We start from the raw sequence: 288,358 nt of genomic DNA, 5'->3' as shown, positions 1-288,358 counted from the left end.
CAGTTTTGCTGGATATGTAATTCTTGGTTGGCAATTTTTTTCCTTTAAGGCTTTATATATGTCATCCCATTCTCTTCTTACCTGCATGATTTCTCCTGAGTAGTCAGAGCTTAGTCTTATTGACTCTCCTTTGTAGATGACTTATTGTTTATCCCTAGCCCCTCTTAAAACCTTCTCTTTATCTTTGGTTTTAGCAAGATTGATTATAGTATGTCTTGGTGACTTTCTTTTGGGATCTACCTTGTGTGGGTTTCAATAAGCTTCTAGGATAGATATCTTCTCATCTTTTACAATATCAGGGAAGCTCTGAAGAATCTTCAACAATTCTCTCTGTAGTCTCTAACCTCTCCCCCCGCCCCGTGCCCCCGATCATTCGTAGGTTATTCCTCTTGATAGAGTCCCACATAATTGTTAGGGTTTCTTCATTTGTTTAAATTCTTTTATCTGATTTTTCCTCAAATAAGTTGGTGTCAAGTGCTTTATCTTCAATCTCACTAATTCTGACTTCCATCTCCTCAATTCTGCTCCTATGACTTTCTACTGAGTTGTCTAATTCTGAGATTTTATTGTTAATCTTTTGGATTTCTGTTTGCTGTCTCTCTATGAATTCTTGCATCCTGTTAAATTTGAATAACCTTCTTAAGTTCCTCTAGTGCTTTGTCTGTGTGTTCCTTGGCTTGATCTGCATTGTGCCTGATCTCTTTCCTGATTTCTTGAAGAGTTCTGTATATTAGTCTTTTGAAACCTACCTCTGGTAATTCCAAGAAGTTCTCTTCCTCCAGACAGTTTGAGTTCTTGTTTTGGTTGCTTGCTGAATCCATCATGTTCTGCCTCTTTATGTGATTTGACATTGACTGTTGTCTCCAAGCCATCAGTAAGTTATATGTATTTATTTTATGTTTGCTTACTGTACCCCAGCTTCTTGTTTTGTTTCATTTTGTTTTGTTTTAATATGCCCAAATAGGCTGGTAGTGTAAGCTAGTTTGATTATTGGTGTCTTTGAAGCCTTCACGTCCTGCCTCTAGGTAGCCAGAGCTGTTACTAGGTATGTGAGCCCAGGAGTCCATTTACTTTTCTTCTATGGGTTCAGCTCAGGTGTCCAAGTCATCAGTCACCAAGTGTGTGGTGCAGGCTCTCACCTACAGTCCTAGATGGGCAGGGGTGGTTGGAGTAGGCACAGGTACCTGGCTACAGTAGGGGGTCATATGCTGATCACGATAGGGGACTGACTGCTGCCCCTGAGTGTCTGGCTGAAAGGCTTGTCCCTGTCCCCTAGATGCTCAGGTAGGTGGGCTTTGCCACCAGACTATGGGCACTCAAGACTGTTGACTGTATGGACCAGGAGTCACCATTTATTCTTGGACCTCTGTCATGGTTGGTTTTGTGGAGTGGGTGGAACCACCAGTCCTCAGGCCCCTAATGTGGGTAAGTGAGGACCCTGCTTAATGGGCTGGGCAGTGTGAAATGTCATGAATCTGCAACTCCCCCTTATAGCAGATAAAGATGAAAATAAGTTCCAGGTATATAACCTGGCATGCTGTGCTAAGGAGGGCCTATGCTGTTAAAATGGGCCCACACAGGTCTACACAGGGGTGAAAAGCATTCAAAGTCCATGGACCCTCTATGCCTGTGCCTAGGCAAAGAGGCTATGCCTGCCCTGAGTTCCTGGCTTAGGGGAACTGGCAGATTATTTTTTCCTGTTTGTTAATCTGTTCCCTTTCCAAAGACAGGAGAATAGTTCAGGGTGTGCGACAGGTCCTACTTCTGGCCCAGGGAGCACAGCAATCTCTGAAGCAAGACCCAGGACCAGAGCAGAGTGGGGAGGGAACAGATAAATGGGAGAGAGGTGGAAAATTACTGTTTCACTCCTCCTTTACTTCCGCCCCCTTTTCCATTTACAAATATATTTACATCAGTTAAAATTGCCTAGCAAAATAACACAGAAAAACCCACACTATAAAACTACTGTAGAAAGTAGGTTAAAAAATCAGAAATCCAGTATGGTCACAAGTTTATAATACATCTTGTATATGCATATGAACATATTAAAATGTTGTTGTCGTTGTTGTCAGGTGCCATCGAATTGGTTCCAACTCGTAGCGACCCTATGTTGTACCACAGAACGAAACAACACCTGGTCCTGCGCCATGCTCACAATCATTATTATGCTTGAGCCCATTTTTGCGCCACTGTATCAATCCATCTTGTTGAGGGTCTTCCTCTTTTCTGCTGACCCTATACTTTACCAAGCATGATGTCTTTCTCCAGGAATTGATCCCTCCTGACAACATGTCCAAAGTATGTAAGATGCAGTCTCGCCATCCTTACTTCTAAGGAGCATTCTGGTTGTACTTCTTCCAAGACAAATTTGTTCATTCTTTTTGCAGTCCACAGTATATTCAATATTCTTTACCAACACCACAATTCAAAGGCATCAATTCTTCTTCAGCCTTCCTTATTCATTGCCCAGCTTTCGCATGCGTATGATGTGATCAAAAATACCATAGCTTGGGTCAGGCACACCTTAGTCTTCAAGATGACATCTTTGCTTTTCAACACTTTAAAGAGGTCCTTTGCAGCAGATTTGCCCAATGCAATGCATCTTTTGATTTCTTGATTGCTGCTTCCATGAGTGTTGATTGTGGATCCAAGTAAAATGAAATCCTCGACAACGTCAGTCCTTTCTCCATTTATCATGATGTTGCTTATTGGATTTTTGTTTTCTTTACGTTGAGGTATAATCCACACTGAAGGCTGTGGTCTTTGATCTTTGTCAGTAACTGCTTCAAGTTCTCTTCACTTTGAGCAAGCAAGGCTGTGTCATCTGCATAATGCAGGTTGTTAATGAGTCTTCTTCCAATCCTGATGCCTTGTCCTTCTTCATATAGTCCAGCTGCTCAGATTATTTGCTCAGCATACAGATTGAATAGTTATGGTGAAAGGATACAACCCCAAAGCACACCTTTCCTGACTTTTAACCATGCAGTATCCCCTTGATCTTCCCGAATGACTACCTCTTGATCTATGTGCAGGTTCCTCATGAGCACAATTAAGTGTTCTAGAATTCCCATTCTTTGCAACGTTATCCATAATTTGTTATGGTCCACACAGTCGTATGCCTTTGCATAGTCAATAAAACACAGGTAAACATCCTTCTGGTATTCTCTGCTCTCAGCCAGAATCCATCAGACTTCAGCAATGATATCGCTGGTCCCACCTCCTCTTCTGAATCCAGCCTGAATTTCTGGGAGTTCCCTGTCAATATACTGCTGCAGTTGCTTTTGAATGATCTTCAGCAAAATTTTGCTTGCTTGTGGTATCAATGATGTTGTTCAATAATTTCCACATTCGGTTGATCACCTTTCTTGGGAATAAGCACAAAAATGTATCTCTTCCAGTCGGTTGTCCAGGTAGCTGTGTTCCAAATTTCTTGGCATAGATGAGTGAGCACATCCAGTGCTGCATCCATTTGTTGAAACATCTCCATTGATATTCCGTCAGTTCCTGGAGCCTTTTTTTCCACCAGTGTCTTCAGTGCAGCTTGGACTTCTTCCTTCAGTACCATCAGTCCCTGAACATATGCTACCTCTTGAAATGGTTGAACATCAATCAATTCTTTTTGATATAATGACTCTGTGTATTCCTTCCATCTTCTTTTGATGCTTCCTGCATCATTTAATTTTTAAATATTAACAGTTACTATATCTGAGACTATGAGTGACTTTCTTTTCTTTTAATATTGTTTTAGGCGAAAGTTTACAAATTAGTTTCTCATTAAACAACTAATACGCAAATTGTGTATTTTCTGACTCTCTCCCCTACTTGACTTTGGGTTCCTCATTTCCACTCATCCAGTTTTCCTATTTCTTCCTCCCTTGTCATCTTTGCTTTGGGCCAGTGTGCCCATTTAGTCTTGTGTATATGATTGAACTACACGTTTTGATTGTTTTATAGGCCTGTCTAATCTTTGGCTGAAGGGTGAACTTCAGGAGTTGCTCCAATACTGAGTTAAAAGGGTGTTCAGGTGCCATACTTTCTCTGGTTTCTCTCAGACCAGTAAGTTTGGTCTTTTTCGTGAGTTCAAACTTTGTTCTACATTTCTTTCCCACTCTGTTCGGGATCGTCTATTGTGATCTCTGTCAGAGCAGTCAGTGGTGGTAGGTGGGCTCCGTCTAGTTGTTCTGGACTCAGTCTGGTGAAGGCAGTAGTAGCTGTGGACTCTTAGTCCTTTAGGCTAATCTTCCCCTTGTGTCTTTGGTTTTCTTCATTCTTCTTTGCTCCAGACAGGGTGGGACCAGTAGGTATATCTTAGATGGCTACTCACAAGCTTTTAAGGCCCCAGACACTACTCACCAAGGCAGGATGTAGAATATTTTCTTTATAAACTATTTTATGCCAATTGAGCTAGACGTCTCCTGGGACCATGGTCCCCAGCCCTCAGCCCAGTAACTTGATCCCTCAGGGAGTTTAGATGTGTCGAGGCAGCTTCTTTGATTTTACCTTGGTCAAATTGTGCCAACTTCCCCAGTATTGTGTACTGTCTTACCTTTCAGCAAAGTTACCACTTATCTATTGTCTAGTTAGAGTTTTCCCCTCCCCACCCTTCCCCTCTTCCTTTGAATTTTTGCAAATTTCCCATATTTTCTGAAATGAGTATGTATTATTTATTTAATCAGGAAATTTTTGATTTATAAAAAATAATAAATTATTGCTTATAAGTACTATTAGACCTTTGAGGCAACATCCCTAAAGCTTTAAAAGTTACTACCATCTGCACAATTTAGGAATACTACTTTAAATCACTTGTGGGATTACATAGTCCCTTTGAAGAAAATACGGTAGGATTTAAATTGCCACTACAGAGTTAGTGGCAAGTTCTCTGGAAATTTTTAGGGCCCAAAGTTTGGAGTACACTTAAGTGGAGGATAAATTTACTATTGATACAAATACAAGACTGGCCATTCTGATAGGCATGGCATGATAGCTTTACCATTGGTCTGTTCCCCTTGACTCTACCCACAGTAAACTACAATGGTGAGATTCTTAACTGTGGACCTTATAGCACAGCTACAGCTCAAAAAGAGAGCTAAGATGTTAACTAGCTTGAGGAAGTGAAACCACAACAAATTTAGCATGTGGACACATAGAAGTTGGAAAAAGAAATGAAGTATAGAATTGCATATGCTTGTGTCTAAAACTATACCCTTTTTTTAGAAATTGAAGTTCCACCAGGACATGGTACCTATTGTGTGTGGAGAAGGTAAGAATCCTACACTGAAACTTGAATATTATTATTAATTAAACTATGGACCTTATTCTTTCACCAATTTTCCACTAATGTTTTTTTCTGTTTCACTATCCCATGTCCACATAATTACTATTTCTTCTTAGTTTCTTCCAGTTTTTAACAGTTCCTCAGTCTTTTTTCTCTTTTTTAATTTGAAAACTACTAAATAAAACAATGAAAAAAGAAATATGGATAAAAATAATCATTAAATGAAGACAATACCTTGGATATCTATGATCATTTTAAATTATGCGCTTCTCTTACCATAAAAAAAAAAAAAGGAAAAAATGTTAGCCTGGAGATCCAGGTTAAATTAATATGTATTGTACACTCACTCTGTGCCAAGAACTACTACACATTTTATATTACTCTTTATAACAAATGTATAAAACAAGTACTATTATGCCAATATTATAGATAACACAACATGATTGGAGAGGTATCTTGCTCAGTGCCAAAACTCTGACTCCAAGCCACCTGCTCTTTCCATTAAGACATAGTACTTTTCCATAAATAAACCTTATCAGTAGTGAAGAGAAACAGGCAAGAGATTTCAGGTAGGGTAGTATTACCTGGCGTAGCCTCACAGAGATAGAGTATGCAGGACTGGCTCAGTCAATCAATTCCAGCAGTGAGTCTATTGCTTAGACAGATGCTCCCACTATATAAGAACTTAAAGCTTTTGCTGTGTTTCCAGCAATGGAAAATTCACTTGGTTTCCACACAGAAAAGTTAATGAGAAAACCCAAGATAATCCTCAAGACCAGGAAGGAAAAGGAAAAGAGACCTTTGCTCTTACCCTTTGCCTTTGCTTACCCAGTATTGTTCATTAGCAGTACCTTCGGGGGCTCATTTATTCAGGCAAGAACTGGGGGATCTCCTGCAAGAGATGTCTCATATTGTGAAGAGCGAAGTCGATTGTAAGAAATAGGGGAAACTGAGTGACTCAGGAATTAGAATGTGATACTTAAGGTTAACAATTTTCTCCTGAGGAGATCTTCCAGGATGGCTACAGGATAACCTGATTTCAGAGGCTCCTTGGGTACAATACGAAATGCTGAGTTTATAGGCTTTTAAACAAAGTACCACTTTCTTCTGTTGGCCAATATAGGTAGAAGACAGGTTTGTGGACGCACATGATCCAGGAACCTCAGAAGTTTCTTCTCTTCCATAGATGGTCCCCAGTAGTGAAGAGCAATCTAAGGACAGGGCCTTTAGGGGATGGATAAAACTAATGGAGCCAAGAAATTGAAACTTTACTCTTTTTGAACAGAAAAAAAGAAGATGTAATGGAAGCCTCTACAATTTCCCCATAGTCCCTTCTATGCACCAGGTGGGTATCTCTTCTGTTTTTCTTTATACTGTGTGATATTGTTGGTGCTTGTTGTTGCATCCAATCTGTACTTCTAATCTTGACCAAGTTCTAAATAATATGCTCTAAAAATAATCCTTTTGCAATAACTGGAGCTGCGTCAGTAAGTCTCTGAGGGTGGATATATTTGTGAGATCAATTAGTTGAAATCAGAATATTACATGGCATACGCTTTATAATACAAAGCAAGAAAAACTCCTCTCTAATTTCTTACCCATTAGCTATTCTTTTTTATTCTTTAGTTTTAGAGAATGCTGTGGCCACCAACCACCTGGACAATTTTACCTCTTTGGTGATCTCCTAATAATTAGAAAGAATACTATGATACTAACTTTGGCATCAGGGCAGTTTTCTACTAAGGAAAATTTTTTAATTTTTGGTTTTTTTATTTTTAGAATTAGAGAATACAGGTATATTAAAGAAATTTGAAAAATATGAAAAATATCAAGAAAATTAAAAATGCTCTAAATCCCACCTTTCAAAGAAAAGTTATAGTTAATAATTTGGTGTGGTTTCTTCCAGCCACATAAATACAAAATTATGATCATTTATATTGCCATGAAACTTACTTTTTCATATATTATATCATGATGATTTTCCCCTTATCTTTAATACTTCTCCAAAATTGCAGTTTTCATTGGTATAACAAAAGAATGTATGTTTTTTCACGTGTTATAACATGCCCCTCCACCAACACCACACAGTATATTTTTAGCATCCTAGAAAGAAAAAATATTATAATTGTCCCAGGATATAAGTCCTAAGTTTAACACTCCTTTGTAAAAGTAAAAACTTAGGCCCCATCTCTTGTACTTCTTTACTTCCACCTCTTCCTTCTATTTCAGAACAGCTGTGCTCAAACAAATCAAAACTGCCGCAGTTTGCACCTTTCAGGAAACAAGTCCTTGTGCCAAGGTGACTAGAGACAGGCAAGGAAGAAGGGAGTCTTGTCCAAGTTACTAAAACCATCTCTTTTTTAAATCTCTGCATAACCATTGTTTAGGCGATAACTCACTAAGAGGAAGATAAAAAATACAGAAAGGTAATGAAGAAGCCAGGAGGACTGCCCTATGTGATCAGCGAAGGAATAGGCCAAGGAATCATGCCCTCATGCTCTCCAAACATGAAGGCAGGGCAAGTTTGTGATTTTGGATTCACGACAGGATAAGGGAGAAATTTCTCATTCTGCAGCCACAGTCCAGTGAATACAAACAATCATGGGGATACAATAAAGTATAAAACACAGTCCTTGCACCAAAAAGTCTACAGTCTTTTTTGGGCATCATATCAGACAAATATGAAACAAATGAAGGAGCACAGCTGTATACAGTAGGAACTCATAAAATAGAAAGATCAGTGTCTGGACTGGAAAAGGTAAGTAAAGCAGGAAGGTTAATTTCAACATACCCAAAGGCTGTGTACTATTTTTAGAGGTAAAGAATAGGATCTGTGAGTGGTGGTATGGTATTGTGTTAAGAGGGCTTACTCTGGAGCCAGATTACCAGATATTAAACCCTGAGTCTAGCTGTGTGACCTTGGGCAAGATACTTTAATTTCCCTTTGTTTGTTTGTTCTACTGTCAAATAAGGATAATAAGAGTACCTATCTCATTGGGTTGCAGTAAAAATTAAATGAATTAATACACTCAGTGTGCTTGTAACAGTGCCCGGCACAGAGTTAGTTCTCAATAAATATTAGCTATCATTAGTCCAGAGCCCTGGTGGCACGGTGGCTAAGAGCTCAACTGCTAACCAAAAGATCAGCAGTTCTAATCCAATAGCTGCTCCTTAGAAACCCTATGGGGCAGTTCTACTCTTTCCTATAGGGTAGCTGTGAGTCAGAATAGACTCTACGGCAATGGGTTTGGGCCAACCATACTAATAGTTATCAACATTCATTAAGAACTCTGTGTGAGGCACTGTTAATAAGCATATTTTGTATACTCATTATCAGAATGTTCATTTTCATAAAATAAAAATAATATGAAAGATCTGGGCATGCATTTCAAGGTATCACATATAAAGATTGAGAGAGAAAATTATCGTTAAGTACTGAGTAAAATGATATTGAGTTTCCTGAGAAAATTTAAATATACATCTAGGAATTTGGTGACAAAGAAAGAAGAGAGGACTTACAGAATTTACAGGAAAACAAGGATTATTAAGCTGGATTAGGAGCTTGGCTGTTATCCAAAAGGTCGGTAGTTCAAATCCACCAGCTGCTCCTTGGGAACCCTATGGGGCAATTCTACTTTCCTATAGGGTCACTATGAGTCGGAATTGACTTGATGGGAACGGGTTTTTTTTTTTTTAATACCGAGGGAAGAGGAATTTCAGGTTCTAAAAAACCTGTACATAGTGCAGATCCAGGCTCTTCGGCCCCTGGAAGCTCCTGGGATAAGTTTCAAAGGTTCCCAGGTCAACTCTCAACTGATCCTGGAAAGGACAGACACCCATCTGAGAAGAGAAAGTAATTCAAATTTTGCCCGTTATCTTCCCAAACCTTAGTAAAAAAAAAAAAAAAAAAAATTTTTTTTTTTCTTAGTACCATCCCCTTAAATACACGAAATGGATTTTTCTTTATGAGTCAGTCAAAAGGCCTACTAACTGTAATCATAAAAAATAATTATAGATACCATGTTTTAACCATCTATTGTGACAAATACCTTAGATATTTTATCTAAATTAATTCTCATAACAAATTGCCAAAGAGTTAATTCTTTCCCATATTTTACCACAATCCTGCTGAGGCTCAGAAAGTTAAGTAACTGAGCTAAATTATATGCTGCTGGAGTATTTTTAAAATAGAATGAGCTTCATTAGAAAACAGCTTTGATTTTTGAACATTAATTAATAATAATTATTTCTCTATATCCACATTTAAAATTATTTTGTTCCTAATTATTATTTTATTAGTGGCGTGGCACTTCTTTGGGGTATTGGTAGGCTTGCTCCTATGTGGTCCTAAGTACTACTGAATGACTCAATGTTTAAAGTTTCATCATCAATAAAGTCAGCATACAGTCATGCATTGTTCAATGTCCACAGTACATTCTGTGAAATAGGACATTATGTGATTTGGATGTTGTGTCATAATCTGGTCCTGCTTTTTCTTTAATATCTTGTACAAGCTTAGCGGTGATCGTCAAAGTACTGAGAGGGATTGGCTTTTGTGGTTGGTCCTCATTAGTAATTTCTCCATATCTGATAAAGGTCCCTCTCACGTGTTCGTTAGCCTTGTAGCTTTCAGTGGAGCTAATCCTTTAAAAGGTTAGAGAACTTCTTCTTTGTTTTTGAGGATCATTATGACTGTGAGTGCTACATACCTAAAATCGTGAGCAATAGCATTCACTGACTTTCCACCTCAGTGTTGTTTAATAACCTTTTGCTTCACTTCCAAATTGATACTTCTTTGCCTCTTGTGGCTGCTATCACTAGCACCGGTTTTGCTGCATTTGGGAGCCATGATGCGCTTCATGGTAATATTTTCTAAAGAAAATTAAATGGAGAAATAATGCTACAACACTCAAGAGACGCACAATACATGAGATTGGATGTTGCTGCCTATGAGTCAAAGTTTAAACTGTTACACGGTAAACTTTTCAGACAGAAAGTACAGTTACATACATCAGCCAGTAACATAGGCATTTATGAATGACTATTATCAAGACACAAGTATTTTAGGTTATATATGTACTGTACCATCATATGCCTGGCAGCACAATCCCTTTGTATATAAGCCCATGTTGCATGAGGGAAGCTGGTGCATTCGCTACATTCAGTTCTCCGATCAGGATTTCTGAACTCTATTATAACCTTATGGGACCACGGACATATATGTGGTCGGACACTGCCTGAACAGATGTTATGAGGTACACAATTGTATTATCCCTGTCCTCCCTGATTCTAAGTACTATTCTAAGAATCATACAAAATAATGAAAGTGAGCATGTGTTGCAAATCTACTTTATAAATTTGGACTTCCCTTAGTCATGTCCTCATCTGAACTCTGCAGGTGGCATGGAGAATTACTCTGCTGTGACTGAATTCTTCCTGGTGGGGCTTTCCCAATACCCAGAGCTCCAGCTTTCTCTGTTCGTGCTCTGCCTCATCATGTACCTGATAATCCTCCTGGGAAACAGCCTCCTCATTATCATCAGCATCCTAGATTCCCGCCTCCACACCCCCATGTACTTCTCCCTTGGGAACCTCTCATTTTTGGACATCTGTTACACATCCTCTTTTGTTCCTCCAATGCTTATCATATTTAGCTCTGAAAGAAAATCCATCTCCTTCACTGCATGTGCTCTTCAGATGGGTGCCTCCCTTGCCTTGGCATGCACTGAGTTTGTTCTCTTGGCTGTGATGGCCTATGACAGGTACACGGCCATCTGTAACCCACTGAGGTACCCCATCGTTATGAACAGGATACTCTGTGTGCACATGGCTGCGTGGTCCTGGATCGTAGGCTGTCTGAACTCCCTAGTGCAAACAGTTCTGACAATGATGTTACCTTTTTGTGGGAATAATGTCATTGACCATCTTGTGTGTGAGTTACTGGTTCTTCTTAAACACATCTGCTCAGATATCTCCATCATTGTGCTTATGTTAACAGTGGGAACTACTGTTTTTTTAGTGATTCCTCTACTGTTAATTTTCATCTCCTATGTTTTTATCCTCTCTACCATCCTGAGACTTAAATCCACTGAGGGGATAAAGAAAGCATTTTCCACCTGTTCAGCCCACCTGGCTGTGGTGATCTTATTCTATGGTTCAGCCCTTTTTATGTACACGAAACCAAAATCGAAGGACACAAAGACATCTGATGAGATAATTGGGCTGTCTTATGGAGTGGTGGCTCCAATGTTGAACCCTATCATCTATAGTCTGAGGAACAAGGAGGTAAAAGAGGCTGTGAAGACAGTCCTGAGCAGATACCTGTACTCACTGAAAATATGAAAGACATTAAGGCATGCAATAATTTCACTTGGGAAAAATATATGCCTTCTGTATTCACAGATGAAGTTGTGAAACTCAGAATCGTGAAAGATTTGTGGTAGTTAAACCAAATGTGAGACTCTCGTTTTTACAACAGACAATGGCCCCTCCCCAAAAGAAAAACCAAACCCATTGCCATCGAGTTGATTTCAACTCAGAGCAACCCTATCGGACAGGGTAGAACTGCTCCATACAGTTTCCAAGGTGGAATCGAACTGCTGACTTTTGGTTATCAACTGTACCTCTTAAACACTACACCACCAGGGTTTCCAATGCTCATGTAAGCCTTAGAAACAATATCCATCCATTATACTTTATATTATATGTAGCTCTGCCTCTTAATCTCTTAAATGTCATGATGGAAGTTGTTTATGGTGACTTAATTCAGTCTCTCTTTCCTCTCACCTTCTGCTACCTTTCTCTCATCTCTCTTCGCTATCTTCTTCTCATTTTCCCCAATGTCTCTGAAGCATATATCTATTGTTTTGGTCTGACAACATGCCCTCTTCTGGTAAAAGAATACATCTTTGCCTTTTATGTTATCACCTGTCTCCCACTCTCAAGATCATGTTTTGATAAGTGGGGCTGACTGCACTCTGTACATGAAATGGTAAGCACAGAATACAGATAATGCATTGCCAATGAGGAAAGAAAATCCTACCAGCAAGAGTTATTCACTCAGGGTAGCAAGTGACCTAAACGATGGTAAGCTGACTTAATTTTAGGTATGTTGCCTAATATCAGAAAAGAGTCATTCTTTTTTGCAAGGGTTTCTAAACCGGTAGAATGCGAGTCTGGAGCTTTTGCCGGCCATCTGCATCAATACATGTAAAGACCCAAACTGAAAATGAAATCACCAGAGAGGAAATTATAGCTGAAGAAAGGAGAGTGTGCCTGGTGATATTATTTTAACTTCTGGGCTAAGTTGGGTCTAAAGACATATTTATTCTTGAATTTTTCAGTTATGTGAGCCAATAAATTACCTTTAAAAAAAAAGTTTGTCTTGACTTCCATAACCTACAACCATATAAATCCTGACTAACTTATTCACTACCTTACTTCATCTCCTCTCTCCTCTCTCAGTTCCACTTCTATTTTTCCTTTGTTCTACTTTTTCTAATGATACGTGTATTGTCTCTCTCTTCATCTCTCATTTTGTGATTTTGTTTCAATCTCTTTTTGCTCTCATTCTCTCATTCTCTCTCTTTGTCTCAATGACACTCATAATTTTTAGGTAAAGATTTACAAGTGATCCCAAATTTTCAGCATTTAGAAGTCACCGCTTTGTAGGAGTCCCTGGGTGGTACAAATGGTAAAGCGACTGACTACTGAACAAACGTTTGGCAGTCTGAACCCACCCAGAGGTGCCTTGAAAGCAAGTCCTGATGATCTGCTTCCAAAAGGTCACAGCCATGAAAACCCTATGGATTGCAGTTCTACTTTGCCAAACATGAGTAGGAATCCATGGCAACCACTTGATGTAAACTGTAGAATTTAATTAATAATAATGTCAATATTGGTTCCTCAATTGTGACAGGAGTACCACAGGAATGCAAGATGCTAATAACAGGACGAACAGTGTGCAGGGGCTGGGGTTACGTGGGAGCGCTCTGTACTTCCCGCACAATTTTCCCGTAAACCTAAAACTTTTAAAAAATAAAATTAATAAATATGGAGAAAAAGAAAAAAGAAGTTATCCCTTTCTTTAATAGCCAAATTAAAATAATATGACCTTCAATCTGCTTGACTGCACACAGTTCAGCTGAGCAAAATACTGCTGAAGGCTTTTTTACGTTTTCCAAATTGTTATTCTTTTTCTCCAGATGGTTATACTGAGCTTCCCAATCATTTCTTTCTGATAATCTTAACATTATCTATGCATGGTATTTAAGCTATATACAGTCTATTTGCTCCCCTCCCAAAGAGTACAAACGAGCCCCCTAAAAAGAAGTGCATTCGAAACACTGTCATGTTTAACAGATTTTATTTAGCTTGAGAATAAGATAAAAGATTCAGTAAAGATTTAATATTAAATATTACTGTTCCTATTATATACTAGACATACTTCTTCACAGAGGTCTCTTAAACCCACTTCTTTCTTTAGCTTACTATGTTGCCAGACTTATTTCTCGCCTTCTTTTACAAGATCAGAGTAACCCCAATTAAAATATATGGGTACAAAACCAAAAGCAATCCTGAATATACCCCTTCTCAAAAGAGAGAGTAAGTGTACCAGCAAAATAAATGGCATCATCTGCTCTTAGAACTATAGGAAAGAAGCTCAGGCAGTAAAAAGAACTGAATAACCCTGTGTCCTCACCAACACATCAATGATTTAGAAATATTTGAGTCAAGTCTAAGAGCACCTTATTTTATATATATATGGAAACCCTGGTGGCGTAGTGGTTAAGTGCTACGGCTGCTAACCAAAGGGTCGGCAGTTCGAATCCACCAGGCACTCCTTGGAAACTCTATGGGGCAGTTCTTCTCTGTCCTATAGGGTCGCTATGAGTCGGAATCGACTCAATGGAACTGGTTTATATATATATATGTTGTTGTTGTTAGGTGCCCTCGAGTCAGTTCCGACTCATAGTGACCCTATGCACAACAGAACAAAACACTACCCAGTCCTGTGCCATCCTTACAACCATTGTTGTGCTTGAGCCCATTGTTGCCGCCACTGTGTCAATCCACCTTGTTCAGGGTCTTCCTCTTTTCCGCTGACCCTGTACTCTGCCAAGCATGACATCCTTCTCCAGGGACTGATCCCTCCTGACAACATGTCCAAAGTATGTAAGATGCAGTTTCGCCATGCCTGCCTCTAAAGAGCATTCTGGCTGCACTTCTTGCAAGACAGATTTGTTAGTTCTTTTGGCAGTCCATGGTATATTCAATATTTTTCACCAACACCACAATTCAAAGGCGTCAACTGTTCTTCAGTCTTCCTTATTCATTGTCCAGCTTTCACATGCATATGATATGATTGAAAATACCATGGCTTGGGTCAGGTGCACCTTAGCCTTCAGAGTGACATCTTTGCTCTTCAACACTTTGAAGAGGTCCTTTGCAGCAGATTTGCCCAATGCAATGCATCTTTTGATTTCTTCGCTGCTGCTTCCATGGCTGTTGATTGTGGATCCAAGAAAAATGAAATCCTTGACAACTTCAATCTTTTCTCCGTTTATAGTGATGTTGCTCGTTGTTCCAGTTGTGAGGATTTTTGTTTTCTTTATATTGAGATGTAATCCATACTGAAGGCTGTGGTCTTTGATCTTCATTAGTAAGTGCCTCAAGTCCTCTTCACTTTCAGCAAGCAAGGTTGGGTCATCTGCATAACGCAGGTTGTTAATGAGTCTTCCTCCAATCCTGATGCCCCGGTCTTCTTCATATAGTCCAGCTTCTCAGATTATTTGTTCAGCATACAGATTAAATAGGTATGGTGAAAGAATACAACCCTGACACACACCTTTCCTGCCTTTAAACCAATCAGTATCCTCTTGTTCTGTCCGAACAACTGCCTCTTGTTCTATGTAAAGGTTCCTCATGAGCACAAGTGTTCTGGAATTCCCGTTCTTCCAAGTGTTATCCATAGTTTGTTATGCTCCACACAGTCAAATGCCTTTGCATAGTCAATAAAACACAGGTAAAGATCCTTCTGGTATTCTCTGCTTTCAGCCAGGATCCATCTGACATCAGCAATGATATCCCTGGTTCCACGTCCTCTTCTGAAACCAGCCTGAATTTCTGGCAGTTCCCTGTCGATATACAGCTGCAGCCGCTTTTGAACGATCTTCAGCAAAATTTTGCTTACGTGTGATATTAATGATATTTGTTCTATAATTTCCACACTCAGTTGGATCACCTTTCTTGGGAATAGGCATAAATACGGATCTCTTCCAGTCAGTTGGCCAGGAAGTTATCTTCCATATTTCTTGGCACAGACGAGTGAGTACATCCAGTGCTGCATGTGTTTGTTGAAACATCTCAATTGATATTCCATCAATTCCTGGAGCCTTGTTTTTCACCAATGCCTTCAGAGCAGCTTAGACATATTCCTTCAGTACCATTGGTTCCTGATCATATGCCACCTCTTGAAATGGTTGAATATTGACTAATTCTTTTTGGTATAATGACTCTGTGTATTCCTTCCATCTTCTTTTGATGCTTCCTGTGTCGTTTAATATTTTCCCCCATGGAATCCTTCACTATTGTAACTCGAGGCTTGAATTTTTTCTTCAGTTCTTTCAGCCTGAGAAACGCTGGGCGTGTTCTTCCCTTCTGGTTTTCCATCTCCAGCTCTTTGCACTTGTCATTATAATACTTTACTTTGTCTTCTCGAGAGGCCCTTTGAAATCTTCCGTTCAGTTCTTTTACTTCATCAATTCTTCCTCTTGCTTTAGCTGCTTGACACACAAGAGCAAGTTTCAGAATCTCCTCTGACATCCATCTTGGTCTTTTCTTTCTTTCCTGTGTTTTCAGCGACCTCTTGCTTTCTTCATGGATGATGTCCTTGATGTCGTTCCACAACTCATCTGGTCTTCGGTCACTAGTGTTCAATGCGTCAAATCTATTCTTAAGATGGTCTCTAAATTCAGGCGGGATATACTCGAGGTCATATTTTGGCTGTCATGGACTTGCTCTGATTTTCTTCAGTTTCAGCTTGAACTTGCATATGAGCAATTGATGGTCTGTTCCACAGTCGGCCCCTGGCCTCGTTCTGACTAATGATATTGAGCTTTTCCATCGTCTCTTTCCACAGATGTAGTCAATTTGATTTCTGTGTGTTCCATCTGGAGAGGCCCATGTGTAGAGTCGCCGTTTATGTTGGTGAAAGAAGGTATTGCAATGAAGAAGTCGTTGGTCTTACAAAATTCTATCATTCGATCTCCGGCATTGTTTCTATCACCAAGGCCATATTTTCCAACTACTGATCCTTCTTCTTTGTTCCCAACTTTTGCATTCCAACTGCCAGTAATTATAAATGCATCTTGATTGCATGTTCGATCAATTTCAGACTGCAGCAGCTGATAAAAATCTTCTATTTCTTCATCTTTGGCCCTAGTGGTAGGTGTGTAAATTTGAATAATAGTCATATTAACTGGTCTTCCTTGTAGGCATATGGATATTATCCTATCACTGACAGTGTTGTACTTCAGGATAGATCTTGAAACGTTCTTTTTGACGATGAATGCAACACCATTCCACTTTGAGTTGTCATTCCCAGCATAGTAGACTATATGATTGTCTGATTCAAAACGGCCAATACCAGTCCATTTCAGCTCACTAATGCCTAGAATATGGATGTTTATGCGTTCCACTTCATTTTTGATGATTTCCAATTTTCCTAGATTCATGCTCTGTACATTCCAGGTTCCGATTATTAATGGATGTTTGCAGCTGTTTCTTCTCATTTTGAGTCACACCACATCAGCAAATGAAGTTCCCGAAAGCTTTACTCCATCCGCATCATTAAGCTCGACTCTACTTTGAGGAGGCAGCTCTTCCCCAGTCATCTTTTGAGTGTCTTCCAACCTGGGGGGCTCATCTTCCAGCACCATATCAGACAATATTCCGCCTCCTGTAGACTGCCAGGTCCTTCTTCCTAGTCTGTCTTAGTCTGGAAGCTCAGCTGAAACCTGTCCTCCATGGGTGACCCTGCTGGTATCTGAATACCAGTGGCATATCTTCCAGCATCACAGCAACACACAAGCCCCCACAGTATGACAAACTGACAGACACGTGGGGGATATATATATACACACACATATATATGTTACTCATTTTAATAGAAAAAAAAATCTTGCATCATATTTGCCTATGCAATGAAATGAAAGATTTAGTGGTAAAAGAAAAATACTCTTCAGACAAACCTCTAGAATCTACTCTCAAACAAAGCATACTGTTTCTTCATGGTCACCAAAAATAAGATCTTGAGTCCAATTTTTTAATAGGATTTCACATTCCATTACTGAACACCAGTATCAGATAGCAGGCATCCTGTCCTCCAAGAAAGAGAGTTTTTAACTTATAAAATAATGTGTAATGGTAAGTTATCACAACAAACAAACCTCACAAAACTGAAAGCTTCTAGTTCAGCAGTTGATGCTTGAATCTCCTCTTAATATCCATAATGAGCTATTATCCATCTTTTCTCGCACACCTGTAGTGACAGAGAGCTAACCACCTCCTGAGGGAATCCAGTTGTGACTATTAGAAGCATCTTCCTTATAACCCGCCAAAAAAAAAAACCATTGCCGTCGAGTCCATTCCAACTCATAGCGACCCTACAGAATAGAGCAAAACTGACTCATAGGGTTTCCAAGGAGCAGCTGGTGGATTCAAACTGCCAACCTTTTGGTTAGCAGCCAAGCTCTTAACTACTGTGCCACCAGGGCTTCATCTTCCTTATATGAAGCCAAAATCTGTCCTTTAATATTTTCTCCTTTTTTGTTTTCCTTTGGACAATATCACTGAAGTTTATTTTTAAAACTAAGAGAAAGCTACTAGCTCTTATAATTTACAGTTTTATGCATTCATTCAACAAACATTAGCATGCCTACATTCTTCTAATGGTAAACAATATGTTTCAGAAGAATTTCAAATTCAAATCTGTTTCATCCCTTACCTTTTGTTCTCTGTACTATCCTGATTCCACCTGTTAAAATTTTTCATTTGGGCAATTATAATAATGTTCCGTGTAATTTCACAGTCTGTACTTTTCCTGAGTTTATACATTCTACCTATTCCTTCCTGATTAATCTTGATTAATCATGATTTTCATCATCACTAACTAATCAAAAATATGCTTTGACTCCCCAACTGAAATGGAAGAACTTTGATCTGATATTAATGTCCCTTCACAATATGGCTACCACCCAAACTTCCAGTATTATTTTCTGGGGCAATCTCATCCATTCTCATTGCCTCAATGAATCACCAATAAACTGATGAATCCAATTCTGTAGCCTCATCCCAAATTTCCCTCCTGGGCATTTTACGGTGACATCTTGTTTAAATGTAAGAAATACAACACATTTTTTTCACTCATCGTGTAAAACTACGCTATATAATCTTCCTGCTAAGGTAGTTACTATTTAAGGATCCCTCATTTTAGTAACACAGTGGTTAAGTGATACACCTACTAACCAAAGGGTCAGCAGTTTCAACCCAACAGCCACTCCTGGAAAACCCTATGGGGCAGTTCTACTCTGTCTAGAGTCACAACAGGTCAGAATCGACTCAATGGTAATGGGTTTGGTTCTTGTTTTGGTTGGTGTCACAATAGTTAAGTGCTCAGCTACACCAGGGGAGAAAGCACTGGTGATCTGTTCTGTAAAGATTACATTTTAGAAAACCCTAGGGGACAGTTCTACTCTGTTACATGGGGTCACTGTGAGTCAAAAATCAACTGGAAGCACCTAACAAAAACGACAATCTTTCTGCTACTTTCCCTACAAGAAAAGAAGTATTCCTTTTTCAGGGGCTCCCCACTGTCCTTGGGATGATTTTCACAATTCTTAATATGACCTATAAAGTCATCCAAGATCTAGATCCTGTATAACTCTGAGGTCTCATCTTTCACCAACTCTCACCTCTCCCAACTATTCTGTGGTCTCACAAAACTGAACTTCTTTTAATTCCTGGAACACACTATCTCTTTCCCTCTCATGTATTTGTTTTTGCATGTGCTACTTCGCCTCAAAAATTTTCTACCTGCTTCTCCTTCAGCTGGTTAACTACTATTAGCCTTCTCCCAGCATCTTGTGAAGATGTCCTCCCTGAATCCCATGTCTGAATTAGGCAACCCTCCCATGAGCTCTGACAACACCCTATACCTCAAATTAATGTAGCACTTATCACACACTAATACAACTGCCTGCTTAACTATGTGTTCTTACGAAGCCATAGGACCCTTAGGAATGAGCACCATATCTCTCCTAATTATCGTTGTGACTTCAGCCTTGAGCCCAGTGCATACTGCATTATTAACTATGCAGCATGTAATTGTTGCATTGTTAACTTCTTCTCTTGTAATTCCTTACCTTAATTAATGGCACTTCCAACTATCTAGTCACTCTGCAGTAACTAGATGGAATCTGTGTAAGCTACCAAAATTTATAAAGTAGGCCTCCTAAATAGCTCTCATATCTATTAACTACTTCACAACTGTTCTCAATTACATTTCCTCATAATGTTTCCACTTGATTACTGCAGTAGCCTCTGAATTGGCTGTCCTACCTTCAGTTTCACCATCATCACTAACATCCCAACCCATCTTCCACATTTTGTTCAAGTTGCCTTTTCAAAACACAAATCTGGTCATATTATGCTCCTGCTGAATGAAAGCTGTATGATTTTGGACCAGCTACTTAAATTACACCTCGATTTTCTTTATCTCTTAAGTATTGAAACAATTAGGCAATTTCAAATAAAAAAGTATAATTAACTGGATTTCCTTATGGATATCCGGTTAGCTCAGCACATAAGTCAACTTGGTATTGATAAGGAAAACATGTAATATTGACCCCTACTTCACCCCATACACAGATCAATTGAAGATCCGAATGTGAAAAGTAAAACAATAAAGCTTTTAGAAGAAAACACAGAAGTAAAAATAACCATTAAGAATAAAAAGGGTGAACTACTCTACATTAAGATTAAAATCTTCTGTATATTAAATGACACCATTAAGAAAATGAAAAGAATGGGAAAAATATTAGAAATAAATGTTTTTGACAAACAACTTGATCAAGAATATATTTTTAAAAACTAAATACCAATAAGGAAAAAAAGATACACAACCTAATAAGAATGGGTAAAAAAAAAAAAATTAATACGTACTTCACAAAAGAGGACATATGAATATACAATAAATATGTAAGAAAATGCCCAACTTCATTAGTGGTGAGGGAAATGAAAGCTAAAACAATGAAATGATACCACACCCACCATAACAGCTAAAATGAAAAAGAAAGAAAATACCAAATATTTCCAAAGATATGGAGTAACTGAAGCTTTCACATACAGGTAATGGAATTGTAAATTAGTATAGACACTTTTTATAACTGAAGCACTTGCTAAAGCTGATTATTTGCATAACCTATGATCCATCGCATGTCTGTCACTTTATCATACTGTGGGTGCTTGCATGTTGCTGAGATAACGGAAGCTTTGACACCAGTATTGCAAATACCAGCAGGGTCACCTTTGGTGGACAGATTTCAGCTGAGCTTCCAGAATAAGACAGACTAGGAAGAAGGACCTGATAGTCTACTTCTGAAAAAACTGGCCCCAAAAATCTTATGAATAGCAGCTGAACATTGCATGATATAGTGCTGGAAGACGAGCCTCTCAGGTTGGAAGGCACTCAAAATGCAACTGGGGAAGAGTTGCCTCCTCAAAGTGGAGTCGACCCTAATGGTGTGGATGGAGTCAAGCTTGCAGGACCTTCACTTGCTGATATGGCACAACTCAAAATGAGAAGAAACACCTGTATATATCCATTAATAATTGGAACATGGAATGTACGAAGTATAAATCTAGGAAAATTGGAAGTCATCAAAAGTGAAATGCATAAAGATCAAAATCCTAAGCATTAGCAAGCTGAAATGGATTGGTATTGGCCATGTTGAATCAGACAATCATGTGGTTTACTATGCAGGGGATGACAAATTGAAGTGAAATGGCATCACTTTCATCATCAAAAAGAACATTTCAAGATCCACCCTGAAGCACAACGCCATCAGTGAAAGGGTAATATCCATGCTCCTATAAGGAAGTCCAGTTAATACAATTATTATTCAAACCACTAAGGCCAAAGATGAAGATATTGAAGATTTTTACCAACTTCTACAGTCTGAAATTGATCAAACACGCAATCAAGACATATTGATAATTACTGGTGGCTGGAATGCCAAAGTTGGAAACAAAGAAGAAAGATCAGTAGTTGGAAGATATGGCCTTGGTGATAGAAACGATGCCAGAGATTGCATGATAGAATTTTGCAAGACCAATGCCTTCTTCATTGCAAATACCTTTTTTCACCAACATAAACAGCAACTCTACATGTGGACCTCGCCAGATGGAAAACACAGGAATCAAATCAACTACATCTGTGGAAAGGGGAGATTGAAAACCTCAACATCATCATCAGAACAACGCCAGGGGCCAAACGTTGCTCATATGCAAGGTCAGGTCAAAGTTGAAGAAAATTAGAACAAGTCAATGAGAGCCAAAGTATGATCTTGACTATATCCCACCAGAATTTAAAGACCATCTCGAGAATAGATTTGATGCATGAACACCCAAGACCAGACGAGTTGTGGGATGACATCAAGGACATCATACGTGAAAAAAGTAAGAGGAATTAAAAAGATAGAAAAGAAACAAAAGATCAAAATGAGTGTCAGAAGAGGCTCTGAAACTTGCTCTTGAATGTAGAGTAGCTAAAGTGAAAGAAAAAAATGATAAAGTAAAAGAGCTAAACAGAAGATTTCAAAGGGTAGCTCAAGAAGACAAAGTAAAGTATTATGATGAAATGTGCAAAGGCCTGGAGATGGAAAGCCAAAAGGGAAGAACACACTTGGCATTTCTCAAGCTGAAAGAACTGAAGAAAAAATTCAAGGTTTCAGTTGCAATATTGAAGGATTCTAAGGGAAAAATATTAAATGGTGCAGGAGGCATCAAAAGAAGATGACAAGAATACACAGAGTCATTGTACCATAAAGAATTGGCCAATGTTCAACAATTTCAGGAGGGAGCATATGTTCAAGAACCAATGGTATTGAAGGAAGAGGTCCAAACTGCACTGAAGGCATTGGCAAAAACGAGGCTCCAGGAATTGATGGAATACCAATTGAGATGTTTCAACAAACGGATGCAGCACTGGAGATGCTCATTCATCTGTGTCAAGAAATTTGGAAGACAGCTACCTGGCAAATGGACTGGAAGAGATCCATATTTGTGCCCATTCCAAAGAAAAGTGACCCAACAGAATGCAGAAATTATCAAACAACACCTTTAATATCACACGTAAGTAAAATTTTGCTCAAGATCATTCAGAAGCGGCTGCAGAAGTACATCAACAGGGAATTGACAGAAATTCAAGTCAGACTCAGAAGAGGACATGGAACAAGGGATAACATTGCTGATGTCAGATGGATCCTGACTGAAAACAGAGACTACAAGGCTGTTTACCTGTTTTTTATTGACTATGCTAAGGCATTTGACTGAGTGGATCACAACAAATTATGGATAACACTGCAAAGAAAGGGAATGCCAGAACACATAATTGGGTTCATGTGGAACCTGTACATAGATGAAGAGGTAGCCATTCGAAGAGAACAAGGGGATAATGTGTTTAAAGTCAAGAAAGGTATGCATCAGGATTACATCCTTCCACCACACTTATTCAATCTCTATTCTGAGCAAATAATCCAAGAAGCTGGACTATATGAAGAAAAACACAGTATCAGGATGGACAAAGACTCATTAACAACCTGTGACATGCAGATGACACAACCTTGCTTGCTGAAAGTGAAGAGGACTTGAAGCACTTACTGATGAATATCAAAGACTACAGCCTTCAGTGTGGATTACATCTCAACATAAAGAAAACAAAAATCCTCACAACTGAACCAATAAGCAACATCATGATAAAAGGAGAAAAGATTGAAGTTGTCGAGGATTTTATTTTACTTGGATCCACAATCAACGCCCATGGGAGCAGCTGTCAAGAAATCAAACGACACATTGCATTGGGCAAATCTGCAGCAAAAAACCTCTTTAAAGTGTTAAAAAACAAAAAGGTCACTTTGAGGACTAAGGTGCACCTGACCCAATCCATGGTATTTTCAATCACGTCATATGCATCTGAAAGCTGGACAATGAATAAGGAAGCCCAAAGAAAAATTGATGCCTTTGAATTATGATGTTGGTGAAGAATATTGACTATACCATGGACTACCAGAAGAACAAACAAATGTCTTCAAAGAAGTATAACCAGAATCCTCTTTAGAAGCGAGTATGGCAAGACTTTGTCTCACATAATTTAGACACATTATCAGGAGGGACCAGTCCCTGGAGAAGGACATCATGCTTGATAAAGCAAAGGGTCAGTGAAAAAGAGGAAGACCCTCAATGAGATGGGCTGACATAGTGGCTGCAACAATGGGCTCAGGCATAAAGATTATGAGGATGGCACAGGACCGGGCAGTGTTTCATTCTGTTGTACATAGTGTCACTCTGAGTCAGAACCCACTTGACGGCACCTAACAACAATGACAACATGACTCAGGAATCCTATTCCTAAGTATATATCCAACAGAGTTGTATATATATCCCCACCAAAAATCATGTACAAAAATGATTTTCACTCTTCATAATATTAAAAAAAAACTGGAAAAATGTAAATGACCATCACAAGTAGAATAATGGAATATTTAATACAATGGAGAATAAAGATACTATTTCAAACAACATAATATTGGTTAAAGGCAGACATTGACAGGAATATACAATCCAAACAAATAAAATACAGCTTATCTATAGTATTTGTTGTTGTTGTTATGTGCCCTCGAGTCAGCTCCGACTCATAGCGACCCTATGAACAACAGAACGAAACACTGCCCAGTCCTGCACCATCCTTTCAATCGTTGTTCTGCTTGAGCTCATTGTTGCAGCCACTAATCTATAGTATTAGAATTCAGGATAATCTGTAAGGTGTGAGGGGTTTCTGTGGTCCTTGTTCAGTTTTGTTTTGTTTGTTTTTTAATCTGAGATGTGTTCAGTTAAACAAAATATTGTTCATATTATAGACCTTAGGGTAGCTATACATCAGAATCAACTCAACGGCAATGGGATGGGTGTGGGTGATATCCCTTAGGGTTTCGGCACTTTTAATAAAAAGTTGAATAAATGAATAAATAACCAACCCAGTATATCACCTGGGTAAAACTTCAATAAACGTTAGTTTCTTTCATTATGAGTAATAACACATTAATGCTTTGGGTACACCCTGATAAAGTTGTTATCCACATGGTTCATTTTTAACAAACACAGTACAGTGACCAAAAGAACTTTTGACATCCTCTACCTAACTTTCTTAAAAATGATGGGAGAAATTCAAATATTTGAATCATAGCTACACTTATAAAAATGCTTTTCTCTTATTCACTGCCATCATATCCTCCTCTTCTTTTGGAGTATCACTCCTTGTCATCTTTTGACTTTGCTCTGACCTTTCCTCTCATTTCAGCATTCCTTTATTTGGGCGTAAGGCACCAGGTGCTGAGAGGCCAAGGAACCAGGAAGCAGAAGTTGAAGAGACAAGGAACACAGGAAGCCGAGCTGCCTCAGTCTCAAAAGGTATGGCCTCAACCTCTGGAGTTTCAAAGGGTGGAGCCATGGCCTCTGATGTTTCTAAGGGTGGAGTGACCACTCAGATGGACTAGCAGAATGGTGCACCTAAAGCCGAAGGTGCAGAATTGCTGTCCAGTGGGCCTGGAAGGCAGAGCTGAAGCCCAGAGCTGAGGGGCCTCCACTCAGAATCTGGAGGCTATGGCCAATTCCTCGAGTCTGGAGCACAGGGCTGTTGTGTAAATTGTCTCAGAGAACGGAGGACTATTTTCAAAGCCTTGAGGGCTAATGTAATGTGCTCTGCTGACTTGCTTGTTGCCTATTATCCCTTCTTTCCCTCCAGCTCCTCCCTTTTGTAAGGGAAATGTCTAGCTGTGCCTGTTCCACCATTGTACTTTGGAAGCAGATAATTTTTATTTTAGATTTCACAGGTGAGGAAGAATTTTGGGATTTTGGACTTGGAGCTGATTTAAGACTTTTGCTATGGTATGATGGGGTGAGTATGTTTTACATTTGGCGAGGACATGAATTTTGGGGGGTCAAAGGGTGGAATGTCATAGATTGAATTGTATCCCCCAAAAATATATCTGTCAACTTGGCTAGGTCATGATTCTCAGTATTGTATGATTGTCTACCATTCTGTCACCTGATGTGATTTCCCTATGTGTTGTATATCCTATTACTATGATGTAATGAGATGGATCAGTGGCAGTTATATTAATGAGATTAAAAAATATATATATATATATATATATTTTTACAAGATTAGATCGTGTCTTAAGCCAATTTCCTCTGAAAAAGAGAGAAGCAAGCAGAGAGACGTGAGGACCTCATACCACCAAGAAAGCACTGCTGGGCATGGAACACATCCTTAGGACCTGAGTTTCCCACGCAGAGATGTTCCCAGACCAGGGGAGAATGGATGACAAAAACCTTCCTCCAGAGCCAAAAGAGAGAAAAAGACTTCCCCTGGAACAGGCATCCTGAATTCAGACTTCTAGCCTACTGGACTGTGAGAGAATAAATTTCTCTTTGTTAAAGCCATGTATTTGTGGTATTTATGCTATAGCAGCACTAGATGACTAAGACACTTTATCACCCTGATCATAATAGCTGCTATCTAGCAAAACAGAAGCTCATGTATCCAGGAGTTCCAGAAGAGAATGAATGTTGAAAGAAGGGAGAAAACAAACTTTACATTATAGGTTTCATGTTAATTAGCTAGGATATACATTGATTGATTCTTACATGGTTAATTCTTGTGAATATTACAAAGACCAATAAATCACAAAGCTTTCCCTTTTGATAGAGTAATGGTTGCCTGTTAACACTCCCAAGCTAAGAAAGTTTTTCCTATTATTACTAAACTCAAAGGTCACTGCCTCTGTTAAGCCTTTGCTGAATCCTCCAGGAAAAAAAAAAAATTATTTTTCTCTCTCCACTATTTTAACAATCTTTTTATATGTCTCCATTATAATTCTTATAATGTTTACTAGGAGTGTGAACTTTAAACTCTTGGAGGAATATTTCTCTTAGGTTCCTCAACAAATAGATGCTCATTATAAGTTTCTGTTCAATGAATGATGTGTGACTGTCCTTCCTACATTGAAACCAAACAAGTTTATTTGCTAATACTTGAATAAGCCTTGGCAATCATTGCCACCTCTGTATCTTTGCTCATGCCATTTATTCACTCCATCTAAAGTGCCTTCCTTCTAATCCTCCTATCAAAATTCAAGGCCCTCCTCTGCCTTGAAGCCCTTACTTATCACCTTAACAAGCTGAATTCCTACAGCAATCTATTTATAGCATCATAGCGTTTATACTATGGATATTTATATTCAATTTATGTGCTATTATAGATCCTGTTTTATAGAAAGGTCACCCTGACCATCAGAACCATGACTGTAATATATAATAGGTCGGACAGGTGCACCTAATCAATTTAAACATAGATAATAATCCCAACTGAGATGTTTCAATAAATGGATACAGCTCTGGAAATGCTCACTCATATATGCCAAGAAATTTAGAAGACAGCTACCTGAACAACCCACTGGAAGAGAACCATATTTATGCCTATCCTTGAGAAAGGTGATCCAACCAAATACCAAAATTATCTAACAATATCATTAATATCACATTAAAAAAAATGTTTGCTGAAGATCATTCAAAAGTGGCTGTAGCAGTATATCAACAGGGAACTCACAGAAATTCAAGCCACATTCAGAAGAGGACATGGAACCAGGAATGTCACTGCTGATGTCAGACAGATCTTGGCTAAAAGAAGAGAATACCAGAAAGATATTTACCTGTGTTTTATTGACTATGAAAAGGCATTCGACCGTGTGGATCACAACAAATTATGGGTAACATTCTGAAGACTTTCAGAACACTTAATTATGCTCATGAGGAACCTGTACATTGATCAAGAGGCAGTCATTCTAACAGAGCAAGGGGATACTGCATGGCTAAACGTCAGAAAAGGTGTACATCAAGGCTACATCCTTTCACTATACTTATTCAATCTGTATACTGAACAAATAACCCAAAAACCTGGACTATATGAAGAAGAATGCAGCATCAGGATTGGAGGAGGATTCATTAACAACCTGCATTATGCAAGAAGCACTTCAGTATGGATTACATCTCAACATAAAGAAAAGAAAAATCCTCACAACTGGACCAGTAAGCAACACCATGATAAATGGAGAAAAGACTGAAGTTGACAAGGATTTTATTTTACATGGATCCACAATCAACACCCATGGAAGCAGCAGTCAAGATATCAAACAACACATTGCACTAAGCAAATCTGCTGCAAAAGACCTCTTTAAACTGTTAAAAAAGCAACGATGTCACCTTGAAGACTAGGGAGCACCTGCCCAAGCCATGGTGTTTTCAACAGCCTCATATGCATGCAAAAGCTTGACGATGAATAAGGAAGACCGAAGAAGAACTGACATCTTTGAATTGTGGTGCTGGAGAAGAATATTGAATATACCATACATATCATGGACTGTCAAAAGAACAAACAAATCTATCTCAGAAGAAGTACAACCAGAATACTCTTTAGAAGCCAGGATGGCAAGACTACGTCTCACATACTTTGGACATGTTATCAGGAGGGATGAGTCCCTGGAGAAGGACATCATGCTTGGTAACGTAGAAGATCAGCGAAAAAGAGGAAGACCCTCAATGAGATGGATTGACACAGTGGCTGCAACAATGAACTCAAGCATAACAATGATTGTAAGGATGGCACAGGACTGGGCAGTGTTTCGTTCTGTTATGCATGGGGTCACTATAAGTCGGAACTGTCTTGACGGCACCTAACAACAGCAACAATAATCCCTAGACTAGTTCCTTGAGCTCACAATTTAACAACTTAATAAGAAAAAAATTAATCTATAGAGCAGTGATTCCCATATATGTATATCTAACACTGACCTCCCTAACATCCAGATTCATGTATCTAACTGCTCCCTTGACATTTCCATTAGATGATTAATAAATATTAAATATAACACGTCCAAAACAGATTTGTTGATGCCTCTACCTCCAAGCCACTTCAGTCTCATCTTCCCCATCTTAGGAAATGTACCACTATTCATACAAATCAAATTCACCAGGAAGTGCTGCCAATTCTACATTCAGATTTTATTCTGAATATTACCACTTCAATGGCTACCACTCCAGTCAAAGCCACCATCATCCCATCTACGCTACTGCAATGGTTTTCAAAATCATCTTCCCACTTTTACTCGGTTGTGCTACAATCCATTATCTCCATAGCCACCAGAGTATTATTTTTTTTAAATGTAGTTGATATCACGTCTACTAAAAACCCTCCAAATATTTTCCACCATATTTGGAATAAAATCCAAATTCCTTACTATGGTTTACAAGACCCCACATAATCTGACCCCAACCTACTTCTACAACTGGAAAAAGTCACATCTTGATTGAAGTTCAAGCTGAAAATCAGTTATCCATTTCACACTAGCATACTACTTTCTGTTTTACACCATTCGGCATGCCCTCTGACAGGAATAATACAGGTGTGAGCTGGAATCGAGTTGAAGGGAACAGTTTTTTTTTTTTAACACCTATTTACTAATGTAATAACTAATAAAACATGACACACAATATTCACAAAACTAAAGGTGAGTATCATTTGACCATGCTGTTCAGTGGAGAGATTTTCCCAGGGGATTCAAGACATTTTAAAATGTGACATCCTGGAAAGAATTCTTATCTTTTTATTGCAAATATTTCTGAAAAAATGTTATAAAGTTTAAACTATATAATAAACAGTCCAAATGTCTCATGATTAATAAAATACATCCATTGAATCTGGAAGGCATTGTGCTGACTGAAATTAGTCAGTCGCAAAAGGTCAAATATTGTATAAGACCACTATTATAAGAACTCAAGAAAAGGTTTAAACACAGAAGGAAATACTCTTTGATGGTTATGAGGGTGGGGAGGGAGGGAGAGGGGTATTCACTGACTAGATAGTAGATAAGAATTATCTCAGGTGCAGGGAAGTACAACAAACAAAACAGGGGAAGTCAGCACAACTGGACTAAACCAAAAGCTAAGAAGTTTCCTGAATACAACCAAACACTTTAAGGGACAGAGTAGCAGGGGCAGGGGTCTGGGGACAGTGGTTTTGGGGGACATCTAAGTCAATTGGCATAATAAAATCTATTAAGAAATTGTTTTGCATCCTATTTGGTAAGTGGCGAATGGGGTCTTAAAAGCTAGCGAACAGCCATCTAAGATAACATCAGTTGGTCCCAACCCACCTGGAGCAAAGGAGAAGGAAAAACACCAAAGACACAAGGAAAATATGAGCCCAACAGACAGAAAGGGTCACAAAAACCAGAGACTCCATCAACCTGAAACCAGAAGAACTAGATGGTGGCCAGCTACCACCAATGATCTCCCTGACAGGTAACACGACACAGAGTCCTTAATGGAGCAAGAGAAAAGTGGGGTGCAGAACTCAAATTCATCTAAAAAGACCAGACTTAATGGTCTGACTGAGACTGGAGGGTCCCCAGAAGAAGTGGCCCCCAGACTCTCTGTTAACGCAGAACGGAAACCATTCCTGAAGCCAGCTCTTCAGACAAAGATTAGACTGGACCATAAGACATAAAATGATACTCGTGAAGACAGTGCTTTTTACCTCAAGTATATACATGAGACTAAATGGGCAGCTCCTGTCCAGGGGCGACATAATGAAAAAAGGGACAGGAGCTGGTTGAATGGACACAGGAAATCCAGGATGGAAAAAGAGTGTGCTGTCACATTATAGGGGAGCAACTAGGGTCACATAACAATGTGTGTATAAATCTTTGTATAAGTAACTTGAACTGTAAACTTTCACTTAATACACAATAAAATAAATAAAATACACCCATGCATAAGTACAATTGGACTAGAAGTACTCAGATTTTGAAATATCAACAGGACTAGATGATTGGGTATCTCTCAAAGACATTAAAATGAAAATAGGTATATGTGTGGCAGAAGAGGCTATTTTATGTTTCCTTCTTTAGATGAAACAAGGCATATATCCAAGTATAAGAGCAAAAACATTTTAAAAATGATTTCAGAAGGAATTTGAGAGAAAAAAACACAACTAAATTGAGATTGGGAATAAATCTGTGGACTAAGAGATATGCCAATTAGATGAAGTAGAATAAATGGCATATAAAGTAGTAGATTTTTTTAAATTTCAAAAATCTACTATTTCCATATTAACTTCAAATTCTTTCAACTAGATTTCTTATGCAAAGCATATATAATTCTCCCAATTGTCTTTAATACCTAATTTAGAAAAATGTGCTCTTGTCAATTTTTAGAGCTAAGGAAAAGAGAAGCTTTGATAAGATCCTGATTCAACAGAGAAATAACTTTTGATGCTAATAATGTCTCCCACTCACTTGAACTCCAGAGACTTGAAAGAAAACTTTCTTTGGATCTTATCTGCTATTCCATCCAATAACCTTTTTAGTTGCAGCATTTTTATGTGACTTATTGTTTTGAAAGTTTGAACATCTAAATTTACCAAATAAACAAAATGACAAAGGATGGGGATTTTTCACATTACCAAGAGATTATTCTTTATTAATGCAGTATCCATAGCATTCCCTGATACATTTTTCTAATATTAAATAAGTTTTTTTAATTTATAGAAAACTTTTCAGAGTTTAGCTCTTGAAGGAGTGACACGAGATAGACTCTATGGAAGCGAGAATATAAATGATTAAAAAACAGTGTCATTAAAAATTTTCTTAAACTTCCTTTAGAAAAAAAAAGTTCTCCTATTTAAAAAGAAAAACGTTTTAATAGGCTGTTTACAACTCCAACAAGCGACTAATGAAAAATAAATTTTAATGGTCCCTTTGAAATTTAGTTTCCTATGCTGAACTATTTCAGGGTTTCAGTTGCTATTCCAGGGGGATGGGAAGAAAGGCAGAGGGTAAAAAGGAAAATTATCACAAGATTTGCCGGATTTAAGCTGTAAGTAATGAGGAGAAAGTTCTCAACAAATTTCTTTCACATGATGTTTCCCACAAAATTCTTTCATCAGTTTTTAGCTATGTCTGATGGGACTACTGATTCCCTGAGGAAATGTCAGATTGTATAAACTTCAGTAAAAGGAGTTTGGCTCTTCCTACAGCATTCTTTTCTACAATTTTTCACATTTCAATACCCATAAGGCCATGAAGAAGGATTCGTTAATACCATTTCTCTATATCCACACGCTAATTACCTCTAATCTTGTAACACCACTGTTTCTAAAACAACTAAGTTACGTATTCGCTCACATTTTCTAAGGTCTATTCTGATGTTCTATAGGGTCGCCATGAGTCGGAATCGACTGGACGGCACTGGGTTCTTTTTTTTTTTTTTATTCTGATGTGCAACTTTTATGAGAATTAAGGGATTGAAGTTTAACCCAAAGAAATTAGCTACCACCTGAATGAAAGAGGGAACTGTTTCTTTTTCTATGTTATTCATATTCATAAACAAATACGGGGGAAAGAGCAATGATTAAATATGAGACACTATATATTAGCGACAACTCAAATTTATAGTAGTTACTTTGTAAAATTGATTCAGTTGATTAGAGAATACAAGTGTTAAAATGCATGTATAATGTATCTGATTCACTTTTTAAAAAAGAAATTAAGACTTTGATGAACATAATGAACACTATTGGTATTAGTGAGAAAGGACTACTGAATATAAATTTTATACATAAGATCCAAAAAATTTACTTTTCAAAGTATTTTGAAAGGTAGAATAAATCCATGGCTCAGTGTTGGGTTGGGATGGGTGATGAAATTATTGAAGAATACTGTCAAGACTATACTTACAAGACAAACATAACATACATCATATTGATCATTATTCAAAATGAAATGTTGTTTTTATGACAAATAATTATTAGTTAAAACAAAGGCCAGCCTACCAAATGAGATTAAAATTCAGGACTATATGATTAAAACAAATTACAGCAGAGAATGAAGACAAATGGCAAAATAATTATATGAAAGACACAAGACGAGATTAAAAGGAAGTCCTTCTGCTCTATATTTTTTAGCATCACTCTAAGATAGGGAATTCGGCAACCTTGTCCAACCAGCTATGTTAAGTATAAAGATGAAATCATAGCTTCTGAGTGTAATGCTGTGAGAACATAGTGTGTGCAGAATTACACTCTTTCAATAGGTACAAGGAGCCCTGGTGGCACAGTGTTAAGCGCTCAGCTGCTAACGGAAAGGTGGGTGGTCTGAACTCACCAGCTGCTCTGTGGGAGAAACATGTGGCAGTCTGCTTCTGTAAAGATTCACGGCCTTGGAAACCCTATGGGGCAGTTCTGCTCTGTCCTATAGGGTCGCTATGAATCAAAATCAACTCGGCAGCAATGGGCTTGGTTCAGTTTTAGTTCAGTAGGTATATTATGTTGTTAGTATTTGCCCTGAATATCTCTTCTTAGTTTTAAATATATAAAATAGAGAATTTCCTATGATTTTTCTTTTACACTCTACAGGGCATAGTGATAAACCATAAACTATGGTTCTATGTACAGTTGTTACAGAAAACCTCTCCTGCTTTTTCTTTTGTGTGTACCATGCAGACAAGAGTTTATTTTATGATTTCACAGGAACACTTAAATTTCAAATTTTAATAAATATTGAATAAATATGCACTAATATTTATAATATTTTGGTTAAACTTCAGTCAATAAAAATAAGTCATGCTATGCTATACAAAGAGTGTTTTATACGAAGAGTGTTTATAAAGAAACCACACAGAAGGAAAATATTAGCCCAAGAGACAAGAGGGCCACATGCACCAGAGACTCCATCAGCCTGAACCAGAAAAACTAGATAGATGGTGCCCGGCTACCGCCAATGACCGCCCTGCCAGGTAACACAACAGAGAGTCCCTGAATGAGCAGGAGAAAAACGGGGTGCAGGACTCAAATTCACTTAAAAAGACCAGACTTAATTGTCTGACTGAGACTAGAGGAACCCCAGAAGACATGGCCCCCAAACTCTGTTAACCCAGAACTAAAACCATTCCCGAAGCCCACTCTTCAGATAAAGATTAGACTGGACTACAAAACAAAATAATACTCATGAAGAATGTGCATCTTAGTTCAAGTAGATACATGAGACTAAATGGGAAACTCCTGTCTGAGGCAGGATGAGAATGCAGAAAGGGATAGGAACTGTTTGAATGGACACAGGAAACCCGGGGTGGAAAGGGGGAGTGTGCTGTCACATTATAGGGATTGCAACTAGGGTCACATAACAATAAATTTTTGTATGAGAAATTAACTCAAGCTATAAACTTTCACCTGAAGCACAATAAAAAATAAAAAAAGAAAGCACAGTCTCATTTTAATTCTTTTACTACAAACAATTCATTATATTTTAACAATATTTAGTTTGTCAATGCATCAAAGAATAAATTGAAATATCATCAAGAAAAGAGAATTCAGATAATGGAAATAATATCTTCAAATTGTTGAAATAAAATAACTATAAACTAGCTAAATTTCCTTTCAAGACTGAAGACAAAATAAAGGCCTTTTCAGACAAAGACCGAGAGAGTCATCACTCACACAACCTCAGTGAAAGAACTATAAAAAAATAAAATTCAGGAAAAAGAAAATTCAACCTAGATGGAAGGACAAAAAAAAGAAAAAGAAAATAATAGTTGACAAAGAATTAATGAATACATGAATAAATCTAAAAAAATCATTGCCCTTATGAAAAAAATTAAGCAATAAATTTGGAGAATTAAAAAGGTGGTGGAAATAAAATTCTAAAACCAATACCATAGAAAATGATGAGAGAGGCTGGTCATCAGAGGTAACTGGTCTAAGACTCTTGTGTTGTTCAGAAGGACTGCAGCAGTGCTACTTAGATCTACACTTCTTTATGTTAAGCAGTGTCTTTTAAAAATAAAAGATATGTAAAAATAACATACTGAATTTTTAAACCAGCCAAGGAAAAGAAAGGAAATAAAGAAAACTTTATCCATCCAATGTGCCATGAAAGTTGAAAAACAAAAAGAAGTGAATAAAAAACATAGTAGATAGAAAAAAACAAATAAGAAAAATAAATCTATTTGAACATAAGAGTATTACAGTAGATGTAATTGGTTAAACATACCAGTTAGAAGACAAAGATTGGGTTTTATTTAACCCTCCTCTATGCTATTTACTAGAAAAAAATGCCTTAAACTTGACAAAAGGAGGTTGAAAGTAATGGAATTAAAAAGAAGACATACTACATGAACACCAACCAAAAGAAAGCTATTGCTTAGAGTAGATAAAAAAGAACTTGATGAAAAAATCATCATAGGAGAAAGAGCAGAAAGAAACAACAATCATCAACCTACTCATATAAGCCAAAAACCCAATACCGTCGAGTCAGGGTAGAATCGCCCCACTGTTTCCAAGGAGCACCTGGTGGATTCGAACTGCCGACCTTTTGGTTAGCAGCGGTAGCACTTAACCACTATGGCACCAGCGTTTCTGTCTAAAGCGGAAGTACTGGGCGTCAAACCCAGGACCTCGCGCATGCTAAGCGCGCGCTCTGCCGCTGGGCTATACCCCCGGTATTCCTGTAAAACAGTTTTAAAATACAAGACAGAAATCTGAAATAAATGTGGAATATTTTAATGCATACCTCTCTCAAATTGATAAGCAAAGAAATAACAAAACAGAAAGTCTGAATTCTTCAGTTAATAAGACTGGTTAAAAATAACATACAATAAAATATACAGTATATGGGTTACAATATGTAAAATATATAATACATATAAAATTTTATACCCAAAATTAGAGAATACATATTGACAAAATTGATCACTCTTTGGGCCACAAAGCAACTCTCAATGAATATCAAAAAATCAATATCATTCAACCACAATCTCTAGTCACAGTGTAATATAATTAAAAATCAGTACTGAAAAATATTTTATGTATGAACATTTTAAAACATGATTCTAAACCATTGATTTAAAAAAGTCATGATGGAAATTACAAAACATTTAAACTTAATAACAATAAAATTACCATCAGAACTAGTTCCTTTAGAAGGAAATGCAAATACTTAAATATATATATAAAACAAAACAATAAAGATTGAAAAAAAACCTATAAAAATTGCTTCAGAAAATAGAAAGTTTTTCTCAAATTAACATTTTAATTCTAGTATAAAGTGTAACAAAAACTACAAAGGAACAGTAGAAGAAAGGAAAAATTATAAGCCACTCTTCCACAAACATAGATACAAAAATCTTAAATAAAATACTTGTTATGTGCTGTCGAGTCAGTTTTGTAGAACTGTCCCATAGGGTTTCCAAGGTGCAGCTGGGGGATTCGAACTGCCAATGTTTTGGTTAGCAGCCAAGCTCTTAACCACTGTGCCACCAGCACTCTAAATAAAATTCTAGCAAATATAATTTTACAACGTGTAGAAATGAAAACCCTGGTGGCGTAGTGATTAAGTGCCACAGCTGCAAACCAAAGGGTTGGCAGTTCGAATCTACCAGGTGCTCCTTGGAAACTCCATGGAGCAGTTTTACTCTGTCCTGTAGGGTGGCTATGAGTTGGAATCAACTCAACGGCAATGGGTTTAATGTATAAAATAATAATACCTACTGTCCAAAAAAGATTTATCCCTAGGGTACAAGAAAATTTTAGCATTAGAAAATATGTTAATGTCATCTACAGCAATACCAATTAAAAGAGAAAAAATGCCTATTTTAGTAAATGCAGAAAAGCATTTGATGAAACTCAACATGCATTCATTATTTAAGAAAAAATCTTAGCAAACTAGAGCAGAAGAGAATTTCTTTAACCTGATAAAGGGTACCTATCAAAAACCCATAGCAAATACAGTTAATGATAGAATATTAAACATATTTTAAAGCTCAAAGCAAGATAAAAATGTCTAGTTTTGCACCTTCTATTAACATTTAACTAGAGTTCAATTTTAAAAAGAATAATAAATAGGATATATGAGGATTAGAAAGGAAGAAATAAAATTTATCATTATGCTCAGGCAATACAGTTGTCTACATAGAGAATGAAGAAAAGTTCTAAACTAATTATTTGAATTAAAAATGGTTGCTGAATTAAAGATAAACATTCAAATGTCAATAGCATTCATTTTATCAATCAAAACTGGTTAAAAAGTGTATTCTAAAAGGAATCCCATTCACAAAATCAACATAAATGTCAAGTGCCTCTGAATAAATCTAATAAAAAGAGCATAAGTAACTTATAATGAAAACAATAAATCTTTATTAAGGAACAGAAAAGAAAACCTAAGTAAACAAGGAATTATATTTGTACATAACCCATAACCCACTGTCGTCCAGTCAACTCCAACTCATAGCGACCCTATAGGACAGAGTAGAACTGTCCCATAGGGTTTCAAAGGAACTGAACACTTAACCACTGGACCGCCAGGGCCCCTATCTATACACAGTTGGGAAATTTAAAAAACAAATATACTAATTATCCCTAATGTTCTTTCTAAATTAAATGTGATTCCTATCAAAACTCTAAGAGTAAGCTTTTTTCCCGTTTGCAAATTTTCACATTGATCCTAAAATTCACATAGAAGAGTAAAAGACCAAAAATGGTCAAGAAAATATTACAGAATGAGAAGATCATAATCACTATACCAGATATCAAGGCTGGTTATAAAATTATAGAAATTTAGATAATGTGGTATGGGGAAAGGAAAAAAAAAAAAGAATAAATAGAAGTGTTAAGCCCAGGAACAGTCCAGGCATATATGAGACTTTGATATATATATAAATTTTTTTTTTTTAGAATTACAAATCAATACAGAATAGACTATCTGATAAATTGTGCTTGGTTACTAATTTTCCATACTGAAAAAAAGATAAAAATAGATTTCTACCTCATACTGTGCCCAACATAATTTTGAGATAGATTAAACTGCTAAATGTAAAAACAAAACTCTAAAACTTTTATAGGGAAATATGGAAGAATACCTTTGATAGCATATAGGTAAGGAAAAGCATTTGTTAAACAACCCAAAAAATAAATAAATAAGAGACTAGAATGACAAGTTTGTCCTCCTTAAAATTATAAATTCTATATGGCAAAGTCACCATTAAGAAAATTTAAATATTAGACATAGATGGGAGTATTTAACTGTAATACACAGATACAACAAAGAATAGTATTCAAAATATGATAAATTTTTTAAAATTAAGTCAAAAGAGAAATACAATCCAATGAATAAATGGCAGATAATTTAAGCATGTTGTATGATGAAAAGGAACCCCATTACAAAGAAAAATACATAAAGATGATCAATTCACAAGTATTCAGAGAAATGAAATTTTTTTTAGCCAGACATTGAATACTCATAAAATAGTCAAATACCACATGATGACATTGCAAGTATTGGTAAGTATGGGGAAAAACAAAAAAACCTAATTCACTGCTAGTGAGAGTAGAAATTCATATATCGAAGAGTAAATTAGCAAGATCAGGTGAAGTTTACCCCATAATTCCACTTACAGGTATGTGTCAAAAGAAATATGTACAAAGTTATTCACTGAAGCACTATTTATAACAGAAAAAAAAATCTGAAAACAACTTGAAAATTAATAGGAGTAAATTGGTTTTAGTAGAGTCATACCTTGGGCTCAGCGATTAAAATGAATGAGCTTGCTCTAAACTAGTTACTTTGTCACCCACAGCAAAACACTTAACCTCTTAAACTATTTTGTTTTGTAAATCTGCAAAATGGAAATATAACTTCACAGGTCAATTGAAGCTATGTAGAAGAGGATGAAGAAACAGCTGGATTATGTCACCACCTAGTGGCCTCAGCACATAATAAAAAAATAATTCCTTCAGCACTTGGCATCGACTCTATGAAACAGGTTTGTTTTTGTTTGTTGTTTTGTTTGTTTCAGCAATGTTTGCAAAGGCCTCCTTAAAGTGCCTACACAGGGACGCACCCACAACTGACAAACATACAGACTCTATATGCAGTCACTGCCTCCTCCTCCCACCAACACACACCCTGTTGTGACATAATTGAATCCACCTTTCCTGCTTCTGCAGATTTACATGAACCTGATTTTAAAATTTTTTTTTTTTTTTTAACCTGTGACTGGAAACCCTGGTGGTGTAGCAGCTACGGCTGCTAACCAAAAGGTCAGCAGTTTGAATCTACCAGGCACTCCTTGGAGACTCTGCAGGGCAGTTCTACTCTGTCCTACAGAGTTGCCGTGAGTCAGAATCCACTCCACAGCAATGGGTTTCGTTTGGTTTGGTTTTAACCTGTGACTAAGAAAGGTTAGGAAAAAGACCTTACAATCTACTTCTGAGTATCAGCCAGTGAAAGCCATGTGTATCACAAAGGTCCCATCTATAACTGATCGTGGGGATGGCACAGGACTGGGCAATGTTTCTTTCCCTTGTGGTCACCATGAGTTGGGGCTGACTCAACAGCAGCTAACAAGGGCAATAACAACCTATGATAACCACCACTCACCTGACATTTTCCCGTTCTATGTTGTTTTGCATGTTTTTATGATGCCACAAGCTTTTTTTATGATGCCACAGGCTGTATCACTGGTATTCCAAATACCAGCTGGGTCACCCATGATGGACAGGTTTCAATGGAGCTTTCAGACTAAGACAGTCTAAGAAGAAAGGCCTGGACAACTATTTCTGAAAATTAGCCAATGAAAACCCTATAGATGGCAACAGAATATTACCTGATATAGCATGGTAAGATAAGCACCCTAGATTGAAAGGCACTCAAAATATAAAGCAGCTACAACAATGGGCTCGAGCATACCAGAGATCCTGAAAATGGCAGCGGACCAGGTAATGTTTTCTTCTGCTGTACATGGGGTCGCCATGAGTTGGAGCCAACTCAATGGCAACTAACAACTAGCTAAAGCCAAGTATAAACATCTTCAAGCAGACTGCTTCCTATGTCCACTTCATATAATTTCTACCACCTGTCAAATGATACCTGTTATCATGTGAGGCTGAAAGAACGCTGAACGGTCCACATTGGCAATAATTAAAAAATTGGGCCATACTAAGAAAAAAGGAACCTCATATACTTCTAATGAGGATACAAATATGGAAAATTAGTAAAGACAAATATATGTCCCAAAATTACACCAAAAAAGAAATAAACTTTAAAAATAAACAAAAAATAAAAATTATCTGAAAGATGAATATATATATATATGTATATAGCCCATTACCCAGCAATTCCACTCTTAGAGCACTCTAGAGCAGTAGCTCTTAACCTGTGATACAGACCACCTCTCCCCCACCCCTCCCCACACCCCCAAAGAATGTCTATGGATAGAATTCAAGGGAACTGACGACTTGGATGGGGAAAAAAATGCATCTTTATTTTGACTAACCTCCAATTGAAATTTAGTATTTCCTTCGCCCAGACAGTTCTACGTATGAATTCTACCAAACTGTCAATGAACATATAGTACTCATGTTACTTAAGATATTGAGCAAAAAAGCAGAGAAACATGTCCAATTTATTTTTATAGCTTAACCAGATAAAGACAGTATGAAAATAAAGCTTTTTGGCTTATTTTACTTTTAACATAGATGTGGAAATATGAAATAGAATATTAATACTCTACGAAATAGAACTTTGTAGTAATGGCAACATTCAAAACGACCCTCTTGTAGGTGACAACTGATGATAACGAGCTTCTACATTTTCTCAACAAATGTAGTCGGTTTGATTCCTGTGTTTTCCATCTGGTGAGGTCCACATGTATAGTCACTTTTATATTGTTGGAAAAGGGGATGTATTTGCAATGAAGAAGTCATTGATCTCGCAAAATTCTATGATATGATCTTCATAGCCATATTTATTATGAAGGACATATTTTCCAACTACTGATCCTTCTTCCGACTTCCTACTTACACATTCCAATCACCAATAATTATCAATGCATCTTGATTGCACGTTTGATCAAAGTCAGACTGCAGAAGCTGATAAAAATCTTCATTTTCCTGATCCTTGGCATTAGTGGTTGGTTTGTAAATTTGAATAATAATCGTATTGACTAGTCTTCCTTGTAGGCTTATAGATATTTTCCTATCACCGACAGCACTGTACTTCAGGATAGATGTTGAAATGTTCTTTTTGAGAATGAATGTGATACCATTCTTCTTCAATTTGTCATTCCTGACATAGTAGACCATATGATTGTGTAATTCAAAATGGCCAATACCAGTCCATTTCAGCTCATTAATGCCTAGAATATCAACGCTTATGCATTTCATTTCATTTTTGATGACTTCCAATTTTCCTAGATTCATACTTCCTGTATTCCATGTTCCTATTCTTAATGTGTGTTTGCAACTTTCTTCTCATTTTGAGTCTTGCCACATCAGTACATGAAGCCCTGAAAGCTCTACTCCATCCATGTCATTAAGGGCGATTCTCCTTTGAGGAATCAGCTCTTCTCTAGTCATATTTTGAGTGCCTTCCAACCTGAGGGGCTCATCTTTTGACACTATGTCAGAAAGTATTCTGCTGCTTTTCATAAGGTTTTTGCTGGCCAATTTTTTCAAAAAAAAAGAAAGTAGGCTGCCAGATCCTTCTTCCTAGTCTTAGTCTGGAAGCTCTGCTGAAACCTGTCCACCATGGGTGACCTCGCTCATTTTTGATATACTCATGGCATAGCTTCCAGAATTACAGCAATACTCAAGCCTCCACAGTATGACAAACTGACAGACACATGGTAGATACTGAAGGTAGATATAATATCTCAGTTTTATAGAAGACAAAACTGAAGTTTAGGGATGAAAAATGACACTCCCAAATTTGCAAAGTTACTAAGTGATAAAAACAAGATTCAAATTTAGGTTTCTCTGACTTAAATTTATATCCTTTACCCTTCCACAAGTAAAACTTGGGGCCATCTGTAACCTCTCCCCTTCCTCATTGCCTCACCTTCACATTTAGTTTATGACCTCATTGACACTCACCTGGACTATTTCAATAGTCTCACAATTGGTCAGCTTGTCCATTGAGGGGCCTCTCCATGTGTTAGTCAGAATGCTTCAGTCAAAAGTTCAAACAACTCAGTCTATACTGACTCATGTAACCAAAACTTTCAAAGATTAAAAAAAGAATGGCTGCATTCAGTGGTTCGAATAATGTAATCAAGGTTAAGCCTTTTTCTCTCCCCATGTCTCACCTCCGCCTTCCTTTTTGTTGGCTTTCTAATTAGGCCTGTCACATATTTGTACCTAAAAATATGAATAGAATTGAAGTAATGGAAATAATGGAACACGTGTCATATAATTGAAGTGCAATTGATTGTTCCTTATTGTCAACTGTGTCTCATCACCTTGTTTGCTACAGATGAGCTAGTCTCCTCATTGGATGTTCTCCTAAGGCCTGTTTAACTCTGTCAGTGCTAAGAGAATATAAATGTGGAGGGAGTTAAAATACCAAGACCTAGAGGTAGAACAGCAGAGTCAGGGATCAGAAAGCTGACACAGGCTAAGCAGACTTAAGGAAGGCAATTGGGAAGCAACGGCAGGAGTGTGCCGAGTGTTACCTTGAAGCTGGGAAACCAGTTTTGGTTATCACACGCTTATACCTGCCTCATCACCAAGGAAAAATGTACATCACACTCATTTTCCATTCTACAAAAAGGGCATATGAGAACACCAGACAATAGGAATTGGTCTTTATTCACAAGGAATAGAGAGTGAAGAGAGTCGCTAATCCTTGACTTCCCACATTTCCAACAGGAAACAGTTTCACTTCCACTTGTTACATGTGTTTTTTTTTGTTTTTGTTTGGTTGTTTTTTTTTTTTTCTGTTTTCCATTTTTAAATAGTGTGACATCCTTAAATTGTCTAATAAAATAGCATGAGAAACTACACACAATATATTGTTAATTTTTAAAAAGCAGGTAATAAATCAAGAAATGCAGTGTGCTTTCAAGTGGGTGTATATAGTATATTCAGAGAAATATTAATAGTTATATCTACAATTACAAATGACAGTTATTCCCTCCTTTGAGTTTTTCTCAATTTCTGAAATTTTCTATAATGAGTAGGAATTACTTGTATAATCAAGGAAAAAATAATTCAAAAAAGAAAGGAAAAATACTGTTTAACAAATAAAATTAGGTATTTGAAACATTACCACTAAAGCTTCCAAAAATTACTACCTTCTGCATTATTTAAAAATTCAACTTTAATTCTGGGATTATAGAGCCTCTTAGAAGAAAACAAAGGAGGATTTAAATTGGCTGCCAGAGCCACTGGGAGGTCCTCTAGAAATTTTTAGGGCCCAGAGGTTAGAGTATACCTATCTGTCAAATTGATTTACTATTGATAAAAATTTATGACATGAATGTCTATTGGGGTTGAAAGCTTTATTTTGGGTCTGTCCCGCTTACCACGACTAACAGTTATCTGGGATTGTGGTATACTTTGAGTGTGGAACTGTGGGATAGTTGACAGTATGGCTATCGCTGAAAGAAAAGAAAACTGAGAACTCAAATGGTTGAGAAGAAGCAGCTGCAACAACTTCAGGATATGGACTCAAGAAGTCAGTGAAACACTGATGAAAAGGAACACAGAATGTTTTCCTTGTTTTGAAAACTCATGTCCCAGTATGCCATGTTATCTATTTTAAGTGGAGAAGCTGAAGATCCTATACTAATGACTGAATAGGAAGCACGAGGGCAAAGTTGGGAAGAGAAATTCTCAGGAAAGAAAAGGTAAATGGGAACTGGGAATTATGAATATTTTATTTGAAAAGTCTGAATAAAACAGTGAGACAGTATGGAATTACTGTGTGAAGGAAATGTCCTGGATCTTTATGAATATTGTTTAAAATAATTTACTCTTCTTATCATGGACAGTGAAAGAATGTCAGCCTAGGGGTTTACATTTTACATAAGACGCATCATGCTCAGAGAGGTTAAAAGTCTTGCCCTAGGTTTGCACAACTAATCTGCCACACAGCCAAGACTGAACTCTAGGTCCTATGACTCTAAGTGGTCTTCACTAAGACATAGCACTTCTCATAACTTTAGCAGCAGCCAAAGGGGACAAAGGAGTAAGAGGACTAGGGCACAGTAGGCTTTCAGAGACACACACAAAGCTACTGAACTCTAGAGATAGAACATGCAGGAGATGTGCTGGGCAAATCAAACCCAGCAGTGAGCCTATTGTCCAGGTTGAAGCCCCCAGCCACAGAGAAGTATTCTTGGTTTCCACACAGAAATGTGAGTGAGAAAATCCAGCATAATTCTCAAACCCGTGTAAGAAAAGAAGATTTTGCTCTAACTTGAGCACTACTGCTCATTATTAGCTCCTTTAGGACTTTCAGGGGCTCATTTATTTAGACAAGAACTAGAGATCAATCTTCCACCAGGGATGACTGATAATTGTGAAGAATAAAGTTGTTTTATAAACATTAGGGGCAACTAGCTGAAGCAGGAGATAAGATGTAATGCTTAGTGCAGTTGAATTCTTTCTGAGGTGAGCGGAGCATAGTCTGTTTCAAGATGTTCCCTGGGTTAAAATCAGTGAATCTAGGTGAGTACATGTGATTTGCAAACTACTACCCTCTCCTGTTGGTAAAAATGGGGAGAAGAGGAGGGAGTGTTTCATGGTACAATGACTTCAGGCAGAGTTTGTTTTCCTTCTGTAGGTGATGCCCAGTCAAGAGCATCAATCTTAGGACTAACTCTTTGGAGAGAGATGACCAAAAAACAGAAAGCCAGGAAACTGAAACTTCACTTCTTTTTTGGCAGACATAAAGGAGCAGGGTAACAATAATCACTGCTCTTTCCCCACCCGTACTCTCATCATAGGGTATTGCCATTGACTTTCTTTTTAAAGTGTGATACGGTTGGATGATTTATAGTGCATTCTATCTATACTGCCAAACACCAGCGGCTCCGTGGAAGAAAGATGTGGCGGTCTGCTTCCATAAAAATTTACAGCCCTGAAAACCCTAGGGGGTCGCTATCAGTCAGAATTGACTCAAAGGCAGTGGGTTTGGTTTTTTGGTATCTAAACCCTGGTGTCATAGTGGTTAAGAGCTATGACTGCTAACCAAATGGTCGACAGTTTGAATCCACCAGGTGCTCCTTGGAAACCCTATGAGCCAGTTCTACTCTGTCCAATAGGGTCGCTATGAGTTGGAATCAACTCAATGGCAATGGGTAATCGTACACTGCCAGTCTGGGCCACAATCTAAGTGGTGAGCTCTATAATCCTTTTGCAAGAATTGAGACTCAATGTGTTTGCTCCAGGTGGATATATTTGTGAGGCTGATTGCTCGAAATAAGAACATTAAATGGCATTACACAAAAAAATAACTCTCTTCCTGCTGAGTCGTTTCTGACTCATAGAGACCCTATGGACAGATTAGAACTCCCCCATAGTGTTTCCAAAGCTGTAAATCTTTATGGAAGCAGACTGCCACTTCTTTCTCCCACCAAGCAGCTGGTGGGTTCAAATTGCCAACCTTTTGATTAGCAGCCAAGCGCTTTAACCACTGCACCACCAGGGCTCCTTTTTTCAGCCACAGAGATACAAAATTATGATCATTAATATTGCTACAAAACTTCTTTTTTTTAATGAAAAATATCATGAGCATTTTCCTTTGTTCTTTACTCTTCTCCAAGATTACAATTTTCATTGGTTGTATAACATATGAGAATGTGTCTTCTCACATGGATAACATGACCTACTATCACAAATCAGAATTCCAGCATCCTAGAGGGAAAAAAATTGTTGCAACCGTTTAAATCATGACTGAACTCAAAACGTGATAATACATGCAACACCATTTTGTAATCCTATTTAGTAATTGGATCTTTCAGAGGAAAATATTAATAATAAAAATAATAACACTAACAGCGACCTTTGACTGACTTTTAGCTAAATACTTCCAGAGCTTCACCATTTTGAATTATGCTGCCCAGTGATTTGAGGGAGATAATCCTTATCACCATAATGATATATCCTTCCATACTTGGATTACTAAGAAGTTTTACCAAGAATGAATATTGTATCCTATCAAATACTTTTAGGTGTCTTATTAGATGGCCATGTGTTTTATCTTGTTTGCCTATTTGTTTAGTATATTATATTGATAGATTTTCAAATATTAATTTAAAATTTCAATAAAGTAGATCACTTTAATATTCAGTTTGGATATATTTTATATGTGATATTTATGTATATATTCATAAACGAGATTGATCCATTGTTTTAGTCTATCTTTCACAGTTTGGGATAACAAGGTTGTTTTAGCTTGTTAAGATGGTTTGCAAAGTTTCCCATAAGATTCTCATTATTTGTTTCTTGAAAGCACAGAAGCTATTTGTTTCTTGAAAGTATAAAGTAACTACTATAAGCATTCTGCATCCAGCATCCATTTTGAGAGTTGAGTCCTCACAGTGGGATACCTATCACCTACTACATCATATGCCATATTACACATTGAATAAATGAAGGATGTTACGAGAGAAGTAAGCATAGAATTCTGTGACAATGCATAGGAGAGGCATCCTACTCAGACCAGGAGGCGAGAAAGTAATCTTAGAAAAGGTAGTATCTAAATTGGGAGGGGCCCTTCCAGCTTAAGAAAACAGCAAGAATAAATGGATAATAAAAAATCATAGTGTTACGGGGAGACTAGAGAGAATACAGCATAGCCATTGCAGAGCACAGGGGGTGTCAATAATAGTGGGATCTAGTGAAGCCAGTGTGGTTAGAGAGGGGGCTGCGGGCTTTTCTTGATGCTATGTGGCACAGCAAGCATATCATCTGTCCTATAACTTCTCACTTGACACCATCAGGAAAGTAAACTGAAGAGGTTAAGATAGGCTTTCGTGACACGTTGACGCGGTGTTTTTAGTGAAGTTATTGATCACGCTCTCCCAACTTGCTCTAAAATCTGCAGGAATGTCCTCCCTCATCTGAGACTTTTTCTGAGCATAGAGAATGAACCATTCCTCCTTCATCTTTTTCTCATCTGTATCACAGCCCCCAAGAATCCTAAGTGCTAAGTTTAGTGTTCTTTCTGTAATTATAAAAATTGGCTCCTTTTCCTATCCTTTTCCTCCTCTTTCTTTTACTTCAGAACAGCTGAATTACTCAAATTAATTGAAATTATTCAAACTAATTGAAAATACTGCCTTAACTCATTCCTTTCTGGAAACATGTCCATTACATGCCAGTGTGAATACAGACAGGAAAGGAGATGCAGAAGGAAAAAAGTATTTTCCAATATACTAAGCTATTGGAACCATTATCTATTTTTAAAGCTCCCCCCAAATCACTGTCTAGGTGATACCCCCTAAGAAGTGAAAGGCTAAGAAAGGGAATGGAGGGGAAAAGAATCTTGTCCTTTCCCTTATAGGGAGCTAAGAGGGCTGCTTCTATGACCAGGCAAAAAGTAACTTCCACATCCTGTCTTCAAGCTCCTTGGATACAAAAAGGCCAAAGAAAATGTGTGGTTTTGGGGTGAGGATAAGATCATCAAGAAATATTCTCATTCTTCAGCCAGAGCCCAGTAAATACAAGTTACCACAGCAACAGCCTAACAAAGTATAAGATCCAGTCCTTTATATAATGGTCCTACAATCTTGCTTGGGCATCTTAAGAAAATAAACATGAAACAACTGGAACACAACTGTGTTTTTAATGATGTAGTACTAATGTTATAAGTAGGAGGAGCTTCTCAGTTTGAAAGATCAGTTGGGATGGCTTCCATCTGGAGAGCTTGCTCTCTCCCTCTTGCTCTCTCTCTTTCTATTTCCTTCCTCACCTTTGAAACTTAGCCATCACATTGTGAGGAAACTGTGTATAGAAGTTCCAGTCATATCCGTAGCTAAGGTCCCAGCTAACAGCAAGCATTCCACCATCAGACATATAAGTGAATCAGCACTCAGATGATTCCAACTTCCAAACTTCAAGCTGCACCAGCTGACACCAAGTACAGAGAAAACAAACTGTCTCCACCAAGCCCAGCAGAAAATGCACGGTTAATACAAAATATAATGTTTTAATTGTTTTAAGTGACTAAGTTTTTAGACACTTTCTTACATAGAAATATACAACCAGAACAACACTCTTCAGAGAAAAATAACAAAATCCAGAGTTTCTACAATGTAACATTCACAATGTTCAAAATATAATACAAAATTATTAGCCCCATTCAAGCAAAAAGGTGACCAATGAAGACGGACTCAGAGATAACCAAAATAATAGAATTAGCAGACAAGAATTTTCCAGTAGATATAACTATGCTCATGAAGGCTTTTTTTTAAAAAAAGATAATCATAATAACATGAAAGGGACTGGACAGTGGGTAGGAGAGAGATGCTGATGAAGAGTGAGCTAATTATAGCAGGTGGACACTTGAGATTGTGTTGGCATCTCCTGTCTGGAGGGGGGATGGGAGGATAGAGAGAGTTGGAAGGTGGCAAAATTGTCACGAAAGGAGAGACTGGAAGGGCTGACTCATTAGGGGGAGAGCAAGTGGGAGTACAGAGTAAGGTGTATATAAATTTATATGTGACAGTCTGACTTGATTTGTAAACGTTCACTTGAAGCTCAATAAAAGTTAATAAAATAAATAAATAAATAAAAGTAATCATAATAAACAAATAGAAAATCTCAACGGAGAAAGGTAAACTATTAAAAAGACTCAACTGAAAAGTATAAAAAAAATTATAGAACTGAAAAATATAATATTTAATTTTTAAAAATTACTGAAGTGCTTAACAACAGACTGAAGATGGCATAAGAATCAGTGAACTGAAAATAGATCAGTATAAATTAACCAATCTAAAAAAGAGAGGAATAAAAGAATTCACAATCTGTTTACTGTCAGAATGCAGAGTGATAGAATTGCTCATACAACAACTCCCCCCCTCCCCCCCACACACACACACTTTCTTTCTTGATAAAAAAAAACCTGTATTTTATATTTAACAGTCAGGCAGCAAGATGCTCAGGAATGTTAGGACCAGAGGAAGCTTGATTATTTCAGATTAATATGGTAATCTCATTTCCTTTTGCCACTGATGATACAGAGCTAGGCATATGACCTAGTTCTGGAAAATGAAAATGAATCTAAAATGGGGCTTCTAAGAAAGTTCCTCACCCTTAAGAAGGGAATTAAACAGGGACATGACCTATTTCCCTGCTTCTTGAAAACTGAATTTTCAGTGTGAATTGAATGAATTTGGAGTTCCCAGCACACTGACAATAGCTGAGAAAAAGGGGGGTGGGGGACAAGAAAAACCTGGTGTACTCAATGACTTTTATAACCTCGAGATGCCTAACCTATAGATTTCTTGTTATGTGACGTAATAAATACTTCACTGTATAAAACACTTAACTTGTGATTTCTGTAAGCTGCATCCAAAGGAATCCAGACTGATACCAAAGCCTATCACAAGGGTCTCCTTCTTACCAGAAATTCCCGATTCAAGGAGATAAGGTAAAAACTTCCACTGAGTTACAGGAAACATATGTCCTGTTTTGTCTTGAATACTCCTAGTGGGGTGTTTCCAAGCATAATTGTCAATAGCACCCTCTTTTATTCTCAAACGTGCCTAAGTTTGGAAGAAAAATTTTGTATCCCGATGTCTATTTCACTTTAACCCTTCTGATAGTTTTATTTTATATTGTCTTCTGCTTATATAATAAATATATGTATTCCCTACTAAATTGTAAACTTCTACAGGGCAAGGACTTTGCCTTTTTCATCTTTGTATATACCCACAACACTGAGTGAACTTATATGGCATCAAAATTTAGCAAAGGGCCTGGCACATGTTGTTGTTGTTAGGTGCCATTGGTTCCGACTCATACCGACACTATGTACAACAGAACAAAACACTACCTGGTCCTGCTCCATCTTTACAATCATTGTTATGCTTCAGCCCATTGTTGCAACCACTGTGTCAATCCATCTCATTAAGGATCTTCCTCTTTTCACCGACCCTCTACTTTACCAAACATGGTGTCCTTCTCCAGGGACTCATCCCTCCTGATAACATGTCCAAAGAATATGAGACGTAGTCTCAACATCCTTGCTTATAAGGATCATTTTGGGTTGTACTTCTTCCAAGACAGATTTGTTTGTTCTTTTGGCAGTCCATGGTACATTCAATATTCTTCACCAACACCACAATTCAAAGGCTTCAATTTTTCTTGTCTTTTTTATTCACTGTCCAGCTTTCACATGCATAGAAGGAGATTGAAGCTTGGGCCAGGTGCACCTTAGTCTTCAAGGTGACATCTTTGCTTTATAACACTTTAAAGAGATCTTTGTAGCAGATTTGCCCAATGCAATATATCTTTTCATTTCTTGACTGCTGCTTCCATGGGTGTTGATTGTGGATCCAAGTAAAATGAAATCCTTGACAACTTCAGTCTTTTCCCCCTTTATCATGATGTGGCTTATTGGTCCACTCATGAGAATTTTTGTTTTCTTTATGTTAAGATGTAATCCATACTGAAGGCTGTGGTCTTTGTTATTCATCAGCAGGTGCTTCAAGCCTTCTTCACCTGCAGCAAGCAAGGTTGTGTCATCTGCATGTCACAGGTTGTTAATGAGCCTTCCTCCAATCCTGATGCCTCATTCTTCTTCATACAGTCCAGCTTCTCAGATTATTTGCTCAGTATAAAAAAAAAAAAAAAAATTTTTTTTTTTTATACAGACTGAATAGGTATGGTGAAAGGATACAACCTTGACACACACCTTTCCTGACTTTAAACCACACAGTATACTCTTGTTCTGTTCAAACAACTGCCTCTTGATCTATGTACAGGTTCCTCATGAGCACGATTAAGTGTTCTGGAATTCCCATTCTTCACAACGTTATCCATAATTTGTTATGATCCACACAGTCAAACACTTTAACATAGTCAATAAAACACAGGAAAGCATCTTTCTGGTATTCTTTTTCACCCAGGATCATCTGACATCAGCAATGATATCCCTGGTTCCACGTCCTCTTCTGAATCTGACTTAAAGTTCTAGCAGTCGCCTGTTGATATATTGCTGCAGCCACTTTTGAATGATCTTCAACAAAATTTTACTTGCATGTGATATTGATATTGTTCAATAATTTCCACATTCGGTGGAATCACCTTTCTTGGGAATAGGCATAAATATAGATCTCTTCCAGTCAGTTGGCAAGGTAGCTGCCTTCTAAATTTCTTGGCATAGATGAGTACTTCCAGCGCTGCATCTGTTTGTTGAAACATCTCAGTTGTTATTCTGTCAATTTCTGGAGCCTTGTTTTTCAACAATGCCTTCAATGCAGCTTGGACTTCTTTCAGTACCATTGGTTCCTGATCATATGCTACCTCCTAAAATGGCTAAACATCAACCAATTCTTTTTAGTATAAAAAAAAAAAGAAATTTTTTTTTTCTTTTTAGTATAGTGACTGTGTATTCCTTCCATCTTCTTTTGATGCTTCCTGAGTCGTTTAATATTTTCCTCATAGAATGCAACTCAAGGCTTGAATTTTTTCTTCAGTACTTTCAGCTTGAGAAATGCCCGGAGTGCTCTTCCCTTTGGTTTTCTATCTCCAGGTCTTTGCACATGTCATTATAATCTTCACTTTGTCTTCTCAAGCTGCCCTTGGAAATCTTCTGTTCAGCTCTTTTACTTCATCATTTCTTCTTTCACTTTAGCTACTTGGCATTCAAGAGCAAGATCTAGAGTCTCTTCTGACATCCATTTTGGTCTTTTCTTTCTTTCCTGTCTTTTTAATGACCTCTTTTTGCGTTCTTCATGTATGATGTCCTTGATGTCATTCCACAATTGTTTGGTTTTCAGTCATTAGTGTTCAACACATCAAATCCGTTCTTGAGATGGTCTCTAAATTCAGGTGGGATATACTCAAGGTCATACTTTGCCTCTTGTCAACTTGTTTTGATTTTCTTTAGTTTCACCTTGAACTTGCATATGAGCAATTGATGGCCTTTTCCACAGTAGGCCCCTGGCCTTGTTCTGACTGAGGACATTGAGCTTTTCCATCATCTCTTCCCACAGATGTAGTCAATTTGATTCCTGTGTATTCCATCTGGTGAGATCCCCATGTATAGTCACTATTTATGTTGGTGAAAAAAGGTATTCACAGTGAAAAAGTCATTGGTCTTGCAAAAAAATAAAGAGAACTGAAAAAATGGAAATAATTAAATGATTATACATGCTATATAACTGAAGTGCAATTCATTGTTCCTCTTTGCAAATTAAGTGTCCCATCCCTTTGTTTCATACTGTATTTAATACAAGTGACTTAAAGTGTCCTCATTAAAGTGAACGTTCTCCTAACTAAGGCCTACACAATTCTGGAGGTGTTGGGATAATATAAATGTGGAGATAGTTAAAATATTAAGACCTGGAGGTGGCACAGCAGAGTCAAGGAGACAGAAAGGTGACTGAGAGGGGAGGAAGTTGGGAAGTTGAGAATTCCATAAGTTTCACACACACAACTTTGGTTATTGCACCTTTATGTTACTTCACCCCACGAAGAAACAATGTACCTTGCACTCATTTGCCATTGTATATAAAAGGTCACTATAAGTCAGAATTGACTTGATGGCAACAGGTCTATAAAGGTCATTATGAAAACCTCTGACAATGGGAATTGGCTCTTACTCATAGGAAATACAGAGTAAAGTGAATCTCTGATCTACATCCTCCAACATTGTCATTAACCTGAAAGAAAAAAAAAAAAAGACCAGAAGATAAGCTAGATAACTGAGATAGTCTAAAAATTAAACACTTATGTTCATCAAAAGACTTCACCAAAGGAGTAAAAAGAGAACATAAAGACTGGGAAAAAAAAATTTTGCTATGAGAAATCTGACAAAGGTCTAATGTCAAAATCTGTAGGAAAATCCAATACCTCTACAACAAAAAGACAAACAATCCAATTAAAAAATGGGCAAAGGATATGAACAGACACTACACCAAAAAAGACATTCAGGCAGCTAATAGTCGCTATCACTAGCCATTAGAGAAATGCAAATTGAAACTATGAGATACCATCTCACCCCAACATTACTGCCATGAATCAAAAAAGCAGAAAATAACAAATGTTGGCAAGACTGCAGGGAAACTGGAACTCCTATGTACTGTTGGTGGGAATGTAAAATGTTATAACTGTTTTGGAAAATGATATGCCACTTCCTTAAAAAGCTAGAAATAGAAATACCATATGACCCAGTAGTCCCACTCCTAGGAATATATCCTAGAGAAATAAGAGCTGTCACAGGAGTAGACATATGCACACCCACGTTCACTGCAACATTATTCACGATAGCAAAAAGATGGAAACAACCTAAGTGGCCATCAACAGATGAATGGATAAACAAACTATGATACACAAACACAATGGAATACTATGCAACAATAAAGAACAATGATAAATCTACAAAACATCTCACAACACGAATGAATCTGGAGGACATTATGCTGAGTTAAATAAGTCAATCACAAAAGGACAAATAGTGTATGAGACAACTATTATAAAAACTCATGAAAAGGTTTACACATAGAAAGAAACAATCTTTAACGGTTACTAGGGAAGGGGAGTGAGGAGGGAAAAACACTAATTAGACAATAGATAAGTGGTAACTTTGGTGAATGGTAAGACAGTGCACAACAGTGGGAAAGTCAGCACAGCTTGACAAAGGCAAGGCCATAGAAGATTCATATACATATCCAAACTCCCTGAGGGACTGAATTGCTGGGCTGAGGGCTGGAGACCATCGTCTCAGGGGTATCTAGCTCAATTGGCGTAACATAGTTTACAAAGAAAATGTTCTACATCCTACTTTGGTGAGTAGCGTCTAGGGTCTTAAAAGCTTGTGAGTAGCCATCTAAGATACTCCACTGGTCCCATAATGTCTTGAGCAAGGGAGAATGAAGAAAACCAAAGACACAAGGGAAAGATTAGTCCAAAGAATTAATGGATCACAACTACCACAGCCTCTACCAGACTGAGTTCAGCACAACTAGATGGTGCCCAGCTACCACCACCAACTGCTCTGACAGGGATTACAATCGAGGGTCCCGGACAGACCTGGAGAAAAATGTAGAACAGAATCACAAAAAAAGACCAGACTTACTAGTCTGACAGAGACTGGAGAAACCCCGAGAGTGTGGTCCCCTGACACCTTTTTAACTCAGCACTGAAGTCACTCCTGATGTTCACCTTTAGTCAAAGATTAGACAGGCCCATAAAACAAAATGAGAATAAATGGGCACACCAGCCTAGGGGCAAGGACAAGAAGGCAGGAGGGAACAGGAAAGCTGGTAATGGGGAACCCAAGGTTGAGAAGGAGAGAGTGTTGATATGTCTTGGGGTTGGCAACTGTCTTGGGCCTCTAGTGCTGCTATAACAGAAATATCACAAGTAGATGGCTTTAACAAAGAGAAATTTATTCTCTCACTGTTTAGTAGGCTACAAGTCCAAATTCCAGGCATCAGCTCCGGGGCAAGGCTTTCTCTCTCTGTCGGCTCTGGAGGAATGTTTTTGTCATTAGTCTTCCCTTGGTCTGGGAGCATCTCAGCATAGGAACCTCAGGTCCAAAGGACTCGCTCTCATCTGGGCTCTGCTTGCTTGGTGGTAGAAGGTTCCCAACTCTCTGCCTGCTTCCCTTTCCTTTTATCTCTTGAGAGATAAAAGGTGGTGCAGGCCAGGGAAACTGCCTGTACATTGGATCAGGGAGATGACCTGAGTGGTGGTGTTACAATCCCACCCTAATCCTCTTAACATAAAATTGTGGAGGACAACTACAGAATACTGGGAATCATGGGCTAACCAAGTTGATACACACATTTTTAGGGGGACATAATTCAATCCATGGCAGCAACCAATGTCACAGAACAATGTGTTTATTAATTGTTTAATAAGAAATTAATTTTCTCTGGAAACTTTCATCTAAGGTACAATCAACAAAAAAAAGAAAATTGGAAAGTTGCCAAGAATTCAATAGGAAACAGTTTCACTTCTACTTGTTGCATTATTTTTTCCTATTTTCCCATTTTAAAATATCGTGACATCATCAAATTGCCCAATAAATTAACACGTGAAAATATACACGATATACCATTAATTCGAAATAGTGGGTTATAAAACAAGAAAAGTATTGGGCTTTCAAACATTTATTATATGTAGTACAAACCTTGGTGGCATAGTGGCTAAGAGCTATGGCTGCTAACCAAAAGGTCAACAGTTCGAATCCACTAGGTGCTCCTTAGAAATTCCATGGGGCAGCTCTACTCTGTCCTATAGGGCTGCTATGATTTGGAATTGACTCAACAGCAACGGGTTTGTTTTTTGTTTGGTTTTAGTATATGTGTAGAAATATATCAAAATATCAGTAGTTATATCTGAAATTATGGATGATTCATTTCCCCCTTTGGGATCTTCTCAATTTTCCAAATTTTCTATAATGAGTATGTATTTTTTATATAATCAGACAAAAACCTAATTCAAATAAAAATTACTGTTATAAGTTATATACAATTAGCTCTTTGAGACATTATCCCTAATGTACCTAAAAGTTACTACCTTCAGCAAAATTTAAGGTTCAACTTTAAATCACTTCTGGGATTACAGAGTCTCTTAGAAGAAAACAAAAGAGGATTTAAATTGGCTGCCAGAGCCACTGCGGGTTCTCTGGAAAAGTTTAGGCTCAAAGGTTAGAGTATACTTAAATGGCAGATTGTTTATTATTGATACAAATTTATGAACTGAAATTGGGGGTAAAAGCTTTATTTTTCATCCATCTTCCTCACCACTACTAGCAGTCATCTGGAATCGTGGGATATTGACTGTGTGTTCTAGAGCACGGCTATAACTCAAAGAGAAGAAAGCTAAGAAATCAATTAATTTGAGGAGAAGCAGCTAGAGCAATTTCAGTATTGTGGGCAAAAGAAGTTAGTGAAATACTGGGGATGATGAGCAGAGATATTCATGCTGTGTCTAAAATGGCTTCCTTGATTTGAAAGTTGAAGTCCCAATCAACCACGTTACCTATCGTAAGTGAAGAAGTTGAGGATCCTACACTAATACACTGATGTTTAAATGAGGTAGACTAGAGCAAAGTTGGAAAGAGTTATTTTCAGAAAGGAGAGTGGATATGGAGACTAGGAATTCTGAACAACTTATCTGGAAAGGTTTAGATAAAATAGTGGGAAAAATTCATAGGATTAATGGGTGAAGGAAATAACTTGGATGCCTACAAACATCACTTTAAGTTAGTTGTTTCTCCTTACCACGGAAAATGAAAGAACTTAAGCCTAGGAGCTCAGGTTACACTAACTAAACTATATTGTACACTTCCTTCTGTGCCAAAAACTTTCAGGTATGTTATGTTAATTCTCACAACAGCCCCATAAAGTAGGTACTGCTACCCCATCTTATATGGGACACATTATGCTCAGAGATGTTAAGTGTTTTGCCCAGGGTTTGCCCTATTAATAATCCACAAAGTTAAGAATGAATTCTATGCCTTCTGACTCCAAGACAGCTGCTCTTTCCATTAAGATACAGTTCTTCTGCAAAAAGACACCTTACTAGCATTCAGAAGAAATGGGTAAGAGGTTCCTAGAAATTATTAGAACATTTAGGGTAAGAAGCTGAATGAATCAATACCAGCAGTCAGCCTATTTCTCATATAGAAGCTACTACAAGTTAAATGGGCTCAAACATAGCAGCGGTTGTAAGGATGGTGCAGAACCAGGCATTGTTTTGTTCTGTTGTACACAGGGTCACTATGAGCCAAAACTGACTCCAGAGCATCTAACGACAACAAAAACACAAGTTAAAAGCTCAAAGATGCAGTTGTAGTCCCAGAAACAAAGAACTGAACTTGGTACCCTCACAGCAGTATTAGTGGAAAAAAAAAAAAAAAAAGATAATTCTCAAGACCATGTAAAAAAAAAATGGAAAAAAAGACTTAATTCTAACAGGCTTAGTATTGCTCATTATCAGCTCCTTTTGGGGTTCATAGGTGCTCGTTTAATTCAACAAGCATTGGTGATCACCTGCCAGAGATGTCTCATACTGTGACAAACACAGGTGTTTTATAAGCAATGGATGTAAGACGCAATATTTGGTGCTTAAAACTTCCTCATGAGGAAACCTTCCATGGTAAGTGGGCATAGCCTGTTTCAAGAGATTCTTTGGGTTTGATCAGGGAGTCTGGGTGAGTAAATTTTTTTTACAAACAACTAATGTTGTCTCTTCTTGGTAAACATGGGGTGAAGAGTGATGAATGCTTCACGAATCATAGCTTTCAAGCAGAGTGTGCTTTCTTTTTGTAGGTGATGTCCAATGGTGAGGATCAACCTAAGGACAGAGCCTTTGGGGGGAGACAGACAAAATCTGGAGAATCAAGAAACTGAATTTTTACCTCCTTAAGGCAGAAAGAAAGAAAGAAGCAGAGGTAACAATCCCCTATTGTTTCCCCATGGTCCCTTTGACCCCCCAGGTATATTCTCTGTGTTTCTTTTTATTGTGTGATACTATTGGAGGCCTTATTTTGCATCCCATCTGTGCTGCTACCCTGGGCCATATTTTAAATGGTGGTTTCTAGAATCCTTTCGCAAGAATTCAGGCTATGTCATTATATTTCTTAATAGTGAGTGTACGTGTGAGATTTATTGGTTGAAATCAGAGCACTAAATAGCATTAAATTAGACTATATAACATAAAACAAGAGAAATCTCCTCTCCAATTTCCTGTCCATTGACTGTTTTACTTCCTACTCAGGTTTTAGAGAAAATCAGGGTCAAGCTTCTGGAAATCCTTGCCACCATTCCCTTCCAAGGAGCCCTTGTAGTGCAGTGATTAAAGCACTTGGCTGCTAACCAAAAGGTCAGTGGTTCTAAACCCACCAGCCGCTCTGCGGGAGATAGATGTGGCAGCCTGCTTCTGTAAAGATTACAGCTTTGGAAATCCTATGGGGCAGTTCTACTCTGTTCTATAGGGTCACTATGAGTCAAAATCGACTTCACAGCAGCGAGTTTGGTTTTTTTGGTTTGAGGGTCAAACTTCTAGAAGTCCTTGCCACCATTCCTTTCCAAGGAAAATTTGAGAATATTTGATTTTTATAGTCATGATATATACAGGAGCCCTGGTACGCAATCGTTACAGCGATGGATCGCTAACTGAAAGGTCAGCAGTTCAAACCCCTAGCACCTCCACACAAAGTATATAGGTTTTAATTAAGAACAATTTGGGAAAATATGGAGAAGATAAAGAAAATTATTAATGCCCCAAGCCCCACATTCCATAGACAACCATAGTGAAATTTTTGGCGTAGTTCTTTCCAGCCATATATATGCAAAATTATAATCACTTATATTATTATGAAACTTCCTTTTTTGTTTAATATTTTATCACGAGCTTTTTTGTCTCTTATCCTTACTTACCTCTTCTCCAATTTGCACTGGTGATATTCAGTGTGATGGTACATTCTCTCATAATCCATACTACCTACCACATGCCAGAATTCCAGCAACCTAGAGGAAAAAAATTACAGAAAATGTTGAAGTATGAACTTGAAACATGGTAGTATACACAATGTCATTAATTTTTCTTATTCTACTCTATGATTGGATTTTTGGGGGAAAAATGTTAAATAGTAATAATGCTAGCTTTGAATTTTTGGAAAAGACCTCTAGAGTCTAGCCATTTGGAATTATGTCAACCAATTATTTTAGAGAGTAACTATGATTTTACTGATGTATCCTCTATGTCTAGATTACTAAGAGTTTTTAAAAGGAATGAATGTTGCATTCTATCAAATGCTTTTTGGTATCTAGTTAGATGACAGTGTAGGTTATTTTTGTTACCTATTCGTTTTAAATATCGATAGATTTCCAAGTATTAATTTAGAATTTCAAGTATGCACGAAATAAGTTATACCACTTCAACATATAGTTTGGATATTCTTTGCAATCTTTGCATATGTATTCATAAATAGGATGGATATCCACAGTAGTATTCTGTCTTTGGCAATTTGGGGTAATCGTTCTTAATTCTTTTTTTCCGCCTTTTCCATTCCTTCTCATATTTTCAATTGCTGAACTCTGCCTACCTAAAAGTTAGCCCTACATCATCAGAAATGCAACTGTATTCCAACTGTTTCATATTTACTCTGTAAAACACCCAAACATGATTATAGACTCATTATATAAAGAACTATGTCTTATACTCTGTTGTACTATCACTGTGGTTGCTTGTATTCACTGGATTGTGGTTAGAGAATGAGATTATTTCTTGCTAATCTTATCCTCATCCCAGAACCACTCATTTTCATTGGACTTTTTGTATCAAGACAGCTTGAAGACACCACTCATTGGCTGGTCATAGATGGCAGCCCTCCTAATTTCCTGTAAGGGAGAAGAAAGAAAGAAGTGTAGAAATCTGTGATAAGTAGAATGGTGCAGTGGTTAAGAGGGCTGAAATAGAATTAGCTATCTGACTCTGGAGCCAGACAACTGGATACTGAATTCTAGCTTAAGCATTTATAATCTGTGTGACCTTGGGTAACGTACATTTATTTTTCTGTCTCTGTTTTATCCTCTATAAAATGGGAGTAAAATGGTATTGTTTCACAGAGTTGACTTGAAAATTAAATGACTTAACATGTTATGTGCTTACAACAGTGCAGTGTGCTTACAACAAAAGTAAGTGCTCAATAAATAATTAGCTGTTATCTATTCAGCCACATACTGAAGCTTCATGGCCAGAAATAAAAATAATACAGAAGATCTAGGAATGCATTCCAAAGCAACAAATGCAAAAGTTGAGAAAAAGTGTACATCAATAAGTACTTATAAAATGATATGAACTTGCCTGAAAACGCCTAAAATATGCACCTAAGAGGTAGGCGGTAGAGAAAGAAAACTAGAGAACTTAGAATGATTAGAAAAATACAAAGTTACGAAGAAAGACAGTTCTAGGTGACTTACATTAAAGATGGGGATCCCAGGTCCTGAGGAAAACTGTACGTAATGGCAACCAAGGATCCTCAGTGCCTGGAAGGACCTGGGTGGGATCTAGACTACAATGACTCTCAGACACTTAGTTGGTTAGATGTCCCACTGGGAACAGAAAGTGCTCACTGACTATTATGGTCCCAAATTCAATACTCTTTCACTTAAAAAAAAATCTGAATTTTTTTTTCTTTCTGAGCCAGTTAGGTAAACAAAAAATATGTACACTTAATATTATTATAAAAATATATACTTAATATGATTATATTATATATTTTATTATATTATATTGCATTATATCATATATACTATAATTTTAGATGCCATGTTGTAATCACCTAGTATACCAGGCACCTAACAGAGTTTATCTAATTTAATTCTCACAACAAACTGCCAAAGAGTTATTGTTTTCCTACCATTTTTCAGTGAGCTAGCTGAGACTTAGAAAAGGTAAGTAACTTAACAAATTCATGCACAGGATAAACGGCGTGGTACTGAACCTACATATTTTAAATTACAGCCAGCTTTATTAAAATGTAGTTTTAATTTCAACATATTTAATAATAAAGAGATTTTTATGTAAACATATTTGAAAGTAGTTTGTCCCTAAATTACATTTAATTAGAGACCTGGCAGTTCCCAGCCTCTGCTGCTATGTGAACCTAAGTAGTACTGATGCCTTATTGCCTCTGATTCACTGCTAATAAAATTAATATAATATCCCTGCACTTCCTGATTCCTGGAGCTGTTCTAAGAATCAAACAAAATAATAAAATTAATTATTGGATTTTTTGAAAATCTACAATAAAACTTCAAATTTTCCTGAGTCATGTCCTTTTCTAAACCCTGCAGGTGACTTCATCACATGGCGATAGGGAATCACTCTTCCGTGACTGAATTCTTCCTGGTGGGGCTTTCCCAATACCCGGAGCTCCAGCTTTCTCTGTTTGTGCTCTGCCTCATCATGTACCTGATAATCCTCCTGGGAAACAGCCTCCTCATTACCATCAGCATCCTAGATTCCCGCCTCCACACCCCTATGTATTTCTTCCTTGGGAACCTCTCATTCTTGGATATCTGTTATACAACATCAACCATTCCTCAAATGCTCATCACATTTGGATCTGAGAGAAAATCCATCTCTTTCATTGGCTGTGTACTGCAGATGGTTGTGTCACTTGGTTTGGGCTCCACTGAATGTGTCCTCCTTGCTATGATGGCCTATGACAGGTACGTGGCCATCTGCAACCCACTGAGGTACCCCATCATCATGAACAGGGTACTATGTATGCACATGGCCACATGGTCCTGGATCACAGGCTATCTGAACTCCCTAGTACAAACAAGCTTTACAATGGTGTTGCCTTTCTGTGGGAATAATATCATTGATCATATTACTTGTGAGATCGTAGCTCTACTTAAACTTGTCTGCTCAGATATCACCATCAATATACTTATCATGACAGTGGAAAGTATTGTTTTACTGATGATTCCTCTGACGTTAATTTTTATCTCATATGTTTTTATTCTCTCTTCCATACTGAGAATTAATTCTGCTGAGGGAAGAAAGAAAGCCTTTTCTACCTGTTCTGCTCACCTGACTGTTGTCATCTTATTCTATGGTTCAGCCCTTTTTATGTACATGAAGCCCAAGTCAAAAGACACAAAGACATCTGATGAGATCATTGGACTGTCTTATGGTGTGGTGACCCCAATGTTGAACCCAATCATCTATAGCCTGAGGAACAAGGAGGTAAAAGAGGCTGTGATGAAAGTCCTGAATAGACACCTACATCGATGGAAAATATGTAAGGCCTTGAGGCATGTGATATCCTTAATGAGGAACAAGATCAGGTCTTTTGCATTCACAAATGAAGTCAGAGAACCCAGAGTCAAGGGAGCTTTTGTGCTTGCAAAGCCAATTATGGAACTCCCATGCTTTTCAACATAGAATGCCCACATAAGTCTCTCTGAATAGTGTCTGGCCTGCAGAGTAGCTGTATGCAGCTCTGTCAATTGGCCATATAAAAGGCATTTGGCTTTTCTTCAGAGTGACTCTCTCTCCCCTCTCCTCTCTATATTCACTTGCTTTCTCTCTCTCTCTCATTTTTTTCTCCCTTTTGTCTCCTCTATTTCCTCCTCTTCCTTCTCCAATCCTGTCCTCTCTCCTCTGTCTACTTCCTTTTTCCTCCCTCCTTCTCCTCGTTCTCCTTTCTCAGATTCTTTGAACTGAACATCTATTATTTTTGTCATCCTAACATCTCCTCTTCTGGTAAAAGAATACGTATTTTTCTCTTAAGGATCCAACATTCCTTTATTCACAGTCCATGTTGTGCTGGGTAGGCTGACCAAACCCTCTGGAAATAGGAGTAATCATGAAACAAAGTTCTAGTCAATTCAAGAAGGAAATCCATCTAGCCATAGTGATTCATTCAGGGTAGCATTTAAACCAAGCCAGGCTAATCAAACTCAGTACCAAGAGTGTTGCTTCAATATCAGAAAAGAGGCATTCTTTCTGCTTGTGTTGCTAAAGTGGTAGAAGTGTACCTGGAGTCAATCTTTGCCAAAATATGGGGAAAGCCTAACTAAGAGGTAAATCAGAGCTGAGGGGAAGGAGGGTATGCCTGATGCTGTTGTTTTAATTCTTAGACCCAAATGTACCTGAAGTCAGATTCACCATTATTCTTTTTAGTTATACATGTCAATAAATTACGTTTTTTATAAAAAACTAATTTGAGTTGGACTTTTATCACTTACAACTATATGGTCCCAACTTGTACATTCCTTTGCTCCCCTCTCTCCACTCATATTTTTGAAGCAAAAAATTATGAGGATATGTGTCTGATTGGCACCATGTTCTCCAGCCTTCAGGTGTTCTCCTTATGTTTATTAATTAAATTATAATAATTGAACTGCTATTCTGAATGCCTGCAGGAACTCCAGTCAGCTCCTCAATTACTTCTGAGGAATGTTTACACAACTGTACTTTCTGGTTTTTATTTTTGCTCCACACTATTGCTCTGGGTTTCTCACCATTCTGCTCTAGTAATTTTTTTTTTAAGTAATTTATTTTGTTATTGTTGTTGTTGAGAATATACACAGCAAAACATAAACCAATTCAACAGTTTCTACATGTACAATTCAGTGACACTGATTACATTCTTTGAGTTATGCCACCATTCTTACCCTCCTTTTCTGAGTTATTCCTCATTTATTAACATAAACTCACTGCCCCCTCAGGCCCCTATCTAATGTTTTGAGTTGCTGTTGTCAATCTGATCCCATATAGACAGTTCTTATAAGAGCATAATGCTCAAGGCAGACATTTTTTACTGGTTAAGTAAATTCTTTGGTTCTAAGAAGACTTCAGGAGATATTTTTGGTTTAAGGTTTAAAGATTATCTCAGGGCAGTAGTTTCAGAGGTCAGTTCAGCCTCCATGGCTCCAAAATGTCTGTATTCTATGAGAATTTGTAATTCTGTTCCAAATTTTCCCCGTTTTGATCAGGATTCCTCTACAGAATCCTTGATCGAAATGTTCAGTAATGGTAGCTGGGCACCAACCAGTTCTGGGCTCATGGCAAAGGAGGCAGTTGATGATGAAGGTAACCAGCCACACATTCCATTTCTTCCTCCTATTCCTGACTCTCTTTTCTCTGTTACTCCAGGTAAATAGAGACCAATTGTTGTGTCTCTTGGATGGTCACTCAAAAGCCTTTAAGAGCCCAGGCACTACTTAACAAACTAGGAGGCAGAACAGAAGCATTAAACACATCATTATGCCAATTAACTGGGATGTCTCACGAAAGCATGACACTAAACCTCCAAACCAAGGAACCAAATCCCATGAGGTGTTTGGCTGTACATAAGCAGCCTCAGCAGCTTTTTTTTTTTTTTTTTTGGTCATTGCAGTCAAAATATCTATCAGACAACTTTTGCCAATTCAACTTTTTACAGGTGTACAACTTATTGACAGCACTTACAATAATCTTGTAAGTATATTTCTGTGTTATTTAAGCTGTCAAAAATACACTTTGCCCATAAATAATTGACATAAGTTTCTTTAATATCCACATTCGAAATACTACCTAAGTAAAAAAGTAAAGGCCACCTTTATTTAGGCTTGTGAATAAGATAAAGGGACCCTGATACAGTAATAAAAAGAAATTAATATTAAATTTAATTTGCTCTTGTTATCTATTAGATATGCCCCTTCACATGGGCCCTTTTTAGACCATTTTCTTCCTTAGTTCCTGGTCTGCTACCATTTTGGTATTGTCTATCCATTTCCTTTTTCCCTAAGAATCAGCATTTCTCCCAATAAAAATGAGTGGATACATAACTCAGCACTCTTCAACATGGTCCTTCCGAAAATGGACAGTGCATCTACCCCCAAAACAGACTGCAGCTTCTTAGAACCGTAGGAAAGGAATTCAGAGTGTTTTAAATGTATGTGCTCACCATCAATGATTTAGAAATACTGAAATACGATCTGTAAGCGCTTTTGGGATGTGTTCTGTTGGTGAAAGCTCCTTGGCTGTACCTGTAGGATTTCTGTCCTTTCAATGAGAAGTAAAAGAAAAAAAAAAAAAAAAAACCCAACCCATTTATTGGCTTTTATTATCAGTATCAGAATTATTATTATAATATTTATAAAACTGGTATACACGAGGTTCATTCTTAACAAAGAAAAACAGTCCAACAATCAAAAGTACTTAAAACATCCTCTTGGAGCTTCTTAAAAATTCCAATACCACAGCAATGCTTATAAAAATTCCGTTTACTTTAGAGCCCACAGCTACTCTAGAGCATCTCTTTCTACCTTTTCCCAATATCCTGTCTTCTCTACCGTTTTCACCTACTTCTTTGCCATCTCATCTTTCCTTAATCACAATAGCCTCTTTTAAGTAAAATAGAGTATGTGTCCTAGGGCTAGGGACTGGAGAAAAGATGAGTTTTTTTTTAAAGTGAGATAAAATATGAGTGTGGTTACACAGGCAGATATGTATGCATGTATGTATATAGGAAGGTATATGTGTGTATACACATGTGCACATATAGGTGTATCTGTAGGCATATGTATACACATGTATGTGTGTGCTGCATATATTCATATATATAATAAAGCACTTAAGGGCCACAGTTATGGATACTTCCTAGACATAACCAAACACCTTCTGGGATTGGCTTACTGGGTTTGAAGGCTTAGGACCATCGTCTCATGGGACAACTCAATTGATTGGCACAGCATGGTTCAGAAACCTTATGTTCTACATCTTAGTTTGTTGAGTAGTATCTGGGGTCTTAAAAGCTTGTAAGTGGCCATCTAAGATACAACTATTGGTCTCTATTCATCTGGAGCAAAAAAGAAAGAAGAAACTAGTCTACAGAACTAATAGCCTACAAAAACCATACCCTCATCTATCCTGAGACCAGAAGAACTAGATGGTACACAATTACCACGACCAGGGACACAATAGATGGCCCCAAATAGAATGGAACAAAAATGTAGAGCAAAACTCAAATTCTTAAAAAAGGCAAGACTTACTGGAATGGTAGAGACTATCACCCTGAGATAACCTTTAAACTTTGTGCTGCAACCACTCCCAGAAGATACCCTTCAGTTAAATAACAGATTGGCTCATAAAATAAACATTATCACCTATGCGTACTGTGCTTCTTTAAAAATTGGGCTACATTAGACAAAACAGTCAACATTTACCCTAAAGTAAAAATAAGAATGTTGGGGCGGGGGGGCAGGGAACTAAATTAATGGTAACACAACAACTAGAACAGAAACAATGAGAATGTTGACACTTGTGAAAAACATAACCAATGTCACTGAACAATACGTATAGAAATTGTTAAAAGGGAACCAATTTGCTATGTAACCTTTCACAAAAACACAGAAAGATATTATAAATAAATATTACTAAAAAAAGAGAGAGAGAGAGAGATTGGGCTCTAAATTATGGGAGAATGGCTGTTAACTCCCAAGTTAAGAATTTTTTTTCTTACCACATTATTTACAATGCAAATGTCACCTTTCCTTGAAGCTTTTACCAGAAATTATTTCTTCCTTCTCTATTCTTCCATAAGAGTCAAACTACAACCTTGAGTATATCCCACCTGACTTTACAGGCCATCTCAGGAATAGATTTGACACATTGAACACTAAAGACCAAAGACCGGACGAATTGTGGGATACATCAAGGACATCATACATGAAGAAAGCAAGAGATCATTAAAAAGACAGGAAGAAGAAAAGACCAAAACAGATGTCAGAAGAGACTCTGAAACTCACTCGTAAATGTGGAGCTGCTAAAGCTAACAGAAGAAATTATCACATAAAAGAGCTGAACAGAAGATTTCAAAGGACAGCTCGAGAATAAAAAGTATTATAATGAAATGTGCAAAGACTGGAATTTAGAAAATCAAAAGGGAAGAACATGCTTGGCATTTCTCAAGCTGAAAGAACTGAAAAAACAATTCCAGCCTGGAGCTGCAATGTTGAAGGATTCCACAGGCAAAATACTGAACAACACCGGAAGCATCAAAAGAAGCTGGAAGGAATACACAGGGTCACTGTACCAAAAAGAATTGGTTAATGTTTAACCATTTCAGGAGATGGCATATGATGAAGAACCAATGGTAGCTGTCATGGATTGAATTGTGTCCCCCCAAAATATCTGTCAACTTGGCTAGGTCATGATTCCCTTGTACAATTGTCTATCATTTTACCTTCTGATGTGATTTTCCTATATGTTGTAAATCCTATCACTATGATGTAATAAGATGGATTAAAAAAAAAGCAGCAATTATATTGATGAGGTCTACAAGATTAGGTAGTGTCTTAAGCCAATCTCTTCTGAGATATAAAAGAGAGAAGCGAGCAAAGAGACATGGGGACCTTATACCACCAAGGAAGAAGCACTGGGAACAGAGTGCATCCTTTGTACCTGGAGTCCCTGCACCCAAGAAGTTCCTTGACCAGGGGAAGATTGATGACAAAGAATCTTCCTCCAGAGCCAACAGAGAGAGGAAGCCATTCCTTGGAGCTGACACCCTGAATTTGGACTTGTAACCTACTAGACTGTGAGAGAATAAATTTCTCTTTGTTAAAGCCATCCGCTTGTGGCATTTCTGTTATAGCAGCACTAGATGACTAAGCAGCGAAGGAAGAAGTTCAAGCTCCATTGAAGGCACTGGCGAAAAACAAGTCTCCAAGAATTGATGGAATACCAGTTGAGATGCTTCAACAAACAGATGCAGTGCTGGAGGTACTCACTTGTCTATGCCAAGAAATTTGTAAGACAGCTACCTGGCCAACCCTCTGAAAGAGATCCATATTTGTGCCCACTCCAAAGAAAGACAATCCAACAGAATGTGTAAATTATCAAACAATATTGTTAATACCACACCCAAGTAAAATTTTGCTGAAGATAATTCAAAAATAGCTGCAGCAGTACATCAACAGAGAACTACCAGAAATTCAAGCCAGATTCAGAGGAGGACATGAAATGAGGGATATCATTGCTGATATTGGATCTTGGCTGAAAGCAAAGAATACCAGAGAGATATTTACCTGCGTTTTATTGACTATGCAAAGGCGTTCGACTGCGTGGATCACAACAAGTTATGGGTAACATTGAGAAGAATGGGGATTCTAGAGCACTTAGTTGTGCTAATGTGGAACCTGTACGTAGGCCAAGAGGCAGTCATTCAAACCGAACAAGGGGATACTGCGTGGTTTAAAATCAGGAAAGATGTGTGTCAGGGTTGCATCCTTTCACCATACTTACTCAATCTGTATGCTGAGCAAATAATCCAAGGAGCTGGACTATCTGAAGAAGAATCCAGCATTGGGACTGGAGGAAGACTCATTAACAGTGTGCAATATGCAAATGACACAACCTTGCTTGCTGAAAATGAAGAGGACTTGAAGAATTTACAGATAAAGATCAAAGACTACAGCATTCAGTATGAATTACAGCTCAACATAAAGAAAACAAAAATCTTCACAACTGGACTGATAACCAACATCATGATAACCCGTCAATGTGATTCCAACTCACAGCAACCCTACAAGACAGAGCAGAGCTGCTCCATAGGGTTTCCAAGTAGCAGCTGGTGGATTCGAACTTCTGATCTTTTGGTTACCAGCTGTAGCATGACAAAGCTCTTAACCAATGTGCCACCAGGGCCCCAACATCATGATAAAGGGAGAAAAATATTAAAGTTGTCAAGGATCTCGTTTTATTTGCATCCATAACCAATGCCCACAGAAGGAGCAGTCAAGCGACTTATCACATTGGGCAAATCTGCTGCAAAAGACCTCTTTAAAGTATTGAAAAGCAAAAATGTCACTTTGAGGACTAAGGTGAGCCTGACGCAAACCATTGTATTTTTATTCGCCCCATATGCATGTGAGGGCTGAACAATGAATAGGGAATGTGGAATTACAGTGTTTACAAAGAATATTGAATATACCATGGACTGCCAGAAGAACAAATAAATCTGTCTTGGAAGAAGTACAGTCAGAATGCTCCTTAGAAACAAAAGAAAGCGAGACTTCATCTCAAGTACTTCGGACATGTTATCAGGAGGGACAGACACATCTATGGAGAAGGACATCATGCTTTGTAAATGAGAGGGTAAGCAACAAAGAGGAACACCTACAATGAGATAGACTGACACAGTGGCTGAAACAATGGGCTCAAACATAGCAACCATTGTGACTATTTCATTCTGTTGTACATGGGATCGCTATGAGTTGGAACCAACTCAACAGCTCCTAACAACAATCCCTGGACTAGTTTATTGAGCTTATAACTTGACAATGGCCAAAATAAAAAAAAATAATCTATATAATAGTGACTCCCATATGTGTATCTCCAACCCTGAGATCTAGTCTAATCAACATTTCAAATATAACATGTCCAAAACAGGACTCTTGATTCCCCCACTCCCAAACTACTTTCCTTCAAGTCTTCCCCATCTCAGGAAGTGACAGCATCATACACTCATCTTCAATCTACCAGCAAATTCTATCAAATTTATCTTCTAAATTTAATCTGAATCTGATCACTTCCATTGCTTCCACCCTACTCCAAGCCACCATTATCTCATCTAGACTGCTGCAATGGCTTCCCAAATCATCTCCCTGATTCTACTCTTGTTCTCTGACAAGCCATTCTCTGCACTACAGACTCCCACCTAATTCTACAGTCTTATCTTGAACCATCTTACCATGCTCACTAGACTCTAATATCACTGTGTTCTTGCTATTTTTCAAACATGCCAAAGTCTTTGTATTTTTTGTATCCCCTGCCTTGAACAGTCTTTTCCCATGTCTTCCCAGGGCTCCCTCTCTCATTTCATTTAGTCTTTACTCAAATGTCTCCTCACAAAAAAAAAAAAAAAAAAAAAAAGCTGTATTTTTCTTCATATTACTCATTACTTTCTAAAACAGCATTATATATTTGTCATTTATCAGTTTATTGAATATCTTCCCCCACTAGAATATAAGCCTCATGAAGGAAAGGACTTTTTTTGTCTTTCTTGCTATATCCTGGTGCCTAGACATTGGGTAGACCAATACTAGACAAATAGTAGGTACTCTATAAGTACAGGTTGAATGGAGAATGAACACTCTGTAGGACAGCATTATACATTTTACCCCAGAGCATATCCATATAAAAAGAAACCTAAGAAATATATACTGGCATTCTAACACAAATTTCTGCCTCTTCCTAAACAACTAACTAGTAGGAATCCTAAGCCAGTGATTAAAGCATTACTTTGTATACTCTCCCAGTGCACTCACTTTTCCTTCCAAGTTCTATTGATTCTCTTATGTCACATAAGTTCATGTTCCACACTGTGCTGTAATTGGTCACTACTTGTTACTGGGCTCTGATTTCTTCGGAGAAAATAATTTGCCTTTGCATTTGAAAAATGTTCAAAGGTCACTGTAATACACACTTTATTAATTTCTCTGAAAGTGTTCCCCAGAACGTGTTGCAAATACTGGTTATGCATTGCCATCATGATGGAAGTGTTTTTGTTTTTCCCTCTCTGTTTTAAAGCTATTACAGATTTCTTTCTGTCTGAAAACTGATCTGAGTGCTTGGAATGTTTTTGTATACTCTACCACAACTGATGTTTTTATTATGCTCTTGGCGATAAGTAGGGTAATAATGAAGTTCTATTGCTGGAGTGCGTCACTTCTTGATTGAAGTCCGGCAGTCGCTTTCCCACTTCATATTGCTATTCTACTTGTGTGTAACTCCATTTGTCATCCCCTCCAATAGAAGTAATTCAGTTACATAACTAATTAATAACGCAATAGCCACTAAAATTTAAGATACATTCATTTGCAAAAGGAGCTCTGGTGGTGCACTGGTTAAGCACTCGGCTGTTAACCAAAAGGTCAGCAGTTCAAACCCACCAGTTAAGACCTGGTGATCTGCTCCCAGAAAGACTGTAGCCTGGAAAAGCCTGTTGTTGTTGTTGTTAGGTGCCGTCGAGTCGGTTCCAACTCACAGCGGCCCTATGCACAACAGAACAAAACACTTTGCCTGGTCCTGAGCCATCCTTAAAATTGTTGTTATGCTTGAGCTCATTGTTGCAGCCACTGTGTCAGTCCACCTCGTTCAGGGTCTTCCTCTTTTCCGCTGACCCTGTACTCTGCCAAGCATGATGTCCTTCTCCAGGGACTCATCCCTCCTGACAACTTGTCCAAAGTACATAAGATGCAGTCTCACCATTCTTGCTTCTAAGGAGCATTCTAGTTGTACTTCGTCCAAGACAGATTTGTTCATTCTTCTGGCAGACCATGGTATATTCAATATTCTTCGCCAACACCAAAATTTAAAGGCATCAATTCTTCTTCGGTCTTCCTTATTCATTGTCCAGCTTTCACATGCATATGATGCAATTGAAAATACCATGGCTTGGGCCAGGCAAGCCTTAGTCCTCGAGGTTACATCTTTGCTCTTCAACACTTTAAAGAGGTCCTTTGCAGCAGATTTACCCAATACAATGTGTCTTTTGATTTCTTGACTGCTGCTTCCATGGCTGCTCCCACGGACATTGCTTGTGGATCCAAGTAAAATGAAATCTTTGACGACTTCAATCTTTTCTCTGTTTATCATGATATTGCTAATTAGTCTAGTTGTGAGGATTTTTGTTTTCTTTATGTTGAGGTGCAATCCATACTGAAGGCTGAGGCCTTTGATTTTCATTAGTAAGTACTTCAAGTCCTCTTCACTTGCAGCAAGCAAGGTTGTGTCATCTGCATAACACAGGTTGTTAATGAGTCTTCTTCCAATCCTGATGCCCCGTTCTTCTTCATATAGTCCAGCTTCTCGGATTATTTGCTCAGCATACAGATTGAATAGGTATGGTGAAAGAATATGACCCTGGCGCACACCTTTCCTGACTTTAAACCACGCAGTATCCCCTTGTTCTGCTCGAACAACTGCCTCTTGATCTATGTAAAGGTTCCTCATGAGCACAATTAAGTGTTCTGGAATTCCCATTCTTCGCAATGTTATCCATAATTTGTTATGATCCACACAGTCGAATGTCTTTGCATAGCCAATAAAACACAGGTAAACATCCTTCTGGTATTCTCTGCTTTCAGCCAGGGTCCATTTGACATGAGCAGTGATATCCGTGGTTCCATATCCTCTTCTGAAACTGGTCAGAATTTCTGGCAGTTTCCTGTCGATATACTGCCGCAGCCATTTTTGAATGATCTTCACAGAATTTTGCTTGTGTGTGATATTAATGATAAACTGACAGACACGTGGGGGGAAAGCCTAGGGAGCAGTTTTATTCTGTCCTATAGGATCACTAGGAGTCAGAATTGACTGGACGGCGCATAACAACAGCACACTTACAAAATTAGAATCCAGTGTCAATTTCCCAGGTTGTTTGGTGGAGGGATTATTTCAGGGAATTCAAGACACTTTAAAATGTAACATCCTGGAAAGAAAATTTGACTTTAGATCCCAAATATTTCTGACAGAAGTGTTAGAAATGTTAAACTCTAAATAAGAAACAGTCTAAATGTCTCATTGCTGTAACAAAGATAATTTTTTTTTTAATTGGGGAATACTCAGACTGAAAAAAATCAACAAGCCTAGAGAATTATGTATCCCAAGGAGATATTTAAATGAAAATAAATAGATGTGTAAACGAGAAAGAAGTGAAATACTTCTTTAGAGGAAAAAAAGGCATATATCCACTTTAAGGAATTAAAATTTTTTTAGAATGACAATCTGGGAAGAAACTGAAAGAAAACAGATTGAAGCACATGCTATTGTGATAAGAGAAAATAAAATAGTGAGTGAAATTACCTCTTTTTAGTTTTTTTATAGACTGTATCTAAATTCTTTCAAGTAGAGTTTTCATGAAAAACATGGATAATCTATAATTCTTAATATCATTATTAAAATGGGTATTCTGTCAATTTTAAGGGTAGGGTAAAATGGGATGCCATGGTAAAGTACCAATTAAAGAGGGAAGAAAATTTTGTTGTTGCTATTACCTGTCATCATTTACTTCTAGAAGCTATTGTAAGAAGCTTTTCTTGTGGGTCCTATCTGCTTCTAAAACCATCAATCTTCATGAACGGCAGCATTTCATGTGTCTTACTGTCTAGAAAGTACAAAAATATGAACTTACAAAATGTACAACTTGGCAAAATGGTAGAGGAAGGAGGGTTCCCACCCCCCACCCCACTTACCAAGAGATGTTTCTGTATTAACACCTTTTTTTAATAAAGGTATTTTTCTTAATATGTAAATTAATTTATTTTCAATAAAATATTTTAGGAATATCACTTCTAATACGGCCACGTGAGATCTTATGGGACCCAACTCTCCTGCATATAAGAAGTAAATTCTGGGAAAAGGAAACAACGAACTGAAATCAGTAGAGAGTGAAAAGGGCAGATTCAGAAAGGAGTTGAAACTAGAAAGACGGCAATGGCATGGTTGAGTTGACCACTTTTATAGCTTTTTCCTGAGGGCAGGCTGTAGTACATGCTCTATGGATGGGACAGCTAAAACTCTAATAGGCAACCCACAGCATTACTACCCTGAAGAAGCTGAAGACAGAATTTGTGAATAGCTGAAAAAGAGAAAGCAAGACTGTAGGAAGCACAAATTTTGTGTATGCACTCTGCCCAAGTTTATGACTAACCCTGAACCACACATACATGGGCAGACTTAAAATAATCGATAAAGATAAAAGAACTCAATTGAGATATGAGACAGAATTAACCAAGTTAAGTATCTGTTAGAATGAAAACAGCGAGACTCTTCAGAGGACTGCAACAGGCTCTAAAGTCTTCACAACATATTCTGCACAGTGCCCAATATATAATTCAGAATAACTCTATGTATAAAGGACCCAGGAAAACATGTCCCAGTCTTAAGAGAAAGAAAAGAATCAACTGAAACTAACTCTGAAATGACCTAGATTAAGATTTTTAGAGCAGTTATTTGTATTTTTTTTTTATGCTCAATGAAGTAAATACATTCACAATGAATAAATAACGAAATTTAGCAAGGAAAAAGAAAATACAGGAAAGAACCAAGTGGAATTATAGAAATAGAAAATAAAATATACGAAATTTTTCATAATACAATGTTGGGAAAAATTACACAAAATCTATCAGGGATACAGCTCTTGAATGAACGCTGTGCCAAAAAGTAAGGAAAGGGTGGAGAATGGATCCAAGATGATGTCATTATAAATTCCCTTAAACTTCATTTAGGAAAAAATTCCACTATTTTAAAAAGACAAAACTTTTTAATAGGTTATTTTCAACTCCTACAAGAAATAAATTAAAAACAAATTTTAATGGTTTCTATGAAACTTAATTTTCTATACTGAACTCTTATCAGGGTTTCAGTTGCTATTCCTGAGGGAAGGGTGCAAGAGGAGGCAAGGGAGAGGAAAGAAAAGCAATGTGTAAGAAAACTTACCATAATCAGGTTCTAATGTAACAAAGAAAAAGAAAACAGCAAACTTCCTTGGCATGATGTATTGTCTGCAGTATTTTGTCATCTCTTTTTGGCTATTTCTGAGGGGACTACTGATTCCCCAGGACATTCCAGACTGTATAGACTTTAGCCTAAGGAGTTTGGCTATTCTTATAGCATTTATTCTGCAATCCAGCTTTTCAATACTACTAAGACCATAAGGAAGTTTCTGATAATGCCATTCCCATATATTCACATGATAATCACCTATGTATCTTGTAATATTGCCGATCATAAAACAACCAAGTTACATAATGACTCACATTTCCCAGGGCTTTTTCTGATCTGAAACTTTAATAAACACTAAGAAGTTGGAGTTCAATTCAAACTATTAATTAAGCTGAACTGTTTCTTTCCCTATGCTACTCATACTCTCACATCAGATTTGGGAGAAACAATTATTAATATGGGATACAATAAGCTAAAAACAGCATAGTGGTTATATAATAATAATGATTCAGTTGTTTACAGGATATAGTATTAATATGTATACTGTAATGCATAAGATTGTTTAAAAGAATGAGATTTTAGACAATATAATGAATACTATTAAACACACATTATGTTACACAACATCAATTCAAGAGCTGTGTTCCTGATAGGTTTTGTGTAATTTTTACACCATTGTACTATGAAAAAGTTCAGATGTTTTATTTTTCAATACCATAATTCCACTTGGTTCTCTTCTGTATTTTCTATTTCCTTGCTAAATTTTGTTACATCATTTACTTATATAATGAACATTATTGTATATTGAAAATAAATTTATGCCTCTGATCAAAAGGTTTAAATTTAAAATTATTTTGAAAGAGCATAAATGTGTGACTCAGTGACTGAGTAGCAAATGAAAGAAATTATTGTAGTAGGTCAATAAATACCTGGCAAACAAAGACTATACATATCAATCTTGGTTCAAAATGAAGTGGTGTCTTCATGAGAAATAAATGTATGCAGATTTTGATATCTTTGTGTTTAATTTTTTAATTTCCTCATCCAATAAATTAAAATTCAGGAATATAAGACAAAAAAAAATCCTGGCAGTGAAAAAAGATGTCAAAATACTTAGTATATAAAAGGTACAAGGCAGAACAAATTTTAAGGAGGTCCTTGCACTCTAGATTTCTTAGCTTTAGGCTAGGCTAGGGAGTTTTACACATTTTCAAACCAGTTGCCTTACCATAATGGTGAAATCATTAGACATTCTAAGAATGACTGTTCATATGTTGTATTGTTTGTTAGGTGCCATCGAGTTGATAGCAACCCCACGTGACAGAGAAGTGCCCTATAGGGTTTTACTGGCTGTAATCTTCACAGAAGTAGATCAGCAGGTCTTTCTCCTGTGGAGCCTCTGGGTGGGTTAGCGGCCAACGCTTCTGTGTGCTTCTGCAAGGAATCCCACCAGGAGTACATAGTGCATGCAAAACCATATTATGTGTTGGTACATATATTATGGCTCATTAGTATTTGCCTTGAATCTCTTCTCTAAGATATCAAATTATGAAGCATTGAATTTACTTTCATTTTATTTTTACATTATAAAGAGGAAAATGATAAACACTAGAATAGGGTTCTATATATAGGGACTACAAAAGATATCTTCCTGTTTGTTCTTTTGCATATGTCATACAGTCTAGATTTTACAGTGTGATTTCACACAGTTATTAATTGAATTATGTCCCTCAAAAAGATATGTTGAAATCCTAACCTCTGTACCCGTGAATGTGACCTTGTTTGGAAATACGGTTTTTCTTCTGTTATCAGTGAAGTTAAATGAAACCATACCAGAGTAGGGTGGGTCCTAATCCTCATCCCTTCTGAGTGGCATATCATAAAAGGGGAGAATATACACACAGAAAAAGTGACATATAGGATGAAGACAGGCACCAAGTGATGACATGCAGATTTACCAATAAGCAGCAAAGGAATGCCCAGAGTTGCTGGCAGCCACCAGAAACTAGCAGAGAGGCATGAAACCGAGCCTCTCTCAAAGCCCTCAGAAGGAATCGATATGACCGATACCCTGATTTGGACTTCTAGCCTCCAGAACTGTACAATACAAACTTCTGTTCTTTAAAGCTACCCACTTTGTGGTATTTTGTGATGGCAGTGCTATGAAACTAAGACTGGCAGGTACACTTAACTTTCAAGTTCTGAAACATTTTAAAAAATGTTTTCGAATCAGTATTTTTTAAATGTGTAACAATGTTTACAATAAAGTAAATCACTTTTCAAAAGCAATATTTAATAAGCATATAAGCATGTTTATAATTCAACAAAATTCAAAAATGGTAAAATTAAGTGCCAATAGGGAATCATGGAAGTTAGTCTAAGAATGTTATGATGCTTTTCACATAGAATATTTATTGCAGTTTAAAAATGATGAAGCATAGAATAATGCTTTTAATAACAAATAATCCCATTATATTTCAATATCATATATCATACAGTATTTACTTTGTCAAATGCTTCAGAATAAAGTAGAAATGACATCAATGAGAATACAGACCCAAAGAAAATGGATTAATACATTCGAGGAAAATAACTGATAAAATTCTACAGCAAACTCAACTATCTTTTAAGACAGAGAGCAAAATAATAATGCTTTTATTTAAAAAAAAAAATTACCACACGCACAATCCTCTTACCACACAAACTGTACCCTGATAGGAGTGGGATGAAAGAAATCACAGTAAGCAGCAACAACAACAACAAAAAAAATTGGTAAATACATGTGCAAATCCAAATTGTTACCAAGTTTGAAAAAAGGCAGACAGCACAAAAGAGAGAGAAATTAAGAGACTCAGAAACAAGGTAAAAATGAAATTTTAGATATCTATAACATGAAAGACATTGGAAGAGTTAGAAATCAAAGACAAACATTTTAATGTTCAAAAAAATTCAGGAGGATTGTAGAGATATTAAATACAGACCTTGTAAAGTTTAAAAAGTATCTTAAAATGTCATGGTAATCACAAAAGCAATAAAAATAAACTATAGAACTGCCAAATCAGTTGAATGAATAAAAGGAAGCAAAGAAAATTTCATCAATTCAATAGAAGGCAAGAACGTTGGGGAAGAAAAAAAGTATGATCAATAAAAAAAGTATACCTAAAAGGTAAAAGAAAAACATCAGTATTCACATTAAATCTTAGAAGATATTAACCAGTAGTGTGAAGAATTACATTAACATATTTTCTAATGTTAAAACTTCTTTGCATCTCTAGGATAAATCTAATTAATACAAACAAACAAAAAACCAAACCCAGTGCTCTCGAGTCAATTTCAACTCATAGCGACCCTATAGGACAGAGTAGAACTGCCCCATAGAGTTTCCAAGGAGCGCCTGGAGGATTCGAACTGCCAACCCTTTGGTTAGCAGCAGTAGCACTTAACCACTACGCCACCAGGGTTTCCCTAATTAGTACAGCTATATACAATTCACAGTTAAATATTCAGCTGCTAACAAAAAGGTCGGCACTACGAATCCACCAGCTGCTCCTTGGAAACCCTATGGGGCAGCTCTACTCTGTCCTATAGGGTCACTATGAATCGGGATCAACTCAATGGCAATGGGTTTGGGTTGGATTCTACTTATGAAAGAAATACCAAAAACATGACACAGAAAAGGTTGAAAGTAATGTGAAGGAAAGAGACAGATCACATAAATACCAAATTAAAAAAAAACAGCTGCTGCTTTAATTAAATCAGATAAAATGGACTTTGAAACAAAAACATTCCTAAGAAATTCATCAAAAAGAAATAGCAATCTTAAAGCTTCTGCAACAGTTTCACAATACACTACAAAATTGATTTAAAAAAAAATTCTGAGACAAATTTACAGTAAAAAAGGGAGATTTTAATAACCTGTGTCAAATTAATAGGTGAAGTGATAAAGATATGCACAATTTGAATAACAAAGTTAATAAGATTGTTTGTGTATGTGTGTGTTCGTAATTTTGCACTCAAACACTAGAAAATATCTTTAGATCCAAGGGTATATTTACTAAAAACAAAAACTGATGCTACATTAGGAAAGGAAGCAAGTTGCAATGAATACTAAAGAATATCATTCAAACCTCAATCTATGACCTTAACGTAACAACGTTAGAAATCAATACTGAAAAGATTATAAAGAAGATTATTCAAAGCAATAGAGTTGCAAGGGCTACTTTATGAAGTAATTGTATTTATTGATGAGAGGTTTTAAAATGTTATTGCCACTAAAATTCACTTTTAAATGCAAAAGAAGCCAATTCATTTAGAGCATCTAAAAAGGATATAGTGAGCATACATTAAACCCATAATTCATTGCCTCTTACTTGAAGATGACCAGCATAAAGGCTGACATAGGACTAGCAAGACATGTTGAAAAATTCAAGAACAGGAATCCAACCTTTTTTTTTTTTCTTTCCCATAGTATCAAATTCAATGCTCACCACATAAAAGATGCTTAACAAATATCCATTGATACGATTAGGGCACTTTTTAAGAAAGACAGAAGGAAATTTAACTTTTATTTTTATAACCAATTATTTATTATTAATAATAAAGCAGCCTGTAAATGTTACGATAGTGGTTCACCTTTCATTAAATATTTTTTCTCCAATACATAATCCAGTGTAACAAAACAAAACTCTAAATGAATCCCACTCTATATACCTTAAATAGCTTAAATTATAGGAACTCAAAGTAACAACAGAAAAAAAAACACACTCAGTCTTTGAGAGTCAATGAAGGCAACGTTGTCTATGGCACCATCTAGTGGGAGCAGAATGACACAAAGAAAAGGAAGTAGTCACCCAGAGATATACCACCAAAGCACAAAAATCTGGAGTTTACATGTAAAACTACTGCCCTCCTGCACAATCGGGCCAGCATTGGATCCACCTCTCCTGGTTCCTTCTTAGGATTTGCATAAACCTGACCTTTGGACAAAACCAGGAAGAATCATCATAAATACATCTTCCCTTTGCCTATATAATTTCAAATACCTACTTGTTATGCAATGCTTTACCAGACCAGATGGGGCAGTAATTAAAAATGGACCAAAAAAATCTCATACACTGCTATTAAGCATGTAAATTTTGAGAACAGTTTGGCATTACTTAGTAAAGATGATACGTGCATATCTTATGACCCAATGATTCCGCTCCTAGGTATATACTCTAGACAGAGGCATATCTAAGGTATGGCAGGTATGGCATGCGCCCAGGGCACCACCTGAAAGCGCAGGTAAGGGGGCACTGAACTGTTTCTAGTAATCATCATGGTTTCCATCACCACCTGTGAGAGATCATTCATCAAGTTAAAACTAATACGTACTTCTGTATTTGAGCGCCTCCATGGATCAAGGCAGACTGTGTGATCTTGCTCTGGTGAATGTTGAAAGAAACTGAAAAAAAATGACTTTGAACACATCATAGACCAATTTTCATCAGCGAAAGCAAGGAAGGCGCAGTTGTAATTTTCAGGTAGTGTCATAACGTGTAAAGGGTTAACGAGCTTGACTTATATTTTTGAGTTAATACTATGGTAAAGTTATCTAAAAGATGGGTGTCAAATATTTGCACAGACGTGCAATTTCAATGCTTGCCACTGGTGCTGTTTTCCATAAATATGCCTCTGACTCTAGAGCAGTAGTTCTTAACCTCCAGGACACAGAACTCGAAGGGGTCTCTGGATAGAATTCAGGTAACTTGGATGGGAAAAGTTATATCTTTATCATCACCAATTTCTAACTGAAATTAAGCATTTCATTATCAAAGTAGGAAACAAATCACAATATTATTAGCAGGACCTGTAACCTTGTGACCAATAAAAATCATAGATATTGTGAAATTCCATGGCAATTACTGCAAATATATTAAAATACCTTTTATGGTCATCACTACTTCAAAATTATTATAGCTGTTACACCCACCATTAGATCTTGATATTTAGTGCCTTAATAATGACCTTCACCTATTTCTTTATCAAGAATTTGCTTGCACATTTTGATGATGTCATGGATTGAACTGTGTCCCCCCAAAATATGTGTCAACTTGGTTAGGCCATGATTCCCAGTATTGTGTGGTTGCCCTCCATTTTGTGATTGTAATTTTATGCTAAAGAGAGTTAGGGTGGGATTGTAACACCTTACTAAATTCACATCCCTGATTCAAGTTGAAGGGAGTTTCCCTGGGGTGTGGCTTGAACTTTTTATCTTACAAGAGATAAGAGGAAAGGAAAGCAAGCAGAGAGTTGGGGAGGGACCTCATACCACCAAGAAAGCAGTGCAGGGAGCAGGGAGTGGAGCACATCCTTTGGATCCAGGGTTCCTGCGCAGAGAATCTCCTAGTCCAGGGGAAGACTGAGGACAAGGACCTTCCTCCAGAGCCAACAGAGAAAGCCTTCCCCTGGAGCTGATGCCCTGAATTTGGATTTCTAGCCTACCAGGCTGTGAGAGAATAAACTTCTGTTGGGTAAAGCCATCCACTTGTGGTATTTCTGTTACACCAGCACTAGATAACTAAGACAGGTGGCTCTACTGTTGTTGCGTGCCCTAGAGTTAATCCTGACTTAAGGCAACCCTATATGACAGAGTAACCTGCCCCATATGATTTCCTAAGCTGTATTCTTCACAGGAGCAGATCACCAGGTCTTTTCTCCTGCGAAGCTGCCGGTGGATTTGAACCTCTAACCTTTGGTTAGCAGCCCAATGCTTAACCATTGCCCGACCAGGGCTCCTTTTGATGATCTAGCTCAATATAATTGATTTTCTTTGTAACCCTATGTATTCATTAAACATTTAAAAATACAAGACAAAGAATAACATGGTTTATAAAGAAAATGTTCTACATTCTACTTTGGTGAGTAGTGTCTGGGGTCTTAAAAGCCTGTGTGCAGCCATTTAAGATACTCCACTGGAGCAAGGGAGAATGAAGAAAACTAAAGACACAAGGCAAAGATTAGTCCAAAGGACTAATGGACCACAACTAGCATGGCATCTACCAGACTGAGTCCAACACAACAGGATGGTGCCTGGCTACCACCACTGACAGTTCTGACAGGGATCATAATAAATGGTCCTGGACAGAGCTGGAGAAAAATGTAAAATGAAACTCTAACTCACAAAAAAAAAGACCAGACTTAACTGGCCTGGCAGAGACTGGAGAAACCCCAAGAATATGGCCCCTGGACACCTTTTCAGCTCAGTAATGAAGTCACTCTCGAGGTTCACCCTTTAGCCAAAGATTAGACAGGCCCATAAAACAAAATGCGACTAAAGGGACCCAATAGCCCAGGCGCAAGGACTAGAAGGCAGGAGGGGACAGGAAAGCTGGTAATAGGGAACCAAGGTCAAGAAGAGTGTCGACATGTCATAGAGTTTTTAACCAGTGTCATAAAACAATATGTGTACTGTTTAATCAGAAGCTTGTTTTGTAAACTTTCATCTAAAGTATAATAAAAAAATAAATAAAAATACAAGGCAAATGAAATTCCCCAGTATATCAGTGAAAGGAAATCCCAGAAATACTGCCATGTCTTCTTAGAGAACAATTAGTCTAAACTGATTAAAGAGAACAAGGAATTCCAGAAAGAATAACTCTAGAATTGCCTAAAGGGTTTAATTACATTGACAGGAAATATATATCGTAATTTTGGCAACGAATGTGGTGGCTAATAATAGTGACATGGGGCCCCTATGAGTCTGAACTGACTCTGTGGCAACTAATAGCAACAACATCAAGTGATAAACCAAAATAAGAAGAAAAAAAATTACCCCCATATTGCTTAAGATTATAGGGTTAAGCCAAATACCCATGGCCTAAACGAGTGGGTTTTAAACTAGAATGATTTCTCATGTAAAAGAAGTCCAATGAACTGAAAACACTCCCGAGGTTCACCCTTCAGCCAAAGATTAGACAGGTCTACAGGGTGATTGGTTACACACGTGAGGAATGTACTTTGTAGTTCAATTATGTGTATGAACTAAACAGGCACACCTGCTCAAAAGCAAAGACAAAAAGGCAGGAAGGGACAGGAAACCTGGACAAACGGAAACAGAGAACTCAAGAAGAGGACAGTGTTGATGTATCGCAGGGTTGGCAATCAATGTCACAAAACAATTTGTGTACTGTTTAATTAGAAACTAATTTGCTCTGTAAACATTCACATAAAACACAACTAAAAAAAAGGAAGACCAGTGATGGGCAATCCAGGGCTCCAGGTATGGTGTTTTCATGGCGTCAGAAATCTCAACTTGTGTCTTGCTGTTGCACCATCTTCAGCATGTGGCTTCCACCTTATGATCCATTACAATTACATTGCAGCAAGCAGAAATGAGGAAGGGACAAAAAAGGACAATAACCCCTGCCCAACTTTAAGATCACTTATGGGCGGTCACAGATGCACTGTCTCTTGCATCCCATTGCTCAGGACTTAGTCACATAGCTACATTAGCTGCACAGATTCTATTACCAAGAACAAAAAAAAAAAGGAAAGAGTGGATATTGGAAAATAGCGATCTCTGCTACCTTCCTCCAGCTCTTTCTTTTCCCCATATCCTACATCATTTTTCTTCACTGTATTTATTAACCCCTGATATAGTTCCAACAGAGTCCTGTTGGTGCAATGGTTAAAGCACTTGGCTACTAACCAAAAGGTCAGTGTTTGAACCCACCAGCCACTCTGTGGGAGAAGGATGTGGCAATTCACTTCTGAAAAGATTTACATCCTTGGAAACCCTGTGTGGCAGTTCTCCTGTGTACTACAGGGTCATTATGAGTTGAAATCAACTTGACAGGGTGGGTTTGGTTTGGGTTTAGATATATTTCCTGAGTTCCTGGGTGGTGCAAACAGTTAATGCACTCAACTTCAAACCAAAAGATTGGAGGTTCCAGCCCATCCAGCGGTGCCTGAGAAAAAAAGGCCAGGCGATCTACTTTCTGAAAAGTTAGCCATTGAAGAAACTATGGAGCACAGTTGTACTTCAATACACGCGGGGACACCATGCGTCAGAATGGGCTCAAGGCAATGGAGGTTTTCTCTCTCTCTTCTTTAGCTGTTTCACCCAACCTAGACTGTAAATTTCAAGAGGGCAAGAACTTTGCCTCTTGTTTATCTCTATACCCAGTTTCTGGAAAAGTATCTGTTGAATAGGTAGAATTTGGTAAGTGTTGGTTGAATTCGTGAATAAACTGTTAATTTCAGGAAAACAACCAAACAACAACAGAAAACCCAAAGAGTGTAAGAAAATCAGTTTAACCATAAAGATCCAGTCCTGGCACATGATGTTTTATTTAGCTTTGCTTGACTAGAAACAGATGCCCCTTCTCTGGAAAAACTGAGGCACCACTTTTGAAATTACTAACTTTAAAAAGCCTCCCTTCCTCTGAGCAGATGGGGTCAGAAGCACTTGCACAAGGCACAACCAGTACAATCACAGGTGATAGCCCTACTCCTAATAATGTAAGCAATATTACTTCGGTGTTCTGGATAATGTAATTATTAATTAGTATAACATAAACATTGATACAATGTGAGCTAACAATGTGGTCAATTAACTAATTACTAATAATTTGCACATTATTAGCTGTGGGAAGGGACGTGCATTTGGGGGGAGGGTATGTAAGAGACCTAAATCCTCTTCTTCCATTGAAAGAAGTCAGTAGATACTAAATATAATTGAAAAAAAAATCAAGAAACAGCAGAATATGCCTATTATTTAGGAATACGAAAACAATCATTAGAAGAAACACCTTAAAGGTGTTGAAAGTGGTTATTATGGGAACCAGGAATCAGGAATATACCCGTTGCTGTGGAGTTGACTCCAACTCGTAGCGACCCTATAGGAATACGGGGTACTATATCACAGGTCTGCTGTTTTGCTTTTAACACTTAAAAAACTATTTGATTTCAAACTCTACTTTTTAAACTCTCACTTGGTGCCTCCATTCCTCAGAGCTCCTGGGAAATTTAATCTAAAACATTATTAGGTGCATTCCAAAGTTATGCTGGAGCTGGTGATGGGGACTGAGAATGCATTTGACGCAAAAAGTGAAGGCCGGGTTGGTATTTTCTGTATAGGTATTACACCACATACAACTTAACTGCAAAAAAACAAAAACAAAAACAAAGTACCAAACTCCTTGCTTTGGAGTGGATCCCAACTTACAGCGGTCCCATGTGTTACTGAGTAGGACTCGGCTCCATAGGGTTTTCTTAGCTGTAATCTGTATAGAAGCAGATTGTCAGGCCTTTCTTCCACAACGCTGTTGTGTGGGTTTGAACTGCCAACCTTTTGGTTAGTGGCCAAGAGCAAATCATTTGCACCACCCAAGGACTTTATAAATAACTTAACCTTGGCAAAAACCTCTACGGTTTTGTAGCGAAGTATTACATACGCACTCCATACTTCTCAGAGAACAGGCACATACACATTGTACCATAAACCTGTACGAATTTTATGCAACCGCAATTGGAGCAGATGAGGTGGTGGACCCACAATTGTGGAGCAGGACCAATCTCAGCATTCAGCTAATTCTAATAACCTCTCTGACATCTGAGGCAACGAGTTTGGGGCAAAAGGTGACCTACGCAATAGGACAGAGTAGAACTGCCAAGCCTGTTAACTGGTTGTACCACCCAGGGACTCTAGAAGCATACTAACCCGTTGCCGTGGAGTTGATTCTCTTAGCCACCCTATAGGACAGAGTAGAACGCCACCATAGGGTTTCCAAGGCTGTGTTTACAGAAGCAGACTGCCATAGTTTTCTCCCGCGAGTGGCTGGTAGGTTTGAACTACCGACCTCTCGGTTAGCAGCTGAGCACTTAACCACCAGCTCTCCTTCAGCCGAGCGGTCAGTTACAAAAAACGTTCCTGGCATCGCGCCCCCGCCCGCCGAGGACGACAAGCGGGCAAGGCCTTGGGGCCGCGCCTCCCGACTGGGGCGGAGCTGGCCCCGCCGAGTCCCGCCCCGCAGTCCGCGTCTGCCACTGGTGTAGTCACAGCCCTTCTCCTGTCCGGAAACAGGAAAGGGGTCGGAGAAAGACAACTGCTGGCTGCCTTTCTCCGCAGCGCTCGAAGCCTCATCATGTTCGTCCTCCGAAGCGGCCTGACTAGGGCTCTGGCCCCGCGGCAGCTCGCGCCTCAGGTAGTGGCCGCAGAGTCGTCCCGGCGGTGCTCCTGGCGGGAGGGGAAGGGTGTCTGCAGTGCACGCGCGCACGAGCCCCGCGCTTGCGCTCTCCGTACACACGCGCGCGCCCGTCCGGCAATCTCCTCGCTCTTTCCCCCAACCTCCTGAGGGCACGACCCCGAGATGCGCGTGAGGAGGAAGGGCATCACCTGTCGATATCGCCTCCTTCTCGCGGGCAGCAGTGGGCAGTGGGCTCTTCTGGCTTAGGTCTTTTGCTGCCCAGAAGCGTCACAGCTGCAGCTCCGGGGGCGTCCGCCAGGTTATCGACTGGCCAAGCGTTTTGCGGGATTCTCCTGTTGATGTCAGGTTTCCAGTTCACCACTTCCTCCTTACTGAAGGTTGAGGGAGAAAAAAGACTATCAGCCACTTGTAACAGAACCAGCTTCCTCTTTTAAACGAAATACACAACGCCCGAGCATCTTGCAGAGAACCCTGAAGGGGAGGCCAGGGTCCGGGTGGGGGAGGACCGCTTGCTATGGCTTCTCACATCAGGCAGGGTCAGGAACGTCTTAGCAGACATGACCATTATAAACGAACTTACCTAACCCTTAGATGAGAAATGTACAAAACAGAGCTTAGTAATTTTGCCTTGGGCATTGGCCTAGGCGAATCCAACATAGAGACTTTTTTTTTACCCTTTCGATGTTAAGTGTTTTTACTCTTAACAGGCAGAAGGGGAGGATAAACTATTCAAGAAACAGACCTTCTAGTGAAGACGAAAGATTAACAATACAGTCTTTAGGGCATGGCCAAGGATTATTTCTTTGCAACCTTATACTGAGCTATGGGTTTATTAAATATCAACCAGTTATTTTATAAGTGAATTGGAAGTCATTATTGCTGTTGATAATGGGTCTTGGAGATAAAAGAGCCTGGTGGTGCAGTGTTTAGGTTCTCGCCTGCTAACCGAAAGGGCTGTGGGTTGGAACCCTGCAGCAGTTGAGGGAGAAAGATGTGGTAATCTGCTTCTCTAAAGATGACAGCCTTGGAAACCCTATGTGGCAGTTCTTCTCTGTCCTAAAACCCTATAGAACAGCTGTAAGTGGAAATTCTTGGCAAGGGTTAAGGTTTAAAGCACTTTCGATTCCTCTCCCAGTATTCTCATCTCCATTACTGCTGTGAACTTTTCCCTGATTGTCCCTCATATATTTCTCCTGTGAAAAATAATGATAAAAATATGTGCCTTTGACCACAAATACAAACTCCCTGAAAATCAACTTAAGCGATTTTTACAAATACCTCATTGGCTCATTTTCTCATATATTTATATTTTACTTATAATACTTTTTAAACTGTAAATATTAGGTGTCAGTTATTTGCACATTCTATTATTAGAGTTTGGCTAAAATGAAACAAAGAGAAAGTCCACCAAAAGACAGGATAGCTGCAATTTTTTTTTGGTGGGAGTACTTGCTTTCCAAGCAAGCTGAGACATCTGGACAAGAATATAACTCGAAATGGACATGAATGGATAATAATTAAGTCTTATTATCCATAATTAAAATACATACACAATTGTATGTTGTAACTAAAATATACAGAGCTTAAACCCTACTGGTTTCATTTGACATAACAAGTAGTCAGTGTAAGCCCAAAATTCAAACATTTGTAGGTACCAAAACTCTCTTTTATTTTATTTTTTTAATTTTTATTGTGCTTTAAGTGAAAGTTTACAAATCACGTCAGACTCTCATACAAAAATTTACAGACACCTTGCTATATACTCCTAATTACTCTCCCCGTAATGAGACAGCACACTGCTTCCCTCCACTCTCTTTTTGGGTCCATTAAGCCAGCTTCTTACCCCCTCTACCTTCTCATCTCCCCATCAGACAAGAGCTACCCACATAGGCTCATGTGTCTACTTCATCCAAGAAGCTCATTCTTCACCAGTATCATTTTCCATCCCATAGTCCAGTCCAATCCCTGTCTGAACAGTTGGCTTTGGGAATGGTTCCTCTCTTGGGCCAACAGAAGGTCTGGGGACTGTGACTTCTGGGGTCCTTCTAGTCTCAGTCAGACCATTAAGCCTGGTCTCTTTATGAGAATTTGGGATCTGCATCCCACTGCTCTCCTGCTCCCCCAGGGATTCTCTGTTGTGTTCTCTGTCAGGGCAATCATCTGTTGTAGCCGGGTACCATCTAGTTCTGAGCTCAGGCTAACGTAGTCTCCGGTTTATGTGGCCCTGTCTGTCTCTTGGGCTCATAATTACCTTGTGTCTTTGGTGTTCTTCATTCTCCTTTGCTCCAGGTGGGTTGAGACCCATTGATGCATCTTAGTTTGCCGCTTTGCTACCGCTTAAGATCCCAGGTGCCACTCTCCAAAGTGGGATGCAGAATGTTTTCTTAATAGATTTTATTATGCCAGTTGACATAGATATCCCCTGAAAACATGGTCCGCAAACCCCCGCCCCTGCTACACTGGCCTTTGAAGCGTTCAGTTTATTCAGGAAACTTCTTTGCTTTTGGTCTAGTCCAGTTGTGCTGACCTCTCCTGTATTGTGTGTTGTCCCTTCATCTAAAATAACTCTTATCTACTATCTAAGTAGTGAAAACCCTGCTCCCTCCTTCCCTCCCTTCCTCCCCTCCTAACCATCAAAGAATATTTTCTTCCCTGTTTAAACTATTTCTTGAGTTCTTATAATAGTGGTCTTATGCAACATTTGTCCTTTTGCAACTGACTAATTTCACTCAGCATAATGCCTTCCAGATTCCTCCATGTTATGAAATGTTTCACAGATTCATCATTATTCTTTATCAATGCGTAATATTCCATTGTGGGTTTTTAGTGGGTGGGTTACCATAATTTATATATTCATTCATCTGTTGATGGGCACCTTGGTTGCTTCCATCTTCTTGCTATTGTAAATAGTGCTGCAGTCAACATGGGTGTGCATGTATCTGTTCGTGTAAAGGCTCGTATTTCTCTAGGATATATTCCAAGGAGTGGGATTGCTGGATCCTATGGTAGTTCTATTTCTAGTTTTTTAAGGAAGCGCCATATCGATTTCCAAAGTGGTTGTGCCATTTGACATTCCCACCAGCAGTGTATAAGTGTTCCAGTCTCTCCACAACCTCTCCAACATTTATTATTTTGTGTTTTTTGGATTAATGCCAGCCTTGTTGGAGTAAGATGGAATCTCATTGTAGTTTTGATTTGCATTTCTCTAATGGCTAATGATCATGAGCATTTCCTTGTGTATGTGTTAGCTACCTGAATGTCTTCTTTAGTGAAGTGCCTGTTCATATCTTTTGCCCATTTATTCATTGGGTTGTCTTTTTGTAGTTGAGTTTTTGCAGTATCATGTGCATTTTAGAGATCAGGTGCTGATTGGAAATGTCATAGCTAAAAACTCTTTCCCAGTCTGTAGGTAGTCTTTTTACTCTTTTGGTGAAGTCTTTGGATGAGCGTAGGTGTTTGATTTTTAGGAGCTCCCAGTTATCTGGTTTCTCTTCTGCATTGTTAGTAATGTTTTGTGTATCATTTATGCCATGTATTAGGGCTCCTAGCGTTGTCCCCATTTTTTCTTCCATAATCTTTACCGTTTTTAGATTTTATATTTAGGTCTTTGATCCATTTTGAGTTCATTTTGTGCATGGTTTGAGGTATGGGTGTTTCATTTTTTTGGAGATAGATATCCAGTTACGCCAGCACCATTTGTTAAATAAACTGTCTTTTCTCCATTTAACTGACTTTGGACCTTGTCAAATATCAGTTGCTCATATGTAGATGGATTTATGTCTGGATTCTCAATTCTGTTCCATTGGTCAGTGTACCTATTGTTGTACCAGTACCAGGCTGTTTTGACTACTATGGCAGTATAATAGGTTCCAAAATCAGGTAGAGTGAGGCCTCCCACTTTGTTCTTTTTCAGTAATGCTTACTTATCCGGGGCCTCTTTCCCTTCCATAAGAAGTTGGTGATTTGTTTCTCTATCTCATTAAAAAATGTCGTTGGAATTTGGGTTGGAATTGCATTGTATCTATAAATTGCTTTTGGTAGAATAGACATTTTTACAACGTTAAGTCTTCCTATCCATGAGCAAGGTATGTTTTTCCACTTACGTAGGTCTCTTGGTTTCCTGCAGTAGTGTCTTGTGGTTTTCTTTGTATAGGTCTTTTACATCTCTGGTAAGATTTATTCCTAAGTATTTTATCTTCTTGGAGGCTAATATAAATGGTATTGATTTGACAATTTCCTCTTCTATATTCTTTTTGTTGGTGCAGAGGAATCCAACTGATTTTTGTATGTTTATCTTGTATCCCAATACTCTGCTGAACTCTTATATTAGTTTCAGTAGTTTTCTTGAGGATTCTTTAGGGTTTCGTGTGTATAAGATCATGTCATCTGCAAATGGAGATACTTTTACTTCTTCCTTACCAATATGGATGCTCTTTATTTCTTTATCTAGTCTAATTGCTCTGGCTAGGACCTTCAGCACAATATTGAGGAAGAGTGGTGATAAAGAGCATCCTTGTCTGGTTCCCAGTCTCAAGGGGAATGCTTTCAGACTCTCTCCATTTAGGATGATGTTGGCTGTTGGCTTTGTATAAATGCCCTTTATTATGTTGAGGAATTTTCCTTCTATTCCTATTTTGCTGAGAATTTTTATCATGAATGGGTGTTGAACTTGTCAGATGCCTTTTTGCATCAATTGATAAGATCATGTGGTTCTTTTGTTTTATTTATATGATGGATTACATTAATTGTTTTTCTAATGTTGAACCATCCCTGCATACCTGGTATGAATCCCACTTGGTCATGGTGAATTATTTTTTTTGATATGTTGTTGAATTTTATTGGCTAGAATTTTGTTGAGGATTTTCGCATCTAAGTTCACGAGGGATGTAGGTCTATAATTTTCTTTTTTTGTGGTGTCTTTACCTGGTTTTAGTATCAGGGATATGCTGGCTTCATAGAATGAGTTTGGGAGTATTCTGTCCTTTTCTATGCTCTGAAATACCTTTAGTAGTAGTGGTGTTAACTCTTCTCTGAGAGTACCATAGAACTCTGCAGTGAAACTGCCTGGGCCAGGGCTTTTTTTTGTTGTTGTTGGGAGTTTTTTGATTACCTTTTCAATCTCTTCTTTTGTTATGGGCCTATTTAGTTGTTGTACCTCTGTTTGTGTTAGTATAGGCAGGTAGTGTGTTTCAAGGAATTCATCCATTTCTCCTAGGTTTTCAAATTTGTTAAGAGCACAATTTTCATAGAAATCTGATATGATTCTTTTAATTTCAGTTGGGTCTATTGTAGTATCACCCATCTCATTTCTTATTCGGGTTATTTGCTTCCTCTCCTGTTTTCCTTTTGTCAGGTTGGCCAGTGGTTTATCAATTTTGTTAATTTTTTCAAAGAACCAGCTTTTGGTCTTGTTAACTCTTTAAGTTTTTCTGTTTTCTGTTTCATTTAGTTCTGCTCTAATTTTTATTGTTTGCTTTCTTCTGGTGCCTGAGGGTTTCTTTTGTTGCTGTCTTTCTATTTGTTCAAGTTGTAGGGACAGTTCTTTGATTTTGGACTTCCTTTTTGTATGTGTGCATTTATTGATAGAAATTGACCTCTGAGCACTGCTTTCGCTGTGTCCCAAAGGTTCTGATAGGCAGTGTGTTCATTCTTAGTGGATTCTATGAATTTCTTTTTTCCATCCTTAAAGCCTTCTATACCCCAGTCTTTTTTGAGCAGGGTATTGTTCAGTTTTCAAGTGTTTGATTTCTTTTCCCTGCTTTTTCTGTTATTGATTTCTACTTTTGTGGCCTTATGCTCAGAGAAGAGGCTTTGTAATATTTTGACGTTTTGGATTCTGCTAGGGCTTGCTTTATGACCTAATATGTGGTCTATTCTAGAGAACGTTCCCTGTGCACTAGAAAAGAAAGTACACTTGGCTCCTTTTGGGTGGAGCGTTCTATATATGTCTATAAGGTCAGGTTGGTTGATTGTGGCATTTAGATCTTCCATGTCTTTATTGACCTTCTTTCTGAATGTCTGGTCCTTCACCAAAAGTGGTGTGTTGAAGTCTCCTGCTGTAATTGTGCAGCTGTCTATCTCACTTTTCAGTGTTGTTAAAGTTTGTTTTATGTGTCTTGCAGCCCTGTCATTGGGTGTGTAAATATTTAATATGATTATATCTTCCCGGTATATTGTCCCTTTAATCATTATACAGTGTCCCTCCTTGTCCTTTGTGGTGTATTTAACTTTAAAGTCTATTTTGTCAGAAATTAATATTGTCACTCCTGCTCTTTTTTGATTGTTGTTTGCTTGATATATTTTTTTCCATCCTTTGAGTTTTAGTTTGTATCTCTAAGTCTAAGGTATGTCTCTTATAGGCAGCATATAGATGGATCATGTTTTATTATCCAGTCTGAGACTCTCTGTCTCTTTATTGGTGCATTTAGTCCATTTACATTCAGTGTAATTACGGGTAGGTAAAAAAAAAAAAATTTTTTTTTTATGAGTTCAGTGCTGTCATTTTGATGTCTTTTTTTGTGTGTTGTTGACAGTTTCTTCTTCCCACTTAATTTTTTGTGCTGAGTAGTTTATCTTTATACATTGTCTTTTCCTCTTATTCATTGTTGACTTTGTTTCTGCTGAGTCTGTATTTTTTTCTTGTATTTTATTTTGATGAGTAGAACAGTTAGTCTCCTTTGTGGTTGCCTTAATATTTACCCCTATTCCGAAACTGTCTTTTAATAGATTATTCTGTCATAGTAGATTCTGGGAATGGGTAGCTGTTATCCAATCTCAAGTAAAATGAATTTCTGAAATAGAATGCCACATGTGTACATGTATAAATGTGTATGCCTGTGTACAGAAATTTCTAATAGGATAATTTCTGGCAGATTATTTCCTACTGAAAGTTAAATGCACTTGTGACCAATTTAGAACAGAGCATTACATAGTAAATATATGACTTTTACAAAAAGAACTAAAGATTATTAAGAGAGATTTTCATCCACCTGTTTTTTGGTGAGTGGTATAACTGGATGAATTGAATGCCCTTTTTTACATCACATCTGTAATTAAAAACTATTCACAATTCAGACGATTCTAATTTATTGATGTATCTTTTTCTAACGTTCATATAATCTACCGCAATGTTACAGTGCCATTGGATGGATTATAGACTTCTATTGCATTAGTTGGAGCCCTGGTGGTGCAGTGGTTAAGAGCTCAACTGCTAACCAAAAAGTCGGCAGTTTGAATCCACCAGCTGCTCCTTGGAACCCCTTTGGGGCAATCCTACTCTGTTCTATAGAGCCGCTATGAGTTGGAATCAACTGGATGCCAGGGGGTTTGGTTTTTGGTATTGCATTAGTTATGTTCCAGTCTTGCTTTTGCTCTGTGTTTTGCCTCATTAGTTTTCGGAAATACTTTGACTTGAACAGCAATCTTCATTTTTTTAAGCACCTTAAAAAAAAGGTTTTCTGGGCTAGAGTAGCAGGGATGGGGGTCGGGGGACCATGGTTTCAGGGGACATCTAGGTCAATTGGCATAAGAAATATATTAAGAAAATGTTCTGCATCCCATTTTGGTGAGTGGCATCTGGGGTCTTAAATACTAGCAAGTGGACATCTAAGATGCATCAATTGGTCTCAACTCACCTGGAGCAAAGGGAAATGAAGAACACCAAAGACATAAGGTAAAGATGACCCCAAGAGACAGAAAGGGCTACATAAACCAGAGACTACATCATACTGAGACCAGAAGAACTAGATGGTGCCCGACCACCACCAATGACTGCCCTGAAAGGGAACACAACAGTGAATACCTGATGGAGCAGGAGAACTGTGGAATGCAGACCTCAAATTCTTGTAAAAAGGCCAGACTTAATGGTCTGAATGAGACCAGAGGGACCCCAGAGGTCATGCTCCCCAGACCCTCTGTTAGCCCAAGACTGGAACCATTCCTGAAGCCAACTCTTCACACAGGGATTTGACTGGACTGTAAGACAGAAAATGATACTGGTGAGGTGTGAGCTTCTTGGCTTAAGTAGACATATGAGACTATGTGGGCAGCACCTAGCTGGAGATGAGCTGAGATGGTCGGGGGGAGGAGAGGACAGGAGCTCATTGAATTGACATGGAGAATACAGGGTGGAGAGGAGGAGTGTGCTGTCTTATTAGGGAGAGAGCAGCTAGGAGAACATAGCAAGGTGTGTATAAGTTTTTGTATGAGATACTGATGTGATTTGTAAACTTTCACTTAAAGCACATTAAAAAATTTCTGCTAGTAAATGTATTTCCATCGTACCTTCCAAAAGACCTGCATGGTTTACAAATATAAAGTTTGCTTAGTGAATATAACACAGGTAGTGTTGCCAAAAGATGGAAAATTGACCAAATAAGGGAAAACTATTTGTAAATTTATTAGGATCCTAATTGTAATTCTTGGGTAAGGGAATATCATTAAGATCCCATTGACTTCTTATGAACAACTTTTCATGAAGAAATGAGTGAAGGTGGACTCCTGCTAAAAAAGTTGTTGTTGTTAGGTACCATTGAGTTGGTTCTGACTAATAACGACCCTGTGTGCAACAGAATGAAACACTGCCCAGTCTTGCGCCATCCTCATAATCGCTGTTATGCTTGAGCCCACTGTTGCAGCCACTGTGTCAATCCAGCTCATTTAGGGTCTTCTTCTTTTTCACTGACCTCTGCTTTACCAAGTATAATGTCCTTCTTCAGGGACTCATCCCTCCTGATAACATGTCCCAAGTGTGTGAGGCGTAGTCTCGCCATCCTTGCTTCTAAGAAGCATTCTGACTGTTCTTCTTCCAAGACAGATTTGTTTGTTCTTTTGGCAGTACGTGGTATATACAATACTGTTCACCAGCACCATAATTCAGAGGCATCAGTTTTTCTTCAGTCTTCCTTATTCATCGTCTAGCTTTCACATGGCATATGAGGCAGTTGAAAACACCATGGCTTGGGTCAGGCACGCCTTAGTCTTCAAGTTGACATCTTTGCCTTTTAACATGTTAAAAGATGTTTTGCAGCAGATTTGCCCAATGTAATAACGTTGCTTGATGTCTTGACTGCTGCTTCCATGGACATTGATTGTGGATCCAAGTAAAATGAAATCCTTGACAACTTCAATCTTTTCTGTGTTTCTCATGATATTGCTTATTGGTCCAGTTGTGAGGATTTCTGTTTTCTTTATGTTGAGATGTAATCCATACTGAAGGCTGTGGTCTTTGATCTTCAATAGTAAGTGCTTCAAATCCTCTTCAATTTCAGCAAGCAAGGCTGTGTCATCTGCGTAACACCAGTTACTAATGAGCCTTCCTCCAGTCCTGATGCTGAGTTCTTCTTCATATATTCCAGTTTCTGATATTATTTGCTAAGCATACAGATTGAATAGGTATGGTGAAGGGATACAACCCTGACACACACCTTTCCTGACTTTAAACCCTATGGTATACTCTTGTTGTGTTCCATTGACCGCCAGTTCATCTATGTACAGGTTCCTCGTGAGCATAATTAAGTGTTCGGGAATTCCCATTCTTCACAGTGGTATCCATAATTTGTTATGATCCACACAGTCGAATGCCTTTGCATAGTCAATAAAACACAGGTAAACATCTTTCCGGTATACTGTGATTTCAGCCAGGAACCCTCTGACATCAGCAATGATATCCCTTGTTCCACATCCTCTTCTGAATCTGACTTGAATTTCTGGCAGTTTCGTGTTGATGTACTGCAGCAGGTGCTTTTGAATGATCTTCAGCAAAATTTTACTTGCATATGATATCAATGATATTGTTCAATACTTTATACATTTGGCTGGATCACCTTTCTTTGGAATAGGCATAAATATGGATCTCTTGCAGTCAGTTGGCCAGGTAGCTGTCTTCCAAACTTCTTGGCATACACGATTGAGTACTTCTAGCACTGCATCCATTTGTTGAAACATCTCAGTTGGTATTGTGTCAATTCCTGGAGTCTTGTTTTTCACCAGTGTCTTCAATGCTGCTTGGACTTCTTCCTTCAGTACCTTCAGTTCCTGATCATATGCTACCTGCTGAAATCATTGAACATAGACCAATTCATTTTGGTATAGTGACCCTGTGTATTCCTTCCATCTTCTTTTGATACTTCCCACATCATTTAATATTTTCCCCTTAGGATCCTTCAATATTGCAACTCATGGCTTGAATTTTTTCTTCAGCTCTTTCAGCTTGAGAAATGCCAAGTGTATTCTTCCTTTTTGGTTTTCTATCTCCAGGTCTTTGCACATGTCATTATAATACTTTGTCTTCTTGAGCTGCCCTTTGAAATCTTCTGTTCAGCTCTTTTACGTCATCGTTTCTTCAATTTGCTTTAGCTACTTGGTGTTCAAGAGCAAGTTTCAGAGTTTCTTCTGACATCCATTTTAGCCTTTTCTTTCTGTCCTGACTTTTTAATTACCTCTTGCTTTCTTCATGTATGATGTCCTTGATGCCATTCCACAAATAGTCTGGTCTTCGGTCATTAGTGTTCAATGTGTCAAATCTGTTCTTGAGATCGTCTCTAAATACAGGTGGGATATACTCAAGATCACACTTTGGCTCTTGTGAACTTGTTCTAATTTTCGTCAGCTTCATATTGAACTTGCACGTGAGTAATTTACGGTATGTTCCGTAGTCGGTCTTTGGCCTTGTTCTGATGATATTGAACTTCTCCATCGTCCCTTTCCACAGATGAAGTCAGTTTGGTTGCTGCGTATTCCATCTGGCTAGGTCCATGTGTATAGTCACTGTTTCTTATTGCTAAGAAAGAGCAGTCATATATTCAGCATATTTAAGATAACTCTCTTTATTGACATTTCTACATAAAGATTTGTAGATGACAGTGGAAGTACCAACATGGATTATGATTTCTAATAAGTGCCCCTTGTTTCCAGATTCAGACTTGGCTGTGACATCATACAGTAAATCCTACTTCCCCAAAAAGGTCCATATATGGCTCAAGTAGTTTTCACTGAGCTACCAATCTAAAGGTTGGTGATTCAGACCCACCAAGCAGCACCATGGAAGAAAGGCCTGTTGATCTACTTCCATAAAGATTACAGCCAAGTAAACTCTTTGGAGCAGTTCTACTCTATAACACATGGGGTTGTAATAATGACTTCATTTTTGTTGTTTTCTACATTCCCAAAGTATTTAAATTTGTCTTATTTTTCTTCAGATGTGTTCACCTTTTGCTACAGGACCAAGACAATATGATGGGACATTCTATGAATTTCATACTTACTACCTTAAATCTTCAAAGATGAATGAGTTCCTGGAAGATATTAAGAAAAACATTCATCTTCGCACAGCTCACTCTGAACTGATTGGATACTGGAGTCTAGAATTTGGAGGCAGAATGAATAAAGTGTTTCATATTTGGAAGTATGGTATGAGTCATCTAGCCTAAGGGTTCAGTACAGATGTTCATTTTGGTAGATGCAACATGAGACTTAGCTCTTAGATCTCTACTACTATAAATGCATACAGGTCAAGTAAAATCTTTAAAAACAAAAACAAAAACAAAAAACAAATCAGTGATTGCTCTTCCCAATCGTATACCTTTAACGGAGCCCTGCTAAAATTCTTATGTTATCATAGATGGGAAAATGTGGAGTTCGGCAGTGGGTTTAGTTGTTTTGGTTTCCATCTCTATACTTAGCAATCTGCATGTACTTGGTGATATCCAGAGAACTTTTAATAATTCCATTTAATGTTTGGTGATCATTATCCAAAGTTAATAGTCAAAAAGTACTTTAATTTGAAAAGTACTCATTCTATACTTAACATGGCCATACTTTAGGATTTTTCCCTATTATAATAGAACTAGCCCCTGTAAAACACAATGCATGCTTTAGATATGCCAAGTTGAATCATGCTGCATTAAAATAATCAAGTCCAGATAATAACTCAGTCTATAAGAGAGGTGTTATTCCTTATCCTGAGCATAGATCATATAACTCTCCTACCATTAGTCTTATGAGGCCCTAATTCAGACAGAAGAAAAATAAATAATGAGGAAAAAGAATGGGTGACAATAAGTAAGAGAATTGGCTTCATTTGTTTGGAAGCTATTTGTTCAAAGCAGAAAAAGCTTTAAAAAGTACATCTTAATTTCATTTATGGTACATCTGATTCAAGGTGTTATGTTGACCTGACCATTCCCCATCACCAGCACCAAAGAGAAAGAGTCTTGTCTCTAAACTGGAATTATAAATGACATGCCTCAATTCAATTAATTAGAGTAATTAACATATATTGAGTACTAATTTTTAATTAGGTGCCAAGCACTATTATAAGCCTTTTTCATCTTAATTCATTTAATCCTTACGACAACCCTGGAGATAGACACTATATTATTATTCCCATTTCACAGATTAGGAAACTGGTGCGCAAAAAGATTTAATAACTTACTTAAGTCATACAACTACCTAGTAAATGGTGGAGCCTAGAAAATTTATTACATGGCATCGTAATTAGTTGTTCACATTTCTATTTCCCTGTTAGACTATGAGCAACTTGAGCTCAAATATCACATCTGTTTATCTGGGTATCTCCAATGATACAGTGAAACCTGGAACTCAATGGGAATGCCTCCACCTTTGACAGAGTACGGACTTACCACTTTTCTCTCTCTCCTTTTAGTGGAAAATGTTTGCATTTTCCTTCTGTGACAGGTTTCTACCTTACACAGGTGCCAGCTTTTCTCAGGTTTTACTGTGTAACGCAGTGCCCCTATATGTCCCTGATGTGGGTTTACTGAATTAAATAAAATGCAAAAAAAACAGGAGATTTTAAATTGAAAAAAATTTTTTCTCTTCCTTTCTTCCCATAGATAATTTTGCTCATCGAACTGAAGTTCAGAAAGCCTTGGCCAAAAATAAGGAATGGCAAGAACAATTCCTCATCCCAAATTTGCTTCTTGTGGATAAACAAGAATGTGAAATTACTTATCTGGTACCATGGTGCAAAATAGAAAAGCCTCCAAAAGAAGGTAGCCCTTTCCTTCTTCATCACTTTGAATACCCATACCCATGCCTTTGAATCGACTCTGACTCATAGCGACCCTGTAGGACAGAGAAGAACTGCCCATAGAGTTTCCAAGGAGCACCTGGTAGATTCAAACTGCCAACCTTTGGGTTAGCAGTCATAGCTCTTAACCACTATGCCACCAGCTTTGAATATTAATGAATAAAATATCTAAAGACCTTAAGCTATAAAAACTAAAGGTACACAGGAAAAAAAATAAAAGAAATCCTTTGTTTTATACAGTAGGAGTTCCTGGGTATGGTAAACGGTTAAGCGCTTGACTAGCCAAAAGGTTGGCGCTTTGAATCTGCCCAGAGGCACCTCACGAGATAGGCCTGGTGATCTACTTCTGAATGGTCACAGACTTAAAACCCTGTGGCGTTCAGTTCTACTCTGCACACATGGGGTCGCTATGCATCAGAATCAACACCAACTAACAACAACAACAATATGGCAGTTGTTGAGATAAAAATGAATTTGACCACCTAAGACACTATAACAAAATAATGAAGTGTTTTTCCAAATTGGATCTTATTAATTCTTAAAACTTAGCTATGTTGTATACAGTTGAAATGATGAGTAAAAGTTGAGGAGTTGGGAACTAGAAGCAGGGAAAATGTGTATGGAAGTTTGTCATAATTTTAGAATACCAACTTTTAATATAAAAGTGTTTTTTTCTTACAAATTATAGCTAATGTTAAATCATTAAATACATCTTTGCTTATAAGAATGACTGTTTAGGAGGAATGAATTAACTGAAACTGCCAGGCTATATTACTGTGGCTTAACTTTTGTGTCTTCCTCTTATTTTTCAGTTTGAAGAAAATTCCTAAAGATTTGTCTTCTTGTTGATTTCATTTCTTGCTGACTTAAATAATTACTTCAATCTAGTTTTAAATAAAGATCAGATTAGAAAAGGATAAACTAATTTAAGCTTTATTTTTTTGCCCCATTATTCCCAACTTTGTAGTCTATTTTAGATTATAAGAGACTTGAAAAGTCTTCTTTGGATGCTCATCCACTTATACCTCCCTCAGCTTTCAGTACTACCTAAATAGTTGACTTCTAGGATATTGTCATATTTTGGTTCTCTTCCTCTGTACTGTTAATGATTTTTCAGTGTCTTTTGCATTTTTTTTCTGTTACTTCAAATCTACTTGTCCTCTAATTTCTTTCTCTCTACCCACAACACACTTCGTTCCAGATCGTAAAAGCAAATTCTTCTGAAGTATTTACCTGAATACTTAGGAACAACAAAACCATCCCTTTAATTTTTTTTTTCCTTCAAAACTCAGAGACATCACTTCAGGTCCACTATTTGCCTGCTATTCTTGTTGGAAATGGAAACCTGTAGGGGGAAATTACCCAAAGAAAAAAGTACTGCCTCTCAAAAGTGTAACGAAAAAGAGAAATGCAGGAGATATGAAATACTTAAGACTTAGGATAAGAAATAAAAATATTTGAGGCAGTAGCTTATACATAACTTCCAGAGCTTTTTCTTTTTCTTCTATATGATTAAGCTTAACAACTGGCTCTTAAACATGGGCAAGGACTTTATAAGCATAAAAGCGAAGAAAAATAATGCAAAAAATTAATAGATACATCTACATAAACATAAGGAGCCCTAGTGGCACTCAGCTACTAACTGAAAGGTAAGTAGTTCAAACCCACCAGCCACTCCACAGGAGAAGAGACCTGGAGGTCTGATCCCATAAAGATTGCAGCCTAAGAAACCCTATGGGGCAGTTCTGCTCTATCCTGTTGGGTCGCTATGAGTTGGAATTGACTCAGTATCACACAACAATACAACAACATAAACATGTATGAGTCTCTGGGTGATGAAAACAGCTATCATGCTCAGCTGCTAACTGAAAGGTTGGAGCTTCCAGTCCACCCAGAGGTACCTTGGAAGAAAGGCCTAGCAATCTACCTCTGAAAAATCAGCCATTGAAAACACGATGGAGAGCACAGTTCTATTCTGACACTCACTGGGTCACCATCAGTCGGTAGCAACTATTTTTTTTTTAAACGTGTAGGTACATAATCCTTCAAATCTGTTCATGTAGTTTAGCCTTCCACCGGAACCAGACTAAACATGATTAGGTGTTGCTTGAATGTTTTCTGTAAAAGCTTTTTCTCCCTACTCTAGGAGTCTATGAACTGGCTACTTTTCAGATGAAACCTGGTGGACCAGCTCTGTGGGGTGATGCATTTCAAAGGGCAATTCATTCCCATGTCAATCTAAACTATGCCAAACTGGTTGGAGTTTTCCACACAGAATACGGACTACTCAACAGAGGTACATTTCTTCCCTTCTTACGGATAATTACAAAGTATGGTGGTCATCTACTCATATGTTTTTTGTGTCAGTTTGTTAACTCTTTCTCATTATGGCATATGATTTTTTATTGCCAGGTTTTTGGTTTTTGTTAATTCTCAGGGTTCAAAAAATCTTTTTTACATCTAATTTATTTACACCTTATAAAGCCTTTTTCAAATCCTGAACTGCTTGCTTTCCCTGGTACATCAAAATGATAGAATTAAAAAAATGAAGCATCCTCAAGAAATAATCTACTTTTTTCATTCTTTTTTCCTCTGAATGTACTTTTATTGATTTAAAAAAAATTTTTTTTTTTGTTTTAGGATAGGGAGATTATTTCTGAATATAAAAGTAATATTTTTTTTTATAAATATTAAAAACATGAAGAACTACCAAGAAAAAAAATTGCTCGTTTCCCACTACTTAGAGACAATGCTGTTAACATTTTGGTCTCTTTATTCCTATGTCATATATATGTATACTTGTGTGCATATACATATGTATATGAGAAGCAAAAAAATAAACTTACACAAAGGTAAACATAAAGATGGCTTCTAAATATATATTTAAGGTGATGCCAATTAAAATAATAATGAGATACTATTTTTAACCTAGCAAAGACAAAGAGATAAAGATGTAGGTGTAGATAACAGATACAGATATAGATGTAAATATAGTGTTAAAAAGGCCAAGAAAAAATAAGTACTCATATACTCCACTGGGCTCATACTGGCTTAATTTTCCGTCCCCAAAATTTGGCAATATAAATAAAAAGCTTAGCTTTTTTTCATTGTCTTTGCCAATAATTTTACTTCTAAGACATATGCATTAAATGTGTATAGATGTGTTTAGTTACACAGGAAGGAAATTTCAAGGGATATGAAATGTATAGTGTTATCTATATATTTATAAATATCTATATGGAATTCACCTAACCATTAAAAGTTAATATTATTGATACAGAAAATATATTGTTGAGTTTTAAAAATCTGTTAGTAAGCATATTATACGATATAACCCTAATTTGATTTTACATACTTTTTAAAGGAAATAGACCAAATAGTAAGAGGTTTTCTCTGAGAGGTTAAGATTATGCTTATTTTTATTTTCTTCTTTGTATCATTTAAATTTTTTACAGTCAACACAATTCTCTTTATAATCTTGGTTTTTAAGTAGAGACAGGAAGTTAACGAAACTTGAGTCTAGTTTTGATTGTCTTCAGCTGTTACTTTACTTCCCCTCTCCAGCCTCTCTCTCTTCATCAGTAAAACCAGTTTGATTAGTTAATTTATAAGTTTCTTTCCCAAATCTCTGACCCCTCTGAAATCTTGACACTAACGTATTTAGTTTTACCTTTTTGATATTCACTGTTTTGATTTGAAGAATGAGACTTAGCGTCTCTGATCAGATTGATTTTTCTGTAGTTCTTATTTGTGGGAATGCCATGTCCTTTAGAGTTTATTTCTGGTTTATTTCTGCAGTTCATGTTCTTTGGTGGCATGAGAGTCCGGATAGTCGTGCAGCTGGAAGACATCTGTCTCATGAGGATCCTAGGGTTGTGGCAGCTGGTAAGCTATTTGACTTTTTTTTTTTTTTTTTATTTGACTAGGCACGAATTATTTATGGAACATATTTGATTAAGTCATTAACTTTATTTGTCTTATGAATTTTTTTCCAGTCCGGGAAAGTGCCAACTACCTAGTATCACAGCAGAATATGCTTCTGATTCCTACATCGTTCTCACCATTGAAATAATCTGCTACTGAAATGAGACGTTTCAACTACTGTATCTGCTAGTGATGCATGAATTCTCCCCAGAGAGTCTCAGATTTGTTTGAAGGAAGTGGTGAGTTGATTAGCTATGTCACTTGCATTATTGAAAGATACCTTTGTCCTTTGTCATTACCACTTCAGGAAATAAGTCTGTTCATTTCCCCTCTGGCATTTCAGTATCTGTTATCATCAGAAATAGCTGCCACTGCTTCATGATCTTGATTTTTCCTTTATTTTCAAATATCACATCTTGTGTACTTGGACAGCCTTTTTGGTACAGCATTTTCTTATATTAAAATGATTTTATATTTTTATGCTGGTGATAACATTTTTAAATTATTTATATACAATGTCCACCTTTTCAGGATTTTTGTTTTTCTGAAATTTTTTTTTAATTGTATCCAGGAAAGTTTTTTTTATAGTATCAAATAGGATTCATAAGAATATTATATTAAATATATTTCTTAAGTGCTTTTCCATCCCCACCCCTCCCCACCCTCATTACCAACACTTAATAGATAAGTGGTAACTTTGGTGAAGGGTAAGACAGTACACAATACTGGGAAAACCAGCACAGCCTGTACAATGCAAGGCCATGGTAGCTCCATAGGCACATCCCAACTCCCTAAGGGACCAAATTGCTGGGCTGAGGGCTATGGAGACCATGGGTCTCAGGGAACAGCTAGCTCAATTGGCATAACATAGTTTATAAAGAATATGCTCTACATTCTGCTTTGGTGAGTAGCATCTGGGGTCTTAAAAGCCTGTGAGCGGCCATCTAGGATACTCCACTGGTCTCACCCCTTTGGGAGCAAGGAATAATGAAGGAAACCAAAAACATAAGGGAAAGACTAGTCCAAAGGACTAATGGACCTCATCTACCACAGCCTCCACCAGACTGAGTCCAGTACAACTAGATGGTGCCCGGCTACTACCACTGACTGCTCTGACAGGGATCACAATAGAGGGTCCCAGACAGAGCTGGAGAAAAATGTAGAACAAAATTCTAACTCAAAAAGAAAGACCAGCTTGCTGGCCTGATAGAGACTGGAGAAACCCTGAGAGTGTTGCCCCTGGACTCCTTTTCAGCTCAGTAATGAGGCCACTCCTGAAGTTCACCCTTTAACCGAAGATTGAACAGTCCTATGGGAACAAAACAAGACTAAAGGGGCACACCAGCCCTGGGGCAGGGACTGGAAGGTAGGAGGGAACAAGAAAGCTGGTAATAGGGAACCCAGGGTTGAGAAGGGAGAGTATTGACATGTCTTGGGGTTGTTAACCAGTGTCATGCAACAATGTGTGTACTGTTTGATGAGAAGTTAGTTTGTTCTGTAAACCTTCATCTAAAGTTGAATAAAAAATAAATAAAATATTAAAAAAAAAAAACATTTCTTTACATTGGAAAAGTATAGTATCATTTGTGTCATCTGTATTAATTATGGTTTTCACATTAATTGTTAGTCACTCCAGCTTAGAAAATAGTGAAATTAGGTCTTGGTATTAAAATTTTTTCAGGCTTGTTGATTTGTATGCTGAAATGTGTTAATTTATAATTACTTTTACTAATTTTTACTTCATTTTGAATTGCTATTTAGCAAAGATACTTGGGACATCTGTTTGTTTTAGAGAGATCTTTTATGGTTATGAACATGCTTGCCCTAATAAAAGCCTACTTATCCATTCTAATTCTTTTTATTTTCATTTTATATTTTTATCCTCTTTTCTGGAGCTATTGCTGTGTTGCTGTAGGGTAGTGACACAGTAGTAATTTACCACCTTTATTGTAAGTGGCATCAAGAAAATAGCATGCCAGCAACCCCAGAAGGAGAATTTCTTCAGCACTGTCACAGGTGGGCTAGGGTTTTCCTTGAAACACCTGTAATTTCTGTTTTGCCTTCTAATTTTAGTTTTGGTATTTCCAACCTCTCCGGCTAGTCTATATTTACAGCTGTGTTATTTTACATTTCTAAAACATACGGCAGATGTAAAATAGTAAGTTTTGAATTAGCTATCTGAAGAAATTTTGGAAAACAGAAAGTAAATCACCTCTCATTTATCTGGATCCCTGAGATCTCTGATTTTTGTGGACCGTTACGTAATGTGAGACAGTCGGTATACCCTGCCTTCTCTCCTGTTGCTATGGATGAACTTTACATGCTCCAAGCAGAGACAGACTCCTTTATTTGTACACTTACTTCCATAACTTCTATCACCTTAAATGCCCTCTCTAAGCATCTTTACCCCAGGAGAAAATTAATTTTTTTCTTCCATGACAGTTAGTTGTCCTAGGACTTTGAGGAAGATGAAGTTTGTGCATTTGACAGACAGAATTTTTGATGGCTGATTGGAAGAAACGGAAAATTTTGTATCATAGGTTTCTGCTTTGAAAGAGCTTGACCAGCCATTGTGTGTAAGGATCTTGACAAAAGAAATGCTTAAAGGGTTTTGAAAAAAAAAACAGAAAGATTAGATGGTGCCTGAGCTATTAACAGACAGGAAAATAATTCAAATAGAACTTTTATAATCCAGATATTGTCCTGTTTTCTGCTCTCCTTCGAAGCAAAATTCCTCTGTAGAGTTGTGTATTTTAACTATCTTCCTTTCCTTACCACTTACTCTCACCTGAAACCATTCCAGTTAGGCATGCATCCTCATCAGTCCTCTGCAGTGACTTCTGGAGGTTACCAGGGACCTTTTTATTACCAAATTCAATGGTCAATTTTCTATCTTTACCTTACCATCCTCTCAGCAATGTTGGACACAGTTAACCATTTCTGCCTTCTTGAAACACTTGATTCTCTGACCTTCAATGCATGATGTCATGCTCTTCAGATTTTTCTTAGCTCGCTGGCCAGTCGCTCTCAGTTTCTCTTGCTGGCTTCTCTTCCTAGTGTTGTAGGACTTCGGGGCTCAAGCCTGTTCTCTACCTTCATTTTCTCTAGGTAAGCTCCTTCAACCCCAAGATTGAAATACCATATATATGCTTATGATTTGTATGTTTTTAATTTCTTTTGGAGCTCCTGGACACCAGACTGAAATACTGCCTTCTTGACACAACATATACCTAGTTGTTTTGGTAAGCTATAACTCACTGTGATAACTTTCTTTTCCTTGTCCCCTACATGCACCCTCTCAGCCAAGTCCTGTTGGCTCTCTCTCTAAAAATACATCTTGAATCTTAACCATTCCTCCCTATATCTGTTGCTACCACCCTCGACTATTCTACCATCATCTCATACCTAGCTTCCCTACTATCCATTCTCCTCACAGAAGTCAGCATTCTTTCTGAAACAGACATCAGATCACTCTGTTCCTTAGTTAAGACTCTCCAGTGGCGTCTCATTTCACTAACAATGAAATCCAAACATCTTAACATGGTCAACAAAGCCCTCCAGGTTCTGGTCCCCAACATTTCTCTGATTCCATCCATTACCACTCTTCCCCTTGCTAACTATCAGAGCCTTTAATTCTCTTCTTTCTCCATCTTGCCAAGCCTTTACCCAATTGGGGACGTTGCAGTAGGTGTTCTTTCTTTGAGAAATGTTCTTCCCACACACCTTCAAATGTTGGCTGATGCTCATTTTATTCACATCGGAGCATAAATGCCCCTCTTCAGACAGGCTGTCCCTGACTCCTCTCCGTCGTTATCCCATTACCATATTTTATTTTCTTCCTAGCACTTATATCCAAATTCATTATGTCTGTCTCTGTATCCATGGTCTTTCTCCAATGAAATATACATTCCTTAGAGCATGAATTCTGTCTTCTTAAACACCATCTGCAGCACATAAAAGAGAGTCTGGCTCACAGTAGATTCAATAAATATTAATGTATAATGATGCCAAACTGATTTTATCAGGACAATTTTAACTGATATCTAACTTCACTGAAGAGAACCCTATGCCACTTACTAGCCATGTGACCCTGGACAAGTTCCTTATACTCTCTGAGCTACAGTTTACTCGTGTGTGAAATGGTACTACTTACCTCATAGGGCAGGTTTTAAATGAAGATTAAACGAAGTGCCAAGACAATGCAGTAAACAGTTGAAAAAGATAGCTAATTTTATACTTTTCCATACTTAATGTATGCACTAGCATTCCAAAGGGTCCAGAGTTTTTTAAATTAGGAAACGTTCCATAGGCTTTCTCTAGATTGAAGAATGTTTAGGTCAAGACTCATGTGTATCATATACCGTCATCTAAATTAACTGCCTTTTCATTTATCAATCATTTTTTTTTTCTCTCCCTCAATTGTCATTTTCACAAATAGTTTTCTGTCATTGCATTAAAGTTTCTGTAATTTGAAGTTCAAGTTGGGAGGATGAAGTTATGATCCTGATGCTGAGCAGTCATCCCAAGGTGCTCCTGCACACAAGTTCAGATTCATGCCTACACAAAAGGACTGCTCACTGCATGTCATGGCATTCAGAAGAGGCCATAAGGAGAGCCAGGGCTCCATTGTCCTGTCTTAAAGGGCTTTTGCAACAGGGGTTGAGTACTGAGAAAAGCAGACATCTTTTTCCAAAGTTTTGATTCATAATTAGCTGTGAAAAATGCGTGTCTCATCATAGCACCACATAACATTGTGTATACACTGTACAGCACTTTTTACAGGAGAAAAGGAAGGCACTTCTGATATTAGTCTCAGTATCATTTCTATTTTCCTGCATCCCTGCCACCACCCCCAGCATCTTGCCAGTATACTTGGTATACTGTGTCCTTGTATTTTTGGTTGAATAAACAAAAGAACACTCGAGACCACCTTTGTAGCCTCCTCAATACCAAATCAAGTTTTTGTTAATTAAATAAGCTTAGCTACAGAGTATTTTCAGAGTCTCTGCAGCTTTAAAATCATTCATCAGAGTAAGTTTATCTAAAAGCCTCTTAAATTTGCTTAATACCAGTTACTCAATGTTGTAACTGAATCATAAAGGTGCAAAATACCCTTTCTTTTTTATTTTCAAGTAGTCCCCTCAGTTCTCTTTTGTGATTAACAGGACATTTAAGCCTTTTCTAAAAGTTTTACTTGTAATCCAAATAACTTCCACTCTACAAGCAGACATTTCTTACTATTGTAATAGCTACGAACGCACAAAAGTAAATATGTATAGACCAACAGAACTGATAACGGCTTTATTTCGTGACTCATTACAACATAGACATATGCCTTTTTAATACTTCATATAAAGTTATTGACAATACAAATATTTTTCTTTTTAATGAAAATGATTTAACATAGAAATCTATTGTGAAACCTTGGTCTAATTTTGCAGTTTTTAGCTATGCCAGTGCAAAAATAGATCCCATTACAGACAGCATTCCAAGTGCTTGGAATGAAGGGCCAACGATAAAGGAAAAGCACAAAAACATAGCTTCATCCTAGGGTTTAAGAACGGAGAATAGTATACCTAATTCTTACTGAAATATGAACATTCTGTTAAAAGGGATGCAACAATTTTGAAAAAAATTAGAGCATATTGTTGTTAGGTGCCATTGAGTTGGTTCCAGCTCATAGCGACCTTGTGTGCAACAGGACGAAACATCACCCAGTCCTGCACCATCCTCACAATCCTTATGCTTGAGCTCATTGTTGCACCCACAGTGTCAATCCATCTCGCTGAGAGTCTTCCTCTTTTTCGCTAATCCTCTGCTTTACCAAGCATGATGTCCTTCTCCAGGGACTGATCCTTCCTGATAACATGTCCAAAGTATGTGAGACGTAGTCTCGCCATCCTCCCTTCTAAGGAGCATTCTGGCTGTACTTCTTCCTAGATAGATGTTTGTTCTTTTGACAGTCCATGGTATATTCAATATTCTTCGCCAACACCACAATTCAAAGGTGTCAGTTCTTCTTCGGTCTTCCTTATTCATTGTCCAGCTTTTGCATGCATGTGAGGCAATTGAAAACACCATGGCTTGGGTCAGGCACACCTTAGTCGTCTTTTTAACACTTTTAAGAGGTTGTTTGTAGCAGATTTGCCCAATGTAATATGCTGTTTGATTTCTTGACTGCCACTTCCATGGACATTGATTGTGGATCCAAATAAAATGAAATCCTTGGCAATTTCAATATTTTCTTTCTCATGATGTTGCTTATTGGTCCAGTTGTGAGGATTTTTGTTTTCTTTATGTTGAGGTGCAATCCATACTGAAGGGTGTGGTCTTTGATCTTCATCAGTAAGTGCTTCAAGTCCTCTTTGCTTTCAGCAAGCAAAGTTGTGTCATCTGCATAATGCAGGTTGTTAATGAGTCTTTTTCCATTCCTTATGCCCCATTCTTCTCCATATAGTCCAGCTTCTGGGATTATTTGCTCAGCAGACAGATTGAATAAGTATGATGAAAGGATATAACCCTGATGCACACCTTTCCTGCCTTTAAACCATGTGGTATCCCCTTGTTCTGTTGGAATGACTGGGTCTCGATCTATGCAGAGGTTCCTCATGAGTACAATTAAGTGTTCTGGAATTCCCAGTCTTCACAATGTTATCCATAATTTGTTGTGATCCACACAGTCACATAGTCAATAACACACAGGTAAACATCCTTCTGGTTTTCTCTGCTTCCAGCAAGGATCCATCTGACATTAGCAATGATATCCCTGGTTCCATGTCCTCTTCTAAATCCGGCTTGAATTTCTGGCAGTTCCCTATCGATGTACTGCCGCAGCTGCTTTTGAATGATCTTCAGCAAAATTTTATTTGCATGTGATATTAATGATATTTAGATAGGAGAAAATAAGTTATTCTGTGAATTTTAAATCATTAAAGATAGTAGAAAATATAATGAACCCCTGCCAATAATTATTGGAAATATGTCTTTATTACATAGTACTTGTTTTATCATCTCCGAAAATATTGACAATATCTAAAACAGTCATTTTCTTTTTTCAAGTAATGAGTTACATAACATTCTGAAATTTTTACAAGAAAACATTGATGAATTTGAAATAGATCTGAATATTACACCTTTAGAGTTAATATTTAAATTTTTAGAAAAGAGTAAGTTAATGATATTAAAAGATCACTTGAACCTCACCAAACAATAGTTTTCTCATGTTTTTGTCTCAAGATAGATGTCATTAAGCATTACTGAAATACTTTTTTTTAAGTGTTTACTGACCAAAAGATTAAGATTGGGTTAGAAAAGCTTGGAAAACACTCTGTGTAAGGTTGTTTGCTGCAGTTTTTTTATTTTTTTTTTTCATGATAGGGTGGTGATTGAAGAAATGGAAATTTTGAGACTGTCAAGAGATTTTAATGGATTGTCTAACATATGCAAAACCAGTTATTTGAAGGTACTACAATACCATAATCACAAATTGTGCTTTCAACAAGTTTCCAAGTTGCCAGTTTCTTTGTGAAAGAATTCATTGTTTAGCCTGTGATACTTCTGACACTTGCACTTTCTTGGCTTTTGCAATTGTTGGTATTGTTTTTTAAATGGGCTGCCCAGTATTCTTTTAATGGGCTCCCACAGGAGAACTATATAAACAACCTATATTTGTAAACCAGTTAGACGAACAACATGGCACAAGAAGTCTACCAAGACTTAATTTCTCACTCCACTATCCATATTCATTCAGCTATAGCACACGTTCAAAAAATACTTGATTTAATAGACTGAGATTAAGAGTATTTTAAATCACCTTAAAGAAATTCAAATCTAATGTCATGAAATCTTGACCATCACATTGTTTTCGTTAATCAGACGACCAATCCGCAAACTAATATGAGAAAATAAGGCTAGTACAGCAGCGAGGCCATACTCCTCTATGCCACTACATTCTACAAAGAGTCCATTCTAAAGTTTCAGACATCATTGACAGAACTTAAAAATCCAAATAACATTAAATGTACAAAGATTTTTGTCAATACAACTCTACCTTTTCATATTCTAGACTAATACAAGAAGCCAAAAATAATACTACATTTTGGTATGAGTCAGAATCGACTCAACAGCAAGAGGTTTGGTTTTATGTCAGACAACAAAGATCTTGAGATACAGTATACCATGTCACTAGACAATCAGAACAGATGAGCAAACGCCTCCCTACGTTTGAAAGCTTTCCCTTTAATCCCATGCCCTGGCCTCAGCAGCTTGCAGCCCCAGAAGTTTGGGTGCCGATTCTTTGCTTCTTGCCAGGATCTAAGTATGCATAAGATGGCCATCCCAGAAAGATGGCTCTTGAAACCCATGGCTCCAAGAGAGGGACAACATGAGGTGCCTTTGCATAGTCTATGAAACACAGGTAAACATCTTTCTAGTGTTCTCTGGTTTCAGCCATGATCCATTTGATATTAACAATGATATCTTCTGAATCTGGCTTGAATTTCCAGCAGCTCCCTGTCCATGTACTGCTGCAACCGCTTTTGAATTACCTTCAGCAACATTTTACTTGCCTGTGACATTAGTGATATCGTTGGATACTTTCTGCATTCTGTTGGATCACTTTTCTTTGGAATGGGCACAAATATGGATCTCTCCCAGTCAGTTGGCCAGGTAGCTGTCTTCCTAATTTCTTGGCATAGACTAGTGAGCACCTCTAGTGCTGCATCCATTTGTTGAAACATCTCAGTTAGTATTCCATCAATTCCTGGAGCTTTTGTTTTTCGCCAGTGCTTTCAGTGCAGGTTGGACTTCTTCCTTCAGTATCATTGGTTTTTAATCATATGCTGCCCCCTGAAATGGTTGATGGTTAACCAGTTCTTTTTGGTACAGTCACTGTGTGTATTCCTTCAATCTTCTTTTGATGATTCCTTCGTTGTTCTATATTCTGCCCATAGAATCCTTCAGTATTGCAACTGGAGACTTGAATTTTTTCTTTCAGCTTAAGAAATGCCAAGCGTTTTCTTCACTTTTGGTTTTCTATCTCCAGGTCTTAGTACATTTCATTATAATACTTTACTTTGTCTTCTCGATCTACCCTTTGAAATCTTCTGTTCAGCTCTTTAACTTCATCATTTCTTCTGTTTGCTTTAGTTTCTCTACATCAAGAGCAAGTTTCAGAGTCTCTTCTGACTTTGCATTTTGGTTTTTTCTTTCTTTCCCATCTTTTTAATTTAATGACTTTTGTTTTCTTCACGTATGATGTCCTTGATGTCATCCTACAACTTGTCTGATCTTTGGTCATTAGTGTTCAATGCATCAAATTTATTCTCGAGATGGCCTCTGAATTCAGGTGTGATATACTCAAGGTCGTACTTTGGCTCTTCTGGACTTGTTTTAATTTTCTTCAGCTTCAACTTGAACTTCCATATGATGCAGTTGGCCCCTGGCCTAATTCTGACTAACAATATTGAGCTTCTCCATTGTCTCTTTCCACAGATATAGTCAATTTGATTCCTGTGTATTCCATCTGGTGAGGTCTACGTGTATAGTCACGTTACCTTGTTGAGTAAAGGTATTTGCAATGACGAAGTCATTGATCTTGCAAAATTCTATCATCTGATGTCCAGAGTCATTTCTGTCACCAAGGCCATATTTCCCAACTACTGATCCTTCTTCTTTGTGCCCAACTTTCACATTCCAGTTACCAGTAATTATCAATGCATCTTGATTGCATGTTGATCAATTTCAGACAGCAGAAGTTGGTAAAAATCTTCAATTTCTTCATCTTTGGCATTAGTGGTTGGTGTGTAAATTTGAATAATAGTCTATTAACCGGTCTTCCTTGTCAGTGTATGTATATTATCCAATCACAAACAGCACTGTACTTCAGGATAGATCTTGAAATGTTCTTTTTGACAATGAATGTGATGCCATTCCTCTTCGATTTGTCATTCCCGGCATAGTAGACCATGATTGTCCAATTCAGAAATGGCAAATACTAGTCCATTTCAGCTTCACTAATGCCTAGGATATCAATCTTTATGCATTCCATTTTATTTTTGAAGATTTCCAGTTTTCATAGATTCATTTCATACATTCCATGTCCGATCATTAATGGATGTTTGCAGCTGTTTCTTCTTATTTTAAAGAAATCGTGCTACATCAGCAAATGAAGGTTCCAAAAGCTTTCCTCCATCCACATCATTAAGGTCGACTCTCCTTTGAAGAGGCAGCTCTTCCCCAGTCGTATTTTGAAGACCTTCCAACCTGAGGGGCTCATCTTCCAGCACTACATCAGACAATGTTCTGCTGCTATTCATAAGATTTTCACTGGTCAATTTTTTTTAAATAGATCACCCTGTCCTTCCCAGTCTGTGTTAGTTGGAAGCTCCACTGAAACCTCTCCACCATGGGTGACCCTGCTGGTATTTGAAATACCAGTGGCATAACTTTTCAGCATCACAGCAACATGCAAGCCACCACAGTCAACATACTGACAAATGAGTGGTGGAAAAAAAATTATAAAGAAGATTATTCAAACCAATAGAGTTGCAAGGACTTATTTTATGAAGTGATGGCATTTATTGATGAGAAGTTTTAAAAATGTAAGTGGCACAAAAATTCACTTTTGAATGCAGAACCTAAAAAAAGCCAATTCATTTAGAGTATCTAAAAAGGATATAATGAGTATACATTAAACCGGTATCTTTATGTGTTTCAGTAATAAAAATAATTTATTGTATTAAAAGAAACACCTTTAAATTAATTTGTACTATATTTAAATATTGAGCTATTAACAAATCTTTCTTGCCATTTAGTTGAAGACTACCACTGTAAAGGCAGACATAGGAATACCAAGACATGTTAAAAAGCTCAAGAACAGGAATCCAGCCTTTTTTTTTTTAATACCCTCATTATTAAATTCAATGTGCGACACCTAAAGGTGTCCACAAATATCCACAGATACAATTAGGGTGGAGCCCTGGTGGCGCAGTGGTTAAGAACTTGGCTGGTAACCGAAAGGTCAGAGGTTCAAATCCACCAGACACTCCTTGGAAACCCTCTGTCCTGTAGGGTTGCCATGAGTCAAAATTGACTCAGTGGCAATGGGTTTGGTTTGGTTTTTTTTATGACTAGGACACCTTTTAAGGAACAGAGAAGGAAATTTACTTTTTATTAAAAAAACCCTTGCTGACAAGTCAATTCCAACTCATAGCGACCCTATAGGACAGAGTAGAACTGACCCATAGGGTTTCCAGGGAGTGGCTGGTGGATTGAAACTGCTGACCTTTTGGTTAGCAGCTGAGTTCTTAACCACTGCACCACTAAGGCTCCTTATTTTTTATTACCAGTTATTTATTACTAATAATAAAGCAGAGCCCTAGTGGCGCATTAGTTAAGAGCTTGGCTGTTAACCAAAAGGCGGGCAGTTCCAATCCAGCCTGTCCTTGGAAACACTATGGGGCAGTTCTTCTCTGTCGTATAAGGTTGCTATGAGCCAGAATCGACTCGACAGCAACTGGTTTGGTTATGGAATGATGAAGCAACTCTTAAACGTTATGATATTTCACCTTTCATTAAATATTTTTTCTCCAATATATAATCTAGTGTAACAAAAGAAAACTATATGAATCCCACTCTAAATACCTATAGCTTAAATTACACCAAACCAAACCCAGTGCCGTCGAGTTGATTCCGACTCATAGCGACCCTATAGGACAGAGTAGAACTGCCCCCATAGAGTTTCCAAGGAGTGCCTGGAGGATTCGAACTGCCGACCCTTTGGTTAGCAGCCGTAGCACTTAACCACTATGCCACCAGGGTTTCCAGCTTAATTTTTTTTTTTTTTTAATTATAGGACCTAAAAAATAAAAACACATGCACACACTCTTTGAGGCTCAGTGAAAGCAGAGTTAGTCTATGCCACCATCTAGTGGCAGCAGAATGATTCCAAGAAAAGAAGGTACTTAGCCAGGGATGTATCACCAAAGCAAAAAAAAACATGTAGAGTTTAGGTAGAGCTACAGCCCGCCTGCACAATTGAGCCAGCATTAGATCCACTTCCCCTGGTTTTTTCTGCAGATTTGCAGGAACTTGACTTTTGGACAAAATCAAGCGGAAACATCATGGAGTAGATTGTTCTCTTTGATTATATAATTTCCACCACCCTTCAAATAATTTTTTTTTTCAAATAATACCCATTTGTCATGCAATGCTTTACCAGACCAGATAGGCAATAATTAAAAATTGACCAAAAAAACCTTATACACTGCTACCAAGCATATAATTTTTGAAAAGAGCTTGGCATTACTTAGTAAAGACAATATGTGCATATCTTTAAAAAAAAAAAAAAAACCACTGCCGTCGAGTCGATTCCGACTCATAGTGACCCTAGAGGACAGGGTAAAACTGCCCCATAGAGTTTCCAAGGAGCACCTGGTGGATTTGAACTGCCGACCTCTTGGTTAGCAGCCGTAGCACTTAACCACTACACCACCAGGTGCATATCTTATGACCCAGCAATTCTGCTGTATTTATATACTCTAAAGCAGTGGTTCTTAACCTCCAGTACACACATCTCAAAGGGGTCTATGGATAGAATTCAGGGGATCTGATAACTTGGATAAGGAAATGTTTGTCTTTATCATCACCACCTTCTAACTGAAATTAAGCATTTCCTTTCGTTATCAACGTAGGAAACAAATCACAATGTTATTAGCAGGACCTGTGATTTTGTGACCAATAAAATCATAAAAAAATAAAATCATAGATACTGTTAAATTCCATGGCAGTTGTTGCAAATATACTAAAATGTCTTTTATGCTCATCACTACTTCAAAATTATTATAGCTGTTACACCCACCATTAGGTCTTGGTACTTAGTGCCTTAACAATGATGTATGACTACTTATCAAGAATTTGTTTTCATGTTTTGATGACTCTGTTTTTGTTGTTGTGTGCCCTTGAGTCAATTCCAACTCAGAGCAACCCTATATGACAAGAGTAACCTGCCCCATAGGGTTTCCTAGGCTGTAATCTTTATGGGAGCAGATCGCCAGGCTTTTCTCCTACAGAGCCGCTGATGGGTTTGAACCACTGACCTTTCAGCTAGCAGCCCAATGCTTAACCATTGCCTGACCAGGGCTCCTTTTTTTTTTTAAATAATTTTTATTGTGCTTTAAGTGAAAGTTTACAAATCAAGTCAGTCTCTCACCTATAAACTTATATACACCTTACTACATACTCCAACTTAACTCTCCCCCTAATTGGTCAGCCCGCTCCCCCCTTCCAGTCTCTCCTTTTGTGACCGTTTTGCCAGTTTCTAACCCCCTCTACCCTCCTATCTCCCCTCCAGACAGGAGATGCCAACATAGTGTCAAGTGTCCACCTGATGCAAGTAGCTCACTCCTCATCAGCATCTCTCTCCAACCCATTGTCCAGTCCAATCCATGTCTGATGAGTTGTCTTCGGGAATGGTTCCTGTCCTGGGCCAACAGAAGGTTTGGGGACCATGACCGCCAGGATTCTTCTAGTCTTAGATCATTAAGTCTGGTCTTTTTATGAGAATTTGGGCTCTGCATCCCACTGTTCTCCTGCTCCCTCAGGGGTTCTCTGTTGTGCTCCCGGTCAGGGCAGTCATCGGTTGTGGCCGGGCACCATCTAGTTCTTCTGGTCTCAGGATGATTAGTCTCTAGTTCATGTGGCCCTTTCTGTCTCTTGGGCTCATAATTACCTTGTGACCTTGGTGTTCTTCATTCTCCTTTGGTCCAGGTGGGTTGGGACTCATTGATGCATCTTAGATGGTCACTTGTTAGCGTTTAAGACCATGACCAGGGCTCCTTTTGATGATCTAGTTCAATATAACTGATTTCCTTTGTAACCCTATGCATTTGTAAACATTTAAAAATGCAAGGCAAATGAAATTCCCCATTATATTAGTGAAGGGAGATCCCGGAATTACTGCCATATGCTTTACTGGTTTTGCTTCTCCAGAGAGCCCAGCCTAAGACACCCTTTATATATTTCCTGAGTCCCTGGGTAGTTCAAATAATTAACACACTCAACTGTTAACTGAAAGGTTAGAGGTTCCAGACACCCAAAGGTGCCTCAGAAAAAAGACCTGGTTATCTACTTCCAAAAAGTCAGCCATTGAAAACCCTAGGGACCACAATTCTACTTTCACACATATGGAGTCACCATGAGTCAGAACAGACACCACGGCAATTGGTTTTTTTGGGCTTATTTTTTTCCTCTTTAGCTTTCTGTTTCGTCCCACCTAGATTATAAATTACAAGACGGCAAGAACTTTTGTCTGTTTTTCACCTCTGTACCCAGTTTCTGGAAGAGTGCCTGGTGAATAAGCAGAATTTGATAAGCATTGGTTGAATTCATGAATAGTGAATTTGAGGAAAACAAGCAACAACAACAAAAAAAAACCCAAGGAGTATAAGAAAATCAGTTTAACCATATAGATCCAGTCGGCTCATGATGCTTTGTTTAGTGTTACTTGATTAGAAACAGGTGCCCCTTCTCTGGAAAAACTAAGGCACTCCTTCTGAAATTACCAATTTTAAAAAGCCTCCCTTCCTCTGAACAGACGGGGTCGGAAGCACTTGCACAAGGCACAACCAGTACAATCACAGGTGATAGCCCTGAAGTAATCCCCTACTCCTGATAATGTAAGCAATATTACTTCAGTGCTCTGGATAATGTAATTATAAACTAGTATAATATAAACCTTGATACAATGTAAATTAGTAATGTCATCAATTAACTAACTACTAATAATGTGATCATTATTAAGTGTGGGAAAGGAAGTGCATTTGGGGGGAGTGGTATATAAGAGACCTGAAACCTCTTCTTCCATAGAAAGAAGTCAGTAGATACTAAACATACCTGAAAAAAATCAAGAAAACAGCAGAATATGCCTATCATTTAGGAATATGAAGACAATTATCAGAAGAAACGCCTTAAAGATGTGGAAAGTGGTTATTCTGGGGACCAGGAGTCAGGGATAGGGAGTACCATAAAGGGAGTACTATAACAGAGGTCTGCTGTTTTCCTTCTAAAACTTAGAAAACTATTTGATTTCAAACTATGTATGTTTAAATTTGACTTTTTAAATTCTCACTTGGTACCTACATTCTTCGGAGTTCCTGGGCAATTTAAAGCATTATTAGGAGCATTCCAAAGTCAATCCAAGTTTGGTGATGGGCGCTGAGAATGCACTCAGTGCAAAAAGTTAATACCCGGTTGGTATTTTCTGCATGTATATTACACCATACACAACTTAACCACACACACACACAGAATACCAAACTCCTTGCTTTGGAGTAGATTCCAACTTATGGCGACCCCATGTGTTACAGAGCAGAATTCAGCTCCATACAGTTTTCTCGGCCCTAATCTTTACAGAAATGGATCACCAGGCCTTTCTTCTGCAGGGCTGCTGTGTGGGTTTGAACCACCAACCTTTCAGTTAGTGGCCAAGAGCAAACCATTTGCACCATCCTGGGACCTTATAAACAATTTGTTGTTGTTGTTAGGTGCCCTCCAGTCAGTTCTGACTCATAGTGATCCTATGTACAATGGAATGAAACACTGCTCATTCCTGCACCATCTTCACAATTGTTGCTATGTTTTAGCTCATTGTTGCAGCCACTGTGTCAATTCACCTCCATGAGGGTCTTCCTCTTTTTCACTGACCCTCTATCTTACCAAGTATGATGTCCTTCTCCAGCATGTGATCCCTCCCAATAACAGGCCCAAAGTACATGAGACGAAGTCTCACCATCCTTGCTTCCAAGGGGCACTCTGGCTGTACTTCTTCCAAGACAGCCTTGTTTATTCTTCTAGCAGTCCACAGTATATTCAGTATTTTTCACCAACACCATAATTCAAAGGCATCTATTCTTCTTCAGTCTTCCTTATTCACTGTCCAGCTTAACCCTGACAAAAACCTCTCTGGTTTTGTAGCAAAGTATTACATATGCACACATCCATACATTCATACTTCTCAGTGGACATACATACATACTTTGTACCACAAACATGTACAAATTTTATTGAAGCAGATGAGGTGGTGGACCCACAACTGTGGAGCAGGACAGATCTCAACATTCAGATAATTCTAATATCCCCTCTGATATTTGAAGCCACAAATTTGGGGCAACGTCCATAGACAGACATATCCAAACACCTAAGGGATCAAATTACTGGGCTGAGGGCAGTGGGGCCATAGTCTCGGGGAACATTTATCTCAAATGGTATAACATAGTTTATAAAGAAAATGTTCTACATCTTACTTGGGTGAGTAGCGTCTGGGGTCTTAAAAACTTGTGAACAGCCATCTAAGATATTCTACTGGTATCACCCCACCTGGAGCAAGGGAGAATGAAGAAAACCAAAGACACAAAGGAAAGATTAGTCCAAAGGACTAACGGACCACAACCACCACAGCCTCCACCAGACTGAGTCCAGCACAACCAGATGGTACCTGGCTACCACCACTGACTGGTCCCAGATAGAGCTGGAGAAAAATGTTGAACAAAATTCTAACTCACAAAAAAAAAGACTAGACTTACTGGCCTGACAGGGGCTGGAGAAATCCCAGAGTATGGACACCCTTTTAGCTCAGTAATGAAGTCACTCCTGAGATTCATCCTGCAGTCAAAGCTTAGACAGGCCCATAAAACAAAATGAGACTAAATGAGCACACCAGCCCAAAAGCAAGGACTAAAAGGCAAGAAGGGACAGGAAAGCTGGTAACAGGGAACCAAAGGTCCAGAAGGGAGAATGTTGACATGTTGTGGGGTTGGTAGCCAAGTCGCAAAACAATATTTACTAATTGTTAAATTAGAAGATAGTTTGTTCTGTAAACCTTCATATAAAAGTACCATCATAAAAAAAAAAAGAAGAAGAAGAAGTTGAGGGGCACCAAAATGTGACCGGCAGGTCAGGGTGACACAAAACGTTCGTCATGCCCGCCAAGGACCACAAGCGAGCAAGGCCTCGGGCCGCGCCTCCCGACTGGGGCGGAGCTGGCCCCGCCGAGTCCCGCCCCACAGTCCGTGTCTGCCACTGGTGCAGTCAGAGCCTCTTCCTGCTGGGAAGAGGAAAGGAATCCGGGAAAGATAACTGCTGGCTGCCCTTCTCCGCAGCGCTCGAAGCCTCATCATGTTCGTCCTCCGAAGCGGCCTGACTAGGGCTCTGGCCCCGCGGCAGCTCGCGCCTCAGGTAGTGGCCTCAGAGTCGTCCCGGCGGCGCTCCTAGCGGGAGGGGAAGGGTGTCTGCAGTGCACGCGCGCACGAGCCCCGCGCATGCGCTCTCCGTACACACGCGCTCGCCCGTCCGGCAATCTCCGCGCTCTTTCCCCCAACCTCCTGAGGGCACGACCCCGAGATGCGCGTGAGGAGGAAGGGCATCACCTGTCGATATCGCCTCCTTCTCGCGGGCAGCAGTGGGCAGTGGGCTCTTCTGGCTGAGGTGCCAGGCGCCCCCGAGGTGCGTCGCCTGTCGCCCTTTTGCTGCCCAGAAAAGTTGCATCTGCTGCTTGTGAAGAGCCCGCCAGGTTGTCTGCGGGCCAAGTGCTTTGTGGGATTCTCCTGCTGATGTCCCGTTTACAAGTCACCACCCTTCCTTACTGAGGTTGAGGGAGGAAGAGGACTATCAGCCACTAACAGAACCAGCTTCCCTCTTTTAAACGAAATGCACAACGCCCGAGCATCTTGCAGAGAACCCTGAAGGGGAGGCCCAGGGTTCGGGTGGGGGAGGACCCAGCCCAGAAGTTCCCAACCACACCTGCCTCACTGCTGTTAACTTTGCCCTGGCCATCCCTCTTATTTATTTCTCCTGTGAAAAAGAGTAAGAAATGTGTGCTTTGACCTCTTATTTTAATTCTCCAAATACAAATTCTCTGAAAATCAACTTAAGCAATTTTCACAAATATGCCATTGGCTTATTTTCTGATATATTTGTATTTTGTTTATAATACTTTTTAAACTGTAGATACTAAAACCAAACAAAACCTGAAGCTGTGGAGTAGATTCTGACTCATACGATGAGGCAGGTGTAGTTGAGGGACAAGACAAATTTTTGTTGTAGGCCAGAGACTGGGAAGCTGAGAGAGGAATCATAAGTGCTTTAAACCTTAACCTGTTGCTGGCAAATCAATTTCGACTCACAGTGGACCTGTAGGACAGAACAGAACTGCCACATAAGGTATCGAAGGCTGTAATCTTTACAGAGGCAGATTAGGTGTTGCTTATTTGCATAACATTCCTTTATTAGAGTTTGGCTAAAAAGATAATGTCCACAAACAGAAGGGATAGCTGCAGTTGTTTTTGGTGGGAGTACTTGCTTTCTAAGCAAGATTAGACATTTGGACAAAAAAGAATATAACTCAAAATAGACATGAATGGAGTGAACTCAAAATGATATTTATAATTCAATCCTATTAATCACAAGTAATACGTATGCAATTGTATGTTGTAACCAAAATGTATAGAGCTAAAACCCTACTGATCTCGTCTGACACACCAGGTAGTCAATGTAAGCTCAAAATTTATTCATAGCTTTGAGGGTACCGAAACTCTCTTATTCTGTTGTAATGGGCTTCTGGGAACCGGCAGGTAGTAACCAATCAGACATGAGATGAATTTGTAAACTGGAATGCTACATGCATATATGTATACATGTGTATGTGTGTACAAAGAGGAATTTCTGGTAGGATAATTTCTGGCAGATTATTTTCTACTGAAAGTTAAATTCGCTCAGGGGACCGAATTAGAATAGAAAGTTACATAGTTAGCATATAATTATAAAGGGATTAAAGATTAATTAAGAGAGATTTCCATCTACCTGATACAACTGGACTCATAGTGACCCTACAGGACAGAGTAGAACTGCCCCCACAGAGTTTCCAAGGAGTGCCTGGTGGATTCAAACTGCCAGCCTTTTAGTTAGCAGCCATAGCTCTTAACCACTATGCCACCAGGGTTTCGCTGAGTCAGAATCGACTCAACGGCAGCGGGTAACAGGATATAACTGGATGGATTAAATATCCTTTTTTACATTGTATCTATAATTAAAAACTAATAATGATTCAGACAGTTCTAATTCATCGATTTTTGTTCTTCTAGCACTGATGTGGAAACCCTGGTGGCGTAGTGGTTAAGTGCTACAGCTGCTAACCAAAGGGTCAGCAGTTTGAATCCGCCAGGTGCTCCTTGGAAACTCTATGGGGCAGTTCTACTCTGTCCTATAGGGTTGCTGTGATTCAGAATTGACTCAACGGCACTGGGTTTGGTTTTTTTGGTTTTAGCATTGATATAATCTGTCAACATCTTATGGTGCCATTGGATGGATTATAGCTTTCTGTGACATTAGTTATGTTCCAGTCCTGTTTTTGATCAGTCATCTCTCTCATTAGATTTAAGAAATACGTTGACCTGAACAGCAATTTTCTTTTTTTTAAGAACCTCAAAAATAAAGTTTTCTACTAGTAAATTTATTTCTTTTGTACCTGCCAGAAGAGCTGCATGTTTTACAAATATAAAGTGTGTTTAAGTGAATAACTGTAACACATGTAGTGATGGCTAAAAATAGAAAACTGACTAAATAAAGGAAAACTATTTGTAAATTTATGAGGATCCTAATTGTAGTTCTTGGGCAAGGGAATATCATTAAGATCCCATTGCTTTCTTGTGAACAACTTTTCATTAAAAGGTGACTGCAGGTGGACCTCTGCTAAGAAAGTAGCCATGTATTCAACACGTTTGATAGCTGTCTTTATTGACATCTCTACATAAACAGGAAACCCTGGTGGCATAGTGGTTAAGTGCTATGGCTGCTAAACAAAAGGTCAGAATCGACTCAACAACAGCAATGGTTTTTGTTTTTTTTTTTTCTACATAAACAAAGATTTATAGGGGTAACAACAGAAATACCAACACAGATTATGATTCTGTTGAGTGTCCCTTGTTTCCAGATTCAAAGTTGATTGTAACATAATATTATAAATCTTACCCCCCAAAAAAGTCCCTATGTGGCACAAGTGTTTTGGCGGTTTAAACCCACTCAGAAACACCACGGAGGAAAAGCCTGCCAATCTGACACTGTACAGATCACAGCCAACTAAACCCTATGGAGCAGTTCTACTCTGTTACCCATGGGATTTCGAAAACTGCTTTGTTTTTGTTTTGTTTTACGTCCCCAAAATATTTAAATTTGTCTTATCTTTTTCAGATGTGTTCATCTTTTGCTACGGGCCCTAGACAATGTGATGGAACATTCTATGAATTTCGTACTTACTGCCTTAAACCTTCAAAGATGAGTGAGTTCCTGGAAAATGCTGAGAGAAACATTCATCTTCGAACACCTCACTCTGAACTGATTGGATTCTGGAGGACAGAATTTGGAGGCAGATTGAATAAAGTGTTTCATATTTGGAAGTACGGTATGAGTCTTCCATCTTATAAGGGTTCAGTACAGATTTTCATTCTGTTAGACGTAACATGAGACTTAACTCTTAGATCTCTACTACTATAAATACATACAGGTCAAGTAAAACTTTAAAAAAGCAGTACCAAAAAAATGAATCCAGTGATTGCTCTTCCCGATACTACACCTTTAACAAAGCCCTGCTCAAACCCTTATGTTATAAAGGGGAAAATGTGGAGTCTCATATGGCAAATCATAAAATTATGAATTAGACTTTAATGCTTAGAAAAATTTTAGAATGGTTTATTATAAAAATGGCTTCTGAAAAATTTTAAGTAGTAATAACTCAAGTGTGTTAGTATCACAAAAGGAAAAGAAAGTTATTTTTTCTTGGATATGGCTGGATATAAGGGTTTTAGTAGAAGCAGTTCAAGAACATAGGGCTTTGAGGAGGTAGAGGATGATGGAGGACGATAGTTGTAAGCTCTCACTCAACTCTGAGATTGAATTATTCTGTTATGGGTAGGTGACCACTTTTGTCTGATTTCTGCACCCCAGAGTTTCAGGAAATTCACTGCCATTATACTACTAGGGAGAAAAAAGCAAAGGGATTAGAATTCTCCCCTTATTGAAACTGACTTACCTCTGGTTCAGTAGCAATAAAACAAGTTACAGGAATACGTAGAATGTTTGTTACTTCAGTCTCTCTAATTAGCAATCTACGTGAACTTGGTGATATCCAGAGAACTTTTAATAATTCCATTTAATGTTTGGCAATCAGTATCCAAAGTTAATAGTTATAAAGTACTTTAATATGAAAAGTGCTCATTCTATACTTAACATAGCCATACTTTAGTATTTTTCCCTATTATAATAGAACTAGCCACTTTAAAACGCAATGCATGCTCTAGATATGCCATAAGTTGGATCATGCCCTATTAAAATAATAAAGTACTGATATAACTCAATCTGTAAGGGAGGTATTATTCCTTACCCCCAGCATAAACCACGTAACTCTTCTACCATTAATCTTAAGAGGCCCTAATAGTATTAGGCCTATAAATTAGTAAATGTATACTTGCTGTTTGGGCAATTTAAACAGAAGAAAAATAAATAATGAGGAAAAAGAATGGGTGGCAATAAGTAAGAGAATTGGCTTCATTTGTTTGGAAGCTATTTGTTCAAAGCGGAAAAGGCTTAAAAAGTACATCTTAATTTCATTTGTGTTACATTCGATTCAAGGTGTTATGTTGGCCTGACCATTCCCCATCACCAGCACAAAGAGAAAGAGTCTTGTCTCTAAACTGGAATTATAAATGACATGCTTCAATTCAATTAATAAGAATAATTAACATATATTAAGTGCTAACTAGGTGCCAAGTACTTTATAAGCTTTTTTTCATCTTAATTCATTTAATCCTCATGACAACCCTGGAGATAGACACTATATTATTATTCCCATTTCACAGATTAGAAAACAGGTGCACAAAAAGATTTAATAACTTACTTAATTCATACAACTGTCTAGTAAATGGTGGAGCCTAAAAAACTCATTATATGGCATTGTAATTAGTTGTTTGCATTTCTGTTTCCCTGTTAGACCATGAGCAACTCGAGCTCAGATATCAAATCTGTTTGTCTGGGTATCTCCAAGGATACTGTGAAACCTGTGAGAGCCGGAACTCAATGGGAATGCCTCTGCCTTTGACAGAGTACAGACTTACCACTTTTCTATCTCTCCTTTTAGTGGAAAATGTTTGCATTTTCCTTCTGTGACAGGTTTCCACCTTACAAAGGTTCTGGCTTCCTCAGGTTAAGCAGTATAATACATTGTCCCAGTATGTCCTTAATGTACATTTACTGAACTAAATGAAATCCAAAACAATACAGATTTTAAATTGAAATTTTTTGGTTTTTTTCCTTTCTTCTCATAGATAATTTTGCTCATCGAACTGAAGTTCGGAATGCCTTGGCCAAAAATAAGGAATGGCAAGAACAATTCCTCATCCCAAATTTGCCTCTTATGGATACACAAGATGGGGAGATAATTTACCTGATGCCGTGGTGCAAAATAGAAAAGCCTCCAAAAGAAGGTAGGCTTTTCCTTCTTCATCACTTTGAGTACTGGTGAATAAGATATCTAAAGATCTTAAACAGTAAAAACTAAGTTCCACAGGAAAAAAAATACAAGTAATCCTTTGTTTCATATAGTAGGTCTCCCTGAGTAGCGCAAATGGTAAAGTGCTCAACTATTTGCTGAAAGGTTGGTGGTCTGAACCCACCCAGAGGCATCTCAGGAAAGAGGCCTGGAGGTCTGCTTCTGAAAGGTCACAATCTTGAAAAGCCTATGGAGCAGTTCTACTCTGCACACACGGGGTTGCCATGAGTCAGAATCAACTCAACAGCAACTAACAACAACAATATAAACGTGTGAGTCTCTGGGTGGTGAAAAGGGTTAATATGCGCAGCTGCTAACTGAAAGGTTGGAGGTTCCAGTCCCTTCAGGGCCACCTTGGAAGAAAGGCCTGGCAACCTACTGCTGAAAAATCAGCCATTGAAAACACTGTGGAGTACTGTTCTACTCTGACACACATGGTGTCAGTGGCATCATTGTTTTTTTTTTAAATGTGTAGGTGCATGACCCTCCAAATCTATTTATGTAGATGAGCCTTCTACTGGAACCAGACTAAACATGATTAAAAGTTGTTTGAATGTTTTCTGTAACAGCTTTTTCTCCCTACTCTAGGAGTCTATGAACTGGCTACTTTTCAGATGAAACCTGGTGGACCAGCTCTGTGGGGTGATGCATTTCGAAGGGCAATTCATTCCCATGTCAATCTAAACTATGCCAAACTGGTTGGAGTTTTCCACACAGAATATGGACTACTCAACAGAGGTACATTTCTTCCCTTCTTACGGATAATTACAAAGTAATTGTCATCTACTCATATGTTTTTGTGTCGATTTGTTTCTCTTTCTCATTATGGTATATGATTTTTTATGGCCAAATTTTTAGTTTTTGGTAATTTTAAGAGTTCAAAAATCTTTTTTACGTCTAATTTATTTGCACCTTATGAAGACTTTTTCAAATCCTGAGCTGCTACTTTCCTGGTACATCAAAATGATAGAATTTAAAAAACTAGAAGGTGCCCAAGAAACAATCTACTTTTCTCATTCTTTTTTCCTCTTAATGTGCTTTTGATGATTAAAAAAAAAATTACTTGGATAGGTGGGTTATTTCTGAATGTGAAAGTAAAAAATATTTTTATAAATATTAAAAACATTGATAAGCACAAAAAAATTACTCATTACACATTAGTTAGTGATAATGCTGTTAACGTTTTGGTATATATATATATACACACACGTATATATATGTATACATATATACATACATGTGTGTGTATATATATATACACACACATATATATATATATAAATTAAATTCAAGAGCAAAAACATAAAGCTTACACAAAGGTAAACATATAGATGGCTAGTAAATATATATTTAAGGTGATGCAGATTATGAGAGTATTTTTAACCTAGCAAAGACGTACAGATAAAAATGTAGATATAGATTATAGGTGTAAATATAGTGTTAAAAAGGTCAAGAAAAAAACACATATATACTCTATTGGATTCATATTGGCTTAATTTTTCCCTCCCAAAAATTTGGCAATATAAATAAAAAGCCTTAGTTTTTTTTCATTGTCTTTGCCAACAATTTTACTTCTAGGACATATGCACTGGTCTGTATGTGTATAGATGTGTTTAGTTATACAGGAAGGAAATTTCAAGGGCTATAAAAAATATGGTATAATCCGTAGTACATATACAATACCAAAAACCCAGACACATTGCTGTTGAGCCAATTCCGACTCATAGCGACCCTATATGCTATAGATAATACTGTATTTTTATATGTAGTATATAAGTATATAATACCTATATTTCTTTGTGGAAATCCTGGTGGCGTAGTGGTTAAGCGCTATAGCTGCTAACCAAAGGGTCGGCAGTTTGAATCCGCCAGGCGCTCCTTGGAAGCTCTATGGGGCAGTTGTACTCTGTCCTATAGGGTCGCTATGAGTCGGAATTGACTCGACGGCACTGGTTTTTTTTTGGGGGGAGGGTGGTTTATATTTCTATGTGGAGCCCTTGTGACGCAGTGGTAGAGAGATACAACATGCTACAGCTGTTAACCAAAAGGTCAGCAGTTCAAATCCACCAGCAGTTCCTTGGAAACCCTATGGAACAGTTCAACAGCAATGGGTTTGGGTTTTTGTTTTGAGTATATGTCTATATAGATATGTAATATCTATGTAGATATTATATATTTATATATAAGTACCAATGGCACTGAAGGAGGAACTCCAAGCTGCACTGAAAGCATTGGCAAAAAACAATGCTCCAGGAACTGACGGAATACCAGCTGAAATGTTTCAACACATGGTTGCATTGCTGGAGGTGCTAACTCATCGATGCCAAGAAATTTGGAAGACAGCTATCTGACCAACCCACTGGAAGAGATACATATATGTTAACATTCCAAACAAGGGTGATCCAACAGAATGCGGAAATTATCAAACAATGTCATTAATACCACACACAAGGAAAATTTTGCTGAAGATCATTCAAAAGTGGTTATAGGAGTACGTGGACAAGGAACTGCCAAAAATTCAAGCCAGTTCAGAAGAGGACGTGAAATGAGGGATATCGTTGCTGATGTTAGATAGATTTTGGCTGAATGCAGAGAATACCACAAAGATGTTTACCTGTGTTTTATTGACTATGCAAAGGCATTCAGCTGTGTGGATCATAACAAATTATGGGTAACATTGTGAGAATGGAAATTCCAGAACACTTAATTGTGCTCATGGAGAACCTGTGCATAGATCGAGAGGCAATCATTCCAACAGAACAAGGGGATTCTGCGTGGTTTAAAGTCAAGAAAGCTGTGTGTCAGGGTTGTATCCTTTCACCATACTTATTCAATCTGTATGCTGAGCAAATAATGCGAGAAGTTGGACTATATGAAGAAGAACATGGCATCAGAATAGGTGGAAGACTCCTTAACCACAAGCAATATGCAGGTGACACACCTTGCTTGGTTAAAGTGAAGAAGACTTGAAGCACTTACTGATGAAGATCAAAAACCGCAGCCTTCAGTATGGTTTATACCTCAACATAAAACAAAAGTCCACACAACTGGACCAATAAGTGACATCATGATAAATGGAGTAAAGATTGAAGTTATCAAGGATTTCATTTTACTTGGATCCATAATCCATGGAAGCAGCGTCAAGAAAATCAAAAGACTCATTGCATTGGGCAAATCTGCTGCAAAAGACCTCTTTAAAGTGTTAAAAAGGAAGGATGTCACCTTGAAGACCAAGGTTTGCCTGACCCAAGCCATGGTGTTTTCAATAGCCTCGTATGCTTGTGAAAACTGGACAGTGACTAAGGAAGACCAAAGAAGAATTGATGCCTTTAAATTATGGTGTTGGGGAAGAATATTGAATATACCATGGACTGCCAAAAAAAAAAACAAAGAAAGAAATCTGCCTCAGAAGAAATACAGCCAGAATGCTCCTTAGAAGGGAGAATGGCTAGACTTCATCTCACATACTTTGGACATGTTATCAGGAGAGACCAGACCCTGGAGAATGACATCATGTTTGGTAAGGCAGAGGGTCAGCAAAAAAGAGGAAGACCCTCAATGTGACACAGTGGCTCAAGCATAGAAACGATTATGAGGATGGCACAAGACCATCTGTTGTACATAAGAGTCCAAACTGACTTGAAGGCACCTAGCAACAACTAACAACATACATTTATAGATATCTATAAGGAGGAATTCACTTAGCCATTAAAAATTAATATTAATTGACACAGAAAATACTTACATTGAGTTTTCAAAATCTGTTAGTAAGTATACAATACAGTATAACCCTAATTTGATTTTACATATTTTTTAAATAGACCAAATATTAAGAAGTTTTCTCTAAGAGGTTAAGATTATGCTTATTTTTATTTTCTTCTTTGTATCATTTAAATTTTTTACAGTAAACACAATTCTCTTTATAATCTTGGCTTTTAAGTAGAGACAGGAAGTTATGAAACTTGAGTCTAGTTTTGATTGTCTTCAGCTGTTACTTTACTTCCCCTCTCCAGCCTCTCTCTCTTCATCAATAAGACCAGTTTGATTAGTTAATTTATAAGTTTCTTTCCCAAATCTCTGACCCCTCTGAAATCTTGACACTAACATATTTAGTTTTACCTTTTTGATATTCACTGTTTTGATTTAAAGAATGAGACTTAGCGTCTCTGATCAGATTGATTTTTCTGTAGTTCTTATTTGTGGGAATGCCATGTCCTTTAGAGTTTATTTCTGGTTTATTTCTGCAGTTCATGTTCTTTGGTGGCATGAGAGTCCGGATAGTCGTGCAGCTGGAAGACATCTGTCTCATGAGGATCCTAGGGTTGTGGCAGCTGGTAAGCTATTTGACTAGGCATGAATTATTTATGGAACATATTTGATTAAGTCATTAACTTTGTCTTATGAATTTTTTTCCAGTCCGGGAAAGTGCCAGCTACCTAGTATCACAGCAGAATATGCTTCTGATTCCTACATCGTTCTCACCATTGAAATAATCTGCTACTGAAATGAGACGTTTCAACTACTGTATCTGCTAGTGATGCATGAATTCTCCCCAGAGAGTCTCAGATTTGTTTGAAGGAAGTGGTGAGTTGATTAGCTATGTCACTTGCATTATTGAAAGATACCTTTGTCCTTTGTCATTACCACTTCAGGAAATAAGTCTGTTCATTTCCCCTCTGGCATTTCAGTATCTGTTATCATCAGAAATAGCTGCCACTGCTTCATGATCTTGATTTTTCCTTTATTTTCAAATATCACTTCTGTATTTTTATAACCTCTTTGGTATAACATTTTCTTATACTAAAATGATGTTACATTTTTGTGCCAGTGACAGCATTTTTAAATTATTTGTATACAGTATCTACCTTTTTCAGGGTATCTGCTTTTCTGAGACTTTTTTTTAAAATTCTGTCCAGTAAAGTTTATTGTATAGTATCAAATGGGATTCATAAGAATATTAGATCAAATACATTTCTTTATGTTAGAAAAGTATAGTATCATTTGTGTCATCTGTATTAATTATGGAAACCCTGGTGGTATAGTGGTTAAGTGCTACGGCTGCTAACCAAAGAGTCAGCAGTTAGAATTCGCCAGGCGCTCCTTGGAAACTCTGTGGGGCAGTTCTTCTCTGTCCTATAGGGACGCTATGAGTTGGAATTGACTCAACAGCACTGGGTTTGGTTTTTTGGTATTAATTATGGTTTTCACATTAATTATTAGTCACTGTAACTCAGCAAATAATGTAATTAGGTCTTGGTATTAAAAAATTTTTCAAATGCTTGTTGACTTATATGCTGAAATGTGTTAATTTATAATTTTACTAATTTTTACTTCATTTTGAGTTACTATTTAGCAAAGATACTTGGGACATCTATTTGTTTTAAAGAGATCGTTTATGGTTATGGACATGCTTGCCCTAATAAAAGTCTACATATCCATTCTAATTCTTTTTATTTTCATGTTATATTTTTACTCTCTTTTCTAGAGCTATTGCTGTGTTGCTATAGGGTAGTAACACAGTAATAATTTACCTTTATTGTAAATGGTTAGTTACATAAAGAAAATAGAATGCTATAACCCCAGAAGGAGAATTTTTTATTGCACTATCACAGGTGGGCTAGGGTTTCCCTAATATACCTATAATTTCTATTTTAGTTGAATGCCTCTGCCTTCTAACTTTAGTTTTGTTATTTCCAAGCTCTCCTGCTAGTCTGTACTTTACAGCTGTTATTTTACATTTCTGAAACATATTGCAAATGAAAATAGTAAATTATGAATTAGCTATCTGAAGAAATTTTGGAAAACAAAAAGTGTGTCACCTCTCATTTATCCAGACCCCTGGGATCTCATACTTACCTGGACCATTATGTCATGTGAGACAGTCGGTATGCCCTGCCTTCTTTCCTGTTACCATGGATGAACTTCACATGCTCCAAGCAAAGACAGACAACTCCTCTATTTGTACGCTTACTTGCTTAAGGATGTGGCTGCAGCAGTTCTTCCCTATTTCCTGAAACCACAGTTTTTCCCTTTCTGTAGGATCCTTCTCACCAGCATACAAATATGCTGTTTTCCCCATCTTAAAAAATAAACGTACTTTCCTCTCTAGCTACTGCCCCATTTTGCTTTTCCTTTACAATATAACTCAAAAGTGTAGTCCATACTGCCTGCACCCAGTTTCTCTCCTCACGTTCTCTCTTGAACTTCCTTTAATCACCACATCAGCCAAATTGCTCTTGTCAATCTCATTTCTCAGTCCTCATTTTATTGATCTCTTTCTTTTGGAAACACTCTTTCATTTGTCCTCCAAGATACTACACAGAGCCTTTTTTCTCATTAGCTGCTACTTCTCGGTCTCCTCTTTTCTTGACCTCCTATGTTAGAGTATCCCAGGGCTGATTAAATGAAGTGCCTGACAATACAGTAAAAACTTGCAAAAGGTAGCTAATTTAAATTAACTGTCTTCATTTTTCAGTGTTTTTTTTTTTTTCTCTCCTTCAATCGTCAAATTTTCACAAACACAGTTTTCTATCATTTCATTAAGGTTTCTATAATTGGAATTTCAAGTTGGGAGGATGCAGTTACGATCCTGATGCTGAGCAGTCATCCCAAGGTGCTCGTGCACACAAGTTCAGATTCATGCCTACACAAAAGGACTGCTCACTACATGTCATGGCATTCAGAAGAAGTCACAAGGAGAGCCAGGGCTCCATTGTCTTGTCTTAAAGCACTGTCATAACAGGAGTTCTTCAGGTACTGAGAAAAGCAGACATCTTTTTCTGAAACTTTGACTCATGAGTAACCAAAAAAAAAAAAAACCAAACGCAGTGCCGTCGAGTCGATTCCAACTCATAGCGACCCTGTAGGACAGAGTAGAACTGCCCATACAGTTTCCAAATTAGCTATGAAAAATGTCTGCATGTCTCATCATCGCACTACATAACATTGTATATACACTGCACAACTTTTTACAGGAGAAAAGGTATCTCTGATGTTAGTCTCAGTATCATTTGTATTTTTGTGCATCCTCACCCCTAGCACCTTGCTAGTATATTTGGCATACTGTGTCCTTGTATTTTTGGTTGAATAAACAAAAGAACACTGAAGGCTGCCTTTGTAGCCTCCTCGATACCAAGTTAAGTTTTCATTAATTAAATAAACTTAGCTACTGAGTATTTTCAGTCTCTGCAGCTTCAAAATCACCAGAGTAAGTTTATCTAAAAACCTCTTAAATTTGCTTAATAACAGTTACTGAATATAGTAACTGAATCATGAAGGTGCAAAACGCCCTTTCTTTTTATTTTCAAGGAGTCCCCTGAGTTCTCTTTTGTGATTAATAGGACATTGAAGCCCTTTCTAAAATTTTTACTTCTGATCCAAATAGCTTCCCCTCTACAAGCAGGTATTTCCTATTGTAATAGCTTTAACACATTTTAACAGTAGGTGGTGCTACGAATGCACGAAAGTAAATTTGTATAGACAACAGAACTGACACTGCTTTATTTTGTAACTCATTACAACATAGAAATATACCTTTTTAATACTTCATATAAAGTTATTGACAATACAAATATTTTTTTTATTTTTTTTCTTTTAATGAAAATGATTTAACTTAGAAATCTATTGTGAAACTTCTGTCTAGTTTTGCAATTTTTAGATATTCCAGTGCAAAAATAGATCCCATTACAGACAGCATAAAGTGCTTGGAATGAAGGGCCAATGATAAAGGAAAAGCACAAAAACAGCTTCATCCTAGGGTTTAAGAAGGGAGAATAGCATACGTAATCCTTACTGAAATATAAATATTCTATAAAAAGGGATGCAACAATTTGAAAAAAATTAGAGCATATTAGTATAGTACTAATTTACCAGTAAATGGAACCCTGATGGCGCAATGGTTAAGAGCTTGGCTGCTAACCAAAAAGGTCTGCAGCTCAAACCCACCAATGGCTTCATGGGAGAAACAACCTGACGATCTGCTCCCATAAGATTACAGTCTAAGAAACCCTATGGGGCAGTTCTACTGTGTCACATGGGGTCGCTATGAGTCGGAATGGACTCAATGGCACCTAATAACTACAATATATTAGCAGTAAGTAGTAACAGGGGTACAAATTAATATCTCAATATCAAAGTGATTCAGTATTATATGACACATGGCTCTTTGGAAATTTTTACCTGATACATACAATCATAAGAATAAAATGTAGACAAATTCCTTTAGTCAATGAGTACAGTGAACAGATGATGTGTAACATTTAATAGTCATAAAGCATGTGCTTTCAGTACAGATATTGAAATACAGTAGTTTGAGGTTTGGTTGGTTGTTTTTTAACAATGAACTGTGCTGGGCATTTATTTATAAAGGGTTGTTTTCTTTTTTTCATATTCACAGTTGTTAATAAAGTTTCCAAGGTGTCCAGAAGAAGCCAAAGCAGAAATCTTTGAAGAAATTTTTTTTGAGAATTTCTGAAACTCACATAATTACATTTCCACATGGAATATATAAAATTTTACTTGACTGAGCAAGCATAAAGCTAGCAAAAATTTCTAATTAGGTTTACACAGGAAAATATAAAAGATTATTATCTAAACAGTCTAAATAGTAACAATATTAATGAAGGTGATGTGTAACTGTAAATTGTAGTTTCAAATGAGATTTTTAAAAAATCTGCATTGAAACTTTTTTTCCAGGAAAAGGATAATACAGTGACTTTTGAATTTTTAAATATGGCCTCAAAATCAGAGTAATTAAAGCAAGGAGCTGCTTATGGATTTAATGTAATGGAGAATTAGAACACAATTATAAGAAATGGGAAAAATAAAAAAGGTGTTTAATTTTTGAAAAATATTTGGATAGGACGAACTATTCTGTGAATTTTAAATCACCAAAGATAGTAGGAAATATAATGAACTCATGCCAATAATTACTGGAAATGTGTCTCTATTACATATTACTTATCTCAAAAAATATTGTTTCTAAAACAGTCATTTTCTATTTTCAAGTAGTGAATTAAAAAACATTCTGTAAACTCTACAAGAAAACATAGGTGAATTTGAGATAGATCTGAAATCTTACACCTTCAGAGTTAGTATTTAAATTTTAGAAAAAGAATAATGATATTGAAAGATCACGTAAATCTCACCAAACAGTACTTCTCTCATATTTTTGTGTCAAGATAGATGGCATTAAACATTACTGAAATATTTTTTAGTGTTTACTGACCAAAAAATTAAGATTGGGTTAGAAAAGTTTGAAAAATACCCCTTGTAGGGTTTGCTGGAGTTTTTTGCTTTTTATTTTTTTCACCATAGGGTAGTGATTGAAGAAATGGAAATTTTGAGACTGTCAAGAGATTTTAATGGGTTGTCTAACATATGCAAAACCAGTTATTTTAAAGTACTACAATACCATAATCACAAGTTATATTTTCAACAAGTTTCCAAGTTGCCAATTTCTCTGTGAAAGAATTCGTTGTTTAGCCTGTGACACTTACGACACTTGTACTTGCTTGGCTCTTGCAATTGTTGCTATTTAAAAAATAAATGGGTTGCCCAATATTCCTTCAGTGGGCTCCCACACAAGAACTATATAAACAACCTATGTTTGTAAACCAGTTAGACGAACAACATGGCACAAGAAGTCTACCAAGACTTAATTTCTCACTCCACTATCCATATTCATTCAGCTATAGCACACGTTCAAAAAATACTTGATTCATAGACTGAGATTGAGTATTTTAAATCACCTTAAAGAAATTCAAATCTAACATTGTCATGAGATCTTGACCATCGCATTATTTTCACTAGTCAGACTACCCATCTGCAAACTTATATGAGAAAATAAGGCTAGTATAGCAGCATGGCCATACTCCGCTATGCTACTACGTTCTACAAAGAGTCCATTCTAAGGTTTCAGAAGTCACTGACAGAACTTAAAAATCCAAATAACATTAAAAGTACAAAGATTTTTGTCAAAGTACAACTCTATCTTTTGATATTCTAAATTAATTGAAAAAGCCAGAAATAATACAACACTGTGTCAAACAACAAAGATCTTGAGATGCAGTGTACCGCATTACCAGACAATCAGGACGGATGGGCACAGGCCTCCCCAGGCTTGACAGCTGTCCCTTTAATCCCATGCCCTGGCCTCAACAGCTTGCAGCACCAGTAATTTGGCTGTCAATTCTTTGCTTACCAGGATCTAAGTATGCATAAGATGGCCATCCCAGAAAGATGGCCCTGGAGACTCATGGCTCCAAGTGAGGGACAACATGACAGTGGAACCAAGTCTCGGGTGTCTAGAGATGCCCACATTTCTCATGTGACCACCACCAGAGCAGCTCCACCAAAGAAGAAATCAAAGCAGGACTTTGCCCACACATGGCACCATTTTGTTGCCTGATATTTAATGATGTCGACAGACTCTGAGCAGAGGAGATTTCACAAAAGTGTGCATGACACACTGTGGCGCTTCAGGCTTTCTAAGTAACTTGGCACTAGTAATTCTGGCACACTCATTGCCAGCAATGGATGTGTCACCGGGAAACCAGTCTCCTGACATGGCATGGGTTAATGAATGAGGATCTGCATGCCTTTTGATTTTGATAATCACTGGCCATGATTAACTGATGAATTATTGTTGCGATCCCAGTTAGAATACAAAGGAAAAAAAGAGTATGATTTCAAACCCATATGTCCACTGGGTTCCATACTAGAGTTTCACACATGTATAAGGTAATAAACTAAATTCAAGTCTTTTTCACTTGAGAGCCATACAAGACATAGGCTACAAAGGCACTGCCCCTGTAATGGAATTTTGTTTTCATTGCATTGAATTGCATTGCATTGAATAGTATCAGTACAGTATCCAGTTTATTTCTTCCCACAAAAACTCCTGGCTCTTTCCTCTGGAACACTTCACATGGCATAAAGGAAGGTCTAGTTCCTCCTTTCTTTCAGCTGCCCTGTATGAACAGGATTCTTCATACATAACTTTCTTTGACTTTCTCATCCTGCAGAAAAGACGTAAGAACTGCAACATCCACTACTGTCTGGTTTTTGTGTAATGACAGGTCCTTTAAGTGGTCATCATCACTTTGGTCCTTGGCAAAGTTCACAAATACCTGTCAAAAGAAAGATGGACCTCTATAAATACCTGCCAACTTGCTCTTTCTTTATTCTAGCTGCATTTTTCTCTATGTTAAAATTAGGTCAAGTAGGAGAATATAGGATTGAATAAATAGGTAAACCAGAAAGCTTTACAGGGGGAGGAAAGATGCTTGAAAAGGCATTAATCATTTAAACTGACCGTCTGTCTTGTCCCCTAAGTCATCAATCACCTATTTGGAACATACAGACTTGATTAAAGAGAAAGAAGAAAGCTAACATTTGTTGAATACCTACTAAGTACCAGGCTCTGTTTGGCATTTTATGTTATCTAATTTAAAAAAAAAAAAAAATTTTTTTTTTTTTTTTTTATTTAAATGGGTTAAGACACCTAGCAAAATGCCTGACCCATGGTAGGTACTCAATAAATGGTGGTTATTATGATTATTATTACAATTAATTCTCCCAGCAACCCTGTAAATTACATAGCGTCATCTCTCTTTTCAAGGTCACAGAGTTTTAGTAAAACTCAGAGCTAGCAGTAGAGAAGGAATTCGAGCTCAGATAATTTAACCAGCTCTAGGGCCCACACTGGGGGCCTAAAAGTAAATCCCTTTTTGACACTCAAAGCTTACTTGGTCAAGTGTCGTCTGAGAAACAGAGTAGTCTTCTATATGGAGTTGCTTTCTGCTCTGGGAAAGGATGCTGAATATCCTGGCCAGAGAAGATAATGAAGATGGAAGCTGGTATTGCAGCATATTTCGATGTTTCTCTTTAAGGACACTTCCTGGAAAGGCGAGTCCAAAGAATTCCTGGACAGGTTTCAGGTCAGGGTTTGACCCTGCTATTCGTACAACGATTGTATATCCATCTCCAAACCTGAAAGCAGAAAAAGTCCAAATGGAGGATGATCCCCAGGAAACCACTCAAAAGAGTACTGAACCCTGAGAACCCAACTTGTGCCAAGAACAAGGGACGTCCCTAACAGACCCAGAAATAAGTTTCTGAGGGGAGGAACCAGTTACGGTATACTGAATACCTACTCTATGTGAGGTGTCGTGCTGCGTGCTTTAACGATATGGTCTCATGTAATCCTCACCCTGACCCATGAGGTCTGGTAGATGATTACAAACAAATCGAAGCCCAGGGAGTTAGTCACTGGCACAAAGCTCGTAAGTGGAAGGGCCAGGATGTAAACCTGTTTGTGTTTGGCTCCAAAGCCTGTGCTCTTAACCATAGTGGCAGGTATAAATGATTTCATTTTGTCTACATAGTGTCGCTATGAGTTGGAATTGACTTAATGGCACACAACAACAATGACATATAGTAAAGCTAAGAGGTAGACATTCCTAGGAAACCAAGTCTCGGAGAGGGTAAGTAATTTGTCCCAGGGTGCACAACTAGAAAATGGTAAAGACAGAATTTGAATGCAGCTCTGTTAGACTTCAAAGCCCTCATTTTTTCCACTATACCATTTTGCTCAGTTTTACTTCCCTTTATTTAAGATCCACCTTCTGTACACTCAGCAAAAGAGTAAATATCAACCTTTCTCACTAGGAATGATCCCAAAGAAACTATCTTTGTTACCTGTTTTTCAGATGCTGAACACTGCCAAGACACCTGAATTTCCCATTGACCATAATTGCCATCCTAGTACAAAGAGCTTCACATTCTTCCATACTGTGGGGAAACAAAACAAGGTTTTAGTTTTAGAGAGATGCTCCTATAGCCATCAGAACATCACTGTGACATGCGGCATTTCAAATAAACAGATTCCTAGCTTCCTAGGGCATAAGAGCATCCTATTACGAATGCATGAAGACGTCAAGATGACACTATTTGTTCACTCCAATGCTGTTTACACTTGTGGGGAAAAAAATGTTGAAAACAATCCAAACGTCTGAAAAAAGGGGATCAGTTAAATAAATTAAGGTATATCCCAACTGAATCTACATTTAATGACTGGAAATAATGTTTATAACATATTGCTAAGTGTAAAAGTGGTTTATATTCTATGCTTGTATTTTTGTTTGTAAAAAGGCATCTATACATACATTTGTGTACAGAGATTTGGCATAAAAAAAACATCTACAAAGATATATAGTCCAATGATAATACTAGTTTCATTCACGGGGTAAAATTTCATGTGATTTTAATTGTTTTTCACTTTGCCTTGCTGTATTTCCTAATTTATACACAATGGTAATACATACTACTTGGCAAATTTAAAAATCAAACAGCATAGAAGCCAAGCCAGGTTTTAACTACAGACCTATGAGATGTAAGCACTACTGATCTCCCCTCCTTGACAATACTTAGGGCACAATTCCACAAAAATCTCCGGGCTTTGGGATCCATGCCTGTGGTGGGTTCATCCTGTAATTAGAATAAAATAAGCCTTTTACTTATTTGCTGAAAAAAAATTAAAGGTTTTGGTTTTTTTTTTTTTTTAATGTAGCATCATCTTGGAAACAACCTACATTTTAACTTACCATTAACTTCTAGTTATTGCTATATGGAACAAAGAACCAGACCTTATGTACCAGAGTAAGTTTCACATTTATTTATAACCAGTTCACTTTTATAAATGTCTAATTAAAACAGGAAACAATTCTGAGCAAATTTTTATGAAAATAACAAATTCCCCCCCCCACAGAAAAAAACAGAAAGGAAAGGGGAAAAGTCATTGAGTTTCATTTTCATCTTTTCATGACTTAAGAAGCATATGCTGAAGAATTCTTTTTATGAGAAATCTCTACTGAAGTCAGTTTAAGATTTGGGTAAAATTCTTTTTCTTCTTTTTTTATTCTAGTTCAATCAGCTTAGCCTGTCATATTCCACTTGCTAGTCTAAAAGAAACTAATTACAGACCCATATGATCTGCATAACATGAAAGCCTAAACCTAAGACTTCCTATTATAACTTCAACGCTTCTCCCCTCTACAGAAGAAAAAGAGTCAAGGGCTGCTGACTGATTCAGTCTTCCCTTTTTCAGTCTGTGTGTAAGAAATAGTGACCCAGATGCCACCTCAGGGGTCTTGAAGCTGTATCCACACCCATCCTCAGGGGATGAACAGACAGAATGTTCCAGAGAAAGATCAAATCATACATCCTGCCTCAACAGCACCTGATAGGGTTCTCCATGCCAGAAAAACGAGATGCCTGGAATATCTCTATTTGGGAATATATAAGGGCACAGTGGAAACCCTGGTGGCGTAGTGGTTAAGATCTAGGGCTGCTAACCAAAAGGTCAGCAATTCCAAGACACCAGGCGCTCCTTGGAAACCCTATGGGGGCAGTTCTACTCTGTTCTATAGAGTCGCTATGAATCGGAATCAACTTGATGGCTTCAGGTTTGGTTTTGGTTTATTTAACAGCATGGTAACCAAAAGGTCGGCAGTTCAAATCTACCAGGTCCTCCTTGGAAACTCTGTGGGACAGTTATACTCTGTCCTGTAGGGTAGCTATGAGTCAGCATCGACACGTCGACTTAACAACAATGGGCTTTTTTTTTTTTTTTTTTTTTTTTGGTTAACGGCATGGTAAAGCCACCCAGTATGAGTTGAGGGAGAAGAACAAGAGAGCATCCCTCTGGTCTCCGAGGCTGCTCTATTTCTGGTGGGAGCTTGCCACTGCCAAGACAGTCATGCAACAGCCCTGGACATACAGGACTTTAAAAAAGTGATGTTTTCCATTCATGCCAGAACAAGTTTTCCTTCCACAGTCACACTCACCAGAAACACCACAGGAGGCCCACCGATCAAAGCCATGGCTGTGGAGAGCTTGCGCTTGTTGCCTCCACTGTAGTTACCAGCATATTTTTCTCCGTATTTCAGAAGGCCCAGTTTCCGAATTGCCCATTCACCAACCTGGAGTGATAAAAAGCAACTTCACTTTTGTATGGAAATTTTATTATGTTTTCTTAACATTCTGTGGGAGAAAGACGTGGCAGTCTGGTTCCGTAAAGATTATATTCTTGGCAAACCTATGGGGCAGTTCTACCCTGTCCTATAGGGTCGCAATGAGTCAGAGTTGACTCAACAGTGGGTTTTATTTTTTGTTTTTTCTTAACATATGAAAGTTCTTTCATAGAGAAGGAATAGATTCTGTAATCCATTCTACAGTCACAGCCTGACAAGTGCTGTGGAGCCGAAAAGGAGCCAGAGGATTGGTGTGGGTGGGAGCAACTCCTTCTCTGCCCTCTACCACATGCCTGCCTAGACACCCCCCACTCCATCACCACCACAGACTCCCACCCCAAAAGTAGATACAAAGTGCCTGGATTTCATAATGCTGCAACCAAGAAGAAAAGCAGCCTGAAGTCAACGGTTATGTGTGAAAGTCAAAGCCACAGGTACACTGTACACGGGTATACTGTCAGTATGCCAGAGTAGGCAGGCTGGCTTTCTGCAACCACAGTACCTTGCCAACTTCCTTCTCTGGGACTCCTCTCAAGAGAGCAAAGAACTCCACATGTTCTCTCCCAGTCAGTAGCTCCGTGATGGCATCAAACTGAGGGCAATAGCCCATGTTCTGATGTACTTCATGGATGTTTGATAAGATACTGCAGAGATAAGTAAAACTGGTCAGGTTTTAAGCATTCAGAGATATTCCGATTAGACAATCTGACCTGGAGTTCCTATAAAGTATGGTTGTGTGTGACAAAAGTATCCGTTTGCACACCTGCTGCTGTTTAAAGGAACAGCCTTTTTTGTTCCCAGAGTGCCAGAGGCAAAGGGTGATCTCCTGGTAGTCTTGGTGCCCTTCCTCTATCTTTCCAATCCTTGCACCTGGCTCCCCTAGCACCTCAGTGTGCAGACTGAGCCACACTTCCAAATTCCCAAGTCCATCCCAAACGCAGCATCATCTTTACCAACAACTTTGACCACACTATCCTGGGGCTTTAATCCAAGTCTCCTTGTGAGACTTGTGGCCCAGTCAATGTATCACATGTTCCGTGTTGCTCCAAAGTCTCCTTTATGGTCATTCAGACCCAGAGAAAGCCCAGCAACTCTGGATGTGAGCCTTCCTGCTTTCTGCCACCCACACACTGACTCAGTTACAGGGGCATACTCTGGACCCCTTGGTTCCATGGACTATCCAACCCAAGTATCCTCCTGGTTCTCAAGATTTTTTTTATAAACTCTCTGAGAATCTTGTGACAGGAAAAATTACACCTACAGACACAATTTTCCATGTTAAAAAGAGAAACAGTTGCTGTTGATTCGATTCTGACTAATGGTGGCCCCATGTGTTTCAGAGTAGAGCTATATTCTGTAGAGTTTTCAATGGCTGTGATCTCCCACAAGTAGAACACCGGGCCTTTCTTCTGAGGTGCCTCTGGGTGGATTTGAACTGCCAACCTTTCGGTTAGCAGCCAAGTGCTTAACCATTTGCGACACCCAGGGACTCTTTTTACACATAATGGCAGGGACTTATAGGCCCTATGAAGCCAATCTTAGGTTGAGAACCCCAGATAGGGAGGAAGCTCTGTGTCTAGACCCCAGCCCAATGGCTGCACTTCAGTCACCTCTGGGCTGCCATGGGCTTGGCCTTTTAGCAGAACTCATTCCTCTCTGCGTATCTCACACGTCCCTCCAGCACCAGCCTTTTCCAGAATTATCGCTGAGACAGCCCGTGTACACAGTGCAAGGCCCTCTTAGCTACACCTCTCAAGCCAGCTCTTACAACAGACCCTGTGACAAACCTTAGTTTAGGCCAGTTATTGCTGCCATTTTAAAACTCCACTTTTTATGCCTCTGGAACTCATACCAAAACCAAACCAGACCCACTGCCGTCGAGTTGATTCCGACCCTGTAGGACAGAGTAGAACTGCCCCATAGAGTTTTCAAGGAGCACCTGGTGAATCTGAACTGCCAACCTTTTGGTTAGCAGCCGTAGCACTAGCACTTAACCACTACGCAACCAGGATTTCCCTGGAACTCATAGGTAAGGCATTATTCCAGTTCTAATGCATTCCAGTTCTAATCCAAGAAGCTCAGGAGACTGGAGTTAGAGCCTCATTGTTGTGTAGATTGAGCACTTAGGCCTTTTTTTTTTTAACCTTTATTCCTTCGAAACAGGGCTTGCAAGCATAATTATGGCTCTTCCTATGTGATAGTTAAGGAAGCCTGGTGGGTTTGTTTTTGATTTTCTGTGTCATATTTGGAAAACCAGAGGTTCCCCATATAGCCTGCAATAAATTATTTATATAGCTCTCATTGGTATACTGTCATACAATAGATCGGCCGTGCCGCAGTGTCACTCACCTCATTGGTTGCTTGTATTACCGATCATACTTCTCAAAATCCGTATTACCAACCAAAAATTTAAACATACTCAATTTAGTAAGCATGCCTTTCAATACAGAAAACACATGCCATCAAAAAAAATAGTTTTTTAAGGAGAAAAAAATGTACTAACGAAAGGGATTCGCCCCAGGAGCCTGGTATGAAGAACAAGTCTGGGGGAGCAGCTGCACAGAGACTTAGGCGAGCTATTCCCAGAATTTCTGCTTCCTTAAGCCCTGGTGGTGCAGTGATTAAGAGCTTGGCTGCTAACAGAAAGGACAGCCACTCCTTGGAACCCTCCGAGGCAGTTCTGCTCTGTCCTACAGGGTTGCTATGACTTGGAATCGACTCAGTGCAACAGGTTTGGTTTGGTTTTAAGCTTCCTTACATTGCCACTGAAAAAACTGGTAAGAGACACAAGAGAAGACTGATGAGCACATTAAGTTCCTTGCTCTTTTGAATTTTACTGGCTACCAGCCCCCACTCCAGCATTTTCAAATTTTAAGTAGTGAGTTATAAAATAAATTTAGTGGGTCAAGATCAGATTTTTTCTAAAGTCATGGTATAGAGTAGAATAAGGAATATCAGAGTAATTACAAGTAATAAGAGTAGATATTGTTTCATAAAAGTTTTTTTTAAGTTACATGTGCGAGTGTCGCTAGGAGTCAAACTGACTCGATGGCAACGGGTTTTTTTTTTTGTTTTTTTTTTGGTGTGTGTTTATGTGTCTTTGTGTATGTACTGGGTTGAGACGTAAAATGTATTTCCTACTATGGTTTACAGCCAAAAAGTTTGAAAGCCACTGCCTTATACCATCTTTCCATATAAAAAGCCCAGAGAAGCCCCCCATATTTACTCAAGGGCAATATTGTTTAGCAGGTCTCTAAAGTGTAGCTTACTGCAAAGATCAAATTGCTTATTGACCTGTGCATTCTCAGATAATGGCCTGATGTGGCCTCATCAACTGGTACACCATTTAGTGAAGGCAATTTAGCAGGTACATAATCTTTGATCTTCTAGGAACTTTCCCTGAGGAAATAATCAAAGAGGAATACAAGAACATATTTATATAGTGTACTGAGCTGGGCAGAATCCTCCCAAAATTCACGTCCATCCAGAACCTATGAATCTTATTTGGAAACAGGATCTCTGCAGATGTAATCAAGTTATAATGAAGTCATACTGGATTACGGTAGGCCCTAACCCAATGACTGCTATCCATATAAGAAGAGGAAAATTTGAACACAGACTCAGAAACACACAGACACAGATATACAGGGCAGAAGGCCATGTGACATGGAGGCAGAATCTGGAGTGATGAGCCCACAAGCCAAGGAATGCCAAAGATTGCCAGCAAACCAGCAGAAGCTAGGAAGAAGCAAGGAAGCGCCCTTCCTTAAAGCCTTCAGAGAGAGCATGGCCCTGCTGACACAATGATTTTAGACTTTTTTGTTGTTTTTAAGCCAGCCAGTTTGTGGTATTTTGTTATGGCAGTTCTAGGAAACTAATACACAGAAAAAAAAAAAAAAGGAAACCTCTAACGTCTAGCAATAAGTAAGTGATTAAATAAATTATAGCACATACACTTTGTGGAATTTTATGTAGTAACATAAAATTCTATATCTTAGGATATATAACCCATTAGGAAATATTCAAAATTTGCTCATAAATAATAAAAACTAACTTGAAACTCTATATACATTATGATCTCAATATTACAGTACATTTATAAGAATATAAAAAAATAGAAAGATGTGAGATAATGGCAACGTTCTAAAACTGGATTGTAAGTTTACTAAAAATCACTGAATTGTACTTTTAAAACAGATAAATTGTACGGTATATAAATTATACCTCAATAGAACTGTTACAAAATAGAGTGAGATTGAAAGGATATATATAAATAGTGATTATCTCTGGGTAGCAAGATTATGGATGATTTTTATTTTCTTCTTTACACTTTACTACATTTCAACATTTTTATGAACTCTATGTAATACTGTTATAATCAGAAATAATAATAAATATTTCTTTAAATAAAGTAAAAAAAAAATTCTTTGTGGCAAAATGCAGGCCACATTTTTTCTCACCTATTTTTGTTAAGAAAAGCATCTCCTCTGGTAACAGTGGTATCTCCAGTTAACATCTTGAAAGTTGATGATTTCCCAGCCCCGTTAACTCCCAGAAGTCCAAAGCACTGAAAATGTAAGATTGGGTAACTTGTATAGGCAAACTACTAAAAATGTGAATATAAATGACCCTTATCAGATAGGCACCTCAGCTTAGTTTTTATATAACATGATCCTAAAAATTATTGTTTTATTAACAATGAAAAGGCATTCAACTGTGTGAATCATAACAAATTATGGATAACATTACGAAGAATGGGGAATTCCAGAACACTAAATTGTGCTCATGCGGAACCTGTACATAGATTAAGGGGCAGTCATTCGAACAGTACAAGAGGATACTGCATTGTTTAAAATCATGAAAAGTACGCATCAGGATTATATCCTTCCACCATTCAATATGTATGCTGTGGAAATAATCCAAGAAGCTGGACTATATGAAGAAGAACGTAGCATAAGGATTGGAGGCAGACTCATTAACAACTTTCGATATGCAGATGACACAACTTTGCTTGCTGCAAGCAAACAGAACTTGGAGGACTTACTGATGAAGATCAAATACTACAGCCTTCAGTATGGATTATGGCTCAACATAAAGAAAACAAAAATCCCCACAACTGGACCAATAAAATGATGATAAATAGAGAAAATGCTGAAGTTGTCAAGAGTTTCATTTTACTTGGATCCACAATCAATGCTCATGGAAGCAGCAGTCAAGAAATCAAACAACACATTGCATTGGGCAAATCTGCAGCAAAAGGCCTCTTTAAAGTGTTAAATAGCACAGATGTCACTTTGAGGACTCAGGTGGGCCTGACCCAAGCCATGGTGTTTTCAATTGCCTCATATACATGCAAAAGCTGAACCATGAATAATGAAGACTAAAGAAGAATTGATGCCTTTGAATCATAGCTTTGGCAAGGAATATTGAATATGCTATGGACTGTCAGAAGAATGAACAAATCTGTCTTGGAAGAAATACAGCCAGAATGCTCCTTAGAAGCAAGGATGGCGAGACTCATTTCATGTACTTTGGACACGTTATCAGGAGGGATGAGTCCCTGGAGGAGGACATCATGCTTGGTAAAGTAGAGGGTCAGCAAAAAAAGAGAAGACCTTCAATGTGATGGAGTGACACAGTGGCTATAACAATGGGCTCAAACTAACAATTGTGAGGATGGCACAGGACTGGGTAGTGTTTCCTTCTGTTAAACATAGGGTTGCTATGAGTTGGAACTGACTCGATGGCACCTAACAACAGCAACAAAAATCATCCTTAAATATCAATGAAGAGTCAATAATTTTTTGGTTTTACAAAGTCATATAGATATTTAAACATATATTTTATAATGGGGCCATTTTAAGAGTGAGCATATTTGTTAATATTATTTGAGTCATCAGGTTGAGGCCAAAGTTAATGGTAAAAGACAGTAATGAAAGCCAACCAGTCAAACTTCACCATCTAATCTGGGTAAAGGGCATAAAAGAACACAAACATGAACAAGAAAGAAGAAAATCTATTTTTTAAATCTATTTGAATTCCATCATCATTGTGAACAGCTCACAAAATCACAGTTTGGATGTTCATGCTTTTCTTAAACTGCTTGAAATTATTCAAAATCACTCCCTGTTGACATCAGGGGTCCCCATCCTCTCAATGATCGTTCCATGTAGACATAATCGAGAAGCCTTTAAAAGCCACTTTTATCCCTTGCAGACATTCTTGTTTTGACTGGGTAGAGGGAGTCTGAATTAATAAGAACAAACAGAGCTTGGGCCAATTGCCTTTACCTCGCCAGGGGGAATGCCAATGCAGATCCTGTCAACTGCAGGCTTCCTCTTCCTTCTATAGATCTGCAACAAACAAAATCCAAGAATTTATGAGCCTCAGAGGCTCTCAGCTGTCCCCAGTAACCAGAGAAAAAGGAATTATAACCCAAACATACCATGAAATAAGGCTCATTGATAAGTCACATATCTTATGTGCTCTGAACCTCGGCTGTCTCTGTTAACAATAAGCTACTAACAGGCTCTACAGCTTAAAATGAAAGTGAATTTTTCTTTTTTTTTTAAGAAAAAAATTTATTATCAATCTTTAGAAAAAAAACACTGGCCATTAATATTTATATTATATAACTTTCATTTAAGTTCATGGTAAGATATTGTCAATATTTTTTAAATTAAATTAGAGATTCTACAGGATAGAAATGTGCGATTAAAGTAAGATTTACATGTCCTTCTTGCAGAAAGTCAATTACTGAAATTTTGGCACCTAGAGAGGGATGAAACAGACCTTGCTCCTAACCAGCAGAGACGGATCAGCTTTTTGGACTATAAAACTCAAAATCAACCATTCACCCTCCCTACTTCTGCTCTGACTAGATATACAATATTAGTGGGTTTTAATAACTGACACATAAATGTAAATGTGCAAAACAAATATATTCGAGAACAAGAATTCACATTTCTAAAGGATTCTCAGTAGGATTTATTTAATTAAGGAGTCTCCACGGTACACTGTAGATAAAATTAAATCAGCAGAAGCTTGGTATGTATACATGCACATTTTGGGAACCATGCTCTTTTCATAAAGCCAGTCAGCAAAATGCTAGTTCCTGACATATAAAGCTGAAAAAGTGAACAACGGCTGCTACAGCCTGTACTCACTGCCTCACCTTAGTCAATTCTTTGATTTCCAAGATGTCATTCTGTCCTCCACCATCAAGAATCCTCTGTCTTTCCCGCCTCACATCTTCATCCTCATCATTCAGAGGAGGAAGCTTTGCATTTACAGGTCTTAGAGGGAAAAAATTTAAGAAAAATCAACCTTTTAAGCCATGTTTCAAGACAAAGGGCAAGTTTCTCAAGCAATTCTATAAAGCCTACTCTCCACGATTTCCAGGATCTGCATAGTGGGGGCTGCAGAGGGCCCACACTAAGAAAGTTGGTTTGATCAGCTACTTTAAGTTCAACACAATCCAGCCACCACTGAAGTGTAGGTGTTTCCCTGTGTTCCTCCTCTGTGACTCTCAGCCAGGCCGAGCTCCATGAGTTCTGAGAAGAAAGCTCACCTGGGCCTGATGAAGAATCTGTACTGGATCAGAACAGTAATGAGGAAGAACACCACCCCTTCCACAGCCATGGCGAAGAGGTTCCGTCCCACTAAGTCCCAAGAAAGTGGTGAGACAAAGCGGTTCTCCCCTGTAGACACAATACAGAGATCCAGTCAGAATGAAGGCACTACAGACCATGGCCCTTCCTCAAATTTGGGATCAAGTTCACCTATCTCCCTAGAAACACTAGTGGGTACCACCCGTGACAAAGAGAGAAAATAACAAGGGTGTGGCCACTTTCCAAGGCTGATTTGGGGTAGGGATTCCGGAAACACTGAGCCCAGTATCAATCAGCATTTCACAGCCAACATGTATTAGACCTGTAATTTCCTCTAAGATACCAAACGTTTCCTTTTCAATGAGCCATGCTGAAAATCCTTTAAGAAAAGGCAAACAATCCCTTCCAATTCAGGGTAATTCTTTGGTCAATATTTTAAACAACTCTAACTTTCACTAATAAGAAAAAGATTAGAAAGCACTTTGACCAAAAGATGCCCCTTTCAGTAGCATATAATGTAACCCAATGGCTTATTTAAATCACCTAGTTACTACGTAAACAGTCCTTAAATTCCTTATACATCTCCTTTGTCCTTCCAAGTTGAAAAAAAAGTCCCTCTTCTATGAAATAACATGCCCCATGTAAGTATATTAACCAGTGAATGAATAATAGTAATGTGGCCACAGGAGAAATATTTGTAGACTCTAAAGGTAGAAAGTGCTAGAGTAAATTCCCTTTTCATAGACTGCATAAAAGATAATATATGGATACATCTGCAAGCCCCTTATTTGTCTAAAGGAGTCAAAATTTGCATCTTTCCGTCTGATTCTCTGGCCCATATCTGATCTCCAAAGCTGTAGTTTGACCTTTCCAGTGGCTCTGACACTCTTTAACACTGGTGCAAGCTAAAACCATAAGTGTTCTTACCTCCGAAGCTACCTTCTCATTTTCCTCCGTGCTATTAGAAGCAAGACAAAACTAGCTGTGTTACAAGATGCTGCCTTGACAAGCTTTATCAGTGGAGGGAAGTCCTGTGCCCAGTGACCAACCTCATTACAAAACAAAGGCCAGAGGACCAAAGCCCATGCAAAATGCCATCTACATTAAGGCAACCCACAGGCCCTGCTGTCACTCACCAAACCTTTCCAGGGCATCAGCCATTGCCTGGTTTTTCACCATGTCAATGAGCCCCCGCCCTAGGCAAAAATGAGGGAAGATCAAGAACACAGACTTCAGGATGTCGTTGATGTTACTCAGTTTCTAAAAAATAAGAGAAAGAAAGAGAGGGAGGAAGAGAGACTGAATGTCATTTGTGATTTGGGCTAAAAATTTACCAAAGTCTGAAAAATGGGATTTGAGAAAAATTGATTCCCCGGAGGCAAACTGGACCCTTGAATTCAGACACCAATAAATAGCAGCAGCTATAGCTGATGATATAACATTTTAAAATTTGCTCTTTAGAAAACCTGGAACAATGCTCTGAGTGGGGAATGAAATGAACATAAAATTTAGAAATAGGGCTATGTTTAATCAGCAACAAATCTGTAACAAAACGATTGCTTAGTATTTTAAAAATATTTTGTTTATGTCTGAGTTTCAGGATTCTATTGGAATTTTTAAACGATTTTTGAATACTCCAAAACATACTGAGTCCCCATAAGCCAGTCACTACCACCAACGGTTGCCATTAAATCAATTCTGACTCACGGTGACCTTGTGTGTGACCTTGTGTGCGTCAGAGTAGAACTGTGCTCCACTGGGTTTCCAGTGGCTGATGTTTTGGAGGGGATCACCAGGCCTTACTGCTAAGTAGCCTCTTGGTGGACTAACACCTCCAATCTTTTGGTTAGAAGCTTAGTGTGTTAACCATTTGCACCATCAGTAGCCATATATTCAACAATTGAGTGAGTTGCTATGTGTTGAATGCTACGCTAGGGCACTAGAGAACCAAAGTTTAGTAAGAAACAGACCCACTCTGAGGAAGAAAGACATGTAAACAGGAAATCAGAACATAATTGGATATGTGTTGTACTGGAAAGCCCAGGGAAAGGTGAACACACTTCCCACAGGGCAGGTAAGGAAAGCTGAACCCTGAAAGGAAAGCAAGACACTGCCAGGCACTGAGATGGAGAAAGTGCCCTTCAAGCCAGGTCTATGTGAGTATCGTGGGTTTAAGAGACAACTTCAGCTGAAGCTTATAGTACACTTGGAAAGGAGGTGGTCAGAGCCGACCAGGAAGGTTCATGTACGCATAAAAGGCATTTTGTGCCAAGCTACAGTGTTTGGACAAAGGCAGTGCCAACAGAAATGGAGAGGGAAACTTCTTTAAGAGATCTATAACTGGAAGACTTGACAAAGTCACCAGTTGAATGGGGGAAATAAGCAAAGCATGCAGGTTGACTCTAAAGTTGCCAGGTTGAACATCTCGGTAGATAATAATGCCATCTGGGGTGACAAGGATAGCACAGTGTCACAGTAGTTAAGACCTCAGCTGCTAACCAAAAGGTCAACAGTTCAAATCCACCAGCCGTTCCTTAGAAACACTATAAGGCAGTTATGCACTGTCCTAGAGGGTCGCTACAAGTTAGAATCAACTCGATGGCAACAGGTTTGGTTTTTGTTTTTTCAAGGAGAAAGATATTAGAGTATTGACGGCAGCAGGGCGGGGTGCGGGGGGGCAATAAAATACCTAAATGGAGCCATCCAGTAAGCAGGTGAGAATGTGAGACTACAGTTTAAGAAAAGGATCAGGGCTAAAGGCATAGATCTGAGAGGTAAAAAGTGTAAGAAATCAAGGGAAAAAATATAAGAAATGAATGACATTACCTAGGGATAGTGTCTAAAGTGGAAAGCAAAGACGGCAGAGTAATCATGGGAAAGGCACCATTTAAGCAGAAAGAAGAATAAAAGAAGCTGTCAAAGGAAACTGAAAAGACTTGATCAGAGAAATATAAGGAAAAGCAGGAGAACTCAAGGGAACTCAAGGAAGAACATAAAATTTAGGAACAGGGCTGTATGTTTAACCCAGGGAAGAGAGAATGTGAAAAAGGACAGAGTGGTCAGTGGTGTCAATGCCACAAAAGTTTAATAAAATCCATGTCCTCTGGCTCTCAAAGATGCTCATCCCAACAAAAAGTCGCTCTTTCTGCAGAACTCACATTGTTGGTGAAGAGCTCCAGTACAAAAGTGGCAACACTGCCATTGATCCCAATGAAGAGGTTTACGCTGGTGAGGACCACATAGGCTGTGCTAGGTATCTTGAACACGAAGGAGGCTGGGTACATGAGAGGTGTGATCGACCACCTGGTGAGGCACAAAGATTAGTGGTGACTAGGAGTCCCCTGCCACTGGGTATCATATGCCTTATCCATGGAGATTGCTCAGCCGAGGTGCCTTACCCATACAGCAAAAGTAGAAGGGCTAGCACAGGCAGGTTGGTGGAGGACACGTAGGACTTCTGCTGGAAACAGATGAAGATGATAATGACCAGCGTGGCAGGGACCACATAGTTGCACTAAAAGTGAAAACAAAGAAATAAAGTTCACTCCTAAGTCAAATATATAACACATCCCAAGTCTTCAACCTTAAGGACAAGAAAGGGCAGAAAAACTGTGAATTAATGAAGCTACATAAACTATTAATCAAAATACTGGACAATGCATTTTGACAAGTATTTTACCCTTGGCTGATTTTATAAACTGCATGCCCTTTCTGTCTTTCCAACATCTAAGCCAAGGTGTCACGCTCAGTAAACTCACTGAACAATAGATTCCCAGTCAGAGTAATTTCAATTTCACAGGCAGCAAATAAGCTTCCATTATTCTTCCCAAAGATGATTGTGTCTGTTTCATCATTAATGCTATATTATAGTCGGCCCAAGTTCAATCTCACATGTAATCTATTTATGAGACAAGCGCTTATAACATCAATGTCAGAATTGTTTCATCACACTAAGAATAATTTTAAAGTCTGTCCTGACAGTGTATCAAGCATTAAAATGCAGAAATAAAGACTTGACCACAGGACAATTATGAGAATTCATGGCTGGCAGGGCAAAAGACAGGCAAAGAAGTGACGAGTGGGTTTGTAAGCGGTCAGAAGGATTACAGCACTAGACCACAGGGCTCTGCCTCAGCCCCAATCTGCTTGATGTATTTATCAACAACTTAGATGAAAACATACTTAAAGCAAATTTCAGAGGCTCTAAAGCAGGAAAGGACAGATAATACATAGGCAGATAAGAAATTTCCTTGAGTTCAGAGGCTGGATCTTTTATCTCAGAATCCCCTATGCACATAAAACAGACACATAGTGGGCACTCAGAACCTGTTTGCTGAATTTGTTAACTACTGGATCAAGATAAAAAAGATAATAACAGATACTGAACAAGATGCAGTTTAATAGGGATAAATATAAAGTTTAGACTCAAAAAAGTCAATTTATTAATATTAGTATAGAATGAGAGAGACCCAATTCAACAATCATTTGTATGAAACAAAGGTTTCAGTTCACTTCCAAGTTGCCAGTAAGAGAGTGCTATTTCCAAAATGCATTAGCCTTGGGACACAGTATTAAAAGTATGGAATATAGATCAACTCCCTCTAGATCCATAATCATCCAGACCATACCCTGAACACACAGTTAAATCTGGGCTTTGTTTTCAAAGGGACATTAACAATATGGAGCACGGCCATAGAAAGGTAATCAAAACAATGACAAGACTGCGAGGCTTGGTTTAATCATCACAAACACATCATCTTCATCATCGCCATCATTGCTCATGTTTGTATACTGCTTTAGAGAGTACAGAGTATATTTTCATGTATAATCTTATCTGGGAAAACTTGGGTAAAGTAAGAATTATCTTCAAATATTCAAGGGATTATCTAATGGGAGAAGAATTAGGTTTCCTCTACATGGTTTCCAACTGATAGAAGTCACATGGAGATATTTTTCAGCTCCACTTTACCATAATTAGAACTTCAGAATACCTTAAGTTCTCCATATGGATCCAAACAAATGCAACACATTATACTTGGTACAAAAACATATTTACAGTGGATGAATAAGCTCCTGGTAAAATATAGAGTTTTCAAATGACAGATGGGTTACCCAGTAAGGCAAAGAACACCTTGACTCTGGAGGTAAAAGTCTATCAGAGAAGTTAGAGACATTTGCTTGTAGTTTCAAGTAAGTTCCTTCTACCTTTACGTTTCCTTGAAAAGTTTCACTCAGGAAATTAGGTGGTAGTGGTATTAATTACAGTCTGTGTAGACACATTTTCCCTCTGGTATTTTTTTATGAGATCAGCTCCATAACCAACACTGTGTTTGGTGTCATGAAAGTGTACAACTGACTCTGCTTTTTCCTTTTTCATACATGGTGAAAATAGCTTGAACACCTCCTGGTGGCAGCCAGGGTCTCTTGCTTCTTTGTATATACTGAGCCATGGCTCTGATGGAGATGTACAGAGGCCGAAAACCTGTGTCCTTACCATATCCCAGACAAAATTGGAGAGCCAGTAGATGACCGGCTTCACTCCACTGATGAACTGCAGGTGCTTTGCTTTGCTGACCCGCTCCTGAATCAGGAACACGACAAAGCTGGCCGGCACAAAGGACATCGCGAAGATGACACAGATGGAAACAAGGACATCCACTGACGTGGTCATTCTGTAAAGAAAAAGGTAATGAGGATCTGAGAGGCCTTTGATGCAACTCGGGACTCAATAAGGATACACACAACACACTCACAAACACATACACACACAAACACACTGACACTCAAACTCTCTCACACACACGCCCTCAAGCTCTCTCACACATACACCCCACCCCCCACACGAATACCTGAAGCACAGCCCAGGAAAAAATATCTGTTCATTTATTTTATTCAGGAGTTAAAAGATGATCATTTTCAGAAAAACTGAAAATTCAAACACTGAACTGATTTCACTGAGGTTGAAAAAGAGTCTATTGCCCGACATACTACTGAAAGAGGTCTGAGAGCAGCCTAATGGCAGTCACTTTGTTCCCCAGCGTTCCCTGTTCTCGCCTTTGTAAGATCAGCAGGGTGTAAATTTCCACACACAAATGACTAGTGCAGATGGAAAACTTAAAAAGGGCAGAAAGATCAGGTTGAAATTACTCTAATACGTTCACTTTTTCAGGCTGTAAGTAAATCTGAAAACTATATTGTGTAGCAGATCAATCTAACAGATATAAAAATTCTAACAAGTTCTTGTTGTAACAACAGTCTCCTAAACTCATTAAATAGGTCTTGGTATAAAATTCCTACCGACTATACTGGTATCCTGTAGGAGTTAAGCAGAAATGTTAACTGTGTCATGGTCCACATACAGAAAAGAGACGGAATGTATGTTGAAATGAGTATCAACTACATGCCAGGTAATGGACTTGGCAACTTACGTGAATTGTCTCATTTAACATCAATCATACTTTAGAAAGTTTTAAGGCCAGATTCAAACTCAGATCTCTATGAATTCAAAGGCTATAAACTTTACTCGAGATCATACTGGCCTTAAACCTGACAAACTGTTTAGAAAGACTTATCCAAAAAATAAGAAAAAAAAAGTAAGTTCAAGAATGAAAAACACAATTAAGCTAACAAAACCTGTTTCACCAAGCATAAAACGGTGATTTTAAAACAAATGAAACGATTTTTATGGAACGTTTGTGTTAATGATGAGTTAAATTAGCTTAGGGTTTTATTAACACTGTCCTAAATCACTTTTTCTGAATTTACTAAATGCAATGATTTTTACAAATTAGTGCCATTTTTTGTCCTCAGTTCAAGAAGCCCTGTCAACCAACTTGTAACCTGATCATTTTCTGCCGAGAGCCTGGATCAACTTAGAAGTACCATAATGTAATTATCTCCCAGCTGTTATCCTACAACCAGCTTCATACTTCCTTCCCCTGCTTCGAGTCTCTCCAGTACCCTCTCCTCTCCTCTCCAGTACCCTCTCCTCTCTTCTCCAGCACCCTCTCCTCTCCTCTCCAGTACCCTCTCCTCTCCTCTCCAGTGCCCTCTCCTCTCCTCTCCAGTACCCTCTCGTCTCCTCTCCAGTGCCCTCTCCTCTCCTCTCCAGTACCCTCTCCTCTCCTCTCCAGCACCCTCTCCTCTCCTCTCCAGTACCCTTTCCTCTCCCCTCCCCTCCCCTCCAGCACCCTCTCCTCTCCAGTACTCTCTCCTCTCCTCTCCTCCCCTCTCCTCTCCAGTACCCTCTCCTCCCCCTCCTCTCCCCCCTCCTCTCCTCCCCTCTCCTCTCCTACCCTCCCTTCCCCCTCCTCTCCTCCCCTCTCCAATACACTCTCCTCTCTCCTCTCCTCTCCAGTACCCTCTCCTCTCCTCTCTTCTTCAGTGCCCTCTCCTCCCCTCCCCTCCCCTCTCCTCTCCTCTTCCCACCCCATCCATTCAGATAGAGCTACACTTACAGAGCCACTTCTGAGAGCTGCTGCTTGGTGAGATTCAGGGGGTGATTGAAAGCAGTAATCCCATATTTTCTCCGGTTCTCTCCCTTCTGCACGTTGGCCCGGAGAATGGCATTGTTGATGACATTCAGGAAAGAGCTGATGGCATGCCAGCCTTTGTTGTTAAACCACACCTGAAATAAAACATACCAGATACAGAGTAATATCCCCAAACCCTGCTCTCAGAGGTAAGTGCACACACAAAATAGACACATAAACAGGGAGGAAATTCTGGTCACATACCAAGCCACAATATTATAGTCTGAGAACACAGAAAGCAGTGACAGCAGCCAGGATATCCTGAGCACTGACCGTGTGCCCAGGCACTGTCCCAAGTACTTTAAATCTTTAACTCATTTAATCCTCACAAAAGCTTTGCAATAGCTGTGATTACTGTCTCTATTTTATAAGTGAGGAAGCTGAGGCTTGGATGGGTTAACTAACTTGATCAGGGTCACAGTGGCTCGCTTGGTCTGTCTGGTGGCAAGGCAAATTCTCTTAACTACTATACAATATTGCCTTTTTGGTAAAGTCACAAGTATGCTCTTTCCTGTCAAGAACAGCCCCTATCAACTTTATCATGAGTAGATTAAGTACTTCAGGGAACATAAGGATTACTGCCCACCAGGAAGCTGCTAGAACACAGGGAGGGCTTTACCTTGACGTTATTTTTGGTGTCCAGTCCAGTCATAAACCTTCCCAAGCTGCTAAGAAATTGATCTGCAGAACTGTCCTGTGAACAACAGAAACCTTATTCAGCTGTGATGGTTCACACAGGTCAGGGCAACATTAAGTTCACAATCTGTGGAAAATTGGACAATCCTGTAAAAAAGCAATATGACCTTGTTTACTTCCTGTTTAGCCAGTGAACATTTTAGGAAAGCATGTTGGAAGCCAGCTTACTTACCCACTGGCTAGATTTATAATTTATTATTTAGAGATCTTTTAAATCTCTAAATTTGTTTTTAATATACACTTTCATGCTTTTAAACATACCTGAATACTCCCAGCTGGAGCAAGATCACTAAATACCAATGATGGCTTTCTATCCTAAAGGCTTGAGAGCGACGCGCTGCTAGGTGATCAGATTTACCTGCCAACTATTGCCATAAACTGGCAGCTCTGGGGCCCATTTTTCTGACATGTCTTAGGATAGATACTGTACCTTGGTCAGCTTCAAGTGTTTCTTCACTTGCTTGATGGCATCATTAACTTCTTCACTTGGAGGAAGTCCTTGAGAATTACTGGCACCCAGGGAAAATCCACCATACCTAAAGAACAGCCTGACATTAAAATGCAGACAACGTGGTATACAATATCATTCAGCAGCAGATGCCACGTGTGTATACATGCTCATTTAGAAGGATTTCCTATTCAAAGGAGGACCAAAGTTAGACTCAGTGAAAGTTACACCTGGGCCTCCTCTAATGGATTCTGGCAATTTCTTAACTCCTAGAGTTTCTGCCCAGGTTGCTAACAGAAACTAGATGGGAGGACTTGGGCCTGATCCACAGAGTTAAGACATCTGAGACACTGGGAAAAGAATGGTCACTCATCTCACAGATGCCCCTCCTGTCCTGGTGGCTCAAGCCTGAACTTGGGTATGGGGCAAGCAGATGACGAGTCAGGAAGCGGTGGGGGCGGGTAGCGGGGGTGGAGGCTGACCACACAGAACAGGCTAGTTAGGGCTTTTGGACAGGCCTTGGCTCTTCCCTAGCATAAGGGCTACTGCAGGAGTCTATATCTGCTCTGCTCAGAGTTCCACAGGTCCTAGTCCCTTGGGGAAAAGGCAAAGAAGAAAGGTGGAGAGCAGTGACAGGAAGCCAAGCTTTGAGGTCCCCTGAGCCAACCATATTAGCTATCTCATTTTCCAGGAGGAACAAACTGGCTTCAAGGATTCTTCCCTTCCTTTTTTTTCCGCTAGTCCCAGCCGTTCCTTCAAAACCCAGAGGGATAGATAAATGGGTTGCAAAGTAGTAGAAATAGATAATTTTAATGCCAGCCTCTTCACTCATCTCGAGACCTTCTTGGACCTATGTCAAAGGCCTGAAAAACTGTCCCTGAGTCCCAAAGGTCCCCTGAGAATCTGCTCTGGGGTAAAAGTATAACTAGGTTAGGTATTCCCCTGACAATATTCTACTTCTTATTAAATCCCTAGCAACCCACAAGAGATTTCTGAATCTCCTCAAGGAAATCAGTTTGCCAAATATTTCAGAAGTGGCAGCTAGACACCAAGAAAAAACACTCTAGGCAAAAACCCCAAGACACGTCTAATCTAAATCTGACTGCACCCCTCTGTGTCTGTTGTGCCTGAGGCCTTTGTCCTCCTCACGGTGAGGTGGCACCCAAGACTGTGTGAGTGTCAAACAGTTCCCCAAACCAACAACTTTTCTCCATCTAGGATTCCTGCATCAAAATTATACTCCTAAACTAAAGTAGCCAAGGAAAACTGAAAGAGCAGAAAAGAGATCAACTTACCTAAATTCATTCACCCAGATCTTGTTTTTTAAGCTAGAAAACCCAAAGGCAAAGAAACCAAAAATCAGTTCAAAGAAAGCATTGATCACATGCCTGATGATGCAAAAGGGGTAAATATCTAGCTAAGGATACAACAAAGGGACAGAAATAATCCTATGACCAGGGTGACACTCTAAGATTGTGCCAAATAAAAGAAGCCCCAATCAGCATGTCCTTTCTTCTTTCCAACTTAAAAACATTTATATAAGAATTATGCTTTGGAGTAAACCAATTTGAAAGCCACCTTATAGACCAAGAAATGGTAATACGTCCACTGGCACCATGTGACTGAAAATGAAGTTTTTTCAATTCAAAGGAATACTAAAAGATGAATGACATATAGAGTGGTTTTGTTTCTTTTTTGGAAACCCACTGCCATTCTCTTTCAAGCATACCCTTGTCCTTTGAAGTCACTGGAGAGGCCCAGCTGACCAGGCAGAAGGGAAGGAAACCAGAACTTAAGTATTAACTAAGTATTCGACACTGTGCTGTGATGTTTCAGGAAGCTATACGGCTCTTTCAAGACTTCACAGCCAAGGCAGGCTACAGATTCAGCCCAGAGCTCTCTTCATGATGCCACATATCATCATGGATTCCGCCCATGACAGGGTATCCGTAACATTCTACATTTATCATTTCACTGAATCCTCAGAACAAACACCGAACAGCGACATTATCGTCATATTTTACAGAAACTTAACATTAAGAGGTAACTGATTGCCCTAGCCAAGCATCTCGTAAGCAGCAGAATTCAAATGTGAATCCAGGTTTATCTGCATTCTGAACCAGGCTGCCTAACCTTTAAGCAGACCCACAATATCTTTCATCATGTGTTCTAGCTTGGGAGACTATCTTAAACTTCCAGCAGACACCACCAGGCCAAAAACCTGATGTTTCTCCTACCACTCCAGTCCACCATCTTTAAGCCTTTAATTTCTCTAATCAGTAATAACGATAAAGTGGAGACCAAGTTTACTGAATAATTACCTTTTGGCTATGATCTGCACATATGTCTTCACCAGATAATCTGAAATGTTTCTTCCCGTCAGGTTCTGAAGGATGTCCGCACTGCTCTGTTTTCTCTGTCACCACATAAAAACCAAGCACATGTGTCTTTATGGAGCAGAACTGGGACAGAAAACAAATCAAGGACTACCGTGACACATACCCTTCAAACATGTACCACAGTGTCACTAGAGCCTTGGCCACAGGGTCCAGGCACTGCTAACAGCCAACCACCACTAAGGCCTGCTTCATGCTGTCCTTGGCACTGGCCATTCACTATGGCAAGCCAAGATCTTCCCTGGAAAATTATTCCAAACAACTAAACAAACACACGCTGAAATGTGATTCTTTATAGTCACAAAAGATTTTTAGGGAGAAGTATCTTTGACTACATTTGTGAATTCTGCAATTCATTGAAGTTAAACCAATGAATACATTAGCTATTATTTCGAAGAGGTGTAACCAGGACTTCTTTAAGTTCTCATATCCATTTAAAATTGCCTGTCCTCAGCCTACAATCTGTTGACTATAAAGAACCAGAGAGATAACACTAACAAGCCTCTTCCTGAAATTATTCTCAGAAAAATGGCTCAGAACTCCTTCCCAAACTCAACATCTCAGAGAAAGTCAGGGTTGACAACACCTACCAAAGTTTTCTGGTCCAGCCTCCCCAGTGCATATGTGAGGACACAGGCCCAGGGAGATAAAGCAGCCTGTCCAAGGCCACCAGTTCATTTGTGCCAGAGCCAGGGATGGATGCCAGGTCTATAGTGTCCCAGCCTGGTACACCACCTGAAACATCACCATTTTGGGAGAGGCCAGAGTGTGTTTCTCCCAGACCAATTTCCTACAGTGTTTTGCTTCAGTTTTAACTCAAACAAATAAGTAACCTAGGCTGGTATTTCAAAATGGAGAAACAGGCTGCTTCAGGTATAGGAACAATGGTCTAGGCCCCTGCCCCTCAAAGACTTACATGCTTTTCCCTATGGTAAGAATTAAGATCGAGACTGAAATAAACCCCACTGACATGATATCTCATCCATTCCTGCTCCCCAAGCAGAAACTGCCCAGTCCCCATCCACTCAGGTGTGCCCTGAGAGTGACTCACTTGTGGAGGAGGCAGCCCCCCTGCCCCTGGGGGACACACGGGCAGCATCTTCTTGATTTTGTCATTGCTACACTGGCAGGCAGGTGAAGGGTTCTCCATCGTCCAGTTCCCCTTTTGGAAGAGGTCCATGATGGTCTGGGGAACTGGGGCGGTGGTCCACTCCTCCTCCCCCACCAAGCAGGGCATATCTCTGCAAAGGGAAGATGTGAAGGGAAGGATCACCCAAGACGGCCTGCTTTCCTATTGTCTCTAGAGCACAGGATTAATCATTAACAACCAAAAGCATGCACCTATCCCCTCACTTCACCATTTGGGAAGGACAAATAAATAATTAATCTCATCAGATTGACTCCATCACAGCCTTATAAGCTGCAACATCGTTTTTCAGCTAAGGACACTGGAACCGAAAGAAACCCTAAGTGCCATATACTGAACACCATTCAATCCAATTAACCAGCATACTGCCACTTATCCATTTGTTCACTCCACAAATATTCACTGAGCATCTACAGTGTGTCAGACACAGGTGTACAATTTTAAGAGGCCGGGGTGAACAAACCAAAGTACTTATCCTCATGGAGTTTGCATTCCCATGGAGGAGACAGACAACAAACAAATAATAGGAACTCAGAGAGTCAAAAATAAACCAAAATAAGAGGAGAGTGACTGTCAAGAAGAGGGGCTAGTTTAGCTAGAAAACACTTCCCAGAGGAGGTGATACTGCAACTGAGACTTAAATGATCAGAAGGGCCAAGCCAGGTAAAGACCTTGAGGAGAAAGAGCATTACAATCAAGGCAACAGAGAGTCAGGTACAAAGGCCCTGAGAAGGAATGAGCTTTCTATATTCAAAGAACAGCAGGAAAGTAGTGTGGCTGGAATGCGATAAGAGAAAGAACGATGAATGGAGGAGCAGAAGCGGCAGTGGCCAGATCACAGAGGCTATGTAAGGATTCTGAATTTTACGCTCAGTGTGCCGGAAGTCTGATGAAGAATGGCAAGATCCAATACATGTTTTATAACAGAATTGGGGCGGCGGGGGGAGGGGGGAATGAGACCTCCTCTATGCCAGGTTTAGTGCTTGGTACATAGGAACTAGGTTGACTGCAGGCGTTCCAGGGGGCAAAAGACAAGGCCTTTATCCTTGGCTCACATTCTGAGTTACTGTGAGATCTTCAGCCAGTCACTTGCCCTCTCATGATTTATTTTCTCAAATGGTAAAATAAAAGTATAAAATGATTTGTTTCAATAAATCCCTTCTAGTGTCCTTTTCTATTCTAAAATTTTATAGTTTATAGCAGAATCGTAGTCTTTATATTATTCTTGCACGTAATAAAAAGTCAAATGAACAGTGGAACAGTCTCTAATTCTCTCTTTAAAGCACCTCCACTAAATGGAAAGGTCAGACTAAGACATGGTACCCACCTGAAGCTCACACTCTAAAACCTTCAAAAGATGATAGACTGAGACAAAGTTAAATACCAAGAATTATATACCACAATTTAATGGGGTTTCAATCAAATTTCTCTCAGTTCAACTACCACTTTTTGAAACACTGAAATAATTTTCAGTACGTTTCCAGGATGCTGGGAGGCCGTTCTTTCAGGCTGCCTCTAACAAATGTTCAGTGGTGCATCAATACTCTGAACCCTTTGATGTCAGGATAGCTCTGTAGGCTAGCTCTCAGCCCAGACCTGTAGATCCTACAGATGCTACCTAGGCTGGCATCAATCCATGAGTCCACTAGGTTCAACTGGCCAGCTGTGAATCCACCTAGTTATCATATCATCCCGTTCTTCTATCTTGCCTCCAAAATGTTCATGTAAAATCTCTTCAATGGTCATCCTGCTCTTTGGGAACCAATATTCACCACTCACTAAGTACTAATAAACATTTAGTAACTACCCATTTAATAAGAACTAACAAGTACATAGTAACTATCCCTTTAATAAGAACTAACAGGGGTCACCAGGAGTTGGAATCTACTCAACAGCAACTGGTTTTTAACAAGTATACAGTAACTCCACAAACCAAAACTGTCCATTTAAAAATCTGCTCCAGAACCTTACATGCATAGATCACTTCCTGGCCTGTCATTTCCAGGGTCGGCCATCTTTCCCCCTTCAAACATTAGAATTCACGTTTGTCTTTCTCCTACCGTCTAGCACCTTCCTAACTCTCCATAATTCCTCAGAGATCACTGTCTGTGGATTAACAACCTCAGCTGCAAAGTTTTCCTGAGACTAGAAACTTGGACCATGTGTACCAGCATGGGGCTCTCTGATAAGCACCTCACCTTTCTTCACAGTCTTTTCTCACAATGATCACGTACTTTCATCCACACATTTAGAGTCATATGAGTATTTTCTGAGTTTATTTATGCCTTGCCTACTCTTTAAAAAAGGATTTTACAGGTATGTATGATAAAAATATACAACTCTAAAAGTGGAACACATTCATTTTTACAAAAATATGTCCTCTTGTTAAAGGATTTGGTGAGCTAAACTGCAAATTATATGTCATGGCAGCCTGTCGCTGCACTTAGTTACAGGGCTGGTGGGAAGGAAAGAAGGAGAAGACATTTGATCAGTAAGTATAATTAAAAAAAAAAAATTTTTTTTTTAAGTATAAAGTGCTATTTAAATTAAATATTAATGTTCTAAAACAGGAAACATACATCTATGATTTGCTTTGAAGGATGTTAGAAGACTTGCCAAACTTTTGCTCCTACACGGTTTGATTAGGCTACAACATTGGCTTTTTTATGTGCTCTTTAAAATACAAAATTATTCAAAGGGCAACCGGCAGCAGTCAAAATGTGGCATGCAGCATATATGTGTAGGGTATTGGAGATCCGACCAGGCAACAAGCCCAAGAAGCCAGCCACAGGGGGGCTCGTGGCTAAGACGGTACTTACGGGATGGGATTTCCTTCCATACATCGGGTTCCAAAGCCAGGGTCTTTAGTGAGGGCATTCAAGAGTTCCTGGGTGGCCAAGTCCTCAGGAGCATCGTTACTGTAGGGACATGACAGGCAGCCTACTCAGGAATTCATGCAAACCAAGAATCGGGAGGTATAAACATTCTACTAAATTAAACACTTTATTAAGCACTTCTTATGTGTCAGGCTCTTAAAACAAAATTAATAAAACACAGAATCGATGGAAAAGAAATTCAGACTCTGGTCATATATCTGGCATCAGGGTGACATACAGAACTTCAAAGCAGGGGTTGTATAAATAAGTTATTGTTTATATATGTATATACATATGTGTATATATACACACATACATAGGTATAGACACATACATGTATATACATATATAAAAATTATATACACATATACATATATATAGTTGTTGTTGTTAGGTGCCATCGAGTCACTTCCAACTCATAGCAAGCCTATTGGACAGAGGAGAACTGGCCCATAGGGTTTCCAAGGAGTGGCTGGCAGATTTGAACTGCCGACCTTTTGGTTAGCAACTAAGCTCTTAATAACTGCGCCACCAGGGCTCCACTGTACATATACATATATACATACACATATAAACAAATAGACAGATAGATACATATGTATGTACGTATATGTATATAGGGCCCCTGATGGCTCAGTGGTTAAGTGTTTGGCTGCTAACCAAAAAGTCGGCAGTTTGAATCCACCAGCCATTCCTTGGAAACCCTATGGGGCAGTTCTACTCTGTTCTGTAGGGTCATTATGAGTTGGAATTGACTCAATGGCAACGCGTTTGGTTTGACTTTTAGGTGTATGTGTATATATACATACATGTAAATATACATATATAGACACACATACATATATATGAACTTGTACGTATATTTATGTGTATTTATGAAGTCATGTGTATACGCATGTACATACGTATTGGCAGATACGTATTTATATACGTACACACACATATACATGTACACACATTTACACACATATCTTGCTGTGAATTCATTAAGGATCAGTATTTCAAAAGTGCTTTCAAGATTATCCATTAGACATAGACAACAAGGATTTTCCAGGAAAGGGGAGGCAGGTTTTATTGGCTGAATGTTTGCATAGGCAACCACCAAAACACCAAACTGGTTTCTGATGAGTCAACACCAACTCATAGCGACCAGATAACACAGACAAGGACGGGCATAGGTCACAAACACAAAACAAGCCTGTGTTCCACAGCCCTGGGCAATCCAGGGTCGGCAGCTGGGAAAGGAAAGAGTAAAGGAAACCTGAACTATATAAGAAGGAAACATGAGACCAAAAAAAAAAAGGTCTTCCCCTTAATATCACAGACACACTTTCAAGTCCATCCAGAGATCTACAAACCCTACAGAACTGAAGAAAATCCCTGCCTAACAAGATCCAGAAATTCCTTTGTCCTTTTGTTTGACGTACTGGTTTGTTATAGAGTAGGGAGTATTTTTGTCTAAAGAACAAACACTAATATCTACAACTTAAAAAAAGAGATAATAAATACATGAATTGTACTGTGTAGAAAATAAAGCATTAACTTCCTGGAGGTGTTTTGCTTTGACAATGTATGGAAGTCCTATAATTCAACTACAAACTTAAAACACAGCAATGAAAATCCAAATATATTATAACTTACAGATTTTATCAGGGACAGATTATTTTACCTAAACACATAAGCCTATTCCTGACAATAAAGAGGAGAGGGGATCTGATGAAGCAACCAAGAACCGGCCTATAACTTCAAGTCTGTTTACTACTATTCTTTGCCTCTAATATTAGTCTGTGTAGGGGCCTTAAGTCACAACTGACAAAATCCATTCCACTGTGTAATTCCTGGATCCACCTGCCCCCTGGCCCTCAGCACAGTCAACACCCTTGGTCCTTAGGGCATACACATACCTGACAAACGTGTATTGCTCATTGTACATCCAGGGTTGAAGTTCCAGGCTGGGGTATTTGCCAAAGGGTGGCACAATCAAGCTGAACACCAAGGCGATGCAGACAAACACAGCGGGTAGCACAATCTATAATCCGGGGGAAGAAAGGAAGAGAGATGGTAGGAGAAAGGCAAGTGTTAGAAAGAAGGCAAAAAGGCATGCCCCTACCAATCGAGCTTGCTTCCCAGACCCAGCACAGGACTGAGAAGTCAGGGCCCAAAGCCAAGCTCCCCCCAAGGCATTCTTGGTAGCTGGGAAGTAATGAAGATTAAAGAACTGAGCCTCTTCCCTCCAGGGCATTTCTGGAAGCAGTGCCAGCACAAGACCAGAGGCCACGGCTACCTGGCAGGGGCATTAAGCTGAGAACTTCACAGACTAAACGGTGATCACAGGTCAGAACATTGGGTCCTGCCCTTCTTTCCCCTGAGGACCAGAGAAAGACAGTACTGGGCCCTGGCTCCTCAGGCGCGGGCAGAAAGAGAACAAGCCCTATACCAGGAGCCAGAGATGGGAGTCCTGGTTCTGTCTCTACTACAGCTGCGCCCATGTAGAGTCACTTCCCCTCTGGCCTCAGTTTTTTCATTTGTAATCTGTGGACTGAGACATTCAGTTCTCACATTCTGATAATACCAACTCTACAGCAATGACACTCAGGAAAGAAAACAGCTGTCATTGTCTCCTATGACCTCCTCAAAAAGCAATTATATCCTTGGACTTCCTCAAACTTTCCACCCATTCCTTCTCTGAGAAGAACAACTTGTAAAAAAAAAGTACTTCCTAAGTAAATGTATCCTTACAAAGCTTGAAAATTCAAATGATGCCCCTGGTTCTAGCATTCTCGAGTTTTAATGCAAAAAAATTACCATTTAGTGAATAACCCTAAGGGAAAGTAATATGAATTACCTCATTCCATTCTCATTACAACCCTAAATAGTCTTAACCATTATCACCAATCTACAAAGTAACCAAAACTCAGAGAGATCAAGTAACTTGCCCAATGTCACACAGTTAGTAAGTAGCTGAACCAGAATTCAAATCTTGGACCGTCTGCTCCAAACTCATACTCTTCTCATTACCTGCACAGTCTGTAGGGAAAAATCTCTACAGACCCTTTCTCTATCCTTCTCGATTTTATAGAGTGAAATAATTTTTTCTGTCCTAACCAGGTGAATCTGCATGCAAATTCTGATAAACAGGCAATAGTGTAATGAGTCCTCTCTCTTTGCCAATTACATCCCAACCAACCTCTTTGGCTATCGTTTCTGTCAGTTTGCAGTTAAACATCAACTTAGAGGAAAATCAAATTTCCAATAAATTCACACGTCAAGTCCATCTAGACATAACATCTTTCATGTTATGAAAGTTGAATTTGCCCAGTTAGTTTTTCTAAACTTCGTCCTTATTGGGTCTCATCTACAATTAAAACTGACACCAAAAAAATAAAAAAAAATTTTTAATCCTCATAACAACCCTACATAACAGAGACTATTATTATCCCCATTTTACAGATGAGGAGATTGAGGCACAGAGAGGTAACTTGCCAGCAGATACGCAACAGGCCAAGAAGCAGAACTGGAATAGAAATACAGATAATCTGGCCCCAACATCCATCTCATAACAATGATGTTCTCTCCTGCCTTTGCTTGGTCAGGCAGCCTGCAGCCCACCCATGAAGCCTGAGTTTTTAGCCTTAAACAGCACTTCTTACCTGAGCAAAGAATCCCTTCCGGCTCCTCCTGGCAATCAGTAGCCTCTTCCACAAAAGGGCCACGAACTGTTGCTGTGTGAGTTTCCAGCCCTTCACTTGGTAGGAGCCTTTGCCATCCACTCCACTGAGCAGGTCTGTCTCTCTGGACTCTGTAAGAAGCCAACACTGAAGGTCACCTATCATCTTAGGAATTTTTGACATTGCCATGCCCCACCCTCTAACATCTTCAGCAACTATCTTGGGGGCTTGCATTAGAAGCTAAATGTATCTTAGAAGTAAAGGGCTTTTATGACAAATCCATGTCCGAGAAAAAGTTATGACCCAAAATATCCAATGGCAGCAACCGCTGCCTTTCAGTTCTTGGCTGATGAGAACAGAAAATTAAGGGGCCTTGAGACAACTGAAGAAATGTGTCCACATACAACTGGGGGTCATATCAAGTCATTCAGATGAATCAAGTCAGCCTCGATTTCTTACAAAATATTTAATGAAACAGGCCATGTATGTATGCTGACATATTTGAGAACATACAATGGCAATTTGTCTCCCATCTACTACGTTTCTGGTAAAAAAAAAAAAAAAAAAAGTAGACACATTTCAAATGATATCTAAGTACTGACAATCTATGAAGCCAAGGAGAACATGAGAGACGCACACTCATATGACAAGTGATTAGGAGGGCAAGAAAGGCTGCGCTTCCTCAAAACTTTACAGAAGTCCTTGTCTTAAACTAATGACTCCAAACAGAGGTAGTTTGGCATCTGAACAAATATTTGCTTGATTTCTTGCCTCCCCTCTTCATTCTAGTCAAACACACACAGACACACACATCCCAAATGTCTAAGTCCAAGGGTATAATTAACCATAAAAACAAATCCATCTCTCTCTTTCAAAAGCATTCATTCATTCAAAAAATACTTATTCAACAATTAAATCTCCAATGTACTTAAGAAACTGGGACTCTCCAGAAATATAACAAATAGATGAGTTCGAAGAGGTGAGAGAACCATCTTTTTATGTGGATCTTGAGCAAAAGATCTCAGCTCAATGAAGGAAGTGGTGAGGATGGACTCTTTCAGGTGTGACCATATGTACAATTCTAGAAAAGAGAATCTATCATCCTGGCTAAAGGCCACCAAAACAAAACACCTGAGAAGAACCAAGAGAAATTCGCTTTCAAAACACAGCATGCAGATCTTGCCTGAACAGACCTGGGTCTATGTCAGAATCAGTGGGATCTACGGCATCATCTTCTGTGAATGGGCGAAGACAGCTCTGCCTGTCCCCAAAGGCCCGTCTGTTCCGTCTTGCTGGCAAGGTGCCATCTGAAGGCCAAGGGAAGGAATTTCACATTTTATTTTATCTGTAACAAAACAAACCCTCCCTGTATGTAACAAACCTATTCACTAACAATGAGAATGGAATAGAACCATTCAAAGGGAAACACATAACTCTGGTGATCTCAGGCAGCCTGCAGGGGGCACTCCTAGAGTATGTGCAGCTGCTCCTGGAGGGTTACCTGAGGTCTCAGCATCAACCCCGCTCTCTTCAGCCACTTTGAGGAATATCTGAAAAATAAAAGTAGGTGAGAACATTATAAGCACCAACTTTATGAGAGTAGTCACCACTGCCATGGTTATTAAACTACTGAATGGCTTGTTAGCCCCTTATGACAAAGAAAGTAGAAGCCACATTTATTAATAGCACTTTATCAGAGTCACATGGGAGCGAAGCCATTTTTGCAGAGACTATTTCTTCCTCAGTGCTGAGAACTATCAATCCGGACAATCGTTTTCAAATTAAAGCTATGACATGAGGACACAGCAGCAGAAGAAATTTGCTCTGAACCTACAGGGAATGCGTCAAGTGGGTCTGTGGCCCCAAATCTGTGAGTAGGTTAACACTGTGATAAGTTATTCAAGGTGGAAAAATCAGGAGTCAATGAGTTTCCCATCACTGAAAACACTCCAGAGCGAATGTTACAGCAGGGATTCAAACATCAAGGGAGAATCTGAACTAGACCAATGTTTTCCACCTCTAGTCTACAGACAGGTGCCCTGGTGGTGCCGCGGTTAAAGCGTTTGGCTGCTAACCGAAAGGTTAGAACCCATCAGCTGCTCCATGGGAGAAAGATGTGGCAGTCTGCTTCTGTAAAGATTTACAGCCTTGGAAACCCTATGGAGCAGTTCCACTCTGTCCTATAGGGTCGCTATGAGTCAGCATCGACTTGACAGCAGTGGGTTTGGGCTTTTTTGAGTTTTCGTCTACAGACCACTGCCAGGCTAGATGCATAAAAGTCACCTAGGAAGCATGCAATAGAAACACAGACTCCAAGGCCCCATCATCAGAAATTCTGATTTGATGGCCCTGGAATTGAGCCTTAAAATTTTTACCGTCTAATACAATCCCCCAGTAATTCTGCTGCACAGTCAAGCTTGGCAACCACTGAGCCAGACAACTTTTCTATCCTTTCCAGCCCAAGGTCCTGTGACATTTTGTCTCTAAAGGGACGCACAGATGTACAATGAAGACAACATGGACTTTAAAGCCCAAAACACCTGGCTCTGAATCTCAGCATCTCTGAGTGTCAATTTTCTCATCTTGCTTTGAGGACTAAATGAGGTTACAATGATTATTTAAACCCTTTCATGCCCGGTGGTACATATAGTGCCTGTGAACTTTTTCAGCCTTTGAGGTTTATTGGTAGGCTGCCGTACCACTGATAGTGCATGCTGCCACAAGGCAGAAGCCTTTATGACTGTCTGAAACTGAAGAGACGTGCATGTGCCAAAAATCACTGTTTTTACAGGGTACTGTATGAGACAGCCGAAGTTTTGGTAGGAAAAATAGAAATTCCGAAAAGTTTTTACTTGTTATATATATGTTCCAATAGACCCCGGTGAGGACTCTGGGGTATAATTAGTGGTACTTCATGCGTACCATCAAACACTTAGAGTAGGCTGGGGGGGCGGGGAGGCAACAACAACAACAAAAAATCCACACTACCTACCAAAAATTCAGACACACTTAATGATTCTGCATGTCCCTATTAATGAAAACACATGGCGTCAACAAAAAACTCAAAGCAGAAAGTAATTGCATCACCAAAGGGTTAAAAAATAGCAACAACAAAATATTCCAAGCTTCAGCACCTTGCATAAACATATCTCCCATATATTTTGGCCATTTCCCATGTATAGGAGCCCAGCTAACACCTGGCCGTGACACAACCACACCAAGAAACAATCCTAATACTTCTTTCCTGCTATCTCCTATTAAACCTTAAAGAGTAACTGGGTCCAACATTACCCAGGTGTCAGTGAACTGAGAACACAATGACCAGCTCCACGGTGATCCTGTTCCCAGCAGGAACGCAGGCTGTGTGCCTGGCCTGGGGATTGCTGGTGCTGCTATATTCTGACATTCAGCCACTTAACTTACTTCTTCCAGGGTGGTCTCTGAGATGCCGTAACTAGAGATGCCCAGATCTGAGAGCCGGTCATCAATCTCATGGAAGAGTTCCACAAAGGCCCCCTCCCTAGCAGCTTCATAGGGCAGCACGTAGGTCAGCTCATGCCCAATGTCTTCCACCAGCCGTGCCTCAGCCACATGCTTCCTGATGAGGTTGGAGATAGCAGAGACATCTGCAAGGACAAGAGCACAAAGACAGCTCAGCTAGCTCAGAGTCACAAAGCGAGGGTCAGCCAGTCCCTGCCTTCTCCCTTTGCCTACTCCCCAGAAGCCTGCTACTCATACACTACACCTATCCCATTTGCTTAAGTCCTTCTGCATGTCCATTTTTGGCCTGAGAGTTCCTGGGGTCAAGAACTATGACCTATTTACCTTTGTATCACCAGAGCCAGGCACACTGCAGGTACTCAATGCATGGCAAATGGATGAATGAATGAATGACTTCCTAAGGTTGAAAGTTTGGTGTCTAGTGCTGTAACTCTAGGCATTGTCAATGGAAAATGTGAGCAAAGGAACATTAAAACAGTCTTCACTCTTCCCTAAACTTCTAAAGGAAGCTTCGTCTACCTTAAAAGAGAGTTAAACAGTTCATGGAAGCAGAAGCTTTCCTGGGAAAAGCCAGCCATTAGGACTAGATAAAGATGGCCAGGGTCAGGGGGTTCTGTTTCATACATGCTACTGGTGACAGTTGCCTTTTTACGTATCTCCTGAGGAAAACCTGAAAACTGTTCCTGATCTCCTGGGCTCTCCCCCTCCTTAGGTACTGTACTCAAATCCCTTCCCCACTGGCTTGACCCTCAGCCCCTCAGAATCTCCAATATCCAGGCAGACCCACCTTCAGAGCCCCTCCAAAGCTCCCCCGAGTATCTCAGCTCTCTGGGACACTACACTTCCAGCTCCCAGACCAAGCCCCAGGCTCCCCAGTAAGCATTAGGCCAACCCTACTGCCAAGCAGCTCCCACTCCCATAGCCACCCAGCCCCAGCCCAGCAGCAAACCTTGAGTCAGCACCACCAGCCTCTGCACCTCTCCTCCTCTGCCTCCACTCTGCCCAGCTGGGTGTACCTCAGGCACCACCTGAATAAGAAACCCCAGAGTCCTTACCGATGGTCAGTGTGTCACTTTCATGGTCGCTGCCCAGGCCAGCATCAGAACTGCTCTGAGAAACACTGTCCTCCTGATGGCAAAGAAGGAGGTGAGAATGGATAAGGGACTGAGCTAAGGTACAGCCACTGCCACCTTTGCTGAGAGGGCTTCCAAGGGGCTCTGTCTTGTAAGAAATGAATCAAAAAGCTTCTCCTGCCAGGCATGCAACTGGGCAGCATGGCTTTAGAGGCCACTTGTTTATGGGTCTGCTTTGTGGACAGCCTAACCTCCTGGCGCTGGGAAGCAGAGCAGTCAACAGAACTGTGCTCTCTGATGAATGATGTAATCAGCCATTCGCCAACTATCTCAGGCATGGGGTTTACCTGGCCAGTTGGCTAGTTCAGTGCTTCTCAAGCTTAATATGTATTTATTCAGTCACCTGGAGACTTTGTTAAATTTCAGGTTCTAATTCAGTAGGTCTGAGTTGGGGCCTAAGTTCCTGCATTTATGACAAGTTCTTGGTGATGACAACGCTCTCATCCTCAGACCACTGTGAGTAACAAGGTGCTAGTTAAAAGGAAAATAAACAGATAGGAGCTCAAGGCTGGAATGTAAACGACTTTAGGATATCAACGAAAGAGAACTCTGCTGTCATAGAAAGTGGTGCCATTGGTTTGACACACAAACAGATCTCAGGCATGCTCTGTGGTAAAGGAAAGCATACCTGGCTACTGGGTTCTGGCCCTACCTCTGTTATTTACCTGCTGGGTGACCTTGAATAAGCTACCAAATCCCTTTGAGCTTCACTTCCCTCATCTGGGATAAGAATTAGCACACCTCCTTCCCAGGACCACACTATGCTTTAATTGAGACGGTAGATGTAAAAAAAAATCACTTTGTAAATGGTAACAATGCTACAAAAAACTACCCATTATCACTATTTTCTTTTATGCCCGGAGTCTATTAGAGTGAATATCTGGCTTAACAAATGTTTGCTGTTTTGTAGCTTAAGCTAAGGTCAGTGAAATTTAAAAATGTCATGAGCAGGAACAGCCAGGCGTTCTTCAGCCATGGCTCTTAATTCTTGGCAAGTCGTTTTTCTTTGGCATAATTAAGTCCTCTAAGGACCTTCTCCATCACTCATCGTGCTTCCATGCGGGAGGGAATGGGACTCAACAGAGACAGCACAATGGGAATGGAAGTCTCCTGAGCTTTCCATGTATGACATATGATGTGATTCTAAAGAGACCACAGAGCAGGGAGCTGGCCAGCCTCAATGCAGCAGGATGGGGTAGGGGTGCACAACCTACCGCAGCCAATGAATGCTGGCTCCCCAGGCCCAGCACCAGCCCAGTACTGGTCTGCAACTCACCTTTTTCAGGTATGACACAGTGCTACTGCTATTTCTGCAGGAACTGAGGGAGGATTCCACATCCTTCTTGACCAGGGTGAGGTAGTAGCCTGTTCCCAGTTGGTTCTTCAGGAACAGAGAGGAGCCCACACAGCACAGCTTCCCATGGGAAATGATGGCAATCCTGTCCCCCAGAATGTCTGCTTCATCCATGTGGTGTGTGGAGAGAATAATGGTGCGGCCTGCCAGGCAAACACAAGGACGTGGACAGATAATGCCTGTCAGTTCTCACTGATAGTAGTGGCAGCAACTACAGGAGTAAGCAGGAAAGACCTGGAAACTTCCTTCAACCCTGTGTGGCCATGACCCCTAGAATGGCAAAGCCTTGGCTGCAGCCATGGCATCTTCATAGACATAAGAACAGCAGCATTTATTTGGGAACTTGCTATATGCCAGGCATTGTGCTAAATGGTTTACATGCATTCTCATTTAACTTCATCCTTTATGAGGTAAGAACTTTTCATAAGGAAGGAAACTGAGGCAAATTAAGTAACTTCCCCAAAGTCTCAGGAACAGCCAGAGCTGGCTGCAAAGCCTGTGCTCCTAATACTATGTATACCCCAATATATCGCTAAGCAGATAACCAATTATGTTTCTCTACCTTTCCCATCCATTCATCTATCCATCCACTCTTTTGACCAACACAAGTGCACTGTGTTGGGGATAAAGAGATGAACAAAGACACAGCCTCTGCTCTCAGGAATCTCAGGCTATGGGGGCACATGGTTACAACACACATGTACCTTCTATGCTAGAGGTAGGCACTGGGGGCGGTGGAAGCCCGGAGGGATGCCCTTTATCCTCATTTCTGCTATTCTTGCAGGCCCTGAAGTAATAAGTATAAATTTTAAGCGCCTTGTAAATCAGGCCTCCCACCTCCATACCAGTCGGTGCTGAGGTTTAAGCAAAGAAGGTCCACATTTTCCATGAGAAGCAATCTGTTGCCCAAGCAAGAGCAGCCATGAGAAGCAGCCATACTTCTCGAGAGCCCCCTCCCCTGCCCCCCAGTCTGTGATGCAGAGTAAATACACATCAGTTACCTTGTCGATACTTTAGCAGCAGCTCCCATATCCCCCTGCGGGAGTAAGGGTCCACACCAGCTGTGGGCTCGTCCAGAATGACAACCTTGGATCCCCCCACGAAGGCCAAGGCCACAGACAGCTTTCTCTGCATTCCACCTACAAGAACAAGAGACAGTCTCCAGGACCCAGCCAAGATGGTAAGTCAGGGCAGAGGCAATAAGAGACAGATGGAGGTGCCCACCTGGGGTCACAACAAGGGATATGTTTCTGGTATCTACCCAACCATCACCCAGACCAGGACCCTGCAGGCCGGGGCCCTCAGACAGCTGGCATTTTCCCTCTGAGAGACAGAGAAGTGTGTGCGTGTGGCGGTAGTGGCAGTATAGGCAGGGTGTGGTTGGGGCAGTTCCAGGTCTCACCTGACAGCTGACTTGTTTTGCTTTTTAGCTTGCTGGGAGGCAGGCCGACATCCAGAGCCATCTGCTCCATCTCTGCTTTCACGTGCTTCTCAGAGAGGCCTTTCAGGCAGGCATAGAACCAGATGTGCTCTTCGACAGTCAGCCTGGGGGACAGAGGAGCAATCTGCTCAGAGCCAGTGTCCTCCACAATACAGTGCCTTCTGGCCCAGAATGGGAGAGAGCAGGCACTCTTTTTTTCCCACTTTATCAACTTTTTAAAAATTAATCTTCAGGAAGGATTAAAGGTGGAACAACCGTCAGCAACCACATGAAGTCAGGAAGCCAAAGCTGAAATGTGACAGGTCACTGTCAACCGAATCCAACCAAGGCCTGGCCACTGTGCCTCAGGCAGCTGCAGCTTTAAATTTCAGGCCCCCAAGAGGTAGTGCTCAAAGGGCACATCAGCCAGGAAGTTGGCTCAGCAGGAACCTGGAGTAGCCCTACTGAAGCTTCAAGGACCTAAGCCTCAGTGAAGGGAGGCCCTCCCAAACACAGGCGCCTAAGACACTTTACATAAAAGGAAATTGGGGCCCAGGAGGGGAAAGGCTTTGCCCAGGGTCATAGAGCTAGAACTTTGCTCCACCCTGAGGGCTTCCTGGGGGCCCTACTTGCTGAAGGAGTCACCCAAGCAGGAGCAAACGCCTTGAGCAGGGAACACGAGACCATCATTTGGAGGGCCCTGAAGTACTGCCAAGTCTGGATGTTAGAGCTAAACAAGGCATCAGGGAGGGTGGAGAAGGGAGAAGAAGGGCAAAAAGGCCCCAAACTAAAAACCACTGTGCCTCCGGGGCTCCTTTCGACAAGGTCCCAGGACAACAATAATGGAGATCAACATGCTCCCCAACCCCCACCCACTGGCTACACAGATGCAACATCTCCCACCAACAATTTACCTCCTACTGTTGCTAAAGTTAAAGGGTAGCCAGGTCTCAAAGTGCCCAGGGAGAAGGAGCCTACCACCCCCAGGCAAGGTCCCTTGCTGCCCATGACTCCACAGCACACATCCAGAGAGGATCTGCTTCTCTCAGCATGGTGCTGGTACTCACATGTCAAACAGCACATTATGCTGGGGACAGACCCCCAGGTTCTGCCGGATCGTGCTCATCTCTGAGCGAATGTCTTTCCCCAGGATATAGGCGGTGCCCGAGGTGGGAGGGAACAACCCAGTCAGGATGGACCTGAGGACAAAACAAAAAAGCACAGGCATCAGGGCTGTGCTACCCTTCCCTGTGCGTGCTCCATTTCAGGCTGCTGAGCTAGGGCAGAGAGAGCAGAGGGTACCAACCCTCCAGCCCTCCATTCCTTCTTAATGGACTCTAGTGGGCCCTAGGGGTGAAAAGGATTAGGTCTATGTATCGGAAATGGCAATTTTAGTGTGAGCATTTTTAAAATGAAGATTCCAATTTGCAAAGCAAAGGGCATTTTAAAACACACATTTCATGTGCCTAAAATCATCTGGGAAAATGGACAACCAAATTATCCAAAGATAAAAATAATTCTTGTTTTAGGTGGTAGGATTTTTGAGTGCCCTTTTAATTCTTTCTGCAACGTTCTAACTACACTGATTTCACATTTAAAGTTAAAAAAAAAAAAAGACATGACTGTTACCCTCAAACACACTGAAAGCCACTGAGGTGAACTTGGGAGTTTTATGGCTCCCACTTCCTCTGAAGCTGCCCATTATAAGATCCTGTAGGTCCTACTGACAGCAACTGTAGCAAGCTGCCAGCGGTTTCTCACATCTACTTAGAGAAGAATTCCTGGAAATCCGCACCCCCCTCCAACATAACTATGCTTTTTTGCCAGGCTCTTGCTTCACGGTTTTGACCACACCAGTTCAAAAGGAGACTCCATCTCAGAGCTGTCAGTCTCAGGTTCCAAGAACACAGCAGAATTCTGAGAACTAAATGCAAAAGGTCATCAAAAGGACCACAGCCTGTTTGGGGTTGAAGAAATACTATCTAGCAAAAACAAATGCTTGGAAAGCACTCTTGTGACTAGCTGGTATTTTCACACTCATCATTTGTGTGCTCTGCCCCTGTTCCCAATGACCAACACAATTTCTTTAGGTGTGAATTTCTAACTATACCACAGATCTTCCCGTGGCAGCTTCTCTGAGGGCCACACAGTCTTCTTACATGGTGGTGGTCTTTCCCGCTCCATTGTGGCCCAGGAAGGAGGTGATCTGGCCTTCATAAAAATTCAGTGCCAGGCCATCAACTGCCACCTTCATGCCATTTCGGTAAACCTTCACCAGGTTCTGAATGGACACACCCAGCTTCAGGTGAGTGGGCTCCTCCTCCATACAGACTGTGAGAAGAGAGAAGAAAGGAATGAACTCACAGAAAATACAGACATGTAGACTGTAAAGAGACAAAGGACTGTGTTTATACTCAACCTGCCTGTTCCTGTGGCCACTTCTGGCAGGCAGGCTACAAACATTTATTTTCTTAATATCTGGGCACTAGTACTGGTGATGAAGACACAGTGATCAAGAAGATACAACCTCTGCCCATAGAGCACTCAGAGTCTATTGGGTGGCAAACACTTGACAGGTAATTAAAATGTAGGATGCTAAAAGCTATTTTCAAAAGACACATCAAAAAATTCCATGAAAATGTGGTACTTCCATACCATGGAATACTACACAGCAACAAAGGGGAACAAACTATTGATGCATACAACCACTACAATGGATCTCAAAGGAATGATATTCAGTGAAAAAAGTCAATCTCAAAAGGTTACACACTATGTAGTACCATTTGTATTAACATCCTTGAAATAACAAAATTATAGAGATGAAGAATAGATTGATGGTTTCGCTTCTTGACTGTGGCGGTGGTTACACTAATCTACACACGTGATAAAACTCCATAGAACTAAATACGGACACGTAACTGAGCACGTGGGAAACTGGTGAAATCTGAAGAAAGTCTGTGAATTGTACTGATGTCGATTTCATGGGTTTGATATTACACTATTATTACTGAAGATGTTACCATTGGGGAAGGCTGCATAAAGGGTATAAGAGAACACAACCCCCATAAAAATTTTTCTGACTTCTTTTAAAAAATGCAGTTATTTCAAAGTAAAAAGTTTAAAAAATCCCATAGAATCTTCAAGAAGGGAGTAACTACCTGATCTAGGAGGGCTGTTCAAGCAAGGGGATATTTGAAGTAGATCTTAAAGAACAAGTAGGAGTTTGGAAGGTATGTAAGTTGGACAAGGGGTTTTCCTGTAAGAGGAAACAGTACATACATGCAAAGACACAGAGGTGTAAAAGAACCTGACATGTTCCAAAAATCTTGGGCAATTCTAGGTGACTGAACAGAAGCTAGGTGGCAAGAGGAGATAGAGTAAGAAGAATAAGGAACACAGGAGAAGCAGCTGGAATGGTGGGCAAGGGCAGGTTGTAAAGAGCCTTGTGTGCCTAGGAAACATTCTACTGTCAACACTGGCAGCTGGGGAAGGGGCATAGAAGAGGTCAGCAGAAGGAGACTTATTAATTACTTAGGAAGCCACACTAAGAATAAAGATAGAGTTTCTCTCCAAGAGCCTGAGCAAGCAACCACAAAGCGGAGTCTTTGCTGAACTGTGGCACCTCTACCTGCAGTCAGGAGCCAGGAGAGGATTCAGCCTCTGGGTAATGAAGAGTGGTAACATTAAGAGGCACAGGCTGAGCTCTGTGGCAACCACCTGATGCCAGCCTACACAAACTCATATATGTGTCACCATAAAAAGGGAGACAGCGAGGTTATGGTTCCACAATCACTGTTGTCTTTATCTCTTCCCTGTAGCTAGTCATGATAGCATGACAAATGTGTGTGGGAGCACGGAGGCAGGCGTGATGATACAGTGATCAAAAGCCACCTTCTCAGAAGCCAAGAAAACAAAGGAAATGTCCCTCAGAGACCCAGATAGTGATTCTCTAATAAGTCAACAGCATTAAATGCAGATGGCATGGGCAAGTTTGGGAACTGGTGTCGCACCTGGTTTCTCTGCTCCTAGAGTGGTTTTAGACTCTAAACGGCAGAAGCCATCACTTGCCCCTGACAGTCAGTAGGGGTGGTAGCGCTAGAGTTAAGGGTGGGTAGACCAGCAGCACTTACTTTCTGATACTCCCTTCTGGCTGGAACAGGGATGGCTCTTCTCATTACTTTCCTCACCAAACCAATAGGACTTAGTACAAGGAAAATACCAGGGCTTGGGAATTCCATACTGGCCTGAAAGCAAAGCAAAGATGTGAGCTGAGCTCTGCACCACCCCAGCATTCCTGAGGTATCCCAGCCATGCCCACTCCTTCTTGACATGCCCAGAGTCCTTCAGAGAAAGGAACAGACTGATAGGGAGGTCTGGGGAGAAGGGGCTAACATTTGCTGAGACCAAGTGTGTCCCAGGTATATTCTGGACCTCACTTAATCCTCCAAACACCCCACAAGGCAGGTATTGTGCTCATTTTAGAGATGACGAAACTAAAGGATAAGTAACCTGCCAAGGTCACTCAGCCAGTAAGCGAAGGATTTGAATCCAGGTCTGCACAGTGCAAAATGGCATATCCAATGCAGGAAGTTGAGTTAGGGGTAATCTTTCACATACACCTCCTTAGAGGAAAATCAGAAGGTGAACCACATAGTCAAACCTCACTTTTCCAAGCTTTGATCTGATATGATATTTATCCATGACAGATTCATCTTAGACCCGGTTATAACAGAACCTACCTAGAATATTCTTAGGATTATATTTACTAAAGTATATAAAACACTTTGCACAATGCCTGCACACTGTACTCAAGAAATGATTGCTGTGTTAGTAGTAGCAGTGTCTCTCCTCCCTGGTCTATTTGTTTGCCCTGGGTATAAAGCCCTGGCCACTTCCCAGGAAGCCCCAGGCCCTACACAAACTCCAGCATAACGGGAGGAAAGTATTGGAGCTAGAAGTCATTATTTCCCTTTCAGATGTCTGCGGCAGTGTGAAAATTTCACAGTACCTGGAAAGACAGCCTCAATGTACCACGTCATCACCCCATAGAGGAAAGTGTCAAACAGCATTATGGAGACTGAGGTAGTGAGGTTGAAGCCATCTCCCTCCACAGGGCTCTCGAACAGGTTGTCCCACTGCACGCCAGTGCCCTGCTCCTCGAAAAGGGCGAAGTACTCACAGCCAAACCCAAAAGCCACAGGAGACAGTAGGCTCTGTGAGAAAGAGGCAAAAGTCACTTAACCATCTTCTTGTCCCTCTCATTTTTCTATCACTTCTAATGCAAACTCCACCTAGAGAAATTAGAATTTACAAAAGGGATCAATTACAGGATGTGGAAGTATTTACCTACAAGGTTTCTTTAGGGGAGTGGGCTCCCTTGCAGCATATAATTCTATTTATAACCTTTTTATTATGCACACATTTCAGAAATGCATCTATGACGGAATGCAATACTTTCAGAACTTTATGCTTCCAAAGATGTCCCAAAGGCTCAGCAATCCTTCCCCCTACACACACACACATATACACTGACATCTGTCAAGGTCCTCTCAGGCTCCCTGCTCAAGTGGAGACAGTTTAGGGTCAGAGGAGCCTGTCTAGGACTCCTGGTGTTGAAGGGGCCCACACTGGGGCACCCAGAGCTCCTAGCATTGAGTGACTCTCAGCTTTCCTTCCAAGTGGCACAGTGACAGCTGTAAACTCACTCTTATGAGGACTTAACACACCCTCATGGGACTCTCCTCCTCTGTACAAGGAAAGGAATTGTCCAAGTCAGGGACTTGTTGAGATCTGGGGCATCTGCTTCTCAGTCTTGTTCAGTTCAGAAAATTTTAATCAAATGAAATAACATATTGGTCACAAGGAAGGGAAGGAGCCATCCCTGACCTCAAGAGTTTTCAGTTCTATCTGTGGCCGTGACTTTGTGGCATACTAACACGGCCAATAGAGCTGAGAGATAAAGGGTGGAAATGTCATCTATAACCTAAAATAGCTCTTTTACAGTTCCCCAATGCCATTTATCCACAGCCAGGTTCATTGTGCATTGTGGCTCTCTGAAAAATTCCCTTCAATTCAAGCAGCATCCACTGAGAGCACTAGAGATAAATAATTTAATAAGAGTTCACCCTTGCCTTGAAAGCACTTAGAATCCAGAACTGAAGTTCAAGTCCCATTGAAAAGAGACTCTCTCCCCTTCTGTTCTCAACTTTGCTGCTTCTATTCATGGACTACAGAGGGAGGTCAAACACCTGGGGTGCTACTGTGCATGGGCCAGAGTTACTCACTGCAAAGACCTTGAGGGTGAAGCCCACGTAGTCCTGCCATGCCACACACAGGACGTAGGGCAGGTACAGGATGAAGTAGATGATGCCCCCACAGGCTGCCGCCAGGTTGGCTCTGGAGAAGAACGTGCTTATCAGGAAGCACTGCAGGATGGTCACCACGGCAAACACAGAGAGGAATACAAACACCACACTGGGGTCGCTATAGGGCAGCAAGTTTCCTAACTGGAAAGGAAGAGACCCGTTAAAATGGGCTGTCTTAACAAGCGCAGGCATGCCCCTCCACGATCAATGGGGAAAAAATCAGGGCTTTTTCACACTCATCTTAAAGATAATGTAGAGAAGCAATGCTATTCTTTATGAGGAAACTGAGACCCAGAAAAAAGAGAAGATTTGCCCAAAACCACACAGCAAAATAATGGTGGAGTTAGGAATAGGATCTTCTATTCCATTCCAATGGACAATTTTGTTCTTTGTTTCTCCGACAAGTCATATTACCTGTTTCTCCTCTTACAAGGACTATGACTCTTGCCACCAAGAGAGGGTTGTTGGAGATGGTGTCCCCTGTGACTTCTCCCTCCAAAAGCCAAGTACAATGGCCAAGCAATCTTAATTTCCCCCTTGGTAATCTGCCATGATTTCTGCATTACTTTTGCAGACACACCTTTTTGAGTTTGTCTCTGTTAAACCAAAACCAAGCCCACTGCCATCGAGTCAATTCTAACTCATAGCAATCCAACAGGACAGAGGAGAACTGCCCCATAGGGTTCCCAAGGAGTGGCTGGTAGATTGGAACTGCTGACCCTTTTGATTAGCAGCCGAGCTCTTAACCACTGCCCCACCTGGGCTCCTTATCTCTAGTACACAAAAACCCACTGCCGTCGAGTCGATTCCGACTCATAGCAACCCTAGAGGACAGAGTAGAACTGCCCCATAGAGTTTCCAAGGAGCGCCTGGCAGATTTGAACTGCCAACCTCTTGGTTAGCAGCCGCAGCACTTAACCACTATGCCGCCAGGGTTTCCTGGTGGCATATCTCTAATAAAAAAAAAAAAAAAAACTAGTGCCATCGATCTAATAGTGGGGTATATTTCAGCAGGACCTGTCAAGATATAGTTGTCCCAAAGCAGTTCTCTCATATACCAGCCACAGGACTACCCCATCAAAATGCTTGGCCCCTTAAAGCTAGATATCAGAGCATGAAGCTGATTTGATTTTAACAAGACCTGCATTCAAATTCTGGCTCTACCCCTTGTTGCCTGTGTGACCTCAGTGAAGTCTTTAACCTTCCTTAGCCTAATGACCTTGTATGTGAGGTGCTTTAAACAGTACTCAGCAATTAGTAAGTGCTCACTCATAACAATGTGATAGTATTAAATCCAATGTTAGTTCCTATTCCTTTATACGTCCTACTCTTTAAAAACATTTATTTTTATATGATACATCTTTAAATAAGATGATTGTGGAGAAATAAAATTTGCATATAAGGATATTAAAATATGAAGTGGATGCAGATATGCACTGCCCAGATTCCCCTTCAAGTAAGGACTTACTGCCCAGGTGTCAGCTCCTCTGGGTTTGTCACAGCTACAGAGAGGCACCTAGCTCTGGGGCACACCCTACCCAGGGCAGCCCACATCCAGTGATTGATTAAGGAGGGTGGGTAGGGAGTGTCTGAGGGGAACCTGGTGGGGGCAGCATAAAGGCCCAGCCATTTCAGCTCAGTGAGGGATAGTTCTAACAAGATACACACATTCCGGAGTGCCCCCAATTGGTTGGCTCTGCACTGCAGTTCAACCTCTCCTTCTGCCCAAACCTGCTTCCCCTTCCTCTTTCCATGGGTGTTGATTCCTAGCAACTACCCACATACCAAATTCAGTCTCAGCCTCTGCTTCCAGAGAACATAACTTACAAAGTATATATCCTCCAGTTATAGTTCTTAACACTTTTCAGGAAGGATAGCCACCCAACGCTTCTCAGGAAGTGAATAGCTCTCAGGTACCACCATGAACCACTGACAAGCAGACAGCATGGTGTAAAGAGTGCACTTACATGGGAAGCAAGAGTACTGGGTTCTAATCCTGCTTACCTGTGAACCAGCTGGCGTAACTCTGGGCAAGTCACTGCCCCTTTCTGGCCTGACTTTCCCTAGCTATAAAATGAGGGAATTATAGTAGATAACACTTATGGCCCCATCCTCTCAAAGAGTCTTATCTTCTTCTCACTTAGCCCACACTGGGCTGTTGAGGAGTTCCCTGGCAGGGAGGAGGGAGCAAAGCAGCCTTACCTTCAGGATGACCACCAGTAGGCTGGCGCTCACAAGCAGAGGGATAAGGCTGCTGATGAACCAGCTAAACCAGAGGATGCCATTGTCCAGGCCCATGATCCGCATGGTCTCCTTCAGCCGCGCCTCCTTCTCGTACACAATGCCCTTGATGATCACAGCCACAGAGTATATCCAGGCCAGCGTCATGAAGAGGGGCATGGACCGGCTCATCACCCGCAGGAAGCTGGAGGTTCCAGGAAAGGGTGGGGGGAGAATTAAAGAGAAGCATAAGCCAGACTCAGGGGCCAGTGCTTTACAGCCTGCATACCAGTGAGAACACCACATGAGAGCTACACAACACAAGGAATGTAATCAATGTCACTGAACCGTACGTGTAAAAAAACCCCACTGAACTGGCAAAGGTTGCGTCATATATATTTTTATCACGATAAATCAATTTTAATAATTAAAATTAAAAACAAAGAAAAGCAAACATCATATTTGCACCCAAGAAGGACAGGCCCTCTGATCTCTGAAATGTGTAAGTTACAGAATGCTTCATGAGATGTACTACAACATAGTGATAAAAACTAGACTAACTGCCGAGTAAAATTTCTTTGGGGGATGTCATGAAGCTAAATCTGGGTTGTTCTGGAGTACTAAAAAAAAAAACTCATTCTCTCATGAAAGTTCAACATATCCAAGGTCATCTCACTATTGACTTGCTTAGCATAAGTCTTATGACAGATAGTGCAGGAACACACTTCAGGCAGCTCTCATCACCAATATTTCAGATTCCAAACTAGAATAGGACCTGCAGTGCTGTGAAGTAAAAGGACGCAGGATTTGGACCTTGAGATTTGAGGTTCAAGTCCTAGCTTAACCACTTACAGGCTACGTGACAATACGTTAAGCCTCTTAATTCCCATCTTTAGATAAGCTTTTTAGAGTAACCCTTGGCTTAGGGGCCTCTGGAAAAGCCTGTCTTTGGAAAATTCTGGTTAATCTTTCTGAAGGTGAAAAACGGTAACTTCTAGCTATTTGGAGCTAGAGGTGATTATGCAAGGAAGTAGGTTGCTGAATGCAAAGCACCAAACAAATGCAAAAGAGAAGCCCTGCCCTTCTACACACACACACACACACACACACACACACACACGGCAGCAGAGAATAGGAGTGTGTAAATATTTCAGACGCCTGAAATAGCTACACCTCTGCCCATTTTCTCTTACAAGAAGTCATTAGATTCAACGGCACCATTCCCACAATGAGCACCTGGCAGCTTAGTGAATAAGCACTAAAAGATTATCTAAAAAGTGTAAGATAAAGACGCTTTGTTCCATTTCATTTGGATTGTTTCAAAATTTGGTTCATGACATGTAGAGAGGAGGCAGACGAAATGACACTAAACCAGCTTTACTAGTCTAGACAGTTGTTTCTGTGTCTGTGTGTATGCACGTGTATGCCCCTGCTTGTATCTGTCACGGAACATTTTAAACATTAAAATTGGGCAAATTTTGATGAAAAAAGTAGAGCATAAAAAATAAAAGCAGTGGTAACCGTGAAAGAAAAAAGAGGAAGGATTACAAGGGTGTGTACGTGAGTCTGCCTGTGATGTGGCCGAACCGTTGACTGTCTACATCTGGTAATTCATTTGCTGAAATGTTCACAGAACTTCAAAAACCATTTTTTGACCAGCATCACACATATAAAAAAGAAAAAAAATCAAAGCATTCTTGCCTACTCCCTTGGCACTTTTTTTTTCATTCCACCTGGGAACAGTGTTAACTGGTTAAAGATGGTGGCTTACGGGCAACTTACATGTCATCAACATAACATGGGTAGGGCATCTGCTGTATGTAGACACCGGTTTTATTCTCAGTGCCCGTCAGCACCCTGATGATGGCCTGCTCCACCACGTCCTGCAAGTAGGTGAAGCCACCCCAGATGTACCGCATATCATCAAAGGGGTCAGCCCGAGGACCCGGGTCCCAGTACCTAAAACCAAATCATGTTTCTTAGAACCATACAATAAAATAATAATAAATCATCCACAATCCCACCAGCCCTTACAGAACAATTATTGTTATTTTTGTATCTTGCTTTCTGGTCTCAGTTGACATGCACACATTTTTAAACACATGTAATCAAAATGAACATATTATCTGCTGGATTATTCTTCCCATTCACTGCCTAAAAATGCTTCAGGGGAACATACCAAAAATGGCTTAACCATTCCTTTTTTATTGGTTGTTTGCTCCTTTTTGTAAAAATGGAGAAAGCCAGTAAGGGAAACCTGAAGTCTTTTTGTTTCCCTGTTGACTTAATTCCTTGGGATTTATTCCCTTCATTGGAAATGCTGAGTCAAAAAATATTGATATTTTATGACCTCTGAAATAACAGCTTCCATCAATGTGTATGCTGGTTTCACCATAACAATGCCACCAATTTGAGTTATTTTTTGTTGACTTTTCTACCAAATTATGAGTTAAAATAAAGTACCTCTTTTTAGTCATCATAGCTGCTCTTGACATTGCCACGACTGAGCTGGAGTCAAAGGGTTCAACTTACCCATCCTTGATTTTATTTGTCCTCTCCACATTGTCAATGTCCATTCGAATCTTGTACTTGACATGATAGGGAAGCTCATCACTGTTGGGATTAATTCCAGTGAACACAATACCAGCCCAGAACTTCCTCTCATCCAGAAGCTCCATGGACTTGTTGATGAGCTGGACTTCTGTTGCTATTGGTTCCAGTTTGTTAAGGTTGACACACTGATGGAAGAACAGCCTTCATGAGAACTCCAGGGGTCAGGAAAATAAGCAGCCACCAAGGCAGACCCAACTCTAAGAATGCTAACTGTGTAATTTTTTTCTCCTCACTCTTTAATCCTCTCTAACACAGTCTTCCAATCTTCAACTGAAAATGGGTCATTCTGTTTTCTAACTGCAATTTAAGGAAAATGCTCGAAATATTTAGAGATAAAGTAACTTGTATTGGTATGTTTTTGGAGGGGAAGAGATTGAAACAATGATTTTCATTTCTCATTTTCTTAGCAATTTTGAGTTACAGAAACTAAGCAAACAGGCAAAAAAAATTCCTATTAAGTGACATAACAATTATTTAGAACTAAATTTTAAAAATAAAATCTGTCCTGCATTTCTGTTGGGTAAGCTTCATAAATAATGCCTTTTTAAGAGAATGCTTTGGAGCCATTAGACATCGGGCCATCAAAACATAACAAGCACTTTTAGGCCATCCTGAAAATCTAGAAGATGATGGATAGAAACACCCTTGAGTCAAGACAGAATAATGCCACAGTTAGGTTTCTTTTATTTACTCATTCAATCATTTAACTAATATTTATTGAGTGCCTTTTGTACACCAAGCCCTGTGTTAGGTTTGACAGGTACAACTGTAAATAAGACTACAAATCATTTCTAAACTTTCCTCCTGCCTGAAGTTTATTGCAATATCTTAGAGAGAAAAGCCATATATCTTTTCTAAATGATCCACAAAACAGATGCTCACGTCCATGAAGCGAGATATGGTCTTTATTGCCTGGTTCGTCTCATTGAAAGCTTCTCTCCAGGTATACACAGAGCCAGTAATGGCCTGGACATCCTCTGGGTGCTTGGCCAGAAATGCCGCAACGTCCTGGGGTGTCCAGCCTGAGCCATCCAACCGCTCTTCCCAAAAGTGGTCACTGCCTCTGCTGTCCAACAATGTCTGCCGTTCCAGTGAGAAAGTACAAGTAGTTAACATCAGCTAAATCTTGGTGAGGACTTCATAATTTATAAAACCTTTTTTTTACATATATTGTCTCTTTGATTTTCACAGAAAACAGTGAGGTAGATAGCAGTCTCCCCATTTTACGGGTGACATGACTGAGACTGAAAACAGAATAGGATATTTTACCAAGGCTCGGTCAAAATGCCTACAGTTGTGGATTGGAGACTCAAAGTCAGAGCAGTCTGAATCCATTATACCAAACAACTGAGTATAATGGTATTAACAACAGTAACAAAACCAGTAATAATATTTACTCAGCACAGTTATGGTGTTGAGTGATTTACATGCTTCATCTCACTCCTCACACAACTCCATAAGGAAGACACTTTTAACATTTCCCATTTAACAGATGGGAAAACTGAGGTTCAGAGAAGTTAAGTCCCTAACATAAGGTCACACAGCTAATAAGTAATAAAGCCAGGGTTTGAAGCATAGGTCCTCTGATTCTAGTGCACTTCCCTAACACATTACGTTGCCTTCTTCTTTTGAGACCCACTCTGACGACGCTATTTCTGGACTGAATTAAGACAAACCCACTTTTACCATCTAGTGGAGGAAAATAATGCTGCTGCTAAACCAAGTAAAATATAATCTCTCCCAACTGTAGGACACCTGAGTCATGACATGAAGAAGGCCTGTCTGTCATTTCTTGTTTCCTAGCCATTTGGTTCAATAATGGGCCAATGGGGAAGAGAAGGATACATCTGTCTGGTGCTCAACTAACAGATCCAGAAGGACTGGGACAGAAAAACAGGGCAACTTCAAACTCAGCTTATGGAAAAGGTGAGGCATCTGCAAGTCCTGCCACAGCTTCAAGCAGGAAACGCAAACTCTGACTCTACCCAACTGGAATCTCCAAGGGTCTGAAAACTGCTATTCTTTAAATCAGTTGTATTTTCACTAACATCATAAGCTTTTTTTTTTTTTCCATGTAGCCTTTGAATTTATTATCTTAATGGCAGCATAACGATTTTATAGAGTATATATAATTTCATTAACTATTCCTTTACTGCTGAGCATTTATGCTATTTCTAATTTTTCACAGTAACAATTATAGCAATAACATTTTCACTCATTCAATGACTTCTTTAAAATTATTTCTGTAGGATCCATTCCTGGGGGTGCGTAGAATAGAGGTACATAGAACATTTTTACAGTTCTTGAAATTTTCATTCCAAATTGCTTTCCAATAGGGAGCAACAATTTGTACTGTCATCAGTAAGATATGTATGTATTTTTGTTAACATTAATAGATACAAAAATTGTACCTCTGGGTTAGCAATTTTGACACTACTTTCTTTGTATACTGCAGTTGAATAGATAAGAGCTGAGTGAAGAGAAGTGACAACTGAGGTGAGGCCTATTCTGCCCAGTGTGGCATTCAAACAATATGGCAAGGAGGACAGCAAGACTCAAGAGATGGGCCCAGTGAGATCTCTGTGGTCATTCTAGAGTGTTTGATGGGACCAGGAGACCTGAGGCCACCCTTGGGGTGGCAGCCAGGGAGAAAGCATGGCCTTGAGATGAGGGGCCAAAAGCCATTCAGAAAAGACAGCAGATGGGTGTCAGCGGGTTCCGTGACTGGACAGAGGAGAAGTGCTCCAGGTCTGAATTGTGACACAATGAGTATAGACACAGCCAGAGACAGCAGAGAGATAAGAGTGACCACAGAGGAAGCAGAAGCTTCAGGAATTGCCTCATATATCAGAAATCAGGCTGCAGGGGTGCCAAGGACTGAGAAACCCAAGCTTGTGAAGTTAAACACTCCTTAATAATAGACAGAAGAAGGCAGTTGGAGGTGGGTAACCACACCCTAATCTGTATCTCCAGTCTGACCACCATCCCACACTCATGACACTACTATGCATTGGCCTACTGGACATCCCCACCATCCACCCAACCAGAAATCAAGAATCATCCTAGACGCCTCCTTCTCTCACCCCTCCACATCAACCCGTCACCAGGCTTCACCTCCTGCCTGATGCCTTGGCCAGTCCCCTAGGGTCAGCCTCTCTGTCACTCACTTGGGTAGCCTCCCTCCTGGTGTTTGCCTTCTCTTTTCCCTCTTCAAGTCATCTTCATATCAGAGTAATGTGTCTCCATCACCCTTGCTTAAAACCCTTTCAGGGTCTTCACTGCTTAAAGAAAAAGGTCCCCAGTGTGACACGCATGATCCTCCAAATTGCCATGATTTTCTCTCTGGCCATAGCCCTTACACTTCCTCTCCCATATCCTGGGTTCTCCCAGCAGGATTCCTAATGAATGCCAATGCCAGTTTTACAAGGGCCTTCCCCCTAAGAGCGAGGAGGTATGAGCAGATAGAGTGTCCAAGGCAAACGCTCAATCTAAGAGCAGGGAAACATCTATCTGCCCACAGATAGAACAAGGCCCCTTGTCATCCTCTGAGACTCAGACAAAGAGAAAACTTCCAAGCAGTATAAACATGGATTCCAAAGGGAGGACTATGAAGAAGAGGCCCAAGGTCTAGGTTTACAACACTGTCTGTGGCTGGATCATGCAAATCCCTATGAAAGGAATGACTGGAGCTCAACAGAGGCCCACACTTGAAAAAAAAAAGTCGCAAATTATTATTTTCATTCAGTAATTATTCAGTAATCCCATACAAATGATTCTATATGTTTGTCTCGCTTAAGTCCTTTGTTTTAAAAGGCCCCTATTTAAGAATTCTGTGTACGTGTAACAGGACTAGTACAACAAAGCAGATCCCGGCTCTCCATCACCAGAACCTTCTTCCTTGGTAACCTGTCTCCCAGGGGATCAATGGACAGTCCTAAATTTCAGCAGAGTCCCCTCCACGTAGATACAGGCTCCCAAACCCAGCTGTCCCTCAGATCAAGGAAGTGCCAAGACAAAAAACCTGGCAAAATCCTCTCCTGCTTCTTAATGGCAGTAGAGACAAAAGGACGAGGCCTCCCTCACCATGGAGACAGGAAATCATCCAATGATTCTCTGACTCAGCCCAAGGCAGGAATGATGTGATTAAACAGCAGTCAGGCTCAGGCAAAGGAGACATTCTGTTCTCGCTCAGACTCCTCCACTTGAATCCAATTGTCTCTAGAGCACTTATCCCTTTCAAGTGGCACAGAAACACTAACTGCTATTCCCCCAACACAGAGTTGTGTCTAAGGCATGGCAGGTATGGCACATGCCCTGGGCGCCACTTGAAGGGGATGCCACCAAGTAGTTTCTATCAACCATTGTGGTTTCCACTGCCAGCTATGAGAGATCATTCAGCAAGTTAAAACTAATATGTACTTTTGTATTTGAGAGCCTCCATGGGTCACGGCAGACTGTGTGATCTTGCTCTGCTGAGTGTAGAAAGAGAGAAACTGAAAAAAATGACTTTGAGCACATCATAGACCAATTTTCATCAGTGACAGCAAGGAAGGCACAGCTGTAATTTTCATGTAGTGCAATAAGGTGTTAAGTAGAAGACTGACGAAAGTTTGACTTGTATTTTTTAAGCTGATATTATGGTAAAGTTATGTAAAGGATGGGTGTTAGACGTTTGGATAAGGGCACAATTTCAGTGCTTGCCATAGGTGCTATTATCCATAGATAACGCCTCTGCCTCCATGCAGTAATGGCTGCTCCATGTTCACATGCTACCTTTAGGAGCAGGTATCTCAGACCACACTACATGTAACCCCAGGCTTTTGTTCCTACACTTCTTTCTGAGACCTACTGAGACATAGGAAGGCTGAATAAGAGGCTACAGATGACTCAAAGGCTAGAGCCAGGAATGAAAGTAGAGTCAGTACCTTGTAATAACCAAAGCCTTGTTTCAAACACCAGCCCTCACTAATTTCCTTGGGAAACTGATACTTGAGCACTAGAGGCCCTGCTGCTGATGTACACAAAACAGTGTTATCTATTCACCATAAGCTGGACCTTTGGCAAGGTGGCAGCCCTGTGGCTGGTGTCATGTCCCAGGCTCAATATGTCTATACAGGTTAAACTTCTAGAATTCTCATCAGTCATTTCTGGGAAAGGGCTGGAAACTCACCCATCTAGCACCCAGCAGGCACAGAGTAATCAGAGGGACACTTACCCGGACAAGGTCCATTTCTTGGCTGCTCTCCACGAAGGTCCAGATCTTGGGGCTGAGTTCTTCCCACATGCCTTCCAGATGGTGGAACACAGCCAGCTCCTGGAAGGTCTTGTTCACCTGGAGTCAGGTGGGGAGCAACAGGCAGCAGAGATATGAGGGAGAAGCAGAGACAATGGGCAGTTTGGCTGCTTCCTGTGAAGACGCCCATCACAGAAGCCCTTTGCCAGTGCTGCCCCAGCCCCAAGAACTGCCTGCCTGCAGCTATGATTCAAATACCTCAGGCAGGGGAGCTGGTTCTAAACAGCTCTGGTCTGGATCAGACTCAAGGTTCTCACTCTTTGACTATCCCAGAAAAGCCAGAGTACGCCCAGCATATTCCATCTGAAGCTGCCTTTACTTTTTTGCTTCTAGATCTGGAAGGATCATGAGGAGGGAGTCTTAGGCCCAGGCATCTTACCTCAGCCATAACCTGCCTCGTGGCCGTAGTGTTAGGTGTATACAGGATCTTTCCTACAAGCAGAGGCTTGAGAGCTTTCCAGATAATGCGGGAAAGAGGACTAGACTCCAAATTCTTCATCAAATCATTGCAATAAGGGGCTATGGAGAAAAGGAAAGACAAATACTTATACATTTAGGTGGTCATACACTCATAGGAATGCCAGGCAGAAGGGTGGAACAAACAAGGGTTTTGGGGCCAGATACAGAGTTCTGCGTTCAAATCCCAGTTCAAATCTCACTTACTAGCTGTGTAGCATGAGCCTCTGTTGGCTCATCTATGAAAATGAAGTTAATGACATCTACTCGGCAAAGATGTGGAAGGATTAACTAAAACATTACCTATAAAGCCCAGAGAACAACGCTGGCTAAACAACCAGCACTTAAAATCCTGATGATGGCTAACTCACGACTGAGATGCTACGGATAAAATGTTTTTACTGTGCACAAGCCCTCATAACTATCAGTTCATACTCTCATGGCAGCCCTCACACTCCGTTTTCACTGAAAGCCACCAGGACTCTTCAGGGGCAACAAAAAGGCTGAATTCTGACTTTAGTTTCTCAGCTGAAACCCAAATTTTCTCTTTAATATCAGAAATGCAATTTTCTTCCTTCTCATCACAAGTATACTTATTATATGTAATAAAAACCCCCAAACTGAAAAACCCAAAGCTATCATAGACAAATAGGGTTTGATTATCCAGAAGGGTCCCTGAATTTTATTTTATTTTGGGTTTGTTTGTTTAAGATAGTAAGCTTCCTCTATATGTTGAAAACATAAAAGAATTGTCTTAAAAAAAAGGATTTTTCTCACAATTATATCAGTTGTGTAAATGAAAACTCCCTTGGGTTGACTTGCAAGCTGGGGCGAGGAAGAGATGACGTTTCATAAAAATCCCTCTAAGGCCACCTCAGGTTTATAAAAGCAACCTACAACTGTCTGGAGTGCTTTACTCCAGGTAAGAATAAAAGGTTCTTGTGTTACAATAACTCACAAAAAGCTGCCTTACTCAGTGTCTGAAAGACACACCTGCGGCTGGAAATGGAGAAAGGCTCACCTGCATCATGTTTATAAGGAAAAAGACAGCATTGTCTAAAGCTGTAACACTGGCTCCTCAATGCCGCTCGGCACGGGACACACATCCCCACAAAACCGCCCAAGTGTGAGAGGCAGCTATGGAATTACGAGGTTCTTTAACACTGTCTTGCAGCTAAGAACCAAAACAAACAGCAGACTGAATGACCTAGCCTGACGGTACACACACACCACCACTGAGAGGTATTTCAGAGCAGGGCTTTGAAATGGTTCATTCTAATTCAACCCCCTGCTGAGAATTTGTATTTCTACCACAGATATACTGAATCAGAATCTATATTTGCGGGGGGGGGGGCGGTGGGTACATAAGAATCACCTGGGGATCTCCTTTAAAATGTAGATTCTGATTTAGTATGTCTGGGGTGGAAATGCAAATTAGCAGGAGGGGTCAAACTGGAATGAACCGGTTTGAAGTCCTGCTTCAGAGGCAGTGTGGGTTACCAGGGAAAAGCATGGAGCCAGGCAGATCCAGGTTGAATCCTAGTTCTTGCTGATTAGCTGTGGTGTGGCTTTGGCCAGGTCACTTAACCTCTCTGAGCCTATAAAATGTGCAGTTATAAAACCTTCCTGCAGGGTTAGCATAAGGGTTAAAAGAGGTAACTTAAATAGAATGTATAGTATATAAGAAATGTTCCTTAAATGTTAGCTTTTATTTTCCTTGTTGTTATTACTTCTACTGTTATTTTTTAAGTATTTATTATAAAGCTTACCTCAATGGTTATTGTAATAATAATTTCTAAAGATCAGCATTTCACCCTTTATTACTCTGGGACCCATCCCCTACATCCCAGAAAACTTGGAAGAGTGGTTTTCAAACATTCATTCATTTGATGAACATCCCTGTGCAACCCTGAGATGTGGCAGGCACCATTCAAAGACTGCAGACAGCTGATTAAGAAAAGGCTCTTCTCCAGGAGCTCAGAATCTGGCAGGCAGATAGGCCATAAACATCCAATGCTACTACAGAGCTTAATAAGGGTAGGTATGAGGTCCTGTGGGCATCCTTCCTGGATGAGGTGACACAAGGCTGAGTCTAGAGCTAAGGTGGGTATAAGGCCAGGGCTTGGGCCGGCATAAATACTCACTTGTAGAATTGTCATAGAAGGTGCCAGCATCTTCCTCAGTGCCATTGCCCCCAAAGAGGGCTTTGTAGTTGTTGTCCTCATACCAGTTGAGGGACTTGATCTTCAGGCCCCCACCCTCGGGATGGCCACAGACAATGCGGGACACTGCCTGGTATATCTGGGTAGCGGAGCTGGAGCTGTTCACATTGGTCAAAAACATCACCTCCTGCCGCATGTCACTCCAACTCCTCATGCTGAACAGCTGGCACCACGGAGGGGGACAAAAAGAGGAGGGAAGGGGAAGGGGAGAGAGGTGTAAGTCAAGGGGAGGGACAAAGAAGAGAAAGAAACATCTTATTTTCTTGATCTCTCAAAAGCCACATCCCAGAACATATTTTGTCTGACATCAGCTTCTGGAAGCCTTGTGACAGGTTCTCTAGAACTTTGCTACTCAATTTGCAGTCCAGGGACCAGCACCATCAGCATCACCTGGAAGCTTATTTGAAATGATGATTCTGAAGCCACTCTGCAGACCTGCAGAATCTGCATGTGCAGTTTAACAAGAAGCCCAGGAGATACCTATACTTACTTAAGTTTGAGAAGCACAGCCTAGAAGTTAACGGAGCCCCGGGAGATGGGTTTTATTTCTCTGGGGGTTATCTTCTGGTTTATAGAAGAGAATGCTTTCCCTAAACAGCTAAGTCTGACTGCAGATGATTACTTCAGGAACTGCTCACATCCTGGATCACTCTGCTCATTTCTGAAACATCTCAAACTTCAGTGTGGAAATTCAGGAGCCCTCTGCCCCTTGGGGAAAAAGGTACTGTATGTGAAGTTCCCTCTCCTGGTCTCAGTTAAATGTCAGGTAATGAAGAAAGCGTTAAGGCAGGAGGCCTGGATTTGAATCCCAGCTATGTTCCCCATTAGCTTACAGGCCCAATTCCTCATGAAGATGATGATGCTAAAACAGTGGGGTAAGGAACAATGAATCACCCAATGTCCATGCAAATGCCCCGCCCAGAGGAGCCCCTGAACAGGCTGAGGCAGAAGCCCCAGGAGCCAGTGGGTGCCCCTGTGACTTACACTCAGTAAGCATCAATGATAGTACTTTGTCTCAGACACAAATGCACTCCAGCTCCTTGTGGAGTTTTTGACCCAACTGTTCTTATTATTAAATATTTATAGAGCACTTGGTATTTTCAAGCATTTCACCATAAATCATTAATAAATCCTCACATTCCTTGAACTGTCGCTGCATGTTCTCACTACCTGGGAAGAGGGCTGGGAAGAACGGAGAAGAGAGGCTGCAGGCCCCTACACATGCCCTGGAGAAGGCCTGGGCTCCATGTACCCAGTTTTCCACCTCACAGAGCCTGGTGCTTCTACAGTCCTGGGCACTGTAGACCTTTGACTCTGCTTCCAGAGGGGACGCCGGCACTCAGGATGGGTTGGCTATCACAAAGACTCTTCCCTCCAAAGAAGAAGCATCCAGCACACTTCACAAGAACACAATTAGGTCAACAGCTTTTATCTTTATCTTTTCACAACCTGTATGAATACACAGACAGGCAGGGGAGAGGTGGCCAGACTCCCTTGTCTTTTGCTGTGTTGATGGAACAGACTTGAAGATGTTTACACAACAGCTAGTAAGAGCCACTCACTTCTCCTTCCACAAGCTACCATCATCTGACTACCGCCCAATCAATTAAAAAAAAAAAAATTTCCCTGCATAAAACCAGTACATCTTTGGACAGAAATATCATAAAGTACCAAGTTATTTCAAACTGCTGACCCTTCCCTCTACTTGTCTTAAGGGCAACCTCCCACTCATTCTCCTAGACCCCTCAGCTCATGCTCCATGTCTCCTCTGTGAAGCGCTCCCTGACTCACAGGGAGGAGGTAACCATTCCATCCTTCAGCCTTGCATCCCTAGCCTCTAGCAGAGCCTAACAACCGATGAAAGGTGCTTGATAATCATTTGCAGAGTAAATGATGGATAACTAACTGATTCTCCGCCTTCTCAATCTACTGCAATGGCTTCCTAACTCATATCCCTCCTTCCTCTCTTGCTCCTACCACTCTTCTCGATTCAACAGCTAGAGTACAGCCTATAAACTCTAGGTCACATTATGGCCCCCTCTGCTCCAAACCTTCTGCTGGCTTCCCATCTTGGTCAGCATAAGCCCCAAATCCCTACCAGGCCTGCACAGCCTCACCTCTTTGTTCTCCGACCTCACTTCCAACCACCCTCTCTCACTTGCTTACTGGGACCAGCCACACTTGCCTCCTTCCTGGTCGTCAAACATGTTCCTTAAGGGGTCCTCTAGCACCAGTGTCTTTGTGTTTGGAGTGCCCTTCTCATACCATCATTTCCTTCAGGTCTCTGTTCGAATGTCACCTCATAGAGAAAACTTCCCTCATCACTCTCCTTTAAAACAGCACCCAATCACCTCTCTCTCTCCCTTTCCCAGCTCTTATGTTTCTCTCATAGCATGCATCCCTGCCGCTATATTATACATTTATCTGTGTATTTCTGTCTCCTGCCCCGTGCAGGCCTTATAACAACATATTAGTTTGTTCATTGATAAGTCCCAGCATCTAGCAGTGCCAGGCACCTAGAGTGTGCTGGGTATAAAAGTGAGACGCTACCTTCCTGTTCTGCTTCCCTATCTCTCCAGGCTCTTCTATTCTGTCACGCAGCCACGAAGCTCGTGCCAACTCAGTCCACCTCTCTACTCCATTGCCAGGCCCTGTTAATTCATAATTTCTTTCTTAGAAGGCTCTCTTTTCCGTTCCAGTTACCATGAGAGTTCATCTCACAAAAAGTGGGCTGTGACAGCAGGAACATAGGCTTTGGCATCCAACAGTCCTGGGTGATTGTAGGCAAACTGCTTAATTTTTCTGAGCCTTGGTGCCATCTATAAAATGGGCACAATAACACTCACCTCTCATTTGCCATATGGACTATACAGGGAAATTGGGCGAAACTGCCTGAACCAGACTAGCCTCTCAGAAGACGTTACTTCCTTTTCTTTTCAAAAGCCTGTGCTTTGGTCAAAACAACCAACTGTTTCCAAACACTGACCAGAGAAACAGCAAGTTAGACAATGGGTGACTCGTGGGCAAAACAACTGGGGGTTGTTCTACTGAGAGGAGCGGGTGGTCCTTGCTTGCCCTGGACGGGTTGCTTCCTTGTACAAGCAGAGCACAAGGAAGCAACTGCCAAGGAAAATGTATATTGCTCAGTTGGCAAGTTTCCACCACATCAGCAAGGCGACTGTCACATGCTTTCCATTGTTTTTTTCACCCCAGACAAAAGGCAGGCCGTGATGGACGAGGAAACAGATGTAATCAGACCCTGAGTTTACATGCAGCCTCCTCTGTTACAGTCCCTGCTTTCCTTTCTCTAAGGCCAGAAAAGAAAGAGAGGGAGGGAGGCTGGGAAGGGACCTGCTAGGTAGTACAGGGGCATATTCATTTCAGCTAACACAAATGCTGAGGGTTTCCACTCAAGGAAGACAGCTATTGACCTGCAGTCACAGTTTCTGTTTCCTGGAAGAACCCCAGTTGACCCAACTTCTCCTCCTGGTACAAGGCCACCAGCATTCAAAATGAGAGTCAGAAACAGCAGGCTGGAAGAGGGCTTCTCCTACTGACAAGAGACCAGAAAGCCAAGCCTCTTGTCAAAGACACATGAACAGAATTTAAAGAAGAGAAGATTCCAGAAAGAAATGCACTGAAGTGCCAAGAGTGTTTAATCTTTGTGCTTACTGTATTTTTCAAATGTTCTGTACTTTCCATAATGAACATGCAATACCTTTATCCTCAGAAAACATAAAGTTAATTTTTATATTTGAAAAACTGATACAAGTACCAAAAACTGGGGTACATTAGAGAAGGAACTAAAACTAAGACTGGACCGAGTCCGAGAAAAATTCTCCCACAAGTTATTCCTATCAGATGTCCTGTACATTGAAGCTTGCATTTTTTCTGACCACTGCCCCCTGGCTCTGCTCCTTACACACTGGGGATTCCAGACAGTTGCTGATTTCCAAGTCTAATTTGAAACAAGGCTGGGAGTCAGAAAGGCAGACCACAAGCTGGCTGGGAGGCAAAGGAAAAGTTAACTGCTTTTACAAGCACCTACAGGCCCTCTGATCCTACCACAAAGATTATTCTGATACAATTGCCAACACATGGGTCTGAAAGGCAAATTCAATGTTCATCAGGAGACTCTATTCCCAAGGCTGAACCTCAGAAGCTAGATGTTTGCAGGGGAAAGATGATTACAGGTACCATGTTACTCCCTATTGTCAGCAAATGTTTTGGTAAAATGGCTCTCTGGCCTCACTACTGAAGAAGAAATATGAAGAAGATGCTGGCAAGACAAAAACAGCACGTGGGGTGGGTGGGTAGGGGATTCTTGTCTTTACAAACGTGTCATTACCTAGTGACAGAAAGAAACAATGGGAGAAAGTTCTAGACTAGATACCCAAGCCTTTAGCCACTAACTAATTAACTCTGAGACATCTGTGGGTCTCAGTTGCCTCGTCTGTAAAGTAAGGAAATCAAACCAGATAAATTTTAAAGATCACTTATACTTGTAAAACTGATTTTACATCTTATATGATATTCAAACCAAGAGGACCTTGCGAATACAACTGCTTCTTTGGTGTCCAAATGGTCAGCTGGCTGACTTAGCCAAACTCAGAGATGAAGAAAGTGATGGTGGGTGGTCTGCCTTCTGGTGCCTGAAAGACGCAACTTACCTCTTGGGCCAGGGTCCCAAGGCTATCCAGCAACGTTTTTGTGGCTTCAGCCAGCTCCTTGCTCAGGAACGGAGATGTGGAGTTTAGGCCCGCCTGTAATGAAAAAAGATACTTTTGTTTCTGAGTTCAAACATAAACCTAAAACCTCTGTTGAAAATAAACACAGTAATTAAAACCATTCAGTCTTGAGTTTAAAAAATAAGAAACCTAACCAAAAGAAAAGACACTACAATTATTCTGTGTGTTTTTATGTTGTTTTCTTCAAGTAAGAATTACTAGTACTTGGATGATTGCTCTTAAATCTACATACAAATACGTATTTAAACCTAGTTAATATGCAATAGATAAAAATATCTCGTGGAGAGAGAGAGTGTGTGCCTGTGTGTGTTCCACCGCAATGCTGACCACAAATTTTCAACTTTGTCTTTGACTCTGCAAGACAGGCAACATGGGATTGACTTTCAGGAACAAGTCGGTGATGGTTCATAAGAAGCAAAATTAAAGTTTAAAGCTGCCAAAAACAGGGGGGAAAGGAATTCTCTCTCTCTCACTCTGTACAAGTCAGCACTGTTTCTAATAGTGGAAATTTAATATATATCACTTATGTACATGTCCTGGTTTTAGTCAAATTTTTATCTCTTCTAATTTATATATTCAGTTGCTGTTATATGCCACCTAATTATACAAACATAAGAAAATAATTAATTAGGCCCAAGGAAAAGATTAATTGGAACAGAAAGTCTAAGCTAAAAAAGAAAAAAGAACAATATACAGACTATGAGGCCAGAGTGACTATAGCTGAGCCTCAAATTTGTTTCTGAGTTTCCAGGCTTCCAAAGAGAAAAAACATACAGTCAGTAGCATTGTTCTTATTTGTTAAATGGCCGGGGAGGGGGGGGATGCTTCAGGGAAAAATCTAACTTTCTCTGGGGTTTCTACAGTCACTGTCTTACTCAGTTTCAAACACCCCTGAAGTCTACAGAAGGCCCAGCTACTTTGACATTTCTCTTGTATCAGAGATTGCTATGAAATTATAATGAGTACATGGAAAATAAACCTTATGGCTGCTGGAAGTGGATGGAACTCACTATCACCTCTGAAGAATAGCAGTCTGAGATGTTTCTCTTTTTTAAAAAAAAGAATTTCAAATCCAGAAGACACAGTTAGAATCACCACGATCATCCTAATATCCAAACATAATCCCGTAATGAACATTTCTGAGCCAATATCTAAAGGTTCTATGAAAGAACTCATCCAGCCTGATTCCTCAGCTCCTCCTAGAGCGGCACACCAGCAGAATCCCAGAATTCCACTCACAGTCCTCTGACGGAACGAGGGTTTTCTTTAAACGCTACATTCAGGTAGAGCTCTATGATACGGATCACAGATAGTGCTGGACTGCCTTATGTGGAGAGTTTTTCATGAGTAAAAACGGGTGGACAGGTGGAATGTTTTGGTTTTGTACTTTTTCTCTTCAGATTCATTTTGTAACTACAGGTTCCAAACGAGAAGTTAAACCTATAGAGAACTTACAGTAAGTAAAACCTGCACGAACTGAGAGGTCTTAATCAGAAGATATAGCAGGTTAAAAAATGTTTCTGTGCTTACCATGAGGCCCACAAGAAGATATATGTTCAGGATTGCATAGCAAATAAAACAAACCAGGACAAAATAGTAAATGCCAAATTAATGTAAATTGTTTAAAATTAAAATTTGATCATTTATTTTATAAAGTGTGAATAGAAATAAGATTTTTATGATTCTTGTCACTCTATCCCTTTCTCTGGTCATGGAGACCTGGGGTGGCTACTTCTGGGAAGATTACTCAAGTTCCCCCATTCCTCCATTTTCTCAACTATATGAGACAGTTAAGAATTCCAAGGCACGTAGCACAAGGTTTCCATGGAGAATAAATTAAAGAACATGTACAAAGCATCTTGCACAGTGCCTAGCACAAAGTCCTCATGATGATAAACAATTTCCTCCCCTGCCTCTCGTCTTCCTCGAAAGTCCGCTGACAAAACTGAAGGGCTCTCATCTGCAAACAGGGTTGCCCAGTTCTTGAAAAAATATACATCCTCCCTTCTTCTTCTTGGTTAGCTCTCAGTGAACTCTTTCCCCTAATGGAGTGTCCTTCCTCTGTGACACAGAGAGCTAGAGCTGTCATGTCACAGCACATCGGCCACACTCCAATGTGGTATTTCTGAAATTATAAATACTCCTCGCTGCAGCGTTAGGACACTCTAATTCCTGAAGGCTAGAAGACAGAACACCTCTCTTGCATCTATAACCCTTTTCTTTTACTTAGTGTTGGCCAGAGTTTGAAAGAAAAGATAGTGTTAAGTGGCTGAACTATACACAGTGTGTGTGTGCACATATATATATATATATATATACAGACAGACAGACATACGCACACAAAAAGAAGCAGATATAGCTATATATATGAATAGGTATATATATGCACACACATCTTTATCTTAATATATTTGTGTACCTTCTATTTATAGCAAGTGATATTGATTTTATTTTTATAGCAGTGATGGAGTTTCCTTTCTAATTAAATTTTCTTACACACAAAAAAGTGAGTCTATTAAAAGGAAACAATTGATAAAATGGTATAAATATTAAATAAAAATTCAAGTTACACTTGATTATGACTAGAATCACAAGAGGCCTGCAAATGTTAAGATTTTACTAATCAACATTGTCTTTGGAGAGCCTGCATCAGAACCACCTGTGGTGGAGATTCCCAGCCCAGTGAATCAGAAGCTAAGAGTGGCTCTTTCACACACTGAAATTTGAGAACCACTGAGACACAGCACTTGGACACGGTGCATGCGTCTTCATAGTATTCCTTGCACACATGTGGCTGTTTGTATATTCCACATTTGGTCCATGCAATACTGTCTGCTTTGCATTCTGATGCAGTGAAGAGAGGCCAGTAAGTTCACCTTCCCCTGAGCAGGATGTAAGACGGTGCCAAAAGCATGGGAAGCCAGGTATATCATACCAATTATGTATACAGTCACCAAGGGCAAAAGAAGTGTCTAAAAGCTCCAGACCTAACACTGCTCCATTGTCCCCATTACCAGCTCTTTCCCACGAAGAGTACAAATCAATTCATGTTGTTCTTAGAATATATTTTCTCCATCAGAATGTATTTAAATCTTCATAAAACCAAAAACCAAACCCACTGCCGTCGAGTCGATTCCGACTCATAGCTACACGCAATGATTTTTTCTTCAGGTTTTTTTTTTTTATTATTATTTAAATGTCTTAACTTTGGGGCAAGCTTATTCTTCTTATTTTAAAAGCTACACAATTCAGCAAAACTCCATGCACACAGCAAGGCCTACTGCATGATTGTTTAACCCATGAATGTAGTTTATTATGGACACAAACATAAGGACTCGTGACATTTATTATGGACATCAGACCATTACATATACAAACACCAATATAATATCAATCTTATTATAGGACTTTGTTGTCATAGTCTATGCTTTTGTTTGTGTGATTTTGTTTTTGGTCTCTAACAAAACATTGGCTAAACACACCCATAAGTAACAAGGGACAACAGTTAATGCCATTTTTAGGGTACTTTTGTACACTGTTTAAGATGAAATGCTCTGTTTTCATTAGCAGTATTGGCAACTAGGAGTCGACACAAACAAATTACCATTTTCAAAGGCGTGTGGTTGGAATTACACATGCAAGTGTGGTTGATAGCTCAGTTTAAAAAACACACACACATAATCCAAATTCAGCATCAAATTTAAAACCAAATTATCCATATATTTTGCTCAAAACTTCACTTTACTTTTCTGTGCTTGGATAGTCTAAAATACAGAAAAGTGACAGATGCAAACGCACAAATGTAACAGTACAAATTGGTAGGGAAAAGGTGGGCTATTCGATAACTGTTGCTAGGACAACTGGTTATTCATATATGAAGAAATCATAAATCCCCCATCTCATACCACTACACAAAAATACATTCTTGGTAGAGTAAAGAGCTAGACGTAAAAATGGGAATTTACAGAATATGAAAAAACGTTCTTATGAACTCAGGGTAGGGGAGGATTTCATAAACAAAATATAAAAAGCTCAAACCAAAACAGAAAAATGAATCCAACTTTTAAAGTGAGAACTGTATATCTAAAGATACTGTAAACAATCTGGGGAAAAAAGAAAAACAATAATAACAAGTTAAGGACTAGAAGAATGGATTATTCAGAATTACTATAAAAATGGAATTATATTTCAGTTAAAACGATGCAGAGGCTACGTACAGCAACATCGATAAATCATAAAGACAAAATGTTGAGTGAAAAAGACAAGCTGCAGATCAATGTGCATATTTATACAAAGTGAACACATACAAACCAATACTTTACAACAAAATATAAGCATATATGATATAAAAGTAAAAAAAATGCAACTTCAGGATAGTGGTTATGCCTTGAGATGTGGATGTTCAGGTGGTATTACCTATATCTATAATTTTTAACTTCTTGAGGAAAAAAAACCAAAACCCTGAAGCAAGTATGGCAACATGATGAATGATCGTACATGAGTGTTCTTCATGCTATTCTCTGTACTTTTTAGGTATGTTTGTGCTATCCTATCATTTTTTAAAATTCAAAAAAGGACAAGAGAAGAAAGAAGGAGGGAGACTGAGACGGAATGAAGGAAGGAAAGAATATATGTCAGCACAAGTACATATCAGAGCTAAAGGATGTCTAACTTTCTTGAATAAAATTAACCCCAGGAAATAACTCATGCCTTGAAACTAGGTCACAAAATGAAGGCTGAGAATCCCGTGCCTGCACCGACTAACTGTGGTCTCTTGCTCATATTAACTTGACAAACGCATACAAAGCTTGCCAAAGCTTATTTCCAAAGAGTTTCAGTAAACAACCTTCAACTTGGAATTCCTACTACTATTTTTCCTGACCAAAAAAAAAATTCTCTTGGCTATGAACTCATAGCCACAGACAGTAAATGATTTTCTGGTATGAAATGAAAAAAAGGGAGAAAAAAAAGAGGTTAAGATAAAACCTTTAGTGAAGGACTGAACTTTCTATGTTAAGCTAACTGGAATTCATGCATTATTCAGTATTTTTAGATCATAACTAAATACTGTAATATCATTAGAGGAAAAATACACAAATGCTTATTGTATTACTCAAATGCTCCCACCCAATTTTGCAAAACGTGTTAATCACAACATAGCAACATTTCCTAAAAGCATCCACTTTGGGGCAATGGCCCCAGAATGACAAAGATCATTGTGCCCCATCCTTCCTGGGTCCAACAATTGACCTAATATATTCTTTTATCCTCACTAGCGTAATATTTAAATTATAGAAGACTGAGAAATAAAAAGGCAGTAACTAGAAAGTCAGTTGGGTCTTAATTTTTGAGCCGGTATTTTATTTTGCCTCAGTGCCTTATACAGTTCCTGGCACATAATACTAAAAGCCAGTTACTGTCAAGCTGAGTCCAATTCATTGTGACCCCATGTGTGTCAGAATGAAGCTGTGCTCCATAGGGTTTTCAATGGCTGATTTTTTGGACGTAGATCCCCAGGCCTTTCTTCCAAGGCACCTCTGGGTGAACTCCAACTTCTAACCTTGCAGTTAGCAGCCAAGCACATTAACCATTTACACTACCCAAGGAGTCCACATAATATCTAAAACCTGTTGGCACTGAGTCGATTCCGACCCATAGTGACCCTATAGTACACAGTAGAACTGCCCCATAGGATTTCCAAGGAGCAGCTGGTGGATTCGAACTGCGCACCTTTTGGTTAGCAGCCAAGCTTTTAACCACTGTGCCACCAAGACTCCACATTGATAACTAGGTACTCTATAAATGTCTGTGGGAGAAAAAGCAAGAGAAAAAGAGAATACTTTAGGAGGGAGAGATAAAGAACGGTGTGAGTCCTGTTTCCAAGGCCTTCAAAGGCATTCAGATCCACACAGTTCCAAGTAAAAACCTTCAAAGGAATACTGCAGCTACATCTGCATTCACCTCACAAAGTCGCTTGCTCCCTGGAGCCTTTCAATGGCTCCCCTTGCCCTGAGGACGAGGCCCAGTATCCTAACATGGTCAAGACGGTCTTCCTCATCTGACCTTCACCCACCTCTGCAGAGTCAAGCCTGACCATCCCTTCCTCATTAGTCTTCCCATAGCTATATTCCCTCCACTCTGAACTAGTTCATCATGTGCTGGTCCCTTAAATGTTCTCTTCTCTCTCACCTCTAGACCCGTGGATGGCACATCCTCTGCCGGGAACATTCTTCTCTCCATTCTTTACCTGGCTAGCCTCTATTCTTTAGGTCCTACCTTAGAGAATGCTTCTTTCCTGATCCTCAAAGGCTGGTTCAGAGGCCCCACTTGGGGCCTCACAGCACTCAGCAGAGCAGCTCTCACTCTGTGCAACACCTGCCCCTTTTGTGGTCTGTCCTTCCCGTCCCAGGATGGAAATTTGAAGAGATCTGTACCTTGCTCACTCCTGCCTCCCTGGCCCAGTGCATGGCACAGGTCAGGGCTCAATAAACATTGAATGAATGAATGAATGAATGTGTTTATGTATAATTTATTACTACACAAAACAAAGACTGGGAGAGAATATTACTAATGCATTAGAGGTCACAGCTGAAAAAAAAAAACAGAAGACAAAACATCTGTGAAATTAAAATATTGAAAACTCTCTTCAATTAAAAAAAAATTTTTTCATGGACTCTACTACTAAATAAAGAATGACATGGGTATACATACATTTGAATAGTATTTTCAATATAATACACAATTTTGTTTTCCTCCTGTGAATGTATGTTACAAAGTGTTCATTGGGACATTTCAAACTTCCCTTAAACACCTTCATAAAGTAGACTCAAATCTCTACTTTACTTTGCCTAGACGCAGACAATCAGGCTCAGGGCTAGGATTAATGTGTTTCAATTCAAACTGAAAACAAGTGAGCCATATACCAGATACAAAGACTACCACCACCCAGAAGCAGTCGTCTCTTCCAACAATTTACACCACAAGGATGACTTTGTTCATTCCTAGTCCATTTGCTCCTTCAATCAATACACAGCCCAGCTGTGAGATCACTGGTGTTCTGGGAACATCAGGGCACCCTCACCTCCCCCTGGTCTCATGAACTGAGTTCTGCCTCTACGGGAATGTGCCGCACGCATCAGAAAACATGTGAACAGAGCTCTTTGTTCCCCAGAAACAGAACTTTCCCTTTTAGGCTGAAGGTATCAACAGAGGTCAAGACAATCTAGCTACATGGCTGAGCAGTATCCAAGTTGTTACTAAAATGGAGATACATCTGTATGCCTGGCCTTCCCACCTCAAGGATAAGACACTGGTGAGCCAAACTAGAGCTTGAGTCTAGCTAACCCCAACCCCACGTTCCATGATGGTTCACAGTGCCCCATTTTGGCAAAGATTGCTGTCAGGAGGTGGTTGAGAGGTGGTCAGTGAAACCGGGATGGGAGGACAGCCCTTGCTTTAGGACCTAGAGCCTGCTAGGAATCCCTCAAATTCCCAATCTCAACCTTAAAGTTTGTTCTCAGTCAGTGCCTGGTGAAATGAAAGCTCCATGTACATCCTATCTACCTTGGTCATGGCTGACTTTTCAGTGCCCAGAACAATGTCTGGTACAAAGCAGGCATACAGCAAATATTTGTTGGTTTTGTTGACTGAATGTCTCATGCCTTCCTTTAGTACCATGGTCCAGAGATAAGGCTGGTTCACAAAAACTCTCCTTCTAAAGTCACTGCTGTCTTTGGTTTGCACATTAAAAACCCTGATGGGTAGTTTTTCTTATACAGTCATACTCTCAGAAAATAACCAAGAAAGACATAAGAACTGAAGAGGGACCAATAAGAGCCAAGGACACTGAGGAAACACTTCAAAGACATATGAAATACACCTTCCAATCAAAAGATAGTTGTGGTAGACATAATGTCCCTCCCCAAGATGTCCATGCCTTAATCCCTGGAATTTGGGAATATGGTGCTTTACACAGAAAAAGGTACTTTGCAGTTGTGATTTAAAGTTTAACAAACAAACAAACTCATTGCTGTTGAGTCAATTCCAACTCATAGCAAACACATACAGACCTTAAAATAGGGAGATTATCCTGGATTATCCAAATGGACCCAATCTATTCACATGAGCTCTTAAAACCAGAGAACTTCTCCGGCTGGAAACAGAGAGCTATGGCAGAAGGAAAAGCTGGAGAGATTTGTCCAGAAGTTACAGTTGGAGAGATTTGAATCTTGAGAAGGATCTGACCTGCAGTTGCTATAGAGGAGCCAGAGGAGAAGTCTGAAAGGAATGTGGGCAGCCTCTAGGAACAAAGATCAGCCCTTAGCTGACAGCCAGCAAGAAAGAGGGACCTCAGTACTATAACCACAAGGAACTGGGTTCAGCTAACAATCTGAATAACTTTGGAAATGGATTCATCTTCAGAACCTTCAGAAAAGAACACAGCCCTGCCAACACCTTGATTTTAAGGTGGACTCCACTGAGCAACACTGCATCCAGACTTCTGATCTACAGAATTGTGAGATAATAAATTTGTACTGTTTTAAGATGCTAAACATGTGGTAATTTGCTACAGCAGCAATAGAAAACTAATATAACCAGGGGGGACCTTCAAGACAGAAACAAGATAATTCCTCTAGACAAAATGTGCCATCTACTACGACGACTAAATTCTGCAATACAAAACAGCAGAGATACCCCACAGACTTCCCTCCTCTCTCTGAGAGGGTATGTGCCGCTTCAGGAAGAACCTGCAGGGACAGTGAAGGCAAGTCCACCTGCCCAGCCACCCAGTTCAGCCAAATCACCCTGCTGAGCAGTGAGACATTAAAGGTCACTGCCAAATGGCCCTAGGCTCCTGCTAGAGGTTATTATTTCAACAACGTAAGTACTGTGAACACTAAATAACATGAGTCTCCCTTCATAATCAAGTTTTTTTCCCAAGAGATAGTATTTCATCTATCAACCTATCCTTCCACTGATCTAATTGAGGCCTTCAGTTGAATCTAGTTCCTAGAACATAGCTGATACACAATAAGCACTCAATACTGTATTTTACGAAAATAATATGAACCTTCTATGTTTGCCAAACACGCCCTCTCCCTGTGAGGTATTTTCAAAAGCATACTATCCTAATTTTTTTACATCAACATGTTAAAAAAAATTGGCATAGTGGCGCTTATGAAAATACCTCGCAGGGGGGAGGGTGTAGCTCGCAAACAAATGTAGAAGGCACTTGTTATTTGCATTAAAATATGGTAAATATTATTCAATGAATGAATAAGTTTTTTAATTGAAAAACAGAAAGTCTAATGGAGAGCACTATTAATCCCAGAGATCTTTAAAGAAGCAATAACATTCTGACATCCGGTGTTAATTTTCATGCAAGTTATGGATTGAGGCATAGATATAAATAAGAAACTACAGGGTAAGAGGCCCTGGCAATATTTGAACAAAAAATGTAATGTTTTATTGAAATGTTCTCCAGGACGACTTTGTTTGGTATGACTTTTGATTCCTAACGTTGATCTCCAGAAGAAAATTTCTATCTTGTTAAGTAATGGTTTTCAGCATATAATTTGTATTACTCATATCAATTAAATTATTACTATTATTTATTGAGAATCTTCATATACATGATCAATACTCCTCATAACATAGGGTAGAATATATTCTCTGTATGTAAAAGAATAGGATCCTGAGGCTTACAGAGGCTTAATAATTTATCCAAGGTCACGCAGCTAATAAAATCCTGAGGCAGAACTTGAACCCAGATCCAGCTGACCCCAAACCCATGCCCTTTCCACTCTGCCACAATTTCTTCCATGAGGACAAAATGTTGTTGTCCAAAGATCATCAAGAGACTGAAGGAGATCCAAGAGAAAGAGTCAGGATACCCTTTGCTGAAAAATGGGGAAACACCCACACCAAAATAATGAGGAGAACATTTCAAAACATGTCTCTCTTAAAAACCTACCATTTGGTACAGAAACGCATATTGACAGTTTCCCTCCCCACAATGTTGCTGTTCCTGTTGCAGTTCTTGGCACAATCAACTGCCCATGTGCAATGATGTCACATGTCACACCCATCTACCGTCAGATATGTTGGAATTTCAACCAAGTAGCAGGGGATTGGCCATTTTGAATCGTACAATCATACGATCTACTATGCTGGAATAATGAATTGAAGAGGAATGACGTTACATTCATCTTCAAAAAGGACATTTCAAGATCCATCCTAAAGTACAACACTGTGATAGGATTATATCCATACACCTACAATGATGACCAGTTAATATGATTATTATTCAAATTTACATACCAACCACAAATACCAAAGATGAAAAAATTGATTTTTACCAACTTCCGTAGTCGGAAATTAATCAAACGTGCAATCAAGATACACTGATAATTACTGATGATTGGAATGTGAAAGCTGGAAATAAAGAAGAGGGAACAGTGGTTGGAAAAATATGGCCTTGGTAATAGAAATGATGCTAGAGATCACATGATAAAATTTTGCAAGACCAATGACTTTTTCATTGCAAATACCTTTTTTCAACAACAAAACAGCAACTATACACGGGGACCTCACCAGATGGAATACACAGGAACCAAATTGACTACATCTGTGGAAAGAGATGATGGAAAAGCTCAATATCATCAGTCAGAACAAGGCCAGGGGCCGACTGCAGAACAGACCATCAATTGCTCATATGTAAGTTCAAGTTGAAACTGAAAAAAATTATAACAAGTCCATGAGAACCAAAGTACAACCTTCAGTGTATCTCACCTGAATTTAGAGACCAGCTTAGTAGATTTGATGCACTGAACACTAATGACCAAAGACCAGACAAGTTGTGGAATGACATCAAGGATATTATACATGAAGGAAGCAAGAGGTCATTGAAAAGACAGGAAAGAAAGAAAAGACCAAAATGGATGTCAGAAGAGACTGACGCTTGCTGTTGAATGTAGCTAAAGTGAAAGGAAGAAATGATGAAGAGAGCTGAACGGAAGATTTCAAAGGGTGGCTCTAGAAGACAAAGTATTCTAATGAAGTGTGTAAAGACCTGGAGTTGGAAAACTGAAAGGGAAGAACACACTGGGCATTTTTCAAGCTGAAAGAACTGAAGAAAAAATTCAAGCCTCAAACTGCAATACTGAAGGATTCCATGGGCAAAATACTGAAGGACGCATCAAAAGAAGATGGAAGGAACACACAGGGTCACTGTACCAAAAAGACTTGGTTTACATTCAGCCATTTCAGGAGGCAGCGTATGATCAAGAACCAATGGTGCTGAAAAAAGAAGTCCAAGCTGCACTGAAGGCACTGGTGAAAAACAAGGCTCCAGGAATTGACGGAATACCAATTGAGATGTTGCAACAAATGGTTGCACCACTGGAAATGCTCTCACGTCTATGCCAAGAAATTTGGAGGACAACCACCTGGCCAACCAACTGGAAGAGAAACGTATTTGTACATATTCCAAAGAAAGGTGATCCAACAGAATGCGGAAATTATCAAACAATCTCATTAATATCACACACAAGTAAAATTTTGCTAGAGATCATTCAAAAGCAGTTGCACAGCAGTACATTGACAGGTAACAGCCAGAAGCTCAAACAGGATTCCGAAGAGGATGTGGTATAAGGGATATCACTGTTGATGTCAGACAGATATTAGCTTGTCATGGTCTGAATTGTGTCCCCCAAAAATATCTGTCAGCCTGGCTAGGTCATGATTCCCAATATTGTATGATTGCCTACCATTTTGTCATCTGATGTGATTTCCCTATGTGTTGTAAATCCTATCACTATAATGTAATGAGATGGATTAGTGGCAGTTATGCTGATGGAATCTACAAGATTAGTGTCTTAAGCCAATCTCTTTTGAGATAAAAAAGAGAGAAGCGAGCAGAGAGGCATGAGACATCACACCATCAAGAAAACAGCACCGGGAGCAGAGTGGGTCCTTTGGGCCTGGGGTCCCTGTGCTGAGAAGCTCCTTTACCAGGGAAAGATTGATGACAAGGATCTTCCTCCAGAGCTGACCGAGAGAGAAAGTCTTTCCCTGGAGCTGATGCCCTAAATTTGGACTTCTAGCCTACTTTAGGAAACCCTGGTGGTGTAGTGGTTAAGTGCTACGGCTGATAACCAAGAGGTCGACAGTTTGAATCCACCAGGTGCTCGGTGGAAACTCTGTGGGGCAGTTCTATTCTGTCCTATAGAGTCACTGTGAGTCAGAATCAACTCAAGGGAAATTTTTTTTTAGCCTACTTTACTGTGAGAAAATAAATTTCTCTTTGTTAAAACCATCCACTTGTGGTATTTCCGTTGTAGCAGCACTAGATAACTAAGACATGGCTGAAAGCAGAGACTACCAAAAAGATGTTTACCTGTGTTTTATTGACTATGCAAAGGCATTCAACTGTGTGGATCATAACAAATTACGGATAGCGTTCCAAAGAATGGGAATTCCAGAACACTTAATTGTGCCCATGAGGAACCTGTACATAGGCCGAGAAGCAGTCATTCGAACAGAATAAGGGGATACTGCATGGTTTAAAGTCAGGGAAGATGTGTGTCAGGGTTGTATCCTTTCACCATACTTATTCAAACTGTATGCTGAGCAAAATAATCCAAGAAAGTGGGCTACATGAAGAAGAATGTGGCATCAGGATTGCAGAAAGAATCATTAACAACCTGTGATATGCTGAAGACACAACATTGCTTGTTGAAGCAAAGAGGTCTTGAAGCACTTACTGATGAAGACTGAAGACTATAGCCTTCAGTATCGATTACAGCTCAGCATAAAGAAAACAAAAATCCTTGCAGCTGGACCAATAAGCAACATCATGATAAACAGAGAAAAGACTGAGGTTGTCAAGGATTTCATTTTACTTGGATCCACAATCAATGCCCATGGAAGCAATAGGCAAGTATTACTTGAAATTATAATGTAGAAACATGAACTGATACACTCACAGGTCACTGAAAAAGCACTCTTTTTTTTTTTTTAATTAAAACAGAAAATACTTTCTGGAATAATTCTAAAAAGCAGATCTTAAGGTTATGCCTAAGCCCTTCACACACGCAAGGCCACGTTCACCATGAAATTGCCCTGATAGCATCTAAGAACTCATACAGATGGTATTACTGCCGCCTTCACCTCAGACAGACGCTGCAAAACTGCAGTATCAGAGAGTCAAGCAGGACTGAAAACTTCTTCATGGTCAACCAAGAGTATAACCCAGTGCAACCCAGTGCCGTTGAGTCGATCCCAACTCATACCGACCCTATAGGACAGAGTAGAACTGCCCCATAAAGTTTCCAAGGAGTGCCTGGCGGATTTGAACTGCCGACCCTTTGGTTAGCAGCCGTAGCACTTAACCACCACACCACCATGGTTTTGGATTATAAAATTTATCAAGAGTATAAAACTAAGATCACATTCTAGGGTATGATCCAGTCACAGGGTCCAGAAACTGGACCCTGATAGCATAGTGGTTAGGAGCTACGGTTGCTAACCAAAACGGTGGCAGTTCGAATCCACCAGGCACTCCTTGGAAACCGTATGGGGCAGCTCTACTGCATCCTATAGGGTCGCTATGAGTCAGAATCGACTTGACAGCAATGGGTTTTAGTCTCTCTGTAAGGAAATTATGTTACGTAAAGTTCCTGAGGATTCCAATTCCTTTGATTACAACTGGGAACATCTTTTTCCAGGCACACCTTTCCTCCAAGGCTTTTTATCTTCCTGGTTTTAAGGGAACCTACTGGCAAATCAGAGAACTATCTGGTGAACAGAAAACCAGAATACTAAATGTTAAATGATGATGTTGGAGGGCCATCTGGAGCCATTTCACCAGGGTTCTCAGAAAATCCAGAGAAATACACCTGTTCTGCAACTATACACGACACTCCAGTGAACAAAATGCTCAGGCTCATCTACATTCTTTGGTTAAGAAGAAATGTCTAGTCTCATGGTTTGCTTCCCTAAACTATTGCTTCCTAGGCTGATCAAACTTTTGTTGGGACTTTTTTTTCTTTGAATGCTTTTCTGTCATTGATTAAGCTAATTACCGGGTGAGCTCCCATTCAATTACAGAGTTTTTGTACTGTGGCAGTCCACAGTGTCTCTTTTCCTGATGGGCTTTTTTCCCATTCATGGTCTTGAGCCTTTTTTTTTTAATTAGGGTAACTCCTTCTCCAAAAGAAACCTTACTTGTAATTGAGATATAGAAAACACACACACACACACAAAAAAAAAAAAAACTTCAGGTCTTCTCTGACTGAAACAAGCACAAGGGAGCTTAGGCTTAGACTCAGAGTCACACCTAAAAATTTGAAAAGAACAGTTAGAAAATCATTGAACTAAATTATATTACAATCTTCCAGCCAGCCCAACACTACAAAAACAAAGTCATGTTGTCCAAGGAAAAACTTCACATTCCAAACACATTAGTGCTTGAAGCTTCTCCACATAGTAAATCTACCTACCAGGATGGGCTTCAGGATGTCCATGTTGGAACGAAGTACTTGCTCTGCAGCATCTAGTTTCTCCCTTGGCAGGTTGCAAAGCTTGGAAACTTCTTGGTCACCTAGTTGAATCACTTCTCCTAATTTTGATCCATTGCACAGGTTGGTCAAATGTAACTGGTACCCATGCAAAAATACCTGAAAGCATTTAAAGAAAAGACGGACAAGCAAAACTGGATTACAAACACGGGAAGCTGTGTCCTCAAAGCCTTTTGGGGATCTTCACACCAGTACACCTTTGAAGATCTTAAAATGGATACCACAATGAGAATCCAATGCATGCAGTCCCTTTACTGAACAAGGCACCATCTGGCAGGACATTTCAAATCTGGATATTGTGTTTGGTCAACTCTCTAGCTCTTGTCCCTCCTGCAGAGGGAAATCCTGAATCCAACTCTTTTTCGATAAAATGGGACACATGATTCACCTAATAGGAATCCAGCAACTGAACTCTTAGAACAATTTTTATTAGAGAAAAAGCACCCTCATTATAGTGGAACTTACGATATCTTAAACTGAGATTGGGCTAAACTATGAAAAAAAAATATACTATTTAACTGTGGTGTTGATATTTAACCAATACACAAGAACTATTTCAAGTAATTTCAGAATTTGGAAGTTTTCATCTCACTCGCCCCAGAGCCAGGTGCTAGAAAGCCAGTTCTCTTATTTCATTGATGAGCCAATTCTAAATCGTTACCTCTTCATTGAACCAGGCCCCTAGAAAGTCTCTCCTTGGTCATCCTTTGTTTACTTAATTGGCCCTTCTGGGCTTACACAAACTGTGTTTCTCCATACACTGTCCTTACTGTCCATTAGGCAGCAAGTTCAGTAAGAGGCAGGGCCTTGCTAATCTTGCTCACTTTGTACCCAAAGTTGCCGGAACATTACAGACAGTATTTGTTGAATAAAAGAATGAATGATGCAGATTCTTTATTATTCCATTACTATGTCCCTGGCTAAATTAGTGCAGCTTGACCTGATTGTGACATAACCTAATATGACGGATGGACCAAAGGCCTCTCAAGATCCATGTGCAGCTTCCTAAAACTGCACAGCATTTGGCCTGCTATGATTTCCATCACATTTTCATCTACTGCCAGAAACTCAAACGTACTTTAGTTTGACTCCTTTCTCTCTCTAGTCCTTGTTGCCAGGCAATCAGCCTACCTTCAGTGTTTATGTTTAAGAACACTGACAACAGAGAAACTTAACTGCCATCAAGAATCACCTCCATACTTAGGATGCTCCTTATTTTAAACTGATCAAGTGTAACAGAAATAAAATTGTCAGGGGGCTTTTGGAATCATGTTAAATGCAACTATTTCCAAAGCCTGCTGCTCTTGGCCCATCTCATAGCCACACAACTGGTAAACACAAGGCATACTTCTCCTAGTTTCACAAGGGCAAGCAATAAGCACATTTTTCTAATTTTAAAAATTCTAGATCATGTGAAGCAAAGGCCTTATTTTCAAGCATAAACATTTCTACTTCTGCTTATTATGAGGACAAGCTAGCACGCAGACATGACAGAGGGTCAGGGAGCAGTTCTCCTTTCTGCCAGAGAAGAAACTTGAGAAGCTTCTCTGGACATCCATAACCACGCAATCTGCGTCTGCTACCTACTGCACATGCGCTGTGGGATAGCTAATGATGCCAGAGGAAGTTATCTAAGAATTGGAAGTTAGAATTCTATATGAACACTAGTATTACTTCCTAGTTTCAAAAATTAAAAAAAAAAAAAAATTCTCCTTAAGTATTTTTTGGTCCATCTTTAAAAGAAGCATTAAGCTTTTTTTTAAATCCCCTGTCCTAGATCTTAAGACGCATCCACTCCTGATCAATCATCTTCAGTTATTGTCTCCAAAATTGTGAAATTCTAGAAAAACATGAAAATTTAACGTAAGGTGACTGTTTTAAGATAAAATCATCACAAATACCAATTAACAGGCAGGAAATCAGTTATATTTCAACCAGCTGGCCCACGACGCCAGGTTGTACATTCCACACTCTGAATGGTTGGGCAATGCCAGTCTGAGCAAAGAAGTAAATTAGGTGAGGCTGAATTTGACCCAACTACCTCCTTTTCCACCATTGCAAAGACAAGGCTTTATTTGTTTCTCCCCATGCACTCGAAGAATGGAATTGCCATCAGCCCCACTGAGGCAGCCCGAGGTGGCGCTTACCTTGTGGAGTCTGACATCAGCCCCCATCATCTTGTCCACAGTCGGCCTTGGCAGAGAGAGGTTGTGATGCAGGAATCCAGAGAAGGTTTCATTGTCCACAAGGAAGTCCTGAAGCGTCAAACCTATCAAGGAATCATGTTTTATTTTCATTTAATAAGTAACTAGAAAAAGTCGGCAGGATGGCGCAGGTGGAGAAAAAAATCATGTTATCGATTGCCTCGTTTTAAGCCAATTGATGCCCACAAGCTTCTGGCTTCAGCACACAGAGAAATGAGGTTCGGAGGGCTTCGCCTATCAGGAGAGGCATGAAAAGATTGCTTTCTGAAAATGTGTTGAGTCGCACTCAGCGTGAGCTCCTAGACTCAAGTGGTGCAACGATACTGTACACACACATGCACTCGCAGCCTTTCCTTGCTTTTCAAGCAGGAAGCCAGATCTTTTCAATGATCTCGCCTACCCCACCTGAGGTTTGTGACACTGCTGCCACTGCTCCTGTCTCCCCAGTGCCATCTCACGTGGCTAAAACTGGAGGCCTCCGTGACTGATTCCCTCCTGATACACAACAGTGGTTCTCAAACGGCAGTACGTCAGAATCATCTGGAGGGCTCAGCCCCAGGATTTCGGATTCAGTACACCTGGTGTGGGGCCCTAAAATCTGCGTTTCTAACACACTCCCAGTTGATGCTGATGCACTTGGCCTGGGGACCACACTGTGAGAGCCACTGGCGTAGAGCGTTAAGCCTATCAAAGCACGTTCACAGACGTGGTCTCGTTGTAGTTCCAAAACGTAGACAATACAGAGACCCAAAGCCCAGACCTGCTGCGTCTCAAGAGAACGCATAAGCATATATTAAAAAATCAATCCCACTAAATGACTGGATTGCTAAAGGATTTCTTACAGAATCCCTTTAAATACTAAGTTCTCCAACCCATTAAAAAAAAACATGCTCTGAGGCAGTGTGGTGAAGCAGAAAAAGCACCGGTCCAAAAACCCAAGTTCTAATCCCCAGAGTTGGAGGCTCTGCGTGGGGGTATTGCTTTGGTTTTTCACATCATCCTCTGAATCTCAATTTTTTTTAACCTCTAAAGCGAGGGGTTTCTGACCAGATGCTCTGCAGGGGTCCCTCTGACTCTGAAACGTTATTATTTTCCTTGTCCTATTTCATTTGACTATCCACATCTTCTCACCCTACTAATGACCCAATTTCTTTGCAATAAATAGCAGCCCATGATGGCCACATGGCGGGAGGAGTCCCCTTTATGCCTCTCTCCTGAGCAGTCATCATCTGTAGAGCTGCAGCCTCCAGACTGAGCCACTAAACAACCTCTAGGGGGCAAACCTTACAAACCCAAATCATTTCCCCAAAGAGAAATAAAGGTTTGATCTGAAAAGGGGCTACTGTGTGAGGCTTAAAGAGGCCAGGAGTCCATGAGTTCATCTGGGAGCTAGGTGGTCATGTACAGACATCAACGGGAGGAGGGTCCCTAGAACCCACCCAGGTTCTCATCAGTGCTGTGTGATCCAGGTATGTTCTGCCTGAGGCAAACTTGAGTAATAAGCATTATACAAAGGAGAAATAAAGCATGATTCCCCTCCCTAGAGAAATGATTCAATGGTTGTACCTCATTTGACTAGCTCCTAGTTGTTCCTCATGATAACCCTCAAGAAAGTGTTCCTAGGCCCCGTTAGTTTCCCTCCTCAGAAATGGTGCTCCCCATCACCTATGACATCATACTGCTGCCAACTGGCTCACTTCCACAGTCGTCAAACCTCAGAGCACCTAAGATTCACTTAGGAAGCATGCTAAAATGCAGTTTCCTGGGCCACTCTCCAAACCAAACCAAAACCCAAATCTGTTGCCGTCGAGACTATTCCAACTCATAGTGACCCTACAGGACAGAGTAGAACTGCCCCCTAGGAGTTTCCAAGGAGTACCTAGTGGATTCGAAATGCCGACCCTTCCGTTAAAAAGCCTTAGCACTTAACCACTATGCCACCAGGGTTTCCAGGCTAGTCTCCAGAGATTCTGAAATAGTCTAGAGTAGGGCCTACAAATCTACATTTTATCATGAAGGGAATCTGGGGACCATACTTTACTTGCACGTGGTGCCTACTAGACTGCCTTTGGAACATAGAATATTTGTTTTATCTCCGTATCCCCAGTGCCCAGATCAGGGCCCAGTACAGAATTACTGCTCAGTTGATGACGGCAGGATAATAAAATCTAGGGGATGAGACTGGGGCTGGGAAGAGTCCAGAAGTGTCTGAGTGGTATCTCAGGAGATTTCCATTCATCTGATTGGTCCAGGAAGAGCCTGGGCGTGTCAGGATGATCTCTGAGCCATTCTCTGGACGTAAACAGGAGCCCTAGTCTCTAGAGCTATACTCCCAATGACAGAAAGTGACATCTAAGGTATCCCAGTGCCCCTAAGTTTGGGTAAACAGGAAGGAAGGTATAAAAACTGGTGGCTTCAGCTGATGCCTGATGTGAAAAGCCAGACTGACCATTTTGGAATAATGGAAAAGATACTATACTGGGATTCAGAAAACCTGGCTTCTGTATACACTTACTTGCCAGGTTATTTTACTTAGCTTTGCCTCAGTTGCCTTACTTGTAAGATGAGGGTAAAAAATCACCTCTCTGAGCCTCTGACAGAACAGAATATGCATATAAGGTGAACCTCATTTACTAGGTAGGCTACAAATTCCCCCTGAAGCAGCACCTAGTCATGTGCTAGGCAACTTCAGAGCAGCCCCACCGCCCTCATAGAGCAGGGCTGTAGAAGTGTGGGAGGCCGGCCCAGGCCACACTTGCAATGGGTCCAGGTCATGCAGCAACATTCTGGCAATCAGCAAGTGTGCTCAGTGTGTTTATAAGACTCCTCTGTTACGTCAGCAGGCTCTGAGGAGGAGAACAGCTGGATGTGATCAAACTCCAACTGCTTATCAGTGAATCCCCTGGACAAGACGCAAGAACCAAGAGGCTGATTAAACAGTCAACAACCCTTGGCAGTGCATGTGCATGGTGTGGTGGGATCGCTGGGTGGGGAAACAGCAGAGAGGGCCAAAGAACCCTGACTACAAAAAACCTGCGGTCTGATCACATGGATATATGCACACGTGGCTTAAAACACATACTACCACCACCAACTGCAACCCATGTGGACACAATACGGCAGTGTGGTGCGGTGTACTAGTTCTCAACCTTGGCTGCTCATTAGACTTGCCTGACCACTGTGAAAAAACAAAAACTAATGCTTAGGCCACTTTCCCAAACAACTAATCAGAACCACTGGGGTAACACCCAGGCCTCGGAATTCCTTAAAACTTCCTGCGTAACTGCTACCAAATTTGAGAAACAATGGTGTGGTGAACAAATTCGAGGTGTGAGACCAGAAAAACTTAAGTTTGATTATGGATTCTGCTGATTATTATCTGTGTGGCTTTTTAGAAAGTCTCTTTGACTTCCTGAACCCAAGTTATCTTACCTATGAAATTACCAGTATTACCTATGAAGATAGCAGTGTCTACCTTTCAAAGACAGGAGGATTAGAGATATTCTTACATGTAACGCATGAACAGTAAGCAACCGGCACATGGTACCCACTCAATAAATGGTAATAATTTTGTTATTAAAAAAGTTCTTTCACTCAACTTTATCAGTGAGTCACAATGAAGTACAGGGCAAACATGAGGACACTCCCTGCCTTCAAGGAACGTTTAGGGCTGATAAAGGAGATGAAGAGGCAAATCAACAGAAGAAGTAGAAAGAGGGATGAAAAAGCCAGAAGAAGGCAGTTAATGAAAGTGTCTGACCAAAACAAGGTTTATCTGCAACTGCTTCTTGGAGAAAACAAGACTGAAGTCCAGTTCTGGAAAAGGACAAAAAGTCAAAAATCTCTAGGCACTATGGCTGGTGAAGAGAGGGTAAGGGCCACAATGATGACAGGTAGCAAGACATCCTGTAGTCATGGTGCTGTGCACAAACTAGGCTCTCAATAAATGTTTCTGAATGAATTAACTAAATGAACAAGCAAAACCTAAGGTTCAGGGAATGGAAAGAAAGAAGGAAGAAGAAGGGACATGGTGTGAGACCAGAGTAGAATGGGTTGTACCTGCTGGTCTCAGTCTTCTCCATTATGGCAGCTGGCTGCAAGATGCGTGGAGAAGCCAAGAACATAAAGAAATCCAGATGTCTGACATAGCCCTTTCCCGCTTAGCTTGGCTAACTCCTACCCCTTCTTCATGACTTAGCCATGAGTCATCCCATCCAGGAAACCCGCGCTGACCTCCCCAACACTGGCTGGGCTAGGAGGCTCTCCTCTGTGCCCCAGGAGTATCCTGTGTTTCCCTCAAACACCACAAAGCTCAACTGCAGTTGTCTGTGTACACATCTATCTCCCCAGAAGAACAGAAATACCTGGAGGGCCAGGACTTTGTAAGTCCAGAGCCCATTAGTGCCTGACTCAGAAAAGGCACCCAGTAAATACTGAATACATGAGTGAATGAATAAATAAAATAATGAACTGATGTGATCTGGGAAATGGCCAAATGTGGAGGAGTAAATTCAGCTTGCAGTGGTAGGGTAAAGGTGAAGCAGGGCTGAATATGAAACAAACCAGGTCAAGGTAACTCCAGAGTTTCTCAGCTACATCACCTGAGGTTCAGTATAATGCCTGGCATCAAGTAAAGTACTCAGTAAAGGATAGCTAAGATCATCATCATTTCCAGGAGTGACTGATCCCATAAGCTTCTTGCTAATTTGACCCTAAAACACATGCTTTCAGAACAGATTAAAAACAGAATGGTGATTTTGCCAACTAAATCAGGATGTTGAATTTGTGATCACGGATATATGCCTGCATGTGTCCGTGTGTGTGTGCATAGATATGTGTGTGTTCTATATCTGCCCTCCTGAATTCTTGAGTCAGACAGAGTTATTGAATTCTTGCTGCTTATGCTGTCTATAACGTAAAAGGGTTGAAACAGACTGATTTCTCTATTAAGAATTTTATAGAAGAATGAATAAATCCAGCATTTTACAAAGAACTCACAGGACTATTCCTGTGTGCAGAGCCACGACAAGGATGGGCATAGGTGTAATATAACCAGTAAGAAAGACCAGGTTGGGACAATCATTCAAGGCAAGTGGGAAGGGCAGACACTCAGCTACTGCACTTTGCCAGTGAGTTAACATGGACCTCAATATTCTCATCTGTAAAATGCATGGGTTGGAGAAGATAATCGCTGAAGTCTTCTTATCTATGGTATTGAAAAGTACACTTGGAGTAAAACAAAATCGGCAGCAGATACAGCTCTACCACTTCCTAACTGTGTAACCATGAACCTCACTTTTCCCTTTTCTTAATCTCTCTGGGCCTTGGTTTCCTTGGATGTAAAATGGGGAAAATAGTATTCAAAGATTGTTGTGAAAACCAAGTCAAGAATGTGAAAGTACTCTTTCAGTGGGAAAAGGCTGAGAAGCACCAAGTATTTATATTGGTCACTGGGAAGATATGAACGCTGTCATAGAACATAAGACATCGGGCAGGCTGCCAGCGGGAAGACTGAAAGTAAGTATCCAGGAAAATCCCAAGAGCACTTTCCCGCCACTCTCTCTTCAATATGGACCAAAATACTTGAGTGCCTGAGCTCAGCCTCCTTGGTTTTGCCTTAAGAAGCAAAGGGCAGCTATCCATTTTCCAAGAGCTTCATTTTGGGTGCAGTGAGGAGGGACAAAGGAAAAGAGAAAAAAAATCAGGAGTCTGGAGTCTAAAGAATAAAACAAGTGACCTGTGTGTCTGCGGGGGTGGTGGGGGGAAGAGTGGGAATCTCAGCTTCTTCCCACTCCCTCTGGGCCAGGCCTCTGACCAAGGGAGGAAGATGCTCACTCACAGGCAGGTAGAGGGTGTGGCCAGGAGAGGCCTTGCACCCAAGAGAGGCTTTCCCAGACACTTAGTGTTCCTTCTGCTTCTCTCCAGCCTGCCAGAAGCACAGGCCAGTCCTTACCCTGGTAGCAGAGCAGAGGAGGGGAGGCAAAAAGAGAAGAGGAAGGAGGAGGGGGAAGAGGGAGGGCAGTGGCATGAAGGAGGAGGAGGGAAGCCCTCGGCAGGAGCCACTGGGGTTACTCTCGGTCAATGCCCTGAGGTCCCCAGCTCGGTTTCAAGATTGCTGTAGTCTCCTTTGTTCAACATGAAAAGGAACCACAGCAATCAGCTGCTTGAGAAGTGGGTGGAGGAGGCAAATGAAAAAAAGGAGAAGTGGAGAAAGATATCAGTCAGCATCCAAGGCCCAGATACTCCTCTTAAAAGGACCCCAGGAAGGTCTCCAGCCCTGCCCAGTGGGCTATGGTTGAGGGGGAAGAATGAGGGGGAGCTTGGGGGTCAGATACCTACTGGGGCTTTATGCAGCCTAAGCTTGTCTGGCCTTAGAAACAAGACCTGAAGCATTACTATAAAAGGGCCTGTGAACAGACACTCAGGTGTTTGTTTTCTGGGGTGTTTTTTGTTTTGGTTTGTTTTGTTTTCCTAATGCCAGGATCTACTTTCTTCAAGGACAGCTGCTGTCTGCTTCACTGAGGGGCTGAACTCTCCTTGGGAGGACCTTGTTCAAGCTCCAGAGAAGGGGTAGTGCAGGGAGAAGGGGCTGCTCCCTGGGCCGGCTGCTTTGGGCAGACTGAGAGTATGTGGGGAGCCTGGCTGCACATAGCCCCAGGACCTCCACGTCCTTCACCTGCACCTGGGCTTCTCAACCCAGGAGAAGTTTCCTTCTCTACAGTGAGGGCCTGCTGAGGGGTAGGAGCCATACCTAAAACAGCTCAGGTTTAAGAGTCTGGTTCACGTCTCAGCTCCAGCATTTACCAGTTGTGTGGCCTTAGAAAAGTCACTCAGGCTCTCTAAGGCTCTGTTTTCTGTAAATGGAGACCTACTTCACAGTGGTGTGAGTTAAGAGAGCACTGAGGACACTAAGTGTTTTAAAAAACAAAACTAAACTCATTGCTGTTGAGTTGATTCTGGCTCATGGCAACCCTACAGGACAAAGCAGAACTGCCCCATATGGTTTCCAAGGAGTGGCTGGTGGATTTAAACTGCCAACCTTTTGGTTAGCAGCCTGAGCTCTTAACCACTGCGCCACCAAGGCTCCAAGTATGTAAAGTACCCCTAATAGTGATTCACACATACTGCAAGAGAAAATAACAAGCTGAAAATTAAACAAATTCAAAATAAACGTAAAGTCACAGATGACAAACTAAAGATTCCCAAGGAAAACCAGAACATTTAGGGTGATGTTCCCTGAAGCCCTGCAGGCACCAGAGAAGATAGAGTCTTCTCTTAAGACCAATGGGAGTACTACAACTTTAGAAGCCACATAGTCTTTGAAGTATTTTACTTATAATGTGAACTTGTATTAGTTCACCAAACTTCTACCTGGCTAACTGTACCCAAAACACTAGTGCTGTGGTTCAAACAAGCAATACTTTGTTCTCTGAAGGCAGAAGACTGTGATAGAAGAGGTGCTAGATAAAGACATGATCCCTGTCCTTACCTTCCAAGAGAAGATGAGCAGAGGGTCGGGCAAGCAGAGCTGTGAGCCTCCAGCCCTCTCTGACACTCCAGAATCAACCATCACTGAGATTGGGAGCAGGAAGGAGACATTACTTGCCTTTTCCCAGATCATGGCCTATGGAGGAATGGGAAAGGTGGAGAGGCTATAAGAAGCCCCTGGAATGAGGACTGAAATCAGCTGATAAGAACCTGAATGGTAATGAGAGCCTCAAAGAGCCAGTAGAGACTGTGGCCCCAAAGGGAAAAGGGTGACCTGTTCAGACCGGCAAGGAGCACTCCTGATACAGCAGGACACAGTGGGCCCATTCAGGCTGGCTTTGGAAGCACAGAAAGAAATGGAAAGTGAAAGTAACACTGGCTCAAAGGAGTTCTGGACCTAAAGTGAAGGAGGGGACAAGATAATGAGCCAACATTAGACAAAGCAAGAAAATAGCTGTGAAGAGAACTCTGTGCGGCCTTTGTGAAGGACGGAAAGGTGGAAAGATGGAAGAGGACATTCAGAAAAGGAAAGAAACAAAGAGAAAGAGGCCAAAAGTATAAAGAAAAACAGAATGCAGGAACAAGAATGACTGAAACAAGCAGAAGAGGCAGAGAGGAAAAATGCTGGAGAGAGGGAAGAGAGAGTTGGAGTACACTCAGAAAACTGGTCTCTACTGGAAATGGGACCAGGCACTGCAAATATCAGACAAGATGGGACTAGAATCTCAGCCTGCAGAGCCCTGAGAAGCCTGGAGAGCAAAGGGAAGGAAATGAAGATCAGTTTATGAGTTAGAGGTTAAGATGGGATTCTTTTCCAGGGCTGGGCTAAGGAGGAATTATTAACATAGTACATAATATATAAGTAGCTTTAGAAAAAAAAAAAAACTTTTTAAGATAAATAAATGCGTTAAGGGGTACGGCAGTGTCTTGTGGGCAGTGAAAGGTGATTCACATTTACTGAGCGTATACTTTATATGTTATTTTCTAGAAACCCCAAAACAAGCCTATATGAAAGATATGATTCCCATTTTTCAAATGAGGAATCAGACCTAGAGGGATGAGTATCTTGCTCAAGGTCACAGAGCAAGTGACTGTAAATTTGAACCCAATCTGCTCTGGCTACAAAGCTTTGGCTGCCTTTTCAGCAGTTAAATGATTCCTACTACTCTTTTAAAATGTTACATCACAATTTTGACATCAAAAGCTGGGTGACGCCACCATGTGTCCTGCTGTTGGAATAAGACAACATGGCAACATGGTGTATTGGGAAGACACTGAGCCCTGAAGTCAGACAGACATGGATTTAATTCACAGCCTTACTCCATGACCTTGGGCAACAAACATAACCCTCTGAGCCTCAGTTTACTTATCAGTAAAATGGGGATAATAATACCAGCTTGCTAGAGTTGTTGCAGGGCTTGAATATGTTACTGTATTAAAAATGTAAAATGGCATTATTACCTGGGGCAACTTAGTCTGTTGGACAAAATATCACTCTAAGACTGCCCTTTTATGCCTTAATTCAACAGTAATGGAAATAAGTAAATAAGTCCTATATTGAAGAAGCAGGAGACAGTAAAAAAGCCACTCTTCTTGATGTTCACCATTTGAACATTTTTAAAGGCAGTCTGATATTGCGGGGGTACATGCTGTCCTGTAATTGAGTGCAATTATTTTCTATTCTTGCCTGGGTAAAGCTAACCTTTGATTTGACTTAGTTCAAGCAATATTTCAACACAGCAGTCAAGCATTACATTCCCCTGATTACAGCCCAGCTGGGGCCAGGCTACCACCCTAGATGAAAACCAACAGCCTGGGCTCTGGGACGAAGCCTGGCTTTGACAGGTCTGCAAAAACCTTCTCATGTTAGGTGGAAGGGTTTCAAAATATGAAACTCTAAGACCCTAAATCAGAACTTTTGACAAGTGCATACAGAACATGAATTGCAAGGGATTTCCAGTTTGATTACATAATGTTGACACATCTGTCATCAGATCTTCCAAAAAGATGACACACAAGGGGCCAACTAGAAAGCAAACTTTGCGGCTGCAACTTCAATATCAGTAACTGCCCAAATGGGATGAGGGGCTTAGATGGGAAACGAGAAGTTGGCTGTGAGTCACAGGACATTCTTTCTAGATGGGCTTTGGGAACCGTTCCACCCAGCCTATTATCCATGAAGTCAGGAAGTAGGGGAAGTCTGGCACCTCTCTCGGAAGCCCTTCTGTCTCCTTTTTGCTCCCAGCCCATCCATGCCCAGTGTCCTGTGACCTTGGGAAAGTCTCTGTCTCCCCAGGGTTTCTCTCTTTAAGATGTAATAACAAACAGAATGGAAATAATGAGAATGTTCATGCTTTATGAAGAATGTAACCAATGTCACTGAACAACCTGTGTAGAAATTACTGAATGGGATCCTAAAGTACTGTGTAAACCTTCACTGAAAACACAATAAAATATTTCTAAAAAATAAAACAGCACGTATGAAAGACTGGAATGCTCTCTGCCCTTACCAGCTGTGCTTCCTTAAGTTACTTAACCTCTCTGACTTCAGCTTCTTCATGTATTTGAAAAGGAATAAAAATCCCTACCTCACATGAGTTATAAAAATTCAGCAAACTAAAATACAAGACTGATACTTATTGTGTATCAGCTACTGTACTACGTGCTTTGCCTTTATTCTCTCATTTATTCCCCACAGCATCCCTGAAGGAGGTACTAATATTATCACTATTTTGACAGATGAGGAAATTGAGGCACAGAGATGTTATGGAACTGTGGAGGTCACCTAGCTAGTAAGCAGCAGAGCCAGGATTTGAATCCAGGCAGTCTGGTTGCCCAGTCTATTCTCTCAACCACTAAATTATACTGCCCACTGGATGTTTACAAGATGTTAATTTTACACCCCCTTCCCTCAACTCCCTGCCATGGACAATTACCTTGCCATGTCACCAACCCCTACCCTGCCCTCTGGGGTTCATGTCTTTTTGCCTTTCAAAGATCAAAGCACAACAAAGAGCCACACAATGAGTTCTCAGTAAATTTAACAGCCAGAAAGTTACGACCCTCTTCTCTAAGTAAAACCAGTACAACCCTCAGGACTTATTTCACAAAAGCCTTGGTCAGAGCCACATCAGAAGGGTGAGATAAACCAGATCTGGGCCATGAACATGTGGCAGATGGCAGCCATGTCATTGACTCGGCACAAAAATCTGGCCAAAGGAATAGAGAAGCTCAAGGCCCAAGACAGACGTCAAGATGCATGCAGCTCTGCCCAGATCTCTCCTCCTGTCCCTCCCCTTTCTAACCCTTGACCTCGACAATGTGGCATGTCCTCCAAAGGGACAGCCCCAGCCCAGTGACAAGATGTCCAACATTCTTTATTGTTCTTTCCTGGCTAAGTTCTCATATGCTTCAGAGGACACTACATCCTAGAGAGAAGGCATCTCAAGCCCCCTGCAACTGGCCCTGAATCATGGGCCATGGAAGTCCAGCTGCAGCCCTAGCCCTCACTGGCGGAAGCTGAGATAGGTACTCCAGGGCATGGCAAATGGCCAAGTAGGTTGTACTCTACCCAACTCCGAGGAATGTGGCTCTCTTGGGGAGTGCCATTCACACAAACCCCAGTGCACACGGTATCACCAGAAATCTGTCACTTGGCAACCCTCAGTACAGCTTGAAAGCCACTCTTCGGCTGACCCACCTACCTGTCCTGGCCCAACTGAGCAGCTCCAGAAAATTACCTTCTGTAGTCCCACAGAGCGCCCACTGGGCTTCTGTAGTTAAAAGTCACTGGCTTAGCTATAACCCGGGACAGGGCTAGAAACCTGGAGCAGTAAGATCTTGGTAGAAGACAGAAGTTGCTGAGTCCCATGCACAGTGGAGACTCGGTGACTGGCCTCCAGCCACAACACAAAACCCATAGCTCTGTCCATACCACTTGGGCTGTGCCATAGCTGATAATGGCAAGGAACTTCCACAGGACCCACACAAGCCAAAAATTGTCCCCCACACAGCATAAGTAATGGTGAGACCGAGGGAGCAGGCATGGGGGATGCAGCGGTAGACAAGGGCTTAGGGAATTATGGAAATGGAGGACAGTGGGAAATTGGGATACTTCTCATAGGAGATGTGGGAATGATCCATTCCAGGGTGGCAAGAAGTCTCAGCCCCAAGACATACACTTTACAATTTCTAATCAAATAGGAAACGCTGACCACTCTATAGAAGCACATGCTGAAGAGGCGCCTGGATCCATGAAGCCACCTAGAGATGAAGCAAAGTCTATAGTCAAGATATCAGGATACAGGAAGGCATCTTTTCAGCTTCAAAATAAATCCATCTCAGGCTTCTGGGTTCACTGCAGCCCTTCCAGTAAATTGCTGGAAGCTGAACCTTGTGGAAGAAAGAGCCAAGAACTTTCTCCATTATTATAAATTGAAAAAAAATTAAGAACTGTGGCTATTATTATTAATTTAGAGCCCTGTTGATCTGGGTCACACAAGGGAATCGACTCTATAAATACATGTGCCTGGATTTTATACTTTTCAAAGCACTTTCATTTGACCATTACAACATTCTATAAAGGAAAAGGACAGCTATTTTCTATCCTTTTCATTCCACAAAGAGGTATTGATTGCTTACTGTTATAGATTGAATTGTGCCCCCCCCCAAAAAGATATGTTGAAGCCCAAAGTACACGTAAATGTGACCTTATTTGGCAATTGGGGCTTTAAAAATGTTATCAGTTAATATGAGATCATACTGGAGCAGAGTGGGCTCTAATCCTATATGAGTGGTGTCTTTATTAAAAAAAAAAAAAAAGAGGCCCAGAGGGAAGACAGCCATGTGAAGACAGAGACGAAGATTGGAGTAATGCATCGACAAGCCAAGGAATGCCAAAGGTTTCCAGGAACCACAAGAAGCTAGGAAGAGGCCTTCAGAGAGGGCACGGCCTCTCTGTGACACCGTGATTTCTGACTTCTAACTTCCACAATTGTTGTTTTAAGCCACCGATTTGTGGTATTTCGTGATAGCAGCCACAAGAAACTATTATACTTACCATGTTCTTACTACTTGGGGTATGGTCATAAATAAGACTCAGTCCTGCCCTCAAGGGGCTTAGTCTAGTGGACAACCAACAGCACCAGTTAGTCCCAGGTGACCTCCCATCCAAATACTGAGCAAGTTTCTGAGATGAGGCATTTTTAGGGTGTTTTGTCAAAGTCTCGATTTAGAGGCAAGGAAACTTGAGGCCCAGAGAGGTTGAGCAAACTGGCAAAAGCCAGTCAGCCAGGGACAGAGGGAAAGTAAACCAACTCAGATTCATTGTGTATCAACTATGTGCTATGACCACTCTATCAGTCGTCCACAGATGGCACCTGATTCGATGCTCAGCAATCCTAGGAGGCAGCTAATCTCCATTTTTCAGGTAAACTGAGAGCCAGAAAGAGTCTAAACTTGCCCAAGCTACAAACCTAATGAGGGATAGAGCCAGAGGTTTTTCCCAAACATATCTGAATACAAAGCCCCAAACTCCTTCTCTTATACGAGTGTTTCCCAGTCTTTAATCATCTACAAACTATCCTCAAACAAACCACTCTACCCACATAAAGTAATGCATTCTTTAAACTGACATTAATTTTTTTCCTCTTAGCATCCTAAAAGCAGTAAATATTCATTAAATTGCATTTTGACATGAGCTCAAATTAAAAGCTGCCATCTGCCTGAAAATGTCTCAGATATTACACCCAGCTCACTCAGGGGAATACTCATCCTTGCTAATCTGTACCTCGCAGAGACAGAATGTAGACCTGTCACTTTTTCTAGGGTTTTGGAGAATTTATCTAAATTTTTATATTTCCTTAGATTTGTACTCATGATAGTGGTTTAAGAAAAATGAATGCTCCTCACACTTATCTGGAAACATTGTTAGGCACCATTCACAGATACCAACCTTTGTGGCTGTACTGTGGTTTGGGAAGAAAATAATAACATGTTCAGAAGGTTTCAATGATGCCAGAGCTAGGTAAGGCACCTCTGTAAGGTTTCCTACTTGGGTTTCTCATCAGGATGGATTCAAGAGTAATTAGGAGATTTGTCTATGACTTCATTTGTAAAACTGGAGGTCCTCGCAGTTGGAAGATTATTAAAACAGCACAACAAGATAGCACTGTAGAAAGAAAATTACCTAGGGGTTAGCTATGCTTCATTCTCAGACTATCCCTCCTACGGCTGCGCAAACTTGGCAAAGTCACTTCCCCTGTCTGGATCATATACTTCTCTACACTGTAAGTTCCAGGAGGATAAGGACCATATCTCTTTTGCACACCTCTGTGTCTGTAGCACCTACAGCAGTGGTTGGCACATAGCAGATGTTCAATAAATATTGGTTGAATGACTATCAATCAATCCATTTACCTATAAGTGAACTAAATGGCCTCTAAGGTCTCTTCCAACAATAGTCCTAACAGTGGAAATAAAAAGATTCTCCAGCTCAAGAAGAGACCCCAGGTCCAAAAGTCATTTGTGGGGAGCCCAGTGAATTTTGCAGATTAAAACTGAAGGAAAAAAAAAAGATAAATCCTCTGACTGCGTCGCAGAAGCAAAAGAAGCCCGGTGGCCCAGCAGTGGTGACAACATAAGTTGGTGGATCTCTAAGTGCCTGCATGGTAGTGTACAAGGGTGGTATCCTATATCCTTGGGAGGCAGGCAGTTTCCAGTAGACTTACTTTTTCAAAATTCCAGCCTTGGTCCCACACTGATCAGTGACTCAGATGAGAACAGAGGTACTTATCAAATTCTTAGATGGCAGGAAACAAGAAGAAGAATCGAATACAAGGCATGGCAAACCAGACTCTAAAATGATTTTTGGTGGGATGTGATGACATATAGAATCTAAGAAATGTAAAACAGAAAAGAGACAGTATTTTCCCTTTAGGTTCAAAGAGCCAACTGCACAATTAAGAAGTTAAGAGCAAGTAACTTGCAATATTATGTATTTAAAAGACTGCAATTTTGGTTGACTGCCACAAAATACCAGTCAACCGTGTGACGTGGATGCCGAAAAACCTAACGCAATCTCAGATTGCATGAACAGAAATGTGATGCTCAGTCAGACAAGGCAGGAAAAAGTCCCTTTCTACTCAGTGCTAGAATACTGTTGTAATTTCTGGTCAACTTCAAGAAGGACACAGACACACCGAAACCCAGCAAGAGGAGAGGCAGAAATTAGGAGGAGAACATTCAGAAAGAGAAATGGAGAAGTGCTAGCCTGGAAAAATCAAAGACTTGGGGAAAAGAGGGAAAAACATAAAAGCTGTCTTCAAATATTTCAAGGGAAATAGAGTAATTCTGTAGAAGGCATGGCAGAGTAACAAATATTTTCTGACAATTAGAGCTATCTACCCTCAAACTGAGCTACCTTGTGAAAAAGAGGTTCCCACTTTGGGCTAAGTACATCCATGGCAGGGGAAGCTGTAATGAGGGTGGGGCTCTGGACTAGAGAGGCTCCAAGGATCCTTCTAACACTGAGAGCAGTAGTACAAGAGGGCTGAGTCCATCATGCTGTGAGTAGGGGTGTTAGTGAAGATAAACACACATCTTTAAGAAGGGATCTATAATGACATGCCCCAGCCCTGGAGTCTCTCTGAAATACACAGCATCCTATTCAAAACCAACAAAAACATACTAACTTCATCTAGGAAAAAGCACCATTTCTGCACATTTTTCTCTAGGCTGAGGCCTGGCTCTGCGCTGCAAGACAAAGAAAGGTGGGAGCAATTTAAGAAACAGCTGCAGGGCAGAAAAGGCAATGCTGGAGGAACCAGGGGATGTGAAACAAGCACTGATATGAAGCAATCAAAATCAGGGGAGGCCTTCCCTCCTCAGAGCTGGGCAGAGAAAGTTTTCGGACACAGGTTTGATTTCTCTTTTCCACCTCCACTCATGTTTCCAGTTGCTCAAAGAAGAAAGACAGTTGTGTTTCTTAGGCAGCCTCCACTGGGATCTGACACTCTGCTCGACAACTCTCCCCCATCAGCCGGTCTATTTCAACAGCCAGGCGAGTGGAAAGGCAGGATGCTCAGAGAAGCATCACTGCCACTGAAGAATAAAACTGGCTGTCATTTATGAGGCATCTACTATGTGTCGGATACTATACTACGTTTTACATTTACATTGCAAGTTAGCTATTATTATTTCATACCTGAGGAAACTAAAGCTCAGAGAGGTTAAGTGGCTTGACCGATATGTCGCTGCTCCAAAATATTCACAGCCAATTCACTAAGTGTGTCCTATGTGCCAGATGCTGTTTTTAAGCAATTAAACATTTTATCTCATTTCTTCCTCATAACAGTCCTATGAGATAGGTTCTCCTACTAACTCCATTTTACAGATGAGGAGAACCGATCCAGAAAAGGTTAATTAACTTACCCACACGGTCCCATAGCTGCAAAGTAATATATCCTAGCACTCTTTCCTGTGTGCCACACTGTCTCTTGGGGTAGAAGAATAACCCCAGCTCTGCCTCCAGTCCACCAGGCATGGGGTCCCCTAGTAGATCATGAAGGACTGATACTTTGGTCTGTGGTTGCTACCTCTCTGTCGCCTGCACTGGGACAGACACACTTGTGCAGGACAGACGGACTGGAGGGAAAGGAAATAGCATCCTGATGGCCTGGCCATGCAGTTCGGGAGGAGTCCACCCAGGCTTTCCTCACAGCTGACCCAGGAGCCTGAGTTCATCCCCTAAAATCCCCTAGGGTGCAAATTTCCCAGCACAGCCACACCTCTCTCGTCTGTGAAGCAGTACCTCCTCTGTGCCGCCGTCCTTCACCTCCCCACAGCTTTGCTTCCCTTCTGTCAAGAGGTTCCATGCTGCCTACCCTCTCTTTTCCTGCCCAGAGAAAGCAAAGTTTCATCTGCCAAGAAAAGCTCCAATATGAGTCTGGTTTCAACTGTGGCACTACATACCATTTCTTCTTTTGCCGAGTGGATCACAAACTGGGATGCCTTTCAGCCAAGGCCAGCCCACCCCACCGCTCCCGAAATATCAAATTGAGTAAAAGGTGCTTTCGTGGAGCAGCAGCAGCAGTCAGCCCAGGACAGGGATGAGTAATTATCACTGATATTGTCTAGAACTGCTGGTGCACGGTGATATTAAAAAGTAGACCAACTTCTAGTTGGCTTCATTATTGCTTTTCAGGTCCCTACAGACCATGCATGCTGTTACTGCCTTATACCCAGCAGACTGCTAGCACTGCCCCTTGCTCCCATGGTAGGCCACTGCCTGGGAGGTGGCTCCATGACTTCTGCAGCCAGTGCCTCATTCAGCAAACTGCCTGATCCTCTCACACGTCCTCAGTTGCATGCCATAAACTGACTGAGTACTCACCAGATCCGAGGTGAAGATTTTACTTTTAAAAGATCAGAATTCAAATATCCATCCGACTAAATCAAACGACTAGTGGAAGATGAGTTACATTTTCCTCGTAGAAATAAATGCTGAACTTTCACTTACTCATATCAAGTTGTAACTTTAATTGCTCTTATATGCACAGAAGTATCCACTGTCTATAAATTTGCCCGTTGTTCACTGCAGCCATACAGTCAACTCCAAAATAATCCGGGAGCTGCGTGCACCCAAAGCTGTCCTGGACAGACAGCCTGTGTCATTCCTCACCAGGGATTTTTCTTCTGAATCCCCGGAGGAGTTTGGTACACTAAATGTCTGTGGCAACCAGCTTCCCTAGTTTCTTCTCAAATGCTTCCTAGAGAAAGGCCCTATATAGCCCAGCCACCTAGGAGTACACCCCTTAGGGAAGAACTAAAGGGAACAAGCCCCAGGCCACCTGGGCTGATGCCTTGTCCTGGTGCAAGTCAACTTCTAATTGCAAACCAACATACAAAAGGCATTTGCTTACTTGAGCTGGAATTCTCGAACTGCTGTAATGTTCTCAGAACTTTGTGTATGTCCTTCATGCTGGTGTCTTTCTGGCTATATAAAAGTAGTCTCCGAGCATCTGAGAATAGGCGAGACACTCTACACAAAAAGCAAAAAAAAAAAACCCTTGGTTAGGTCAGCTACCTCTCCCACTATATGAAAAAAAAAAAAAAAAGTGACTACCAATGAGCCAGGTACCAATGCCCCAGGCTGATTCCAAGGCCCTCCAAGGGTAGGCCCTGGCCAGCACCCACCTTTCGTCATAGCCCAGGTTCACTGATTCTCTATACTTCAACCACCTATGGTGACCTACCCACCACCCCTGCCTGGAACGCCCTTCCCCATACGTCCACACAACCAGATCTTACCATTCTTCCAGACCCAGCCCATGAGCCTCTCTCCCAGGAAGCCCTCCCCGAGACACACGCAAACACACGCGCGCGTACCCCCGGTTCTGACTTAACTAGTAGGCACAGTGCCTGGGGCTCACAATACTTTTAGGGGCCCAAGAAAATGTTTTAATTTCTTTTAAAATGAGTATTATAAGAATGAATATATAACAATGAATCCAGCCCGGATAATATTAATCTTTTTACCAACACAGTTATAAAATATCATTTTTAATGTTATCTCTTGGAGGAAGGGGCCCATGAAGGCTGCCAAGCCTAGGGCCCTGCCTGCCCCAGCTGTAGCTTCCTCAGAATTGTCTCTATACACTCCCTACAGCCCTCCGTGGATTCTAACCTAGGTCATAGCTCTATGCATTGGAATCTTGAATGCCTCATTTGGCAAACATTTATTAAGCCCATATTTATGTCTGGAGGTAAAGCCAGGAGCCAAGAACACAAAAGCAAAGGGAGCAGCATTCTGGCCCTCAAGGAGCTCAGAACCAGGAAAAAGAGCGAGCTGCAGTCAGCAGTGACACTGCAGTATAACAGGGACAGCGACACAGGTGTGAGCAGATGATCTGACAGCAAAGAGGACAGAACTCTCCAAGCCGTGGCTAGAAGCTCCTTGCGGGTAGGGGCCCTTCCTGTGCACATACTCTTACAGCCCCAGATCCTAAAGCCAGCCATTTCAGACCCATAAAAAACGTTTGCTAACTGAGCATACAAAGTAACTGACGGAGCTGATGCTGTGTCTCCCCTCCCTACTTACCGTCCAGTATTTGGGGGAACAGCCTCTAACTACATGACTTTTGGTTATATATGATCGTTACCTCTAAAATGTAACAAAGACACGGTTTTAAATTCCGGTGGCAATTTGTCCTCCTCTTATTCTGCAGACTTTATCACACAAATCTTTACAAACCCGACTTCATTCAAATCCAACCGTTCAAAATTCTCCGGAAGATGAGAAGCGAAGGAAAAGTATTAACTGACAAGTTTGGAAAAGAAAACCTGATCTGGTACTTACATGGATTTGTTAAAGTTTCCAACAACCCCAGGAGCCTCACCAGGAGTCGGATAACGGAAACAGGGATTGTTGGCATTACAGATAATCCCCTGAACCCACGGAAGTGTTCCTGCAGAGGGCATGGCTTTGTTTGGAAAGTGGCCTATTGAAATGAAGGAGAAAAAAAAACACAGGGAGAAACATGACTTCATTTTAAGTGATTTTGAGACTTGATAGGAGCCCTTACCTCTTTTGGCCTCATACGTACAATGTCCCACTCCCCACATCCCAAAGACCTGCCTCCTCTGGATTAATCTGACCCTGGGTTGGGCACTGGCATCAGTTAGCAGGCCTTTGCGACCACAGGCAAGGTTCTTAATCTTACTTGGATATCATCTGTAGATGGGGTTCATGATTCCAACCTTAAAGCAGTGATGAGAAGAGTAAATTAGACCATATAGGGAAAGTGCCTGATGTGTAGCAAGCACTTGATCATTAGTTCACCTGCTATGCCCTGCCTCACCCTTCAAAGATATGGGAGGTCCTTGAGGATGGCTTCATTCAATTGCTTAACTAAGGAGAACACCACAGCAAAATAAAGTGGCTGATGAAGAATACTGAAGGAGTCAGTGGGCATACCTGGGAGTAGAACCCACATTTCCAAGCCCCTTGTCTTCTACCCATGGCCTCCTTTATAATCCACTTCTCCTCAATCTCCTTTTGTACTGTTCTCTGTTTTCCAAATGTTAGTTTCACTCAAAAGCGCCTCAAGGTCATCCAATAAACATGCTGACTTGGGGTTGGAAGTCACCTGTGAAGCTACATTTTTCTTTGTTTTTGTTGTTTCATTGCTTATCAAAACAAGGAAGCCCTATCCAATAGGTCATCTTCTCACTCTCCTCTTGCTGCATTACAGAGCAGCTTCTTTACAGACAGGCTGACTTGGCACATTTGGTCTAGGTACTGGGCTTCAAAGGCACAGTTTGGTTTGTGACAGTCATCAGTGGGTGCTGCTTATAAGGATCAAGATAAATGTGCCCTGGCCTAGGGGCCCTTAACCTGAGGACCAAGGATTCCTTTGGGCAGAAAGACTATGGCTCTAGCTTTCATCATATTTGGAGGTTATCTGTGGCCCCAAAAGAGTTAAGGACTATTAAGAACCATGGCTCTAGGTGGTAAAGAGTTGAGTCATTTCTTGGGCTTTGGGATCAGACCAACTGGGATTCATTTACAGTCCCTGCAACTCCCTAGGCAGGGATTTTGGCCAAGTCACCAAAGCCCTAACTCTTGTTTCTTCGTCTGTAAAATGGTAATAGTACAATCTGCTTCGCAGAGCTGTGGTGTTACATGAGCTCTCATAGGCAAGCACTTAGGAGAGTGCCTCACTCTGAGTAAAGGCTCAATGAATGGGCCTATTATGATTATTAAGTCATAGATATGGAGGAATGTGGTGGTGAACCTACTGTTACTGCCCAGCCTGGAACACTCCCTTCCCATCTCACAGCTACCACCTTCCTCCAAAGCAGTAATCCTGTTTTAATTAGCTTTCTATTTTCATGCAAATATGCTATCAGAGACTCCCAAGAAGTTACCCCAGAGCCAGGACTTGCAGTGCTTTGCATTTCAGTATTGGGGCCCTTCTATCTGCCCTTTTCTTCTATCCATACTCCAATCAGAGAGACAACATCCAAAGCAAAGATGTGACAAGATCTGATTCACTGGGCCCACCCTCTGCAGGGACACTGGCCTGTTGAACATTTACTTAATCTCCTTATCTCCCTGTTAATAGTTCAAGGAAAACCAAACAAGGCCCCTTGCCTAAATCAGCTGCTCCTACTTTGGGGGAGATTTATGTAACCCAACCAAATACTCGAAGGACCAAGGGATTCTCCCCTTTAAACTCCAGAAGGTACTGGCACCAAAGACAGGGTTGTGTTGGTCAAAGGCGGCATGACGTAGTAGAAGGTGAAAGTAATGAAGGTTGTACTTCGGTGGGTGAAGCAAAGACCCTCCCCTGTAGGTTGTGCCCATAAAACAAAAGGAGAATAAGGACTTGGGATTGGGTACAGAGGATGATAATGAAATAGCATAAGGGGCTCCTAGAGCCCAGGCAAGTCAGCAGGACCCTGGTGGCTCTGGGTCAAACTGGAAAAGTTATATGAAGAATTATACACCAATCCTTTATTCCCAGAGGCAAGAGCCTCTGTAAGCTCCACCTTAGCTCTCAACTTCCTCAGCTCTGCCCTTCCAGGCAGCTCCCTAGAAGGTAGCGAGAACAGGAAGTAAGGTTGCGAGAAGTATATAGGTGAATGGAAAAAGTCTTATCTGTCTTATACAGACATAAAAATTTCACAACATTTCTGAGAATATACACTTTGGAGTCAGAGGGACCTGGGTTGAAAACTCAACTAATTGCCCAAGGTCATAAAGCAGCAGAGCTAGGATTCAAACAAACCGCAATTTGTCTGATGGCAAAATGCTATTTCCATTACACTATCTTGCCAGCTTATATATAATTCCAGAAAGAAAGAATAGCCTAGCAGAGTTTGGCCTAATATGAGTACCTTGGTGGGGCTCAGAGTAATGTCTTAAATAAAATCAAATTTGTCTTTACTCATCAATCAGCAAAATCTCTTTGGGGTTTCAAAAGAGGAAGTGCAATTAACTCGCATGCCCATACATGAGTGAAGATTTCATTTTCTACTCTTTTTCTTTTTGGAGAAATAAATCATGTCGATGAAATATTTTTAGGTCTTGTGATTTAACAAACAAAACAAAACAAAACTTGAATGTCTAATGTGTGTCAGCAAATTAGCAGGTAAATTACTGTTGTGTGTCTTCGAGTCAATTCCAACTCATAGAGACCCTGTAAGACAGAGTAGAATCACCCCATAGGGTTTCCCAGGCCATAGCCTTTATGGGAGCAGATCACCAGGTATTTTCTCACAGGAATAGCTGGTGGGTTTGAACTACCGACCTTTCAGTTAGCAGCCAAGCACTTAACCACTATGCCACCAGGGTTCCTCAGCAGGTGAATGTGCTGCAAAGGAGTCCTGGTGGAGCAACGGTTAAGTGCTCGGCTGCTAATTGAAAGGTCGGTAGTTCAAACCCACCAGCTATTCCTGTGAGAAAATACCTGATGATCTGCTCCCATAGAGATTACAGCCTAGGAAACTCTACGGAGCTTCTGTCTTACAGGATTGCTATGAGTCGGAAGCAACTCTACAGCACATAACAACACGTGCGTGAAAGAGATGAGATGAGATCAGGACAAGAATACAACTAAAGGGTGCCCCGGCCCCATCACTACCCTGAAGAACAGGTTTCTTTCTGCAAGCCCATGGGGGCTGATGGGTGTGAGAGAAGCTGACTAATGGCAGGGAAAGTGACTGAGGCAGTGGAACAGAGCTTCCAGCTAACCACTCAAGTAAGTGTTGATCCTTTAGATTGGAACAACCCATGCCGTTGAGTCCAGCAGAGAAAGAGACTGTCGCTGTGGGCTGATAACACTCACAACAAATGTATGAGGTAAGTATTACTAATCCCCTTTTAGAGATGAGGAAACTGAGCTACCAGCTGTAGTACCAGCTATGGTGGTCACTTGTCCAAGCGAACACAGTAAGTGCTGAGGCCCAGATTCACACTCAGGAAATGTGACATCTAGAGCTTGAGGTCTTAGCCACTGCATTATATTTTCTACGCCCATTATAAAGGATATCATCAAGGCACATGATTGGGAGCCAGACGACTTGAGGAATCGACTCAACGGCAGTGGGAAACCAGCTTCCAGATGGCATTAATGCTGCTGGTCTGCAGACCAAACTTTGAGTAGAGTTTAGAGGGTCAAATCAGAGGTGTGCCCGTGCACACACACACGTACAGAGTTTTTGGAAACCCTGGTGGTGTAATGGTTAGGTGCTACAGCTGCTAACCCAAGGGTCAGCAGTTCAAATCCACCAGGCGCTCCTTGGAAACTCTACGGGGCAGTTCTACTCTGTCCTATAGGGTCGCTATGAGTCAGAATTGACTCAACGGTGCTGGGTCTGGTTTTCTGGTTTTTATCACTTATTAGATGTGTGGCTTTGGGCAAGTAGCTGCACCTCCCTGGGCCTCAATTTACTTATCAAGAAATTAAAACAAATGATGATAAAAGTAAGAAAGCTGACTATAGAAGACTGTTAAGAGAAGCACTTGAGATGGTATTAGTCAAACTGTGAAGTTCTATACAAATACTACTTAAAGCTATATGTTCCATGATTTGCAACTGTGTAATAAAGACATACGCATATGAAAAAGACTGGCAGGGACCAGATGACACTGGTGTTACAGCATGGTTTTAAGGGGGCTTTTAATCACTACTTTCTGAAGTACCTGTGAAGTTATTTCATTTTCATGATTTAAAATGTATGAAACAGACATTGGTTTTTATTATAATTACTATTATCACCCTTCCCTACAACTGAAACTAATCTTCTAAGTTCATGCCTTTACCAAAATTTTGGAAACCTAGATTTTCAGTCCTAAACCTTTGTGGTGTTTCTTAAGGTTAGCTTCCTTGGAAAAACCAAATTTAGCTCATGCCCATTGCCTGGATTTTGCTTGCCAATGGTAAGCCTCAAGCATGACTCTACACATACTCACATTCATGTTGTTCGTAGGGTGGGTAGCTTAGCCGAACAGACATCAGGATCAGGAAGATAAATAGAGGCCAGGCCACTTCCAGCAACAGCTGACACTGGGCAGGAAATAAGACAGAGCACTGTGAATTTAAAAAAAATCACACGGATGCCTAACACTACTGGGCTGTGGGAAATACAGAAAAAAGTTCATTAAAAAATTGATCAATGTCTCCAGCCTCTCCCACTACTCACTAACTTTCCATTTAAACTATAAATAACATTAAATTGTTTGTAGTTCTCCCCCTATAACATTCTATTCCAGGCTTCTATGCCTTCCTGAAGCAAAGGAATATGCTGCCATCGTGCTTCATCTAGCTCACTTCTACTCATTCTTCAAGACTCACCCTGGTATAATTTCCTTTACTAAAATCTCAGGCTGAGTTAGCAGCCCTTTTCCTGTGTTCTAACAGTACCCCCTGCATATTCCTCCCACAGAACTTTCTTCAACACCCTGAAATCACCGGTTTCTATCACTGGCTTTCACATCAACTATGAGTACCTTGAGGGCAGGCACTGGGTCCTAGTCATCTTTGCATTCCCAGCTTTAGCACAGAACCAGGTAGGTACCGGCCACTTGTTGAAAGGAGATAGCCAGGGTAACCTGCTGTGCTAAATTAAATACACCCCACCTCTGCTCCTCTAAACACACACAAGGTTGCTCCCCCTGGGGCTAAAAAGAGGGCTCCAAAGGATAAGGAAAATTCACACACAGTTCAGTATTGACTTGTGTGTACTCTAGACTGGAAAGACTTGGGAATGATGCAAAGTCCTTTCCCATCTTCTCCAGTGGGTTAGAGGATCATGAAATTTATAAGCAAGTCTGATCCACTGGTTAAAGCAATGAGGTTTCTCTAAAGGAAAACCCTACTTAGCGAGTTACCAAGGGATAAAGAGGAAGAGGGACAAGAAGTCACTGAACATAATTTAATTGAACCAGTGGTGTTCAGGTTAGTTACACTGCCTGAAATCTCTCGTCTCTTCCATTTCTTTCATTTCCAGATTCCAAGTTCTAATTAGAACAAACACCAAAGAGCTCAGGAAGTCATGGGGCCTTGTGGCTAACAGTAATTGTGACCGTGGTTTCAGAGTCACAAAGCCAAGGCTAGTATGTAATTCTTCCTTTTTTTAAACAATAGAAGTTTTTTCTTGGTCCTAAAATCCACATATTCACACTGTAGAAAATTTGAGAATAAAAAAATATTAAAAAGTAGAAAAACGTAAATATAAATCACCCTGAATCCTATTTCCCAGAGATAATCCCTAGTAAACTGAACCCACAACAATGGCTCTCTGTTAATATATGTCTTTTTTTCTATGTCTACATAATACTTTTTTTTCCTTCAAAATTGAGATTGTACAACACATACAATTTTTTATTCTACTTTTTCATTTAACATCTTACTGGTGGTATTTTCCATAACATAAAATATTCTCTTAAAATATGATTTTTAGTGGCCCCTGGCTATTTTACTCTATAAATAGGTCATAATGAATTTAACTCTTTTGGCTTGGCTCTTCAGAGTGTTTTTGGTTTTTTGTTTGTTTTGGCATTTTAAGTAACCTGTCCTGAATTTCCAAAGATCTTTTATTAGCTCATATTAAACTGTTTTTTGAAACCTTCTTTTTGGAAGGAAATACAACAAAATGATAACACTAGATGTACTGTGATGATAACATTGATTTTTTTTTTTTATACTTTCCTGTGTTTTCTAAATTTTCCATAATGAGCACGTATTACTTCTCCAATGTGACAAAAAAAAAACACTGTTACCCTGTAACTCTGAAGAATGGTTTACTGTAAACAGCACACCAGGAAATACAATGAGACAAATGGGTCCCTCTCTGAGAGAAAGCATGCTGATGACTAGGTTCCCAAGAGCAAGGATGGGGCTGGCCTTGCTAATTATTTCTGTAAACCATCCCAAAGAGCAACACACACTGAAATCTCCAAGTTTGAAATGGCATTCAGTCTTTTCTACCAGCTGAATTCCCCAGGTCCTCTTTGCCTTTATTAGCACCAGGCACTGCAGGGGCCCTATTTACATAGGAGCTCCTCGCCTAGTGTCACTTTCTTCTCACTAAGCTTTCCACATGATGAAGGCTTAAAAGATGTTTGTTGGTCAGGGAATGAACTGAAGTTTATAAAATAATGACAGTGGAAACATAAATGAGAAAGCAATTTGGCAGTATGTATTTTTTTATTCAAAAGATATGTTTATTCCCTTTGACCAAGTAATAAATATTTCTGGGAATTCATCCTGAAGAACTAAATTTAAAATATCAAAAAGTTATATACATGAAGTTATGCACTCATTGAGACATTATAATTGCAAAATATTGGAAACAACTTAATTGCACAGCAATACGGGAATGACTAAATTATGGCACATCTGCTTGACAATGCAGTCATTAAAACAATGTTTATGAAACACAAAAACTGTTAACCACGTAATATTAAGTAAAAAAAGCAGAACACAAAATTGTAAGTACTCCAAGCTTACAGCTAAATAAAACCTGGAACAAGAGAGGAGGAAGAGTCGGGAAGAGGAGGAAGAAATGGAAGATATGACTAATTGCCTCCATGAACAACCGCTTTCTTTGCCATGAGACCAGAACTGGATTATGCCCAGCTACCATTACTGAACATTTTGATCAAAGATTCTATGGAAGACTCCTCATCAAAAGAGGCAAAATACAGAATAGAATTTCAAATTCTCATGTAACCCAGACTTTTTGGAGTCATGAAGGCCGGATGACTCCCCGAAACTATTGCCCTGAGGTAATAATCCTTAAATCTTAAACCTTAAAAATAACCCCTGAAGTCTTCTTGAAACCAAACAATAATTTAGCTTAATTAGTAAAGAATGCCTGCCTTGAGCACTGTTCTTTTTTAAGAGTTATCCATATGGGATCAAACTGACCACAGCAACTCAGTTTAGGGGGCAGTGAGTTTATGTTAATAGAAGAAGTACAATTCAGAAAATTAAAGTGAGAATGGTTGTACAACTTGAAGAATGTAATCACTGCCACTGAATTATACATGTAGAAATTGTTGAATTGGTGTATGCTCCATTGTGTATATTTTCAACAACAACAAAAAAAAGCCATTAAAAAAACAAAAAAAAATCACCTACAAATATTGACAAAGAGTGAAAAAAATTTGTTTAATGGCAGGGCTGTGGACGAATTCAGAAAAAAAATAATGAACTTAAAGAAATAAAATTAAATGAAGAGCATAAGATGAATGGTCATCAAAACCTGAAGCTCTTAAGCTTCCACTTGTACTTCTAGGATAAATAGTAACTACCATTTATCTAACACCCAATATGTACTAAAAATATTGTATATGGATCATTTCATTCAATTTTCAGAACAACCCTGTGAGGTAGGAACTACTGTTATCTCCACTCATACGGGGCAAGGATAAGGCTCAAGGAAGGGCAAGTCACAGAACTGTTACCTCCACTTATACGGGGCAAAGATAAGGCTCAAGGAAGGGCAAGTTACAGAACTAGTCAGCGCCAGGGTTAAGATTAGAGGCCAGTTCTGCCTGACTTGAGAGGCCACATTCTTAACCGCTGTTCCAAATGAAATTCTACTTGGCAGAATAGGTAGGTAGGCCATGTAAGGAACGACCATGTAAGAAACGACCCCACTAGGTAGTATTGTCTAAAAATACTGGTTCTGTAAGGGTTAAATGGTCAGCCAATACTAAGCACCTAGTGTGTGCCACGGATTTTTACACATCTCATCTCTATTATTTAATGTTCACAATAACTCTGCGGGTTTGGTTGTATCATCACCATCGTAGAAGTGAAGAAACTGAGGTTTGGGAAGGTTCTGAGACACAGCCCGGTAAGAAAGTGCAATAGCATTCGAATTCCCTAAATTTGTGCTTTTGAACCCATCACGCTGATTCCAACGAAGTCTTGTTTGGGACACATTCCTTTTAAGATGGCCATTTTGAAAGGATCTAGCACTCCCAAGCCTGTCCAGGCACTGATCTGATCCAATGAATGAATCAAGCCTTACATTCCTGGACATCTCTCCAGCCCCCACATGTAGGACCCCTAGGGCAGCAGATGCTCAAATTATGTTCACTGATGGAAAAAAAAAAAATGAATGGATCTTCCCCATGGCACTAACAGCAAAGGGTACAAAGAAAATCTCATAAATCACTTTTAACAGCTAAAGCTGTTGTGAAAAAATCATGGGAAGGGGTAAGAGAAAGGTTGATGGTAATAAAAACGGCTAAAACTATAGGTTTTACTACAGACCAAAGTTCTAACTGCTTTACATATATTAACTCATTTGATCTTCAAACACCCTCTGGGTGCTATTATTATCCCTCATTTTACGGACGAAGAAACTGAGGTTCCGAGAGTTAATAAACTACTTAAGGATACCAGGCTGGTAAACGGTAGATCCAGGATTCAAAGCCGGTCTAACTCGAGGGTCCCTGCTCTTAGCCACTATGCACCCTGCCTCTTTGTGCCCTCTGCCCTATTAGCAGAGTATGCAGACTATTGATCTCTCAAAGCCTTTGCTGAGGTGAGGCACTAACACCTTTCTTAATGAAGAGACTGCCTCCAAAGCACCCAAACCAGAGAACTCATGAGAGACAAAATTTCATACACGCCCTTGTACCTGTACCTTTAAAATTATTTCTGTCATTAAACCGAAGGCACTTTCTAAACTCAAGGGGATGTTCTAGACAATTCTGTTCCTAATAGCCTTCCTCTAGAAACCTAACTTGGCTTCTTTCAGGATTGCCATTCTGGCTCCACTCACTATCAAAACCAGAATTTTTCCCCGTCTCTAAGGTTAGCACAGCTCCTTAACATAGGCCCCCATAAACAGCTTGGAAATAAGGTTAACAAGTTACCGTTATAAACTCCTACAGAAAACTCTTCTAAGTCTTGCTTTGGTATCCGCCCGCTACCTCACTCATGAGGTGGGGAGATATGGAGGAATCCTGTTTTCAAAAGGTGTTTCTCACCACGGTCAGAAACTTGAAAGATTTCTTTCAGTGATGAATGTTAAAATAATAATTCTGGTGTTTAAGTGAATGGCTACACTGAGCTGTCCTGGGCAGCACCAAACGATCACTTTGCACTTTTTCCATCTTGTTATTCCGCAGCTGAACATAGGGATAATACGCTCACAAGCTCTTCTAGAGCAGAGTTTCTCAACCTCAACACTACTGACATTTTGGGCCAGAAAATTCTTTGCTGTGGAGGCTGTCCTGTGCATTGTAGGACGTTTAGCAGCATCCCTGGACTCTATTCATTACGCTACAGTAGCACCCCATACCATCTCCAGCTGTGGCAATCAGATTTGTCTCCAGACATTACCAAATGTCCTCAGGGGGGAGGGCTGCCCCAGGTTGAGAACCGCTGCTCTACAGTTCTTGTGGGAATTAAATGTCATTCTGTGTAAAAAGCTTAGCAAAGAGCCTAGCACATTGTGGCTGCTATTACTACTACCACCATCATCAACATTCAACATGTATCAAACAATTTTTTAATCATCATTCAGAGCTGTGCCAAAATCTCACAGACTATCAATATCCACTTCCACCTGGATATTTACGCCTGACTTTCCTGCTGGTTGCAGAAGCTCATATACCACAATTCAATCACTTTGCGAATCCATTTAACTACCTAGCCTAAGGACACAGTCATGGTGCTCTTAAACTCTCAAGATTTACCCATATTAACTTGAAGTTGAGACACGGCATGAGAACACAGAAAGCCAAAGGAATAAAATTTGGCCTTGGGCAAGAGTCTTCTGGGCAAAGGCAGCCAAAAAGTTTCATGCCATTCTAAAATAATAAGTCTCTGTTTCTTAGCATTGAGTTGAAAACTCTTGAGATCACAATGGGGTATGAAAAAGAAAAAAGATTAGAAAGGAAGAGATGAAAATGCCCTATAAAAGGGAAAGATTAGTCCAAAGGACCAATGGACCACATCTACCCTGGCCTCCACCAGACTGAGTCCAGCACAACTAGATGGTGCCCAGCTACCACCACTGACTATTCTGACAGGGATCACAATAGAGGGTCCTGGACAGAGCTGGGGATAAATGTAGAACAAAATTCTAACTCAAAAAGAAAAACCAGATTTGCTGGCCTGACAGAGACTGCAGAAATCCTGAGAGTATGGCCCCCGGACACTCTTTTTAGCTCAGTAATGAAGTCACTCCTGAGGCTCACCCTTCAGCCAAAGATTAGACAGGCCCATAAAACAAAACGAGACTAAAGGGGCACACCAACCCAGGGGCAAGGACAAGAAGGCAGGAGGAGACAGGAAAGCTGATAATAGGGAACCCAAGGTTGAAAGGAGAGAGTGTTGGCATGTCGTGGGGTTGTTAACCAATGTTACAAAACAATATATCTAGTTTTTTCTGTAAACCTTCATCTCAAAGTACAATTTAAAAAAAGAAAATACCCTGTGTCAGGAATGTCAATGGCATCATCCCATGGTATGTTCCTAACCAGCAGATCCCTCCTCTTACTAATTTGTTGTGTGCCATTTAGTCAATACCAACTCATACTGACTCTGTAGGACAGAGTAGATCTGCCCCATGGGGCTTCGAAGCTATAATCTTTACGGAGCAGACTACTGCATCTTTCTTGCGTGGAGTAGCTGGTGGGTTCAAATCATCGACCTCAGCCAAGCATCTAGCCACTGTGAAACCAGGGCTCCTTCTTACTAACTTACTAACATACAAATCATGAAGCCTTACCTTTCTTCTTCATTTGTGAAACAGAAAAAATAATGCATACTTCTCAAAATTCCTGTCAGAATTGAAAAGATAATGGATATAAATGTATTTCGCAACTGCAAAATGCAGCCCACATGGAAGGAATTACTATTATAACTATGAAGATTACTTGGAAATACAGGAACATACATACCAAATAAAGTTAAATGAGAGAAGAAAACAGAGCACCAAGTATACTTATGCACATAATGATTGCAATTATACCCTTGGGCTATTGTCATTCAAGTCTCCTCAGTGACATGGACCTTAACCATCTGACCCTCTTGACTATGGCAAGCCTAACTTAGGGACTTCTTTTGTACATAAAAAAAAAAAAAAAATTTAATTGCCCTTCCTGAGCTACAAGGCCCTGCATAATCTGGTCCCTATCTAATCCCAACTCATCCCCAGCCAACCTTCATTCACTCTACCAGTACCACTGGATTCTTTCTGTTTCTTGACCCGGGAACTTGGCTTGGGTCCCAAGGCCTTCACACATCCTGGAATGTGGGTGTCCCTGACCTCTAAGGCCCTGTTCTCCTTCTGGCTAGCTCCTGCTTGAACTTAAGGCTCTCAGCTCAAATGTCATGTCCTTCCATTCTAAATTAGCCCCTACCCACCACCTGTCAAGTCTCTAACATAACTATAGTCTGGTTTTTTTCTTCATAACACTTACCACAGTTTGTAATTGTATTTTTGCTAATGTGATGACTTTGTTTAATATCAGCTTCCCTCACTAAACTGTAGGCTCTGTGAGGACAGAAATCAGGTCTGTCTGGTTCACCAAAGTACACCCAGCACAATGTCCAACATGTAGTAGGTGCTCAGTAAACAATAAGTGAAACAATAAATGACTCTTTGTTCTTACCTTCTTCATCCCATAAAAGGCGAAACTAAAGCTCAAGAGAAATGAATTTTCCAAGGCCGCCGGGGCACAGGGTGACCAAATTGTGATTACAATCATAACCATCACTGCCAGAGCTAAGGGAGTACATGTGGCAAGTGAGACTGAAAGGGGGTGGGGGGGTGCAGAGAGTCTCCGTCTACCTGTAAAATTCTCTAATGGCTCTTAAATGAGGAGTTTTAATTTTTTGAAAAGTATTCCTTATCCCTAAACAATGCTCAAATACTGATGCTCTTAAGAAAGTTTATTAAGAAAATGTTCTGCATCCCACTTTGGTGAGTGGCATCTGGGGTCTTAAAAGCTTGTGTGTAGCCATCTAATTGGTCCCAACTCACCTGGAGGAAAGGAGAATGAAGAACACCAAAGGTACAAGGAAGATATTAGTCCAAGAGACAGAAAGGGCCACAGAAACCAGAGACTCCATCAGCCTGAGACCAGAAGAACTGGATGGTACCTGGCTACCACCAATGACCACCCTGACAGGAAACACAACAGAGTCCCTGACTGAGCAGGAAAAAAGTATGGTGCAGAACTCAAATTAATGTAAGCAGACCAGACTTAATGGTCTGACTGAGACTAGGGGAACCCCAGAAGACACGGCCCCTGGACTCTATGTTAACCCAGAACTAAAACCATTCCTGAAGCCAACTCTTCAGACAAAGATTGGACTGGACTATAAAACATAAAATAATACTCGTCAAGAGTGTGCTTCTTAGTTCAAGTAGATACACAAGACTAAATGGGCAGCTCCTGACCAGAGTTCAGGACGAGACGACAGAAAAGGATAGGAGCTCTTTGAACGGACACGGGAAACCTGGGGTGGAAAGGGGGAGTATGCTGTCACATTACAGGGATTGCAACTAGTGTCACATAACAATATGTGTATAAATTTTTGCATAAGAAATTAACTTGAGCTGTAGACTTTCACCTAAAGCACAATTAAAAAAAAAAATAGTAGTATTCTAACTTAGTATGCAAAAATTAGAATTATCTATTTTTCCAGCCACATGGCTAGTCAAATCTAATTGGAAAAATTCATGATCAAGGCAAAAGAAAAGAGGCCATATGGCCACATTCTGTCTCATCTGTACCATGGAGACTTTGTCCCCTAAAAAAAAAAAAAGATTAGCCTAAAACCAGATGAGGATCCTGAGAATTCTGAAGCCCCTCCCTCTTCCTGCCCCAAACCCTGTTTGCCCAGAATGACTGCCACCCACACAAGTTAACCGTTACTTTGGACCCAAACTGAGCTTTGCACCCAACTTTCGCAACTCAGTTTCAGTGCACTCTTTGCCCAACAGGAACAGCGGAAAGCTAAGCCTGGCTGATGGTCCCAATGAGGCTGCACAATGAGGGCACTGCAGAGGGGCCCCCAGGATTCATCAGCGAACAAGGACACCAACAGAAAGGGCAAACAGCTGCCTTTCAACAGGGTTGCTCTGAGGCGTATTATTCAGCTGAAGATTTTTACATATTCTTTCAATTCTTCCTAGCAGCAGCACACAAGGCAGGCTCCTAAGCAGTGGTGCCTCCTGGAGACCGCTAATTAATGGGTCATTACCATATTTACCACTCATTCAGCAAATACCGTGGAGCCCTGATGGCACAGTGCTTAAGAGCTATTGTGAGCCATGGCTGCTAAGCAAAAGGTTGGCAGTTCGAATCCACGAGCTGCTCCTTGGAAACTCTATGGGACAGTTCTACTCTGTCCCATAGGGTTGCTATGAGTCGCAATCGACTCGACGTCAATTGGTTTTCAGCAAATATTTATAAAGCATGTCCCAGTGCTAGCCTCTGTTCTAGGCTCTGGGGCCAAGTTTCCAAACTCAGAAGAAGGGAAACAAGCAACTGCTATCTCAGAAGAAGGGAAACAAGCAACTGATTTTCACATATTGTGGGTCAACCTTGCCCCCTGGAGAATGGGCAGAGCTGGCTCTGACTAAGCGAGCTAACAAAGTAGCCCAAAACCTTAACAGGTTCCAATGTCTAAACAATATAATCTATAAATCTCAGGCAGCTGTATCAGGGAACTTGAGATCCAGGGACATAAAGCCTTTAGCGTAGATAAATCCAAACCTGATAAAAAAGGCTTATGCCTGTGGAGGACCCCACCAACTATACTAGGGGGAGGCCAGATTTTCCCAGTTCTGACAATCTAAAAAAAAACCACCTTCTTTTCTGATTCAGCAAAATCCATTTCCTTTAGAAATCAGGAAGGTGGGTAACTAGAACAGCCTAGCAGGCATCTAGAAAAGCCCTTTTGTGTCAGAATGCTGTGTCTCCACTTCCTCATTCAACAAGAACTCTGCCACAAGGCTACAGATTGCTTTTAACTAAGCCTGCCTATCTGTCTAACACACTTTAAAACCCAAAGACTCTATTGAGCAAGAGGCAACAAGCTCAAGACCAGTATAGACTGGCCCAGTCTGGATGACCCAACTCCAAGTCCTATTCCTAACTCCATTTGCTCCTAACTCCTTTGGCTGAACACAGAGAACCTCATCCCTGCCCCCATTTCCTCCACCTTCAGGCTGAGCACTGTCCTGGGGCTGCAGAGAATTTGGAGAAGGAAAGAAAAATCAATGCAATGGCATGGAAAGGGTCTGGCCTAAGTCTTGGAGATACCAGCTCATGTCCCAGCTCAGAACCTGGGAAAATCCCTTTGCCTGCTCTGTGCCTCAGTTTCCTCATCTGTAAAGTACGAGGGCTGGACTAGACTATCTTTCAAACCCCCTTTCATTGCTAAGATGATACAATTTCTTCCACTACTCCCTGGCTGATGGCCATACCATGGGAGAGGCACTTTCCCATCATACAGGCTGCTGCCACCAAATGGAGAAGAGGCAAGGGACTTGGGCCACATGGTAGCCAAGAAATGCATATAACAGATGTGTATTTAGGACCTGGGAACACCAGGACCTGAGAACTACCTTAGGAGGCAGAGGAAAAGCAAGGAAGAAGCCAGAAACTCAAAAGGTTTTAGGGCTGAGGACAGAAAAAATAATGATACTACTAAGAAGCGATCTGGTATAGCACACTGGAGTATCAACTCTGGAATCAGATTATCTGGGTTCGAACCCATCTGCTGCTTACTGTTGTTGTTGTTGTTAGGTGCCGTCAAGTCAGTTCTGACTCACAGCAACCCTACAGCACAGGGCAGAACTGCCCCATAGGGTTTCCAAGGAGCGGCTGGTGGATTCAAACTGCTGACCTTTTGGTTATCAGCTGTGGCTCTTAATCACTGTGCCTTAGCAACCAAAAAACCAAACCTGTTGCCATCAAGTCAAATCTGACTCATAGCAACCCTACAGGACAGAGCAGAAGTGTTCCATAGAGTTTCCAAGGAGTGCCTGGTGGATTTGAACTGCCGACCGTTTGGTTAGCAACTGCAGCACTTAACTACCACACCACCAGGGTACCCACAAAAAAAGCAGTGTGAATATCTGACCAATTCCTTAATCTCTCTGTGCTTCAAGGTCCCCAACTATAAAGTCAGGAATTAACAGTATTTTGTGAGGTCTTAAAAAGAACAATCTAGTTAATGCACGTACTGCCTAGCACATGACAGCTCACTCTGTTTGCATTTGTTATATTAACATATTATATTTTATTATTACTAATATTACTAAGACAGATAGGATATAGGGGTTCCAGTGCCTGTTCTCTCACTAGTTACGATGGGATTCAGTTTACATATTTGTAACATGAGGGACTAGACAAAATCAGCATTTCTCAAACTAGAATCTCTATATATATATATTTTTAAAGGGTTGCAAGTTCTCTACGAAGATTTTAAATATTTCGTGTTTTCATTTCAGTGGCCATCTAAATAAAGTCTAATAAATATATCTGTATTTTTCTGAATGCCCACTTTAGAACCAAGTTCTGGCACAAGATTTCAGAGCCGAAGTTTATATTCGTGTTTGCAGATTGGGTTGGCACCAGTCTAATTGTAGCAGACTAACGAGAAAGGAACAGGCGCAGACTCAATTTATGAATGATGAGATCGTGCCAAATGAAAGCCAAATGACATCAAATAAAAGTCGTTCAAATACAAAAATGGCTGGAGAATTGAACCCCTAGCACATCCTATTACAGGCTGGCCAAACTCAAAAGGGTCAGGAAGCACTATCACATACTACCATATTCATGTCGCAGTTTATGATCGGTGTTCAGCATCAGCTGTCTCACCACGTTAAAGGTCTCAGTTTGAACTGTACTGGTTTTGCAATTTTGTTTGCATTTAATCTGTAAATATGTATGGGTCATATACGTGCATAACAGCCTGCAGGAATAAGGGGTTCACATTTAGTTTCTCACACGTACACATTTAAGTAACATTATAATAATTTAGTGAACACAAGGGTATCTTGACATTTTTTGTTCCTTTATAGAGGATCCAAGCATTGTTATAGCTTAAGGAACACTGAACTAAATTATCTCCAAGGTTCCGTACAGCTCTTTGAGTCTAAGAAAGATGATCATTTTGATTTCAGACACGTTGAGCTTCATTAAGAACCCCAAGTGAGGGGGTTGCAGGCTTAGAAGTCAGGAAAAAGACAGGGTAGGAAACAGATTTAGATGCCAACTACAAAGAGGTACAGCTGAACCAAGCAGAGTAGACGGGAACTCTAAAGAAGGGGGTTCAGGGACACAGAAGAAAAGAGCTGATATCTGAGCTTCAGAGAGTTCACCATGCCTTCACCATTCCACCTTCCTCTGTGAAAAAACATTATTGACCTGCGCATTAAGGAGGATTTTTATCAGGATTACTCAAAGCATTATTAAGCCCATGTAGAAAGTAAATGCCTTAAAATAAAAAAAAAACACCAAATAATAAAACAAGTCTCGGCTATCATATTCCTTTGTGCCTGTGGTCAAAGCTGAAAGGAGGGACTGACATTAGGAGATCCAGGCACTGATCTCTAAGAGCTGGGTCATTAACTCATTTTACTCCCGCCTCCCAGAAATACAGGAGCCCATTAGGTGCTTTTGGAAAGCCAGATGGGCAAAAAGAAAGAGTGGGTAGGGGCAGCTCTGAGCCAGCTTCCAGGGGTCAGAACTCATGCCTGGATGCTTACACAAACCAAAGCTAGCATTTCTGCTTGGCTACCTTCTATAATAAGCCCTAGGGCCACATCAGACCCAGTATTAGCCACCGTCCTGTGTCCACCCAGGGCCAGGTTCATCCAATCACTTTGTGAAAACCAAAAGGACTCCCCCTTCCCTCCTTCCTCCAACACCCAACCCAAAACCATTGAGAAAAGCATGGGAGAACCCTCCTCCCCAGAAAAACCAAGCTTACTGTTTGTCTTCTTCTGAAAGTGAGGTTCTTCCACAGCAGCAACCTCAACTGAGGCCAGTAAGCCATGTTACCTCAGCCGGTGCCCACAGCAACCTGCGTGTGGCTCCAGAGCCCCTGAAGGCAGTGGCAGGAGCTCGCAGCAGGGACACTGTGGCTGGTCATTAACTGAAAGATAAAGTAGGAAGGGAGAGTACTGTCAGTTATTACTGCAAAGCCATACACCAATGAGGGCTACTGCTCTAGCCCTCTCACCTAAGACCTCCAATACCCAGGGCTGCATCACAACTGCTCCCCAAATTCATGGGCCCTTGAGTCCCAGCCACAGGATTCTCCAGGAAACAGGGCTTCCAGAGGCTTGCTGGTGGTAGCCCGGGAGCTAGTCGTTACAGTCCTAATCATTTTAGCTCCAACGGTGTGATCATTTGGGAATGAAAAATGCACTTATGAAAACAGACTTGAGTAAACAATCTTAAAAAAAGGGGGGGCCATAAATATACATAAAACATCAGCAGCATTTAAAATTTTTTGCCTAGAGGCTAAAGTGACTCATACTCTCCAATTCACTGCAGACTAAATTTTCATCTGGCCACAAGTAGGGTCTTCCCAACGATAAATGACGCCATCAATAAAGCAGTTTTCCAATCCAGAAAGCCACAGCACGTCTTAGATGACTGTGAGTAAACACCAAGAAAATGTCACTAATACCTGACTCCCAGGCGGTGAGGACAACCCCAGTGCTGTGTCTCTGTAGCAAGAAAACAATATCCCATGGAGAAACAAGTCTGCTATGGCAGGCTCATCACATTGTCTGTGAAGCTGACAACCTCCTACCATCAGGACATATGCACACTTCTGGCCTGGCTCTAACTGTAACTGACCTGACTACTCTTTTTCAGGTGTCCCAGGTGCCTCCTTTGAGGACTGTTTCACCATACTGGGGAAGGTTCCCATGAACAGAGGATACAACGCTCTACGCGTGCCAGCTACCCACCCAACAGCTCTATTTATTTAAGTAGTAATGCTAATGTTAAAGCCAAGAATGTGGTAGAAAACTAAAAGTGGAAGAAGAGAGGGATACACAGAATACAACCATGCTACATTGGTACTTGGTAGTCCTGAATGCTTATCAGCTCCCAGAAACCGGCTTTACTTATAAAATGTCTCAGTTAAACATTGTGGGTAGGGTGGGGGTAAGGAACAAACATGAGGAACAAACAGCAGAAGGATCTAAGGATGTAGTAACTCCTTGTAAGTATGAAGCCAAGGACTGGACTCAAACTCGGAGTCTAAATTAAATGTCAATGCAAAGGTCAGTTTCTAAGAGGGCATCACCCCTTCCCGCCTACCCAATCCCGCCACCCCACCCCCACCATACCATAAGGATTTGGATTAAAAACTTCTACAGAAGAGTAGGAAATGGAAAGAATTTTCAGTGTATGGGAGAAGCAATTACCCTACTATCATGAAACTCTTGTCTTCATTCATTAAAAAACCAACAAATCAGGAGTTCCATTAAAATACGCAAGCTTTAGAACCTATTTCTTCACAACCTGCAGAGCAAACCTCTAGGAGGAAACAGACCCCCAAAGTTTCTCACTCCAAAAATAAGAAGTGTTACACTAACACATATCAGATCCTACTTGATAGTTTGAAGACGTTGACTGGGAGCCAGAATGTCACAGTGAGATGCATGTTTCTAAGTGGCTTAGAATAAAGCTTGCATTCCAGAAGCAAGGAAATAAATAATTACTAGATTTGCTCATGCAGAAGCTGCTCTCTAGGAATCACTTGGTTGATTTAGAAGCCACATGAATCTTTTCACATCCCCAAGGTAACACTGAGGTGGTTGGAACACGTTTGCTGTTTTAAAAAGTGACCTGGTATAAAGAGCACAGACATGAAATAGCCCTAGTTTCCCAACTATGTGCTCTTGGCCAAGACTTTATGCTCTCTGTGCCTAATTTCCTATCTATAAAATGGGGATCACAATATCCACCTTGCAGAGTTGTTTTAAGGACTAAATGAGAAAATATAAGTTAAGTTCATAGCACAGTAAAAGGCACATAACTCCCAAAGAAATATGAGTTCCTTTCTCCCCACTCATCTTTCTCCTTTTTATGGGTTTCCTCCTATAGAGACTTGGTTGTTTTTGTTGTTGGTTACATCCTGTCTGAACATTTCTCTCTGTTCCATTATTACCAACAAATCCATCATGGGTTTCTGGAAAGGTAGGAGAGGCAAAGTAGGAAGGACAAAATCTGAATGGTGTTGGGGTGCCCAGGGCAAAACTAGAACACAGAATTGACCCCCTAAACCATGAGGGAGAAGAATACTCAGAGGAAGGGAAGACACACCTTTCCAGAACCTTCAGGAGAAGAAGAGAAGAGAAAGGCCAGGAGGAGTTTTTTCAGACAGCATTTTTCTAAAAGTAGAGTTTCCAGTTTTCCAAACATAGATGCTGGCCCCAGGGGCCTTCCCAGAGAGACACAAAAAAAGGTAGCAAGGAGTAGCCCAGAGCAGCAGTAGAAGGTTCTGCTCTGCCTTTGCTAAGGGCAGTCTTCCCATCCCACTCCCTCCACCTACCGGGGCATGTCCCTGGGCATGTCCCTGGCCTCCTGCACAATTCCTCCCCTTTTCTGGGGACACAATAATCAATGCTGGGAGCAATTCTGTTCAAAGAGGAGAGTTTGGCAAAGCCACAGTCCCTCAGGTAACTAAAGCCAAAAGGACATTTCCACATAAGTTTTCCAAGGAAGTGAACAAACAAGCCAAAACAAAACAAAAAGGCAGTACCATGTACTGGATTTCTCAATGCTTTCAAAGCTAAGCTCGTAGCACACTCACTTCTGCCCTTATACACATTTCCAGTTACTGGATTGAAAAGGTCCTACTTCACTATCATTGCCAATCAATAAGCCACTCTGATTTCACTCCTGGATAACCACAAGAGCCACTTCACTGGTCTCTCTGCCTCCAGTCTTGCGCCCCTCAGATCCCTTTACCACACAGCAACCAAAGTTATTCTATAACATCAAACACCTGAAAATACCACTCCCCCACTTAAAATCTTTTCCTTGCTCCCCACCACCCTCACGATAAAGTCCAATCCTCACAGTGGTTTACCTGGCCTCCCGGATGAGCTCCCTCTGGGACTCCAGCCTCCTCTCTGTCTCACCACTCCCCACAGCGGGGAACTACTTACTAGCTCTAAACGGCCATACTCTCTCCTACCACTAAGATTTTACTGGTGTGTTCCCTCTTCCTGAAACACTTTTCCAAAAACCTGGTTGGCCTGGCTAACTCCTCCTCACCCTCAGGTCTCCACTTAGCTGTCACTTCCTCAGTTCTTTCCTGACCACCTCCCCTGTGCTGATGCCTGAGTCAGGAGCCCCTCCTAGATGCTCCCACACCACCTGTCTTCTCTTGCTTGGTTTCCCCCACATTCTGAGGCAGGCAGACACCATTCCTGTTTCCTTCACCGTAGTACTCACCTTGTATGCAAAACAGTACGTGCCTTGTAGTGAGAACACAGGGAATGTTAGCTTAATTAATTAAGAGATGATAGCTGGAACCTGTGAAATAGGGTCTTAGACTTCAAGGGCGGTAGCATTCCTGGACCTGTGGTAACCCATTTTTCAAGCTTGATTAACTGATTCAAGCAAATTGTCCCCAGAGAGGGAGCTCTCTGTTCAGCAGGCTTCCACCACACACACACGTGATGGCCACAAAGGACCGTTGAGCAACTTTATAAGAACAAACGCTTCCCAGGTGACTACTGGGACATCCAGAAAAATGTGATTGAATCTAGGTCAGCTTCCCATAAGGGCCATGGTTTAGCTAAGGGCCAAGCAGGTCTTCCCAAGACCAAAGACCATGAAATCTGCTTTCTGCCAATTCTCATGCTGAAGTCCTAGATGTGCTCTCTCTGGGACTGGTCATCAGTCATTCAGTGAATTACCCCTTGAAAAAATTTAACAGATAGTTCCCACACACCAACCTCCTTTTGACTAGTATGGACCAAGCAGAAGTGACTACTCAAATCTTTGCCCTTTTTTTCCTCTGGTAACTGTCACTCAAAATGCCACTAATATTATGAAATCGTTAATATCTACATAATACAACAGACTGTAAAAGCATGACCTTCTCAAAAAAGCAAAGGAAAATACGTACAACATCACTAGTTGCTGGGAAATGCAATTTAAAACCACCATGAAATACCACTACACACCACCAGAATTACCAAAATTATTGAAGATGTGGAGCAACTGGAACGTTCATACGCTGTGCATAGAAATGGAAAATGGGACAGCCACTCTGGAAACCAGTTTGGCAGTTTCTTGTAAAGTTTAACATAGACTTTTAATATATATATATATATATTTTTTTTAATATTACCTAGCCATCCCGTTCCTAGGTATTTATCCATTTGTTCACACAAAGACCTGGATGTGTATGTCTGTAGAAGCTTAATACATAAAACCAAAAACTGGCAACAATTCACATATCCATTAACTAGTGAATGAATAAAAACTGAAACACTATCAGGCAATAAAAAGGAACAAACTACTGATACATACAACAACATTGATAAACTTCAAAAGCCTTCTGCTAAGTGAAATAAACCAGACACAAAAGACTACATATCATACGATTCCATTTCTACGACATTCTGGAAGAGGTAAAACAGTAGGGACAAAATCAGATCAGTGGCTGCCAATAGTTAGGGTTGAGGGGAGAGGGCTTACTGCAAAAGAACATGGAGTGATGGAATATTCTATATTGTGATTGTGGAGGTAGTTACACAAGCTGTATACATTTGTCAAAACTCACACCAATTACAACCAAAAATATGTGTGTGGTTACACAAATACATATATAGGCATATATGTGTATGATTATGAATATATGAGTACTAATGCATGCAGAGATAGATGTGTCTATAGGTATATTTGTGTGCATGCATGTATATCCATATATATCTAATCGACCACATGGAGGATACAGTTGCAGATACTTCTTAGACATAACTAAACACCTCACAAGATTGGTTTTCTGGATTTGAAGGCTTAGGACCATAGTCTCATGGGACAACTCAGTTAATTGGCATAATATAGTTCATAAAGTATATGTCTTACACCTCAATGTAGTGAGTAGTGTCTGGGGTCTTAAAAGCTTGCAAGCAGCCATCAAACATATATCTATTGGTCTCATCTGGAACAAAGGAGAAAGAAGGAAACCAAAGACTCAGAGAAAAAAGTAGTCTATAGGACTAATAGACTACGCAAACCACAACCCCATTTACCCTGAGACCAGAAGAACTAGATGGTGCCCAGCTACCACTACTGACTGTTCTGATCTGGGCCACAAGAGATGGATCCTGATACAACAGGAAAAAAAATATGGAACAGATCTCAAATTCTTAAAAAGTCCAGACTTATAGGACTGGTTGAGACTAGAGGACTCCCTAAGACTACTGCCTGAGATAGTCTTTAAAACTTAAAACAAAATTATCCTTTGAAGTCACCTTTTACCTAAATAACAGATAGGCTCATAAAAAATATCACCTGTTACTAATGAGCTCCTTTAAAAAAATTATATGAGAAGAGACCAAATCAAAACTAAACTCGTTGCCGTCAAGTTGATTCTGACTCAGAGAGGCCTTACAGAACAAAGTAGAACCGCCCCATAGGGTTTCCAAGGAGCAGCTGGTGGATTCAAACTGCTGACCTTTTGAGCAATCAGGTGCCCTATATAAGACCAAATGGTCAAAAATTACTCCAAAGCCAAGATGAGAAGTAAGGGGGCAGGGAAACTAGAGTATCGGAAACGGTACAGCCAGAACGAAATGATTGAGAACGATGACACACAGTGAAAAATGTAACCAATATCACTGAATAATATGTGTAAAAATTGTTAAATGGGAATCTAATTTGCTGTGTAAATTTTCACCTTTACACAATATTATTAAAAACATCTGTCAAAACTCATCAAATTGTACACTTAAAAAAGGGTGAATTTCAGTGTATGTAAATTATATATAAGCCTGACACAAAATAAAAACCTGTCTTCTATTATAATAATTAGCATACCCCACAAATCAAATCATGTATTTGAAGGCCTAAGAAATGCGCAATGTAAAACCTGATTATTACATTTGTAAGGTGAATACTGAATAAATATTCACCACCCCCTACTCAGTACATAAACAACTGCAGCCTTAACTGCAGGGTTCCCACTGCTGTTGTTGTTAGGTGCAGTGAAGTTGGTTCCGGCTCATAGCGACCCTCTGTATAACAGAATGAAACACTGCCTGGTCCTGCACCATCTCACAATTGTTGCTATGTCTGAGCCCATTGTTGCAGCCACTGTGTCAATCCATCACATTGAGGGTCTTCCTCTTTTTCACTGACCTACTATTTTACCAAGTAAACAAATAATTTCTTTTATAAGGTTCAGCACAAAGCTGGTTCCTATGAGGTGGAGGTTAAAGATGTCCCAAATGTCCAACCCTTCCAAGCTGCTGTACCACTCCATCATCTCTAACATCAACTACTCTCTCTCCCCCTAGTACTCTCCCTCCCGTATTTGGGTTCCCTAACTCACTGCAACTTCTCACAGAACTCACAAACCATACAAAGGAAATGGCTCACACGGTTGTGGAGGTAGGCAAGTCCCAAGTTTCATGGGTCAGGCATAGGCTTCTCCCTGGCCCTCTGCCAGTCTCTCCTGCCAATCTCTCCTTCCTTGGTGGTGGTGGGCTCTTCTCTTTCCCACCTCTGAGATGGCTTATTTTAAGACTAGTGGGATGGCAAAACTGACCAATCTCCTTGGTAGACAACAATTACCCTATCACACAGTTCCGCCCAATCACCTAGGTGAAAGTTACAAGACCACAGTGAAAAAGGCCACACAAAAGCAATCTATTACACCACACCAAGCATGAAGGCCTTCTCCAGGGACTAGGCCCTCCTGATAACATGTCCAAAGTCCCTGAGACAAAGTCTCATCATCCTCACTTCTAAGGAACATTCTTCCAAGACAGATTTGTTCATTCTTCTGGCAGTCCCTGGTACATTCAATATTCTTTGCCAACACCATAATTCAAGGGCATCAATTCTTCTTTGGTCTTCCTTATTCATTGTACAGCTTTCCCATGCATATGGGGGGACTGAAAATACCATGGCTTGGGTGAGGCGCACCTTAATCTTCAAAGTGACATCTTTGCTTTTTAACACTTCAAAGAGGTCTTTTGCAACAGATTTGCCTGATGCAATACGTTGTTTGATTTCTTGACTGCTGCTTCCACGGGCATTGATTGTAGATCCAAGTAAAATAAAATCCTTTATAACTTCAATCTTTTCTCCATTTACCATGATGTTGCTTATTGGTCCAGTTGTGAGGATTTCTGTTTTCTTTATGTTGAGGTGTAATCCATACTGAAGGCTGAAGTCTCTGATCTTCATCAGTAAGTGCTTCAAGTCCTCTTTCCTTTCAGCAAGCAAAGTCATGTCATCTGCATAACACAGGTTGTTAATGACTCTTCCTCCAATCTTGATGTCACGTTCTTCTCCATATAGTACAGCTTCTCGGATTATGTGCTCATCATACAGACTGAATAAGTATGGTGAAAGGATACAACCCTGATGCACACCGTTCCTGACTTTATATCACACAGCATCCCCTTGTTCTGTTCAAACGACTGCCTCTTCACAGTACAGGTCCTGCATGAGCACAATTAAGTGTTCTGGAATTCCCATTCTTTGCAATGTTATCCATAATTTGTTATGATCCACACGGTCAAATGTCTTTGCAGAGTCAATAAAACACAGGTAAACATCCTTCTGGTATTCTCCACTTTCAGCCAAGATTCATCTGACATCAGCAATGATATCCCTTGTTCCACATCCTCTTCTGAATAGGCTTGAATTTCTGGCATTTCCCTGTTGATGTACTGCTGCAACCACTTTTGAATTATCTTCAGCAAAATTTTACTTGCGTGGGATATTAATGATACTGTTGAATAATTTCCAGATTCTGAAGGCTCCAATTAGCCACACAAATATTTACTGAGTGCCTATTATGTGCCAGGCACTGTTTTAGACACTGGAGATTCAGCAATGAACAAAAGCAACCAAAGTTCCTGCTCTCATGGGGATTCTATTCTAGCAGAGGAAGTAGAAAATTGAAAAATGGCAAAGGAAATGAAAAACTGAAAAATAACAGTGTATCTTTAAGTTGGTGGGTGGTAGAAGTAATGAAGAAAAATAAGGCAGAGTCAGGAGACAGAGAACGATTGGGGAGGGTGGTCAGGAAAGACCTGTCGATGGGTGCCTATAGGACAGCAATCTCAGGGAAGTGGGAGTGGGGCAGGCACGACATGCCACCTGCAAAGGGCTCACTTAAGTGACAGTCAGGGTTGAGAATTCTTTTCACATTTCCCCAAGGCAAAAACTGAAATGTCAGATAGACCCAGGGACGCTGGAAAAAGAAAAAAAAAAATTATTGGTTCACAGGAAGCTTGGTGTCAAGGGAGAAACGACGACCATGTCGGCACCTATCACACTGTCCCGTCCCACCCTCTTCCTTGCTAAAACTTTCTGACCTTGTGAATATCATGTATAAGTTTCAAAGAGAGAGGTGAGAAGAGAAATACAAATAAGAAAGAAGGCTGGAAGAGGAAGGTATGCTAAAAAGGCAAGGTAGGATTTTTTTCCCACTCGGCACAGCCAAAAGTAAAACAGGAATAATTTCCGTGACTGCCTTCTACCCTTTCAAAGCATTAAATCTGTCTACGGGAACATAGTGAGAAAAAAAAAAAAAAGGACGTGTTTGCACTGCTACCACAAACTGTTAAGTTTCTGCAGTTGCAAAAAGGTTGGTTGGTCTTTTTCCTACAAGAACATGTGAGGCCGAGCATCCTCTAGCTTTAGTGCTGGGCTCCCATCTAAGGATGGGAGTCCACCCCTTAGCCACGGCATGGTTCAGAAGAGGAAAGTTCCTAAGCAGGGACCTCACAAATGGCATTTTTCACTAGGGCAACAAAGTTGGCCTCTCTGGGCAGAAGAGACCCTTTCACAAGGCCATACTTGATTTATTAATATTAGCAAATAAGAGTTTGATGGTGTCTTGGAGATCCACTCCCACCACACTTCTGTCCCAATCTTACAGATGGAGAAGCTGAGGCCCCAAAACAGGAAGTGGCTTACCTAGAGTCGCCCCTAGACTTAAAGCTGGCCTCCAGGTTTCTCAAGAGATAACTTGTTCAACAATTGTCATCTGCCGCTTCCCACTACACTATTTCCCCTATGATTCTGTTTGTTCTTGGGAACACATTTGTCTTACAAGTTCCATCCAAATAATTCACATACCCAGTATATGCAGTCAGCAACTGATTTTCAGCCTTCAAAAATAGTGGTTTTATGACAGCTATTTCTCTATATTTTATATATATATATATACATATGTCTGTGTTAGATAAGCTTCTATATAATTACCAGAAGGTGGAAGTTGAAATTTCTGATAACAGCTATCAGTATCTCTCCTGAAATTGTTTCTAGTTGTCTTACCTCAATAAATAGCTACCCAGTAACCTACAAAGCATGAGGCAGATTTAAGGATTTTACTATATCACATATAAATTGAAAATGTTGTTGGTTTTACAGCTCGACTGATTGCCTATTCATGAGATGCTGACGTAAAAGCAAGCATCACAGATGTTATATGTGTTATGTGTCTCCTCTCCAGAGAGATGTACAGGGTCCTATAAATCAGGATATGACACTTGTAAGCCCAACACAGCATGCTTGCCCTGGAAAAGGTCTGTCCTCTGATAGCTTCTCTGAGCGTACCGCTCTAGACCGGTAGCCACGTTCAGTGAAAAGCCTACCAGGGTTACTGAAGGTCAAAGGCTCACTGTACCCAGGACTGAAGACAGGACATAGCTGATGTTGTGGTGGGGAGGGGAACTGAGTCATCCTCTAATGTCTCCCAGGCTGGCCTATCAGCTTTATTAAGCCTGAAGCTGCTCTGATTGCCTAATTTAACTTTTCTGGCCTCTAGGTGCTACTGTGATTTCTATGCTTAAGGATGCCCTTGCCAATGTCCCTCAAATTATTCCCCTTGTACTCCCCAATCATCTCTTAGACCCACAATTCCAGTGAAATTGCCCTTAATTGGAGAGGTGCTCAGGAGAGAGATGGGCTTGAGGTTTCTAGACCTAGAATGGATGCCATTTAGCCACCTCTGAAATTGTGTGACATTTTAATATTCATATCTGAGAAGACAAAAAAGGATAAGAAAGTCTCTAAGGTAAAAGTTCTGGATAAAAGCCATTCTATCTTTCTAAAAGAGGCTCTACTATCACAGTGCCCACAATGCATTTTATCAATTTCAATAATCTGGAACTAAGGGGGGAAATTTTTAAGTATCAATTGCTTCATACTTATTTGATTATTAACAACAATGGGATTACAGATAACTGCGTACCCTTCTTTCACCCATATTCAACGTCCTGGACAAATATATTTGTTAATAACTAATTTTCAAAATGAAGGCTATGAAATGAATACATAAAAAGTGAAAGTTAGAAGGGTTCCATGAAGGCGTTATAAATGTGTAATAAGCCTTTTAGAAGCATAATTCCTCAGGCTGTCAACAGTTTCCATTTTAAAGGAGACTCTAAAGGTTTTAATCTATTTCTATCATGCCACTGATACTGGGGCAATCAAAGATTCAGTTCATCACCCTCCACATTCCTGTTGCTACCAGCTAAAACAGTCTCAGGACTTTGAAAACTGTCACCAGCCAGGGTTCCTGAAAGCAGACCTGTCCTGTGTGCCCAAGTTCTTGTTCCACAGTTGGTAGAACTATGGAGAAATTCTAACAAAATGTCAGAGATATTTTCACTAAACAAACACAGAGCAACCTTCAAAGGCAGTCTTCAGCAAACAATACAGCTACAGTATTTGCTATTTCCCTGGTCAAGGGGTACGCAGACCACAGGAGAAAGAACCTTTCCTCTAGAAATCAACCTGTCAACATTACATGTCATAGGAAAAAAAATCAAATTTTCTCAGCCACAAACATAAGGCTAGAATAGAAGGGGCCTGCAGGGAAGAGACTATTTAATTCACAAACACCCAGAGCTACAGAAACGTAAGCAACCAAGCCTCCATGAGCAATTCTTTATTTGCAGAAAAACTTGGTTGGGTAATGTTCCCTGCAATTGTGGGAGGATTTTTCAAGAGACTTTGAGGAGAAATAGCTTAGTGACTATATCAACAAAAACCATTTGGTTTGGCTTATATCTCTAAAGGGTCAACACCTCTGGACGTTCAGCCTTCTTCTAGCCTCAAGAAATTATATTTATAAAAGCAGTCAAAGGATTCTGGGGGACAGACAAATCCAAATTCCTTCACTGCCTTTCCCTTCCCTTTGGGTCTATTCTACTATGCAACAGACTCCAGCAAATTCTAAACCCTTTTATTGTCTTGAATTAATTGGCCCAGCAGGAACAAGGGAGGTTTTGGGGTCTAAATCCTGACTTTGCATCTTACCAGTTCTGGAAGTCTAGGAATTCTGAGCCCCTGTACCCTTTCCACAAAGTAAAGCTGATAATGTATATAAAAAAAAAATAGAACATTTATCCATTCCTGAAAGAAAGTAAGCATCCAGTAAACGGTGCTATTATAACGATTAGCGCTGCCTACTTCACAGCGTAAAGCATTCACCAAGGGGGCAGCAAAGAGTGGGCAGTTAATTAAAGGACGCACTTCTCTTCTCTGTCCACACAAGATGCTATTTTCCCCAAAGGCCTTTACAGAGCAAACTGTAGCTATCTCCGATGCCAATCTCATTGGGAAAGGTGAAGGGGTCACCCTGGTACCTGATGCACCTCTGGCCACTGTTTTACCATAACCCTCCCCCTTTTAGGGGCCCACACCACTCACTTATATATACCATTGTCTCCACACATCTGGGTTAGCTCCTATCTTCCACAGCACACTGCCACCTCCAAGTCTTCAGTACCTGGCTTGGTTTCCCTCTCCACTCCATTTCCTCCAGCCTCTACATCAACTACCTATTCAAAATCTGGGCCTTATAATTCCTCTATCTTTTCAGGTCTACTTACATTCCTCTCCAGTGTACCAACTTATCAGATGGTCCCTTCTTAATTGAAAGCTACGTGAGGCAAGCTACTATGTCTCAACATATTCTTGTTCTCCACCACACTCAGCCAAGTATCTGGGATGACTCGATGCTCCATAAACATCTGTGGAATGACAGCCTCTGAAGTAAAACTTCAAGGATGAGAAAAGATAGTTAAAGCAGGTTCATTACTGTGAAAAATGAGAAATTTAATTGAAAATAAATGTTCAGGTGGCCCCAAACCATGACAAAATTTCCAGCTGTGTTCAGAAGAAACATAAGTTCAAGTGGATGTGGATTTAATTTGATTTTCCTCAAAGTCTTTCTAATTTGTTGGGAAGAACTTCATTTTCATTGACTTCATGTGAGGAAAGGTGAATCTGTCATTTGCCAGGCTGAGGTTGTGGAACCCCTGTAAACATGCCAGCGAACACGGACATCTCCCCTAAGGGGCCAACCCAAATACAAGACTGTCAGCATTGGTCAGGAGCCTCGAACCCTAAACCCACAGGCTCAAATTCAAGAACTCACTCAGTGAAACATATCAGCACCTGGATACAATTTTTCCACCTCAGCAATTATTCCCCTTACTTTTGCCAAACCATGTTAGCCAGTCTCCAGGTTCTTGATCAGTTCTAGCTCACAGAGTATGTGTCCAAAACCGGCAGCCATTTCCAGAATGTCCTCTTTCACCAGCCAGCTCTCGAGGCAGTGCAGGCATGTGCTGTGTGTCAGAGGCAACTCTGCTTCCGCAGCCCAGCAAGGGCAGCTAATCAGGGTTCCAGGGCAGACGCAGAGGCCCTCACAACCTTATAACTGAACTTCTCTGCAATAACCAAACAAACCACTTTGCTCACTGTCTCGATAACTTCAGAAAAGAAGGAGGAATAAAATTGCTAGTTTCAATCCACATACTTGTGATTCTGAAAAACAAAACCTTAAGGGTGTTAGCCTTCTTTTTTTTTTTTTTTAAACACTGGCAAAGTGAATTCTATTATTTGAGGTCTGGGAGGATCTTCCCAAAGGAAACAGGTCTGTGTTATTCAAATACTATCAAGACTTTCAGTTTTCCTTTCAGAAAGTTCTTCCAGCCTTAAGATTTTCACAAAACAAACATTTCGTGTGCCACAGAAAAAAGTGCTTAAGGAAAGATGGAACGAAACTAGAGCGGAACTCCTGCAAGCCTGTTTTCCAACTGTGGTTTTATGATAGCATTTGATAGCTCACACAATAGAATCCCCCAAGTGACAATGAGCAAAGTGTCTGTATCAGGTGAGTTCCAGGTCCCCAAAGGAAGCTCTGCCTCATTACGAGAATGCCTTGCTCGTCCTTGCAGACTCCAGGGGCTCATCCACCCTCCTTAATGGAGGCCATCAAGTGTCAGGCAACCCTGCATCTGCACAGCAGAGGACAGAGCCATGCTGTGATCAAGTGAAATGTGGCTGGAGTTGCAAACTGGAAAATGGCCCTCATTCCACTACCTTTACAATTCCTGCAACAGGACTGACTACTGACCAAAGGCTTTCTTTATGTTGAACTCAAGGTCCTTACTATGATTAACACGATCATTAAGTAAAAAACCCCTGCCTTGAGTCACAATTAATTTTCACTAGCCAAATTCAGCATCAGCATTTTACACTTTTGCATAAGGAAACAGTCCCTAAGAAATCCTCACCATTCAGGATTTCTGTGGAGATTTCCTTCCAATTCAAACTTACAACCAAAGAGCAATTTTTGAGAAAGAACCCTGCGATTAAAATCATACCAACAGAGAAATAAATTAGGCCAGCCCAATACTCAAGAATTCAGTGTTCATATTAAGCTGACCAAGACTTTCATAAACGTGATTTCTTTTTTCTCTCCTAAAAAGACATTACAAAGATTATACTAAATTCTAGTCCAGAAAAGAAGGTTTAAATGTCCTTAAGCAGGCAGGCAGACCAAGATTTTAATTTTCGGGTAAGGAGTCTTTATGACGAAGAGGCTGGAGTACATTCATGACCTTCTGCCTTTAGGAGTTCTAGAATTCTGAGTCTAAGAAAACCACCTGGAGTTTCAGGTAACCTTGGAATTGCTCATATGAACTAAATAATTGCTAATGTGGCCTCCTGGAACGTTAGTTTCAATATGACAGAAAATACATATCTAAAACGGTGAGAAATCATAACATTAGACCTCAACATCAAAATTATGTTTCAACTTCCTCACACATTGCAAATAAGGGGTAAATTGGTTGTTGTTGTGCTGCTGAGTGAATTCCAACTCATGGCAACCCCATGTGACAAAACAGAACTTCCCCATAGAGTTTTCTTGGCTGTAATGTTTATGGATCGTCAGGTCTTTCTCCCATGGAGCGGCTACAAGGGCTCGAACTGTCAATCTTTCATTAGCAAGACTGCATCTGGGACTGAAGAAGGGCCTGCAGCCATGTTTAAACTCATTACTTTGGGCCTCCACTTTCTCTCTGCCTTTTCAATGAAAGCTGATACTTTCATCAATGATGCCTTTATATCAACCTTGGATTATCTAAATACCAGATCTAATCAATTCCCATCTGCCATCTCTCAGGGACTTGCTTCTTGAAGAAAACAAGCTTGGTTTGACTCTTGGCAAAGTCAATTATTCCCAATCTGGCATCCTACAGGAATTTTTCAAAGCAAGAGTGAACAGGGATATGAAACCCAAACAATTTAGCTGTTCCTTGCCCCTTCTCCCAAAAAGCCTCTTGCTCCTTTTTCTCCTTTCTTTCTTTCTTTTTTCCTAGTCCTAATCTATTATGATCTCTAAAATAACCAATTCAGATTCAGGACAATGATTTAGAAAGCTTCCTGTCTTGTCCACCCAACCCAATGAGAGTCCCCAAGATATTTAGAGGAATCCTTATAAGGTAGAGTCCAATTCTCATCCTAGGATGAGGGCACTCTTGCTGTTTTCTTGAAGAATGAATGAGTCTCATGAGTCTGTTAGCATTTCTTTCTACCACATATCGATTTATGTATATGTATCCATATAAGGAGCAAAACCTATATCCACCATGGAGATATCCAGGATGGAGAATCCAAATGAACATCATACTTCAGAGAGATTTCCCAAACGGTGAGTCGGCGACAAGAACAGTATCTCACTATGGCTAACTCTACCGTGTTTGCTCTACTGAAATTCACTGAATTGAACCAATTCCTCCTTCCTTTGCATTTCAGACAAGAATATCCTTGTGATTCAAGTTTTCATCCACCTAGCTGGATAAAAACAACTTTAACAGCCTTCTCTTCTCTGCCTTCCTCCTCTCCACCTCTCAAAACCCACATGATCTGTTACACTCATGCTGAGCACATCCCTTAGAACATACCTCTGGCCAGCTCTGATCAATGAATAGGTAATGACTATCCTTTCTTCTAAATATAGACCACGAGTTAGAGGATACAAAAGCTCGAAGGGCCCTCATAAGTCATGTGGCCCAGCTTCTTTGATTTAGAGACCAAGAACCTCAATCTCAGAGAAGTAAAATGAACTGTCTTAGTTTGCCTGACTACCTAGTGGGTTTTGAGGGGTACATGAACACCCTGTAATTATATACAAAATTTGGACTGTATATGTCCACTTCTGTTTTTTTCTGAGACGAGAACCTATGGCTTTCACCGTATCTTTAAGGGAGTCAGTAAACCCCTTCCAAAAAATGATAAGCACTGATATTTTATATATACAGTAAAACCTGCAAGAGTTGGAACCTATATAAGGTGGACACCTGTCAAAGAAGGAAAACGCAAATATTTTCCACTAGAGCGAGCAACAGAAAAGTCGTAAGACTGCATCCTGTCAAAGGCAGAAAATCTGTGAGACCCAGAAAAACAAGGCAGTCTGTCACGTTCCCGCTCTCACAGTTTCACTGTATAACAGTTGATATATATAAACAGTGGAACTAAAACCTAGTTGTTCCAAGTTTGAATTGCAATATAAATTAGTAATCCGGTATAAGAGCGGAACCTAATTCAATAATTATCACTGCCATCCTGTTTTCCACACCTAAGGACAACAATGCAAGTAACGTGGGAAGAAAACAACTTAAGGAAGAGGTAAACAGAAAACCAAAGCTTTTACAATCAATGAAGCACCAGTATGAACTAAATAGCATTAACTATGTGCCAAGCATTGTATTACATGTTTTACCTTTTGTACACATGTGTACACACACACATACACACAAATAACTATTTTACAGATGAGGAAACTGAAGTAAAATCAACAACTTGCAGATATCTATTAAGTGACAGGACCAGAATTCTCCTCTATGTGTATCTGACTCTGACACACGTGCTCTATTTCACTGATATTTCCACCCATGTACTTCAAGATGTCCTGATACTAATAATACATCCTATTTACTTATTTACGGAGAACTAGGTAACAGAACTGAAACCCTGGTGGCATAGTGGTTAAGAGCTATGGCTGCTAACCAAAAGGTCAGCAGTTTGAATCCACCAGGTGCTCCTTAGAAACCTTATGGGGCAGTTCTACTCTGTCCTACATGGTTGCTATGAGTCGGAATCAACTCGATGACAATGGGTTTGGTTTTGGTTAGGTAGATAACAGAACTAGATTCCGACTCATAGCAACTGTACAGGACAGGGCAGGGTTTCCAAGGAGCAGCTGGTAGACTCGAACTGCAGACTTTTCGGTTAGAATCCGATCTCTTAACCACTGCACCACCAGGGCTCCTACTAAATACTAGTTATCATAAAACATCTACACTTCAAGATAAGCCAGATAAAATTCCTTGACTTCCAAATGCCTCTTAGCAGTTGGAATTTGGCACAGAAATTATTGCAGAGCGTTTTAAACAAACCCACACACACACACAAAAAGTATATAACAGTAGATTTAATGCATATGAAGTTGTTTTGTTTTGTTTTTAAAGTTTTTAAACCTTTAAATAACTTGGTGAATAATCTCATTCTTATTAATAAAATAAACAGATCAAAATACTTGAATGTGGACTGTTACAGACTATAGTATTTCCTCAAATCACAGCTGCCTCATATGGGGAAATGAAACTGGAGAAAAGTAGAATTATTTGTTCTACAAAAAGTAATCTGCTCAATGTCACTGAATTGTATACTTTAAAATGGCTAATTTTATGTAATGTGAATTTCACCTCAATAAAGAGTAATCTGCCTAAATAAATGTACACTATAAAAAAATTTTTTTTTTTAAACCTAGCCTTAACCAGTTATTTCTCACATAATTCTATTTATAATGCTCTTCTGTGATCACCCTCTCATCTTAAGCAGTCTTTTAGAATAAGGCAGCAAACATGAGGTCCTCACTCTCTTTGTTTGACTTGTTTAAGGCAGCACTTACTGAACCTTTCCATGTTAAGGAAGACAAAACAGAAGGATTAGGGAGAATGTTAAAGACTTTCCTCTGAAGAGGCATATACTCAAGACAAAGACAGATTTAAAAAAAAATGACAGAAGCTTAAGTACCCCCAAAGGTGCCTCAGAAGAAAGGCCTCGCAATCTACTTCCAAAAAATTAGCCACTGAAAATTCTATGAAGCACACTTCTACTGACAGACATGGGGTCGTTATGAGACGGCAACTGATTTTCGTAACTAAAAAAATTAAATACATGACACAAATAGTGTGAAAACCCAAGTCCTACAGAAGTAAAAATAAATAAATACAGGGAATGATTACTTTCATCTTGGTGATGGGGAGGAGGAGTGCATCGAGGAGAGCGTTGTGAGGAGCATGTTGTTGAAGTTGGGTTCTCAAAGGATGTTAGCAATTGCTGGAATTCTTCCAAACGGAAGAGGTAGAATTTCAGTATTTTGTTTCAGGAACTAAGTGTGACGCTCCTCCGTCGTTAGAGTAAATACTCTTTCCTCTAACACAGTTTAGGGTCTCACGGAATGCAAAGCAGCTGAGGGGGCCATGTGAAAGCAATCTCACACACAAGAATTTCATTCTCTGCTTTCACGTATTTCTAAAGTGGATCTCATTAATAACATCAATGCTGGTACCTAACCAGGGAGCTATATTCAGGTAAAAACACCCATTTTTGCCATTTGCTGCATTTCATTTGTTAAAAGTTTGGTTTTTTGGCAAGCCTTCGCCCTGGGATTGGTAATCTCAGGGAAACCGAACTGCCTGGGATGTAACTTCAGCTCCATGCTTACAAATTCTGTGACCAGGTTATTGAACCTATCTGTACCTCAGTTTCCCCATCTGTAAAATGAAAGTAATAATAGTAACCACCGCATACATACAATGCTTAGAACAACCAGCAACATACAATAAAATGTAATTGTTTTTAACCAAGAAATGTTTTCTATGAGCTTATTTCTAATTTGCTATACCAATTAATAAGAAAAGCAGCTTCCCAGTCTACTTCACTTTTATAAAGTCAGCTTTGAAACTGGACTATTTACTTGTAGAGAGAGAAACCTTAAGAAAAAGCTAAACTCGATTTCTAAACAGTTAAGGCAGTAACAAAGAAAGAGCTTATTTCAAAAGGTCCATAACATTATTAGTGACAAGACAAGTGGAAACTGTATTGTACTATCACCAATTAAACAAAAATTCACAAAAGTTAGGATTAACAGCTAAACTAATAGCCCCCCCCCCTTTTTATTTTGTTCCTTCTACTTTTACAGGCAAACACCCTGTCATTTCATCTTCTATATATCACACAGGAAAACATGATGAGATCACAGACCTACCAACAATTATTTGACTGAAACAACAGTAAGGTTTTCATTTTAAACCAAGTAAAGAAATTAGAGTTGAGTAAATTTTATTATCTGTTCTTTCCACAGTGCTGCAATCCCCGTGCAATCAAGGTCTCAAAAAGCTGAAGAGAATTTGGCCGGCCCGTTCACAGGATAAGGGAAATAAGATACGGACTGTAGATTCTGGTAAGGCCTATAGCAGATAAACGTACAGAACACAGCAATCATCCTCAGAAAGCTCCCTGCACTTGGCTGAAATTCCACCACTTCACTGCATGCAGTAAAAAGACTCTGAAGCCTATATGCCCGAGTTCAACTCTTAGCTTTGCCACTTGTGAGGTGTGTGGCCAGGGCCAAGTTAGTTAACCTCAAATTCTTAATCTGCAAAATGGGGATAACCAATGGGCTTGTTGTGAGGATTAAATTATATTTGAAAAGCATTTAGAACAGTGCTTGGCACATCATGCTATATAAGTATACACATACATATGTACGTACACTTATATAATGCTATATACGTAGCATATATATAGTTATATAAGCTAAACAAATAAAATCCCAGTAACTTTGGCACTATGTTTATTTCCACACGCAGAGATGAAGATGGTCTCAGTTTTTAGCTTAGGACTTCTCCCAGCATTGTTAAATAAAATGAGTTTCCAGAAAGTGCCTTTTAAAATTGATGCTTGTGTAACTAACCATCAGAAGCATTATACCTGCATTATTTCCTTAATACCTAGGTGGTAAATAAAAATGGATTTGGATTTAAGAGTATTTTAGAAATGCAAAAACCACCTGCCCGTTGGTATTTTCTAGATAACCAAAACGATCATAATTAAGAAGTCTAAAGTAATGTCCATTTCATTATTTTAGGAGTTACACTGAAATGGCAAAGATGTTAACAATTTGCTGTTACTATGAAGATAGCAAAAACAATCTGGTTTACAGGTAGATGGATCCCTAAAAAAAAAAAGAAGTTAAATGGAAAAATATTTCAACTCCTCTCCATATAAGGTAAGTACTTCAAAACGTAATTTAAAAAAGCTGAGTAGCTGAGCTTCATTTCATTTCATTCATTTTTAATAATGTTTCCATTGAGACTTCCTTGAGCAGAGGTACAATAACAACCAAGCCTTAATCACCCTTTTCCTACCCTAGATTAACGCATTTTTTTTCACACAAACTATAAATATGCTTTAAGTCAAAATGTGTCCAGGACCCATTACAGACCTGCACTTAGAAGTAAATTGAGACACTTAAAAAACTTTGAGATTTCTAATGTTCATCTGGAGATGAGACTCACAGTCATCCGGTCACAGTCAGATGTCATTCAGGCACACAAACCTGGTCCATATATGCATGTATGTAAGTGTGCACATACATGCATATACAAGTGTACAAATGCATACGTAAGTGTACATACATACCTACATATACACCTATATAGCATGATGTCCCAAGCACTGTTGTAAATGCTTTTCAATTATAACTTATTTAAACCCCACAACATGCCCATTTATTGTCCTCATTTTGCAGATTAAGAAACTGAGAGGTTAACTGGTGAACTACTCTGACTATAACAGCAATTCTTGTCCCTTACATGGACTGTGGTCAACACTGAAGCTGGCAACCTCCTCTCCTTTTTCCCTGGTCCCTTGGACTCTACTGCTTGTTCTCAAATAGATACTGATTTGCTCTGTGTATCCAATGTTTTCAAAAAAAATCCCTATCATGAGTTATTTTAATGGCTTTATGGCAGCACTTGGGAAACCGGATGAAACTTAAATCTTGAAATATATACACTTAGGGGAAGTGTGGGGTGGGGGGGGAGGGCAGTAGAGGAAAGAATAAGACATAGAAGGAAAGCGACTTGCTCATTTTCTTCACCAAGGAGGCTTTCAAAAATATCAAATTTGTCATCTATTACATGAATGTATATACCACCCACTCACTTTGTGAGATGTGCTGAAAAAGTCTTATTGGGTTCTGAAAGCTGATGGCATCAATGACGAAAAGACAATGAATGGCCCATTACTCTTACTGTGTCAGACGCTTGCTTTATTTATTTATTTTTAATCGTGTTTATTTCATTCCTTCTGATAACTGTTGAAAAAATAGGCATCTACACAACTTCACAACGCTGGCACCGGTCTACGCCCCAAGAACCTTCTCTGATTTAGCAACAGTCTGGAAGTCGAGAAACACGTTAACAATCAGACCGGCTTTCGCCTGAACTCCCAGGATTTCTTCCAGTCTGTAACCACTCTTCTAGTGGGAACTTGGGGCAGCGAAGCCTCGCAGAGTCCCGGGGCCATTCCCTATCCGCCCGGCCAGGAGGCGCTGCGGGCCAGTTCCCGGGGCCGCCGGTGGCCCGCGCCGTAGCTCCCCCTCTTCCGCGGAGCCCAACCCCGCGGCGGAGCTCAGAGATCTACACCGCCCGCCGGGGTTACTCCCGGTCATTCCGCTGCACAGTCTCGCCCCAGCTTCCCCACCCGTGCCTGACCTGAGGTTGCCCCAAGAGACAAGCAAGAAAGGGCAGGAAGATTGGGGAGTGGGGCACCCCAGCTCTGAGTCTCCGCAGGTTTCTTTCGCTGTAAGTCTTCTGTTTTTAAAATGAGCAAAACCCATGCCCTCGGTGCGCTGGGGACACCAGCTCCGTGCACGCCCGGGCACTGTAGGCAGGATCCCAGGTCAAAACAAAGCCCCGGTTTCCTCAAGCAAGCAATCGCACAAGGGACCCCGTTTGGGACACATCTTATCCGAGTCCTTAGGTAACAAGGGCGCACCGCTCCAGTCCGGGGGCGCACGGGGCCGATCCCCAGGTCAGCAGCCAACTCAGACCAGTTTCGCAAGGACGGAGGGGGCCCAGGAGCTGGCATTTGTCCCGGTGGGCGCGGGCCGACCCGCAGTCAGAGATGTTTCCAGCCGGCTCAGGCGCTCCTGAACAAAGGGAAGCGCTTCGTGCCAGACTGCCACTCTCCCCCGTGGCAGCTGCGCCCCAGCACCCCCAAGAGCCACCGACCCCACTGCGCGCGAGAAACTGCTCCCCAGGTCTCCATGCCCGGTGATGCTCCTCGAACCCCACGGAACTCCACGGCCGAACAGGCCCCGAGAGCAGCAGCGTCGCGTCCCAGGGTCTCCAGAGCTCGTCCTAGGACGTCTCCTCCCCATTTGCACCGCCCCCACTACCTTTTCATTGCACGAGCGGGGATTGCGAGGGTCCGGGCCAAAATTGCCGAAACCGAGCTCTTCCCAAAGCCTCCTCGGCCCCTACACAAAACAAAAACAGTAACTCCCAAGTCCACGCAGAGGCTCTTACCTGTTTTCCACTTTTGTGCCTGCGTCTCTTTCTCCCACCCCTTGATAAGCCCTTCCTGAGAAGGGGGGGAGGGGGCGAAGAAGAAGAAAAGAGCGAAGCGCCCAAGAAACTGGCTCTGGCGGCGCTGGTCCTGCGGCGCCCCTGCTCTCCTCACACGCTGCCGGGGAGGGAGGTGTCTGCTCGGCTCGGCTGGTCCCGGCCCCACTCACTCTCCCTCGGAATTACAGGTTTTTTGCCGCGACTAGTTCCTTTTATAGATTCGGCTGAGCTGAGCAAGGGGTTACTATCGGTCAAAGCCTGTTCTCTCTCCCTCTTCCTCCGCCCCCCTCCCAGGCCTCTGTTTATGTAGTTCAGTCACTCAGCAGAAAGCACGTGGAGCCGGGGCCCGCCCCTTAAACGGGCGACGTCCCGGCAGGGCCGGGGGCGGGGGGCAGGCGGTAGGGGCTGCTAGCCGAGGACGAGAGGGAAAAACCGGACTTGGGGCTGCACCCGAGACTCTCGTCCACATTCAGGGCAGCACTAGTGGAAATCGCTTCCTCTAAATTTGTGCTTTCTGGAAGTTTTTTTTTTCCTTTGTTAGTTTACTCAGTCTTAGGAATTCTGGGAGAGAGAGCTTGAGGCAGAAACCCCTCAGGATGCCAACACTTTAGTCTTTCAGATAGTCCCCAGGATAGCAGGTTGTTTTTGTTTTCCACTTAAGACTTTGATGTAGGTGTTCAATAGTAACGTACTGTACTGCCTTTGAGATTCCCAGCCTTGACATCCAGATGTCTAGCGAAAGCCAATGAAAAACCACTTGCTCCTTTTCTTGGTGTATTTGGAGAGATGGGGGGTGAGTAGCAAAAAACGCAACAGTGTGGACCAGTCCCCTTTTTATTTCATGGCCTTGATCAACGCCTCTATAATAAATACATTATTGTTGGTGTTGTTGTTGTTAGGAAACCCTGGTGGCGTGGTGGTTAAGTGCTCTGGCTGCTAACCAAAGGGTCAGCAGTTTGAATCCTCCAAGCACTCCTTGGAAACTCTGTGGGGCAGTTCTGCCCTGTCCTGTTGGGTCTCAGTGAGTCGGAATGGACTTGAGGGCAATGGGTTTGGTTTTTGGTTTTGTTGTTGTTAGGTGCCCTGGAGGCAACTGGACACATAACGACCCTATAGGACAGAGTAGAACTGCCCCATAGGGTTTTCAAGGAGCGGCTGGTGGATTTGAACTGCCAACCTTTCGGTTAGCAGCCCAGCTCTTAACCACTACACCACCAGGGCTCCAGATAAATACATAAAACAAAACAAAACAAAAAAGAACCTGTTGCCGTCGAGTCCATTCCGACTCATAGCAACCCCATAGGACAGAGTAGAACTGTCCCATAGAGTTTCCAAGGAGCGCCTGGTGGATTCAAACTGCTGACCTTTTGGATAGCAGTTGTAGCTCTTAACCACTACACCACCAGGGTTTCCAGATAAATACGTAGGACTTGTATTTTGGCTTGTACGGATTTGCAAAATGCAGCTAGAAAATCACAGGTCCTATAAAATTATATATTGATTCCAGTTACCCCACTTCTTCCTTTGGCTTTGACAGCGAGAAGGAAGAAGGCCTAAAACATTTGAGGGGCAGAGGCAAGAATACAAATGGAAGCCCACAGACCATATATCTAAATATTTAAGTCATAAATCAAGCCAACAAACTCTAAAATGTCTTCCTACCTTGACAAAGACACCTTTGTACAACCTTGAAGACAGGCTCACATTTAGACTCCTCACAGTTTGACCTGAGCTGGGGCAAGAGTATGGTGGAGTTGGGAAGCCAGCCCCCGCACCACTGACCCCTTCTCTTCCCATCCCCAGCTCCATCGTTAAATCAAGCATGAGGACACCCAACCCGCACCAGCCCTCTCTATATTACGGTCTATAGGTTCCTCTGTGCTACAGCAGAACCCCACAGCTACACATCTCAGTGGTTCTGTCAACATTCAGGACAGACCCAGAGAGTAGGCCTATTCTAGCCCTAGAAGTGCACTGGGGACTTTAGAGCAAGGAATTCTGAGGCCTCAGGTACACTGAACAAGGTAAGAAAGGAGGAGGCAAGTCCAGGTGTCATGGTATGGAACAAAGAACTAAGTTTGGCCTTTTGTCTCTGGTGTTTTAAAATAGCCTAAGCAATTAAGTTACCTTTTATTTTTCAAAAACTGCCAGGCAACACTTAAACATATATGCCTATCTGGTCAGGGTAATCAGCATACAGTAGGCCCCGCTCCCCCTTTTTTAGGTCCCTCACCCATGGCACAGAGTGGGATGCTCAGGGAAAAGTTGTCATCCCCGTCTGGGCAGGCTTCTCGAGTTGAGGGATGCTCACGAATGGATCTGAATTTGTTCTGGTGTGCTCTCTGCTTCTTGTTTTAAGTAATAAAAGCTACTTACCATGTGCTAATGCTCCAGAAGCATCTAGTGTGTTCAGGCTCTGGAAAAATGTGATGTTCGTGGAGCAATTACATTTAGTGATTGGCCCCCTTTTTCTAATAGCTTCCTGGCTATTTAGAAATCAGGGACAACTTGTGACTACTTCACAGTTTTGACCTGGTGTCCTGCACATGGCCCCTTAGCCCCACGGTCTTCACGCTGAGAAAGAGGTGCAGCTTGAGGAGGGCCAGAGCCAGACCTTCTAAACCCAGGGTTCAGAGCAGCGGCCCCTCTTGCGTAGGTTAAACCCTGGTGGAGACACTAGGCTCTGGGACCAAATTTGACTGAACCATATGATCCACAACTTAGTTAAAGTCTTCCTGCCTCTGCTTCTTCATCTATAAAACAGGGAGAATTTGCATGTTCTTCCTGCCTCACAGGGGTATTTTGAAGATCAGTTTAGTGGAAACCTTTGAGCTCCTTGGATGAATCGCACTGTAAACAGGGAGGTATTATTAGCTGAATCGTTAATGTCATTTCAGGTGCCAGCCATGAACTATAAAGTTTTTCCCACGCCAAACTTTTAAAATTCCAGGGCTAGCAAAGAGTTAAGAGGACTCTCTCTGACCCACGAAAAGTAAAAAAAAGGCTCCTGGAGGAGGTATTACTATTCTCAGTGTGATTTTAGGGACTGATTGAGTCTCCCCGATCTCCACCACATATGACAGTGTTAAAATCTCACTACCAAAGTCATTCTTTTAGAATTTTAAAAGCTATGGTTCTTAAGAACACTTTTTTTTTTATAAAGGTAATCCCCTAGGTCGTTACATGCTAGCATCTAATGGGGGAATAGGTGGCAGTAAATTCTGTAGGAATAAAACAAAGATAGGATCCTTGAATGGTTTTTAGGATGCTGAAGAAAGAAGGCAAGCCCGAGAGGAAGATGAAAGGCCCAGAGAGAGGACGGCCACTGATTCTAATACGCAAGTCTATGGCCCCAAAGCCACATGATCATTTTTCACTAAGAACAACTTGTGGTGTCCAGAATCTCCTCATCCTCACAATGGATACATCAACACACTATAAAAAGTGTTTGAAATATGTTTATTAATCTCATTTGTTTACCGATACAATAGTCCAAACCCCCAAAGGGAGTAACTTATATGGCAGGGACATAAGTTGAAAGAAACCAAGCCCACACTTTCCAAGTGTGACAGCTTCATATAACAAAAACACTGCATTTCAAATGTTACAGCCTAAGAGAATGAGGCACTTGGGAAAGAGGTTTACAAGTGTGAATTCTCTCACTCCAGTCCTTCAGTGTCTTAGGTTGATTTGTTCCTGGGTATAGTAAAGTGAGGAGCCCTGGTTGTGCAATGGTTAAAGCACTCAGCTGCTAACCAAAAGGTTGGCATATCGAACCCACCAGCTGCTTTGAGGGAGAAAGATGTGGTGGTCTGCTTCTGTAAAGACTAAAGCTTTGGAAACCCTATGGGGCCGTTCTACCCTGTCCTATCACGTTGCTATGAGTGGGAAACCATTCAATGGCAACTAAGGACAAATAAATATTTAAGTGAGGTTTTCCCAAGTCTGTTGATTCCTGTTAACATCAACACCAACACCCCCAAGTACCCACCTTAGTAGACCTTCCCCAAAAAGCAGAAAGATCGTTTTTGTTGCTACTTCTCTGCAGAAGCTAATTCTGTAAAATGTAGCCTCAGTGGCTTGAGGTTCCATTCTGAGGCTACCCTGGCATCTTCTAATTATCTTCTAATTATAGATCGACCTTCAGGCAGCTGTAGCCTTGGAGATCCTGCTGGAGGTCATGTAGCTACAGAAAACCTCAATGTTATCATTCCACTGAGACCTTAAATTAGGGATTACCTAAAAGGCATTGCTTGGAGGTTGTTTGATATATATATTTACTGTTAACTGTTTGTATAAGTACAAATAATTTTCACTACACATGTGTTTCAAATACGAATAATTTTTACCACGCATGTGTTTTTTGGTTTGTATGCACAGTGTTTGGTTCCTGGAAATTCTGAAAAAATAGAGTATTTTACAGAAGTCAATGAAGAACAAAAAAGAAAGTATTCTAAAAATAACTTTTCAAACTGAATTTCTTATGATTAAGATCACCTTGATTATGATTAAGACGACTATGATTAGTAGCTGGAATCTTGGAGAATTCCTGGAGAGAGATGCCTCAAATTTTTTAAAAAGGGAGGAAATCCGTTTTTCACGTAAGGAAGAATAAAAGGACCTACAGTTCGTATCTGGGTGAGCTTAATTTCAATACATAGTTAGACAGAGAAAAAATCATCAATCAACGTTCAAATAAAAAAGTACAAGAAATCACCATTATTTGTGGAGTAGTCCATGCATCACACAGGTTCTCAATACCTACAAATTCAATTCAATTTAATCGGACCCACGCAATCATCTGCTGTATCAACATGATTCCTATTGACGCATAAGCAATAGATTCAAAACAATTACTGCTTCTGGACTTGAGTAAGATGTTTGCTTTGCTTGTCATTGGGATCCACAAGTTAACCTGGGTTATAAACAGGTATAAACCAGAAAAAAAAACAATGCTGTTGAGTCGATTCCGACTCATAGCAACCCTATAGGACAGAGTAGAACTGCCCCATAGAGTTTCCAAGGAGCACCTGGTGGATTCGAACTGCTGACCCTTTGGTTAGCAGCCGTAGCACTTAACCGGTACGCTACCAGGGTTTCCTATAAACAGATATAGTTCCCTGAATTACTAGTGGATCAAAGAGTTACAATTCTTGTTAAAAGGCGTCCTTCCAACCTGCCTGCCTTCACGTTTTCCTTCCCTTTAGAGCTAAACTGCTTCTAAGATTTAGTCTGTACTCACTCCCCAGTCCATTGCAGTCAAACACTCGCCCTATCACTCTGAGTCTGTTCTGTCCAAATTAATGAATGACCTCCATAAAATAAGAGAGAGACAAACGTGCTTTTCTTTTTCATTTATTAGATATTTTTAAATATAGAAAAATACAGAGAAAAGTATTTCAAACACAAAAAAGACCTCTTAATCGGCAATGCTGCTAATGACCTCCTTTAAGTCCTCATACTACTTGATCTCTGGTATTTGACGCTATTGACCACATCTTCCTTCTTGAAACTAGTTCTTTTGCATTTCATGAATCTGGTTCCTTTCTATTCTCCTGTGTCTTTATTTGCCCTTTTCCTGACTTCACTTTCTTTATATTTCTCCTCCAATATTGGTTTTCTCGTCTCGTTTCTACATGCTCCCCTGAGAAATTTTATCCATTCCCTTGGCTTCAGTTTAAAACCTGTGTCTTCAGCCCTCAACTCTTTACCAAGCTCCAGGACTGTGATTCCTACTGAACGGCTGACCAGAAGCAGTGGTAAGCTGGAGCTGGCTCTCATAGTGGCTCAGGAGAATGCCTTGTGCATTTCTCTTCCCAACTGCACAATAAATGACTTCCCATGTGGCTAGCTTGAAATCGATCAATGGTGAGAATATTTACATGATGGAAATCTGTAAACACTACAAATCAGGGCTTTCTTTTCTCTGGAGAGCCACTTGTTAATTTTACCAGCACGCCGCCGAGCAGAACAGTCTGCAAACAAATCCAAAACCAATTTTTTTTTCTTCCCCTTAAATCTTCTTCCTCCACCTGCCTTTTATTTTTAATCTCATTTCATGGCATCATCCTCTACTCAATGACTATGGGAAATTAAATTCTTCCTTGCTTAACTTTTTCATTTATCCACTCTTAATCGAATAAGCATCAAAGTCGGGGCAATTGTACCTCCCAAAAACCTCTGAAATCTGCTCCTTCCTCTCCATCCACACTGCCTTCATCCAGGCCAAAACATCTGGGTTTCTGTACTGCAGTAACCTCCCAACTGCTGTCACTGCCTCTAGATCCTTCTCCTTCCTATTTTTCTTCCATACTGCAGATGGAGTAGATTTTATCGAAAATAAAAAAGAAAGCAGAACAAAACAAAATCTATCTAATGATATCATTTCCCCCCTTGAAACTTTTTGTTGTCCTCCAGTGCTTACAAAGAAAAATATTCTCAAAGTTCTTTAATAGGCCTACAAAGCCTCTTTGCAAGCATGGTATTTGAAGGTTCTAAAGCCTAATTGTATGCCCTGCTCCCTCCTCCATCCTCTTCCATTCCCCATCTCAACTCTACTCACCCCTATTCTACAAATTTACCATGTGTCTGCTCACATCCACTATTTGAAAACCCTTCCTCTCATCTCCACCCAATCCTCCTATTTAAGAGGACCTTGAGTAACATAGGAGTGAAAGGAAAATGTTAAAGACTTCTTTAAGCTGTGCATTGAAGGAGATAAAAAAAAAATTTGGGGGGGGCAGGGATTAAATAACTAAGTCTGTTATAGAAGCAAGAGACAAAAGGGACAGAGAAGAGATTTAGAAACCACTTCCCTCATTGGATGGAAAGGTGTGACGTAGAGGGTAAACAAATAAAATAAATAGAGACAGAGATTGATAGAGATAGATTTTTTTAAAAAATCAAACCTGTTGCTGTCGAGTTGATTCCAACTCATAGTAGACCCTATAGGACAGGGTAGAACTGCCCCATAGTGTTTCTAAGGAGAGAGAGATATTTTTAAGTATCTAAGCTAAATCAGAAAAATAATATCCCCAATTCAGATCCATTAGCAAGTGTAACAATAGGTTCAGAGGATAGTCAGAATCCTAAAGTTTGAGAAGAAAATAACTGGACACAGGATTAAAAGAAATCAGGTGTTTATTGTAATAGAAGTGATATATCTGCATTCTTCTCTTCTTACTCAGAAAAGATGCTTTTGATACTTGTTAAGAATCTATATTCCTGGCTGTGATTTCTGGGATGAGAGACTGTTTTATTTCTTAGCCAGGAGTGTTCCTTCTCTCTGACATATTAATAAGAGAATAACTCATTAAAAAACAAAAAAATTCTAGGAAATGTTCCAGATTTCCATTTTTTCTTGGGTCCCTAGAAAGAAGCCTCTCTTTTTCCCTTCAGAATTTGGGGAGGATTCCTTTAAGAGTGCATGTTTTCCCTTTTGTTGTCCTCCACAATGGTCTTGAGTTGTTTTGACCCATCCTTGTACCTCTCCTGGTTTCTGAAATTGGCTGGACAGTGAAAACATTCTTGCCTCCTCAAAGGCTAGACATTCAGATGTGCTGTGATCACACCACAGGAGAGGCTTTATTTCCCTTCCTTGTTGCCATGCTTCTCATGACTGATGTGTCCAGGGATATTTGAAGCAATTTCTAACTGACTCCTTGTCCCACTGACCTATGCGAACATATTAACGGGGAATGAGCTCCATTCTTAGCGGCCTGGGACTTCCCACAAAGCTGACCCTGAGGCCCGTTTCCTCTTGTTTGGCTCTATTACCTAACGGAGTCTAACAAGAAGTCCCCATATCTGTCTACTTACCGCTGGGGCTGGGAAACCCTGGACACACTGCTAGAATGAAAAAAAAAAAAAAAAAGCTAAACTGGGAGTCTAGTCCTGAGCCACCTAAGGAAAATAAAGTAGGAAGTTAGTGAAAAGAGGGAAAATGTTGTCATCCTGAAGGTCATAAAAACTAAGCATGCTAGTGGCATGCAAATTAGCCTGACAGTTCTGAAAGGACATTTAGCAATATGTATCAAGAGCTTTGGATTCACTAATTTTACTTGTAGGAATTTATCCTAAGGAATTACCCAAACGTATAGTCAAAGACTTATGTTCAAGGGTATTTGTCACTATTTGGTTCATAAGAGTGAACATCCTAAAAATATTTAATCATCCAACAGCATGAAAATTCTAGAATAAAGTCTGATAACCTCATGTGATAAAATACTATATAAACAAAAATTATTTCAAAGAGCAGTGATATGGGAGACTGCTCATGATAAATATTAAGAAAAACAAAGCTATAGTTGGTGTACATGTATACAATTACTATTTAGTAAAAATAATTATTAGTACATTTAATACTCTTTTTTTATTGAATATATGTGCATAGAGAAGATTGGAAAGAAACTCACCTAAATATGAACAGTGGTTTTCTGTGGATGGTAGGATTGGGAATGATTCTTTTCACACGTCTGTATTTTCAAAAGTTCTAGGATAAACATAGGCTGTTTTTAAACTAAGAGATATGGTATTAAAAACAGAGAGTTGGAGATAAGTAATGGAAGGAGATAGTTTACAACTGCGGAAAGGCAAATCACAAATTACCGCATGGAAACAGCAAATCCTAACATATTTTAAAAGCATGTGCACACATTAGCAAAGAACAGAAGAGAGATGAAAATGGTTAAGACCGCTAGGACATTGTGGTGTTCTAGGGAATAGGCCTAGGTGAGCAGGTTTATAAACTGTAAAAAGAAAATAAAGTGAGACAATTTTAAAACAATCCTAGGGGTCCACTGCTAAGTGAAAACTACTGTATATTCGAACCTCCCTACTTGTCTGATTTTCTGATATAGCCCTCTTATTTGGAGAGCATTGCTGTGTGTCCTTGGGCATGTTACATCACCTCTCCTTACCTCAGTTCAGTCATCTGTCAAATGGAGGTAATAGTAGAACCTACCTTATAGGGTTGCTATGAGTATTAGATGAGCTAGCACACGTGAAGCACTTCGTACTGTGCCTGGTATATGGTTCATAAATGTGCTCAGTTGCAACCAATGTCACAAAACAATCTGTATATAAATTTTTGAATGAGAAATCAACTTGAACTGTTAACTTTCATCTAAAGTATAATAAAAATAAATATGTGCTCAATAAATGATAGCTGTTATTATTATTATTACAAGCAATGATATAACTGTCCTTCAACAGCCAACGATAACTTAATAAATGTCACTTCTTTCCAAAATTCCAATCCGCGTATTTTTAAATTGATGCTGTCAGTTAAATTAACCAGCATGAACTGCTTCACCAACTTAGAGTTCAAATCTTTTTAATTTTCTACTTAATCACTCAAATCCCCACCTGCCTATTAACAGGAAGTTCAGTATCCCTTTCTTGAGTATCTCCCTCCCTCTCCTGGAATTGCCTACAAACCCCAGGGACCTCTTCAGAGATCTAAAGGAATCAATCAGTTCACCATCAGTCTCCAATTTTAGCAGCCACTTATTGTGTCACTACCACACAGCAGAACCACTGAAGACAGGTGCCACAAAGTCCCATGTACCCTTGTCCATTGCTGAGATTATGTTCCCACTGGTCTTGACCTCAAACAGCTTTCTTCTGGATCCTGCCCTTGGACTCCCAAAGTTAATGTACCTATCAGAGGTAACACACTGGCAGCCCACTGGCCACATCCAGCTTCAGACATGTGGTTCAGGCTGAAAAGCATTGGTATTTCATTTGAATTAGTCAATAAAATTGGAAATGTTACACAAAAATCTTTATTTCTTGCTTCTATTGAAAAGGTAGAAGATCTAACCACACAAGGTCTATTCCCACACAGCAACAATTGGCTAGTGCTGAAAGGGGACTCTTTTTAGATGCAGTATGCTGTTTCCACTTTGCCAAAGTCCCTACTAATCTCTATTTTTCTTAAACAGCCTGCTTTACTCATTTGCACTACCTGTCAAACCTCAGTGAGCTTCTGAGTTTTTGCCTCCTAGACTAGAGGTCTTGGGGGTCAGGAGAGACTAGTGCATTATGCACCCTGAGAATGTGTTGGGGGAAGTGGCCAAGCATGTGAGTGTAGTAGGCAGTGACTTACTTAAATCTTGGTGAAATTAAATCTAGCTAATGGCTTATTTACAATTGCAGCAGTGAAGAAACGGTCTGCGTTTAGCTATGTTCCGTTGACACCAGTTGACCTAGTCCACGGGGGATAGGGATGAGAGTGAGAGGAAGAGCTGGGTGGTTAGAAGTAAAATGTTGGACTCCTGAAGTTTAAGAGTAGAATCTATTAGCCTAGCCCAAGGGGGCTAGGGATAAGAGTGTGTGAAGGGGCTACCTGAAGTGCCAGGGGGTGTGTGTGAACTCTCAAGCCTAAGGTTGCTAACCACTGTGACCTAGCTTAGATGGCTAGCGATGAACTAATCAGAACCCAACCTAATGAAGAGAAAGATGTTTGACACCATGAGCTGGCATAGATTGCTGTAATTTGCTGGCTTGCTCTGGGCTGGACTTTGCTTAAGGATGCAGATGCTCAAAGTTCCAACCAGAACAGAAGATTCTTCAGGACCAAGGAACATGCTTGTCTCCTCAGAGTACTGATTTGATAGGGATGAGCAATTTAAACCTTGACTATCTAAAATGGGGGAGAGAATAAAGCCATGAAGTGGTTGGCTTACACACTTTCATGGGTGTGCTAACACTAAATGAGGGGGACAAATGATGAGCCTACCAACACCAAGGAACGACGGCCAGGAGCGGAAAGCGTGTCCTTTGGACCTGGAATCCCTGCGCTGAGAAGCTCCTGGAAGCAGGAGACAGAGAGAGAGAGAGTGAAGCTATAACCCTGAAGACAGTGAGAAGCAGGAGAGACCTGGCAGCAGGAAATGGTGAGGTGGGCTTCCCGGCCCTCGGCCCTTGGAGAGAGAAAGTTGATTGCCTTTGGGGAGAAGCTTAGGGCCAGGGAGAGGCGTGCCTGCGAGCACGATTGGGAAGAGGCTGTCTTGATGGAAGAACTGTATTCTGAGTGTTCCTGAGTCTGAATTGTAACTGTTACTTCCCTAATAAACCCCATAATCATGAATATGGTCTGTGAGTTTTGTGTGTCCATTGCAATGGATTATGAAACCCAGCAGAGAAGTAGAGAGTGCTGTGGAAGGGAAGGTTGGTGTCGGAGCTGGTAAAGATGGTGGAGAGAGGAGGCATGTCTGACCTCCACCTCAGGGGAGTCAGCCTTGCGCTGTTGATCTTGGTTCTCTTCCCCCTTGCGGGGTTATAGGAGGTCAGGCACTGCCCCAACGCCATTTTTACAACAATATAGCCAAACTCTCATCTCTGCATCAGACTCACATCTTTCTTTGAAGATTGAAACTTTAAGTTTCTGTTTGTTGAACAGAGACTGGTTTGAGTTTGATTTTTTTAGGCATGCACTGGTAGCTATAATTGATCACACTTTGAGTCACAAAGCAATAAAGGGCATTACCACCTCTATCAAAAGCAACACCACTTCCTCAAAAATCCACACCCCTTTACCAGCATCAAAAAAAAAAAAAAAAGACCTAGTAAAATCAGCAGGGAAGAGTCAAGGAGGTCAGGAACAACAGTCTCTTCTGGGAACTAAAAATGAGACCACATCCAAACCCATGAGGGTTTGATCCAAGCCACTTTGTTTATTGAATTGAACCTTGGAGATAAACAAAGGAAGCAAGATGAAAAAACAGTCAGCACTCACTGGGAGTGGACGATAAGGCAAAGTTGGAGAAGAGACTGATCAGAAAAACATGTGGGCAGCTAGGGAGACAGAAGCATCTGCAAATGAACCTTCAGTGTGTGAGAGAGAGTTTGGAATAAACTAAGATTCAATGAGATAAAGACCAGATAGGTCAATTAGTTCTTCTCCAGACAATTTGATTGTTACCATATTTCTATGAACTAACCAGTGTGTCGTATAAAATACAACACAACGGAAACAAAATTTGCAGTTTCACACTCTTCATTTTCTGAAAACCACGCAAAGGCAAACAGAAACGTGAGACTACGAGACTTCAAGGAAACTGTAGAGTCATAGTAATTTGATTCTACAAACAGATGCTTGACAAGAGGTTCTATTTAAATCAACCATCAATCTATTAGGATGTAATTTCTAAATTTAGTAATAAATAACCTTTTCATTTCATCCCCCCAATCTCTATATACATAGAACTACACTTTATATTAAACAGGGTGCCTCATTTGATGTTTAATCATACAAACACCTTGAGGTCATGTTTCTTCAGCCCAAGAATTGCATTTGTAAATATCAAAGATGACAAAAATGTGGAAGAATGTTTGTAATCCACACATAGTGAAGGGTGAAAAGTTAAACAGTGGAAATAATATTGCACAGTCCCAGAAATGTGCAGCTAAATGTCCTCTTTTATAGTATACTTGGGCGGGGAATTCGGGGAGGAGGGTTAGTTCATGACTTTTAAACAGATCCGTTTTATCTGGAAAAATTTTATGGTCACCTAAAATACAAGCCTTTAAACTTTGCATGTGGTTTTTGAAAAATGAAAATAAAATTTAGGAATATATGAATAATACATGCTCAAAGTCAAAGGTTCAGATAGTAACAAAGGTATAAAAATAAAAAGACTATGAAAAAGGTACAACAAACAGAAAAGTAAGAATCACTGTAAGCTCACCACCAAGAGATGACTGTTGTTAATATATCTGTTGTACATTCTTCCAGGATTTTTCTGTGAATAAATGTATATTTGGACATATGCTTTTCACTTTTAAAAACAAGTTTATATAATATATACTATTTCTACTGTTATTTTCACTACACAATATATCATAGGTATTTTTCCATGTCAATAAATACAGATTTACATCATTATTTTAAATGTATATATAATATTCCACTGTACATATGTATTATGATTTGAAAGCAAATCCCTACAGACATTTAGTTCATATTTGTTTTTCATAATTTAGTAATAAAAAAAAAGTAGCCATGAACATCCTTGTACTATCTTTGCACACATACCCAAAGAGTTATTAGAATACTTTTGCAAAAGTGGGCCTGTAAAGTCATAGAATAGATATAGTTTATATTTTTATACATATAGCTAGATTGCCCTCCATAAATATGGCAACAAAGTACACACTCATGAACAGGGTATGAGAATGCTTCGTTTTGTTTTAGTTTTTAAATGATCATTCTTATGAATTGAATTGTGTCCCCCCAAAAGTTATGTTGAAGTCCTAACCACTGTACCTGTAAACATGACCCTGTCTGGAAACAGCGGTTTTCTTTTGTTATGTTAATGGGATTGTACTGGAGTAGGGTGGGTTCTAAAACTAAATCACTTCTGAATGCTGTCTTATAAAAAGAGAAAAATAGACAGAGACATATACACAGAGGGAAGACAGACATCATGTGACTGTAGTTTACAAGCAAAGGAACGTCAAGGATTGCCGGCAGTCACAAGAAACTAGAGAAAGGCCCACAGAAGCAATCAAAGTGGCTGAGACCCTGATTTGGACTTTTAGCCTCCAGAACTATGAGAAAATAAATTTCTATTCTTTAAAGTCACCGACTTATGGTATCTTTTATTATGAGAGCACTAGGTAAATAAGACAATCGGGATAAAATTTATCTTTTTTTTTTTTTCTTTTGGTGTACAGTTCTATGAATCTTAACACGTGTATAGATTCATGTAACAAAACCAAACCCGTTGCCTTTGAGTCGATCCCAACTCATAGCAACCCTATAGGACAGAGTGGAACTGCCCCATAGGGTTTCCAAGGAGCAGCTAGTGAATTTGAACTACTGGCCTTTTGGTTAGCAGCCGAGCTCTCAACCACTGTGCCACCAGATTCATGTTACCATCACCATAATCAGGATATGGAACAGTTTTTTGTCTTCCCCCAAACTCCCACATGCTATATCTCTATAGTTACATCCTGCCCCCACTCCAACCCCTATCAGCCACTGATCTCTTTTCTATCTCTATAATTTTGTCTTTTTGAAAATGTCATATAAACGGAATTATATAATATGAAATCTTTTGAGAATGGCTTCTTTCACTTACGTAACGCTTTTAAGATTCATTCAAATTGTTGTACATATCAACAGTTCATTTTTTATTGCTAAGTAGTATTTCTTTATATGGATGTACCAGTTTGTTTATCCATTTACCAATTAAAGGACATTTATTTTTGGCAGCTATGAATAGAGCTGCTATAAACATTCATATACAGGCTTTTGTGTGAATATGTTTTCATTTCTGTAGTGTAAACACCCAGGAGTGGGACTGTTGGGTCATATGGTAAGTGTATGCTTAACTTTACAAGAAAATGGCAAATTGTTTCCTAGGGTGGCTGCATTGTTTTGCTTTTCTCCAACAATGTATGAGAATTTCAATTGCTCTACATCCTTGTCAGCATTTGGTATTGTCAGTACTTTTTACTTTAGCCATTCTAATAGGTGTATATTACTATGAGCATGCCTAGCTTTTCATCCTTTTATCAACATTCTTATCGGTCTTTTAAATCATGTCCAACCGAATTTATTATTTTGATTTATATTTTCTTTAATTACTGTATCTAAAGTAAACTACAAAAACCTGTGTAAGATTAAACACCTTTTCATACGTTTATTGACCCTTTTTTTATCTGAATGATTCTTCTTTTATTTATTTTGTTAAAATTCTCATTAAACCAAGTGTTTTAACTCCCTAACTCTTACATGTTGCAAGTATTTTTTCCAGACAGCCATCTTTTTTTTTTTTTTTTAACTTTGTTAGATCTATAAATCTTTTCCTTTAGCGTTTCTGGCTTTGATGTTTAGAAATTTCTTCTCCATTTCAAGATTATAGAAATATTCAACCCAATTTCTTCAAGACTTACATAAATTATTAAAGAGTCAACTTTATTATTACCAGTCCCCTTCACCCCAGCCCTAAGGGGAGAGGATCCCTTGAGGTAAGGGTCAGGGCAGTCTGCTGTACTCATGGTTTGGTAATCAAAATTTTTTCAAAAGTGTTTCTCTATCAGCAGGGAGCCAGTTTTACACAACCACAGCAAAACATTATCTAAAGCCTTCTGCCGAGCTTTAAAGTAAAGAAGGCAAGCTATCTGGGTAGGGGGGTTGTTCTTCTGACTCTCTGTGGGAAGAACAGGGATGGAGGTGGGAGAGTGAGTCCCCTGATGAAGCCTTGCTAAGAATTTCATTTCTTTCCTCCAAAGAGCAAGAAAATGGCCTTTCTAAAAAGTAAGAGTTACTTCAGACAGGGATTGGACCGGGCTATAGGATAGAAAATGATACTGGTGAGAAGTGGGCTTCTTGGATCAAGCAGACACATGAGACTATGTGGGCAGCTCCTGTCTGGAGGGGAGATGAAAAGGCAGAGGGGGACAGGAGCTGGTTGAATGGACACAGAAAGAGAAGGTAAAGAGAAGGAGTGTGCTGTCTCATTAGAGGGAGAGCAACTAGGAGTATACAGCAAGGTGTATATAAATTTTTTTATGAGAGACTTACTTGATTTGTAAACTTTCACTTAAAGCACAATAAAAATTAAAAAAAAAAAAGTAAGAGTTAATTACTAGGAGAGGTCTTGATTTGGACCCTACATACTCCAAAGAATAGTGAATAAACAAGATGAACACTGAGACAAGTGGAGGCTACCCCAAATGTGACCTGCAGGGTAAATGTGGAGGCAAAGGGCCCCCACGATAGGGGTTGG

General features: G+C 40.1%; 5 protein-coding genes across 11 annotated transcripts; 4 read left to right on the top strand and 1 right to left on the bottom strand.

The window, feature by feature from the left end:
- Positions 1 to 10,678: 10,678 nt before the first annotated feature.
- On the top strand, positions 10,679 to 11,901 carry LOC100667383 (olfactory receptor 13D1-like). Its single transcript, XM_003407824.3, has one exon. The coding sequence runs from the start codon at positions 10,679 to 10,681 to the stop codon at positions 11,615 to 11,617; it is 939 nt and encodes a 312-aa protein (XP_003407872.2). The 3' UTR covers positions 11,618 to 11,901.
- Positions 11,902 to 60,482: 48,581 nt separating this feature from the next.
- Positions 60,483 to 61,889, top strand: LOC100674035 (olfactory receptor 13D1-like). Its single transcript, XM_003407546.3, has one exon. It carries the CDS (start codon positions 60,498 to 60,500, stop codon positions 61,581 to 61,583), a length of 1,086 nt encoding a protein of 361 aa, XP_003407594.1. The 5' UTR covers positions 60,483 to 60,497; the 3' UTR covers positions 61,584 to 61,889.
- A 22,694-nt stretch (positions 61,890 to 84,583) lies between these two features.
- On the top strand, positions 84,584 to 109,279 carry NIPSNAP3A (nipsnap homolog 3A). Of its 3 annotated transcripts, none has more exons than XR_002785030.2 (7): positions 84,584 to 84,823; positions 96,025 to 96,235; positions 97,681 to 97,839; positions 100,024 to 100,173; positions 101,676 to 101,762; positions 101,873 to 102,040; positions 109,179 to 109,279. XR_002785030.2 is itself a non-coding variant. In XM_003407823.4 (6 exons), the coding sequence occupies exons 1-6, from the start codon at positions 84,764 to 84,766 to the stop codon at positions 101,947 to 101,949; spliced, it is 744 nt and encodes a 247-aa protein (XP_003407871.2). In that variant the 5' UTR covers positions 84,584 to 84,763; the 3' UTR covers positions 101,950 to 102,704. The 3 variants fall into 3 exon arrangements, 1 of the variants encoding a protein (XP_003407871.2); XR_002785029.2 differs by lacking the exon at positions 109,179 to 109,279 and adding an exon at positions 103,057 to 104,971; XM_003407823.4 differs by lacking the exon at positions 109,179 to 109,279 and having other exon boundaries at positions 101,873 to 102,704.
- A 5,387-nt stretch (positions 109,280 to 114,666) lies between these two features.
- LOC100666816 (protein NipSnap homolog 3A-like) lies at positions 114,667 to 132,802 on the top strand. 3 transcript variants are annotated; one of them, XR_775617.3, is made up of 7 exons: positions 114,667 to 119,033; positions 122,043 to 122,253; positions 124,172 to 124,330; positions 124,984 to 125,133; positions 128,643 to 128,729; positions 128,812 to 128,979; positions 130,940 to 132,802. XR_775617.3 is itself a non-coding variant. In XM_003407822.4 (6 exons), exons 1-6 carry the CDS (start codon positions 118,974 to 118,976, stop codon positions 128,886 to 128,888), a joined length of 744 nt encoding a protein of 247 aa, XP_003407870.1. In that variant the 5' UTR covers positions 114,670 to 118,973; the 3' UTR covers positions 128,889 to 129,673. The 3 variants fall into 3 exon arrangements, 2 of the variants coding, with proteins under 2 accessions (XP_003407870.1, XP_064147714.1); XM_003407822.4 differs by lacking the exon at positions 130,940 to 132,802 and having other exon boundaries at positions 114,670 to 119,033; positions 128,812 to 129,673; XM_064291644.1 differs by lacking the exons at positions 114,667 to 119,033; positions 130,940 to 132,802 and adding an exon at positions 119,097 to 119,660 and having other exon boundaries at positions 128,812 to 129,673.
- On the bottom strand, positions 132,628 to 272,861 carry ABCA1 (ATP binding cassette subfamily A member 1). 3 transcript variants are annotated; one of them, XM_023545081.2, is made up of 50 exons: positions 272,580 to 272,861; positions 250,385 to 250,549; positions 237,373 to 237,466; positions 232,753 to 232,894; positions 231,317 to 231,435; positions 213,852 to 213,973; positions 211,627 to 211,803; positions 197,048 to 197,140; positions 192,300 to 192,540; positions 190,079 to 190,218; positions 189,622 to 189,738; positions 185,289 to 185,486; positions 184,326 to 184,531; positions 183,576 to 183,752; positions 181,776 to 181,998; positions 179,493 to 179,714; positions 178,217 to 178,421; positions 177,339 to 177,452; positions 175,368 to 175,539; positions 174,276 to 174,407; positions 173,191 to 173,333; positions 172,790 to 172,927; positions 171,711 to 171,931; positions 170,251 to 170,329; positions 169,224 to 169,426; positions 167,302 to 167,350; positions 166,994 to 167,107; positions 165,783 to 165,931; positions 164,037 to 164,161; positions 162,076 to 162,174; positions 159,161 to 159,350; positions 158,035 to 158,129; positions 157,009 to 157,041; positions 155,696 to 155,801; positions 155,189 to 155,263; positions 154,495 to 154,664; positions 152,532 to 152,709; positions 150,436 to 150,551; positions 150,196 to 150,340; positions 148,174 to 148,297; positions 146,998 to 147,127; positions 146,602 to 146,722; positions 145,718 to 145,780; positions 143,888 to 143,994; positions 139,930 to 140,071; positions 139,242 to 139,376; positions 137,780 to 137,883; positions 137,095 to 137,187; positions 136,143 to 136,386; positions 132,628 to 135,524 (listed from the first exon to the last, which is right to left on the bottom strand). In XM_023545081.2, the coding sequence occupies exons 2-50, from the start codon at positions 250,448 to 250,450 to the stop codon at positions 135,384 to 135,386; spliced, it is 6,792 nt and encodes a 2,263-aa protein (XP_023400849.1). In that variant the 5' UTR covers positions 250,451 to 250,549; positions 272,580 to 272,861; the 3' UTR covers positions 132,628 to 135,383. The 3 variants fall into 3 exon arrangements, with proteins under 3 accessions (XP_023400849.1, XP_003407869.1, XP_064147713.1); XM_003407821.4 differs by lacking the exon at positions 170,251 to 170,329 and adding an exon at positions 170,357 to 170,429 and having other exon boundaries at positions 272,580 to 272,860; XM_064291643.1 differs by lacking the exon at positions 272,580 to 272,861 and adding an exon at positions 244,158 to 244,209 and having other exon boundaries at positions 250,385 to 250,505.
- Positions 272,862 to 288,358: the final 15,497 nt, after the last annotated feature.

Source organism: Loxodonta africana, chromosome 9 (assembly GCF_030014295.1).
Source record: "Loxodonta africana isolate mLoxAfr1 chromosome 9, mLoxAfr1.hap2, whole genome shotgun sequence".
Lineage (NCBI taxonomy): Eukaryota > Metazoa > Chordata > Mammalia > Proboscidea > Elephantidae > Loxodonta > Loxodonta africana.
The sequence above is the reverse complement of the archived record's forward strand: the minus strand, read 5'-3'. Positions and strand labels throughout refer to the sequence as shown.

What these genes read in the sequence shown, in the direction of transcription:
- NIPSNAP3A (XM_003407823.4), top strand. Translation starts at nt 84,764, where the DNA reads ATGTTCGTCCTCCGAAGCGGCCTGACTAGGGCTCTGGCCCCGCGGCAG. An exon ending in GTTTCATATTTGGAAGTATG is followed by an intron (nt 96,236 to 97,680) that starts GTATGAGTCATC and finishes TTCTTCCCATAG; the next exon opens with ATAATTTTGCTCATCGAACT. An exon ending in ATACGGACTACTCAACAGAG is followed by an intron (nt 100,174 to 101,675) that starts GTACATTTCTTC and finishes TTATTTCTGCAG; the next exon opens with TTCATGTTCTTTGGTGGCAT.
- LOC100674035 (XM_003407546.3), top strand. Translation starts at nt 60,498, where the DNA reads ATGGCGATAGGGAATCACTCTTCCGTGACTGAATTCTTCCTGGTGGGG.
- LOC100667383 (XM_003407824.3), top strand. Translation starts at nt 10,679, where the DNA reads ATGGAGAATTACTCTGCTGTGACTGAATTCTTCCTGGTGGGGCTTTCC.
- LOC100666816 (XM_003407822.4), top strand. Translation starts at nt 118,974, where the DNA reads ATGTTCGTCCTCCGAAGCGGCCTGACTAGGGCTCTGGCCCCGCGGCAG. An exon ending in CGCGGCAGCTCGCGCCTCAG is followed by an intron (nt 119,034 to 122,042) that starts GTAGTGGCCTCA and finishes TATCTTTTTCAG; the next exon opens with ATGTGTTCATCTTTTGCTAC. An exon ending in TCCTAGGGTTGTGGCAGCTG is followed by an intron (nt 128,730 to 128,811) that starts GTAAGCTATTTG and finishes ATTTTTTTCCAG; the next exon opens with TCCGGGAAAGTGCCAGCTAC.
- ABCA1 (XM_023545081.2), bottom strand. Translation starts at nt 250,450, where the DNA reads ATGGCTTACTGGCCTCAGTTGAGGTTGCTGCTGTGGAAGAACCTCACT. An exon ending in AGATTCTTCATCAGGCCCAG is followed by an intron (nt 146,723 to 146,997) that starts GTGAGCTTTCTT and finishes TTTCCCTCTAAG; the next exon opens with ACCTGTAAATGCAAAGCTTC. An exon ending in AAATCAAAGAATTGACTAAG is followed by an intron (nt 145,781 to 146,601) that starts GTGAGGCAGTGA and finishes TGTTTGTTGCAG; the next exon opens with ATCTATAGAAGGAAGAGGAA.